Raw genomic sequence first — 279,728 nt, 5'->3', positions numbered from 1 at the left:
TACATCATCTCTGTCCTGAATTGTGTCTGCAGGACATTTAGTGCCGCAATGAGAGCTTTTGGACTTCGATTTACCTGAGACATTTGACTTAGCTGATGCAGAACTTCTAGGTCTTTCCTCTGGTGTCGGTGTTGCTTCATTTAAGATTTCTACTGGAGATTCTGATAAACACTGGTCAGATTTACCACATATTTCAGTCTTTGAAGAAGCAGATATTCTTGAGTTAATTGAAACAGCTCCTCCATCTATTTCCTCAACATCATCAGCCTCATGGTCTTCAACAATCCCAATAGAAACTGAGGTGCTTGTTGGTGTAAAAACTCTTTCAGAGGCAGAACTAACTGAACTGACTTTGGACTTTGCTGACTTTTTAGACAGAGGACTTGCAGGTATCTCTTCATAGTCAAAGTCATTTTCAGAAGATGCCACTGGACTTGATAGTTTGTTACTTGCACCACAAATACATTCATTTGAGTTCTCTGTTTGAGATACTTTTGTATCTCTGTTTAATTCTGTATCTTCCGTGTTTGTGTGTGTATGGTCCTCACCCTCAGAAATTTTAGACTTCTTGGATCTTGAAGATACATTTGATTTTACTGACAATTTGCTTGGTGAACGGTTTGCTTTTATGTTCACATCTGCTTTAGACATTTTAGTTTCTGCAGATGCATTAGAGGCCACACTTGTTGATCTTCTGTCAGGCTCTTCAGCTTCTGAGAGGAGGGATTTTGCAGAAGTGTTTGATTTAGTAGGCACAACACTTGATTTAACAGTGGCATCAGATGTTATGGATGGATTTGACTTCACAGACAAAGAGCTGGTTGTTCTGTCTACCACTTTACTTGCTTCTTCATCCTCCTCAGTTGTTCTTTCTGAATATTTAGATTTCTCAGATGCACAAGATTTTGCGGTCATTGCACTTGATGCTCGGACATCTCCAGTATCTGTGTTTCCAATTTCTTTAGAAGCAACTATTGAAATATTTGACCTTTCAGATCTTGCAGATATTTTAGATGTAACTGATGCTGTACTTGATGCTCTCTGCTCTACACTGCTGATTATCTCAGAACCTTCTGACTTCTTTGATCTTACAGAAATTGAGGACAAAGCGCTTTCTGTTCTTGCTTCCTTTTCTTCATTTGGACCAGATCTTCCAGAGGCGGCAGATTTCAATGACCTAGAACTTGGTGCCCTCTCTACTTTTTCTTTATCTGGCTCATCTATGATTATTTCAGAAACTTTTGATGTTCTGGATCTTACAGAGGAACATGATTTTGCAGATGCAGCACTTGGAGCCCTTTCTTGGATTTCACCGTCATTTGTAATTTCATTTTCATCATGTGTGGCATCAGATATTACTGAAATTGAACTTGGAGGTCTCTCTATATTCTGAACCTCTTCTTCAGCAATCCAGTATTCAGAAATACTGGATTTAGTAATGCTTGGTGCTTTTACTTCCCTTTCTTCATCATCAGGCTCTTCTGGTGGTATTTCTGAAACTTTTGATGCTTTGGATTTTGCAGAGATACTGGTTTTGGTAGAAATATCAGATCTTCCTGACATAGCGCTTAGTACTCTGTCTCCTTTTCCTTTGTCATCAGCTTTGACGTCTGTTGCAGAAGCATTTGACTTCTTTGACTTTGCGGAAATGCTGGATTTTGCAGACAAAGCACTTGAAGCTCTCTCTTCTTCCTGGTCTTTCACATCAACAAGCTCATCAGCTAAAACATCTGAAATGTTGGACTTTTTGGATCTTGTTGAAACACTTGATCTAGGTGACAATGCACTCTGAGCTCGTTCCTCTGTTTGGTGCTCTGCTGCTTGAGGCAAAGCAGTTAGCACTTTTAAATTATTGGATTTTTTTGATCTTTCAGAAGCATTGGATTTAGATGACATGACACTCAGTGCCCGTTCCTCTGCAACTTCAACTCCCTCACTTACAGTCACTCCTGACTGATTGGATTGTGCTGATAATGCACTCTGAGCCCGTTCTTCTGTTTGGTCCTGTGCTTCTAAAGGCTCTTCTGTGACCAATTCTGAGACAGCTGATTTCACAGATACATATGATTTAGAGGACAATGCACTTGCAGATCTCAAATCATCTCCAGCTACAATATCATCAGCCATATCAGATATTTTGGATTTCTTGGATTTTGTTGACAATGCACTTGGTGCTCTTTTCTCTTTGTCTTGTGACTTCTCTGTGCCTTTGCAGGTTTCTTCAGGTGCTGTGCTGCATTCATTTGATGTTTCAGAGGTATGTAATGCTGCTGCAGATGATTGATCATCATCTCCTTTCACCTCTGACATTTTGGACCCTTTAGATCTTACAGAAACATTTGATTTAGCTGATATTGCACTTGATGGTCTTTTCTCCATTTGCTCTACGTCTGACTGATTAGATTTTTTTGACAATATGGAAACTTCAGATTTAACAGACAAAGCACTGGAGGCTCTGTTTTCTATTTCCTCTTCCTCCATCTTAGACTTATTTGATTTTAAGGAAGCATTTGATTTGACTGACATAACACTAGGAGCTCGTTCCTTCATTTCTTCTCCTGATTTGGGTATTGTTTCAGACTTCCTTGATCTTGCAGATGTAGTAGACTTTACTGAAATAGCACTTGATGCTCTTTCCTGAACATCTTCTTTTTCCTGTGCTTCGTCTTGGTCTACATCAACATTTTTGGATGTTCTGGATCTTGTAGAGATATTTGATTTTGAAGACACAGAGCTTGGCGATCTCTCCCCTGGTAGCTCTGTTCGAGGAGCTGCTTCAGCTTCAGGTGTGTTTGATTTCACTGAATTTAAAGATTCATCTCCTTGGAAAGATGCTGCTTCTGACATGTCAGACTTTGATTTATGTGAGACATTTGATTTAACAGAAATGCTGCTGGGGGCTCTGTCTTGATCTTCAAGCTCGCTCAGCTCAATTGACATTTTAGATCTTGCAGAAATATTTGATTTTATCGAAATGGAGCTGGGAGCCCTCTCCACTGTTTGATCATCATTTGTCACTGCTTTGATTCCAGACTTGTTTGATGTTCCAGATTTAATACTTGAAGCTTTTTCTTCTGTTCTGTCCTCTAATGCCATCAGGCACAGACTGTGGCTCTTTAGACTGACTAAATGTAGTGGAAATATTAGCTTTAGAAGACACAGCACTTACGGCCCTCTCCTCAACATTGTCTTGTAGAGCCTCAACAAAGCCAACATCTGATACTTTCGACCTTACGGATATATTTGATTCAACAGACATAGCACTTGATGTTCTTACTTCAGAGATTTGTTCCTCAGACACATTGTCTGAGATGTCATTTTTTCCTGATTTGTCAGATTTCTGAGAGCTTACTGACATGGCACTGGGTGCTCTTCCATCCTTTTCAAGTACCTCTGAAACATTTGTTTTATTTGATTTTCCAGAGATATTGGATTTTATGGAGATAGCACTCGAGGATCGCTCCTCTATTATTTCACTGTTTGCTCCAGTAAAGTGCTCAGTGGCATTTTCATTCTCACAAGAAGCTGAAAACTCAGACAGTGACTTCACAGAAGTTTTTGATTTGGCTGACAGCGCACTTAGTGCCCTTTCTTCTTTTTCTTCATCTTGCACATCAGTTTTGTGTTGAATGTCTTCTAATTGATCATTTGATTCAGAATCCCCTGGAGATACTAAGTCCTTTGTGACCAAATCTTTGAATCCGTATGATGCTTTGGGTGAAGCAGATGCTTCAGACTTGCCTTCTTCATCATCTACTACTGGACTGACCAACTTTCTGGATCTTTTTGACCGTCCTACAGATGAAGCATTGCTTGGTGGTCTTGGTGACAAATGTGCAGGAGATGCAGGAGATTTACAGGGTGTAGTAGAACATGGGTTTGGTTCTTCATCTTTGCTCTCCTCGTCTTCCTGTTGGCCATGAGATGTTCTCGAGGTGCTCAGAGGAAGGTCAACATCTTCATCATCTTGATCCTCCTTCAGTGATGCTAAAATTTGAGAAGAAGAACTCACAACAGATACAGGCCTCTCATCTTCCTCCACTGGCTGAGTAATCTGAACACTTAATTGATCTTTAGGGAGGTTAGAGGATATGACATCAGGTCTGTTCTCGTCATTTTCAGATACATGAGAGTTTTCAGGTTTGTCTTCTACAGCACTTGTGCTCTTTGTTCTAGGGGACAGTGAGCGTACTTCACTTCGACTGTGGCAATGGTTGATGGTACATTGTTCAACTGTGGAGTCACCCTGCTGCCCGAAGGTCCGTTGAATGCAAGTTGCCTTTTCCACTACATGCTCTGTGTACTCCTCACTGGACATTGTGCGTATGCTGTCAGTAGATGCCTTTTTGCACACTATTCTCCGCGAGGATGCACTCGAGCTTGAAGATCTGATGCGTCTTACTGATCCTTGATCAGGAGGTAAAGGATTCTTCCAGATATCATATTCCTGACAGTGAGCGCAGCAATGCTTGCAATGTGGCTCTTCAAAGTGTCTCTGGTTATGTTTGGTGCTATATGTCTCATCTGCTTCGCCAGCAGAAAGAGAATCTGCTTCTGAGCAGCTCTCTGCACTGCCATGCGAGAGGGAACAAGCATCATCAGGTACAATATGGGATTCATTAAAAGTGCTCTTTGCCTTCTTCACTTCTGTGGACCAGTGCAATGTCTCGTTGTGTAATAGTCGAAATCGCACTTTCATCTCCATTGACAGGCTTCCGTCTTTGTTGACTAGAACTCGCTTTTCAATGTCATCATCCATTGTATTTTCTCCTGGATGAGGACAAGCACCTCTGTGCCCTGGTGGTAATGAGTTAAGTCCACTGGGAAACAACTTTTCAGATGAGATGGATAGTCTTGCTGATCTGTTGCTTGAATCACACTTTGGATAGATGACGCTTCTCTTAGTTTCAAGTCCAAAGTTGACTATAAGAAAGAAATTAAACAAAGTAAATAACTATTACAATACATATACAAAATCATCATATCATTTTATATATTTTTTCTTGTTTTCTATTTAAAAAATAAATAAAATAAACATCCTGTTTAGTTCGTTTTTACTGTAAAGTAAGATGAAAAAGACTTTGAAGTGTGACCTACCATTTTTCTTGGCCCCCTTTTCATTGCTGCAGACACTAGAGCGTTGCTTTGTGTTCAGCCTTGGAAGTTTGTCGTAAGAGTTCTTCCGGAAGCTGTCCAACAGGAGTGGGTGGAAAGGCTCACGTCCTACACAAACCAAAATGCTCGGACACTGCAGGAGACTGTGCACACTGTCAATCTGAAAAACATGCAAATCATTCGCTACATTACATAGACTGTGCTGCTGGTTGATTACTATATGACAGAATCGAATTGATTGAGATCAGCAATATCTGGCTGAAATTAAATCAGCAGGGATTATTACAACTGCCAAGTTCTGATGAGGAAATGTGTTATGATGGATTGAAGCCATACCAATTAAAGGTTAATGGCCATGGGAAGTCAACCCATCTGGTGTATACATTTTCCCACACTAATTTTTAATCATGAAAACAGTGATCTGAAAATGTGTGTGATCCATTATACAGGGTGTTTTAAGTACATGCGTCAGTGCTCATGGCTCAGCATAAACAAGAAGTGTACAAACAAATAGGTCACAGGTCAATTAAAAAGCTTAATTTTGTCCCTAATTAAAAAACTATTGTGACTATATCTATATTTCTTAAAAAAAAAAATCAACATCAACCAGCAAATCAAATACTATCAGAGTTCATCTGAGGTCAGTTTCTGTGCTAAAAAAAGTAATATATTTAAAATACGTATAGTTCAAATCTATTTAACATATTTACTGACATATCGCTTAGGACTTACTGATATAAAATTATAATATCTATTTATATGCTGATATAATAATAATTTGGAGTACTACTTGTGCACAAATGCACAAGCCATGTTAAGCATAAAATGTGTTTTAATGTCACTATTAATGAGGACTGTATGATTTTTTTTAAATAACATTGGTCTTTAAATGCAATATATTTAACGTGTACTTGCAGAAGTTCCACTTTAGCTCAATCAGATATGCTTCAGTATATCTTTAGTTGGAATACTTCCGCACAATTAAAGCACTTTAAGCACAAAATTAGTAGTTCCAATTTAGCAGACTTTAAGTATACCAGTTTAGTATACTAAAAGTACAATTGCAGGGCATTTTAAGTTAATAAATATGTACATGTATTTGTAGCATACTTAGTATGAAATAAATGCATTTCAAATACATTTGTCACTAGGTTAATGAAGAAATAACTGTCTTCTTTAAGGATTTTTGGGAAAGAAAAAAGCTAAGAAACATTAGTAGTATGTCCAAAAAACATTTTTAATTGTAGTAATCCAACAACATCTAATGCAGAATCAGGTTCCAAACTCATGAAAGCATAATATACTGTATATATAGGGAGTAAAAAAAAACACACATCAGCATCACATATCACTCTTTAACACAATACTAACCTTATGTTAAATCTGCATGCTCTGCAGTTTTATATTTTCAAAACTTTTCAGTTTTCCAGTGGGTTTGATTGAAGATAATTAACTGGAACTGTAGAGGATGCGAGTATCTCAAACTGTATGTTTTCATGGCATTGACCTGCTTCTCCTGGTTCAAAATAGCTCTGATTTGAGCAAGATTAATAGTTATTCTCTGGATGCTGGTGCATCACTGCTGTGCAACAATATCAGTAAAGGAATATCCTGATCATATCTAACAAGAACAGCAAGAAAGATGTATTCAAAGATATTTAAAAAGAGTGTATCAAAGATGAGAATGATACAATCAAAAGCATTAAATCTTAAATGGTACACACACACAAAATAGTATAAAACTAAATAAGTAATTCAGTTATAAAAATAATTTTACAAACAGATATGTACTGTATTTGTGGCATAAATAAATGTCACTCTTTTTTAAGAATATTACTGTCTATTTAAATATATATTAAGATATTTATTTTAAATATAATATATATAAGTTTATGTGTGTGTGTGTGTGTGTGTGTGTGTGTGTGTGTGTGTGTGTGTGTGTGTGTGTGTGTGTGTGTGTCTGTGTGTGTGTCTGTGTATGTGTATTTTGTTTATAGTATATCATCAGTCTGACAGATATTTGGACCTCACTATGCTAATCAATGACCAATAAAAAATTTTAAGAAATATTTTTTTCAGAATGCTATTTTTAAAAAAAGAATATGTAGTCTTTACAACAAGTAATGGCTGTTGGTTCATTAATAATGGAACATAACTGACAAATGACTTAGTATTAAGGGGGAAATCAGTCACCGTTTTGTGATTTGTTTATTCATTTATTTATTTTGACCGACACATTAAAAGAATTGCTTCACAATTGCTTTTTCCAAACTGTCCTTACTAGAGTTTTACTACATTACTACATTTTAAATAAAATTCACATTAAACTGTTTTGCGACCATTTTATTTGCAGTCTAGAGCCCTGAAATCTAACTGTATACTAAAATCTGTCTTTCCCAGCAACCGAAGCACAAAACGTTATATCTTCTAAGACACACGAGGGTCACGCTGGATTTTGTTCTTGTTCTCTTACATGTTCAACTTTCAGCCAGTGACAAATAAACCTTTACTCTAGTGCTGGTCGAGCTATTTCTGGCATTGTCTCTGTGCCATTCGTAATGTTATCCATGTATCAGTCAGGCCCCTGTGGAGGGGTGTGTGCCACTTTACAGCATGTTTTCTATGGGAAGTACAGGCCTGTGGCAGTGTTAATAGGATGTGCCTGCTCTAGACCCACAGAGGACTAGCAGCACTGACCAGAGTCAGCAATGACTAGTGAGTCCAGCTCTGATGGACAGGAAATGCCTGGATCGACTCCAGACATTCTGTGGACTCCAAGCCAAGAAGCGTTCCCCTTTTAAAGGGACAGCTAGCACTTTCTCTGCGTACCTTGTGGTGCCACCATTAGCACTGTGGCACACTGTTCCGTACCCGTTGCGTGCGAACACTTAGAGACGTGTCTTGATTTTGTGGAATAGCCTCTGGTTGCCCCTTGGGGATGTATAAACTCCTAGCCTCTCACCTTTTATCAGGGCTGCCACGGCTCTGTCCCAGGGGGGCTATTTCTTACACTGCCCGGGCCACCCTGTCCACCTCTTATCTACCCAAACCACCTGCAGACTGTAATTCTTTATTTTTTCCTCTTCCGTGGTCTGTGGCATTTGCCCTTAAGCGCTAGTGGGAGTGATAGTAACTAAAATGAACTTTACGCTGACTGATCTGCTCAACTAATCTTGTTCTCAGCATTATGAGCACTTCATAAATCAAACAGCTCAATTTGTGGCGACTGTCACTTTGTTCGCTTGACTGAAATAATTAATGTACAAAAATCTAATTAAAGAGTTCAAGTTTAGTGGTCCCACAGATTTGGGACTTTCCAGCTGTCCGATGTGGCGTCACTTACAAATACCTAGCTTCCTGTAAACATGTGTTTTTAACTAAAGTGAGAGCTGTGAAGGAACAACAGATTTGCTAGCCTAACTTCTCCAAAGCCTGTTGAATATTTGTATCAGAGCCTCCGGTTTCAGCCACTAGAGGCCTCTGTGTCCTTAGAACATTTGCTGCTTCTGCACAACAGCCGTTCTTACATAATTTGGAACAAATAAAATATATACAGTATGTAAACAGCTACAATCTGAGACATTTTATAACACTTTCTTAATGTTAGACACAACCAGATAGACACAAATACTGTACATGATTCTTTTTTTAAAGTTCTGACTCAGTTTGTGTTCTGTCTGAGATACAGACTACAGATACAACTTAGTAGATCCTCTCTTAAGAGTAAGTGTGTTAGTGTGAAACCCTTGTTCAAATAAAATGTCTTGCATGATGATCAAATGATCTGCAGAACGTGCCACACCACTGAATTGATCAGAACTAGACCGTGATTTCTAGGGTTGTGCGACACTTAGAACTAAATTGACAATTACATAAATTTGAATCGAGCTAAAAAATCAAATCTAAGCATATCATTCTAATATGCTGATGCTGCTCAAGAAACAATATTATCAAACACTATTATGTTGACAGATAAAAAGTTGAACTGCTTAATATATATATATAAATCAGGATTTTTTCATGAACAGAAATCTTTTTAACACTATGAATATTTAATGCACCCTTGCTGAATAATAGTGTTAATTTCTAAATAAAATCTTACTGACCCCAAACATTTGGACATTACAGTTTATTTCCAGAAGAGACTCACCTTGTGGCCTTCCAGTGTGTAGAGCTTCCTGATGAGACATTGCATGAGTTCAGAGACCTCGTCCATGAAGAGCGCCAGACTGCGCAGGCTCCTGCGGTGCAGCACAATGGTCCTCCGGACAGAGGGGTCAGTGTTTTTCACAAGTACAATCTTCCTGGAGTGCCTGTGATGATGGTGATGGTGCTGGTGGTGATCTTCATCCTGCCCAGGAGCTTCCTCAGGTCGAGTGGGCCTCCTGACTGTATACTGCTGAGAGTGTGGATGTGTCTGGAAATGATACCATGGGTTTGAGTAAGCTCCTGTGGCCTCTGAGGCCATCGCCATGGCCTGCTGGTGATCGGCACAGAGATAGCATCCATGATCCTCCAGCGGCTCCAGTCTAGTCGAGCCGGATGAGCCTCTGAAGGACGCTGAGGAGCAGTGTCCATGGGGGAAAGGGGGCTTGAGAGATGGGTCGTCTGTGATGGTGTCAAAGCATTGAAAGCTTTGCTTGTGAGAGGCCATTTTAACTTCATCAAACGGCCTGTGGTAGATGTCAGTTGACTATAGGTTTAATCAGATGATAAAGGGACCACAAGAGAACATAGTAGGGCTATACTCTCTGGCCTAGCAGATCACACTCATTCATCCTCTCCTTCCACTCTGTAAAAGACAAAAGCATAAAACATGCCCAGGTTAATATTATAACAATGCATTAAACAATTCTGTGTCAAGCCCATTAGGTTGTCAAGTCCAGTGAACATTAGAACAATGATGCAAATTGGACAGAAATGCATCTGAAATGGTTAAGGCCCATGAAACATATTTGTATGTATGAACTTCTGGAAATTCTGGAATTTCTGTTGATTTCATTCAGCTATATTACTCTTGTTTTTAGAATAAAAGTATATAATAAAATACCTAAAACAATATAGAAAATAAAAATATTTACAAAAATAAAAGTGCTTTATAAAATAGCAAAATTCAAACATTTTTACTACAAATCTGAGACTTGGACCCCATTTTATGCTTAGATTTTTATGCACACTTGCAAATTGTAACAAACATAAGTAATAGTAATTTTTACCTCTTTTAAGAGAATTCTTCTTGTGTAAAGTCAATCCTGATAAACTTGGGCATAAACTAATAAGCTTAAACAAGAGGATAAACTCACAAGCTTAAAAAAGACTGAATGCTTTTAACTCGATCCTGTTCTTTAAAATTCTCTGCTAAGTGATCCAAACACAATATTGGAACATTTGCACTGTCATCAAATGAAGAGTTTTTGGATTAATAAATTATATTAAAAATTTTTGTACCTGAACACTCTTTTATCCCACTTTTCCTACCAGAATCTCATTAAAGTCTTTTCTCAATCACTTCCATGCACAATCAAGCTTCTTTACATAAGACACGGTACCTTTAGAACTGAAATGGGAATAGAGTCTAAGTGCTTTATGCCCATTGCAACTATTTAAATTGAAAGTATCTGAAGTGCTGACGTCAAAACAAAGCTAAAACAGAAACAAAAAAACAAAACAAAAAATCCAGATTTAACACGTGACCTTAAACAGGTACATCTCCCACTGGCACATCATGACAGCACATTTGTGCCTGGCACACGCTGCAGCTGAGCTCAAGACACAGAAATGATGGACAGATATCAGAGACTAAGCAGGGATAAAAAGAGCAGACTTCGCCTAAATTAGACTAAAGAGCTTATCTACAAGTGCAGGGAGAAAGTGGAAGCAACATGTGACAGGATGAAGCTGCAGTGGAAGCCTATTGGTATTTTTGATTCAAGTACAAATGTGAAAATTAAATATTACCAAGTCATGTGATTTAAGAAAGCAAAGTTATGAAAGTCAGAAACAGAAAGACTTGATTTGTTCAAAGAAAGAGTAGAGCCCTAAATCAGTGAAATCTAACACAAAACCATTCATATATATTCTGATATATGTATTCCACATATACTGTACATTTTTTTAAACAAACTGAAAAAAAAGACCATGACCTCTTAAAAAAATAAAATATAATCAATTCCAGCTCTCTTTTTCTACTCAAGCTATCAGAATAAAAACAGGGAAATGACACAGCCTGAGAGGTTTATTGCATAACAGGTCCAAATCAGACTCTTTAAGTCTTGCAAAGCACATAATAATGCCTAATATACACTACCGTTAAAAAAATATTTGGGATCAGTACGATTTCTGTAAAGAAATCAATACTTTTATTCAGCAAGGATGCATTAAGTTGATCAAAAAGGACAGCATATGTTAAAAAGATTTCTATTTCAAATAAATGTTTTTCTTTTTAACTTTGTTCATCAAAGAAACCTGACAAAAAACATTACAGTTTTCACAAAAATATTAAGCCGCACAACTGTTTTCAACATTGATAATGAGAAGAGATTCTTCAGCAGGCAGTCAATATTTTAGAATCATGAAAGATCGTGACACTGAAAACTGGAATAATGGAAGATGAAAATTCAGCTTTGCCATTACATGGATAAATTACATTTGGGAATAAGAATAAATGCAGCCTCGGTGTGCATAAGAGTCTATTAAAATATATATACAAGAAAATCAACATTCAATGGTAGTTAAATCAATATAGGTAATCAGAAACTAGGACACAATGGGAAAAAGTACATACTGTATGTGCAAAAATTATATAGTGAACAAAATGCCCTATGATCATAATGTCATAACTGCAGGATAGCAAAGAATTACTTTCATTTGAAGTATCACTGACATGATTCAGATTACAAAACGTGGAACTAGGAAAGCTGAATCTGGGAATCTGCATCCTTCTTTCTGGAAAAGAAAAAAAGAAAAGATGTTCTAATAAATTACCCAGAGGCCTTTTCCAATATCTGCTTTTGATGAGAATATTTGAAGAAAACAGAATGTAAACAAATGATATAAATCATATGATATCAATTATGTTACCCAAAACAAGTAAATTCTTGTGATACAGAGGATCTGTAAGCTCAAAACAGCATATGAAAAAGATGTTAAACAAACCTGAGCTAAGGACATTTTAAACATCATGAATATCCACAGAACTTTGTAAATGCAGGCAGAAGTTTTCAACTCTGACTGGCACAATACTTTCAATGCATCCCAGATAACTGCAATGATGTTTCTCATTATACTCCAGTATTATTGCATGCACCTGTGTTGATATCCTTGTAATCACATAATTCAGATTTACTGAATACCAAGACCATCAAAAACACCAGCTGAAGCTTTTACCATAGAAATATTCTAAACCAATGAGGTTTAGCCAAGGTCAAGGTAATAACTCTGAAAGCACCCTTGATGGTCTCAACTAACTGCAATCTAAAAGAACCAGGACATTCTCCAATGTAAACTCATACTGTCCTTTACAAAGGACTGCAAAATACTCACCATGATAAGAACCATGATCTCAATGTTGAGAAAACCAAGAGCTCAGAAAAGCATCTTCTGAGTTTCCACACAATGAGAGTTGAGAAGGAGCAGAAGCTGCTATGAACTGCCAGCTGAAAAGCACTTGTCCCACTGGGGCCCTACCTGCTAATCGGTCCTTGGGAAGCTAAGGATAGAACGTAAAGCCTTCTTAATCACTCTGAGACTGCATCAGAATCTGCTGAGGCTTTGGACACATGACTAGAACTTGGCCATTGCATAAAAGAGCAGACAAACTTAGCACATTGTCAGTGAAAGACCCTTGAGGACACTTATAGTTGTTAGCATATGGTTACATTTTTGCAGGATCCATAGAACAAACAAATAAAGCTTAAGCGGCCTCAGTATGTCATGGATAAACATTCAGCTGAATGCTGGAGTCTTACACAATCAAACTGTTCAGAAGATCAAATGTGGTTAATGTACTTGATTGTTAATCAAACATATATATCAAAATTCTAACCAGTATAAGATGATAATTTGCTGCTAAATGCATGGCATGCTCTTTTGTATAGTAGACAAATAAAAAAACACTTAAAACTAGAATCAGTTTTTAATGCTACAAGTGGCTGCACTTAATAAGCATCATTATATTATAACGTACAGTATAAAAAATGGATATTCATTTTGGGATTAATAGTGTTATTAAATTATTGGTGTTTTTAAAGATTAACTTGTTTAATGTTAAATTATGACAAAGGTATTCTAAATAATAAATCTAAAGTAATATTCAATAGTGATATCGATAATAATAATTTAGATGTTTTTTAAGTATCTAATGCTCACCAAGGTTCCTTTGATCAAAAATACAGTTAAAAATAATAATATTGTGAAATACAATACTATTACAATTTAAAAGAACTGTTTTCTTTTTCTAATTCAATATATTTTAAAATGTAATTTATTTTTGTGATGGCAAAGCTGAATTTTCAGCATCATTACTCCAGTTTTCAGTGCCACGTGATCCTTCAGAAATCATTCTAATATGCTGATTTGATGCTTAAGAAACGTTTCTTTTTATCATTGTTGAAAAGTGCTGCTTAATAGTTTTGTGGGAACTGTGATACATTTTTTTTCAGGCTTCTTTGATGAATAGAAAGTTCAAAAGAATAGCATTTATTTGAAATAGATATTTTTGTAACATTATAAATGTCTTTACTGTCACTTTCAGCAATTTAACGCTTCCTTGCTGAATAAAACTAATAAATTCTTTCAAAAACAACAAATATCTTACTGACCCCAGACTTTTGAATGGTAGTGTAAAGACTGCATCTTGCTACTGGTTCTGATAATAAGCTAGCTAGCTACCATTGATGGACTGAAAAGTAATTATTTTGGTTACTAAAACCAAAATTTCTGTCTCTGTCAGTCAGTCAGTCAGACATCTATAGTGCCTTATCGCTAAGAACAGAGCTCAGGAGGGTATCTGGGATGATCCAGTTAACTTGATGGGTGGCCCAGATGGAAATGGATTAATGGCTCTTATTCAGCAGTAATTAGAACAATGCATATCACATTGCTGTCCTAAGGCCACGGTTCTGATCCGAACCAGCATTATTTTCATCAAGGCTCTGCCGGCAATGACAAATTCAATTGATCATCTACATAAAGCCAAGTATCTAATACATAAAATCACAAGTCTTTTGCACAGTGCCGAGTCAAGCCCACTGGCATGCGAAGAGCACTAATCTGCTCTGTTGATTGCTCAGTCAAGTAAATTTTTAGAAATTTTGTGACACGACTTTTCTCTTAGAGTAAAAATACTTTAATGTTTGCTTGTATATTCACATATATCCTGAACACAGACTGTTAAGACTTCTGGGAATCAGCGGTAGGAAACAGCTTGTTGCTGAATAATGGCCACAAACAAAAAGCTAACTACTCAAGGCTAGTCACCTGCTAATGCCATTCTTATCAGAAACTGCAGCTTTTAAAGATATCCCAACCCCGGTTACAACATATTTTCTGGAAATTGCAACGGTAGAGATGCTTATTCATCTGAGAGAGCGTCTTTCTACAAATGCACTTAGGGTGAACTCTTGCCATCTGTCTGTGTGTCATAAGAGGCTTGGCTGAGCGGATGGGTGAGTGGGGACATAAGATTGTTTTTCTCCTGAGTCATGTGCCGTAAGACCCCTGTAGAGTTCACACCCCTGCCTCCTCCCTCTGGGTCTTTCCTGAGTTAATGAACCTCCCTAAAGATGTGGAACCAGAATGCAAATCACAAATGCAAGATTTCCAAGAGAACATAACAGATCCATGATTTCTGGACATAAATGATGACAACTTTTCTACAAAATATAAAGGTTGTTAAAAGAACGATCTTCTGAGCATTAATATATAAAGGTAGGATGCTGTAACTGAATCTAGGGGTTATAATAAATTATCATTACTCTTAGCAGGACTCCTTTTGTCTGGGCCACACGTGAGCTCTGACATCTCGGCTTAGCTGCTGCTTCCTGCATGTCAGGCCTAATTACTGCAGAACCTGCTTTGATACAAGCTGTAGCTATGTTTGACTATTTAGTCTTTAAAGGGATACTCCACCCCAAAATGAACATTTTGTCATTAATCACTTACCCCCATGTCGTTCCAAACCCGTAAAAGCTCCATTCGTCTTCAGAACACAATTTAAGATATTTTGGATGAAAACCGAGAGGCCTGTGATGGTCCCATAGACTGCCAAGTAAATAGCAGTGTCAAGGTCCATAAAGTCGTGGTCAGAATATTCCACCTGCTATCAGACGTGCAATCTGGTTTATATGAAGTGACGGAATCACTTTTTGTAAGCGAAGAAAACAAAAATAATGACTTTATTCAACAATTCCTGTGTCAACAGTCTCCTCTGTGTCTATCCATATCACTGTGTGCTGCGTATGCTATTCTGTATCAGCCGTGCTACAAGGATGTGCTGTTTCTACGTGTATTTAACTTTGATTTGAAAGAAAACAGCACATCCTTGTGGCGTGGATGATACAGAAGAGCATACGCAGCATACGGTGATATAGAGAGACAGAGAGGAGACTGTTGACAAAGGAATTGCTGAATAAAGTCGTTATTTTTGTTTTCTTCGCTTACAAAAAGTGTTCCCATCGCTTCATATAACCCAGATTGCACGTCTGATGGCAGATGGAGTATTCTGACAACAACTTTCATACCTTTTATGGACCTTGACACTGTTATTTACTTGGCAGTTTATGGGACAGTCACAGGCCTCCCGGTTTTCATCCAAAATATCTTAAATTGTGTTCCAAAGATGAATGAAGCTTTTATGGGTTTGGAATGACATGGGGGTAAGTGATTTATGACAAAATTTTCATTTTGGGGTGGAGTATCCCTTTAAAGACTAAATAGTCAAACATAGCTACAGCTTGTATCAAAGCAGGTTCTGCAGCAGAGGCGTGTCTACGTGGTGGCCAGGGGTGGCACCGGCCCCCCCTGAAATTTGGCTGGCCACCCCAGGTGCCCCCCCCACCAGATGTCTTGCGATAGACTTGTTTTTAGTAAATCTCTAACTGCATCTGGCAGTGGCGGATCCTGGCATATGTGTAGCTGCCTAGGACCGCTTTCTTCTCCTCATTATACTTAATTTTAGGCTGTTTCTATAGCGTGATATTTGACATATCGAGAGCGCATAATGTTACGTGATCCATGTAATTCGCGAGCACGAATCTCCACTCGCAAGTGGATTTCCTTCACTCACACAAAACTGGATGTGTGCTTTTAAATATACATTGTTCTTTTATGAATTGGCTCTGCTTTTGCTCAGAGATTACGTGTATGCTCAAACGTTCTTGCATCACTGAAGCGTAGAAGCGCTTTCTTTCTAATTCAGATGAGGAGTAGGCCTAGGCTTATCTCATTAAATGGAAGCAAGCTGATTATAGTCAGCCTTCACTAGTTATTTATTTTATTTGCTCTACCCAACAAACATGAGACGTCTATACGACGTGCAGATCAAGTCTAAATTGCGTCGGTCGGTCTGGACCATATCTGGACGTCTACTCGACGTGCAATTCCGGTTCATATCTGGACGTCAAACTACGACGTCCTTGGACGTCGATATGAGGTTCAAAATTTGACCGTCGGGCTAAGGATTTTCTTGGACGTCTTTACAATGTGCAGAACAGGTTCAGGAAATCGACATAACTTTTTTTTAATATACATATAAACGCAACAAAGCAATCCTTTGATTTCTGATTTAAATATCACATGTACCCTATATAGTCTTCTGAAACATTTAGGTATTAAAATGATGTAATATATAAATGTTTAAAAACATTAAACATTTATATATATAATTACATAATGTGACCATATAAAATCTTACATGGATTTATTTATGGTATGGTTTGTGGTATTTTTCACTGGAGGCATTGACAGAAACAGCAGTTTACATCTGTATTAGATCTATAAATTAAATATAGTTAATTAAAGTTATAGTCTTAATGCCCATTTTCACATATTTTCTCCCGTCTATTGCTTTGGTCATCATTGTGTCAATCACTGCTACTTCGAGAGTGAATCCCACATAAATATGCAGATGTCATTCCCGAAACTTTGCAACGTGTGTGGCTGAAAAACAAAGTTCTACATTTTAAATGGATCATATACTAGAAAGCTTGCAAAGAGTGTTCATTACCACTAAAAAAGCTGCCACTCTTTGTTTAGTGAGTGTATACACGATGTATTTTAACATACATCGTGCCGCAAACCATAACCCTGCCACCCCCCCCCCCTCTTTTTTTATGCATTAAGACCCTCTTTTCAGCCAGTGCCCCAGACTGGCCACCCCATTTAAAATGCTCTAGACACGCCCCTGTTCTGCAGTAATTAGGCCTGACACGTATCCCTTTAAGGCTACATCTATATATCAAGTAAAATGTTATTCTTGAAAGACAAAATTAAACTCTTGAAACAAACACAGGTTATCATATGGCTTCAGTCAACGTAGAGCATACAAGTCAAACAGACTACGTTTATTATGCTTTACTTGTTTTTGCATATTTTTGAATCTCTAGCAAATTAATCTTTTCCGCCTATACAGAAAAAGCCATGAAAGTTGACATTAAATGAAAATGAATCTGTTTTTAAATGCATGTTATTGATCTTGTTTGAACAATTCATGTATATGTTTCATTTCTGTTTTTGTTTTTGACCTCGTAATTTTTAATCAAAATGTCATTAAATAGTTTTTCCGGAGAAACAACAGACTTCTCTCTGGTGACGTATGCACAACTTCTCCAATCATTTAATCCACTTAAACACTGCTGCAAGCCCACATCTCAAATCCGATCAACAACCAATGCATAGAACCAAGTCCCTGCCTTCTTCAACAATCCATTACAATCGGAAGTACATCACAATATGGAAGAAAAGATCTGATGCAATAATAGATGGGGTTTTACTGTAGGCTTGTTTATACAAAAAAAAACAAGAGAGAAAATGAGAGAGAAAAAAAGGTGTTATGGCAAAGAGCAATGTGAGCATCACAAAAGAGGGCTGTGTGAACATGAGACACTTTATCAAATGCTAATTTCACTATTTTTCCATAATCAACCTCTCTTGCATAATAAGCAGCTGAATTAATTCTGACACATATGCAAGGTTGCATTCACACCTACCTGCTTAGAAGCATCTTTACCAGTACATGTATTAATATGCCACATGACTCTTTGGACTCCTTTACACCAACAAGGGGTCAAAGTTTTACTGGTTAGCATAGTTAGCACCTGCCGGTTGATGTTGTACAGTAACTACATCGACAGCAACAAAAAGCATCTTTTTCCATTGTTGACCGTTCAGAATTAGCCGTTTATTTTTTGCAAGCAACTTGCAAACTTGTTTTATAATAGCTGAATGTTTTTGTTTAGTTAGAAATGCATGTCTCATTTGGTGCTGATAGCCTCATGGGCAGAGTGCCGACATATAGCGCTGTTGCGCTTCAAGCATCCCCAGTTCGAGTCCCAGTCTGAATTCTGAAAAAAGTCTGAATTGTGAGGGGGTAATAAAAACCACAATTACCTTTTTTTTTATCCTGTGGCATTCATACAGGTTCAATTCATACAGATACTTCACTAAAATAACAGAACTATGTTCTAAACTTCACGTTTGTCATTTAGAATAAAATTCAAGTACATTTGTTTATTTTTAAATACTTGTTTTGCAATAAACATGCAGTAACGTACTTACATATTGGTCACAAAATCAAAGGCCCTCAAAAACCAGTCACATTTGCGATATCGGCAAGGTTCAATTTCTTCAAATTTAAAGCATTTATTAATCTAAATTTAAAATGGATAGTTCACCCAAAAATGAAAACTCTGTCGTTAATAACCCTCATGTTATTCCAAACCTATAAGACCTTTGTTCATCTTTGAAACAAATTAAGATATTATTTATGAAATCCGAGAACTTTCTGACCCTCCATAGTTAGCAACGCAACTGACAAATTCAAAGCCCAGAAAGGACATCGAAAAATAGTCCATGTGACATCAGTGATTCAACCTTAATCTTATGAAGCTACAAGAATACTTTTTGTGTGCAAAGCAGAAACTTTATTCAACAATTTATTTTCTTCCATGTCAGTCTTCAACACGTTCACGACAGTTATCGTATCAAAGAACCTGGATCGTAGAACCTGGATGCGCTGCGCTTTGTATACAAGCAGAGGAAGGCACAAGCACATGTCGTGGTTCTCTCGTGAATAAGCATCGAAGTCTGACACAGAAATAAGAAATTGTTGAATAAAGTTGATATTTTTTGTTTTCTTTGCGCACAAAAAGTATTCTCGTAGCTTCATTAAATTATGCTTGAACCACTGATGTCACATGGACTGTTTTAACAATGTCCTTACTACCTTTCTGGGCCTTGAACTTTTTAGTTGCGTTGCTGTCTATACAGAGTCAGAATTTTAATATTTCAAATTATATTAACATAATTAGTTTCTGGCAAATAGCAATTAACAATGAGCAATATTATATTAATAAATTAAAATTTGCCTAAAAATATTGTTCAAGGTTGGATTGTGATACCTATATACCTCAGTATCTCAATGTCCTTGCTTATAGGCTACTGTATGATGATCCATGAGTACTATAGTGTGCATCCTGTTATGCACCTGTCGATATGTGTCATGACAAACTATCACTGGCATTATGACTCATTTCCATGATTTTCATTTGAAGTGAAGTCTTAAGGAAACACATCTGACTATCCACCAGGAAAAGATGCTTTGCGAACCCTTAAAAAACATCGCTCTAAAATGTTTGCGCACATGGGGGAAATGATATTACTTTGTGCAGTGGCCAAGGTCAGCCGCTACTGATCCTCCCCCTGCTGTCACATTGTAAACACATGGGATCAAGGCATCGGAAATTCTCTTTTGTCAGAAAAACATATTTGAGCATAAACGCAATGATTTTCGGTATTGCTGTTGTTACTCTGGCGGAGAGCATGAGTTCAGAGATGCTATGAGCTTTTGTTGTTTTCACAGGCAAAATGCTTGAGTAATGACGTCGATCACTTCTGCTTTCTTACTCATGTGATTTGTCTACAAAGCAGGTATAAAGTCCACCCCAGACGTAACAGGACGAAACAGATTAAAACATCTTTCATCGTAACCATTACTGTGGTTTCAGGAAATTAGTTGAGTAAACAGACACAATAGTTAGTGACTTCAAACAAGATGTTAGTGGTCTTTGGGGCCTATGATGGGTCACAAGCATAAAAACTCCTTAAGAAAAAAATGGTTCTTGAGCGGTCAAACCTAATAAATATTTACAAACACAGAGGTAATGCTGACATTTTCATTCTCAGAGAACCTTGATTGTCTAGCATCTCTGAAAGTAGTCCTCTTTTGGATTTTATGATTCATAAGATGATTAAATCAATGGCTTAATGCGTTTTCGCAGTTCATATAGGTCATAGATCACTGGAACAAAAAAATTCCAGAGTATCGGGCTGTCACCAAAAACTCTTTCCAGCAGCAGGACAGGAAATTACGTGACTTTTTACACAGACTAAATGAAAGATCCACATTGCAATTAGGAAGCACAATAGGAACATCCTCCTCCACATTGGGGTTAAGAGTTATGACACTCCCGGGAGCTCCTGTGCTTTACAAAAACAAGCCTGTAGAGTTTGCAACCTACTCACACTGACCCTGTTAGGATGTCCACAGTATGATGATCTGTATCAGCAAAGGATTCAGTAAATCTGACTCCAGGACACTAATTACACCTACAATACATGTCAGCTCTGTATGGGAGTTGTGGGTCAGAAGTAAGAAAGAACCTGACACAGATGTCCCATAAATCGCTGAAACCTTTCTTATAGCTTTGTGTTTTGTCAGAATGCTTTATGGGATGAAAATGCACTGACAAACCTGTGCCTTGACTTTTTAGTTATAAAAATATTATTTATTCTGAAAATTTAAAAAGCTGTGGAAAAGTACTTCAGAGGTTAAAGGATTAGATCACTTCCAGAATAAAAATGTCCTGATCATTTACTCACTCCCATGACATCCAAGATAAGATAAGACCCTTATTCTTGGCTGGGATCGTGTAGAGCCCTTTGAAGCTGCACTGAAACTGCAATTTGTACATTTAAACTTGTTGCCATCGTTGAAGTCCACTACATGGAGAAAAATCCTTGAATGTTTTCCTCAAAAAAAACTTAAGTTCTTTGCGACTGAAGAAATAAAGACATGAACATCTTGGATGACGTGGGGGTTGGTAAATTATCAGGAATTTTTTATCCTTGAAGTGAAATTATCCTTTAAGGTTTAGAGTTACAGGGGTATTTGTTTTGGGGTCAGTAAAATAATCAGCAAGGATACATTAAATTAATCAAATCTTAACATTAAAAACATTTATAATGTAACAAAAATTCTATTTCAAATATATGCTGTTTTTAAACTTTCTATTCATTAGAGAATCCTGAAAACCAAAAACATATTAAGCAGCAGAGCCGTTTTCAAAATGTATAATAAGAAACATTTCTTTCAGCAAATCAGCATATTAGAAGATTTTCTGAAGAATAATTTGACACAGGAGACTGGAATAATGATGCTGAAAATTCATCTTTGCCAACACTGTATTAAAATATAAATTGTAATAATATTTAACAGTATGACTGCTTTTACTGTATTTTGATAAATGCAGACTTTATGAGTATAGGGGGTTTCCATCAAAAACATAAAATATACCTATATATATTACCTATATTTTTCAGTTTCATGACTTGTGATTTTTTTATTTTTCAAGCTGTTTCATGCATTTAAAACATTACATTTTACATTACACAATTAATATGCATGGTGAAAGTATCCTGACGATGCTGAGCGGGAGGAGACAAGGCGTAAAATGTTGATATTGGAATCGCTTACCCCTGAAAAGGAAAGTGAGGAAGCTGTATTCCCTCTCCCGTGGTTGGCAGTGGAACTCCAGCCTCATTTTCTCAGTTAATGGGACCTTTCAGTATCTGCAGTAAACAGGTGCTGGACTCAACACGGCTGGCGTATTCACACGCAGGTACAGGTGGGTGGCCGTTGGCTGCTTGCAGAATCCCTCAAGTTTTCCAGGGGTTCCCATCTGTACCCACTCGCTGGCTCCACCACATGGCACAGGGCCCTGGGCCAGGTCTGGTCCATTCTTTAGCTGGCCTTGCACCACGCCTGCACCACATCTGCTTGCCGTGTCTGTTGTTCTACCACAATGAGCAGGAATGCAGGAGAACAGCTAGACCTATAATCCCCAGCCACCAGTAATGGATGCCAAATATGAATAGTAAGCAGGTTATTATTCTTCTCCATCCACATGCTGGTATGTGCAGTGACCATATTGACAGACACAGACTCCTGTTCCATTTGGAAGGTTTGGCCATGAAGCTGTGACATACCATAGTGATTAGGTAGACTAATATGAGAAATTAGTTCTGTAAATTAACAAGGTCACTGTCACTGTTCCCCCTTTAACTTTACAGCTGACATGTATGGGACATCATATATGTAGATTTGAATTAGTTAGGTTATTGTAGCCTGTTTCTGCAAAAGTTATTGTCATTACGTTATTATTTATTGCAACTTTTAAAATCTCACAATTTTGACTATATCTCAATTGCAGCTTTTTAATTTTGGCTTTATATCTCACAATTGCAACAGTATCTTACAATTACAACTTCACATCTCATAACTGTGACTTACTACTTCATAATTGTGACTTTATATCTCACAATTTTAACTTTATATCTCATAATTGCCACTGTAAATCATGATTGCAACTTTATTTCTTATAACTGTGACCTAATATTTTACAAAGTGAGTTTATTTCTCATAACTGAGACGTAATATTTCAAAACTGAATTTGTATCTCGTAACTGACTTAATATTTCACAATGTGAATTTATATCTCACAGTTGTGACCATATCGCAGTTGCAACTTTATTTCTTATACAGTAATAGCGACATAATATTTCACAATGTGAATTTATATCTCACAACTGTGACTTAATATTTAATGATGTGACTATATCTCATAACTGCAACTTTATTTCTTATCTCACAACTATGACCATTTTAACTTTATATCTCACAGCTGCAATCTCTTTATCTAATCTCTTTATTGTGACTTAATATTTCATACAATGTGATTTTATACATCACAGTTGCAACTTTAGTTCTCATATTTGTGTCTTAATATTTCACAATGTGAATTTATATCCCATATTTGTGACTTAAATTCCATTTATATATATTTAATTTAACTTAGTTTGACTGTACAGTGTGACTTCACAGTGAACAGTAGCAGGAAATAACTGTGATAATAGCAGCATGTGCTAGAATCTCAATAATTATCTGTCTGCATTACAGTCATAACTGTAACTGTAGGAATATAATTCTGGCATAAATAAATTATGCAGTTGCATTTTTTTACATTCTCAGCCAAAGAAAATACAAATAACCATAATGTTGACTTGAATAATGCAATATGTAATTTATTTTTGTCTAAACAACTTTGCATCTGCCTGCATTAATTTACAAAGTAAAAATCAAAGTATTTTATTGTTTAATCATGAAAAGCCTTGCAATTTTACAGTGTACAGTATGTGTTGTCTGACTCATGTTAGCATATGGGCTGACGTTATCAGGTGGCTTTTTTCCACACCCAATCAGGCTTATGATCAGAGCTCGAGCCAGTATGTCTCAGACAGGGGCGTCAATATGCATGACCTCCTCTCCCTCAGGACACTTAATACTTTACCCAGATGTGCACAGCAAGGTCGTACACACGCAGTGTGACACCATCAGATACCCGCTGTGAGGAAGATGGCACGTGCTGGAGCACTCTCTTGCATATTTGCCCTGCGATGTGACGTCACTGCTGGGGAAACAGGAAATAGTTGAGACTACCTGGCATCCACATTCCACAGAGCTGACCTGAGAACGGAGCCGATCCCGGGAGCAATCAAAGAGAAAAAACAAGAAGAGCCCATTAAAAAGGGGAAATCTGTTCACTTAAATTAGATACCTTTGAAGCATAAATGTCTTAAAGTGTTGTCGTGAGACGGATGCAAATTCAAACATGAATTTGAAGTTGTAATGCTGAAAGAAATTGTGAAAAGAACAGTTTGATAAACAATGTATACCATAAATTTGACATAAGTTATTAATATAGTCAAGTTGACTTTTTGCATATTTTTAATTGAATCGAGAATTCATGCATGACCTCATTTTACAAATAACGATTCACATAACATTCTGCACATTAATGTAATTCTCAGGCACTGTATTGAGCTAGCCAACACTCTGGCCTATTTAAGGAACATGGAAATAGAGGCCATTCTGTGGGTGACACTGAGTGCAGTGTATTCTTAGTATGTTGCATGGAGAATTATTCAAGTTTCACAAAGGAAAAGACTAGCAGATGAGCTGATTGTTTGCCCTGGTTTCCTGAAAGTCAGCAGTCTCCACAGTGACTACAATGGGCCGCGATGTTAATGAAAAGTCTTGGTGAAAACCCTAAAGCAGGCTCAGTCATGGTTGCAGTATAAACTTATATCTTATGTTTAATTAAGTTAATGTACCAAGTGAAATATAGTTTAAATATTGGACAATATTTTGAAATATACCCAGTAAAGATCAATTTACCAAACTGCTACACAACTGTTTTAACTTAAAGAATAAGCACACCCATATAAACGACCTTTATCTAAAGTCTCTTTTTATCTCATTTTAATTAGGTTAATGTGTCCAGTGAAATATAATTAAAATACCTGATAATATTGTGAAATATATCTTTACTTTATCCAATGATAAATGTTTTCAAACGCACTCATTTTAATTCTGCGTCTTATTTTTAATTAAGTTAATGTGCCTAGTGAAATATGATTAAAACAGTGGATAATATTTTGAAATATAATCCAGTAAGGATGTTTACCTGAGAGAATGATTAAAAGCTCTCACTCGAATCATCCTTTCTTTCATTTGGAATTCGAACGAAACGTCTCATTGGAAAGTCCGATTCACTCTCTTTCTCTCTTTGTAGTGGTGGAAAGTCGAGTCTAGACTACTTTTTGGGCGAATTATGATGAACAGATTAAAAAATGATTCTCCATTTCATGTCCCTGTATTATTATGCACTCGTTTATGTAAATAATGTTTTTTTTTCTTGCATTTGCCTGTTCAAGATTGATACTGTGACCAACTGAGATATTAGCCTATTTATTATTATTAATGGATTGTTAATATTTTTAATTAATATTTTGTAATATACACATGTAACTACTATAATTATAATTATAACATATAATTACTAATAAAGCCTACATTTTGTATAAATATGTCTTTTAGTCTGTTAACACGTCTATGAAGTAGGCTATACATACAATGTGTAACTGAATATTTGATTGGTTAAAATACACATTGAACACGTTGTCCTTTAGAGCAAGCACACAACAAGCCTAATTGTAGACAAGGCCAAATAAATGTATTGTTTAAGTCTGACTGAAATCAAAATTTTAAAATGTATGTCAACATACTGATGTTGAATTTTGTGTTTTACTATGACACAATGCCCTTCCCCAAGGCCAGTGGAATAGGTTGTATTGGGCCCACTTACTCTGAACCCAGAGGTGTCTGGGTCATAAGCCACGATTCAAGCCGCGGCCTGGGGCTGGTGGCCCCAATCACCCCCTCTCCCCCAAACCTTGAACATTCATTCACAGGCTGTTAATAACAACCACACTTGTAAAAAGAAATTGGAGTCACATGATGAATGTCCCTTGACTGAAATGTTTCTTAAAAACGAATACGACGCCTCAACTCACATCATAACCACAAGCTACTAGCACTTGTCTTTGGAGCCAGTGACAGAGACAGATTAAAAAAATCTGTGCTGAGCCCGGTGTGTGGCCAAACCAGAGGAGGGTCAAATCGAAGTCCTAAAAAAACCACGGTGTGAGATATTAATCAACGAGAGCCATGTTTCCTCCCTGCTAAAATGAACAGCAGGTTCCCTTTCCCTCGCCATGGGCTCTTATAATGCGGGGACCGGCCGGGGCCCAAACATCCTGACGGAGAGAGGCTTTACTCTTATCAGGCAGGAAACACTGCTTCTCCGCCACATCCTCTTTACAAGAAACACGACTCAACCGTTCCCAAAAAACGCAGGAAGACCAAGCCAGACTCCAGGATTTGTCAAACGCCCGCCACCGCCTCCCTCTTTCCCCCACTTCAGATTCCTTTTATCAAAAAGAGGAGGAATTTGAAAAGAGAGGGAGAGAGAGACAGAAAAATAAAAATCGATGAACGTGTAAAACAGTTGACGGGACGAGGTGTATTTATTTATTTCGCAGAGATTATGAAAGTCTGCATCAGCAAGATAGGACAGGCAGCAGAGGGGGACGAAGGTAGGGTAGGAGGGGAGTTCCAGCGCTCTGCTTAAGACACGCACCCAGAATAAGACGACGGGAAACAAAAGGCCCATGGAGATGGAGGCGGGGAGAAAAACAGCAGAGCCTGTTTTACACTAATCCTCTGATCCGCGGAGGAGTGAAACTGAGTGCATAATGGGTGTTGCTGATAGCAAAGTGGGAACATAGGGTGGATACCACCAGTTTCCAGAGCTATGGTTATGGCGACGGCCCGCCACGCACAGCAACAACAAATGTAGAGGTCAGCTTTTTGAAGGGACCTCAAATGGTAGCGTTCAGTACTTAAATAAATGTGTGGAAAAAAGCTCCACAAATACTGAAAAAAAAAATTTAAATAAGCATTTAAATAAACACTAAGAAATAACTATGAAAATATGAACATTTATAGTTTATATGCTCATTCATGATAAAAAAAATATTATGAAAATTTAAAAAAAGATTTTAAGTTTTTTTACTTTCATAAAGCAATCTATATATGAATATACATAAATAAAAATTAAACTAAAAAAGAGCTAAATAATAATAATGAAACTGAAAAAAAAACTATAACTTCCAATAAAGCAGTTTATCCGTACTACTAACAGTGAGCAAAAAAATCTTTCAGTCATCACAAAATCAAGAGTCTTTTCACCTGTATTTATTTTGTGTTTTTATTTAGCGGCGTCTAATTCAGATGGGACCTCAGAACATTCACTTTTAATATATCACAAAATGAACAGCATCTGCAACATTTTTTTTTTTTCTCAAGTCCAGACCTACAGACAGAATCACCGTGCTGTACTTATATGGGCATAAACAATGCAATTTATCATGAAATCTTATGAAAGTCCTCATCATTGAAATCGGCCAAACAGAACGGTGTTCAACAAACATCAATGCTGAGCTACGTTCTTCCGCTTGACATCTGTGTGGATATCAAAAATGAGAATACTAAATGTATAAACTCAAAATTTTATTTGAATTAAATTAATATGGAAAACCTTAACTGGCATACAATAGTATTCATTATTATTATTATTTTAACTGAGCATACATATACATTTTTGAAATGAATGTAAAGGGAAAAGAAAGGGCAGAATTTCCTTTAAAATTATGTCCTATAAAGGAAGAGACCAGCCTCACTTAAATAATTCTTGAGGTAAAACAATTGAGGTTTGAAAAAAAAATCAAATGAATATATCTGGACTAAAAAAAAGCAATACAATAAGCTTTAATGCAAAGCAATTCGATATATATAAATAAGCTTTATAGCATATGTACATGCTTTTGTGGCAAGATATGAGAGCATTTTCTATGTTTGTCCATTTTTTCTTTTACTTCCATTCTTCTTTTGGAAACAAAGATGGGAATGAACTTCAGTTTTTTTTTATCTATGCATCCCTGAGGTGTCCTTTGACTTCCTGTAGCTTCTCTTTTCCGCTCCCTCCACGGCCTTCCTTTCACCTGCCAGTCACTTTGCTGACCCTTGTCGAGCCCACAGTCTCTGTCTGTGTCAATTGTCTCTGTTTTGGTGTTTATGAAATGCTGTAGTTGTTGTAATAGGCTGCCGTGGCATCGGCCAATACAGAGATGAGACTGGTTTCCGTAGTGCTGCTGGAGCAAACGGAAGCCGGCGTTACCTGTATGTGTCCCGTGACTGTCATCCCGCCCTGTTCGGGGTGATAACTAGTGGAATTTAGGTACTGGTCGAACTCATCTCGGTCTACCTCACCCAGCAATTCAGCCTGGCTCAGCTGGTCCAGACCCTCCAGGTGCCCCTGCTCTGGAGGCGGCGAAAGCTGGCCCAGGTGCCCCTGGTGCCCATGATGGATCTGAACCTGCGGGAACGAAGGGCTGTAATAGGACAACGGAGGTGCTGTGATAAGGGTCGCCCCACTTCCCTGGTGGGACATCGGGATGTGGCCCAAATGTGAGCTCCCACAGTGCAAATGTACCTGCTGGGAGTAATCGGGATGGTAGGGAGGTGGACTGCTCATGTGCACCGGGGTGGGACGCCTGTCATCTGGGCAAGAGGTGGAGGATGAGCAGGAGCTGGTGGAGACTGAGCTGGAGGACGAGTAGTAGGTCTGGTGTTCGTGATCCACGGCGTCCAGAGGTGACATCTCAGGTGGCGTGGGCAAGCCGTACGGGTACGTATCGAAGCTGCTGTTGGAACTGGAGGGATCTCTGAAGACCCTGACGCCGGGTAGAGCTGCACTGGGAGAACCGAAGCCACCACTGCCACTCACACCGCTCTCGTCGTCTTTATCGAGGGGGTGACAGCAGCCTCGGGGATCCGGGAGGGAGTTTTGGTCGGGGCCGAGGGTGGTCAGGAGGAAGCCAGGGTCCACTCGTTTACAGATGCGCTTCAGCTGCTTCTTCCTACGAGGACGGTATTTATAATTGGGATAGTCCTGCATGTGCTGCACCCTCAGCCGCTCCGCTTCCTCCACATACGGTCTCTTCTGCGGCGGAGTTAAAGCTTTCCATGACTTTCCTGTTGGAGAGAAAAAACAGGAACTTGAGACTTAATACTGTATTTTTAAAGATCCATTTGGAGTTTTAAAAGATTGTCCAGTTAGTAACTGTTCCCTTTTCAATCATATTAGCACCAACACAAAATAATTAAATGGTTTATTAGTTTACAAACAGTTAGTTTATCTGCTTCTGTATTGTGCAGCAAACAAAGTGAGATTAAATAATGTCTGCGTAAGCATTTTTTTAAAAATATATTTTAACAGATATAATACAGATAATAATCAACAACTAGTACAATTGCTTATAGTGGCAGTTATAAAAATGAGTCTTTTTGAAGATACTTTAAAAGCTTTTTAAAGGTACATCATTTGTAACTTGGCATACATTTTATAATGTTTGAATTGTAATAATGGCAGTAATTATACTGAATTTATAATTTTAAGATTTTAAAACCACTTGAAAGAATTTTCAAAGATTAGAACAGCAGAGAAAAAATACATAATTTCCTATAAATGCCAAACAGGCCTGCAGATGTGTCACAACTAAAATAATGTATAGCAGTAAATAAAACTGATAAAAAATATACACACATACAAATTATTATTTCAGAACTTCTAATTAATTCATTATCCCATAAAGTTGTACACTTTTCTTTCAGTTATTTCTTATACAAACCCAAAGTCGAATTAATAAATTTGAAATAGTCTCTATTATTATTTATTTTTATATTATTTTTATTATTTATTTATTTATATATTATTTCAAATAGTTTAACTATTTTATATAAACTCAGATTTGTATAATATTTATGATTGAAAAAAAGTCTCCCACACGCGTGAAATGATAAATACTAATCTAAATACAAATAAATACAATTTAAAGATGTGTCTCGTCTCGCTGACAGTTTTGTTTTAGTTTATTTTCGGTTCAGGTTCGTCTCGGACACATTCACGATTTCTGTTTTCTTTACGCTTCTCAAGTTTAAAAAAATATTTTTTTTTATAGTCTATAATTTGTTTCTACAATTAGTTTAGAAGGGATTAAACATCCCACTTTCTATATTCAATGCAGAAAACAAAACAACTGTCTAACAAAAGTCTCACAAAACTTGCCAATTACATTAATAACAATCTCCTACTTTAATAATAATAATAATAAATATGAGCCGTTAATAATAATGATTTTTACACAAATAGTAGCCTGCTGATAATGTCTTACCCAGCATCTTGCTTAGCTCCGCGTTGTGGAGATCGGGGTTCTGCACTGCGAGTCTCTTGCGCTCATCTTTGGCCCACACCATAAAGGCGTTCATGGGTCTCCTGATGCGCGGCTCCGACACCTTGTCCGCGGGAGCTCTGTGGGAGGTGTGTCCGTCAGGTACGTCCGCATTTCCCGCAGAGCACTCAAAGCTCTCCGGCCAGGACGAATACGCGCTTATCAGAGCAGCCATGTGCGCTCTCAAAACTTCGGCTTCCCTTCTCCTCAAACTTTGTTGCTCGAGCGCGAATGTGACCAGGAGTTTTTCTTTTGTTTTTGAATTTAAAGCAAAGTAAAAGCGCAATCAGAGATGACTTTGACTGAGCAGCTGGTGGTTGAAGAGCACTGTGAGAGAGATGAGTGGATGGTGCTCGACTCCCCCTGAAGCTGTGATTCACTGTTTCCTCCGGCATTGGGAAGCGCTTTATATGTGAGGAGCAGCTTCCAGCACAGGCCCACGAGAGGATCTCAGCTCCTCCTTGACTGCAACCTGAGACCAACGACAGAAAAAAAACAGAGGTGACAAAAATATTTCAACAGCTTTACCACTAAATCACGTCATTAGCTGCTGATTGAGTTCATTTTCATGACTTTATTTTGACGGAGCGATGTTTCCAGTCAATCTAGTTGACTGCATTTCCTATATGACAATTATAGAATAAACAATTTAATCTGGGGCCGCTGATGATTCTTGGCCGCAAAAGGGTTAATGCAAGGAAACATTTATTAAAAGTTAAAACTTGAAAAAAAAAGTTACTACATTTCACAAGTGTTTGGTTTGATATAGAAACTAATACTGGTTCTTCAACTGTTCTTTTCCGCACCTCAGGTTTAGCAAAGCAAAGCAGTTCTTGAGTTGGTTATAGGATTCTCTGGAAATTGAAAAAGGTCTTGAAGTCACATTACAAGTTTATAAGATCAGAGTATTGGTTTCTGGATTCTTCACCATCAGTACATCTATATGTAGGTTTTCTAAAGAACTAGAGAATGAGAAATGGTTCTTCAGTTGTATCAAACTTAAAACAAAAACAATTTTTGTTCTATTTGGAATGTTTATGTTTATTCTAGTTCATAAGTGCATTCTGGGACATCTGAATGTTTGTTGTCTTGATCCACATTAAATCATTAAAACTTCTCATTATGAGGTCAACTTCTCAATTTTTGAATGTCAAAATGAAAACGAATCCCTTCAGCCGAAGTTGTCATGAAAATAAAGGAAGCTATAAAAAATATAAGAAAAAAATGTTATTTAACCACTAATTCACAAGATGTTATATTGTGTGTCATTGGTTAAAGGGTGTTATTATAGGCACAAAATGCATCAAAAATAGCAATCAGAAGCCAGGACCGGGATTATCCATTTATGAATTTTGATTTAAAATTTGGAAGCCTGTAATGAATGATGATGCCAGGCATGGAAAGAGTGTGAGTGGGGTTAGTTGGCATATGGGTATAAAATTAGAATAATTAACAATTAATTCATGTTGGGGTTGGTTGGCAAAGATGTGCAACAAATTTAGTCATGTTAAAAAATAAATAAAAAAGACATTCTGTCAAGAATGATTTTACCTGAACACTTGACACAGCTAGAGCAAATTAAAGCTTTTGTTCCACTAGTACTCTTAAAATAATGAAAAGCACGCTAACCAACACCGGTTTCCACTTTACTACTGGAAAAGCAATAAAATATTCTTTATAAAATGATGCAATCAACTGTACATAACATTTTAAAAATAGCAAAGATGTTGAAAAGTTGCTTTAAATAGAATGATATATTTAGAAATTTAAACCCATTTTGATTGGGCCGCCATGCGTCCAAGTTTCAGCAGAATTCATGACGCATTTTACATTCTCATTATTCATTTTCACTTGAGGAAACTGTTATTTAACTTCCATCAGACATGACACAGAACTTTTCCCATACAGGTTCTACATCACTTACTCATCAAAACCGGTCGTTCTGCACAATGATTCACATGTCAGACAGTTCAGATCCTCCCTTCTTCAGCTGCTCCACAACAACATGAGGGCTGCTGTGTGTAACTCCTATTGTCATGATCAGATGATGGAGTTCCTGTTGACAGCTGTATCGGTGGGTCATGAAAGCTGCAGCAAAGACCAGAAGAGTTCAGAATAAACCAATGATCTACTCAAGAGAATCTGAACCGAGAAACTGGTGTTTCAAAAAATAAAAAAAAGTATCATTTTATGACTGACCTTTGAATTTCTTCCTGTAAGATTCAAAGAGTTCAAAGGAATGGTTGGTTCCAGTGCAGTGAACAAGCAGAGGACGAACACCATTAAAATGAGGGGTTCATTCGCTGAAGGAACAGGAAGAGGAGCTTGATGCCCCAGATTGCAAAAACATTCCAATAGAAAATGAAACTTCCTGCTCTCCTCGTCCTACCTGCATATGTTTGGGTGTGACAAACTGGACGTGTAAACTGTTTACTCATTTGTGCCATTCACTAGATAAACATCTTTCTGGTTCTGCATTTTGAGGCATGATTTCCTGTTTTGTTTGATTAACGTTGGGCAACTGCAGACACACCTGCTGCTTTGTGTTGAGTTTATCTGTGTTGAAGCAAACACCTACTGAGAAGTTTTAGCTATAAGGAGAAATGCTTTATTTTTGTCACATGACCAAACATTTATAAAAGGCCCATGATGCACACCTGGCTAGTTGGGATGCACAAGTCATAAACAGTTTATTTTACATCAAAGCAAACATGGGTAAATATATATGTATGTATTTTTTCAAGTTTTTGAAAGAGTAATATTGTGATATATTATTACAATTTAAAATAACTGTTTTCTATTTGAATATATTTTAAATTTAAATTTATTCCTGTGATGGCAAATCTGAATTTCCAGCATCAGCAAAACCATTTTTTAATTATGTTCATAGACCATTAATTATTACTTTTTAGCAATGAATCATTAAATTAAGCATTCTCTTAAATGGGGTAAAGTGTGTGTCAGACACTTCGGGGGAGTCAAAATAATAAATTTTAACTCCCTTACTATAACAAATACTGTATACTGTAACAAAATTTTGAAAATTGTTTGCTACATTAAAATAAACTATTTCCTGATAAATTTATTAAGGAAATATATATATATATATATATATATATATATATATATATATATATATATATATATATATATATATATATATATCATAACAGAAATGAAGAAAACATTTGAAAATAACTGAGCTGTGCTGTATGTTAACAGTCTATTCTGATATATTTACCATTTCAAAATTTGGAGTTGGAGTGTTATTTTCACATTCAGTGTTTCCAGAACTTTTTTGTCCCATCCAAAATACAAGATACATTCGAAAACACTTTTAATTCATGCAAAACTCCTAAATTAGTTAATTAGTTAATAATAATATATGTTAGATGAATACATAAATAGGCAGGTCTGACCTCACAGTTGAAATATCAGGGGTATTTCTGACCGTTCTTATTATGTGGGGCAAGTTGTGTCACTGGACCACTTTGTTTTAATATAGGGTATTTCAGTATATTTTAAATCTCATTTCTCCATCCCTAGAGGACAACATAAGCAAAATGTGACACATCTCACATCTTCTCCCACTCCCCTATTTAAAGGCTTTGACAAAATAATCTGCCCTTTAATTTTTTCTTTTCTAAGAAACGATTGAAACAATCTCCATCTTCTCATCCTTCCCCTTTTGACAAGCACCTCAAAAGGGATTCTGGACATGGACCGTGGGAATAGGTAGGATGTAGCTTCATTATTTCATCATCACAAACGGGTTTCACGACGCTTTCAGATTTACCTCAGAAGCAGATGCCATTTATAGCGGCAGTCATTACACATAAACAAATTAAGCCGTTGCTGTGTGGCAGATTCTACAATTATTGTTCTGAGTAACATAAGCTGTCCGTTTCCTTTTCCCTCTTTTTGCTCCATACGCCCACTCGGACTCCAAACAAGACGATCTTTTTTGGGTTTCTGCTATCCTCTCAAAATGCCTTATCCTTGAAAATGTTGCTCTTTGATTGTCTCTTTATTAAACTCACGACAAAGTTGAACAAAGTGCACGAGAACGTCAGTTCCATTGGATTTGATTAATCTAGTAAAACAGGACATCCTTTGGTATTGCTGGTTTCAAGAGGATCAATATTGACCGTGTGACAAAGTCATTAGGATTTTAAACAAAAGCATCGTATTTGCTGCCAGTTACTCTGCACCAGCTCAAGACTTCAGTCATATATACTTAACATACATTGGCTAAGCTCGACCCAATGGTTGACATTATCATTATGAAAAGACCTCAAAGCTATACACATTCGTGTGACAAAGAAAAGCAGGGTCACGCAGAGCGGTGCAGCCTACTATTAATCATGCGCTTAAAAAAAAAAAAGCAAAACGTGTTTGTTTAGCGTCATCATTAAGGATACGTGCATAAAAGGTGAGATTAAATTTAAGTCCCAAGATCCATGTCCCAAAACCGTCAATTTGTATAAATCATACTGACAGTAAACACTGCTGACATGCTGGGCTGGTCGACTTATTTCTGAGATGACTAAATCTGGCCAAACGGCAGACGCGAATCAAGACTGAAATACCAAACACAAAGTAGTTTTTTATCCTATAAACTAATTATGAACTGCAATGCAAATTTTATCAGTTAAGTCACTTTTCAGTCATCATTTGTTGTATATTTTAAAGGGAACATAGGAGTGAACGGGCAGACACCTTTACACAATTTGTACAAGCAATATTCACAGAGCTGGTTTGTCAACATTGCATAAGGTACGTTTGTGAATTTTTGTAATGTTTTTTTTTTTACGTTTGTTAAATTTTTTTTTAGTGTAATGGAACCTGAGGTGACTGTCACAAGTTTCACAATACTGCCAGACACAATAAAAGAGTTATTTTAAACACAGTACACTTGTATTATGCACAGGACCATGACTGGAAAAGTTTTACACGGATGTGGCAAAATAATGAACTGAGAACTTTGTTTTGAATATTTAGTAATAGTAATTTACAATCATTTGAATTAATAAAGGTTTAAAAGAGTGCATGTGGGCACAGTTTTATAATCAATGTCATACTCAGTAATGTAAAAAAAAAAAAAAAAACTTTCTCTTTATCAGAACAGATATGGAGAAATGTAGCATGTTGCATCACTTGCTCACCAATGGATCCTCTGCAGTGAACGGGTGCCATCAGAATTAGTGTCCAAACAGCTGATAAAAACATCAAGATATTCCACAACATAACTCCAGCCCATCGATTACTATTTTGTGAAGTGAAAAGCTTTGTGTTTGTAAAAAATCTATCAAGATGTTTTAACTTCAAACCATTATTTCTGCCCAAAATAAATAATCCCGTCCATTATATTAACTTCTCCAGTGAGGATGTGGTCTCGTCTGAATCAGGAGAAAAATATGTATATATCAAACATGGTTTACAAGTAGAAACAGTCCAAAACTAATATGTCTGGAGATTTTGATGTGAGAGGACAACAGGGGGTGAACTTTTTCACTGGAGGAAGCTTTATTATGGATTATGAGCAACTGATGCTTAATTTCTCTTGTTATGATGAAGAAACAAACTCATCTTTATCTTGAATGGTTTGAGGGTGAATACATTTTCAGCAAATGTTCATGGTTGGTGAACTATTGCTTTGACAAATTGGAAGTTAGAACTGAATTAGCCGTATCAGAAATTACAGGAATTCTATTAGTCCTATATGAACTATAACAAAGCAAAATTATATTACTGATTTTGACTAATTATGCCAATATTTGTCTGGTTATGTAGAATAGATGATTTCTCACCTGATTAGTCCTATTTTCTCTAAATTATATTAAATGTTCTGAAAATGATCAACACAGAATTGAAACACATTTAGCTATGCATTCTTCCATCATGGACTATATAAAAACACTTTAAATATAATTTAAAAAATAATATCAGTTAAACAATTTCTATAGGTGGCATTTGAAACATTAACAAATCTGCTTATGAAAATACCTGTTTTATGATATATCATTACTCATGAAAAATTATATCATTTTCACTATTCAGGAATTTGAAATGCTGCACAACATTACTATCTCTATGTATCAGATATATTGCAGAAATTCTGCATACATACACACTAACAGACATATCTATGGCCCATTTTGCTCTTGTAGCATGCATCCAAGTATATTACTTCCTGGTAACCTGACAACAAAGAAAATCACATCAACCACACATACAGTTTAGATGATTTTAATATTTTTTTTTCATAGTTTAAATATGGAGATACAAACCAGTTATAACTTTAAATTCATAGGCTTTGTTGCCATTCATTTTGGTGATCTCACTATTAAAATCACGACGGTATCAAAGAGTCTAGAGTCAAGAGCAGTCAATTGTAAAAAAAAAAAAAATCATTTTCGTTTCAGCTTTTTCTTGTTCTTTTTGGACACCCCTTCTTCAGTCACTCCTTCCTCTTCATCCTCTTCTCTCTTTTTCTTCTTCTTTTTATCTGAAACTTTAGAGTCCATATTCTCAATTTCAATTGTTTTAGGTGTATCTGAATGAACCTCTAGAGATGTTTTTTTGTCCTTCTTCCTCTTTCCCGTGGTGGGAGCGTCTTCTTCAGTTACTGTAGGGGCGCTGCACACTTCAGTCCCATCCTCATCCCGCTCCTCTCGTTTCCTCTTGTTCTTTTTCTTCTTTTTCTGTGAGTGATTTGGCTCTTCACCACTCTCGCCTGTTACTGAGGTCATTGCATCTTCCTCTACGCCATCTCTTTCACTCTCCCTGTCTTTTTTCTTCTTTTTCTTCTTTTTGGACTGTTCCATATCGCTGCTGTTCGGGGAGTCCTCCTTGGAGGCAGATGTAGCCAGTGGAGAAGGTGCATTGCTGCTGACCTCAGATGAAGATGCGGCTGGGTCTCGTCCTCCCTGTGTCTTCTTGATCTGGGCCATCCGCTGGGCGAAGTACTCTTGCATGGTCAGTGTGCTGGTCACCGTGTTTGTTTGTGTCTCTGGGTTGGGATTAGTGTCTGTGTCTTTGTCCTCTTCTCTCTCTTCCTGAGAGTCAGGGCCACTGCTTCCCTAAATAAAAGATTTAGACAAATATAATACAAAGTTATGAAAGAAAAATTCTTAATAAATAAATTTATTGGTTAATTATTTTATGATGATGATGACGACGATGATGATGAACAGCTTAATTATAAATCTTATTACATTTTTTAAAACAGCAAAATTATTCTTGTTGTTGTGATTACAGTATATTTTCTAGTAATTTACTAAAATATAAAATATAAAAACTGTATACATTATAACAATAACCATACCAAACATACAATTAATAATAATAATAATAATAATAAAATTAATTATGCAGTGTACTATAAAATTCAAAATTAATGAATTTATTGGTATATTTGATGATGATGAAGATAAATTGTAATTATACTTATATCTATATTACTTTTTTATAAAAACAAATTAACAATATTACTAAAGTAATTATACACCATCTTTTATTTGTTTAAATAAAAATGACTAGTGTTAAATATATAATAACATCTGAAAACATAATATAATTATCCTAATTATTAATTTACAATAATACTAATAGTTCATTATTATCCATATTATTGCCATTACTATTAAAAAAGTGGAACAAACTGATAAACTAATCACATCCAGCAGTGAAACTGAGTCCTGTCTGTTAGGAATGAACAGGACAACCCCTCAATTAATTTCAACACCTTGATGCACACACCCCTATGTGTGCGTGTCATTAAATGCTTAAACTGGTGTCTATCAAATCCAGTCATGCTGAGACTTGTCCCAAGTATCTAGGGACATCACTGAACTTCAGCTGAACGATCTGCTAAGAGACATTTACAAAACACTTAGTTTAAATAAAAAAAAAAGTCTGAAGAGAAAACATTTATTCTTTTTTTAATCTGTCAAGATTCTGATTCTGTTAATGTCTTAATGTATTTTTACGCTGTGTTGTATAATATTCCCCACCATGTATATATAAAGAGGAAACAGATTCAAAAGGGGGAGTTATCTAGAAGTCACTGTGTAAATGACTGGATTAAACAACTGATTCCTGAAAAACTTGCCTGATGAGTTAGAGTCAGTGCTTGCGTTGGCCAAACTAAGACAGTGATTATAAGCTTTAAGAGAAAGAACAAACATTCTAGCATAGCATACAGCTTAATCATAACAGGCCAAACCGTAGCACGACACAGTGACTATGTTGAAAGACCACAGAGGAACACTTTAGATTAAACTGTCGTCCTCCAATACTTTATCACGGTGACTCTCTCTCCCATTCGTCTTCATTTTGCTAATGGCCTCCTCAATGCATAATGATTTGCAGTGAAGAATACCCGCTCTGAAGCCGGCGCTAAACCACGCCGGTGCTCTACATTATGCCAGAGATGCTGGTGAAAACGGCATTTTTCAAAAGATGTATGGAGGGACTGGACAAAAAAAAAAAAAAAGATTACAAAGGTTTTGTACAGCCAAGAAACAACAAAATACATATGACTACTTACAATGCTGAAGAACTAAAACATTATGATAAAATATTTTATGTCAAAACAATATTATTAGCAGTAGTATTAGCACTATTGTTATATTGTCATATATTATAATAATTGCAAAGTAGTGATGTAACAGTAGTGGATCATCAGTCTTTTTCTGTATTGTGATGTATCAGAGTAAAACAGAATATCGAAAGAGAAAATAAAAATAGCAGGGCAGGACTTGGATATATTTGTCAGTTGCTGATTGGATAGAGGCAGATGCAAGATTGTGGTCAATTGTTAGAAAAGGGCAGGTTTAAGTGAACTAAATGATTGGAGAAGTTCTGCATACATCACCAGAGAGAAGTAATAAAAAAAAATAAAAAAAAAAAAACATGCAAGGATGAACCCATTCTATGATTTTTCATTTCTTTATGCAGATTGATTTGTTATTTTTCCCCACATTTTTAAATGATTAGAGATAATAGAGGGAGAGAGGGAACAAGAACTAAATGATTGGCAACAAATGGTAGAAAGAACGCCAAAAGCAAAAAAAAAAAAAAAAGTTCACATTTTAATTAAAAATTTTTAATATTGTATTATTACTAGTGCTGTCAAGCGATTAATTGTGATTAATCTCATCCAAAATATGTTTTTGTTTACATAATATATGTGTATTGTGTATATTTAATATATAAATACCCACATATACATGTATACATGTAGATATTTATATTCATATATAATTTATATTTTATATAAATATTTTACATATAACATTCTTCTTAAATATATACATGCATGTGTGTGTATTTATATATACATAATAAACATACACAACACACACAAATATATAAACGTAAACAAACTTATTTTGGATGCGATTAATAACGATTAATTGTTTGAAAGCACTAATTATTACTTTATTTTATTAGAAATCTTAATACTATGTTGAACTTAAAAAAAGCAGATTTTACCTTGAGGGGTACAGTAGCTTGTCACTGGGGCAATACCCTCAGAGGGACATCCTTGTACCTCTTTTAACCCTAAAAGATTTGCAGTAGTGCCTTAAAAGGAAACCTGGGTATTAAGACTTGTATGGCTTAATATATGTAAATTATGTCTGGTTTTATACATATTTTGGACTATGGGTGGCACCATTATAGAGCATTCTGCATCTATGACGTCAAATGGTTGCAGTCAGTTAGCTATTAGTGCTACCTATTGCCATTTTATACACAATTCGGAAAATAAAATACTGATACAATGCCACATTGTACAGCTCTTGGTTGTAATTTTCAGTTGAAGGGCATCAACAGAAGCGACGCCAGTCTTCACTGCCTTCGTAGCCAAAGGTTGCAGGTTCGAGTCTCAGTAGTGGGAGGAATTGCAGGTGTTGGGAGTGAATGTACAGCGTTCACTTCCACCTTCCCCCAATTGCTCCCTGGGCCCCGCAGCAAAAATGGCTGCCCACTGCTCCGGGTGTGTGCTCACTACTCACTGCTGTGTGTGAACTTGGATGGGTTAAATGCAGAGCATCAATTTCGAGAATGGGTTACTACATCACCTTCATTTTCTGACTGTGGTCACCATGACTTCCAAGCAAAATTTGTTGGAGGGATAGTCCACCAAAAAATGAAAAATCTGTCATAATTTACTCACTCTCATGTTGTTTCATGTATGACCTGTATGACTTTCTTTCATGTGACACAAATGAGAGTATTCTGAAGAATGTTGGAAACTAAATGGTTTCAGGTCCTATTGATTTTGACAGTATGGACAAAAAACACTATGGAAAGTCAATGGCACCCGAAATTGTTGGGTCACCAACATTCTTCAAAACACCTTTTGCGTTCAGGAGAAAAATGAAGTGGACTGACATGAGCATGAGTAAATGACATGAACATAAGTAACAGATTTTTCATTTTTTGGGGGACTTTCTCTTTGAGAACCACTGTTGTTCTAGATCAATGGTTCCCAACCCTGGTCCAGTGGACATTTTTATCGAAACTCCTATTTCAGGACAAGCCGATGGGTCTATTGTTTAATGCAGAGATGGTGATAGACCAGGACCAGAGTTGGGAACTACTGTTCTAGATGGTCATGGTGACTACAAGTTGCTGCCACAGGTCCCTCAAAGGTTGTACGTTGCCCAGAGGGAGAGTGGAGAACTGCACATGTGGGCTCATTAAAACAGAAGTCTCACTTTTCCCTCCAAATAAAAGAAAATCTATATTTCTGGTTTGGAGGGGGACCGAAAGAGGTCTTCAGAGGAGATGCGGCTGACGGCGTGTAGCAGGGGCTTAGAGAAACGACTGGGGGGCATTTTGGAGCACACTGTGAAATTACTCTCCGGAGAGAAAGAACGAGTAGAAGAGGAAGAGAGATGGAGCGAGTAGGGAAATCCTCTTCATCGGAGAGGTGGTGATAGTGTGTGTGTGTGTGTGTGTGTGTGTGTGTGTGTGTGGTGCGACGTCTCACCGCCTGGGGACCTCCATTAGGCTTATCTCTCTAATGTGCAGAGAGAAGTGCTGCTGGTAGCATTCCCTCAACAGTGCTGAGCACGGATTGGGTTATACCACACACAGGCAAGCACATACATGCACGCGCACACAAACAAACAAGCCAGCAGGAAGGCTGACACGGAGATAACGCAAGTCCATGTTTCATGACTCTGCTTGGACGTCCTAATGAGGGTGTAAACACATCAAAAATTGCCCCCGAATGTTCTCAGACACTCTCTGGCTTCTTCTGCCACCACATTCCCCTCGTTCTTTCTCTGCTCCTGGCAGATGGGAGGCCCCAGGAAGAGGATGCGTTCCCTGAACTGTGTGCAGCGCTCAGATAAGGCCCTTGCAGCAGGAGCTATGGGCTCCTTCCTGCTCCGCTCTCCCCAGGCATGGGCGGCTGGAGGGGTGGGGGCGGCGCGGCAGCGGGGCAGGACTTGGAGGGGGGTGTCGGGACATTCAAAAGGCCACGATGAGGAAACTGAAGAACAAGACATCGCCGCTGACGCCAACACATCGCAGCAGACAGTCTGAAGCAGCCAGGGACAGTGGGAAAAAAAAAAAATAGTCGAAATGTGTTCACGAACCAAAAAAAACAAATTGTGACAACACTCTTGATTTTGCTGCTCAAAACTGCAACTAATTTGTCCCACTCTGTGCATGTCAGAGACTCCCTTATTTATAATACAAAAGTAATATTCCTTCCTGCATAGAGACACGGCGCTCTGACTACGCTAGTTTAGCACTGCAAATGCTGCGTCAGCAATGAGAACTTCTAGTGTCCAGGGATTAAAGACTGCAATATGGTACGATAACACTGTGCTATATATAAAGTTATGATAATTTCCAGTACCGATATTTCGCAATACTTTTACAATAATCCCAGCTGAGGATGTTAAACCGTCAAAAATAAATGTATAAATACATTAATACAGTGGGCATGCAGAACAAGCAAGGTACAGGTAAGTTCACAATTTGTAGTGTGCTACAATCTTAAATAAATATTGAAAAATAGATATTTTTTAATATTAAAAAAAAAAAAATTGTATTAAAGTGTGCTTTGCTGTCTCTTGCTTTGATTGTACCTTGCAAACCAGACTTTAAATTCTCTCTCATATTTCTCCAATCATGATCCCTGTTATTTAGCTCTCAGGCCATCATCAAGTGTAGAACATTTTCAGTGATTAAAGACTGCAATTTGGTGCAATAATACTGTGCTATATATAAAGTTATGATTATTTCAATTATGGCGATTTCATACTTACTACTACTAAACACTTTATACAGTGGACACAGTACAAACAGTTCTCATGATAAAAAAATATATAAAATATTAAATATATAAAAAAATTAAATAAAAATTAAATATTAAATATTTAAGAAAAAGACACTGTGTTAAGAGTTTGTATTGGTCTCTCTTGCTTTGATTGCATCTTGCAAACTAGACTTGACTTTATGAAAAAAATGTTAAGCTAACTCTTAAGGATTAAAAAAAAAAAACTAAAAAAAAAAAAAAACCTCTTAAAAACTTACATAATGGTTCCTGACTAAATAAAATAAGTGATTTAGATCTTGGTGGGACATCAACTATAGATAAGGGCATGGTAAAAGCTGGAGTTGAATGATCAATCCATCTTCATTCGGAGAAAAAAAAACACTGTGTTTTTCTCTTCTTATCCCCCAATTTTTGAGGACAGAAGCATTTGAAGATAATTTACTCCTTTGAGGGTTCCAAGTTAAACTATATTCTAAACAAAACAGATCCCGGCCCATTACACTCACAGGCCGATGGATAATATTGAGAAGATATTGGGAAGAGGGCTGATTGTGCGAGTGTGTTCTCATTGTCCTGCCACTATTATAAATTTGGTGGTGGCCTGGGCTTATGGATCGGGACCCAGATTACCCAGATGTCCCTCTCTTATGAGGAGAAAGGACCTGCCGCACCATCCTTCATACCGTTCACGTGGGTGGACAGCAAAACAGGTGGCACCCACGCAATACAGTGCTTTGCATGCTTTAATGAGCATTTTAACATGTACCATGATATAATACATTACGTGAATGTAATGTAACGAAGTAGAACAAAGCAAACAGTCCAATTACAAGCCATCCTTTGATTCATGTTTCTCAGGTACTTTAAATGTACATAAGCATAATGCTCTTAGCAATAAAAACACTATGTAAATCACATACTCAAAACTTCAGACTACTTCTTAGAACACATGCAATCAAACAAAAATAAAGGATGCATTCGAACTTTGCAAAAAATGGCTTCATAGCAGTGGATCTAAAGTTATACAGATATGGAAACAAACAAGCAAAGCTGCATATTCTTTTGTTGTTATTATTAATAATAATCTGCATCATAATAAATTTTTTGTATGCATTGTGTAGGTTAAAATTGTATTAAAAAATTAACATTTTCTTGAATTATTATTATTATTATTATTAACGATGATAATAATAATAATAATAATAATAATTATAATAATAATAATATGCACCAAAATATATTTTTAGGATGCCTTGTGTATGTAAAAATGGTAAAACAAAACAATAACAATGACCATAATATTTTTTATTTAAAATGTCTTGTAGTATTATTAATATTATTATTATTATAAAACCATTACTATTATTATTATTATTGTTATTATTTTTAACAATAATAGTAGTAGTAGTAGTAGTAATAAACCGACACACAAAAGACATTATTTTAGCTTGCATGGTTTGTTAAATTTGTATATTAAAAATAATTATACACTATACTACTATATTTATATAATTTATAATAAATAAATAAAAATTAAATTATTACTATTATTATTAACATTTTTATACCAATTTAACATACACCATAAAACCTAAAATAATTTCTTTAGTGTATATTTGTATTGTTACTTTTGTTGTTATTATTATATCAATAATTATTTACAATTAATTACATGATCAATATTAATTAAAACAATGAAACGGAGCGAAAAAATAATGAATAAAACAGGTCAAATGAAGGTGTAAGGGATGAAGAGGTATTTGAATAAAGACCTACACCTAATGCAAACAGTAAGCTGGCGTGATGCAGACCTCTCCACCAACCCCAGACTTCATTACTTATCATGAGTAACAAATGGCGACAATGCGCTGCATAGGGCATCATCACTAAACTCTGCTTGCTTTACATTGTAAAGTGCTTGCCTTTCCGTGCCCTCCAAGGAGCTGATGTGTCAGCCCCAAGACGGAGGACACACCATTTATTCTCTGCCCTGCGGTGATTTATTAGATTAAACTGGCGGTGATTAAATGCAAGGCGAGGCCCACGAAAACAGCAGCGGTGGTGGCTCTTATGAGCGTCAGGCGAATAGCTTCCTCTGTTCGTACTGTAATCATCATGCCAGGGCAGCCCTGCCTGGGCCAACAATGACTGCAGAAGTTGGCCATTTCAGTTAACCTTTTTAGTTAATGGCGTTTTTATTTTCACGTTAATTTGTACGTGTCAGTGGGTTGGCATGGGCGTAAAGCCAGCTGCCTAAGGGTATGTAGCAAGCAGTCATTTCGGTCCGTTTCTTCATTATTCTGTATCCCAGTCAACAGCGTAAGGGAGGCCGTGCTTTTGTTTGAGGCAATTAGATGTTATCTGAGAACATATTAGGGCTCTCCCGCTCGAAAACAAACATGTCTTTGAACACTGGTGCACAGGCGTCGGTTACTGCATTAGTTGAGAAGTTAAACACAATGGAGCGCATGGTTACAACGTGCCAGTGCGCACTGCTGTCTGCTCCTAAATGAGCACTAATCCTCTAGTCATAATACGCCATGGGCTGATCCAGTCATGAGAAAAAAAAAGTTTGTTTTTATACTTAAAGTTAGGGATGTAACGATTCACTCAATTCACGATTCGATTTGATTCCCAATTTTGATTTCACGATTCCATTCACAATTTTTTTTTTTACAAAATGAGATTTAAGACGAATTATAAATTAAATGTGTCCTTTATTATTGCTTGGACAAAAAATCTGCACGTTCCTTTGTGAAATTGAAATATAAGACTATAATAAAAAATTTTACCTGGAGAGGTTGCAAGCCAGATTTGAACTTGCACCACCCACAAAAGCACCAAAACACAATGCTAATCACGAAGCCATGGCTCCAACATTCACTACCATTTCTGAAATGCACTGATACTTTTATTCAGCAAGCAAGCATTAAATTAATCAAAAGACACAAAAGACTTTAGTTTCAAGTAAGTGCTGTTCATATGAACTTTGCTTACAAAGAATACTACTATCATTTTTTTCTGTACATTCTAATCAAATAACTGCAGTTTTGGTGTGTATAAGAGAGCAAAAATTAAAATAAAAAAATAAAACCTAACTCCAAAATTTTAAATGGTAGTATAAGTTTAAAAAGCTTAAAAATTTTAAGCTAAGCTAAGCTAAACTAAGCTAAGATAAGATAAGATGTCAAATGGGGAGTGTTATCTCTAAATTTGTATAACATGTTAAACGAGGATGAAGCTCCACGTCAGCCTGCTGGCATATTTGGAGCTCAACTTTTGCATCCTCAGCAGCATTTTATTATTCGACTCCGCCCACCAGCAGACTCCCAGGCGGCCAATGACATTGCTGCCTCTCGCCCCTTCACCGCTTCATCTGCCAAACAGTGCAGCCTCTTCTCCTCATTTGGTGAGGCGGCGGCATCAGGGGAATGGGTAAGTCAACTGGCTGCCGATCCTTCATGAGGACGGGCGTGGGCTGATTCAGAACAGCTACAGGTACCACCCTCCAGTCTGAGGGCTTTGTGTTGGAGCTGGCGTGGGAGTGGGAGAGGCCACAGAGGGTCACACCAACCCCTGAAAACAGCGCGAGGAGATGCCTGACTGGAACCATGGAGACAACCCCAGACATGAACTGTCTCAGCACATACTTTACGAAAAGAAAACCCAATTCTTACAATCTGTAATAATATACTGCATATATAAACTGTATATGTACATACATATTTACATTTACATAGGAAGAGTGTAGTTTAAATGTATACAGAATATTTCCTCTGCTGAAAAAAAAGCTCCTAACAAATTGTTCTAGCTTAAATAATAATAATAATAATAATAATAATAATAATAATATTATATACATCTAATTTTTTGCAAAATTTCATCTCGGGTATTCAGGTACAATAAAAAAAAAAAAAATTAAGAACTTAATTTTTTTTTTAAGAAATGAGTCTCTTATCCTCACCAAGCCTGCATTTATTTAATTAAAAATACAGTAAAAACAGTAAAAATGTACTGACATTTTATAATAATGGTTTTCTATTTAATAGAAAATATATTTTACATACTAATTTATTCCTGTGATTGCAAATCGCTGAATTTTCAGCATCATTACTACAGTTTTGTGTCAAAAAAAAGCTGCTTAATATTTTTGTGGAAACCATGATACATGTTTAGTTCAGGATTCTTTGATGAACAGAATGTATTTGAAATGGAAATCTAGAAAACATTTGTATGTTATATAAACCTCATAAATGTCCTTTTTGCCTACTTTTTTTTTTATCTTTATATTTATCTTAACCTTTACATTTATACATTTTTATCTTACTGACTCCATACTTGAATAGTTGTGTATATTGTAAAATTTGTTTTTAGGGCAAAGGATTTCCAGCAACAGGTAGCAATGGATCTCTTTAAGCCAAAATAAATGGCGAAGGCAATAATGAGCATAATAAAAATAATTAAATCTATACAGAATTATACAAAACTTATTTAGATTACAGTCAAAACAAATCAAATTTATCAATGCAATTTTCAAACTCTATTGTTTGCTGCTTCAAACTGAAAAATCTAGGACACAACAATTTTGAACCTAAAACTTCGATGTGCAGATTATGCTGAATAGACAATATTTAGTGAGCAATTTAAAGTGCAAAGACTAAATCAGACGATTGTCTGAAATGTATTCCACACACACAGATGGAGTTTCACGCGAAATATATAAGTGTAGGCCTTAGCGATCCACCATTGACGCAAAGAGCAGTGGTAAAAAATGACTAAGTTTCACTGATGTATGAAGCAGGAGGGAGTCCATTTATCAGCGGGCCCTCAGCGGTCGCCTGCTTGGGTCCCTCAAGTCACAGGCCGCGACGCTCCCCTTTTGACTGATTAATTAGCCAATCACAAGACATTTTTCACCAGCAGCAGGAGGGTTTATTTCAGCTAATGCTGGGGCCTCGCAAACCGAGCCACGTTCAAGCAAACTCGGCTCTTTCCTTTGGGCCTGCCGGAGTGGAGGGGGCTACGGAGGGGCCAAGGGAGATAAATCACACCCACTCCTCATGACTCTGTACACACAAGCCTACAGCCTAACTAAGGCCCCCGAGAAGAGAACGAGCCAACGAGACAGAAAGAGATGGGGAGGGAACAAAATAATAAGAAAGACATAAGGAATAAATACTGAAAGCTAAAAATAAAAATAAAATAAAAAAAATTGTGATCAGGTAAAGCTGACAGTTGTGAGAAAGGCACAAAAAAAAAAACATAGTAATTCCAAAAGTGCTAGTCGTGAACATCACTCTCCCTGCCTTTGAGATTTTCCCACATCTTTCAGAGCAGAAGGCAGTGATGGATAGCAGCACGGCCTCCAGACAGCAGTCAATGCTGTCTCTCCAACATGCTGGTTAGCAATGGTTATCAACCAGAGGGCCGGGGCCCACTAGGGGGCCTCAGCAAACTTCCTGCTGCAGGATGGGCTAAAACAATTTAAAATAAGACAAAAGTTTGAAAATAAGCTAAAACAGCTAAAAATGAAGATGTAAGCTGGTACTGTATTTCCTCAAATGTCATTTTTATTTAGGAACTAGGATTCAAACTGTCTTTAAAAACCTGGACATATAAGTCAAGGAATTTAATGAAATACAGAAAATTTCTATAATTAAAATATTCTAGATATGTCAAGCTGTAAAACATTTTATTAGGTAGTAATTGCTGTGAAATTGTTGTGCGCGAGTAAAAAAAAAAAAAAATCAATCAATAAATAAAACAACTACAAAGTCATTCAAATCCATTGGTAATAGAGTAAGCTTAGATAACGTATAGTTATTGTAACTTATGGAATTTAACTAATTTCAAAATTTAGTATTATTCCTACTAGTGTTGTCAAAAGACCCTGTACTTCGGTACCAAGTCGGTACTAAAAAAATGAAAATGTCACGGTACCAGGTTTCTTTAAGTACCGGTGGTACCAAGTACCCGGTCAACCCGGTTCTTGATGCATACAGCGCTATGATTTCCACAAAGCAGAAAACGCGACGGAATCTCAAAATCCAGTCATGAAAATGAAACTTACATTTTAATATGGACAGTCACAGAATTTGTCAAAGTTAGCATAAATTAATCAAATCAAATCTCCATATGGACCAGTATCTGTAAATTAAGCCGCAAAAGTTGGTTTAAATATGAATCCTGCATGTTCTGCACGTCTCTGTGTGAATGAATGAATGAATGAATGAATGAATGAATGAATGAATGGCAGAGACGTGTGGGTGGGAAACACTGCAACCCGTCAAAACAAACGTTCATTTTTACATAAAGGCATTGTGCTAGAAATATTACTATTATTTAGTAGAATGTATGTGATACTGCTACTACTGTTGAAAAAAATTTATGAAACTTTATTTTTTAAAGAAATAAATCACAATATTTCTTCCATGTTTTAATTTTAATAGCAAATCCCCTTTATTTAACAAAAAATAAAATGTTTAAATTTCATTAATTAAAAGACAAATTAAATTTGGGTGAAACTTGTTTACTGTTTTTCATAATTATACTACTTGTAGAAAAACACAATTGTAAATAAGTATAAAGAATGGCATTGGTTCTATTTGTAGTGATAAAAAGTTTTTTTTTTTTTTTTTTTATTAGCATATTTTTTTTGTTTTGCTTTGATACCGAAATTGGTACCGAGAACCGTGGATTTTCACTGGTATCGGTACCGAATACTGAAATTTTGGTACCGTGACAACACTAATTCCTACTTTGAGTTAAAAAAAAAAATGGAATGAGCAGCTTTATTACAACAGATGCACCAGAAATATCTTGTCTTTGAGAATAGAGGGCCTTAAAGGGGGGCTACAATGGTGTTTCATTTATTCAGAGTTGTCCACAGTGTTAAAGAGATGGATTCTCATGCTAAACATGGCCAAAGTTTTAAAAAATAATTTGGACGAATGACGGAGAATTTCTGTGATTAACATGAGATTAGGTGAAACTGTGTATGTTATGTACCCTTTAAATTAAATGGGTTGACAACCACCTTGTTCCACTATTGTCCATCACAATATTTCAAACTGGATTTTGATACAGAAAGACGGAGAAGCAATATAGTCACTTTCCATTTTTGCTGAACATCCTCAGAGATGTGACTTTTCCATCATCATGAATTATGAAACAAATTAAGTCGTGCCTAATTGATCTGTCATCCAGGTATGTGGTGAGCAGTGTGTTTCCTTTATTTTTTTACCTGCCTGTGTCAAGTGTCATCCTGTGTGGGATTTCGTTTGTTGTATTTTTGCTCTATGTTTTTGGTTGTATTTTGTTGATGTCCTGTTATGAGCACACTGAAGCAAATCGCTAACAACTTGCACCGAGTTGTATGGCAATAAAGTATTGAATCCTGAATCCTGAATCCTAATTCAAATCAGAACCACAGTGAACAAAAAATCAATTTGTAACTTAAAAATAAATAAATAATAAGACTACTATGCCAACAAAATATAAACACAGCTCCTTCTTAAATCAAGGTAATGAGATCAGCGGGGACTTGGAACGGCCTCCCATGTGCATGCATGTGTGTGTCAGAGTCAGAGAACACTGTGACAAGAGATAAGGGACTGGCAGGAAACTCTGAGGGAAAGGAGGAAAACCCCTGGTGCAAGAGGTGGGAGTGAGGGCAGCCAAGACACAGCAGCAGTGAGATCGGCACTTTGCATCAACACTAACTGAGCAATGTACTAAAAAGCCAAAAGTGACAAGTCTGGTCACAAAAACTATATGGAACAAGTTTATAATTGCCCTCCTTGCTCAGACTAAAGCATTTAAAGCATCAGCTCTACATGTTGCCCCATCGTGAACCCAGGATGCGCCTACAGCATGCACCGAGGTAAAAATCTTCCACTGGCCATATCGCTGCACAAGCACACAATGCACACATAAACAACGCCCCCTCATTGGCTTCCTATGCAGGCCTAACTGCCCCACGTTTACAAGACTCGCCACCAACCCTTCGCCACACGGCCTCCTGGGATACCATTGTGAGCCTGTTCAGATTGGTTTTCAATCCGGTCAATAAAGTCCCTCCAGAGCAAGACAATAACAAACTGCAACAAAACGATTAGCTGAAAAAAAAAAATTAAAATTATAGCACACTGCCGGCACTTCCAAATTCAGGCAAAGCATGAGCTGCTGCTATTGTGCTGCTTTCTCAGTGAAGAGGCAGTTTAGGGGGCTTCAGACCACATACATTAAATGTACTTGGAACTGCTACGTCACAAACCACTGCCAACCAAGAGGAAAATGTTAAGAAAATTAAACTGGGATTTATGTGACAAACTTCATGATGTGTAAACATGCACATACTGTGACTGTCGAAACATATATACAATGTTAATTAATATATGTAAAAAGAGCTAATATAGCCAAAATGTAAAATCAGTTAATTTAATAACTTATAATAATGTCTAAACAAAATAATATTTACATTTGAAAACAGAACAAAACATTTTTTTTATGTTTTTGAAATAAGTCTCTTTTGCTCAAGGCTGCATGTAAAAACAGTAATATTGTAAAACATTACAATTTAAAATAATTGTTAGAATATGTTTTAAAATCATTTATTCTGGTGTTGTAAAGCTGAATTTTCAGTATTAAATCTCCAGTTTTTAGTGTCACATAATCCTTCAGAAATCATTCTAAAATGGTGATTTGGTGCTCGAGAAACTTTTTTTTTTATCATTTATTAACATTATTGTCAATGCTGAAAACATTTAATTGTTCGTTTTTGTGGAAACGTTTTTTTCAGGATTCTTTTTAATGAATAGAAAGTTCAGAAGATTAAGAATTTATTTTCATAAACAATATAATACTGAGGGGAAAAAAATGCAGATGATTAGTTCAGCAAACCCTATTTCATCTATTCAGTTTATAAAACATCCTATAAGCACGCAGCAAAATTGCTCAGCTCATCGTTGTGCAATTCCATATACACTGGCACTTAGCAACTAGATCACTAAAAACCAAACAAACATTAATAATGTGGGCAATTTCCTGTTTTATGAGTTATACACTGAAGAATGAATTGATTTGAACTTCCTGTAAGGAATAGCTTTTTTTTTTTACCATCTATTTTTTTTTTTGTAAATTAAATACATTTTACATTAAATGCTGACTGATAATCACCTACTGATATTGTTAGATTATTTCCCATTGAAAATGGACACATAAACTGGTCTTCTTTCATTTATTTCACACACTCGATTTAAGAAAATACAAAAATAACCAGCCATTTTATGCTGTATGAGAAGAATCAACATATAACACAACACCGTCTTTGCACAGCAGCCAAAAAACGAGGCACGTGCCGAGTGTCATGACAACAGCAAAGCAGCTCTGATGCGGCATTTCATTTACGAGCCAAAGCTTAAAACCTAAGCTTACCTAAAACTATTCTTCTGCTGCCTCGCAAGCACTGGTATTTCCTTATGGAAATACAAATCTCACTAAGAACAAAACCCCAAAACTGCAATATAGTATTTACATTTCAACAAAAAAAATAAGCAAAAGATGGGTCTGCTCACAAAATAATAGGTGTAGAAATAAATTACAATGCCAAATTCAAGGTGACTTACAAAGAAAATACAGACACAACATGGGCTGGCAGAGCCATCAAACTGAATCCAAACTAGCCGTGTAAGCCAAAAACTCCACTAAATAATCCCTTCAAACCAACTTCTCCAAACCAAGTTTCCAGGGTTTGAAGGGATCATCAGTAATTCTGTTTTTTACTTCTATCACAGCCTCCTGTACTTGGGAGATGATGGGTAAATCCTGTTTGATCATGCCCACTAGCACATCATCAGAAATACACTGATTTGACCACAGAGGTGGCTGACAGGACTAGGGGTGAAAGAGGAGAGAGAGGGTGCAAATCCGTTAAGGGGATTTAAACGGGATCCCTGCCTACAGTGACTTGTGTGTGGAGTCAGACTGCATGCTATGACACGGCTCATTATCAGCCTGAAACTTGCTGTGAGCAGGTCACGTGAAAGCAGAGGTCAGCGGTGCTTACAGGTGGGCCTGACTGTAAGGTGACAAGCAATCTGCTGCAATAGCTTTGCTACATATCGATATTACACTCATGATTTATGTAGCTCTTCAAATGTCAGCTCAACATTGAGGAAAGGCTCATTTCAGATCTTAAAGTAACATTAGGGTTCAAGGGTTAGTTCACCCAAAAAAGAAAATTCGGTCATTAATTATTCACTCTCATGTCGTTCCAAAGTCGTAAGACCTTCGTTCATAAAACCTTTCAGTTTTAGGAATGAAGTGTCTATGCAGGGTCAGAAAGCTCTTGGATTTCATCAAAAATATCTTAATTTGTGTTCAGAAGATGAACGAAAGTCTTATAGGTTTGGACCGACTTGAGGGTGAGTAATTAACTACAGAATTTTCATTTTTGGTTGAACTAACCCTTCAAACAGCATTTGTGTCTTGGTTATGTTGGTTATCACAAATTTACAGTAACTCATCCATAGTTTTCAAACTTTTGTCAAGAGAAGTCACTTTCAAACTAAGGAGGTTCAACATGGTTGGTTAACGTGGAAAATCAGTGAAAATTGTGAAATCTGCAAGGGAAAATTTTTCGCCTTCATAATAAAAAAATCAGTGCACTGTGTGGACTAAAATTGCAGAATTTTGCCCACAAAAACAACAAAAGTCCAAAATTCTCATCCGAAATTTTCACACGTTAAAAAATATAAATGCGACCTCACGTTGTGTCAATCATGTTTACACACTGCCTCTGAAACTTTCGTCCATCATAAAAAAATTCAGACCAGGTTTGATTTTCTGCGTTTTCGCATCCGTAGCAAGCATTTTGATAGGAAAGAATGGCGAACACAAAAAAAAAAAAAAAAAAACGCAAATGAAAATTTTGGACTCGGTGTGGAAGGACCATAAATGTGACCGCATGTTAACCTAGTATTTCTATGTTTAAATAAAAAAAGGAAGGACAAATGGAAATATTTTTTGGTAATCAAAATTATTACATTAACTTGAACCTAGAATATTATTGTAGCAAATTTTGAAAAAAATGTGTGTGTTGTCAACTTGCACCGCTTACCTCATCTTGGTCTCTTGTATCATGTTTCGATCGCTTCCCAAAAATACAAGCTAGGTCTGTTTTGCTGCGACTGGACAGGTCCTTTCCTGTGAAAACAGGTTAAAAACAAGGAAACTTTTTATAGAGCTTTGACATTATTCCACACAACAGGACATTTGTGTAAACATTTTGAGTTCTGCTTCAATATGAGGGCAGCAGGGTTCTATTCAACCTGCAGATGCTTCTGCCAAAGCTGTCAAACAAACGTGCGCTACGAGATATATCTTTAAAAGATGTTACTGTCAGGTCCTTGTCAATTTAAAGAGAATTGTGTTTATTATGCATTTCACAAACGTCGGGAGAGATGAAAAGGAAACGTTTCCGGTTGCAACCTGTTGACAAATGGATATATTTTTCTAGTGGCGTTCACCGTTGTAAACTATTGATTGAAATGAACAAGGGTCACTGGACAGTTTTGAACTCCTGCCGCGAGGAAAGGTTTAGAGGTAAAAGAGGGCACGTTGCATGGTCGCAGGGGATGAAACGGCTGAGGAAAAACAAATGGTGCAGGGGCGGCCCCACCTCAAACCTCCCGTTTTCAAGCAGCTCAAAGGCTCCAGGAGTGCCTGGGCGCCCGTCTTAGCCGCGAGTCCTGTTCGTACAGCTGCATCCTCTTCCTTCAAGCAGCTCCTGATAACACTTGCTTATTTATTGCTCTAGGGTCTTTTTCAGCGTGGCTTTCAAAGGGGAGACCTTGTCTTCAAGTAACCAAGGTATCCTGTAAGCCGCCTAAACAAAAGGCCAGGCCGAACACTGAACACAGTGGACAACAAGTTGAGCCCAAAACGGACCTTTTTACTTTTGGAAAAGAGATCTATCAACTAACAAAAGGTTAGTTTTGGGTGTAACTACAAATGCCACTGGAAACCTTCAGAGGATTAACGCAACTAACATTGAACATTTTGAGTCATGTACTGATCCTTTTCCTTTTCCACATAACTGCAAGGAATGGGGACTGGAGGTTTAAAGCTTAAAAAAAAGCAAAAATGCCATCATAAAAAACTTGTCCGTAGGACTCCAGTGTTCTGACACACTGCTTTCCTAATTGATGTTGTTCAGTTGCTTTGACGCAATCTTTTTTGTTTAAAGCGCTATATAAATAAAGATGACTTGACTTGACTTCTATATTCTAGATATTCAAAAGTCAAATTCAAAAGATGACAGCTTTGTGCAAAATCACACTGAAATTTAAAGGGGTCATGAGAAGTCAAATTTGCCTTGATCTTTTGATGGAGTATTCTGACGATGACTTTCATACCTTTTATGGACCTTGACACTGTTATTTACTTGGCAGTCTATGGGACAGTCACAAGCCTCCCGGTTTTCATCCAAAATATCTTAAATTGTGTTCCGAAGGCGAACGGAGCTTTTACGGGTTTGAAACGACATGGGAGTAAGTGATTAATGACAAAATTTTCATTTTGGGGCGGAGTATCCTTTTAAGTCACTGGAAGTCTTTCCATATAGTAAGTTATTAATCACTGTGACTGAATCATTGAATCAGTGAGGTGAACTCAAGAACTAGATCAGTCTGATTCATGATGAGTCACTCAAACAGTAAGTTGAATGCAAGAACTAGATCGGTCCAATTCATAATCATTCAGGTCAGTTTTGTGAACTAAATCAACCGATTCTTCTTTTAAAAAAAAAAAAACAGTGGGAACGGGGAACATTTTCCGTGAATTTTTTCAGCATTTTGGAGCTTGACAGCACTAGTCCTCAATTAATAGTCGTTATACTGAAAATATAGCTTGGATATTCTTCAAAGCAAAACAATTTTGTGGTAAACTATTCCTTTCACCACAAACAAACTCTTTAAAGTGTCTGAAAACCCAAACCACAGATGAGTGGCAGTATAGTCTACTGGTGCACACAAGGACAAGGTTATGAAATCCTGCTGGAAGCCAGATCACCGTTGAGATGGCAACGAATGTGACAGAACTCTGGCCAAACCAGATTAGCAATCACAGAGCCTTTTTCAGATCGACTTGCTAATCTGACAAGCGAAATACTAATTGACTGCCTCATAAGACACCTGGATAAGTTCTAAGCTGTTCAGTTGCAATAAACAAGGAGAAAAGGACCTGGAACAAGAAGTGAAGGTGACAAGAAAAAGATGAGGGGGTGTTCTTTTAACTGGCTGAGCAGGAAATGCCTGAAAATATATATGACACCTGAATATTATATGGACTGGTTAGTTTCTGATAAGAAAATCATGTCAATAATTAATGAAGGGGGTCCAAAATTGTTCCGTTCATCTGTGTAACAGCTTGACCCGCAGGAGTGCTTTGCAGTTCAACTCACATCAAGAAATACTGGATCAGTTGGTTCAAAGCCAATTAAATCTGGGTTACTGGTTTACACTGCTCATGTCTGAGATGGGCGCAGGAGACGCTGGTGCCTTTCTCCTGTTCTGAAAGTCATCAATCTTTGAAACAAGCAACCTTGCGGCTACCTCCAGTCCGAAACATCTTAATGAGACTGAGAGAACTATATGAAGTCTTTATAGTCTATAACCACCTTTATACCTGACGAAAGATAATCAGCAACAAGAGGATATTCAACACTATACACGACATTTAGGGTGGTTAGTATTAGTTAGCTTCCAGTACAACACAAGTCAACAAACACAGTCAAAAAATAAAAAAAAACCCTTTGCAGATTAAATAAGTGTATAAATCATTTTGTGCTATAAATGATAATGGAATTGGATTGAGTAAGATGGGATGTACTAGGATGAAGGGGTAACAAATAATTATAAGGATATTGCACATTTTTATTGTATAAGAGGGGTTAACTGTTCATGGAGTAGATTGCGCCTGTGGGAAGAAACTGTTCTTGTGCCTGACTGTCCGCCGGCCAGATGGCAAGAGTTCAAAAGATGGGGTAACTTGGGTGTGACGGGATCCAGAGTGATTTTCTGAGCCTTTTCCTGGATGTATACAGTTCTTGAAGGGTGGGCAGGGGAGTTACCAATAATCCTTTCAGCAGTCCGAACCGTTCTCTGTAGTCTTCTGATGTCCCTGATTTTGTAGCTGAACCAAACCACACTGAATGCACAGGGACAGACTCAATTGATAGAACTGGGCAGCTCCCATTAAACTTCCTCAGCTGGCGAAAGGAAGTTACTTTGTTGGCCTTTTTAACAATGGAGTCAATGTCATGTCCCACTTCAGGTCCTGAGAGATGGTGGTTCCCAGGAATCTGAATGACAGTGCTGGGGGGAGTGCAGGGGGGTTTCTTCTTCATCTCCACTGTTTTGAGCGTGTTCAGCTCCAGGTTGTTAAACTGCACCAGACAGCCAGCAATCTTTGTAAGCAACTGGATGAGACCGATGAGTGTGGTGTCGTCTGCAACCTTCAGGAGCTTGCAAAGGGGTCTTTTGAGGTGCATCGTTGGTGTACAGCGAGAAGACTGAGAGAATCCCTGAGGGGCACCAGTGTTGGTGGAGCAGCTGTTGGAAGTCTCACTAGCTGTTGCCTATCTGTCAGAAAGCTGGTGATCCACCTGACAGAGAGCTGGGTCAGTTTGGTCTGGAGGGCTGTTGGGAAATGGTGTTGAAAGCCGAATGAAGTCCACAGCAACAGGATCCTCACATAAGTCCGGTTTTTGTCCAGATGTTGCAGGATGAAGTGCAATCCCATGTTGATTGCATCATCCACAGACCTGTTTGCTCTGGATCGGTAAGCAACTGCAGGGGGTTAGGGTCCAGTGATGTCCCTTAGTTTTTCAAACGACTTCATGACGACAGATGTTAGAGCCACAGGTCTGTAGTCGTTTAAGTCCTGTAATCTTGGGTTTCTTTGGAATGGGGATGATGGTGGAGCGTTTGAAGCAGGAAGGCACTTCAACACAACTCCAGAGATCTGTTGAAGATCTGTGAAAAGATGGGGGCCACTGGTCAGCACAGGTTTTTCAAACAGGCTGGTGTAACGCTATCTGGGCCTGGTGCTTTTTCTTCTTTGTTTCTTCCTGAAGACCTGGCGCACATCATCAGATTTCACAATGTGTGGAGAGGGGGATTGTCAGGGACGGTGTGGAGAGGGGGATTGTTGGAGGTTATTAGAGATGGTCAGAAAAATATGGAAATTATTTGGTAACACTATACATCGAACAGTAGTCAAAACTTACCACTGTGGTTTTTTTAGAATAAACAAAACTACTCACTTTATTGCTGGTTTTAGAATAAAGATCATCTTAATTATTAAATAAAAATATGGAAATTATTTGGTGTGAATATATAATTTTAAAATAACAAGTAATGCTAATATAATAAAAAATTATATAATAAATAAAGAAAATGACAGTAAAATTTGAATTTAAATTGAATTTCATAAAGCATAATCAAAGAGGACTTCAGTGGAATCGCATAGAAAAAAGTATGAATACCTTTGACTTACCCTCTAAATGGTTAAGGTTTTAGAATGTGAAGTCTTTTACTAATGAGCTTGAGTGATGCTTTTTCACCTCGGGAAGTCACAAAATGTGACTTATGGAGGCAAAGGGCAGCCATAACCAATCAGAGTTGAGCTGAGGTCATGGACATGAGGTTAGTGAAGTGGCCCAATTACACCAGGGGGTCGTGATGAGGTTGTGTGCGAGATATCCTGTCCGTCTCATGAGACCTGAGACACATCCACTGAGAGTAAGGTTCCTTCTTATATTTAAACAAAGGCTATAAAAAGAACACATAGACAACGACAACAACAACATTAACATTGTTTTGGATGCTGTGTTATCTGTGGGACTCATCAGGTGCTGATTGAGGCCATTTTGAGAAGTAAGTGCGCTGGCCCATGCTCCTCACAGGAAACAGGAAGTCAAGCTTAGGAGCGGTATGCTACGGTGTCCTCTCAGGTGATAAGAGATGACGAATTTTTCCCAACATTCCTGACATTTTCTATAAACATCCATCATGGAAAATGAGACAATGTCTAAAAATACCACCCTTAAAAATGTCAAAGCATCAAGAATGCAAAACCTGAGGGCAAATAAATTTCCCACTCATAAAGACCACCAACAAACATCAGGCCACTGTGCTTTCCATGCTGGGAAGGATGTGAGCCTTTCAGCAGAGGTCAACAGTACGTGACAAAACATGCAGGGAGATCGTTCAACTGCCAGATCAAACTCAGGTTAACGTGATAGTCAGAAAACTAGGAGCTTCATGAAGTGACGTTCTGTACTAGGGGCGGCCGGCCTTCTGGTTAAGCTGACCGCACAATTTGATCATGCTTATCTACTGCATCGGTGACCCGTGAGCTTTTACTACATAAGCCAAAGCGTACGAAGTTCAGCTACTGAACACAGGAAGTGATGGATGGTGGGGCTTAATTTATAAAGGAAATTGAATAATAATAATAAAAAAAAAAAACTGGCTTTGCTTCATGAATGTTTTTCAAATTAACACGTCATGTAGGTTATTTGAAAAAAATAAAAGAAATAACCTTTTACCACCAGAGGGAAATAGATAAATCTGACTATACAGAGAGCAACTCTCAACAGTTTTCAACTGTGAAAAGGTCAATCGCAGAATACAGGCACACAAATTATTATTATTATTAATTAACAGCAGTGGGCCTTGGCAAACTTCCAAGGTGCCTCAAGATGACAAATCAAGCATTAAGATAAGTCTTTCTTAAGATAACTTTTCACTTCTTTGAAAAACCAGGATTCCCACTGCCATGAAAATCCTAAATATATAAGAAAGTCTAAATTTAACAGTATTATCAGTTACAAATTGTGAGAAAAATAATAATACAAATCCAAAACCTTGTCCAGTACATAACAACATTTTTTTTTTTTTTTTTTTTTGGAAAAGTCATGTGGTCTATTGTATAAATATTGTTGTGAACAATGAGGAACCTTGGAGTCAAAAAGGTTGAGAACCACTGTTTCACAGCAAAGTTTGCTCAAAATAAAGTCAAATGCAGTATAATGGCTAATTTGCAAGACGTTGTGACATTGAGTGACTCACCCTTAGTGAATTTCATGTAATGGACCCTTTTCTTGGATGTCTTTGACTTCTCCTCCAAACTAAAACCTTGTTCCTGAGTGGGGTCTGAAAGTATACAAAAACAGAAGAAATTAAGATAACAAAAATTATAATCACAAAAAAAAAAAAGTGTTATCACATATAAGGCTACACACACCTAAAGCATAAGAGAAATGAAAACCAGATTTTTCTCAACATGACAATGATCACAGCACATGTTTCATGTCAATTTAACATCACAATAGCACCACCTAGTGAACACTAGGCAGAAATAAAATGTTTCAAAGCTGCAATGATAAACATCCCAAGGTTTGATTGGCCTGCTCTCACTTGTAATTAAATTGACCCCTTTTTTTGTGGTGATGCTTTGCACTTCATGTTTAAAATTCAGCTTACTGTCAGTGTTGTTCTGTCCATGGCAGTTGTTAAGCTCGGCAAGGAGCTGATTAAAATCATCCTGGTGGGCAATCCAGTTATCCTAATAACACATAACACCATCAAGAATGAAGGATTGTGACTGAAAAAACACAAAACAGAACAAAGAATCTCAAAGCCAAGCAAACAGGAACGGTTCCTCACCTCATTGTTTACTGTAGTGCCCAGACCCATGCTGTTGTTCTTGACTTTAACCTTGATGTGTTCTGTAGACCCCTGTTCACTCTTGCCAAGACCCTGCCACACAAACAAAACAGGAAAAACATGAATATACTGATACAGTTAGAACCGTAACCTTTTCATTACCTAGCAAGACAAGGTGTCTTTTTTTTATTACTGTTCACTGATTTTCCATCCAAAAAACACCACTAGGTCAGCAGGAAAAAGTGCTTAAATAAATCTGTATACATGTTTTAGTAAAGAATAATATATTAAAATATTTCAGCAATTAATAAACAAAGTTTTTATTTGCCAGACAACACTTTCACTGGCCCTATCGCAATAAAATGGTCCCTATTTATCATTTATTCACATTTGTTTGGTACTTTCAAGAAGGCTATCATAAATACTATGCAATTTAAACAAATCCTCAACTATGCCAGCCAGATATATACATGCATATTTATATGGGCAGAATTTAAAATATCAGTGTTCAATAATACATGACAGAATGTTCAATTTTAAAGGGATACTCCACCCCAAAAATGAAAATTTGTCATTAATCACTTACCCCCATGTCGTTCCAAACCCGTAAAAGCTCCGTTCATCTTCGGAACACAATTTAAGATATTTTGGATGAAAACCGGGAGGCTTGTGACTGTCCCATAGACTGACAAGTAAATAACAGTGTCAAGGTCCATAAAAGTTATGAAAGTCGTCTTCAGAATACTCCATCTGCCATCAGACGTGCAATCTGGGTTATATGAAGCGATGGGAACACTTTTTGGAAGTGAAGAAAACAAAAATAATGACTTTATTCAACAATTCCTTTGTCAACGGTCTCCTCTGTGTCTCTCCACATACCTTTTATGGACTTTGACACTGCTATTTACTTGGCAGTCTATGGGACAGTCACAGGCCTCCTGGTTTTCATCCAAAACATCTTAAACTGTGTTCCGAAGACGAACGGAGCTTTTACGGGTTTGGAACGACATGGGGGTAAGTGATTAATGACAAAATGTTCATTTTGGGGTGGAGTATCCCTTTAAAGTTATAACACCACATGCACGTGATCAGCGTAGTTGGCTGCTGTCAAATGGGCCAAAATTCTCCCCTGAATTAGAACAGCTTAAGTTCTGAGATGTTTTAATGCTAAATGTGTTAAGCCTGTTACCTTTCCTTTGGACCAGCCCATGCGTTCCAGCATTTTCTGTCCGAATTTGGACTCATCGTTGCTCCATGCGCTGTTTCTGGGGTCCACAGACCACTTTTGCTTACGACGAGCTTATGAAATATCAAAACAATAACGTTATGTTACAATCTCTAAATAGTAAACCACTGCAATTAAAAAAAAACATCCACTTTCATGTTACTTTTGTATCAGAAAACTTTACGAAAACGGTTGTGTGTCTATGAGATACAGTATAAAACAGAATATATGTATTTGACAACTCATATGATTCGCCCTCATATTAAAGAGCATTGATGGCTAGTCTGCTAGCATCATGCTAAACAACGTGGAAGAACGCAAGAATGACTTTAATATACCATCTTAATCCAAACAGAATACACCTTCCTAATACAATCTTACAAAAACAGGCAACTAATGTTTTAAACATAAAACTAGCCTAAAAAACATTTTAAATCGTAAACTCACGTTCGGCAAGCATGGACATCTTGAGGGGTCCTTGAACACATGGAGGAACACGCAGGTCGTCCAATATGTGCCTGATTAAAATTAATGTATTGTATAAATTAACGTATTCATGTCTGTCGCTTAAAACTTTACAGATTTATTATACAATATGCTATTATTTAAAACCCACAACAAACTATATCAAACACGAATTTAGATTATTTACGCCATCAATTAAAGTAATATTGTGTAACAGTAGATGGCGTAAGAGGGTTAACTATTTAGAACGATGTGTAATTTAATTAAATAACTAATTATTGGCCACTAATTATTGGATCTCATATTATCTTTTAGATCCTTGTTTTTTTTTAATTTAATATAACTTCATTATAACAGTAATGGCTATCAAGCTTTAAAACGAAATGGTTTTCATGGCATGTAAGGCCTTGCTTATTTGACATATTGTTTTTACAGTAATTAAAATGACATTAATACCAAAGATTAATATTAAGTCCCTAAATTAAACTCCCCATACCTGCCCTGTGTTAATGTGGTCCATATGTACAGTTTCCAAATAAAATGAGTTTATTTTTAATCAAGTGTTTTTACTGAGCAGGGTCTCTTAGTATTTTGCTGAAGCGATTACCAAAGCAACCCAGACACTGAGGACACTGTCCGAACAAATGGATCAGATTTCATCACTTACTAAATTACACAGCTGGTGCCAAAGATCAGATCTGAAAACAGAATCAGATTTGCGTGTAGTGTTAGCCAAGATACCCTTATGAAAAATAAAACTGCAGACTAATAAAAGGCTGCATAAGGCCTAGAGTACACTTGACTGACTGCCTTTTAACAATTCATCCAAAACTGAAAATTCTGCTATAATTTACTCACTCAATCTGTGTCAATATGAGTTTTTCTTCTGTTGAACACATGAAGATATTTTTGCAGACTGTTGGTAACCAAACATTTGGCGGTATCCATTGACTTCCATAGTAGCCTATTGGGAAAAAATACTATGGAAGTCAGTGGGGACCATATTCTTCTAAATTTATTCTGTGTACTTTGTGATAATAGCAATTAAAAGCATTAAAGTATTCTATAAATCATTATGTTATCACTTAATAATTTGTTGTTGTGCTTTAAAGACACTATTTTGCTGTGACTAACATACTAAAAATTGTAACTTTGGTGTGTTATTTCAATGCTTGTAAAGTTCACATACTGTCTGATAAAATGTAATAAATTGTAACTTCATCATTGTAATTACAAATATATTTAAATAATTTATATAACATTCGAAGGAGAAATTAAATATTTATATTTTGTTTGCCATAAATGCTTGTCACTTACACTGAGCGCTTTAACCATATTTCAATAGAGCAATGAAATTACATATTAATTTCATACTTAAAGGTAATTGAGTCCTAAGTGTGTTAAAACAGAACTCTTAAGTTCAAATAATTGCATTTTATATAAATTTTTATAAATTTACATTTAATTGTAAATAACATAAGTATCTGAAAACATTACATTCAGTTCACTCTGTATTATTTCCATAATAAGTAAATAAGTATACAATAATAAGTGTTTTATTTCAATATTAAGTATTCTTTTTAATAGTATGCTAAAGCTTACTTCTTTTTCACATGGATATAGTGTCAAATCTTCATTTGTACACTTTTCTTTTTGTTGCATGAAAATCATTCAATCAGTCAGAATGTTGTTTCATAGGCAAGAGTACAATTATTTGTGCTTTGCACAGCTGTATTTTCAATACAAAAATATAATCAGTTATAAATATCATCATGAGACTATAATTACTTCCAAATTTCTTGTCCTCTAATTATTGGGTGTATTTATTGTTTTAGAAACAAACTAACTACAGCAATAACCTGCGAATCCTTTTACTATGAACACAGTGAGGTGTGAGGAAAAGGTCTGGGGGTGAATATTGTAAAATAATTGTGTCAACTTAGATCTATCAGGAAATATATCACATCCTGTCAAAACTCTTTACATGTGAATTTAGAAATCCATTCTCACATGGCTGAAATTTTATGATCCCAACCATAACGCATAATTTCTCTGCAATGGGAAGCATGTCATTACGGAGGTGAAGGCTGATCTTTAGCTGGAGGTTAAAGAGTTCATCTGCTGTCTGTGGTGATATACAGTGAAAGAAGAAGAGTCTGAGTGAGTAACGCTGCAATGTCTTATTGAATTCCCATTTTACTGGTCATTGATCCTGCTGTACGTGGCACAGCCGCCGAGGTGAAAATGTTACAGATTGAATTGCCATTAGTAATCACTCAATTGGCAAGAAAGGGATGTTCTGGAGCATGTATATCAAAACCATTTTCATGGTTTGATGGTATTTCTCTGATAATCCCTGAGGTACATAATACAGTACACTTCGGTGTCCCATGGCTTTTTTAAAAAAGCATTAGAAACACAAATCCCATGTTTGTTCATTTTGTTTATTTGTTTTTGTTTTCTGTGTTACACAGAACTTTTTTCATGTAAAACAACTCCCTAGTAACAACTCTTGAAAACAATCTATCATGAAAAGTAGCTTATTTTAAAAACATGTCTTTAAAAAAATGTTTAATAAAATAATCAAGTAAATAAACTCATTTCACGTTTTAAAAATTGTACACAAATTGTAGCTATTGTAGGATTAAAAGAAACGAAAAAAAAAAATATATATATATATATATATATATATATATATATATATATATATATATATATATATATATATATATATATATATATATATATATATATTATATATATTATTATTATTATTATTATTATTATTATTATTAAAAAAAAATTTGAAATTACATTTATTTTTTATGTGAAATATTTCTTTAATCTACAGAAAATATATACCAATATTAGCCCCTTTAAAAAAAAAGTGACGTGAAGTGACGTGACATACAGCCAAATATGGTGTTCCATTCTCAGAATTCCTTTAACCTTTCCGCTTAATTTAGAGTAAATGTGCTACATTGTTACTTTAAAGGACCTTTGTGCAATAGAAAGTTTCCATGGATGTTAGGTTCTCCATGGAACCATAAATGCCAATATCTTTATTTTTAAGGGTGTATTCATGTGTTTGAGTTTTTCATTCAAAAAGACCATAGCAGTGTGTAAGTCCTTGATGATGATTGCTCTGTGTTTTAAACCATGAGACAGCTGCAACACAGCATTTTTTGGCACTTCCCTCTTCAAGGAACTGACTGTGCTTGTTTGTTTACTGACCTTCACTCAGACAGACAGACTGCCAGCTCTGATATTCAATATTCACACAGCATGTTGACTAACTCCTGCTTCTGGTATTGGTGGAGAGTTGTGTGCGTGGAGAGGTGTGTTCACGCAATGAATGCTTATACAACATGACACAAGAAGAAAGAAGGCACTCCATTTGAAATTTATTGCTCGGTTCTGGGAAACTCGACAGGGGTTTTGTGAATTGGGACAAGAGTATCACATGAGAAGAACGAGTGGGAGGAGGTTATGCTGTCATATGAGTGGGCATGCAAATGTGTTATGTAATGTTTGCATGACATTTATATAGATTGTGCTCTCCTCTTATAGGTGAAGATTTTGGGAAGTTGGAAGGTTTTACGGTACAAACCCATGCAAACAATTTTTTTTTTCAGGTTTTTAATAGTTAATCACTTGTTCTATCCCACATAATTGGTCATATTTCTCAATTACTTGAATAAAACCAGAAAATTGTACACAAATTTAAAACAACTTTGTAAGCTTTTAACACAAACGAAGTCAGTCTTAGCCATTTAATCTTGTTGTACATTATTGTAAGAAATGAATAAAAATGTATTAAAGAAAAATAACTTTTTGAAACCCTGTTAAATCTTCTAGCATATATATTTAGATGTATATCTTATATCTTTGGTGGTCAAGTAGAGGTCAATATTTGTTTAAATGCATGCCTCATACCGGTGAGGGATCCAGACGACAGGCCCTGCATTCTACAAACACGTTATGAAATGATGGAGCGTTATGAAAAATGATGGAAATACAACAGTGATTTTGCAACAGCCTTATTAAACAAAAGCTTCATGACAAGTATAACATATACAGTCAGAAGAAGGAAAATTACCACTTAACCACGTAATGCATTTAAATACTTTTACTAGGCGACGCGATTTTTTTTATTATAATTTTTTTAAGAAAATGAATCACTTCAACTGTAAACCTGTCCGTGGACATTTTTGTGTCACGCCACTAAACTACATTGAGATCACATTATCATACTTTACCTGAGGTGGAATTTCATTTGAAAGAACTGCTGACAGATAAAACTGTCCTCGACTGAAACTCGTCTGACTCTCACAGGTGGCAAAAAGTTTTCTTTGCTAAGAACCCCGCCACAAAACCTACGCATTGTAATCTCTTTTTTGGTTTTTGCAGTGTCCGTGCTAGAGACAAAATCAAAACTTAAAAAAATCTTATGAACATAAAACTTTAAGAAGGGCATCTAATTATTCAAGCGAACCTGGTAAGCTTCACAACCTACAGTTAGCCTGCGTTTGCCAAGTACTTACATAATCAATTTAGCAGATAACTACCGCCCATTTTATAACCCTATACTTTATGAAAGAATGATAAATATTTTGTTAGGCTACTGGATATACTGTACAAACAGGTATTATATAACCTGCTTTCGAAGTGTAGGCCTACATTTGAAATCTAAATAAAAAGGAAACTTGGTTGAATGCCACTGAAATGTTTATGTGACACGACTCCAACAAAAACATGCCAAGGCATTGCTGCGGATAAGAAAAACGACTAATTATTTAGTGAGATTATATTCTTAAATCAATGCATTATGCACTAATCGCCTTGATCAAAAGTGACAAGACGGTGCAGTGTGAACGTGCATTAATGCACAACTCTTGTGCAGTCATTATAGCTGCGAGAGAAACAGCCATCAAAACGATGAACATATTTCCCACAAAAGTTATAAATAAAAGTTTTAATGACTGGTGGCACTGCAGTTAGGTGGGTAATATTTAACAAGCGAAGATAAACACCAGGAAAATGAAAAATAAATAAATAAAATACCAGGACAGCTCCATCCTACTTAATTTAAAAATGTTACAATATTTTTTTTTTAAATCTCAGTCTATTGCACTCAAATAACTAATTTATTATATTTCAAATTAAAGACAATGCAATTTGTTACAGATAAAAAAGCTTTATTGATACAAGTTTTGTGATCAAAAGAACAAAAGATGTGGATGCAAAGCTTAACTAAAAATAATTTAAATTTGCTTCCCACTCTCCCCTTTCATACGGGATAATATATTCTCTGTGGGAAAACGTTTATGGGGAAATGCAATATATGACAGAAATTGCATTTAAAAAAGTGACCTTATTAAAGTATACAGCAAACATGTGAAGCAAGACCAAATCTTGCATTTCATTTGTGAGCAGTCTGAATAAATAGATAGTGCACAAGAGAGGAAAAGTAACCAAAAGGGATATGATAACGTCATTCATCATGACCCCCACTTTCCCTGAGGACCTACATCTGAGTTCCACCCTGTTTAAACCAGAATTTTTGTCTGTTTATTTTAGAATGGGTTGAAGCTGCTGTAACAATTCCTAGCTTTCATTCCTGTTAGTCTGAACTCTGCCATCAGCCTTTTCCCTCATATATTATGCTCTTCTTCAAAGGTACAGTAATAAAATTTCTCTCTCTCTCTCTCTCAACAACAACAACAAAAAAAAAATTCAGAAAGATAGTATCATTTTTTACATTTTAGGATCTGCCATGTTCATTTTTGGACATTCATGTTTGTTTGGTTTATTTTATCTGGAGACATAATGATCCTTTTTCACTAAATGCGAAGCACAAGAGGATAACATCAGGTTTAAACCCATTCCTTTAATTTAGCTTTCAAAATACCTGTGCAAAAATACCTGTCTGACGGTTTTCCACCTTGACTTGAAAAGAGACCTGACCTCTTTGTATAATTTGCAATTATACATATAGTCTGTGCTAGTCAAAAGGAATATACAGATGACACAAAAGAGAAAAGGAATATGACTATTTACAGATCACAGTTCTCTCTTCTGCGTCACTAAATCTTTATGAAATATACAGATTTTCAGTGTTCATGAGCAGACTCAGTTGGCCTGGGCGATGCGGGAGTCTGAGCCGATGAAGTTGAGCATCGTCTGGACCAACTCCGGCAGATCATAGTCGTGCTTCCAGCACCAGTCATTGCGTGCGTTGCTGTCATCAAAGTTCATGGGCCAACTGTCAGCTATACGGAAGGAAAAAACAAGTGTTTTTGTATGATTTACACCATTTATTTGTACCAAAATTTTTGAGGGAAGTGCAGATGTTTTGGATCATACCAATAGCCTGTCGTACAGAGTCAATCTCATATGTGACCTGGAGATCAGGCAGCTGTTTTTGGACCTCCTTTGCAAGTTCCTCTGGAGTGAAGCTCATGGCATTGATGTTGTAGGTGCGCATACTGAGCGATTCCGCCGGCGCCTCCATCACCTCCAGGGTGGCCCGCAAACAGTCATCTATGTACATCATGGGCAGCCGTGTGTCTGGTTTTAAGTTGCACTCAAACTTGCCGGTCTTGACGGCGTCATGGAAAATCTGCACAGCGTAGTCTGGAAAAAAGCCAATGAAGACAGACTTTTATGACTCAATGGTTTTTTTTTGGTCAGCAGTCTCCTCTACCACAAGCAACAGAATGACAGCAACAGCTGTCAAAGTACTTTTCAGGTTTGTACATGTGATTTCTGGCAGCTGGAGGTGTGGTTCATATGGCTGGTCGGCATTGGTGCAGGCTCAAAAGCGAACAACACCCCTTTCTGAGCAAGTGCCAGTTGCATAACTTCACTTACGTACGTGAGCAAGGTCATGTGCCAAAAAACACAGATGGAGCAAAGTGCACTGTACCTGTCGTGCCACCGCCGGGCTGTGAGTCTGCAGAGATGATGCCAGGGTACCGCAGACAGCGGAAGTCAAGGCCATATCGGTGGTGGTAGTACTGCAGAAGAGGATCATGGGTAAAGATTAAGATTCCATACGGCACAGAAAATAAGTGAAATTACTAAAATATGGGTGACTGGTGTCTTACCTCCCCCATAAGCTCTGCATGGACTTTAGAGACGCCATATATAGTGCGTGGTCTCTGCACACAAAGGTCAGGAGTGGGATTTCGAGGTGAAGTTGGTCCGAAGGCACCAATTGTACTGGGCACAAAGAGCCGAAGCCCGTGTTCTGCTGCAATGTCTAGGATGTTGTGTAGTCCTACAGAAAAAAAAAAGCTAATTTCATCAAAGGCTATTTTTATGAAAAGATCTAGACAAAATAATTGTTTTAGAACATTATAGTAAACACTATATACAATTTTCTATTTGATAGAAATATTATAAATTTTTCCTGTTAAAACACCCATGTAATTTATTTGAAAAAAAAAAGCACAGAAACAGATTATAAAAATATAAAAATGTTACATTTAATGTATTGTCTAAATGCAATGCATTACATTAGTTTTCTAAAGTCTTACCTGTGATGTTGACTGCTCGTGCCAGTGCCACATTAGCTTCCCCAACAGCACTTAGAAGAGCACTGTAATGCACTAACCAGGTGATCCTGTTATTTACTACAATCTCTCGCAAGTTCTTGTAGTCCAGAATGTCAGAGTAGATAAAGGGGCCTGTGTAAAAAAAAAAAAAAGTCAGAACTTGTGTGATCAGTCTAGTTCTGAACATATTTCTAAGTATTAACAATGCTGAAATGAAGATAAAAATCCTTTATCTTTTAAATGTTCACCTGTTTTAGACATGCAAACAAATGTTAAATCAATTATCCAGGCTAATTAAAACATTTTTCACAAAACAGTTCATTAGCAACTATAATAAACATAATTAGCACTTCTTTACTCATCTAAATTACTTTAACATTTGGAAATGATAAATGATCTCTAACAAATGACTCTCCAAACTACATCTGGCAAACATCTGGTTTGAATGGATATATAATTATAATATAACAGACCCAATTTCTTTCATGAAATTATAGTAAGAATTAGTTTGAGATGAACAGAAGACATACCACTGTGAAAGACATTGCTTGGTGGTTTCCTGATATCTGAGAGGATCACATTGTTTTTTCCAAATCGCTTCCTATGAGTCAGGAGATATAACTTTATTATGTAAAATACGTTTTTATGTAAAACATTACATTTGTAAATGCATCTACAATGCAAAAGATTAATGCTTTTATATACAGTGTATATACTACAATGTGCATACCTTAATAGTTTAGCAAGCCCAACCCCTAGTTGCCCGAGGCCACCTGACAGAGAGAGAAAAAGATCAAATGTCATGCAAAAACACAGTAGGGGAGTCAGGATCCACCCATCTTAAAAATGTGCTAAAACCACTGTGATTAACGTGACAAAAATACAAAAGTCCCAACTCTTAAATAAAAAATGCCAGTGTACCAAGAACCCGTTTTTCACACCTGTGATGAGAACTTTGGGGTGGTCGGTTTCAGAGAAGGACACAGAATGAAAGCTGGCATCAGATCCAGAGGTGACCTGACGCGGGGAGAAGCTGATGTTGCGTATCGCCACCGTCAGAGGCTGACACCCACACGCAGGGGCCAGCAGGGCCTGCTTTGCCACCTTACTAAGGGCTCTGAAGACTGGCATACTGTCACCTGCAAAAACAAGAGGTGTTGAGGTATCACACATTATCAGAACCTACAATTAAAAGAATAGTTCACCCGTCGTATATTTCCAAACCTGTGTGACTTTCTTTCTTCAGTGGAACAAAAGAAATGTCAGGCATAAAGACAGCCTCAGTCACAATTCACTTCCACTGTATAATTTTGTTTTTTTCTATACATTGAAAGTGAAAGCATTCTGTTTGTCATTCTGCCTAACATTTCCTTTTTTGTTCCTCAGAAGCAAGTCATACAGGTTGGAAGCTGCTGGACATCTAAATATAAAAGCTTGTGCTGTTTTCGGATTAACATTTCGAGTCAAACATCGAACATATGCTTCTTACATCAGTGCTATTTCAAACGTAGTCACATGAGGCTCGGTGCAGTGACGCTCGTAAATTACTCTGGCAGGTAAAGAAATTTAATGAACTAAACCTGATGTAAGGCTCCTCAGAGTTCATCCTTCTGTTAAATTCGTATAGTTAACCGGAAAAAAATGTTAATTTCCAGGCTGTCATCGCCGAACTTTCTTACCTTGCGAATGTAAAGGCACGAAAGGAACGAAGAATGTAATGTGAGCGTATTTATTCTGCCCTGCCTTCGCCGGCAGCCAATCAGCACGCGAGCCCCGTGGCGAGATGCCGAACACATCCTTCAATCCGACCTCCAAAGGCTTCACTGTGCCAAGTATGTGCGGACTGTTCTGTTCGTGTCCCGGTTTTTTTCTTTTTTCACAATACCCTAACACACAATCCAAGCCGGTTTTATCTTTTAACGGAAAGCTCAGTCAGACTTCTGGGAATTTAGATCAGTTTAGACTCGTTTTCAAAGGATTTTTTCACAGTGCAAAGCCTGGGACGCAATGCTGGGTTGTCTTGTTCCACGTTCACACTGTGTTCATGCGCTATTCCGGGTTAGTAATTAATTTTTGACAGACGTGTTTCGAAATTTCACACTGCATATTTGTAAAGCCCCGTATTAACATCCTAATTTAGGGTAATACGGTACACGGCCCGTTTTAATCCATCTGTGGCCAAAAGTGGCCACGTAGACCCGCTTTGGTCATTTGAAATATGAACATAATTAAAGCAAATACAATATGGACTCTTTATAACCCAGTTAACCCTTCTTCTGCCTGTCGTCTACATTTTTATCCGTTTTCTACATGCTTGTAGACGTCTTCGCGTCAAATCTCATGAATATTTAATGAGATAAGCATAGAGGGAGCTCATGATTGGTTGTCTGTTGCTAAACAACTCGCTGTATCATTCTTGCACCTTTATTGCTAGTTAACTCCGCCAGCGTCGATGGTGTCAAAGTGGCCGGAAGTCATTCATTTTCAATGTGAGCCGGCGTCGAGCAGCGGCGAGGAGCGGCGCGGCGCGACTTGGCCGTTGAGAGCGTCGAGGAGAGTTGAAATCAGGGCAACTTTATGGTAATGATCTATGACGCGGTTGGGCAGCAACCAATCAGAACGTAGGAGTCCACCGCTTGAGAGGATAGAGAACGCAGCTCCAACCACATTAGTTCTCAAAACAAAAGGTTGATTATTGCTGTGGCGGGTTTGCAGTAATCTATGATGTGTCCCTGTTTGCGTACAGGGACATAAAAAAAATAATTAAAAATGATACGTGGACCAAGGTGTCTGAAATTGTTCATGTTTCTGGTGAGTTGCTGATGTGCAGTAACGATATAAGAATAATAATCTAATGATATAATAAATAATACTAGGCTACAGTAGTCCCAGTTTATACTTGATTATATTTACTTAAGTAACATTTTTAATGCAGGACTTTTACTTGCATCAGAGTATTTTTACAGTGCTTTATACATTATTAGGTAAAGGATCTTATTTCTTCGTCCACAACAATATTAATGAGGTTAACTTATAACGTTACGCTCATATGGTCAGTCTGCACAAGATCAACAAGCTTGTTTGCTTTGCGGCCGCTTTAAATTCACGATAAGCATTCGATCTATGTCAGAGCGTCAGAGCGCTCACGAGCGGCCAGAGCGATTTTTGACGCTCTCGACGCCGGCGGTGTGAACGCACAGTTGGCGATGTTTTGATTTATGTCAGGTAGTTTTAGAGGTCATTAGGGGGAAGTGACAACCGCGTTTTAAACTGACAAGTTATCTGACCCAGGGCAGGGTTAAAACTATCGGTATGACTGAAGCGGTGTGCAAGACTTCTGCTGGCAGACTAACATTAGCGACTCCAGAAGAACGTGAGCAAACGTGCTCGCGACGACCGACTACACCCATGAACGAACACCTCAAAATAACGGTCGCGTTATCAGGATTTTGACACTTTGTTCCACACGAACTACCGTATTTTATGAAACACTAAAGGGAAGTCTTGTGACAAAACGAGGAAGAGGTATATAAGATAACCACGTCTTGAGCTTCATTATAGGCCTAAAATCACACAGATATTTAACGGAATGCTTTAGGACAAAGTAATTGGATTGAGAAGTAAAAGCGATAAGGTTGTGAAAGTGAAAATTAAACTATCATGCATTATCTTTCAGTCAAGGCCATGGGAAGCCAACCTTAAGCAAAATGCAATCGATTTCAGTAAATTAATTCACTCACCTATTGACTAGAATAAGATTCAGAGATTAGGCAGAAAACGTGTTTCTCTGGCCGACGTGAGCAGCTTTCTTTATCTGTTTTTTTGTCGCTGATGCTTCATTCAGTATCTTCCAGTATTGCATCAGCCCGCCGCGGAGGTCTTATATCCGCAGCACAAGAGGCTTTCAAGAGAAGCCGGCTGCGCTCTGATTGGCCAGCGCGCTGGAGGTGAGGCCCTGGCCACGCCCTCCTGACGTCTGTAGAACTGAAACATGACGACTGAGGGGTCTTTTCAGGGTTGCACGTTCAACCTCCCTCTCACAACGAATGCAGTCAGCGGGACGTTTTGGGTTGAAAGTGAGAGACAGAAAGCTCATAGTAAAGTGTTTGAGATAATATTTCTTGTTTCTATAAAATACCAAACCAATAAAAAAATTATATATATATATATATATATATATATATATATATATATATATATATATATATATATATATATATATATATATATATATATATATATATTTTTTTTTTTTTTTTTTACCAAACCAATAAAAAATACCAAAAAAAAAAAGGTTTAATAAGCCTACCTAATGAGGAAAATGTGCGTTTTGTCCCACTAAATTTAGCACCTGATTTTAAACATAAATCCTATTTAAAATATTTTAAACAGCACTGAATTACTTGTAGAATTATAATTATCATTTAAGAGTACTACTATTACTACTTAGTAGTAGTAGCTCTGGGATTGAGATTTTGTGATTTTTTTTAATTCATGTAGCCATATCAATTGAGAGAGAGGAAGAAGAAATTAAACTTAAAAGGTATTTTCTTTGAAAATTAACTAGTGAAGGCAAAAATGTAATTAAAATGTTAAAATGGTGAAAATTGAGACCAGTTACATGAAGGTTTACAGTTTCCCTTAATACAATTTAAATGTAAAATTCACAATTTAACCTAAAATCTTTATTTTGATGGGGGAAATGTTCATGGACACATCATGCATTGACTACTTACAACTTGTTGAAATAAATTTTCTCTTACATTTATTTGTGTCTGTATATATTACTGTAATGTATTCATTTCCATTTTTTATGTCTTGATAATGTTACAAATATTTTTCATATTTTATATTGGTTTAAAAGCACACATACATCTTTAAGAAACAGCTAAAAACTAAATCTCTTCCATCTTCATTTGACCCTCTAATTCTATAGCACTCTCTATTCTAATTCTATTTTATCTATTTGTTGACTTGACCCTCTAACACTTGCACTCTCTATTTGTTTTCTAACTGCTTGTTTTCTTAAACCAGGCCTCTAACACTAGCCTTCTCTATTCTTTATATATATATATATATATATATATATATATATATATATATATATATATATATAAAAACCTTGTGTACTGCATTAGGTTTGATTGCTCCTACTGTCATCTTTTGTAAGTCGCTTTGGATAAAAGCGTCTGCTAAATGACTAAATGTAAATGTAATATACATGATCAACTAACGTGAGATGTAGTGACGGCAAAATTAACTGAATATTTCTCAAAATTGTTGAGCCCTGATTTAGAAGCATTTCAGCAAATAAAAAATCTTGAGAGTAAACATGAAATACAAAACATTATTAAACATTGTTAATTATTTTAATCTGTGAAAACCCTAAAAAGCATGTTTTGCATCTTAAAAAGCAAGTCTGATTGATAGCTTGAAACAAAAACAAAAGAAGAACATTACCTTTCCAGCAACCTTTTTTATTGCTTCTGCTATTTTCTGCCAATGCATGGATGGCAAGTCAGAACTATTACAGGTTCTGGTCTGCCAGCCACACACCATCAATATGATTAAGCCTTCCTGTGATGCTTCAAGGCCATATCCTCTCAGCTCAATTGGTCTTTACCCTGAAAATCTCTTAAAACCTCAGTCCCATCACTCCAGGTGCACATTTATGAAGCTTTTCAATCTAATAGATCAATAGAACGGATACCTGATGTGTGCAGGTCACAGAGGAAGGACATAACAAAATAGTGAATGAATAACTCAAAGTGACACACTTTTAGGGCTTGTTTGAAGTGTTTGCCCGGAGGTTACTTCAGGTCTGCTACCGTCTCTGTGAGCCTAACAAGTGTTGTCTTTGTGTCTATTATACCAGACATGAAAATATCCAAATGATGTGTCATTAGTAACCCTTTGAAATAACCAATAATTATTTTTGAAAATATTTTGGAAAAGTGTATGAAAAATTTGTTTTTATGTTCGGTCACAATGGTGGGATGTGTACTGAAATAACATATTTCTGCAGTCATAAAAATGGTTAGATAGCTTAGCCCAGCTATTTTAAACTGTTTAATCAATTCTAGGGTTACTATTATGCATAAAAAAAAACTTTAAGCAACATTGATAGGAACACTCAAAATCCAATTAAAAAATTCAATCATCACCGTGTTTCAAAATTGTTACTTTTTTGTAAAATATAACATTAATGCTATGAGTATTACAACATCATTTTACATTTTTTGTAACATTTGAATTTTTAATTTAGTGCAATATTTTGTCATTGCAACATTTTATTGTCATTTTCACTAACAACTGCAATTTAATTTATATTGTATACCTAAGTTCACTGTTATCCCACTGGTCACTATTGTGACCATCAACATGTTTACTCATTCTATGACCACACTCAACAAAACTGAATATATGTGAATGCATATATTAATGCTACACACCCTAAAGATCATGTGTACCAGAAATATTTGTCATATATTTACGTTAAGACATTTTACTAGCTTTTAGTTTTGGAGCTTTGATGCAGCCATCATCTTCTCTAGGTGCTAACAGGAAATAAGCTGCTCTGGTCATGTGACAACTTGCACTAATCATGTGAAACTGCACATATTTAATTGAGAGTGAGACCCTTTATTTTTTTCCATATTTGCAGGAAGGGCACTAAAACATCAGTCAGTAAGGTTTTTAGAACTTTATGAATGAAAGCCTTTTTTATGGTCACCGTTGTGACTGGTGGGATTAAAGGGGTTAAAAGCAGAATACAGAGCGTGTCAGCGCACACATTATTTCCAGACATAGCAAAGAAATCAGTATCTGCACAGCACAAGAGGTCCTGTATAGGGTGCATTGGAAACTCGAGCGCACATATACAGTGAACTGTATACGTGTGGCTGTTTCAGGCCCATCCCCCAGGAAACACTGCATGTTCCTGATAATGAGCAGTGAAAGCAACCATATGGTTACGTGACGAGAGATATGGTGCTTTACACAGGCAGTGTTGTATTTGCAGCATAAGCTTGAACAATATGAAACAGTGTTGCTGTTAACTAATTATTTGACAGTTCAGCAATAGATAAAAAAAAAAATCTATTATTCTGACAATCCTTATATATATATATATATATATATATATATATATATATATATATCTATTATTCTGCAAATCCTCACACACACACACACACACACACACACACACACACACACACACACACACACACACACACACACACACACACACACACACACACACACACACACACACACACTCACTGGCCACTTTTATTAGGTTCACCTAATAATGAACCAATATCACGTTCATTATCGCAGATGAATCGCCTTCGATAATGAACGCGATATTGTGTAGCTTGTCAGTGAACTACGGTTCTGTATATTAAATGCCGCTCCATTTGAAAGCAGGTGATGGCGATTTAGCGGTAATCAGGGAACCAGATTTACTGACGAAATGCGTGTGACAATCACATGCGATTTATCGCCTATCCCTAGTTTAGATATCATTGTTTTCTTTTTTCAATGGTAATATTTGTCATTATTGCGATGCGCTGATAAGACAAGTCAAATTGATTACCGGTAATTCATATTTTATTATCATGTATTGTTTCGGAACTGAGATACTTACAGGTGGTCAATTTAAATATGAAAATAAATAAATAAACACAGATGTACATTAAACAAATTTAATGCCCACAGAACATAACATACGTCAGTTATACATTTGATCATTTTGTAAAGCAAGGCATGACACTGTACAGACAATTTTACAGTGAATCTTAATAATGCTTGTCAGTTGATGCTACTGAAGTGCCAGAATGAAATAAAAAAAATTGTGCATTAAAAAACCCCAAACAAAAACAACAACAACTGACTGTCTATCCCCAGTATCAAAACCTACCTTAAACTAAAACACATTCAAAAATGTAGCCGAGTCTATTTGATGGCAAGAACCCAGTGGAATTATTAAAATGACCTATATATGCTACAGGAGTCACTACACAATAGATTTAAATATTCAGATATTTATGAAACAAATGGACCCAAAAACCTTTAACAGCACATTAAGCATATATATCTTGATTTATTTGCATAAATGATATGTGAAATGACTTGCATGAGATTTTGCAACAAACACCTTCTGTGTACAGACTATGCTCATGTCACTCGTGGAGAACCGGAGGGAATGCAATGCTTTTGTGCAGAACGGAAACTAATAATCCCAGTGGGCTTTATTTTTAGATGTTTCTAAACAACTGCTGTGTGTGTTCTAATAAAGATTTTCTCATATATATTTAAAAAAAACAACAAAAAAAAAAAAACATTTTGTAACAAAGATTTTCAAGGGTTGTATTTTCACATTTACAATATCTCTAACAGAAATCTGGATTTTAAAACTATATACTAAATATCTTTATACAAATATGAATATTACCTGTACACAATCTTGCATTTGTAAAGCAAAAAGTGCCACTTTTGGCAATTTCTTAAAGGAAAAGTTCCCCTCAAAAATGCAAATCTGCTGAAAATGTACTCACTCTAAGGCCATCCAAAATGTAGACAATTTTAGTTCCTTCACACTTGCAAAACTTGCTCACCAATACATCCTCTGCAGTGTATGGGTGCCGTGAGAATGAGAGTTCAAAAGGCTGATAAAAAAAAAAAGAAATAATCCACAAGCATTATTATGGATTATGGACTGGTATTTTGGGATGAACTAGAGGCATGTGGATTGCTTGTGTTTGATTGTAATGTTTTTAATCGGCTATTTGGACTCCCATTCTGATGGCACCCATTCACTGCAGAGGATCCCACTAGTGTGCAAGTGCTGTAATGTTACATTTTTCCAAATCTTTCTACATCTTGGACAGCACTTTTGGGCATTTTTTCTCTCTGGAAGGAGTTAGGTATCACGTAAGACTATGTAAACCACCTGTGTTTGATTCAAATGGTATCTCCAGCATCCAATAGTCAGTCCAATATTTTCCCTTTTGTTTTATTTTATAATTATGTTTTCTATTGCACTTCATGGCACACGACTTTAAAGAAAAAAGAAAAAAAACATGGCACATCAGCAGTCCCTTTTCTTTGAGAACATGTAAACCAAAGCACCAATGTACAATCTCTAATGAAATGACATCCATATCATAACCTGCTTAATCAGTTTAAAGTGTTTTACATGAAACACATCATAATAAGGATAAGTGAGGCATAGTGTTAAAGGAAGAAAACTACAATGATATATTAATAGAGCAGCAGATCTAGTGGCCAGAGAGTAGAATCGATTGGAGACCAATGGAGACAGAAAGAAAGAGTACGATCAGAGGAGTGTAGACACATGTGCGTGAGGCTTATTTCGGTAAGACAGAGATGGCAAATCAGAAGGATACCATTCTGTTGACGTCCTATGGTGTCTGCAGGGGGCTTTCCTCCGTCTCGAGCTGGGCCAGCTGCCTGCGCAGGCTGTTCACTTTGTTCTGCAGCTCCTTGTTGTACTCTATAATATGGACCATCTCCTGACAGGCCTCGTCCAAACACTTTGTGGAGCGATTCCAGCGAAGGAATACCCCTACAGAGAAAAGAACAAGGTGCTAGATATGTGATGATATCATTCTGTGTTGCTGATAAATGATCTTTTCTGGTACACACAAAAAGAAAAAGATGTGAGATGAGATGCCACATTGATCACCCTGCTGTACCTTAAGGTTACACATAAGAAAAGCTTTGGTCCGTGTTGCTCATGTCAGATAAGTCTCATTAACTACTACTACACGGAGAGTTTACAAACTACATGCTACATCCTGCCTTACGAACAACTGGTGCAACCAAATAATGTATAGATTTAGTTACAAACTAGCTGGTAGTTACCAAGCCTCTAGTGTGGACTTATCGTTCTAATTCAAGTAAGAACTTATGAATGGCTGGTGCAACCCTACCCTGGTCAATACTCATTCAACTGTGAAATTAACAATTGATTAGCTATTCCTCAAAGGACCTTGACACTTAAAGGAATAGTTTTACTCACTCTCAGGCCATGTAATATGTAGATGTTTGTTTCTTCATTAGAACAGATTTGGAGAAATTTTGTGCATTGCATCACTGCATTACATTGAAATGTATTTATTGCATTACATCACTTTCTCACCAATGGATCCTCTGCAGTGAATGGGTGCCATCAGAATGAGAGTTAAAAAAAAAAAACACAATAATCTATAAGTAATCCACATGACTCCAGTCCATTAGTTAATATCTTGTAAAGTGAAAAGCTGCATGTTTGTAAGAAACAAATCCTTTTTTCTATCTGTAATATTGGTGTTTCCAGTGAAAGGCTTGTCTCATCTGAATCAGGAGAGAAATATGCACATTTCATTTACAAGTGAAAAATAGTCCAAAACAGGTCTAAACAAATATGTTGGTGGAATTTAATGTGAGAGGACAACAGGGGAAGGACTTTTTCACTGGAGGAAGTGCTATTATGAATTACAGACTCATATTTTATCCATAAGTGATGGTTTAAAGTTCAAACGCCTTTTACAAATGCACAGCTTTTCATGTCATAAATCATTAATTGATGGGTTTGAGTTGTGTGGATTACTTTTGGATTATTGTGGTGTTTCTATCAGCTGTTTGGACTCTTATTCTGACGGCACCCATTCACTTTAGAGCAAGTAATGTAATGCTAAATTTATCTAAATCTGTTCCGATAAAGAAAAAACTCATAAATCTTGGACAGCCTGAGATACCACGTTAATATAGCCAACCAGTACTGTATTAGCAATACATCTGCTTGCCAAAAATAAACTGGACACAGTTCTTTCACATATGGTTCTGTACTTAAGTGACTTGAAAGAAAGTGCAAATTAAAGAAAGGATGCATTCATATGTAACCCACAAATTGAAAACTCAAATAGTTTCGTTCAAACCACCTGGTTACTTTCATTCATTCACACAAACATACCAGCAGCATGTGCTACTTCCATTCATTTTTTTTTTTAAATATAGGTTGATGAACTGGAATCTAGTTAAAGGCTTATATCTATAGTATAAGACTGTTCAGTGTAGCTTTTGGCGAGTACAGTATTATTTACACGTTTGACTGGTAGTTTATATGAAAGGTCTAAACATATCTGTGAGTTGTTTGAGAACTGCTCATGTAACTGAAAGTGAACCCCCATGGCATTAAACTCCATATCTGCTTGGCTGCTTTTCCTGAAAGAGTCTCTTTCACTGCACCTCTAACTATAGAGGCATGACAGGCTCCAGAGATGAGGACTAAAAAAATGAATGGCACAGAGGTCATCGGGGTTAAATCATTGTCACACTTGTGAATTCCATGTGACGTTAATCTGTATCTGGTGAAAAGTTTAAAACAAACGGATGTTGAAGTGTCAGAGTTGCTTTTTTAATGCTAAATAATATCTTAAATATGACAAGTAAGTTAAATTTTCTTGATGTAAAATAAATTGATTACTATATTTAGAGTAATATTAACTTTATTTTATAAATTTCATCTTTGTCTAATCTGTCCAAAAAAAAAAAAAAAAAAAAAAACACAATCTCTGTCATATATACAAACTACAATGACTTTGCAGCAGACTATAGGTGTGTTCTTTAAAAATGTAAATAATTAATTGAAATAATTTTGTATTCTAAAATTAAAATACTTCTTATATGTAATTAATAATAGATTTTAGATAAAAAAAAAATGTAATTACTAAAAAACAATTTAAAGAATATATGTTCCAGAAGGCTTTCACTTTAATTACACCAGGAGAATTATAATTATTCAGATGGAAGTCTGTCTCAGAGTTTGTTAAACAATGTTGAAGTACGTGACTAATGCACAGGATACAGTATCTATAGGTGCATCTGTTGTATGGCATGGAAGAATGGTGACATATCACTCATTTCAAAACACATACTGATCTTACAACCCAAGGTTCACTGCAAAAATATAGTTAAAGCACCAAACAACACATGACTGCCCCCTATAGTTGGACTGGGTAAACATGCTTTTCAATATCATTTTCATGATGATGTCACATTCACAGCAGGTGCTGGAAGAGATCAAAAATGAGAGGAATGTGGGAGATTTAATGGCGCTCACCCTCCCACAGAAGCAGGCTTTGGGGAGCCACAGACGGCCAGATGACCAGGTTATTGGGCTCATATAGAGGGTTGAGAAATCGCTCCAGCTCCTGAGGTCTGTTCACCCACGACCACAGAGAAACAGTTTTCTGAGACAGCTGCAGCTTCACCCTGAAACATTACACAGAAAGTACAAAGTTTACATTTACACCTCCTCATGTTATGAAGTGCGAGACACATCCAGCCATTGCCATCCATTATCTTACAATAAGCAACTATTCTACACTTCAAGCTGGATCGTAACATTCATAAATATTCTAATCTTGCAATTCTTCTGAGTACATTCTTTAAAATAAAGTTTCCAAAGGTTTTTTTTTTTTGTTTGTTTGGGTTTTTTTTTTTTTTTTTTTTTTTTTTGCAGCGATGCCACAGAAGAACCATTTCATGTTTCCTAAAGAACCTTTCAGTGAACAGTTCTTAAAAGAACCATTTTTTCTTAGTGAAGAACAATTTTAAGAATCTTTTCCCACTATTAACCACCTTTTATACAAGGGAAAGTTTCTATGGATGTTAAAGGTTCTTCATGGAAACATCAATGCTCATAAGGAACCTTTATTTTTTGAGTTCATTTAAAGAACACATATGGTAAAATGTTAAACCAGAATGAAACCTCTTCTCTTGTCTAAAGATCAGATTTATGACATCACAAACTACATACCATTCATTGTCGGTAAATGACTGTACCAAAACTGGGCATTTTGAAATGTGATACACATTTAAGCAACAAGTTGAAAACCATTTCACAACACATTTACCAAAACATCCTGTTCAGAGTATGAAACAAACACAAAAGGGTCACGGCCAACAACAAGTAGACCTTTACTGATGCAGGAGTGTTGATTGAATGGGTCGTGACCTTCTGCTCCAGTACGTATCTTTCCGTACGGATAGAATTACAACAAGCCATGTGTTTATGTACAAGTGTAAACTATAGCCCAATCAAAAATTCCCTTGTGGTTTTCTTTCAAAATCCACCTTTGGTGACGTAACTGTTTCACAGACACACAAGTTACCTTCAGAGTGATAAAATAACTGTGGCCTTTGCAACAGGTCCTGTGTTGGCTACTTAGAGATTTATCTGATATGGTTCAAACAAACTGTTTTTACAATGTAATATAGGAAATGAGATAGATGTGAGAATCTGTAAATGGACGTCATGACAGGGATGTGATGAAGGGGAACACTAACCTCTCGGCCACGCAGTTTCCAAGGAAAGTGCCAAACTGTGAGGCATAGGCGTGCTCGAAGAACATGATCAGCAAGTTCTCGTTGAACTGGAAGGAGCAAGGGAACTGCCGCAGGATCTGCCACACACAGTCCAGGAAGAGCAGGAACACAGGCGCTTCACTTCGGGGCTTCCCATTCGAGTATGCAGACTGTGCACAGCGCTGCTGGAACGGGTGACCGGCCTGGAGGTAAAGGTTACAGGACCTTAGGTTATCCCAGACTTTACAGAGAAACATCATAAAACCAAGGCTGTGTCTCATTCCACTTCCTAGTTCCTTATGTTTTTAATCAGTGAATTATATAATAAAAAAAATAAAAAAAATCACCTGTGACACATTTTATAGTCATCACGATTATTCAGTATTTATCAACAACATGGCTTTATGTCATATATGGACACTATGAAATAAGCATTTCTCCTACATTTCTTTAAGAAAAACATATTATGTGCATACATACTGAAACTGCATTCAGACATAAAACAACTAAAAGAAAAAGAAAAATGTTGACCGGTTGATGTTGATTGGTTAGCTGTTCCAGTGCGTCGTGATTGGCGAACAGCTTAGACAGTGTACTGCCCCGCCCCTTGCCAAAGCAGCAAGTTCTGTCTGCTCTGGTATAGCTAAGGATGCCATCAATATTTCCATATCAATATTGCCATACCCCCCATCCCCTCGGGTAACGGTAATATATATTATGCTTATTAATCTTTAATTCTAACATTATAACATGAATTGCAGTGAAACTGCTACACAGTTAACATACATATTTACATACATAATTATTCAGGTTCATGTGCAATATCTGCGTTAAAATGCCCAGCGAGGTAAAAAAACATCTGCTGCAAGGAAATTAAAAAGGCACAGGGGGTGAACAAAACGGTGTTTCTTCGACATGGCGAAAAGGCTACAGCAGCACTTCTTTGTCGTCGTCGTCTTGTCTGATCCACTCAACCAAAGCGTTCTAACCATGACCTCGCCCCTCCCCACCCCCCCAACCATTCAAATTTCCATAGGCGGGAATTATTTTAATGATATTCTAATGGGCTGCTTTGTGACATCACAAAACCCCGTAAAACAATGCTGTAGTCCAAATGAGCCGGTCGCTATAGTTCTTAAAAAGGGATTTTTTTTTTTTTTACAAAATATCTCCCTTAATAAATCTTTTTTACGCCCAAACATACACACTACACACTGACTAAAATTCAAAAAGTAAAAAAGCACAATAGGACCCCTTTAATATATTTTAAAATAATTTATTATGTATTTATGCCTGTGATTTTCAGCATTATTACTCCAGACTTCAGTGTCACATGATCCTTCAGAAATCATACTAACATGCTGATTTGGTGCTTAAGAAACATTATTTTTATCAATGTTAGAAATGTGTGCTAAATGTTTGTGTAATATTTTTGTGGAATTCTTTGACAGTAGTGAATAGAAAGTTCAAAGAACAGCATTTGTTCGAAACCAAACACTTTTGCAACATTATCAATGTCTTTACTGTAACTTTTGATCAATTTAATGTATCCTTGCTAAATGAACCCAAATTTTCCACAGTAAAGTACATAAATAAATTCATAAAAATAAATCCCAAGCTGTTTTGAAACATCTAACAACTGCAGAATAAAGCAATATGACAAACAAATTTTTATTTAATTCCTGTATAATATATTGATGGGAAATACTTCAATACTTTATAATGCTTTGTCTTTATACAATAAGACGTTTGCTCTTCTCTGATGGCCAGTGATAATATTTCTGGTATGCAAATATTGTGAGCAGCCAATTTTTTACAGTACATTCAGAGAATTTCTAGGGAGGTTAATAAAATGATTTTGACAATGGTACAGGAAGCAGTAATCAAGACACATCCGAGTTTCTCGGTTTTCTCACCTGTAACCACTCTCGCTCAATCAGCACCTCAAAGCCACGGATGGTTCTACAAGCCGGATCGAGGATGATCTGGGCGAGAGACGTGACCTGCAGTGTTGAATCAGTGCCCTCTGTGCCATGAACCAGCACTGACGCCCCTTCCCTAGAATACAACACAAATTAAAGTGGCCCCTCCAAGTTTGAAACTGCACTCAGATTGAAATTATTTAGCACACACATAGTGCTAGAAACCTGATAATGAACTGCATGCTGAAAGCAGCTTTTAAAGCAGCAGTACCAGTGTGGTATGAACATAATGATAATTACAGCATGACAACAGCACTAATTATCACCACAACAAAGCTTTGTAACAAACGTGGCGAGAAACAGGGCGACTGTAATGAACTTAGAATAGAGCTAAAACAGTAATTAACACAGCTGCACAATATAGCGTGTACAGATCTGTCTGTAGAGTGATGGCTCTGTGTGCATGAGACAGAAACAGATAGACGTATCAACAGATGTACCTGTCAATGCACTGTGCAGCCAGGCAGGCCGTTGTGAGGATTTCCTTAACCTTACTCTGCCAGTTGGACGCTTCAAGTTTACTGAGCCAGCGGTCCATGCTGTGCGACTGATCGTTGCACGCCTCCACCAGCTTTATCAGACTGTCCTGCAGAACATTAGACCTGTGGGAGAACAGCTGTCAGATTATAGTCTCAGTTACAGGACTCATTTATGCAGCTGTGTTTGTTTGCTTGCATATGGTATTCTTCAGCTCCAAAAGAGCATTTTAGCTGCAACTGACATGTGTTTTCCAGGCTTGAACGAGTTTAAGCCACCTAATAAAAGTACAGTAGGTACTAGTCTCAGTCTCAGATGGTACAAATCGCTCACAGTCCATTCACTGACCACCTGATGTGTACTGATCACAAACATGAAAAGAAAGTGATCTGATTCACTGACTTTAGTGACTTTATAACATGGCCATAACATGGAAATGATTATCAATCAGAATATTAATTTTATCCATCCCTAAGTATGCAGTTAGTCTGGCTGTGTGAGAATAATTGGATACACACCTCTCAATGGCTTTATGGATCCTCCTCCACTGAGGGTAGTTGGCTTCCTGTTCAAATCCTCCTCCGCGAGCTTTAGCCTGCTGCGCTACAGCTATAGTCCGCGTGTCGATGATGTAACCTCGCTTCCCCGCGCAAAGTGTGGCATTGATTAGTTTCTCGTCCTCTTTGCAGCGGCGTCCATTGGTTCCTGTTAGTGGCTGTGCTGCTCGCATCATCACCTGTGGACAGTGTGATCAGAGTCTGTTTTAAACAGGTTAACATTTGGAAACAAAATTTCCAAAGTGCACTTCTTCTAACCATGCCGTTTTTCTTGTGGTAGTAACTGAGCACAGGGAAACGGCCTCCGTGACGGAAGGAAGCAGCTTTGCAGAGACTTTCATCATCGATGTCTTTGGGCACAGTCAGAAGGGACGGGTACGAGGGGCACACGCTGAAGTCTTTATTTACCTCACTCAGTCTCCATTCATCTGTCTGAGAGAGGACAACAGAACTCAGTGTCAGCTTTATTTAATTAGACACTTTATTTTCTAAATGAAAATAACAAAAATCACAAGCAAAAAGTGTTTTTTTTTAAAGGGGTCATATGATGCTGCTAAAAAGAACATTATTTTGTGTATTTGGTGTAATGAAATGTGTTTATGCGTTTTAAGGTTAAAAACCACATCATTTTCCACTTACTGTACATTATTGTTTCTCCTCTTTGCCCCTTCTGAAACGCGTCGATTTTCACAAGGTTCATCTCTCTGAAAAGCGAGGTGTGCTGTGATTGGCCAGCTATCCAGCACATTGTGATTGGCCGAATGCCTAAGTGTGTGATGGAAATGTTACACCTCTTAACATATTGTGATGCCTTGTCTGGCCGGAGCGATGAGACAAAAACATAAAACCCATTATAAACGTGATATAAACATGATTTCTAGTCGTGTTTTCTTTTGGAAGGCTAAAACAAAGCAGTTTCGCTTTCTCAATGAAACAATGTCACACACCGCGGTGATCCGCGGCCGGCTTGAGTGAGCAGAGGCGGGCAGCCTAGAGTGTGCCGCGGTTGGCTTGAGTGAGCCGCGGGCGGCTTGAGAACGGTGGGTAGGCGGATTCTACGAAGGAGCGTACCTTGGTCTTGCAGCGACCACATGTGACGACCCCGGGCTGGACGCCGCGTCGTCCACGGTGAAAGCCGATTCAGCGCTCCACAGTGCAATGTTGTCCTCTTCGTCCTCTTTTGGAAGGCCAAACAAAGTAGTTTCGCTTTCACAGTGAAACACACAGCCTCGATACGACATGGCGGCGGCGGCAACAACAATACTACAACGAGAATAAAAGGTATGCCTTCTTTCTTTGCGTGAACATCTGGGCAGCGTTATGCAAATCTTCCCACATACTGACGTAGAGATGTGGGTGTGTGTTAGAACGAGCCATTTCAGGGGGGCGTGGACGATTCTCAACTTTTATAAAGAATATCTCTTTGGATTTGAGACTTTAGTCTTTTCAACTTTACAGATCTTCTTTATTCACCAAGAGCTTGTAACACTCCAAAGAGAAAGGAAAATTTGAAATCGCATCATATGACCCCTTTAACTAAGTCTAAACCAAAAGAGGTTTGATATACTGTACACTACCACTCAAAAGCTGGGGTGAGTCTTTTTTTAAGAAATTAATAATTTTATTTAGCAAGGATGCATTATATTGATCAAACGTGACTGTAAAGAATAATAATAATTTAAGTAAATGCTGTTTAGAGCACTTAAGTTTCCACTATTCCACTATTATATTAAGCGGCACAACTGTTTTCAACATTGATAATAATAATAAACGCTCCATGAGCCCCAAATTAGCATATTAGAATGACTGCTGAAAGATCACATGACACTGAAGACTGTAATTACACTGAAATTTCAGCTTTGCCATCACAGGACTAAATGACATATTAAAATAAATAATAATATAGAACAGTTGTTTTAAATCGTAATTATATTTCAGAATATTATTATCGTGTTATTGTATTTTAATCAAATAAACCCAGCTTTGATGAGTATATACAACATTTACTGACCCCAAACTTTTGAACGGGAGTTTATGAAATACTAACTGTATTTTTATTAAATTGGATATCAGAACATGAAGTCCCGAACATGTGCTCTTTGGCTTCCCATAGAGAATCATCTGAAAAAATGAGCAATGATACACTGAGAAACTGTATTACAACTTTTTCTGATGACCTCAGTGTCAAGGATTCCAGGGATAAAACAATACCATAGACTCCAGATCTTTGAAAGCCTCCTCTGGTACGAACAACTGCCATCCATCCTCAATGACCTCAAACAGAGGACGGTAGAAGAACGGATACATCAGGGACACAGAGTCCAGCGTGGAGAGAGCCTGAAAAATGAATGATCATAAACTGAACACTAACTGCATAAACAGATTAGTAGAAGGGTTATTAGTCAATTATAATTCTGCTTTATGAGTGAGTACTAATGCAGTCTTACTTCAATTGAGCTGGCAATGTTGAGACACTCCTCCATGCCCGGTATGTCCAGCTGAATCACCCGCAGGTCCTTACACTTTACAATAATAGTTCCCAGTGATCCCACAAACCTGTGCACATTAGGTCAGTAAGACGTTTTTGACAGAAGTCTCTCATGCTCATCAAGGCTGCATTTATTTGATCAAAAATGTAGTAAAACCACTAATATTGTGAAACGGTATTACATTTTACAATAACTGTTTTCTATACAGTTTTAAAATGTAAATTATAACCGTGATGTCAAAGCTGAATTTTCAGCAGACATTATTACTCCAGTCTTTAGTGCTACATGACTCCTCAGAAATCATTCTAATATGAGAATTCTTATTATTATATGTGTTTTTTTTTTGTGAAAACAGTGATACATTTTTTCAGGATTCTTTGATGAATATAAACAATGTATTTGAATCATATCTTTTGTAACATTATACATTTCTTTACTGTCACGTTTGATCAATAAAAATATATATGTGACCCTGGAACACAAAACCAGTCATAAGTCGCTGGGGTATATTTGTAGCAATAGCCAACAATACATTGTATGGCTCAAAATTATCGATTTTTCTTTTATGCCAAAAAAATCATTAGGATATTAAATCAAGTTTTTTTTTTAATTTCCTACCGCAGATATATCAAAACTTATTTTTTTATAAGTAATATGCAATGCTAATTTGCACCCTCAGATTTTCAAATAGTTGTATATCAGCCAAATATTGTCCTATGCTAACAAACCATACATCAACTAAAAGCTTTATGCATCACAAAAGCTTATTTATTCAGCTTTCAGATGATGTATAAATCTCAACTTCAAAACAATTGACCCTTATGATTGGTTTTTGCGGTCCAGGGTCACATATATTTTTATTTGACTGACACAGTTGTGAAAATGACATAAATTGTATTTAAAAATAATATGCCATTTTCACTAGTTGTCTCAGACTTCCCTCTCTGTGTATCAGCAGTACCTTTTCTCAATAGAGTCGATGTTAGCATGAAGCAGCCAGAGCTCCTCGGTGTTGTCCTGGCGAGAAGACAAGATGAGGTGATGTCCTGTCAGACACAGAGTTCCCTCCACAGTGGGCATGAAGGGGCGGTGGAGGACCACCCCATCCACACGGGGGGTTTTGATCAGCTCAGCAAACTCCATGATGTTTTGAGAGGCACAAGAAACCTGCGAGAGTCATTAGGAGAGGAAACACTGATGTATATGAATACTGTATTGAAAACTAGGTCTTAGTTTCATTATTGGGTTTCTTATTATTCTGTTATTTGCATTCATCTGACAACTAAACCTATATACTAGTATGATAATAATAAAAGCAATGGTTATACACGGTTGATAAGAGGTTTGTTATCATTAATATGTTGCAGCGGTGGGTTGCTCATCTGCTGCAGGTTGCAAAACAAGAGGCAAGGTAAGAAAAATACCACATTCGTCTAATTTACTCGAAAGAGCGTAACTAAACCAGACACTTGCATTCATAAACAGTTATTCTAGCATATTCAAGGTATCTGTTTAATTTCTCTCGGCTCGTTGTGTCATCAGACTGAAATATGACAACAAACGGGATTTTGCAGCTTTGTGTCGCATCAGCACGAAGACGCTCGGACTACCGCAGGTGTTACAATGTTACTTGTCAAGAACAAAATATGCATTTTAAACATGTATTTAGAAGAGATGACAGCGGTAACAACTGCATTTCTCTCACCTGACACCTCTACTTCCTCGTTTCCACTCCTTTGTTGGATTTGACCGCGAGCTAATTTGAATCAATATCGCCACCTACTGGTTTGGGTGAATGTGAGGGAGAGTGAGGAGTCCTACAAGTAGAAGAGTGTTGAATATTATCACTCATCCTCTTCTCAGCAAAAAAAAAAATAAAAAATAAAAAATTGAATATTATTATTAGTAATTAGGGTAATTAATTATTACTTACTGTATGTAAGTGATATAAAATATAGGTTACACTTTATTTTAAGGTGTCCTTGTGTTATCTTTTTCACTTCGGCGCTCTCCGTCTCAGCAGCCGTATGTGTGTGCGTAACAGTTTACCAGTTGCTCAAATCCGTGCAAATGACGAGTTATACAAAGTGTCCTGAGTGTGCTGCTTTATTGATCTCTCCGGCATGCATCCACATGACCCACAATGTTGCAGTGAACACACATACTCAGTGTTTCTCTAATGAATAAAACAGGAAAAAACAAGGAAAAACAACATATCCGCTCTATTCCAGGCTGTACACACCACCATGCGTGTTCCGGACTACATTACCCAAGATTCCCTCCCACTCATACTACAATTTACGTCCTTGCGACATTAAAGGAACATCTCCCTATTTCCCCTTCATCCCACAACACTACCCCCACTCTGGATGGTAATTAACTATAATACCAATCCAGCACCCCTTGCATAACAACATAAAATGTATCAACATTTCACAGTGCAAATAACAGGAAGAAATACATCCAACATACTGCCTCCTGTTTCTCGTTTTTTTTTTTTTTTTTTTTTTTTTTTTTTTTTTTTTTTTTTTTGAGGCAACTCCCCTTGATGGAGCATACAGTCCATGTTACCGAACTCCACTCAATAAGACTCTAGCCTTTGTAATCCAGCCCCACGTGACAGGGGTAAACAGTCCATAAGGCAGAGGGTAGCACGGTGCTTGGATGGGGAAAAAGGATGACATAAAAGTTCTTTACACACAGTCCCTTTTTGGAAGCAGTCCAATTAGTGGATGGAATCTCTCTCTTCTACATTGCCTTTTTTTAAGGAGGGAATAGCAGCTGAGCATTTACACACAATAGCAACACTAATAATACCTTGTAATTGATAAAAACTCACCCATAGGCACAACAAATAACATCCACATGGGTCAACATAGAAAGTAAAAAAAAAACATTAATACAACATTAACTCTCTTTTAACAGTAGAACAGTTGGTGTGTTTGTAAAAGTCTCTTTTCCTCGAGCATCAGTCTGTCCAGTCACCAAACCACTTTGGTGGTCTCTTAACTCGTTGTGGCCTACCCCCGAGTTGGCCGTTAACAGTCAATGGTTGACTTGGTTGCACCGTGCTACCTTCTCCGCACTGCACATTTCTATCCTCCTGTTTAGTCATTGGCACATCAAGTACAGGCACCTGTTCCATGCCGCTGTCATTTACAGGTTCCTCTGCAAAGAGGTGAGTGAGGCCAAGGTCAAGGTCACTAAAGTTAACTCCAAGACTGGGAGTAGGAACCTCCTGGGGTTGCCAGGCTTCCAAACTTTTAAACACCCAGCTATTTTCCAGGGGTTGTCGGGAATGATACGGCTTGAGCTTATCGTGATGAACGACCTTCACTTTTGTCTTTGGACCTTTCTGAATTCGATACACCATATCATCCAAGTGTCCTAGAATGAAGTAAGGACCCTCATACGCAGGTAGGAACTTCCTGATCTTATTTTGCACCCTTTTAGTCCCTTTTATGAGGTACCACACAGCATCACCGACCTTATAATGTGTCCTCGCCACATTCTTGTCATATTGCTTTTTGGCACGTTCAACAGAACGACCCAGTTGCTCTCTGGCAATTTGATGTGCCAACCCCAACCTTTCTCTCATTTCAGCAACATATTGTGGGGGAGTGGGAGCTGAGGTTTCACTAAAAGGCAGCCCTACAACTAGATCAGCAGGCTCCGTCAACTCCCGGCCGAAAAGCATCATGTTTGGGGTGAAACCAGTGGAGCTATGCTTGGTAGCTCGGTAAGCCATCACAGCCATGGGAACCATGAGATCCCAGTCCCAGTGACACCGCTCTGAAGTGGTAGCCAGTATTTTCTGGAGGGTGGCGTTAAACCGCTCCACTTGTCCATCCGACTGGGGTCGGAAAGGTGTCGTTCGAGTCTTCTCAATTCCTAATAATTCACACATCGCTTGGAAAAACACAAGATTGGAAGTTAGAGCCTTGGTCACTATGCAGTGTTGATGGTGCTCCGTAGCGACAGACCCATTCAGTAACTATAACCTCTGCAACAGTGACCGCCTGGTCATTTGGCAGGGGGTAGGCTTCCACCCACTTAGTGAAATAGTCCTGCACCACAAGAATATAACGGTTGAATCGTTATGTTTCATTCATGGGGCCCATTAAATCAACAGCAATCCTTTCCATGGGAGCCCCCACCCGAACAGTGCCCATTGGCGCTTGCGGGGTCTTTGTGGGTCGAGCCTTTGCAGCACAGCTGGCACACGTGCGACACCAGAGTGTAACATCCTCCCGCATCTGGTACCAGTAATACCGTGACTGTAATCGGGACAGCGTCCGCTCCACCCCAAAGTGTCCACCCACTGGTCCATCGTGCATCTGATGCATAACATCCTTCCGAAAGACTTTTGGCAAGATAACTTGAGGATAAAACTCAGGGCCCTCCATCAGGTAGAAACGCCTTACCAGGGTGCCGTCTTTTAGATACAATCTATTCCACTGGCTCCAGTAAGCTTTAGTCGCCGGTCCATAAGGCAAGACATCACCCCAGGGAGGCCGTTCCCCACCTTCCTCGATCCACCTTTTGATTGGGGCAATATCGCTGTCAGTTGCCTGAGTGGAGCGAAGTTCCTCAGCAGTCCACCCTAGAAATGAAGCAGTACTTGCCGTCATGACAGGCTGCACTACCCCCACTGAACAGAACTCAGGATTAGCATTTCCAGTTCCATCATTTCCAGGTCCGATGTCAAAATCACACTGAACTGCCTGATGACAAACCTGAGGGCTACTGGAAGAAGGTTCGTTAAGGCTGCAGGCACAATTTGAACGACATGGCCTCCTGGATAGCACATCTGCATTTTCATGTTGGCGCCCAGGCCGATGCACAACCTTGAAATCATACTCTCCAAGCTTTTCCAACCACCGAGCCAACTGTCCTTCTGGTTCTTTCATGTTTATCAGCCACTGCAGACTACTATGATCTGTCCGCACGACAAAAGGTCTGCCCAAAAGATATTGACGGAAATGTGCTGAGAACTCCACTACAGCCAACAACTCTCTCCGTGTGGTGCAGTAATTTCGCTCCGTTAGTGTCAATCCTCGACTGCCATAGGCTAGTACGCGTTCCTTGCCATGTTGGAGTTGGGATAACACAGCTCCGATTCCAAAATTGCTGGCATCCGTATCGAGAATGAGGTCGCCATGATCCATAGGATACCCCAGAACCGGAGTGGTGGTGAGTAGCTCTTTCAGTTTTTCAAATGCTTGATTACTTTCAGGGGTCCATTGAAATCTGGCATTCTTTCGCAACAGATCATGAAGGGGCTTGGCCACGGTGGCAAAATCTCTGACAAAGCGCCGGTAGTAAGATGCTAAACCAACGAATTGTCGGATTTCATTAACACTTGTAGGCTGCGGCCATTCTCGAATCTTTTCCACCTTCTGAGGATCAGTGCCGATGCCCTCCTCTGAAACTACATGACCCAGATAAATCACCTGGCGGCGGAAGAGGCAGCACTTGGCAGGTTTCAACTTGAGGTTGGCCTGGCGCAACCTTTCAAATACCTGCGCTAGTCTTTGGATCATTTCCTTGGCATCCTTCCCCAGAACAATTATGTCGTCCAAATAGACTAAGCAAATTTCCCATTGTAATCCAGCCAGGACACGATCCATTAAGCGCTGGAATGTCGCTGGGGCGTTGCACAGCCCAAATGGCATCACATTCCATTCAAATAACCCCTTCCTGCTGCAGAACGCAGCAGCCTGCCGTGCCCTTGGAGTTAACTCCACCTGCCAATAGCCTGAAGCTAGATCCAGGGTGCTTAAACCATTTCGCCATAGACAGAGTGTCCAGAGTATCCTGGATTCGCGGAAGGGGATAAGCATCTTTGATAGTGCGTTCATTCAGGATTCTATAGTCCACACACAGTCTGTATGTCTGATCTTTCTTCCGAACCATAACAATTGGCGAAGCCCAGCTGCTATGGCTAGGGGCAGCTAAACCAGTGTCAAGGTTTTGCTGGATCTGTTCGTCTGCACTGTGCTGTTTCTCAAAGGCCATTCTTCAGGGCTGGTTTTTTTGGATGTGGACATGGTCGTGTTTGGATGTCATGTTGCACCAGGTTTGTGCGACCCAGGTCCATCGGTCCAGCTGAGAAAACATCACCATAAGTGCTTAGGAGTTCTGCTAGCTCTTCTTGATCCGACTTCCCCAGATGCACTATACTCTCAGCATATAAAGACTGTAAATGACTTGGAACAGTTGTAGTGGTTGGGCTCGCAGTTGGCAGCTCGGAATTGGCAACCTTTACGACATTTGCAGGTTGTAGAAACCCGGCAATGGCCCCCTTCCTTACTTGCACGGCAATGGTGCCTGGGTTATACAGTCTTATTGGAATCTGTTTATTGGGTTGAGCGTCAACTACAATCCGTGCCACCAACACTCTGTGTTTCTCCATAAACCCTTTTGTTGGACTCAGTAACACATTGCCCTGCACATGCTCTCGGAAATGTGCATTTCCTGGCACGATATATTCACGTCCTGCTTCCAGAACAGCGGTGGGTGCTATTCTAACAATGTGGACCCTGGATTTGTTTTTGGGATTAAAGTAAGGTATCTGCTCACCGAACAGTACAATTTTCTGACTGCCAAAGTCGAGACGTGCTCGGGCTTGTTCCAGGAACGGATGTCCAAGAATGGTTTCTGTGTCCTCGGTTACATCGGCCACAATGAAGTTAACGCTGACTGTGTGTGTTCCAACCTGTATCGGCACGTGGACTTCCCCAAGAACATTCACATTTATAGGACCTATTCCTTGCAGAGCCTGTACTGTCGATAGTTCAAGTGGGGGTCGAACTCCTTCATGAATAGTCTCATAGCAGTGACGGGGTAGCACATTCCTTCTCGCTCCACTGTCCAAGAGAGCACATAGCTCCATGCTGTATAACAATGTGTGTATACACATCTCAGGACCAGCGCCCTTTACCTGGAGAATGGTGGAGGTAGGTTGGATGTCAGCACAATGGTGTAGTACTGGAGCTACACGAGGCAGATCGAGCCTGGGTGAAGGGCAGTTCCGTCTCATGTGTCCAATGCCTTGGCAGTTGTGGCATACGATCTCTTCCCAATTAATTTTCCCTCGTTTATTGAATCTTAATTGGCGCGGTTTAGATTCCATTCTGAATGTTTTCTGTCTCTGATCAGAGTGTGGCGACACCGAACCCTCTCCTTCACTTTCACTCGGTTCGGGGCATTCACAGACTGCTGCTGCTCTGGCTCTCCGTTCCATTGGCCTTGTGGCCGACTGCATGAGTTGTGTTACACTAGTGGCAGTTCGTCGTGTGGTCTCATATCTATGAGCAATATCGTAAGCACGACACAGTGTACGTGGGCGCTCTTCCAGCAGTCTTTGCACAATGTCAGCGTCCCCCATGGCGTTAGTGAACACTTCAACGCTGATGGAGTCCTGCTCTCTTTCAGAGCGATCTGCATAGACAATGGAGACTTTTTCATAGATATCATCTCTTAACACATGTAGCGGCTCACCTGCCTTGCGGACCCTCTGCCTCAGCTCTATTCCAATGGCAGCTGCGTGCTCAGATGACGGGCCGTACGCGGCATCCATTTCCTCCACAATGCGAGCATAATCCCATCTACCCGACCTGGGGTTTTTATGTATCACTGCACCTGCTGCTCCGACCAAACAAAACCTCATCTGCACAGTCATTGTCCTTTCAGACCAGTGATTAGCTCTGGCACAATCCTCAAACCGATTTAAGAACTCTCTCCATGACATTGATCCATCAAACTGACCTGGTCGGAGAGTAGGAATTCTTTCTCTTGGGGTACTGCATTCCTCTCCACTGTCAGATGATAGATCATAACATGCCTGACGTGGTTTTTCTTCCCTGCAGGCGATGTCTTATAAACTCAGGAAAACAACTCTCATCAGCATTCATATAAGCAGTTTTATTTTCAGCCTCTGGAACGCTATGCTGGACTGTACCACTCTCATGTGGAAAGCGATTAATTGGTGACATTGGTTTAGCAGTTAGGTCTTTGTACACAGTTTGTGGGTAGTAGTTCAGATTTGCTGGCGTGCTCTGTATGTAACATGGTGTGTCAATTCTACTGTCACATGTAAACTCACTTTCCACAACACTTTTGAAAGGGTTGGTTTCACTCATAATCTGTGGTGGTATTCCCGGCTCAAAGCAACGCGCAGGTCCGTTAACTGTAGCTGATTGAGGGCAAGGAACAAAACTTTGCTTGAACGGATTATTTTTACTTCCACTATTGGACACTTTAACTTCCAATTCATTTAACCAATCCGCGAATGAGATGTGCGTCCGTTTTTCCTCATTCTCCGTCATTACAGACATAGCATGGTTCAATTGACTGCTCTTATTTGTCTGAGAGTATTTTTTCTCGTCATCCCAACTCTTTCACCAGAATCCGTCATGTTGCTCTCCCTCTCTGATAACATCTGTTTCAGTTTACAATTCAGATTGTCCATATAACTCACCAAATGCGACGAACAAGATCCCGGACGATGCCCCCAATGTTATGTTTTTCACTTCGGCGCTCTCCGTCTCAGCAGCCGTATGTGTGTGTGCGTAACAGTTTACCAGTTGCTCAAATCCGTGCAAATGACGAGTTATACAAAGTGTCCTGAGTGTGCTGCTTTATTGATCTCTCCGGCATGCATCCACATGACCCACAATGTTGCAGTGAACACACATACTCAGTGTTTCTCTAATGAATAAAACAGGAAAAACAAGGAAAAACAACATATCCGCTCTATTCCAGGCTGTACACACCACCATGCGTGTTCCGGACTACATTACCCAAGATTCCCTCCCACTCATACTACAATTTACGTCCTTGCGACATTAAAGGAACATCTCCCTATTTCCCCTTCATCCCACAACACTTGTTACAGTGAGTAATATTAATTAACTACACTTACTATATACGGTTAGGGTTAGGGTTAGGGTTTGGCTTCGGGTTACTTGCATGTAATTATGCATATTTTATTGTTATTATAGTAGTAACGTGTAACAAGGACACCTTGTTACACGTTACCAAATATAATATAATTACATAAACATGATTTTGTGTTCTCTACAGGTTTATAAAGTATATGAGCATAAAACTTCCGTGAGGAACAAGGCTATATTGGCCAACTAGACCAACATAAACTAACCATAAACCAACTTGCCATTGCTGTGGAAGCAGGATTGAGGGGATAAAAACACCAAATACAAGACAAAAGATAAACAATGTTATACACAAGAGATGTAGAACATGTTTGTAATGGCATGTAGTGTCAAAAATGGATTTACTGGATTGAATGAAACTTATAATTTTATTTGTTGCTTGCAAATATATTAGTTTCACAACCGTAAAAAAAAAAAAAAAAAAAAAAAAAAAAAAAAACCTGTAGCTTGTTAGACCAATAGTATGATTTATATCTGTAGTATGTTTGGTAAATAAACCAAATTTAAAACGCTTGATAAGGAAACATTTATGTAATTTACACAATCAGGACTGTTTATTTTCACAAGACGAACTGTGGACTGTGCACTTGAGGAACTGAACAAACAGTTCTGGAACGTATTCCAGGAAATAGACAAGTGTTGATTGTTATTGTTATTATTTAAGGATGTATTAAGAGCTCTGCTGACATCACAATTTTTGGCAATTAGTATAAAAAATCATTAATTTCATGGCAAAGCAATTTAACGGATCTGAGTCTTGCATCCTGAAATAATCTAATGCAGTGAAGTATATATATATATATATATATATATATATATAGGCTTAATATTTTAAAGCTGTACTACTATTTCACAATAGTTTTATGGGGAAATAAATAAATAAATTATTATTTATTTTTCCCTCATGGCCCTATTTATATTGTTTTTATTTCTGTGATAATCTTGGTTCCATTATTGTACTGCATTATAACATTTCAAGAACCTTATATTGTGATATTATATAGAATTATAAGATATTATACTGTATATAGAGTTATATATTGAAAATAATGCAAAGATTAAATTGTATGTGAAAGATTTTTGCAATTGCTGGGTTTGTCCATATTTCACCCAGCACTGGATTGTATTTAACCCAGCATTTTTTTTTAGAATAGTGGATTTAACATAAAAAATGAAAGTCTAACCTTAAAATGCATGCTTTTATGTACCGTTCTCACTTTAAATACTTTAATTGGAATATTGGTAACGCTTAAGTGTCCAGTTCTCACTTTTAACTAGTTGGTAATAGCATGAATATTACTGGGATATTGGCTGTTTATTATTACTTAAAAAAACACACATATTAATGTCTTATTCTGCAAGACCTTATTCTAAATCCTTAATTCTACCCAATACTTAAACTTAACAACTACTTTACAAAGCATTAATAAGCTGTAATTGGAGTATATTAAGGCAAAAGTCATAGTAATAGTTAGTTAATAGTGAGAATTGGACTCTAATCTAAAGTGTGACCACAATCATTTATTTAGTTAGTTATCTATTATTTATGTGAAATAATTAAATGATATGTTTCATGTCTATCCCTGTATCATTAACTTGTCGAGGTTGAGATTTAGAAAGTAATTAGTAATGGAGAGAGTAATTTGTACAGTAATCTAATTACACTGTTGAAGATGTAATTAGTAATTAGTAATTAATTACTTTTTTAGAGTGACTTACCCAACACTGGTGTTGATTTATATGAAGATAATTCTTCAGTGAAGTGTGTATGTGTACACCTGTATGAATTCACAGCACGGCTCCTGCTGTAGTCTTAGCAGAATCCTGCTGGGAGCAGAGTGGCCTCCTGTTGAGGAGGAAGATAAGTGTCTGGTGTCTCTTAAGCGCCGTGAGCGATTACAGTCACTGCATTATTTAACTTGAGTTACATGTGTGCCATGAACCCCACACTCCCCCCAAAAATATGCGGCTCCATTTGCTCTCATTAAAAATGTATGCCGTTTGTGGTAAAAAACACACTCCCCTGACTGAGAGCTGATATTTTTGCATATGTAACTTAAGCGGTGTGTATGAAGCCAAGCACTCATAAGCATACATTTTCATCTCATGTTATAGTATCAGAACAGATCTGGAGAAATTTAGCATTTCATTCCTCACCCATGGATCCTCTGCAGTGAATGGGTGCTATCAGAATGAGAGTCCAAACAGCTGATAAAAACACATAATCCACAAGTAATCCACACCACTCTACTCCAGTCCATCAATTAATGTCTTTACAATTAATGCTTTCTCCAGCCGAAAAAGTCATCTTGTCTCAATCAGGAGAGAAATGTGCACAGTCAAAGCCCTGTTTACAGTTCCAACACGGTTCTAAACAAATATGTCTGTGGATTTTGATGTTTAGAGGACAACAGAAGATGGACAAGGAAACAGTATTATGGATTATGAAATTATTTGTTTCTTACAAACAAGCAGCTTTTCATTTCCTAAGACATTAACTGATGAACTGGAGTCATGAGGATTACTTGTGGATTAATTTGATGTTTTCCTCTGCTGTTTGGACTCTCATTCTGACGGCACCCATTCACTGCAGAGGATTCACTGGTGAGCAAGTGATGTAATGCTAAATATCTCCAAATCTGTTCCTTTGAAAGAACAAACTTATGCCCTGAGGATCAATAAAAATTCAGCAAATTTGAATTTTTCTTTAACATGAAATAAAATAAAAATTCTCTCATAATCCTGATGATATGGGTTGTTTTTCTTTCTGTGATATCTTGATTCCAATATTAGTATACTGCATTGCAAGCAGAGAATATCAGTCCTTTTCATGGATGCACAAAGGTTTTAAAATGATCTGTGAAGACCTGTTTTTTTCAAATGGAATTATATGGAATAATTGTCTGTTTGTTATCATTGTGCCTGACACCAATTACACACGCATGACACTGAATCTAAGACTGTTTCTCTTAGCTTCAGGCCACTTTGATAGTAGGTTTTTTTTTTCTACATTATTAGCTGAGAAGCGTATTCCAGCTTATGCTGCTCATCAAACATTTCTGTGAAGTTTCCTCGGCTCTGAGCCCCAGAAGAGAGTCTGTGTTAATTTGAAGAACTTCATACCAGACCTGCAGCACTGTGCAAATTTAAAGTCACTGCATTTAAGAATGATTTCCAAACATTTCCTTAGGTACGGGAACCATTAATGAATGCCAGATGAGGCAGCAGTGCACACATTCTCTGAAAATCTTACATTTACATTTATGCATTTAGCAGACGCTTTTATCCAAAGCGACTTACAGTGCATTCAGGCTGACATTTTTTACCTAGCATGTGTTCCCTGGTAATCAAACCCACAACGCAATGCTCTACCACTAAGCCACAGGAACACTTTCCAGTACTTTCATGTAATTCACATCAAATGACTATTGCAATTGAAACCAAATGGGAAGGGTTGGCAGAGAAATGTCATTCTCTCATACATCTTTTAATTAATTAACAAGGATTGCTGTAATAAAAATTATGATTATTGTAATGCTGCCATGCATGTGCCTTATGTTACAATCTAAGCCTATTGGCAACCAGTGGGTCTGTAAGTGTGAGATCATCTAATTAATGTAACAGTGGCACTGTCTTAATCTTCGTAATGCTTCCCTGGCACTTCCACAGGTGTTGAGGATTTACGATGGCTTGTGGGAGGGTGAGACAGAGTCCTATAGAGGTGGCACTGAACGCCAGGACTGCATTGTGCACTGTTTTTCTGGCAGACAAAGCACACTTCGCTTTGTAATCAGAGCTCAAGTGCTATGTGGTAAGTTTTTTCTTAGGATAACAGCAATGCTTTTGGCAAAGATTGAAGATTTCTTTCTCCATCGCTTGCTCTTTTTTTTAGTTTGATTGATACCTGGAGGAAACCTGAGTCAAGGCACTGAGAAATAGATCAGAGTGCAGATCGGATGCTGATGAGGGTTTTTAAAGAATAAAGGCGGAATTTATGAGTCTAATAAATGGTATCCCATGTGAATGTGGGCTGTTGGGGAATACAGTTTGAGCCAGGGGGGAGATCAATGCAGAGAAAAAAGTCGCAGTTGAAAGAGAATTTATTCTAAATAATGAAATTCCATCCTCAAATAAATAAATAAATAAATAAATAAATAAAAAGAAATCCAAAATCCAAAACTTTTTTTTTAAATAGCAGACTTGACCTAATTTAAATTAAATTATTTAAATAATTTAAAGCATTAAAATGCAGGTATTTGCAAAATCGATTTCATTTTGACATTAAAATTTACAAATAATATTCAGTAAATTGCATATTATTGCAAATTGCAATATTGAAAAATGTATGTGTCATTAATCAGAAATATTTGAATGCTGAATGCCAAGATAGATTCAAGGATTTTAAACAGTAGCTACAACAAACAAACTCAATCAATCAATCCATCCCTTCACAACACACTCGCAAAGGAATAAGGAAGAGGTAGCTGGGTGCAAATAGTCCCAACTGCGCGCGTTCCCATAAGGACACTTGTCTTGTCGCACCAATATTTTCCGCGCCTCATTTTACAGATGTACTCTACCTTTATTGCTACTTCCATCCAGGGAGAGACTGTTAAGTTTACAATGTACTGAGCTTTCCTAGTTTTCACAGAAGAGAGTTGTTTGTCACAAGCAGGACAGCACAGATGCGCACCTGACCGCAAACACGTCGCGCTTGACGCTTACATTTCTTTGCTCTCTCATTTCGTGAGTGGATCTTGTTGAAATCTCATTTAAATGTGTTTATTTATTTATTTTTGTTGTTTTTGTTTGTTTATTGATGGGTGGGTGGGGGGGGGGGAGATGAGAAGCATCCTGCGAGAGTAGACTATGTACGTGAGAGTGTTGTTCCACCAGCAGATTTCCACGTGAGCAGCATCTTCTGATGTCCGAGAGGGTTAAGAGCGCGAGCGGCGTGCTCACTCCTACAGCATTACATCACTCAGCGGTCCCGAGGTGCGAACCGAGCACTAGGTGGCATCCTAGATGAGTACGGATCCGCGTCTCTCTTCAGTCGAGACATCCAGTCAGCGGCGGCGGGTGTCTCAGGGAACAGTCCCGCGCTCGCTCCCAAACACAATGCGCAGGTGACAAGAAGCGGCTTCCAGGAGTTCGTCTCTGAACCGTGCCGGCTCGAGGACCAGATCAGCGCTGACTTCGCCGTCCGCGGCGCCGCAGGAAGATGCTCGGCCTCACCCCACAAGTCCATGGCTAAATCATTAGGGGTACTCTGGAGAAACAGGTGTCGGGGAAGTGACGTCACGAGCCTCGGAAACCGGAGGTGTGCGCTTCGGAGAGCAAGATGGCAGCGAAATCCGACGGTCGGGGGGTCGTCACCGGTTTCGCCCAGCTGCACAACCTGGACGAGACGGTGGGGAGCTGCGAGGACGACTCGCGGCAGGGCAGCTCCTTCCACATCTGCCACTGCTGCAACACCTCGTCGTGCTACTGGGGCTGCCGGAGCGCCTGTCTGCGTTACCTTCTGGGCAAGGGGAGAGACGTCAGGCGGCCACTTCACGCCAGGCGGCCACCTTACGAGAAGCGCCTGTGGTTGGACTGCCTGTGGATCGTCCTCGCGCTCCTCGTCTTCTTCTGGGACGTGGGCACTGACTTGTGGCTCGCGCTCGACTACTACGTCAAGCAAGACTACCTCTGGTTCGGACTCACACTGTTCTTCGTGCTGGTGCCGTCGGTGCTGGTCCAGATCCTGAGCTTCAGGTGGTTCGTGCAGGATTACACGGGGGGCGGCTTAGGCTCCGTGGAGGGTCTCAGCTGCAGCCTGGGCCCAGGGGTGCACGGCAGGGCCAGATGCTGTCGCGTGTCTGTGTGGGTCTGGCAGACGCTCATACACATCCTTCAGATGGGACAAGTGTGGAGGTAAGCGTCCCGTAGCCCGGTGTAACCAGAGTCTCGTTCTAAGTGTGCGCGTTTCTCTCAATGAACATGGTGAGATCCGTGGCAGCAGTGTGCGCCGAAAGTACAGTGCGTTACTGAGGTGAGTCTCACAGTGCATCTGAGGATTCATTCTGCTCAACTCTCTGAGACCACTGGCGAGACGGGCATCGGGTTTCTCAGGCTCCCCGTGCGTCCCTCAGGAACGACATCCCGCCTTCCTGCGCTCGGTATCATTGACACAATTTGCGTTCTTTGATCCTTCGCTTTTTATCATCACAGGTGCAGTGCGTTTTAATGCAGTCAGTACAGTGTGTGCTCTCTCAAGTGAGGAATAGTTCTGACGCGTGCGTAACATAGTACTTAATGTCTGATCCACTAGAAATGATGCGACAGTTTTTTTTCTTTCTGCAGCAGACAGACGCAGTGGCCGCATTCACGTTTCAGTTTAGCCGGACGATTTAGCTTGATTTCGATTCCATTTATTATTCATGTCTGCTCGTGTTCGTGTTTTCTCCTCTTTACACGGTGTGATTATTGCTTAAAGATGAGGCTCTCTGTCATCAGTGGCTCACAATTGTCATGATGTCATCGCTTTAAAGGTGCTACAGCATCTCACGCGAGCGCGCGCACTCTCTCTACGTGTGTGCAAAATAAATTCCTTCTCATCTTTCATATAGTCACGATACGGCCGTCTGGATGTATCTACCAAAATAAATGTAGTTAGGCTAAGTCTTTCTTACAAGCCAAATGAAACGCTAATGTTGTATATTACGATACGTTAAATAATACTCTGCATTGACTATAGGTTTTAAGTTGATTTATAGTTTATAAATATGTATTGTAATATTTATTATACAGTAGGCTAAGAAGGTTCAGGGATCTCTGGGATCTAGAACTGAACTCGTAGAATTCTGACGCTGATTTTCTGCCGTTGCTATGCAACCAGATGCGAGTTAAAAGCTTTTCTTCTCGTGCGTCCGTTTAGAATATTAAGAAAATTGAATATTCAGGCGAACAACACCCGAGTGACTAATATTTGAATATTCAGGCGAACAACAACCCTGAACTATCCCATAATGCCACAGTAACAAGTGTCAGATTCATAAAGTTTAAAAATGAAAAAAAAAAAAAAATGCAGAGAACTGTGCAGCTATTTCTTTTTTTGGGTTGCTACGGGCACCAAGACATCTATTCATTGCGATTAACATTTACTTTTTGGTTTATCATAGGTCAAAGTATTACACAATTCAAATGTCAAGAATTAAGATCTTCATTAAATTCAGTACAAATATTTGTATAGGCTACAGCTAAAGTGAAAAATGCAGTGTTTAGCTATCTGGTCTTTTGTTGGAATTTTTTTTTTTAATATATATTTTTTGGCTCTTTAAAGATGTGACTCAGGCACTCCTGGTAACACAAAACAGTTAATGCTTCATTGTGCAATGAATGCAAGACCTAAATATAATGGAAAGGCAGTTTTGAGGTAGAATGCTCAGCGGTGAATCATCTTAAAAAAGAGCAGCCTAGCTTTAAAGTGCTGGTGGAAATGGGTTAGAAGTCAACATCAAAGAAGCTCCTTTTTATGACTGTGTGAATAAGGTACTCGTATTTAGATTTATACTTAGACATACACTGAACTACTACTGTACCTGTGTGCATATTCATATTTTAATGCACATATTATTGCATCCACCAATTCTTATTGATTTCTACCCAGAAACTTCTGAGGCCACACTGACTTCACCTTTCAAACTGAACTGATGATTTTCACACCAAGTCACACCAAACCTAATTTCTATTTGTAAACAAAAAAAACTGTTTTTGCATCAGCTCCTGACTGTTGGGCAGATCCTTTTGCCAACGACTTTAGAAATTGTACATTTTAAGAAAGTGCATGAGGCATTTCTCAATTGGATGTTTATTTATTCATGCTTGGCACGAGAGCCCGATGATGTCTTTGTTGGCTTTGGTAAATAGTCTGATGCGGCAGCTCCACTGCCAAGACCTCGAGCCTTTCTCAATCGTCTTGACTTGAGAGTCAGTCAGTGCAAGCGTCTTGAAAGATAAATGGGAAATGATGGTCAATTAAGCAGCCTAGGGCACTGCTGTGTGCTTTGTTTAGCTCTTGGCATAAAAATGGCCGTTTAGTTAGGGCAACTTTGTGAAAACGAGTACAGCTCAGAATTCTTACTCCCAGCATGATGCCATGTATCACTCTGTTTAATTTGTAGAATTAAAAATCACTGTAAATATTTTTTGAAGGTTTCCGAAATAAATATATCACAAATTACAATCTCCATAAAAGCACAACTGTTTTCAACGCTGATAATAATAAAAAATGTTTCCTAAGTGGCAAATCAGCATATTAGAATGATTTCTGAAGGATCATGTGACACTGAAGACTGGAGAAATGATGCTGAAATTCAGCTTTGCCATCCCAGGAATACATTATGTTTAAAAAGTATATTCAAATTAAAAAAAGAGTTCTTTAAAATGTAATAATATTTCACAACATTACTGTTTTTTTTTATCAAATAAATGCAGCCTTGGTGAGCATTAGAGACTGATTTTAAAAATCTTACTGACCCCAAACTTTTAACCGGTAGTGTATATAGTTTTTTTATTTGATTTTGCAGCATGTCTGTAGTCTTTAATGATAGATTAAATTAATATAATAAATGAAGAATTGTTTTGAGCATGAGATAAAAATAACATATTTATGGTTTGGTGTTGATTGAAGATCTACTTGAGCTTTACAAAAATGCCTGGGAAATACTTTAATCTACTCCTTCCCTTCTGTTTTAAGGCACTTCCTCTGTCTCATTTCTTTATGCTGCTGTCTGTGGAAAATCATTGCTTTGCTGCTCTGTCCTCCCCATCCACTAGTTAAAGTCATAATATGCACTTTCCTTTTCTCTCCCTCGCTGCCTGTTTTCCCTTTTACATAAATCTCCACTTGACCTCCATTTCTGTCAAGGAAACTGGAGCATCTGTCGGCCTTCCCATTATTGGATACTTTTCCCCCCTATGTGTGACGTTTAGAGCAGCCCTCCCTCCACACTCCATCACCTCTAGGACGCTCACCGTCCCCATTCTCTCCTGTTTGCCCTCTCAGTGTCACACCTCTCACAGGGGCTCAGGTAGGATATGTAGTCAGCTACTATACAGTATATAGTGGATGTTTGAGACTGAGTGCTTGGAATGGCAGTTTAAATTGGGTTTTAAGTGCACCGACAACTTGTCTTGAGGAAATATCACACAGTAAATGACAAGAAAGCTATTCATTAAAAACCAAAGGATCAAAGGTATGACACTCATTTTTGTGTCTGCTTTTTAAATGAATAAAAAAAAAACATTTAAAATGCAATCCATGAATAGTCTGACTTGAATATACCTCTTGTATAATTTTATTTTCTGAATTAAAATTCATTTTAATACTTTTTAAGGTCCATAAACTCAAAAATTGCAGGGTGTTACCACTTTCCTCTGATATCATAATCAAAAAAAAAAAAAAAAAAAGCCTGATAAAAAAATGTAATTACTTAAAAGTCATGTGGTCCCTAATGAAACAGACATACAGTTTAGCATATACTTAAAAAGAGGATATATTATGGAAATTATACACATACAATAATATATTTAAGTGCAAACTAAATTTAATATTTTTGGATGCTTAATTGAATGCTTTTCACAATTAAAAGAAAAGTTATAGTTTAGATGTATATTAAATGCAATTAGTTGAACTTAAGAGTGCTTTTTGCTTTCTTTATGTAATTTTGTAACGCAGAATCTACTGGTGTTTATGGTAAATTAAAATGTTCATTAATGTAATTTCTTCTGAAAAAATGTATGTCATATATGTAAGAAAAATATATACACATTTTTATGTATTTTATATATATTATTTTATATATTTTTTCATATAAATATCATTATATTTAAAGATATTTATAAAAGAATATTTCATGATAATTGTAGAAAATACTTTTTACCTCGAAAAGTATATTAAACGTTGTTCAAATGTCAAACGGTTAAACCATGACATTTTTAGTCATTAAATTATAACTATTTTTGAAAATGCCCTAAAAGTTTTTTTTTTTAAAACCATATGAAAACAACACAAATCCAAAGAGTAGATTTCTAATACTTCAATTAAACTGGATTCCAAAGTGTTTTTCATCTTCTTTATCGTGGACAAGCATTCTGTCATTGACCCACAAACACTCAAACAGATACAAATAACCTGGTTTCTAGTGCTGGGTAGTAAAAAGAGGTGCCTAGTTTTTTTAAGCACCTCTTAAGATGCCACTTTGACTCCTCAAGAGCTTTGTACGAGTAAACAGCCTTACAGTTTAGCGAGTACTGAAGACCCAGCAGCGAGTATGGGCTAATCAATGCGTTACACTGCTGACATGTCTTCAGATGTGCTTACAGTAAACACTACTCGGCTGTTATTCACAGCGACCTTGCAAGCATTGTAGAACGCTCTCAGTGAGAGTCTGGGCCTCCTCAAAGACCAGCCACACTCCATGAATTCATTTACACACATAAACACAGGCTCGCCAGAATATGCAGGCGTATCATAGAGATCTGCTGTGGAGTTTGCATGCATATGTGTATAATATAGGTAAGCCAGTGAGTGTGATAAATTGTCACAGCTTGTGTGTTAAGGACAGTGGGGTGGAGAGACTGACATGATGCAGTCATGCTGGAATCAGTCCAGCTGACAAAAGCCAAATGCACAATGTAATGTTATGACTAATTGGTGAGTGTTTTCGCTTGTTAGCGTGTTGGTGTGAAGACCACTGGGTAATTTATGTGTGTTTCTGTCATCTTGGCAGTAAATTGTAATGACTAATTTGTGAGTGTGTTAACAGATTGGACCACAGAGCGCTATGAATAATCTGAATGTGTTTGATCACACCAGCTGGGTTTACGATTATGATTATGACCTACAGTATGTATTTATTTGTGTGTGTTTTTAGATGTATACTACTGCTTCTCAACCAGTGCTTTTTTGTCTTCTTGTGTTTAGCTTGTAGGGCTGTGCTCGATATATCGATACATGTTGATTCTTCACAGATCATGTGCTTGAAAATTATGTCTTCATCTTGCTACTCGCATATCGCCTAAAGTTTGTTAAACTTTTTGAAAAAAAAAAAAAAATTGCTGCTTAAACTTCTTTTTTTAAATAAAATAATATACTATATTTTTTTAATCAATGCAAAATCAATGATTTTATATATATATATATATATATAGAGAGAGAGAGAGAGAGAGAGAGAGAGAGAGAGAGAGATTAGTTTATAGATTTTACACAAACACACACACACGCACACATTTAACATTTAAACATTTAACATTTTTAATAAATAAATATATATTTGAGATTTTTATATAAATGAATTCTATTCTTTCAGATAGTTTGCTACTGAAAGCTTAAATGTTTTTTTTTCTCTCTGTAGCTGGCAGTCAGTGGTAGCATGTATCTCTTATCTTATCACTCAATGTGTATGTGATGACAGACGGATGAGTCCCCTGAGGCCTGAGAAAGAGAGAGACAACCATCAGCTTGTGCGCCCACCAGTCAGCCATTAACCATTAGCCATCACACGCTGACCCACAGCTACCCCTCCACACACACACACACACACACACACACACTCACACGTACAGGTTTGTAGAAAGTTTTGTTCAATGTACCACATTTTTGGGAATCCACAATCCAGAAATAAAACCTTGAGGTTCCAATAGCAAAAAGATCATCAGAAATTCTGTTTCTTCAACACAGCTTTCATCCGCTTACATAACTATTTGTACTATGCTTATAAGAGTCAGTGGGACAGAGGATGGTTTAGGACTGTCCTCACAGTCACCATCTCTGTCCTCAGCTTATAAACATTAATCTGCTCATTCGCTGTGAGATTGTTAAAATTAGAACATGCAAAGCAAGATTGAACTGTGAGCGGCTTACAACAGTATTAAATCGTATAGACGGCTGAGAGTGAGCAGTTTTACACGTTCTACAAGCATCTGGCATTAAATCAGAAAAGAAAAATATTGAATATTTTCATAGCAATCCTGTTATTCATAGAATCCTATCTATGACTGCTGGTATTTTTTCATTATGCAAAAAACAAAGAAAGACCTCACTCTCTTTGTGACCTGACTGAGACGAGTGTATGTAAAATGCACTTGATGTAGTGTGTTAAATGCTGATTTATTTAGCCATGATGAAAGTGTGCTATTTATACAGCCAGGAAGAAAGAATCTCTGATTATAATTCAGATGAGAAGGAGTCTGCTGCAGGCTGTCAGGATAAATCGAGCAGCTGTATTGCTGTTGTGTTATTGCAGGATTTGTAACAGTTTTCTGTCTACATCTGAGCTTGATACCTGCTGTGGAGATTTCTTGATCCAGATCAGTCACCTTTGACCACAGGGCTGTGTCGATATGGACTGGATGTGGTTGCATGTATCATGCAAAAAAAATCTTCTTAGAATCCACATGCTGATGTGCTTTTTCATGTTTATCAAATCAATGTAGAATGAGTGTTTATTACCGTAATGACTTATAAAAAAACTGAAATAGACATGAGTTTAACAACAATCAGATGTGATATACAACCCTAATAACTGTAAATAATGTTATTTTTCCATTTCCAAAAACGGTATACTACCGTAAAATTTCATGTAATGTCCAGTACAATTTTTCACCGTATATAGTAGGGGCACTTACTGTTTACCAATTAACAGCTTTTTACTGTAGCATTTTTACAGTCTTTTACCGTTAAATTCACAGTCATTTTTACCGTATATTTAAGCAATAACACATAAGCAAAAATGCTACTGATCTGTAGGCACAAGACAGCTTGATTGTGAAGTGATATTGCTTTTATGTAAGAGTTCAAACAACAAGCAGTTATTATTGAGTAACTCATATTTTAAGCTCAATACTGATGTTTTTTTTTACCAGTGAAAATAGTGGAAGCCTCAAGAGAAGTAATCATTGTAGTAGTGGTGTTTCATTCCTAAATGAGCCATTGTTTTAAACAAATCATTTAAGTGAACAATTCAATGACTTATTTACTTGTCACCTTCTAGCGGCATAAAAAAGTAATTTGCAGAAAGAGTCACCAATAAAGTCCCAACCAGTAATGCACAGACAATAGTGATAACTGTATTTCTTTTCTCGCTATATGTACTTTTTGTTCAACAACAAAATGAAAATTGATAGCAATATACTGTAATTGTTATTATATTTACTTAAATTTATGCGAATGTGGGAGACTGGAAACCCACTAGTATGTGAACTTTGCTGTGTTCAAGTTCAAGTTCAACTTTAATTTGTGTCACGTGGAAACAATATTGTAGCGGAACCATACGTCATGAAAGCTTCTCTTCGAAATCTGGAGTAGATTTTTCTAAAAAAGATGCTGCAGAGTGTGACGTCATATTACGCCATTGCAGTGTCTATTTCACTTAGTCAAAGTCTACTGTAAGAGACTGTTGAAAATACTGACTACAAAAAAAGGTGCCATCTTCCTTTGGATCTTCCAGTGAATGTTTCATGTATCAACAACTGATGGACAGAATTTATATGAATAAAAAAAGATCTGTTGATGCTTCCGTTACATTGCAACTTTAAGAGCTTTGACTTCTGAGTGGCCTCATCTCACTGAAAGCTACTGAATCAAGAGACTTATGTTTGAAACGCTCTCCTTCCCCCTGCAATGGGGTGGACTAACCCTTTTTTGATAGCGCATTAAATCTGGACAGTTCCCCCTTAGAAGCAATGCCCCCCTGCTAAAACTGACCTAGTTTTAATGGAAAGCATTGCAGTGACCATTCAAGCTGATAGTGCTTAAATGCAATGCCCTCCAACCATACTCACTGCTCTCCTCTCATGTGTATTAACTCATGCCAGAAGCGTCCACTTCCTCTCTTTCTTTTCTTGCCCAGATCTCACTGGATCACACTGTTTTTTTTTTTCTAGTGCATCTCTTTTGAGCTGTGTTTTCCTTCCACTCTGTGCATATGTTGGGGGAGACTTTTTTGTTGTTGAATGTAATCTCACACATTCCCAGATGTTGACACAATGCAGCAGCCAAGGCTGTCAGAGGAAGTCCTCATGCACCAGTGTGTCAAGATTTCATTCCATACTAAATCCTTATATGAATAGTAATAATTTATAAGGATAGTTCACCCAAAAAATGACAGGTCTGTCATCATTTACTCATTAAGCCTTATGATGCTATTTGTAGGGGGAACAGAGTTAAACATTAAGCAGTTATTAATTTATTGGCTGATGACAGTCACTATTCACATGCAGCTTTAAATATTTTCTTTTTGTTCCAGTGAAGAAAGAAAATGATTCATTATTATTATTAACAGGTTTTAGTAGCAAACTATTTGATTAACAGGTTAATAATTATTATTCTTAACAGGTTCAGTGTTGTTATTGTTAATTAAAACTTAAACCTTTAAAAATCACTTCATTCATTTAAAGAATTAGAAAAGTTTAAGTAAATGTGAAATAAAAATAAATTGAAGCTAAATAGAAATAATTTAAAAATAAACACTAATAAAGATGAAAAAGCTCAAAACTGAAATGAAACTGAAATAATACTGTACATGTTTCAGAAGGCGTGTGAGTGAGTAACATAATTATCATTTTTGGGTGAACTTTATGTAATAATCTTCATAAAATCTCAGTTATACTCCACTTCTCACACAATACCCACTGAAAATCACCCATGAGTGTGAAGATACCTTCACTTAACCTTAATACTTGCTGCTATGACACCTCCTCCACCTCCTCTTTCTTTCTCCTTTTTTGTTTTCCTGTCAAACGAGCATGCAGACGCTTACACTTACAAACTCTCATCCCGTGTTTTATTCCTCACTGCCTTCACTCTCCCCCTCCCTGTGCTTGTTTCTAGCGGGTGCTGTGAGGCGATGACAGTTGTATTAGCAGTCGATTGCGAGGTCACTCTCGCTCAGCTCCACTGAGACACAGCAGTACAGCAGAGGAGCAAAGCAGAAACAAGAGCGAAAGAGATATCCAACAACAGACAGCTGAGTATTCTCATTGCTAGTATTGTTTTTCATTACTTCTTGTTGACCAGTTTTAGCACACAGATAATTTCATTTGATAATTGGGTCAGTGACGACAATATATATTTTTTTTCCTACTGATGAATTTATTCAAAAATTCTATGACGAGCAGGTTTTTAAATTTCTGAATTAAAATAAATTTTGATTAATTAATGGGGGTGCAAGAGGAAAAAAATGTCAGGATCCTGATATCTTAAAAACTCATCATTAAAGGCATGAAATTTGTAAAGTTCTTGAAACAAACTTTCCTACTGGGAAAAATGATAAAACAGGAAATGATGTCATTGAGAGGACCCCGCAGCGGTCCCTCTTGACTGTGTGTGTTCATCAATAAGTCTCATATATATATGTATATATATAATTTTTTATCTTAATGGAATTTACCTGTGAAAACTGTTGTGTACCAAACACAGTTGTGCTTGTTTTTTTTAAAAACAATGTGCTTTTTATAAAATGAAGTACATTATGTGTGTATAATACAGTATATACTACAATTATATATTATTATTATTATTCAGGCTGTACTGTGATTTATTTAGCTGTAAAATATAATAATAAAATAAAACATAAAAAAATGATTCAGCATATTATCAGTGTTATTTAATATATATATATATATTTATATTTAGTTAAAGTTTTAGTAATTTTGTTGTATGTTTTTGTAATTTTTATTACTTATGTAAGGAAAATATGCTGTAACCTTCCTTTTTTTTTTATCTGACCTGGGATTTTGTAGGCCAGTAAATAAATTCATGGCGAAATACTATATAATAATTGTCCATCCAGTGTCGAGATTTACAATTCAAATACGAAAGGGATCCAGCTTCTGGCTCTAATTCAACTTGTATTTTTAATGAACTGAAAGTGCAGATGGAGATACACAGTATTAGACAATTCCCTTGCTGCAAGCTATTTCATAAAACAATGGGAACAAAATCATCTGTGACGAAGTCCCCACCGTAATTGACAGTTATGGTAGATGAACATCTGGGAGGTCTCGTGGCATTTCTTTTGGGAATCCTGTAACTGCACACAAATGCAACAACTTTGGTTGAGGAAACAGCATGAAAATGAGATTTTTCGATCCGAGAAGACTGACCTGTCTGCGCTGCCCCATGTAAGGAAAGCTGTGTTAGGGATTCCCCTCATCACTAACACAGGCCTCTGCTCAACGTGACTCACATCAAGGTGCCAATCACGGCATCAGAGACAGCGAGGCACCCAGAGCTGGCTGTTCATCTCCCGACAGAGGAGGACACAGTCTGTTAATCCTACACTATGAATAGACTGATGAGAAGCCTCCTTTGGGAATGCTGGAACCTTTGGGGAAAAAAATTGAGCCTGAGTTTATGGGCTGTTGAATGTTTGCAATACATATTGAACAGATGGTGCAGTTGGGTTGACAGTGGGGCACCTCGTCCTAGTTGAGAATTTTAATTCCCACAAGATCGGTAAAAACTGCTGTTCCAATTCACAATGCCTCTCTTACGGGTGCATTCACATCCTTATAACCTCTATACATATAGCTAACGTGATGTTTTCCTCCTTGACAGGTAGGACATCATTGTGCACACATGTGTTATACCAGAGGCATCATGCCTCAAGTAACTTACTTAAACTCTCAGGAGACACGTGCCCCCTCAGTCTGAATGGGCATGAGGTGTGTACTGTACGTGCTCCACCTCTGCACTGAGAAGAGAGAAAAAAGGCATGAAATCACCATCTCCCACCGGGAATATTCTGGAACTGTGCTCATCACGGTTACTATACTTTGACACAAGGGCCCTGTGAGGCTGTGGCAGGCTGTTTGTATGGCCCCAGGCTGTGCGGGGAGCTGCTATATCTCTGAAAACATCACACTCTGCACTCTAATAGAGACATACAGCGGGATTGAGAAGGAGAGGGAGGGAAAAATGGGGAGAGGAGAGAAGCGGGGAGTTGACTGTAATGGAACTGAATTAAATTGAGGGCAATACAAAATGAAACTGAGTTACAGTAAACTGAATCAAGGCATAAACATGCACAAGCAACGAAGAGAAAACGAAGAAACTGTTTATTTTCCTCTCTTATTCATCTTTTGTTGGATGTTCTCTCCACTGCTCCTCTGTCATCAAATGTTTGTTCAAAAATGACTCACTAGAGTGGATTACAAAGCAACATCAGGATGTATAGTAAAACATGGCAAATCTGTGGTAAAGAATGAAATCAGCACGGCATCTGCCAAAAACAATTTTCTAAGTTCAATTCAAAAACATCACAACGATCCACAAGTAATCCACATAACTCCACACGATCCATCCAGTCTATCAATTAACATCAATGTGAATAGAAAAGCAAGGTGTTTATCTTTAAACTGTCTCTTCTGGCCAAAATACCAGTCCATACTGTAATTCTTAATAACATTTCCTCTAATGATCCCCTGTTGTCCTTTCACATCAAAATCCACCAACATATTTGTTTAAAACCATTTTCGTTTGTAAGCAGTGCTTGATCTGTTCATATTTCTCTCCTGATTCAGACCAGACAACTTTTTTTCACTGAAGAAAGCAATAATATGGATAGAAGACTCTGGTTTGAAGTTGAAAATATCTTAATGATGGATCTTTTTCTTACAAACACACAGCTTTTTGCTTCACAAGACATTAATTGATGTACTTTAGTTGTGTGGATTACTTGTGGATTATTGTGATGTTTTTATCAGCTGTTTTTATGACGGCACCCATTCACTACAGAGGATTCATTGTTGAGTAAGTGACGTAATGCTACATTTCTCCAAATCCGCGCTGATGAAGAAACAAACGCATCTTGGATGGCCTGAGGTCTGATTCATTTTTGTGTGAACTATTTCTTCAAAGGTAATCTTTAGCAAATCTCAGAATGAATATCCTCCAATATCATTCTGTTCCATTTTCTAATCTAGCCCTGCTTCTGTACTTACTACTTGAGCAAGCATGCTTGTGTCCATCTGTTTGACAACTAACAATGTAACACTGAGCCTTGTCAGTTTATGCAAGCATCTGTGATGAGGATCTCTCTCTCTCCCTTTGTCTCTCTTGTCTTTGTTTCTCTCCCTTTGTTGCTGCTTTAAACCCCCTCACACAAATGCTCATCATATGGGAATGGGTGTCGACACATGTGCATGCAAATTTACTGATATACACACCAAATACAGACCTTGGACTAAAAAGACTATGGCTACGTCTACATTAAAGGCATAGTTCAACAAAACATTTAAATTCTGTTATTAATTACTTACCCTCACGTCATTCCAAACCTGCAAACCTGTAAGACCTTTGTTCATCTTTGGACCACAAATTTTCGATTAATCATCCAGCCTTACTTCTGGGTTAGTCTCTGCCGTCATTCACGAGAGAATTTACAGAACAAAATTATTAATGGCTGCACATTGTTTACATGCATTGTGGTACTCTCGTGAATGGCAGCGGAGACTGACCCGGAAGAAACTGTTGAATAAAGCCATTATTTTTGTTTTCTTTGCATACAAAAAGTATTCTTGTAGCTTCATAAAATTAAGGTTGAACCATTCATGTCACATGAACTATTTTAACAATGCCCTTACTACCTCTCTGGGCCTTGAACGTGGTAGGTGTGTTGCTGCCTATGGAGGGTCAGAAAGCTCTTGGATTTCATCAAAAATATCGTAATTTGTATTCCAAAGATGAACAAAGGTTTTACGAGTTTGGAACAACATGAGAAAATACAAAATTTTAATATTTGGGTGAACTATCCATTTAATCTGAATACAGGATTTCATGATTGTGATTGTGTCTTCAGTTTTAAACAGTGAAAGGAAAGCAGCTATAATCGGTTTACAAATAGACCATGTTTTTGATCATTTACAATTAGCATACTTATTAAAGCAGCTGTTCTGAACTGTACAGCATTCAAGCATCTGTTTCCATCCACGTTCTGTGTTTCATTCACCCACCCCACCCACAATACATCCATCACCCCGCCAGCTGCCTGCGGTGGAGGTAACACCAAAACTTTGATCAGGGAAAAAATTCATTTTCTGTTTCTCACATGCACGGCATGCTCTAGAGCTCTGAGTTTTCCCCCCTCTCTCCTGCTCCAGAAAGGTCTCCATCCAGGTGTCCAGCAGAGATACTCCTCAGAAAGTGTTTGAGGGTGATTGTCAAGGATGAGTGCTTAAGCCTGTGTGGAGGAGGAGTACGTGGACTGTATTTTCTGCCCACTGTTGGCGTCAGCGACTTTTTCCTGCTCAGAGCTGAGGCACTTGTTTTCCTGGACTTGTCTTCTTCAATTTGTTCTCAATGTGTCACTCTGAAGTTTTTAGTTTTTTTCTGGAGTAGAATGCTTCAGGGACTCGCCTGTTTGCTGGAATGTGCAGTGCTTGAAGCAAGTAAGGAACGATAGCAGTCTAACGTTTCCATTGAGGATCTCTTTATTTGAGAAAAGTGAGGAAAACCTCCCAGTCAAGGCTGTGACTCACTCAGCGTCTCTGGAGTGATAACACATCCGGATTTAATTAAAAAAAAAGCTTGGATAATTATATTTTCTGATCAGTCCAGGCTCAGTGAGCGTGTGTGAGTGTATGAGGGGCAGTTTGCCTGCATAGACGCCTGATGTGATTGACATTTGAGGTTTTAGTAGTTCGTTAATAATGTTCTTTCCCACACATATCTGCCCTAGTTTCTCTCTTTGTTCATCCCTTCCTCCATTCTCTTCTACACTCCACTGTTGTCTCTATAAAAAATGAGGGCTGTCAATCGATTGAAGATTGTAATCAAATTAATTGTGATATCTCAGTTAATTATTCAAATTAACAACACATAGGAATATTTGCTGAGAAAAGACCTCACACAAAGATAAAAACATTCCATTATTCCGGCAGATCAGTAAACCATTTAATAGACAAAAAGTTGCTTTGTTTTATTTCCCTTTCATTGAACATAAGATTTTCACTTGCCTACAGCATACAGTATATAAATCCATTCATTGTGTTTGAGGTTGACTGAGAGGCTGTTCACATGCATGGACATTTTTTCAGTCTAATGTTTTTCTGCTTCTCACGCCATGAGCACTGTGTTTTTATGAATACTGCATGACAAGTGTAATACTGGCGAGTCAGTCTACTTCTGTTGCACTCTGTCTAGCTGTTTTTCAACATTAGAACACATCACATGTTCTGTTTATAGGCCAGGCGCATTGCCTGCAATCAAAAATCATGAAGGTGACACTTCAAGCTAGAAGTTATCCAGTGGTGGGAAAATTCCTTATAAACAGGGAGCATATTTAATTAGATATTATATTTTAATCATGTTGCTTTTTTAAAGAATAAGTCACAGAAAATGAATGCAGATTTGAAAGAATCAAAAATGATTCCCAAGAGACTGCAATAGTTAACAGACTATATTTAAAACATCTGAATATAATTAATAAAATACACAAAAAATACATATAGTCATATTTTATTTGGAGCCAGGAAGGAGAATTTATTTATCCTTTTTTCTGTTACTTGGGAAAAGTGGATTTCTTTTTGCTGTTGCATAACTCTTACAGTAATAATGCAGAAACTTCTTTCAAAATGACTTTAAATTAATTTTCTCCATAAATTAGGCTTGCTTGTACACTTCAAAGCATTTATTTATTACTTCTTCTATTTATATACAGTAAATATAACTATCTATTTTAAGTTCAAAGCTACAGTTTGGGTTTGCTTGTAGATTTATTTTAATTTGTAAATGTGATTCACCTCATGTAAATTAGATATTCTAATGAGCAAGTTTGAAATAATTCACACAGTCAGTAATCACTTTTATAATTTATGGCTATGATTAAAGGAAATACTCAATGCTCAAATACTTTTTCACTAGAGCCACAGCCGTTACGCAGCAGAAACGCTGTCAGTTTCATGGCAAAAAGGGAACCTGCTACACTGCTGTTTTGCTGCCATGTGTGCAATGTGGGCTTATTGTGCATTTAGTGCATTGCATAACAGAAGGAATGAAATCAATAATGTGTTTTTAGCATGGAACATGTGCATATATATATATCGATATATATATAAATAGGCACCCACTTGAGTCGGTCTGACCCCAGCATGACCCAACTTGTTGCCAAGCCAGTCACACAATGGCGTAAACACCAGGCTGGTAAACAGACAAACTGTGTTAAATAGGCCCAGACAGATATGTATTTGTTTGTGTAGTGAGGTGAAATTGGCTGTCAATGCACGTTCGGATAGGCACACGCACACACCGACGCAAAGCTGCCAATGTGACTCACTGTGAATCATAGGCCACCATGTAGGTGGACAAGCCAGCAGGAAATTATAATATAATCCACCTCAAATAGTGGGAGGCGGCCTACTACCTGCAGTATATATATGATGTGATGACCTGTTACAGAGCTTTTCCTGCTGCCACTGGGATCCTTTCCCCGGGGAGCAAGCAAAAATCCTCTGCGTGTCTTTGTATGAACACCTGACCCGTAACGTCTGTGTTCCAGTATTAGTAAGTGTTTCTGGTATAATACATCTGTCTGTGTGACTCACTAAGATGGCCAGTCTGTGTGAGTGGAATCATAATGTTTTGACAGGGAGCGTGTTTGGCGCACGCTCACTTCTTTTATGCTGGAACAGAACATGGTTGACTAATGGAATTGGACGTGGGTGATTGATGATCCAGAAGGCTTTGTCACCGCTGTTTACTTGACCTTTTCCTCCTTCTCTCTTTACTTCATTTTCTGTTTCTCTCTTTCCTCCTATCTGTATTGATGTTCATTAAGCTGTGTTTTATAGCCCTTCAGCCTATAACCCCTATTTCTTATTTTATGTCTTTTCCTCTCTCTCATTATTTGTTTCTTTCTATGTGTCTCACTTGCTTTGTCTTTGTAACTCCAGGCTTTTTTTTTTTTTTTACACCTGTATTAAAGACCCCATTAAAAATTGTTTTGCCTTTCAAGTGTTTTAGCTTTAAGCTGATCTGTATGCTTATGTACCTAACTATATTTACCAACATACTAATTAAAAATGTTCAAAGATTTACAGACCAAAATTATTAATGGCTTATCCTGCACTACACAAATTACCAGTACCTGCACCACTGACTAGCAGCTAGCAGGTAACAAATCACGTTAATGACTGTGCTAAAGGCACCCGCATGTCCTGTTTCAGCACTGGTTTTGTCTTATGGGTGATGAAATATCTTGTTTTTTTTTGGGGTGATGCAATCAAAAGTGGTCAAAACCTGATGATAGTTGGGAAACATGAGATAAAAGCATATTTGCTAAAGCAACCATGCCATTTAGCTGGCTTCTACAAGTCTTTAAGATCTTCTTCGTACACGAGCGCTCCACATCGCAAGTGCAGTGCTGTACCAGGTGAGCTTCAGAACAAGTTTACCTCATCAGAAAAGCCATGGATATGGAGCTGGTTATATGATGCAAATGCCAAAATGTGTCAGTTTACAAAACATGCACTATGGTAAAAGTCTTTTGAGGTCATAACATATATTGCACAAGGAACCATGCAAAAATAAGTCCTAGGAACAACAAAGGATCCTGCTAGTGCTCATAGATATAGAGTAAAAGGGAATCCACTTTGTTCATGTCTATTTCTGTAGGTATCCATCTCTGTCTCTGTGAGTGTCTATAAATATCTATTATAAGTATCTCTGTCTGTATGAGTGTTGATCACTAAAGGATCTTTTTATGAATGAAATGAAAACTCCACAAGTCCTTGAATCTCAGTCATTCAGAGGTGTGTGTTTGTGTGTGTGTATGTGTGAGAGAGAGAGAGAGTACTTGTATGTCTGAATGTGTCACATTAGCAGTGAGATATTGTCAGATTATTTGTGATCCACGGGATACAATGCAAATGGTTCCAAATGACTCAAAACACTAGGTTGCCCCGCCCACTGTGAAATGTTCAGTTATGTAAAACTTTATGAGTTTAGCTAGAGAATGATTTTAGCTAGATGTTAACCCTTACATGTAGACACAAGCATAAGCACAATACAAGTGGCTTTTACCATTACCATACCATTACTATTGTGAACATTTGTTAGCACAAACACATTTGTACCAGTATGGAGTGCCGCAGGAATGATGTATTTTTGCAGGCCAACTCAGAAATTAACATCACCTTGGCCATAGCAATAGGATTTTTACATTGATTTTTGGATAATTAATAAATAAAAAAAAGACCTCTGTGACCAACAAAAGTTTATAATTCTTATGCAATTCTAAGCTAAAATTTGTCTCTTTAAATCTATAGAATACCCTGTTAAAAAAAAAAGCATATGCTGGATAGGTATGTTTTGAAGCATGGCAGCTGGATTGAGCTGGTCTAAGCTGGTCCTTAGTAGGTCATGAGCTGGTTTAAGCTGGTCCTGAGCAGGAGCTATAGGACCAACCAAGGACCAGCTTAAACCAGCTCAAACCAGCTTCCACGCTTCAAAACATACCTAACCAGCATATGCTGTTTTTTCAACAGGGCAGTTTGCAAGAGCATGATTATAAACACACTCGGGCTGTAAAAAGGGGACTAGTGAGTAGATGAGTTTTCCTGTTCGGTGTGATGAGGTTTAATGTTTAAAACATGAAAACATCTTGAGCTTGTGTTACAGACTTTAAGGCATTTGACCAAAATTCATGAATTCATGAAACCCATTGAATTCAAGACGGTGGAACCCAAAGTACAAAAATGGTGTAGGGCTCGCTTATTTTCACACACTCTTTTAAAAATACTACATGACGTGGGATCCTAGTCTTTGATGTTCGGGTGATATATAAATTGGGAAGCAACCTTTAAGCGCAGCTCTGAAAATGGCGTGACACAAGGTCTCTGTATCCAGCTGCACTGCAAGATGATGACTTGTCTGTCACCGTCTGTCATCATGGTCAGACTGACTCATAAGACATACGCTCTGTGTCAGGAGACGCCCTGCGGTCAGCGTGCCTCTCCTCAGCCACCTCTGAGCTCACGGTGTGACAGTACAAGTCCAGCAAAGTTAGAGCATCTGCCCCAGGCCCAACGACAGGGGATGGATGATTTGAGACACGGTGATGGCAGGAAACCCCTCTCAAAGGCATAAGAAATCAAACATCCACATGAAGAACTGCAGCGTCTTCATTTGTGAGCAATATTTTCGAGAGGCGTAACTGATTTGTGCTTTCCCAGGCTTACTTCCCATGGGAAGCAATTCAAAATGGCACGTTTGTTCCCCTTATTATCTCTCAGCTAAGCATGTCGGAAATGGGACACGAGGCATTTCCATCCTGATTTGTGTGTTTTTGACAGAATAAACCTTTGAACGTTTGCATGAAAGCGCCGTGTGGATGTTCTTGACGCAATCGTCTATCATCATCATAAAGTCAGCGCTAAGCTGTGAGGCGTCGAGGGAGAGGGGAACACGAACAACGTGCCCTCAAACGTTACAATATACACTATCAAACACTCTTTATGTGCTCGCTCCTAAGAGACCTGCGTAGAGCAAAGCAGCTGCCATTCTTTTGCATGATGGTTTTTTTGCTGCTTAAATACAGTCTACAATTATCCCTAGAGCGTACAAATCTCCCTGCGTTCCTCCCACCATCCTGTTCCCCTTCTGATTTACCTCCACTCCCAAACTCCCCTACATGTGAAGGCGGAGTGGATGTGTCCGGTAGGGTTTGTCTGGGGGAGGGGGTGCTTGTGAAATGGTATAGTCTGATAGATGGAGTGGGCATGAGAACGTGTGTGTGAGTGGAATAGTAAAGGAGCCCTGGAGACGGAGAGGATGGAGGCACAGAGCCAGAAAATTGCATTGCATATTTGGTGATTACTTTACCTCATGGGTCTCTTTCTTCCCATCGCTCTCTTTAGTCTTCCTTGTCATCCTGGTCATTCCTCTATGACGCATATCATCCTTGTTTCTCACATTGCCTGTATCACAAGATATTTCTGTATAGCCCATATCACCTTTTTCTATTTCCTTCACTGAACATTGAGATACTCATGTTGTTCCAAACCTGTATGAGTTTCCATCTTCTGTTAAACACAAAAGAAGATATTTTGAAGAATACAGTTTTGCGTCTTTTTGACTTTCATTGTTTTTTGTTTTTGTTTTGTCCATACAATGGAGCACATAGATAATAATGAAACAATAAGTAAATAATGTTTTTTATTTACTTGTTATCTTAACAAGCTTTAGAAGAATTTAATTCTTATAATATCAGGACGGTTCCTGACATTTTTGACTTTTCATTGTTTGCACCTGTTATTTTTAATATTTTGTCTTGTGGACGAAATATAAATGTCTATTATGTGAAATAGCTTACTCAGGGTAGAACTAAATAAAAAACAACATGCAATTTTTATTATCCCTCTTTTTTTTCTACTAACTTTTTGTAGATTCTGCAAAGACTATGAAAACTTACAACCACAACTATATATATATATATATATTTATATATTTATTTAGGAAACACCTTGCTCAGTATTCTTTTCACAAACACATGATTTCTTTCAACCGTCCTCAAAGCTCTGCACAAGATAAGTATAGGCAAATTTCAGTATCCTCAGCGATTCTGTGAGGGAAAATGTCCTTTTTGAGACGATTTCGTTCAGCCTTTGTGCAAAGCAACACATTGAAACCATACTGTTTAGAATGCCAAATTGCCTTCTTATAAATGCAGACACTAGCAAATGCATGTAAGTTAGCGTGCTCAGCTAGTGTGTGCTGCCACTGACTAAACTAGCAAGCAGAAATCTAAGACCTTCGGGAGATAGTATTGATAATTGATTTCAATTGTCGTGCTGTTGTGACGGTTCTCTGAAACTGTAAGCCACCTGCCGTAATTACAGCCTCACATAGGATAAACCTGCACGACGTGCTTTTCAGTGACTGAAAGGGGAAGACAGGCAGCCGCAGTGTTCTCCTGAAAAGCAAGTAGGTCAAGCGCTTTCTTTTAATCCTGGCTTAGTCTGTGCCCATGTCTTGTTGATGGGAGTTCTCAAAGCTCCAGAGGCAGCAGAGAAAATCCCGCTCTCTTCCATACTGCCAAAAATTGTCCATATTCACTTTGTTTGCAATCAAAGGACACTCAGCTGTCATTACATCACTCAACTCCTGCATTCTCTTTGGACTCGGGTCTCTTTGAAACTCAGGCATTGTTTTTGTTTTATTTGCACAAGCCTGGTGTTTGTTTAGTTATGAAACTCCACGGAAAGCATCGGAGATTAAATCGATGAAAGTCTCAGCATGAAATAATTTACTGCTTATATAAAGCCTAATGATCATCCAATAAGCCAGCCAACAAAAATTAACTAAAAACCGCTTTGATTAGCTCACTGTTATTGCTTTTTGCAGCGACGGAGATGCATCGCCGTGGGCACAAATATACATTTATATAAGAGTGTAGAATCAGAACATCCCAGGCAAAGTCACAGTGGCTTCTGATTGGCTGGTGCGCTGACTCAAATGGCCAAACTTTCTACACAATTAGCTGCTCTTATGGGTCCCCAGGGCAGAAACAAGAAATGCTCTCTGACCGAGATGATGGACTTGTAAGGTGTAAGGCACTTTTGTGACCAAGGATTTCAGCTGTGGAAGTGGGACACAGTAGCACAGTAAACAAGGACAACAGGTATGAGATGTCAAACAGCAGCGGTGGATAAACGTTTGGAGTTTACTGCTGCATGCAGTGAACATTAACTTGCCCATTATCTTTCGGGAATATAATCAAATGATTTAAAACTTTGTGCTCTCATACTGTCAGAACACATCTTTTGGAGGGAATCAGATCTTATTGCTGGAAGGATCGTCTTTGTGTGCATTCACATCTATGCTTGATTCTGCTTGTTGGTTTACAATACCATTATTTTCTCATTTGTCTTGTTTTCCAGTTAATATATCAAAACAAATAAATAGACATATAAATTTCCTTGAGAAGCAAAAGATATTAAGCCTTGTTGTCAGAGATAAAATAATTAATACTTCCATTCAGCAATGAAGCAATACTTTTTTTAAAGTGACAGTGAATATATTTGTTACAGAAGATTTCAATCTCAAATTTTTGAACTTTCTATACATCAAAGAATGCTGACATTTTTTTTTCACAGAACAGTCTCCTCAACACAACTTTTTTCTGCATTGTTAATAATAATAAATGTTTTTTGATGTTGTTTTAATGTTGTTTTCAACAACACTGAATCATCTTATTGATTTTCACCAAAACCTTTGAACGATATCGTGTATATTTAATTTTTTTTGCATTAAGATTAATATTGGTTGCCACAGGAACATTGTGTGATGTCATGGCAATAGAAATATAAAGTCGTATTGTGAGATATTAACCCACAATTATGAGAAATAGTTGCAATTGTGAGATATATTGTGAGATATTAACTCATAATAATGAAAAATAGTCACAATTGTGATATATTGTGAGTTATTAAGTCATAATCATGAGGGAGTTACAATTCTGAGATATAAAGCCATATTGGGAGATGTTAGCTATGAGAAATAGTTGCAATTGTGAGATAAAAAGACACATTGGAAGATATTAACTCATAACTATGAGAAATAGTTGCAATTGTGAGATATAGCTGCACAATTTAAAACTAAATTATTTTTGTGTATAATTTAGTGCATATTATTAACATTTTGTTGTACATTTAAGCACACTCATTGACTTCTGCCTGCTTCAGATCTAATCAGACTCCCAGACACTGTAAGTAAATCTGACAAATTGATTTTACCACAGACAGAAGATGATGATTTCATCAGCCCCTCGTTTTGACAGACTGAGGTTCAAAGCTCTTTTTGCATTGACCACATCCTCTTTTTTTCCCTCCCTCTCCTCAACATGAACTCATATGATTCAGACTCTAGCTGTGATATGAGCGGCGGTTGCTAATAGTGACAAAAGACCATGGAGAGAATCAGAGCGTGAGGGACTATGACTATGAGCCGTGAGGCAGTGGGAGACATGCATGCACATATACACACTAAAACAAATGGACGAATGCTCTTTTTCTGACTCTCTCTGAAGGTAATGTTTATTCATGAATGACACTTAAATTTTAATTTAGTGCCAGATGATTAGCATTGACTGCCAAATCAGCATATTAGAATGTTTTCTGAATTCTGAAAATTCAGCTATGCCACCACTGGAATTAATTACATTTCAAAATATAGTAAAAGAAAAAACAGTTATTTGACATTGTAATAATATTTCACTATATTTCTATTTTTGCTGTATTATTGATCAAATAAATGGAGCATTGGTGAGAATAAAAGACTTCTCTCAAAAACAAAAAAATCTTACTAACCTGAAATTTTAGATGTGTGTGTGTGTGTGTGTATATATATATATATATATATATATATATATATATATATATATATATATATATATATATATATAGATTATATGAAGTTGTATAGTTGTGGGTGTCTTTTTGACTATTAAAGGTGCAATTAACCTTTTTGTTTATCTTTATGTAATGTTTTGTTTACCTTATTATTATTATTTTATTATGTTCCTTGAGGTTTAGTTAATCAAAAAAATAAAATGGTCATTTCCACACACTACTTTATGTGATTGTTTTATTAAGTTTTTTGATTTAGATGCAGTGTGTTATTGTATCGTTTCATTTTTGTTTTGATGTTTCTTTGTGAGCTTTCCATAACACTGTGCCTCATTTACAAAACAAAATACTCCGATCAATCCTCAGACTTTGACTCGACGAGACACTCGCATTCAGTGAGTTTACTGAGATAAAGTAAGGCGTATTCAGTAAAATTCTGCAAAAACGTGAAGCTTTTATAAGGCCACTTTTATGACTAGATCCTTGACACCTGTAATTACACATTTTTAATTTAAGTTGCAATTTAGCACATTAAAATATGTTTACTTTAAATGTACCTTTGAATAACACACTACAGATAAAATTATAATCCTGTACATTACATGTGTTTAGTATGTTAGTCAACACATACACCATATACAAAACACAAAATAAGTGTACTTTAAAGAAAAAATTGTTAAAGAAAAAATTAAATTATACTTTTTAATCATTATATATATATATATATATATATATATATATATATATATTACATTATGCAAAGTTTACTCAAATGTGTTTAAAAAAATCATGAAAGTGTACTTCTTTAAATGGAAAAATTACAATTCTGTCGGGACCACTATTGTCAAAGATGACTGACAATTAGCATACAGTTTGGATTGGCGGTATAGTTCAGTTCTGGGCAAGAACTCTCCAGCGCATCCATGCAGTCTAGCAAGTATAAGAGCAGGAAGAGTAACAATAACCCCCCAGTGTAACAGAACAGAACCAACATAAATGTTTGCAGATATCATTAGCTTCAATAATTTAATGTAAGACATATCATGTGTATATTTGATTGTGTAATGCTGGAAACATATCTGTAAGTACTAGCAATTTAAGGCTTTCTCAGGGTTAGTGATGCATTGTATCGTCCATCATTAAAGACTTGTGTACTGCTCTGATACATGGAAAGCTTTCTGTACCCCACTGGGAAGCATTTACGCCCTCACTGTTGCCATCACAGTGATGTAATGGGAGACACTTTCTGGCTTTCTCCAGAGATGGACGGTCGGCTCTAAATCTGTCCCTGTCACACTTTCATAAAAGCTCAAATTTAATTTGCAGCCATTTGTGTGTTTCTCCCTCACAGTGAATAGGACTGTGGCTATAAATACCTGAAATGCACAGGGACAGAGACACTGCGCATAATCAAAGAGAACCTCAGCAGAGACAAATAATCAGGAGAGGGAGAGGGAAAGAGCCAACGGAGAGCAGTAAATAATGGTTAGTAAATGGTGTTTAGGAAAAGTGGTATCATAAATCAATAGGGAACAGATAGTAAAGGAAAGAAAGGGATGCTGGGAAACTGGAGGAGCGTTCAGCAGGTGGTGTGGAGGACCTGAAGAAAGTGTCCCCCTCACCTCAGCTCAATGACTCATTTAGTGACTCATCCGTGTCCTGTCACACACACACCCACACCAGCCCACACATCTCTTCAACCAATTAGCTGTATGTACTTCAAAAATATGCAAAACACCCAACATGGAGGCCATTTTAGCATACAATAATATTCAAAAGTGCAGACAGCGCTTTTGTTAATACATGAAAGGCATGAAATGTGTCATTTCCAAGAGGCCTATAATACCTTTACTAGTGAGTGTCTTGAGACGTGAAAGGGAAAAATGTTAGCCTATTTTATGCTTTTATTAAGAGCCCTCCAAAAATTGGTCACTGGAAAAACATCTACTACAATGAAATATTTGCTACTATTATAAAAATTTCAGGTACTTGTATTTATTTTATTATTTTAGGGCTTTGGGTTTTAGTCTTTTTGACCCCAAGATAATAATCAAAGGCCCTCCTATCAAAGTACCTCAGCTTATGTTGTAATAAAAATAAACTAAAAATATTATGTCAGTTTAATGTGGTACATTTCTATTTTAGTGTTTTAAGCATTTTTATTAGGATGAGTAATGTTTAAATAATTTTAAGACTTCTCCCTAGATGTGTGGTTAAGCATTACTGTTTTAAAGATGAATGTTTATTGAAACTATTGAAACATATTTTCTTTTTGTTATATGAAGGACACTTTAAAATATGGTTATGTGTGGGAAGCTTTTTGCCATGTCGTTTATATATAGGTTTAATAGTTTTTATACTCTTGCCCCAGACTCAGACATGTGTGATAAAAATCTATGTAAATAACACTTAAATATAAGATAAATCAATATGAATATCACTTATGTAAATATCAGAGAAATAAATGTAAATATCACTTATTTTCATATCTGAATATTTTATTGTGCATCATTTCCAGCTAAGCTGTAATTTTGTCAAATTATAGAGTGCGTATGTATATATGTAATGATAATGCAAGTCAGTGATTTACAATGTTGTTTAAACCCCAGTGTTCTTCAAAATATCTTCTTTTTATGTCTGAATAAGAGGTTTAAAACAACATGAAGGTTAGTAAATTACACATTTTTCATTTTTGGGTGACTGTGTATAAGCAAACCATTTGGAATATGGTGGTGGAAATGACACTGGTGGAAACGTTCATGGCAAAATGTCCACTTTTGGATATTGTTAGTACACTATCTCTACAGTGCCTCTACACTTCAAACTGGGACATTTGAACGAGATGGGCAGAGTATAGACAGTTTAGCTGAAGGGAACTCATCAAAATTGCTGGTGGGAGCAACCTTACATCTCTTGAAAATGCTTTCTTTCTATCAAAACAATGTTTGTTCTTCAGACACTAGTTAATTAAGCGTGACCTGATGCACCACATGCCCCACTGAACCATTAGTCGTTAGCACTGGCGCGTGCGCATCAGGAAATGGTCTGTATCTGCGGTGACCCGCAGAGCACTCGGATGTGACCTGGAACAGTTCAGGCCAAGTGCAGGCTAGCTAACGAGGCGTGAGCGAATGCAATGATCTCAGGCCCAATAATTCAAGGGGAGCCAGGTTTCAGACAGAAGGTCTAAAATATCTCACCATGAGGGTCTTCAAGTGTAGCACATGCTGCGATTGTGGAAACTGTATGGAAAAGACTGTAATCGAGTGAAAGTTAAGGTTTAGGTGCTCAAATATACCACTTGACAAGTGCAGCTTTCTTTCCTGAGTTTAAGAATTTCTTATTGAAACAGAAAGTTGGGGTGGATGTGAATGATGTTCTACTTGCTATTGCTAGTCAAAAGTAGATGATTCAAATGAAGGGATGTTCTCATTCCAGAGAGCATTTTATTGCACAAGAGTGCAAGAAATATTTAGACATATATATATTTGGTTCATTCCCCCAGAAGAGAAGGATTTTAATTTTTAAAGGTGCTGTATGTAATTTTTGGACTGTACTACTAAAGCATTAAAATAATATAATATGTTTGCATATATTTAGAAACATGCAAGTTGACATATTTGTTTCTCTGAAAAACAATGCTACAGTCAGTTATTCAACTTTGAAATGTGCGTTCTGCGTCAGAATGTCTTTTTTTGTTTTGGTCTGTGTGATTCCACCCACTGTCAATTTACCCAATAGTATTCAACACCCCTGGTTGCCAGTTGGCGGAAAAAACAGTATAATGCAGCCATGAACTAAATGTATGAACACAAGCATTGCATTGTCAAGAGTGGTCGTGATCAGCTCCAGTGGCGGTTTCGTATGCCAGGTGACCTGTAAATGCAAAAAAACAGTTTCCTTGCAGTTTTGCAAAATATTATATTTTTTTCAATTGCCTGAAAAACCAATTTCAATTCGCAATTTCAATTTGTGCAATTTGAAGGGTAATGGAAATGCAGCTATAATTACATACAGCACCTTTAAATGTGTGTATTTGAATGTGTGTCAAATTTGGTAATTATTTGCCAAAATTGACCAAAACTTTAAAGAGGTATGACTTGTCATAAGACTGTTGGTACTCACTCTGTAATAAAATTTTGTTTATTTATATCCTTAAAAAATAGTGCAGTTTTAATTTTGTGTTATCTCTGAACTTGTGTACTGTTTCCACCTTATTTTAAGTGAATTGGTGCCGCTATTAGTAACTTGAATGTGTGAGGCTTACAGTGTCAGATAGTTTAGATGTACAAAAAACAGTGTTATGCTGCTTGATATCATAAACTGTTACTTGTTATCATATTATTTTAATTTATTATCATAATCATAAACAGTAGATTGTATTTACTGCACTTTGTTATTCTTATACTGTAGTTATTTATCTACAGTGGCTAATGAATTGGAAGTCTTGCACATTCATATAAAATAGCTTACTTCCGCGTTGCAAAATATTAGCATATAAATGAGCTCAAAGCTAACACACATGAACTAAAAGCCCCAAAACTTTCATGCTGTCATTAGAAGCGCTTAATTGCAGAGAAGGATGCTTACATGGCTGCCAGTGAACTCTTCATTTGCTCCTCCAATTCAAGTCAGGAATCAGGATACAGAGCGGAGGCCAACAGCACACAAGTGGGGTTTCATGGGTTCACACTGCTGCAACATTTGAGGGGCATGTGAGTGTGGGGGGCAAGGAGCATACTGGTGGGTTTGTTTGTTAGCACCCCTGACATTTGCCAGGCTAACAGAAAATGTCAGTGAATGCCAGATGTTAGCTCTGGTTATGATGCAGCTCTTGAAAAGCTTGAGCTATTGATCCATAGCCTTCCTCCCCTCACCCAATTCACGTCTCCTCTCACCCTGCCCCTTCACTTGCCATTTTTCTCTCTCCTCCTCCTCCTCTCCCTCTCTTCTCCTGCCCTGTGCGGAGCAACTGACACCTGTCAAAGATCAGAAGTCATAGGTCTGAATAATGGATCTTATGCACATACTGGCTAAAACAGTCAACATTTGCTCTCATTCATGGGTTCTGCTGGTATCGCTCAAGCTGTGTTCAGGCATGAGAAGAGCAGCCCTGTCTTACATGAGTGGGCTACATATACAATAATGCAAGATAAATTATGTATGTTAAGGGCAAATGCTTTGAGCCCCACCTGAATCAGACAAGCCTCTGATGGAAAATCGGAGTTGACCTTCCCAGCTTTGACACACCATCTCACATTTTTTCACCCCCAGAGGGACGTTTTATTTCTCAGAGGTTGCTCTTTTATAAGATTAGGAGGCTTAATGGAGTTATGTTTCTTTTGTGTGTCAATTTTGTCTTTAGACATTTCTCTTTAATTTGTGTTTTTATTGAAATCTGACGTGATTGTAAACTTTATGTGTCAATGATGTGACACTGGTGTTTTGTGTTAATTTAAAGGAATAAATCGCCCAAAATTAAACCTCAGGCCATCCAAGATGTAGAAACATTTATTTCTTCATCGGAACAGATTCAAATCAATTTAATATTACATCACTCGCACACCAGTGGATCCTCTGCAGTGAATGGGTGCCGTCAGAATGAGAGTCCAAACAGCTGATAAAAACATCACAATAATCTACAAGTAATCCAAATGACTCCAGTAAATCAATTAATGTTCGTTAATCACCTGTTGTCCTTTCACATCAAAATCCACCAAAATTTTTGTTCAGGACCGTTTTGGGCTGTTTTCACTTGTAAATGCTTGACCTGTGCATATTTCTTTCCTGATTCGGACGAGGCAAAATTTTCACTGGAGAAAGCAATATTATGGATAGACTCGTATTTAAAAAAAAATTAATTGGTGGAGTGGGGTCGATTTCTTGTGGATTATTATTATTTCTTGTGGATATTTTTATCAGCTGTTTCATTCTGACGGCACCCATTCACTGCAGAGGATCCATTAGTGAACAAGTGATGTAATGCCAAATTTCTCTAAATCTGTTCCTAAGAAGAAACAAACTCAACATCTTGAGTTTTCATTTTTCAGGTGAACTGTTCCTTTAAGTACATTAGAAATGCTGTTCATACCTACAGTGGCTTGAATTCGCCTCTTTACACCACATATTTATGAATTAATAATCATGATATTTGTTAAGAACTTTTAAATAATAATGTTGTTCATTAATATGTGAGAAAAATTTTAAATGTATGTATAATATATATATATATTGTTGCATTAACTAACATCAACTAAGATAAGCAATACGTTACATTATAAATAATCTTTGTTAATGTTAGTTAATAAAAATACAACTGTTTATTGTTAGTTCATGTTAGCTCAGCTTCATTAAATAATATTAAGCTTTTGGTTTTATTATATTAGTAAATGTTAAAATGAACTCTAAAATTTATAAATGCTTCACAAGTATTTTTTTTATTGTTTGCTATTAACAGTGTTAACTAATGTTATCAAATGTAACCTTACTGTAAAGTGTTACTTTTATTCACACTCCTTCATATATTATGGTTTCTAAAGGTCTTTTTATCAGTAGATCAGAGAATCAGGAGAAAAGTCTTCATTTGCTCATGATGTTATCTAAGTGTAGAAACAATTGAGATCTCATTTGTGATTTTTCTTTCCTGCGGACACGCTCCTTCCCTGGAACATTTTGCGTCACCTTCAGTCAGCTGACTGAATGATTGAGTGTGAAATGGAGCTGAAACGCAAGCTGCAGGGTTTGAGATCCTCTTCTTGTTTAGGGAAAAACTTGGCAAGTTACACCGTTCATCCTGTTGGCATTGTGACAAGTGAAACTCTGGTGAAACGTCCTGTTCACTTTGCATTTTTCAGATGCATGTGCAGTTTTGCCACTTGTCCCCAGAAATCTGATTCATGCAGTGAAGTGGTAAATGGGCTCTGTGCATGATGCATTCAGACATACAATGACAGCAGAGTGAAGCTCTTCAATAAATTGACAGCCTTTCACAAATACACATCATCTGTCATCAGAGAAGTGCAAGCAGTCTCTCTCATGTGTAGACAATTTTTGCAAGTATTTAAGATTCATTTCATTAAGTTATGTACTTTATTTTTTTATTTTATTTTGCTGTTTTACTGTGTCTTGTAAGACCTTGTTATTATTGAATGCTCATCTTTAGACACCCATAACTGGTTGCTCTTGGTCAGTTTTGTTTAGTTTTTGTATGTTTAGTCATTAGATATTGTTGGTTAGTCTTGTTTAGTCACTGAATGTTATTGACAAGCCTTCATTGGACATTGTTGGTTAGTTTTGTTTAGTCCTAAATTGTTGATCAGTCTTGTGTAGTCATTGGTCAATGGCTAGTCTTGTTTACTGATTGGTGGTTGTTGGTCAGTCTTTTTCAGTGGTGATTTGATGTTGGTTAGTCTTCTATAGGCATTGGTTGTTACTGGTCAGTTTTGTGTAATCATAGATCAGTCTAGTGTAGTGTAGTCGTTGGTCTTTCTTACTTATTAGTCAATCTTGTTTAATCACAGATTATTATATTTAGTCTTATAAAGTCATTGGTTATTGTCAGTCAATCGGGTTTTTATTTACTACCTTCACATTCTCAATAACACTGTATGTGGGTCTTTAGTTTCATCATAACGTCAGTTTGTTATACAAACACTGACAGTGTGGACATAGCATTTTAGGGATTTAGAGGCATAAAATCCTCAGATAATGTTAAATAAAACAGAGAGAATAAACTTGCAACGTTTTGTGCAGAGATGTGTAGCAGCACAGTCTGTTTTGAAGAATTAACTTTCACAAAGAAACATAATGTGCTATGCCGGTGTGCACAAGAATGTCTTTTTGTTGCTGTTGTTAGTGATGTTTGCCACCAAACGTTATTCCTACTTTTACATAATTACCGGCTCCTGTTGAAGCCATTAAGCTTTGCAACGAATGCAAAGATGATTATAGTTGTAATTAGCTTCATGAGAGCAGCGAGCAGCAGAGAGAGATTACGCTCCATTCAAAACACATTCCGGTGAACGATTCTAAAGGCATGCTTGCTTCAAAAAAGCATGCGATTCCCAAGAGTCATTGAGACAAGCTGGCATTTTCTGAAGAACCTGCAAATGTGCAAGAAATAGTAACAGTATACAGTCCTCAAGACAACTAGACCATTAGAGAAAAACTGATGGACAGTCTCAACAGGATGTTAAAGTCAAAATAAAAAAAAAACTTTTTTAGTTTCTTAATATGTATTCCTGTTTTTCTTTAGAATAATTTCATTTTTTATTAGATGTATACAATATAACTTTAAGAAAAAATGAAAATGAACTAATAGCTTTAGGCTACTATGTAATGTTTACCATTAGCTAAATAGGGACTGTGGCTAGTTTATAATGTTCAAAAATATCCAAATATCTAAAGCTAGTTCATAATGTTTATGATTAGCCAAATAGCAACTGTGGCTAGTTTACAATGCTCACCAATAGCCCAATAGCTAAGGCTAGTTTATAATGTTAAGCCAAATAGCTAAAGTTCCTAATGTTTACCGTCCCTTACAAAAATTAGCCATTGTTTTATTGTAGTAAAAGTGAAGTAGCCATAATTTTTCATAATTTTTTTGGTGTATTAATTACCATCTATATAACCTTAGTTTTACTACAAATACCATGGTTAGTGTCGCAAAACCATGGTTAATTTGTGGTTACAGTTTAACTAGTAACCATGGTTTTTTTGGTTTTATTTGTAGGAAAACCGTGGTTAATTTTTGTAAGGATGAGCCGGCTATTGTAGCTAGTTTATAATGTTCACAAATAGTAAAATAGATATTCAGGCTAGTTTATAATATTTCTAATTAGCCAGATAGCTATAGTTTCTAATGTTTACCATCCCTTATGAAATTTAACCGTTTTATTGGAGTAAAAATTTTTGGCGTATAGATTATTATCTTTATAACCACAGTTTCAATACAAATACCATGATTAAACTATGGTTAGTTTAGCAAAGCCTTGGTTAATTTGTGGCTGCCATAGAAACCATGTTTTTTTTTTTTTTTTTTTTTTTTTGTAGTAAAACCATGGATGATTTTCGAAAGAGATGAGTCAGCTCTTGTAGCTAGTTTAAAATGTTCACCAGTACTCAAATAGATATACAGGCTAGTTTATATTGCTCGTAGGGTAAATAGCTGTTGTTGCTAGTTCATGTTGACTTTCAATACATGAAATACCTGAAACTTGTCATGGTCCCTACTTTTGTAAGGGGGTGAACATGAAAATGAGTTTCACACCAATTTAGGTTTTAAGGAGCAGACAGCGTCTGTGAAACTATTGTGTGTGACTGTAGAGCAGCTGTAGCCATGTTCTGTACTTAATGTGTACATTAAACGCGAGAGCAGATGTAGCAGTGTTCAGTAGTTGGTGTGTAAACAGAGCGGGTGAGCTGCTCTCAGTGTATAAGTAGCTTCAAGCAGATGGCACAGTTATGGCAGCCAGAGAAGTGAAGTCACAGCAACTTCAAGCAGCAGCTGCCCCTTTCATGCTGATATAGGAGCTGCTGCTGAGTTTTTACATTCGAAAATCCATACCTGAAACAATAGAAATTAGATTTTGTAGATTTCAGTGTAATGTACGCCGCTTTCACAGCTCCAGAGCGAGGTAGAAAGGAGGGAGACGGGGTGCACTTCTACAGACGGTGTGGATGAGTAAACCATGAAGAACATATTGGGTGAACAGAATGGAAAAAGCAGACATGAAAGAAACATAGAGCTGAGATGGCAGGAGATTATGCTCATCAACATTGTTATGGACTGGAGCCAAGGAGGTGGGACGGCATCTGTGACTAACTTTGAAGTTTGTGGATAAATGTGTGTGTTTCCCATCAGTCCTTTCTGTGTACTGTGTGTTACACTGCTTTCTCTGAAACAAAGATTTGAAGTGCACAAAAATGCATGTCATTTGGACCCATGATTGATTTCTTAATGCTTATATTTTCAAACGAGATTGATGAGATGATATTTTTTAAAGAAGCCGTTGCAACCTCAGAATGAAAAAAATCAAAGGTTGGCTTTATTTTTTTTTTCCTTTTAAATTGCTACACCTCACAATGTTAACTTTTTTTTTTTTTTTTTTTTTTACAATTTTGAATTTACTTCTTGTAAATGCAGCTTTATTTCCAACTCGATCTTATGGGAAAATGTAACTATTTTATTAGTTGGTAATTTTGTATGAATTTGTTTGAATATGTACTTTTTTTTTTTTTTTGTGAGAAAATGCATGAAAGGTCACCCATAAATCTAACCCTCACTGGAGCGAAAGCAGATCATATTAAATGCAAATTATATTGTACGAATTCATAACAAGTCCCCACCAAATGTAAAATAGTTATGAATTAGTTATGAATGGACATAAAAGTGTGTTATTTCTTATAACTGCAGCTTTATATTCCTCAATTGCAGCTTTATTTTATAACTTTGACTTTGTATATTTGTTATATTTGTTCTTTATTTAAGTGCTTGCTGGTTATTTTGGAGTCCACACAACAATTTAGAATACAAAATATATAAATATATAATTCAAAAACAAGGATAAAACTACTATAATCAGATCAACAAACAATGTATGACATTATTATTTCGTTAATATGAATAATTAACTACATATACAGGTCCATATAGCACATAAATGTATTTATGTATTTATTTGGTATGTGTAGACTATCACAAAGACAAGTGTGTTTTCTCAGGACAGCTATTTAATGATATCTGTAAGGCAGTAGGGACATTTTATGTGTAGTATTGAGAAAAAATGCTTGAAGCACCTTTAAGTAACTGAATGTCTGCTGATTTTACAGATAGTGTTTTACAGCCTGTTTTACATAACAGTAACGTGAACCCTCTAGTGGTGTAGTCATATCATTACACTTTTTTTACGAGGCAGTTTCATTTTCTCAGATACTGGGCCCATGAGTCCCATTTACCTCCTGTTGGCCTCAAAGTCTCAGTCCTGTTATTATGGCTGAATGTAATTTTCTCCTATCAGCTCATAAGCTCTTAAAGTATCTCAGCTTCTCTTATGAAAGCATCATAACTGAGCTTTAGGTATAAATGAGAGAGAAATGTGTGCCTTCCAATAAATATAGTGTGACTCCATGGTGTTGAGCTCTAGAAGATCATCCAAGTTCAAGATCACAGATAATCAATCGCTGACAGTCGCGCCCTGTCTCCATCCCTGCCTAGACAGGCGCCCGTCGGCCACTGTCCCCGATGGTATATAGTGGTGTCTTTAACACAGGATAAGAAGAGATAGGACAAGATTAGCAGTCTGTATGTTTGCTGGAAAAACCATCCACTTCCAGTTATCACGCACTACTGATTGCACAACAAAACCACATAGAATATATCCTAATGAACATGTTATTTAATGTTTGGGAGCAAAAAGAATATTTATGTAGAATAGTTTTTTTTTTTGCTCCACCAGTGGAAATAGTTTCAAATGAAGACACGGCAGAATCAACTGTCGTGTCTCTGAGCAACACACAGTAGTGGTATTTTGTTCCAGAATGAAGCCGTGTTGTTAAATGAATCGGTTGAGTGACTGATTCAAGTGACTCACTAACAAAGACAATGACTGTGCATGAAAGCTTAGGCGGCTGACTTGTTACCTCATTGGCCTATCAGGCAATGACTTTGCAGGCAGACATTGCGCATGACTGATTTCAGACAGACTTCTGAGCATAACGGTTTAATGATCTACAACAAAATAGAGAGAGCTTTGGTAATAAATGTGAATAAGTGTATATGTAATTACTACAATACTAATTTTCCCCTTAAATTACAAAAAAAAGTAAAAAGTTGGCCAAAAACATACATTTACACTAGTGCTGTCAAACGATTAATTGCATCCAAAATAAAAGTTTTTGTTTACATAATATATGTGTGTGTACTGTTTATATTTATTATGTATATATAAATATACACACACATGCCTGTATAATATATATTTAAGAAAAATGTGTCACGTTTATATATTAAATATATTTATATATGATATAATTTATATGAATATGAATATATACATGTAAATACATGTAAATATATTTTTTTAAATATATGCTGTATGTGTGTGTCTTTATATATACATAATAAGCATTCACAGTACACACACATATATTATGAGGATGCGATTAATCACGGTTAATCATTTGACAGACAAACAGACCACCAAACACACTTTTACTATGCATTTTACTTTTTTCTCTCAGTTTTCATGGTATAGAGACACTTAGTAGAAAGGATGTGACATGATAATTGGATTCAGATGCTTGTTGCCTTCCTACCTCTGTATGCTGCCTGCAGAGGTGGCATTTTTCAGCTTTCTTGAGCCCTTCTTTTTTTCAGAATCAGTGTTGTTGAATGAATCGGTGAAGTGAATGATACAGATGACGAATAATTTAGTTACAGTTGCCTGTTTAGTTTTTTTAAATATCAGCTTTGCTCAGTGAATCGATTGAGTTAATAATTCAAATGACTCACTAATAATGACAAGCATGTGTTGCCATGTACTTGTAATGATGTAACATGTAGAATGAATCATTGAAAAATGCCCACCTATAATACACATACTCTGGTATGCCACAAACACAGACAAGTGACGTTATAGAAAAACAGAGCAAGACATTCTAGCAGTGTGTGTCAGATTGTGTTTGATAGGAGTTGTGGTTAGCCTTCGCTATCTCAGTCACAAAACTGTGTGCAAAAAATGCAGCAGTGCATTTTTGCACTATACTATTAGTGTAGTAGATTGTTACAAGAAAAGCTACACTACTAAGAGAACAGCTTAGCTGCTGTCACACTTTTAGAAAATGTAAAAGTAGCACCATTGCTACTTTTAGTTCCTCCCCACCACAACACTGGTATGAAGAATACAAATATCCCATAAGGTCATAATCTCACAGAGGATGTATATCCATAATGGATATGTGATATCAATCTGGTTAACTGATCCCTCCCCTTGTTTTCTATTTCTCTGTTTCCCTTTTCTGTTTACTGTTATTTTCAATATCTGAAATGTAATCTGTATAATTCCTTCTCTGTATATTCCAGCTTTATACTATATCTCCTTTCCTTCTCGTCTGCGTCTGCACCTCTGCAGGTACATCAGAACAATGTATCTTGGAATCCAGAGCCGCAGACAAAAGGAGAACCAGCGACGCTTCTACTGGGCCATGATGTACGAGTATGCCGATGTCAACATGCTCCGTCTATTGGAGACATTTCTGGAAAGTGCTCCACAGCTGGTTCTCCAGCTCTGCATCATGATCCAGAAGAACCGGGCAGAAACGCTGCAGTGTAAGGAGTGCCTCTAGGCTCTGTACTGACACCACTGACATTTCGAACATTACTGCTTATGTGTGTCGATGAATGTTTTTGAATGAGTAATTTTCACTGGGATGACTCTGAAATCTTGGCAAGAAGAAAGTGACATAATTTATACCTTTCTGATGATATATTTACTCATGAGTTCATATTTTGTGATTGTGGTGTAACATAATGAAATTATAGGTTAATAATTTCAGTAGTGAGAGTTGTTTCAAATTGACTGTTTCCTGATTAGGAATGCTACTGGAAATGTACCTTTAATTTTTTATGAGTGCAACTCAGGGCTCTGTAACAACATGATGCATGGCGAAAATTTGCAGTTAGGTTAGGTTTTCAAGTGACAATAGTATATGCCCAACTGGATCTCACAGCTTAGTGTTGTTTTAATTTATCAACACGTCCAACAGCCATCTTAATCTTTCAGAAAACCGGACACATCATGGAAAATCTATACTGTGCATCTGGAAAAAAGGCTGAGTTGTGGATGAATCTGAGAATAAGGCCCTCCCTAGCTGAGACTTTAAATGATCAAGTGTGTTTGTGGGGAGCATGTTTTTGCTGCTGTGCAGCAGATAATCTGAGCCGTAAGACCATTTCTTACGTTTGAGGTGACAGCACTGCCGGCAGTGCAGATGCCTTTATGAACATGAAGTCTGAGCTCAGCAGAATGAATGGTAAACGTCTTAGAAAAAAGATAAATAGAAGAAGAAAGAAGTGTGTTTTGGAAAATGGCTCCAACAAATGGTAGGCAGGTGTTGTAGAAATGATAAGACAATGATTGTTGCTGTTTGTATGTGTTAGCATGCTTTTCATTAGCATTACTGGATGCAGACAGTTGATGTTATTCATAACAGTACATATACAGTGGGGCAAATAAGTATTTGATACACTGCCGATTTTTCAAGTTTTCCCACTTACAAAGAATGGAGAGATCTGTAATTTTCATCGTAGGTACACCTCAACTGTGAGAGACAGAATCTAAAAAAATCCAGAAAATCACATTGTATGATTTTTAAAAATTAATTTCCATTTTATTGTATGAAATAAGTGTTTGATCACCTACCAGCCAGCAAGAATTCTGGCTCTCACCTGTCAGTTTGTCTTTAAGAAGCCCTCCTATCCTTCACTCATTACCTGTATTAATTGCACCTGTTTGAACTCGTTCCCTGTATAAAAGACATCTGTCCACACACTCAATCAATCAGACTCCAACCTCTCCACTATGAGCAAGACCAAAAAGCTGTCTAAGGTCACCAGGGACAAAATTGTAGACCTGCACAAGGCTGCACAAGGCTACAGGACAACAGGCAAACAGCTTGGTAAGAAGGCAACAACTGTTGACACAATTATTAGAAAATGGAAGAAATTCAAGATGACTGTCAATCTCCCTCAGACTGGGGCTCCATGCAAGATCTCACCTCGTGGAGTATCAATGATCCTGAGAAAGGTGAGGGATCAGCCTAGAACTACACAGGAGGACCTGGTCAATGACCTAAAGAGAGCTGGGACCACAGTCTCAATGGTTACCATTAGTTACACACTACACTGTCATGGATTAAAATCCTGCAGCGCATGCAAGGTCCCCCTGCTCAAGCCAGCACATGTCCAGGCCCATCCGAAGTTTACCAAAGACCATCTGGATGATCCAGAGGAGGCATGGGAGAAGGTCAAGTGGTCAGATGAGACCAAAATAGAACTTTTTGGTATAAACTCCACTCACCGTGTTTGGAGGAAGAAGAAGGATGAGTACAATCCCAAGAATGGGGGTGGAAACATCATGCTTTGGAGGTGCTTTTCTGCAAAGGGGACAGGACAACTGCACCTCATTGATGGGAGGATGGATGGGGCCATGTATCGAGAGATTTTGGGTATCAACCTCCTTCCCTCAGTAAGAGTATTAAAGATGGGTCGTGGCTGGGTCTTCCAGCATGACAATGACCCCAAACACACAGCCAGGGCAACTAAGGAGTTGCTCCACAAGAAGCATTTCAAGGTCCTGGAGAGGCCTAGCCAGTCTCCAGACCTGAACCCAATATAAAATCTATGGAGGGAGCTGAAACTCCCTGTTGCCCAGTGACAGCCCCAAAACATGTAAGATCTGGAGAAGACCTGTATGGGGGAGTGGGCCAAAATCCCTGCTGCAGTGTGTGCAAACCTGGTCAAGAACTACAGGAAACGTCTGACCTCTGTAATTGTAAACAAAGGTTTCTGTCCCAAATATTAAGTTTAATATTAAGTGGGAAAACTTGAAAAATCAGCAGTGTATCAAATACTTATTTGCCCAACTGTATAATGCATTGTGATTTTGTTCTTTTTTGACACACAGAACATTTACAAAGATTGCAGTGAGTTAGAATAACAGACAGATTAGAACCTGGAATTTGAAACACGCTTTAATGTGTTTATTGTGGACCTGATACTTGTCCATTTATAATGTAAAAAGACTTATAGGAATAGTTCACCCAAAAATTTTAATTACCCTATGATTTACTCACATTACAATTACATTACAGGTATTTTTTAAAGATATTCATATTAATTCTAACTATAAACAAGCAACGACACTTTGCATATTGAATAAGAATAATTGTATGTCTCTCTGTCCAGGTGTGTCGGCGGTCGCATCTCTTCTCTCTCTTTCCTGGGTTCTGGCCTCATACCACAAGCTTCTGCGTGATTCCCGTGACGACCAAAAGAGCATGAGCTACCGGGGAGCACTGGTGCATCTTCTGTGGCGTTTCTTCACCATTTCTTCTCGGGCGCTATCTTTCGCCCTCTTTGCCTCAGTTTTCCACATCTACTTTGGCATTTTTGTGGTGCTGCACTGGTGTGCCATGGCCTTCTGGGTAATCCACGGAGGCACCGACTTCTGTATGTCCAAGTGGGAAGAGGTGCTATTCAACATGGTGGTAGGTGTGGTCTATGTCTTCTGCTGGTTTAACGTCAAGGAGGGAAGGACCCGATTCCGCATGGTGGTTTATTATTTGCTGGTGCTGGTGGAAAATACCATCCTTACTGCTCTGTGGTACACCTACAGAGACCCGGTCACTACCGACTCCTACGCTGCATCTGCCCTCTGCGGCGTTTTCCTGTGCTTTGCCTCCGGAGTGGCCTGCATGGTCCTCTATTACGGCGTCCTGCATCCCATGGGGCCCCGGCTGAGGGTGCTGGCCAGTTCCTGCTGTGCTGAGCTACTCTGGGGCCTCCCCTTACCACCCGAGGCTGAGCCCATGGCTCCCACTCCGGGGCCTCGGGGCTCCCAAGCCACCCCGACCAGGGGGATGGCTTCAGGGGACTACAGCGAGCCGGAGGAGGCCGCCACAGACACTTGTCTGCCGGTGTTCCAGGTGAGATCCACAGAGCCCACCGATGCGGCGGGTCGGCCCATCCCCCCCGAGGGACCCCTCATCAAGATCGACATGCCCAGGAAGCGCTATCCAGCCTGGGATGCTCACTTTGTGGACCGACGTTTGCGGCGGACCATAAACATCCTCCAGTACATCAGCCCCAATGCGGTGGGCATCAGGTACAGGGATGGACCCCTCCTCTACGAGCTGCTCCAGTACGAGTCCTCCCTGTAAAGGTGTGCGATGCCGCTCTTTCTCTTCTATCATGCCCTCTCTGGTTCTCCACTTCCCTTGGTGCTTTTTTCTTCAGAGTTTTTATTTAGCTGTGCTCTGAAGCTATAAGAGTGCATCTAAAAGAGTCTAAACAGAGAATATTCAACATATATTTTGACTAACACAGTGTAGAGTTGGAGAACAAATAGTCCAAAATACAACATTCCCTAGTTTGGGTTACTATGGCATGAATGTTCGACTAATGTGTATGTTTGATGGTGTTTGTGGCCCTGTCGCCTCTGACATGTGTATGATGGGAATGATGGAGGAACATAGTCTTTAGCATCCTCATTCTGATTTTGCTTTTACCATTTTGTGCCTACGTTTTTCCCAGACAGTTGTGGTGACAACTGATCTTAAAGATGGCAAATGAGTCAATATTAGCTAGACCCTAAAAAGCACATTTGATTGTCAAAAAAAGCACACGATGCCCCACTTCTTTTCTCCTTTGATAAAGGGGAAGAGGCTTGAAATTGTTGGGAAAGTGCACCAAAAAGGTACAATCACTTTTCAAATAAAATGCAATGATGTCATGTAAAAATTGGTGTTACATTTTGGTGACGGCCTACCATATTACACTGCCACCACTATTTTGATCATCAAGGGCCTTAATATTTATCTTAACATGTCTTTTCCTACTGAATCTAACTAGTGATGTGATAATCTTCAGCTCTGTAATCTGAGGGAGTTGAATATTTGAATTCTTTACATATGGCCCACTATTTTTTTAACCCATCTGTAGTATGTGAGAGCGCATTTCAATATTAATAATAAGAAATGTTTCTTGAGCACCAAATTCATCATATTATAAATGATTTTTGAAGGATAATTTGATGCTGAAAACTTGAGTAATGACTGGTATACTAACGTCTAATATATACCCAAAACTTTTAAACGGTAGTGCATATGATTATTATTATTTTTTTATATATGGCCAACTGATATATTTTAACCCATTTACATTACATGTGAGTGCAACTGATGAAAGCTAGAAAGAATAAAAAGGACATATTTCCTTAAATAAGTCCTTCCATAAATAAACACACACACGCACATACATAAAAATAAACTACTATTTTGTCATATAATTTACAAAATGTGCTTTATGTGAATTAACATATTATTTTATTGGTTTTATTTAAGGAAAAATATTAAGTAATATGACTAAACAAAATTTAATGAAATGGGTTACATCAAAGTTATTTTTGAGGGTTAAATCATGGGTTAGAAAACTGATCTTTAAAGAAATAATTGCTTGTTACCATTTTTACATTGTAATGATGAACAGAAGTATTTGCATTGTGTGGTGCTCAACTCTAACCTTTAGTACTCCTCCATCATTCCCTGTACAAAACCGCATTTTTCTCTCCACTTAAACCTTTTCTTCAGAAAAAGGCTAATGGTTTCTTAAAAGGTGAAGAACCTTGACACATTTACATGTGTAAATGGTATACCATTCGCATTCAAAATGTACTATACTCATTTTTGATAAAAGAAAAAGGTTCTTTATTTGAATTGTGCAATATTTTTTTGAAAATGTACTTTGAAATGATTGGAGAAAAAGGTGTTGCTTTTGCCTGAAATTAGCTAAGCTTATACACCACCATCGAATGCATGCCAAGGTTGCACATAATGAGATATTATTAGGTTGCCAGGTGCCAACCAATGAATGAGGGTTTCTAATGTGCAAGATTATTGAATTAAACATCCCATTTTATGTTTTTTTTTTTTTTTTTGTATCCTATATACGGTGCACAAACCTGAGGGTTACCTCTGCAAAAAGCCACTTGTTTACCTCCAATCCTGAGGTAATTTTCCCCTGATTTCATCAGTTCAACTGAGAATGAATTGCTCTGTGAGGGCTGAGGTCATTTTTGTTGTTTCGACGCTTTGTTTAGCATCCAGGCGAGATAAATGCAGAAATTAACATGGGATGCCAAGTTTCACCGCATGGGCTGCTACAAACCCCATTTGTGCCTGCTGAAATTTTCAAAGCAGACTTCAGATCGGTTGTAGTTGACGATGTGGAGGGTTTGTTTTGCCAGGGATGGAAAAGAACATGAGGATAGACAATAGCTATCAGTGAGTGTGTGTATTCATGTGTGTGTATGCGTGTGATTTTCGTTTGTAGGTCTTACCTCTTCAGCTCCATCCTTGGTTGCTGCTCTGACCCCTCCACCCCTCTCATGCGAGTGTTATCTAGGATATTTGGATGCAAAGACTATGTTTCAAGACAACAACTTGGATTTATAACCTGGCCAAAGGGAACGGGGGACGGGCAGGTGATTTCATGCAATTCTTATTCCAAAACATCAATATTCCGTAACCCTTGCAATATCAGGTTTTCAGTTTAAGCAAAAGAACGAAACAGCTCCGTTTCCTGTTCCCTGTTCCCTGTTCCCTTCCAGTGCCTAAAAAGTCACCGATATTCCACTCCTGTAGGTGCTTGGCACATTGATGCACTGTTGTTTGCTGGGATATCACCAATCCTGTTTCACTATGACGTGTACGACGACTACTCGTTTTTACGGTTGCGTGACTCGGCTGCCTGGCATCCCATGATACGTTCATAGTCCAATTACAGAATCGGTAACTGTTAACGCATTTGAGGAAAGACAGTTCAGGTGATATTTTCAACTACACTGTGATATTTTCTTCTATTATTCCACTAGCATGATGTGTAATGATCAACATTGCCACGTTTGATCAGATATAGGGCGGGATTTGCAACAAATTCAACCCTGTACAGCATGCATATAATTCCGAATTGGTCCGTTTTAGATTACTGCCTTACAAGTCAAACAAGTTACACATCAGATTAGTTGATATTAAAGTCATGCCGCCATTTGTAGACGTGGAGGGTGGGATGGGTAAGTGGGACCAGTCTCTAAATAATATCTGATTCTTTGTGGTGCCTTGTCTTTTTGGGTGCTTCTGTGTAGCCATGGCAGCCAGTGCAGCAAACAACAATGCCAGTGTCTCTATCTCCATTCATATTTCATATACAGCTCAGTACTGTAACAAGCCAGTCAATTGTGTCCCGTACCCACACAGAAAGTGCTCTCCGGGTAAATCTTTGCAAAACGAAATGATCTGCTTATTAAATTAACTTAAAGGCAATACTTAACATCTACTTGAATGTTGGGTTCCACACTTTTCCTGAAGACGAAATACACAGACCGGTTCCATTCGACTATTCTCGAGGGTTTTGTTTATGATCGGATGCGAAAAAGGAATGAGATTTGGTTTGTTTGAGTACTAAATGACAGTTACAATGAAGTTAGCAATTTATTTAATGATTGTTAATGTACTTCTGTCTATGCCTTCCTCTGTCTTGCAAAACGAATGAGCTGTAGTGCCAACAAGTTAATCTTTTCTCTCTGTCGTTTGTCTTGTGAACAAAAATGTCTAGCCAAATGGATTTATGCCTGCAAAAAAAAAAAAAAAAGAAGACAAAAAAAAAATGTGTGTAGACCAATAAGAATAGAAAAAGTGGGGTACGTAAAAATGGTGCTGACTGGATTGAATATTTTAACTAAAACCTGAGATGGCATTGGACACATTTTTAAAGGCCTCTAGTGCTGAACCATCTTCAGACTGCTTCTACATCCTTTGGATTCTTAGCATGCCCACAAAATGCATCCTATGGTGACCCCTCCAACACATGTGCATGTTTACTTCAATGCAACGTCCCACCCATCGCTCCAGGGTTCTCTACACGCTCATCAAATCCAGTTCTGTACAGTGGTTCCACAATGATCAGTATTGATATAGAGCCAAAAGTTCTGATGACGAAACAACCACAAAACGGTGCATTTTTGTTTCTCGATCTGGTGCTTATCAACATATTCTAAAGGTGCTACCACGAATGTGGACCGCAGGACCCCTGTTGTGGCTCACTAAGCAAGGCCACCGTCCGAAAGACCTGCCTCTTTAAGCTCACGGACACTTTCCTCTCTGGAAGAACAAGCACCTCAACACAGTTTACAGCCAAACATCTCTCTCTGAAATATGGTGCCATTTATTATGTTTCAAGCTGTACAAAGAAGCATTGGTGCAGCAAATATGTTTCTTTTTTACTTCAGCCCCGAATTTCAGTTTATTTATATGTATATTTGTTTTTCAAAAATATGTTTAGGTATTTAGAATCTGCACTAGGATTTCTCGTAAGAGAAGAAAAGATGAAAATGCATCATTTTGACATTCATCTATACAGGCCTAAAAGTACTACTGGTAAAAAGGGATCGCTAAACATATAGAAGGTGATTGCTGTGTTGTATATTCCTGTCATCTCTATGTCCTAAACCTATGTGTATTTCTTCTGTTATTGTAGATCTGGCTGTATATTTTGTTGGAAAATGATCTTATTAATGATTATGGTTGTCAGATGAATTGCTGCTGATTTTAGAGTTGTTATCCATGCTGTTGGAAACGGGTTAATTACCTGTAAAACAGATTGTGTTAGATCGTCTTTGTATTTCTCACACGGGGTGTTAAAGAAAGAAGGCACAAAGTTAAGCAAATTATTTGCTACTATCTGTAAAACATTTCTTTTTCATAACTGACTGTATTATTACTTATGTTGAGAAAAAAAAAACAAGATTTATTTGATGTTGTCAAATACAAATGAAAGTAAATTGTTTTGTTTGATTGCCATTATTTGAGAACAAAACTGATGTCTGGAAAATTCATTAGAATTATTTTTGGGAAAAAATATTACTAATACTGACAACATATGGTGCTACGGTTGATTTTGTAAACTTTGGTTTTTAGGTGAAAAAGGGAATATCATACTGACAAAAAAAGAATACATTGAGCCTTACTGTAGATCTATATATGAGACTGTTCATCACCGAAGACTGGAGAAATAAGTATAGTATTTGAAAGTGAGTACATATATATACAAAACTGTATGCTTTATGTTTATGCAGAACTTGCCCAATGACAGATCAAAGTGGTTATATACTAATGTATATGTTCAGATGTGTATGTGAATGTATACTGATATGATAGAGATAGATTTCCCAGAGTAACAAATTGTTGTTTAATAAAGATATTACATTATTCTAATTCATTTTTACCATCAAATTGCTTCAATCGAATTACCGTGAAAGAAAATTTGCTGAGTTACGAAACACTCAGAATTTATAACTTATTCATATATCCATGCATGTAGCTAACCACGTTCAGGACTAGGGGGGTTTCGATTAACAATAGTACCTATGTTTCTTTGGCGGTGGTTACAACAGATGAAGTATAAATTGTCTAAAATAGACAAGTGAGTAAATCCATAAATAAGGACAAATGTTGTTGAAGGAACAGATTTGAATGAGAAGTATGCATTATATGTTCAAATTAAGCATTTTTAGATGTTTATGACATTTTAATTAAGGTAAAGTGCTGTAATTATATTATTTAAAGGGATAGTTCACCCAAAAATGAAAATTCTGTCAGTAATTACTCACCCTCGTGTTGATCCAACCATGTAAGTCTTTCGTTCATCTTCGGATCACAAATTAATATTTTTGTGATTAAATATGAGCGCTGGAATACTCCTCTTTTTGATTTAAGGGGGCCCAAACTTGTCCGTCCAGAAAGTCAGTGAAGAAAATGTTTAAATAGTCCATGCCACTACAGTGGCTCAACCGTACGTTTCTCAAGCGACGATAATACTTTTCGTGCGAAAAAAACAAACAAAAGAACGACTTTATTCAACTATTCATTTTTCTCTCTTGTAGGCCTCTGACGTTAGTTCACGAGAGCTCCATGACGCATGCGCGAGAACTAAACTGACGACGGTCTTCTTCTACTACTACTTGTTACTGGCTGCTCACTCCTTAGGAGTATTACCGCCACCTAGGGTACAAGATGAAGTGCTGGCATAGCCGGAAGCGCTAAACTTTGTTTACAAGCAGGTGAACGCGCGGGAGTACGCGGTAGTTAAAACCATTATTTGTAAATATGTCGGCAGATTTTGACGTAGATGAAGACTTGAATTTTTTTAACCAGCCTTACTTATTCGAACCTGAATACACAGATATTGAATTGCAAGAGATGGAAGAGGCTGCCGCTGCAACACAACCACAGTCTCAAGCTTCCGAAAGACAGAGAACATTGGAGAGCTGGTGGTGTAAATGTAATCAGTGCCAGGCGATGCCAACTGAACAGGAGAGCATGTGCTGCATCGATTGGGACACTGTCATGCCACAGCTTGAAAGTTTGGATAACGCAGACAATGGGACAAGTGTATTTCGGCTGTATAACCGAGGATCCCGGTTTTCCGCCCCTGCTAAGTCGAAGTGTTTTAGAAGTCTTTTTTAATTTGCCTAAAGTGAACTGGAAGAGACGTTCGAGGCCAGAAGGACCGGCTGGCACTTTATCTATGGAGTAAGTAGGTTTGTTTTGACTGTAGAATAATTACACGTGCAGCCTAGCTTTTTACAATGTGTTTTCTTTATCATCTATCCTTATGTGTGTAAACACTTTCTAATTCTTTTTTTTTCTGTTTACAGTCAGTACAGACTGGTGGCATACCGCGTGGTTCTCGAATGGATATTGAAAGGTAAAAAACTTGGAAGACACAACAGTAAAGTTCTTCCATCTTGTGTAGTGCGAGCTGTACGGGAAAGATATCCCTCATCCTCGGGAGTATATGTTGGTTTCAAGGATGCCGAAGAAGCTTTTATGCTAATGTAAAGAAATTAAAAGCAAGTCAATACACTAATTTATTTTTATTTTTTTATTTTTTTGAATATTTACATTTAACATTTGTGTATTGTTGATATACTTGTTAAATAAAAATGTTAATAAAAATATATTGTCTTTTGTTTGTAATTTAGGTTTAAGGTTTACCAAACAGTTTTAGTTTAGATGTTAAAGAGAATTTTAGTCAGAGAGCTTTCTTTATCACTGCAATAGATATGCACAATTTGTTATCAACAGTTTCAAAAACTATATACAAATTTTTCTAACCAAAAAAAAAAAAATTATGTATATGTAAATATGCATCATGAGATAGCATTTCACCAAAAGAAAAATCTAACAAAATAAGAAAAGGCCAAAAAATGTTTTACAGTATTCTGTTGACAGTCTTTTACTTGGAAAACCTTGACACATGTTTTGCAATAGCAGCCTCCTTGTCCGGTTTTGGTTTTGTTGCAATATTGCACGGTATATCAGGCAAAGAAACTTGAGAGGAAGGGTCCTTGAAAAGTACAGTAGGGTCACTGCGCCGTTCCTGTACCCTTTGTAGAAGTTCATCCCTGAAGTTTTGTGTTGTTGGTTCATAAATTTTTCTTGCCAACCAATCTTTATTTTGCTTGGGGAAAACAATGTTGTATCGCGGAACACCTGTAAAAGTGAAATATATACAGTTGTAATGCATTATTTTTTGCCATAACTAAATTACCTTGTCTATTTTGCTCTCTGTCAGTGTGTATGTATAATTCAATTGTGCATTTTGCATTGTCAGCACCCCCACTTTTGGAAAGTTGATTACTTGCCTGAGCTGGTTGTGGCCTGTTGATGGTTTACATTTTCATTGTGATCCATGACAGCAAGTTGAGAACGTTAGAGAAGTTACTTGTGGAAGAAGACCTGTAAGGAGTGGACCTGCTGACTGGGGGTCCTGACTGAGTTGTGATGGATCCTTTGATTCCTAAAACATTTCAAGTCAATGTTGTAACTCGGCTTTAATTCACTGTATCATGTATTATGTTTTTTTTTTTATTTAATATATAGCCATATACAAATAAAGACAAAACTAAATGAGTGTATCATGACTTTAACAATTACCACATACTGCTTCCACTTACCTTGTTGGTCTGTATAAACAAGTTGGGCACAGCTGTTGATTTCAGTAATCTTTTTTGTTGAACTGATTTGAAGTCGTCTGGAGAGAAATGTTCACTGCACAACTTCATGTGCTTGACGAAATTAATCGGTAAATTAACATCCCGTTGAACAGCCAGCAGCCATAGATTCAGTCGCTCACGATCATTTGATGGGAAACGGTGAAAGGTAAGCCGTTCATTTTGTGGCAATGTTAAGGCACCTTTACGTTTACTCGTTAGTTTTTTCACGATTCGGACATCCAGGAAATGCACACTTTCTAACCATTGTAAACAATTACTTAGAGCGAGACCAAAAGCACGATCAATGTCGAATTCAATAGCTTACATACCGCGCGTGCGTTCACCTGCTTGTAAACAAAGTTTAGCGCTTCCGGCTATGCCAGCACTTCATCTTGTACACTAGGTGGCGGTAATACTCCTAAGGAGTGAGCAGCCAGTAACAAGTAGTAGTAGAAGAAGACCGTCGTCAGTTTAGTTCTCGCGCATGCGTCATGGAGCTCTCGTGAACGAACGTCAGAGGCCTACAAGAGAGAAAATGAATAGTTGAATAAAGTCGTTCTTTTTTTTTGTTTTTTTTCGCACGAAAAGTATTATCGTCGCTTGAGAAACGTACGGTTGAGCCACTGTAGCGGCATGGACTATTTAAAAATTTTCTTCACTGACTTTCTGGACGGACAAGTTTGGGCCCCCTTAAAGCCAATGGAGGAGTATTCCAGCGCTCATATTTAATCACAAAAATATTAATTTGTGATCCGAAGATGAACGAAAGACTTACATGGTTGGATCAACACGAGGGTGAGTAATTACTGACAGAATTTTCATTTTTGGGTGAACTATCCCTTTAAGTCTTCTTGTAATCTTTTTAGGAGTTTGCTGAGGCCCTCTAGTGGGCCCCATGTCCCCCTTTAAAGAGCCCCTGTACTTGAACTTATTACTGTTACTTACTATTAAGTTAGAGTAAAAATGCACAATCTAAAACATACTAACCCGACCTAAATCTTTAATTTTCAGGGTTTATGAATAAGACCATATGCATTTAGTTTGTTGTTTAATATGCGCTTATGATGTTTGTCTCGCAAAGCACTGTGGGTAGACGTCCTACGCCCAAAATGGCGGCAGGATTGAAAAGTTTGTTGTTGTTTTTGGTTTATTTTATGACATTTTATCAGTCTCCGTCCCCTTCTGAATAATCCCTATTTTTTTCTATCACGATTAAGAAGGTTAGTCGTTTGTTTGTGTCGGTGTTTTGTTGAGTTCAGATCGTAAAGCGCCTCCCTGGAAGTGTACGAGGCAGATGGCACCGCGTCAAATAAAATTAAAATGAAGAGCACTTGTACATAGAGATGGAGGATGACGTGAAGAAAGTCAAAAAGGTAAGTCAACATTGTAATATTTTGAAAGTTTACGTGCGTGAGCCACAAACTAGTTAGTAGTTGAAAAGTGTTGGCCTAACCACAGATAAACAGCTGTATTAGCTCTCTTCAGCCTCATAAAAACACACACATTTTATTATTGTCATCACAAGTGATATTTAGAGGAGTCTCTGTGCGTTTTGTTGTTACTTTAGTAACGTCAGGGGGATTGCTGGTGGTTTACGTTAGTCGCTTTACTGAGACGCGTCACCCAAAATAACCTGAGAATCTCAGCACGTGACTTTACTCTGATTGTTACATTTCTGTCTCTTGACATTTTCTTTATGCTTTATGGCATTTAGTATGGCATTTAGCCCCCTGTGGTCCCGCAGAAAAATATTTGCGATCTGTAACGTTACCTGCATTTTCTAATCTGTACTGTTTGTTTAGAATTTTTTTGTAATCTATACAATCATTAGCTGCTCAAAGACTCTTAAACTACATCCATAGTATCGCAGCATGGTCCTCCAATTAAGAAATATGTCTACACTGATGTTCTTCTGATAGATGTGATCCTAAAATATTGGGATTTTACATTGTGGTAAATAATATATAAATATCATATAAACAAAAAAAGAGCCATGACTGCAAAATAACAACATATAGCTTAGCTTAATACATTTTAAGTTTGAAGTTGTGAACCTAAAATTAGAATGTAAAATACATCCAGGCTTTTCTTAAAAGCTTTCCAGATACATCTACCAACTTTTTATATATATGTATGTATATATATGTATGTGTGTGTGGAATAACTTGTATATTATATATAATGAAATTAATTTTGTTTATAATTTTTTAAAACTATTTGTTTGTATATTTAAAATATAAAAATGTAAATTATTATTATTATTGTGTTTGTGATTTTGTGAGTACAGTTTCAAAAGTAAGGGTACAGTTTACACATTTTTGAGCATTAATTGCTAAAATAAAATGATCAGACCTTAAAAGTCTCCTCTTTGACCCTGTACTGAGTCTAGGTACTCCTCTATCCGATGATGAGGTTAATAAGCCTGCAGGACCAGCATTATCTGATGTGAGGAATGGCAGGATGATAACACACTGGGTTCTTATGACGTGACGTTTCCTGTCAGATCAGCATTTTTGTAGGGGAGGTGTTTCTATGCCGAGCTCAGACTTTCGAGGGTTGGGTTCTCTAAAGATTCAGACAGGAAGTGACGCCCCCTGTGTCTGCGTCTTAATCACCACTGTGCTGCCGATGCTTTCTTTCCCTCAGTCAAAGCAAATCAGTTTTCATAGTTTTGTAGGATGATGTATAATCTTTAAAAGGTTGGGTTTTCAGTCGTTATTAATGCAGTAATGTGTTAATCAATGTTTTGGCTGTCTGATTAAGCAGAGAGAATCAGGTTCCCCAAGTGACCACAGGGCGGAGGCATTGAGTCATTTACTGTCAAAATCAGTGTGTGTTTTATATTAGAAATATTGTTTATTGTGATTGCTTGTTTATATAAACAGCAGCTTTTGTAAAACCCGAAATAAATAAACATTGAACTTAAAGCAATAAAATCTTTTTATATAATCTACCATTCAAAGGTTTGGTGTTGGTGAGAAAAAAAAGTCTCTTATGCTCAAAAAATATAGTAAAACAGTGTATATATATAATTAATACTTTTTGAGTTACAGTCATATGAACTTTGGAGAAAAAACTTGAAAAATGCCTTTTCCCCATTTTTGAATGATCACCTTTGGCACATAATGCAACAAATTTTGCTAAAGTCAACAGATTTTACTAATAAACCAGCCAATCTCTGTGTAAAAATAACATGATGATGCTGCCATCTTTCTAAAGTCATTTTTACCACCCTGAATTTCGGCTTTGAATCTCAGGTGAAAATTGTCATTTTGACCCTCCTCTGCAAAATAGTGTACTACTCAGTAAATATACATTGACAACATTTAATAATTTGTCTTTCATCACTGTACATGTTTTTCTTTCTTCAGAAAAAACTATTGACAGATTAAAAATTTGAGTTTCTGAAATATGGTTTATTTTAAACGCCATGACTCAAATGTCTTTACTTTGATCAATTTAATATATAGTTGCAGAATAAAGTAATAATTTATTTTAAATAATCTTACTGGCACCCAACCTGTTAAATCCAGGTGAGGATCACCTGTACACCTTGTTTTCTGAAATTTCAGAAGGACACAGACTCATGAAATGTTGATGTTCCTTTAGTGTCTCCTTCCTTCACTGTTCAATAATTTAGTATGTAAAAGAACTATGCTTGTCTGAGACAATATATCATAGATTCATTGCTCACACATGAAAATATCTAATGTTATGAATTAGCTTTGATATAATAGGCTCCATGGGATGATTTTGAATACTTTATATCAGGGCTCCTCCACCTTGTTCAAGACAAAGACTCCTTGGAGGATATAAAATGGGGCAAGACCCCCGTTAAATATTGTATAAAAGGAGATGTGCATTTTGGGCCAGGCCTATAATAAAATGCTATAGTACAATATTAACGAATAATTGATACTGTTAAAATAAAATTATATGTATTTATTATCAAGAGCCATATAGTTGTGCATTATAATTTTACTAAATTCATTATAATGTGGGATTGGATCTTGAATAGACTTATAGACTGTTTGTGTTGTTGTACTCTTAGTGGTATAATTATTTTTGTTAGGCCTAGTTCCTCTTTATGAATAACTTACTGCTTAGCTCAGTATTTTGCACCTACTAGTGTGACTCATCTGAAGTCATATTTACTCAAAGCAGTTATTTAAACAGAATGACATTATTGGAGATCATCTTATAGGAAAGCAGTTTTTACAACCTTTTTAATACTTTATTATGGTGTTTCATCACAGGAAATGGCGGTTTCTGTTCTTCCTGATTGCATGAACTATGGCTTAACTCAGAACGTGAGTGTTTGTGTGTGAGGACGCATGTGTGTCATGGGGTGTGGTTTCTCTTGCTGCTTTGAGGGAGTTAGTCCTCATTTGTCACAAGCCACATGTAACCTGTTTTGAGAGCAGTGCGCAACAGTTAGTCGACGGTTGCATAGGACAGCTGTTGTGTGCCGCCAGTTTTCATTGTGCTGTCGAAGTGACTGATCATGGAGACAGAGGTAGGGTGCTCGAAAGAACTCTTGCTTCCTTTCTTAAACATAGTTTAAACATTCAGTCCACCTCCAGGTTTCAGCCTTAAATACTTCCTAGAGCTTAGAGACTTTTCTTTTGGATAGCAAGCTGACATTAGTGGTTAGGTTTACCACAGAGTAAGTAGCAGCCTTTTTCCATGAATGTCGATCTCATTATGCTTCGCAAAGGTATAGGGTTTCATAAAAGCCCTCAAGCCAATGTACTGCTGAGACTAGTTGATTGTGTTGTTGTTTTTAAGCCAGTAGTGCATTTAAAGGTTACGGACAGAGTGTTAACGCATCTATTTCGCTGATTTATGTTGAATGTTTTATAAGAAACTGCATTCTTGTTAAATATGATTCAGAATAACCTGCACTTGCACGGAGGCTGATGTATTTACAGGCTTGGGAATGTTGTAATAACAGTTGCCCCATCAGTCCAGAACACAGAATTCAAAGATGTCGTCAGTGTGAAGTGTATCAGAAAGACATCAGCTAGAATCATTTTGGCGCAGCTAGCCACTGACCAAACTCATAAAATTATGGTCACACTGAAAAAGCTCTTGTCCTCTGGATGTGACGTGATTTTCTCTTTCTCTCTTTCTTTCTTCAGCCAGGTATTGTGTCTCCGTTCAAGCGGGTGTTTCTGAAAGGAGAGAAGGTGAGAGATAAGAAGACTCTGGAGAAGACCACTGAGCGTAGGGCCCTCCACACCTTCTCCCTCTCTCTCCCGGACCACCGTATCGACCCAGACATTCTGCTCAATGACTACATTGAGAAGGAAGTTAAGGTATTACTCGCCTTCAAATTTGTGCTATTGTATTATGTGCACATTTTACCATTTTGTATTGGGGGGAAAACCCTTCCCAAATCTTTTGCTGTTGCCATCAAAGGCAGTGTGTCCAGTTTAACGTAAAAGCGTGTAAAAGACTCAACCCTCAATTACCATAATATTTTTCTTTTGGATTCAAGCTCTGCATTTGACAGTGTTTGCCACAAGCTCTTCACAGGATCCCATCTTGCAGCAAGTTATTTTTACAAAACCTTTACCTAATCAACCTAAGGCGTCCCTCAGGGTTCGATACTTGGTCCGCTTCTATTTGCAGTTTATGCCTCTGTTTCGACAGATAATGAGGCACCATGGTTTCCGCTGTTCTGCTGATGATACCAACATTTATATGAGCTCCTGTGATTTCTCCCCTCCCTCCCTTAGTTTCCTAGCTAGCTAGTTAGGGACTTCAGTGGGTGGCAGGTTATTTAGCACTGCTGCTCCTAAATTCTAGAGCTTCTTAGACAAAAATAAATAAATAAAATAAAAGAACTGTGTAGTGCAGTCTCTTGCTGTATCCCTTTATCCTTGTTATTTTCTTTTGCCTTCTTTCACTATTTTGATTATGGTTATTATTACTGTTGTAGTATCTGGGACAGCTGACCTCAGTTCCTGGATATCTGAATCCCTCCAGCCGCACAGAAGTTTTGCAGCTTATTGACAATGCCAGGGTAAGAGTAACAGTCAATGACATTGCCTGTTCTGGAAGATAAATTCCCACATAGCTTCTCTAATGTATTTTGCAGAAGTCTCATCAGTTGGCAGGGCAGCTGACATCAGAGCAGGATGCTGTTGTCAGTTTGTCGGCATACAATGTGAAGCTCGTGTGGCGCGACGGAGAAGACATCATTCTCCGCGTACCCATTCATGACATCGCAGCTGTGTCCTACATCAGAGACGACTCACTCCACCTCGTGGTGCTAAAAACAGGTACGCAGTAATGTGGATGAGCTTTACACAAAAAGAGAAATAGAACATGGAAATGGACATTCTAAGGATAATGTTTGAAAATAATTTTGAGTTTTCTTACCATGGGGTATGATTTCAGCTCAGGAACCCGGAGGTTCTCCATGTCATAGTACAGAGATGTCAAAATCTCCCACTCTGAGCTCTCTTTCGGAGAGTGGCGCTGTGCTTGTGGAGGTCTGCTGCCTGCTTGTGCTGGCTGTCGACAATAAGGTTGGCTTTGGTCATTTAAAAGGACCTTATTTTGTCTGTTAAATTCTGAAACAAGTAACATGACAAGACATGACAAGTTTATTGCAAAAACTACTGCTATTGTGCAATGTACTGTTACTTTTGATGTTTATAAAAGCAGCAGTGGTTTGATTATCGTGAGCTCTGGTTATGCAGGCTGCAGCAGAGGAGCTGTGTCTTCTACTTAGTCAAGTCTTCCAGATCGTCTACACAGAGTCCACCATTGACTTCCTGGACAGGGCCATCTTTGATGGAGCCACAACACCCATCAGGCATCTCTCCATCTGCAGCGGTGAGTTGGCAAGAGCTTCATCATTTTGGGATTTCCCAGTAAATTTGTACTTGCCCAAAACAACAGACCACAGTCAGTTTCACATCACTATTTAGTCTGGGGGTGGTTTATTGGAACCATATTTATGCTTCCTGAAGCTTAGTCTGTTAATATCACACTGACCTTGTTGCAAAATGAAATATTTCTAAATACTTTCCTTATTTTTCCAATAAGAGGACTCTTCGAGCAAAGATGTCAAAGAAGTGTTTGAGGCCGAGGCGAGCACATTGTGAGTATCGCTTCAACTGTCCTCTGCAGTAATGTGCCATTTTATCTCTTGAATTGAGCAATCATTGTGTTTTTGTCCAATCTCAGTACTTTCAAAAGTTCTCTAGAGGCAGGACACTCCTCTAGCCCCTCCCCGTCCTCCACCCCGGCCTCACCACAAACCATAACAGCCAGTGAGAGTGAACTAAGCACAACAGCTGCTGAACTGCTACAAGACTACATGACCACAGTGAGTGTTTGTGTGTGTAGAGTGCAGTGTATAAAAATACATTTGATTGTCTGTAATTAGTCTTTGCATAATAAATGATCCCATCATGCATTTCAGATTTCAGTTTTTATACTGTTTTCCTGTCATCCTCTGCTATTAGTTGAGGAAAAAGCTGTCATCTCAGGAGTTACAGCAGTTTGCCACACTGTTACGTGAGTACAGAAACGGAGCCTCCATCCATGAGTTCTGCATCAACCTGCGTCAGCTTTACGGAGACAGCAGGAAGTTCCTCCTCCTGGGTTAGTAACATGTTGGGGTGTTAAATTTGTTTAAACATAGCTGTTTTTTCATGGACTACTCGTTGCTCACTGACTTTATACACAAAACTTTAACATTAGTGTATGCAGAGTTGTTATTGTTAACTAAAACTATTAATTGCTTTCATTAATTGAAATAAAAATGTTAATAAAAAATTAAATAAAATGGAACCAAAATAAAAATAAATTAAATCTAAATATCAAAAATGACAATGAATATAACAAAATTGTTTCTATTAAAATAACAGAAAATTGAATAGCTAATTTAGTATAGTAAATTAATAAACACTGTAATCAAAATTAATAAATACTATAATAGTATTTAAATTATTAACACTGGTTAAAATTACTTTTACCATTTTTACTGATTACTGAGCTCTTGGTGTTTATTCCATATATATTCTATTTTCCTCTGGAGTCCACTTAGTAGAATATGTTTTAAATAAATGAGAAAATTATTTTCCACCCTCTCAATGACCCTTAGAATTATATATATATAAGTCTTAAAGATACAGTAAAAAAAAAAAAAAAAAAAAAAAATTTGGCATACATATATATACGCTCACACATATATTATATTATATATTATAATTTTTTATACTGTATCTTTAAGACTTGTGATATGTGAATGTTCAGTTTACATAGGAGTTGAGTAACTACCAGAAGTTTGAGAGTTTGCTGCCATGTCCAGTTTTGTTGCTGCTAGCTCCATCCTTCAATAACAGCCACTTTGTTAAACCTTTGAGACATTTTGACAGGTTCAAACAATTTGTGCTGCAGAATGTTTAAATAGTACATCAGATTTCACATTTGTTCTTATTGACCTATGTTGTTAAATTCCCTTCAGGACTGCGGCCTTTCATTCCTGAGAAGGACAGCCAGCACTTTGAAAACTTTTTGGAAACCATTGGCGTGAAGGATGGCCGGGGCATCATAACAGACAGCTTTGGACGTTACAAACGCACGACAAGCTCTGCGTCAGACTCCACCACTAATGGAAACGGTGCTGCGGGCGGATCGGATGAAGGAACGGCCACCTCTGAGGGCGACGAATGGGACCGCATGATTTCAGACATAAGCAATGACATTGAAGCGTTAGGAAGCAGTATGGACCAGGACGGCGTGTCGTCTTGATGTCACGGCACTGGGTCAGTGACTCGCAGTGTGCTGTAGCCAATCACCACGTGAGATAATCACACAGGGCATTGGCCCATATTGCTGTCCATCCAATCTGACAATGCTGGAGTTTGGATACCACTTCCAGGCCATCATCCTTATTTTTATATGTTGTGCCATATTAACACAACCAGATTTTTTTAGATTTGACAATTGTGATTTTCAAGACCTGTGACAGAAGGATCGTGTATTGCTGTGGACAGCAGTTGTGTTCTTCTGGGATGTTTATTGGCAGTATCTGCTACCACTAATGAGAAACCTTGTTGCTGGTAGATATTGCTTTTTCACACTGATCCGTATGAAAGCTTATTTCCACCAAGAATAAAAAGGTATTTGCTACCTTTTATTTTACAATTCTGACTTTTTCCTCACAGTTCTGAGAAAAAACATCTTTATTGAAAGAATTTATAACTGACAATTTTGAGAAAAAAAGTCAAAGTTGTGAGATAAACGATCGCAGTTACTTTTTAATTCGATAAATAAAGGTAATTGTGACTTTTTATTCCACAGTTCAGACTTTTACAGCAAATGCAAGTTAACCTCTTGCTTCTGACTTTGTCAGAATTGTGAAAAATTTAATTGAGTTTATATCTCACAGTTTTGAGTTTATATTTTGACTTCAGAATTGCAGGAAAGTCTAATCTGAGAAAGAAGTCAATTGTGAGATGTTAACTTAAACTACTTCATAACTTTGGTTTATAACTCAATTGCGAGAAAGGTCAGAATTATAAGATAAAAAGTTACCCGTTTTACAATTCTGACTTTTTTTTTCCTCTTAGTTTTGTTTATATCTCACAATTCAGACTTTATTTTAGAATTGCACGTCTCGCAGTTGAGTTTATATCTTAAAATTCTGACTTCAGAACTTTGTGAAAAAATGAGCAAAGTACTGAATGATTACTCATTCTGACAAAAAGAGTTTTAAAATCTCAACTGTGAGAAAAAAGTCTGAATTATGAGAAAATCGCAATTACCTTTTTATCAAAATTTAAAATAAAGGTAATTGCAACTTTTTTTCTCAGTATCACGTTTATATCTCGCAGTTTATATCTTGCAATTCTGACTTAACTGACTTAACTGAGGGAAAAGTCAGAATTATGAGATATAAACTCAGAATTGTGAGGAAAACGCATTATTATGAGTTTATAATGCTCAGTTGCGAGAAAAAAAGCTTGTGAAATGATAATTTGCAGGTAACCTCTTCAAGTTTTTAAAAATTCTGTTGTAGAAATAAGCTTCTGTAGATTGAGACCAGTGTGTGAGACCAATTGTGTCTCATTTAATGCGACTTCTGATCAGTGTGAAGGTGCACTTTGGAGCATTGCCAAGTGGGCTTCCTAAAGTGTGATCTGCATTGCCTTATGTGTGTTGTAACCTGATGGAAGTGAGCTGCAGTATATTTCTCCTGCGCTGAAGTGCTAATCAAAACTTGACATTTTACACCCTCATATATTAACTGGTCATTGTTCTTGTTACACTTGTTTTTCCTCTAACATGTATTTTTCACTTCTTTTATATTTGTTTCAGCCAGGATTGATTATAATTACCCAGTTATTATCATGTGGGTTTCTTCAGGTAGGAAGGAAATGTAGCACTATATATTTCTGGTTTTGACTGAAAACCTGGAAAATCTGGATATTAGACAAAGTCAGTTTTCTGGCTGATTGAGAATGCAGTCTTCAGTACACTGCATTACACTCATGTCCCGTCATTCAGTGTATCTCCTCAGAGTTTTTCAGTAGTCTAACATTGTGCCTTGCAGAATCACTGATTGTATCATCCAACATGGATGCAAGTAATATTCTGTTATCTGTACAGAATGTGACTGAAGTATGAGTTTATTAAAAAGTGCAGCACTTACATGCTCATTTATTGCTTTCTGTATCATTTCAGCACTTTATAGTGAAACTACAGGAGGGCTTATTTCACAAGAATGGACTTACCTGCGTGCTTTGCATCACATTTTATGGTCTTTGTGGGTCTTCTTTTGATTAGTTAGCCTTCTTTTAATACTGTTTTACCCTGGATTAAGCAACATTTCACTTTATTATTCTAAAAGGAGGTATCACTCATTTTAAACCTGCATTATGAAACGTTGCTCCAGAACAGCTCCATGAACTGGTATACTGAAAAAAATGATTCATTAAATGTAATTTTTTTTTTTAAGGTAAGTTGTTGCAATCAATTTATTTTAGCTACATTTAAATATACAAATTTAGTTGACTAACTTTCAACTTTTTATTATTATTAAATGTAGCTAACATAAAATGTTTGCAACCACTTACCTTAAAATATGCAGTATAATTTTTTTTCAGTGTATAGATGTAATTGATTCTAATTTGATTCCAAAAGCTTCCTAAAGTGTTAATTAATACAGAGTTAATGAATTCAGTTTTTAATTGAAAACTGGAAATACCTCACACTTGTTTAAAAGACCTACACTCACAACTAATGACCGATAAAAACCTTGACAAAAATAGGCATTTAAGAAGAATCCCCAACATAGACATAAGCCTGCTTAATTTATCCAAGCATGTAGCTATCACGCAACGATAAGTAGGATTAAACGTATCCCACAGTGCAACAGTGCACTCCCTCTCCCTCATTAGTGGATGTTACCTCTGAAACAAGAGGCCTTTGCCCTAGATTGACTTCTTTTTGAGTTTACCTAAAGGGTTAATTTTGGATAAGATAAACTTGTGCTATAAATCTGCCCGTTTAATTATTTTGTGCTGGAGAGTCCTTGCCATCAAAGCAAGAGCTAAATTCCTCAAAGACATCGACTGGCATTATCACATGGCTCCAAACAAGCTTTGGCATCCGTACATATAAAAAAACAGTGCCAAAAGTTTATTCGAGCAGAAGACAATAAGTCGTTCATTAATAATACGCCTCTTGAAGACCAACATGGCGCAGAACTTTGCTCACAAAGCACATACCTGTAATTCCAGGGCGCATGCATGCGGAAAACCCTCATTCCTCACCGGAGCCAAGAAGCACATCCTGACAAACTGAGCTGCTTTAGGGACACACAAAGGGTGTCAAAGGTCAGTACCCTGATCCTGAGCTAACAAGAAACTGGGAGCTTATGTGATGTTAGATGTCATTTGACAAGACAGCTGCACTGGAGACAATGATACAGAGAGACCCGGTCTCTCATTAGAGCTAAAGTTGACTGGGGAATGGTGACAGACAAGAGCTCCAAAACGGTGTCTTGATGGTTTATAAAGGCGGTAAAGAGTGCATCAGTGGCCACCCACTTTTTCAGCAGCATTGGTTCCGGAAATGTTTGTCCAATTAATTTTTCCCATAGGGATTTTTAAAAAAGTCTTTGTTTAAAAAGTTAAAAGCCGAGAACCAAGACAAACAGCTACGAGGTCAATCACAACTTTAAAAAGTATTGAAAATCAGACAAAAAAGCATCAAGTCTTTGTGTTGGGGAAAAATCTACCATCCAACAAAGCACTGCAAATAGCATAATTAAATTAAAAACAGCAATATTAAAATAATGACTTAGTATAGTATATATTGTGATGGTTCATCAAAATATGCATAACATACATTCAAATATTTTAGTAGGGACACTGATTCTATTACATCATTTGCAGTGCTTCATGAGGGTCTTCATGCTGGTGGAGATTTTTCTGCAGATTCATGGGTGATGTAGTATTTCACCACGAATTTTGTTGTTGAACACAAAATAAATTGCAATAATGTTGACTGATGAATTCAACAAAAGCATATGCTATTGATTAACAACCTTGTGGCTCACAAAAGGTCTCACACACCATTATCAAGAGTACCACGATGCGTGCGTATGCATTCTTCAGCTCGTAAACAAGACTCAGCGCATGATAATGATAATGACGGAGGATGGTGACGCGGAAGAGAAGAATTGAACGGTTGAACCACTGATGCCACATGGACTATTTTAACTACATGTCTGGGAACATTTCAATTTTCATTGCTGTCTATGGAGGGACAGAAAGCTCTTGGATTTCATCAAAAATATCTTTATTTGTGTTCTGAAGATGGCGAAGGTCTTATGGGGTTGGAACGACATGAGGGTGAGTAATTAATGACAGAATTTTCCTTTTTGTGTTAACTAACCCTTATATGTTATAATTCAAAATCAGTTCCCCTATACACTCTCAGAAAAAAAGGTACAAAGCTGTTACTGGGGTGCTAAGGTACAAAAGCTAAAAGGTACATTTTTGTACTTGCTTATCTCTTAATGTTGCATATTAGTACATTCAAGTACTTCAAAAGTACATATTGGTATTTTTGAAAGGGTATGTCCCCAGTTTTGTTTTGTGTGTGGAGAAAATGAATGGCATTTTTACTTCTGAGGCATGATTGTTGCACTCATTGGCTTTACACAAAAGATTCAGTTCTGTAAGAAAAATATAATTTGATTAAGCAATATCACACAAGTAGATATTTGTGCCAACAACACGACTGTGAGTGTGATACTGCGTTTTTAAGTTTAATAAACAAGAAGTTAATATTGAGTAACTTTAATTTTAGACACAATATCACTGAAAGTCCAATACAGAACAGTGAAAAGTCTCCACACTATCAGCTGGTTGACCAATCAAATTCAAGGACCGGATTGCTATAAGAAAGTACTGCTAACATGGTAATTGTGAGACAATATGTCAAGTCCCAGAATGCTTTGGGAGTTTATCATTGATCAAGGATGGTTTGGCTGTACACAAAAGCCAGTCATTGAAGGGATGTGAAACACAACCTTCCTAAAAAAGGACTTTGAAACACACCCTTTCAGCTTTTGTTCAGAGTTGGTTTCACTCCATCTTTTGAAGAAACGTGAATGAGAAAGCCAAGACATTTTCTCTGAAGTAGGCCTATTGTTCTGACTGAGTTATCAGCACAATATTCACACTCATTAAAAAAGCACTGCAAATGTTTAAGATCAACAAGAAAACCAAGTGAACCGAAATACTCCAGGGTTCAAACAAACAGGAAGTATCTAAACATCCACAAATAAGGTAACTGAGTTTAGTAACGACACTTATTATCGTAGCCATTGCACATATGTTGGAGTTTTTGTTTACGAAAACATGTCATTTGAATGATGGATATCTGCAGAGACGCTCCTCCCAAATTGGGAAAAATGGAACCACTTTAGAGTAATTGGCTCCATAGAGACACAAAGCAGTAAATCATGAGCCTTCTTGCTTCCTTTCATAGTAACATACTAACTCAGCAACAATATACTGTAAAACATTTATTGCAGGATTATATGGATGAATTATCAGAGGTTTCTGTAAGCATGTTTCCACAGATGATCTGTCGACTGGGATGTTATTGTACAGCATATAGCAAATACCATCTTTACTGTACATGCCAAGCATAATATTTTTTAATGAATCTAACCACAACCGAGTTATGAATGTTTATAAGATATTCTTCCATATAAAATACAAATGTGTATAGAAAAAAATCTTCATACATGCAGACTCGTGTATAACTACTTGAGACATTTTGTGTCATACATAAGCAAAACTGAATTAAGGCTGTGGCTCTGTTCCAGAACCTAGTGAGCTGCTTCACTACGGCCTACATAATTATAATCATGAACCTCACAAAAGATCTATTTGAAGCGCTCATACATAGGTAGCAAGTTTGTGTGCCACACAATTCAATTTGATTCACTTTATTTCAACAGAGTGCAACATTCTGGTTCTGGAAGTGAAATACCAATCATTTTCTCTGTTGGGGAATTGATTTTTAACCATTTATAAGCATTAAAGAAAAGCCTACTGTGAGCTTCAAGGTTGTTAATCAATGGTACACGCTTTTGTTGAAACCATCAGCCTGCATTACTCTGTTTCTTATTTAGTTTTTGTCATGTTTAATGGTGGAATTCCTGGTGAAAATGATCACAATCACAACCACAATGATTCATGGGATTGTAATTATTTTCCTTAATAAAGTCAATAAATACACAGTCTTGAACTTAGTTTTTTTTGTCTGATTTTCAGAAATGTTTTTGCTTCAGATCAAAGTTTATGTTGTGATTCATTTCATAGCTGGTTGGTATGGTTTACGGCTTATAACTCTTTAATGAAAATGTTTTCAAATCCATAGGGTAAAAATGAGTGGGAAAAAAAATTCTGGAATGAAGGCAGCTGAAAAAAATGGCTGTGCACTGTTGAAGTTAACGTTGCTAAGCTAATGCACTAATAAAGCATTAAAATAATACATAATTAGCATTAAGATTAATCGTGATTAATCGCATCCAAAATAAAAGTTTTTGTGTACATAATATATGTGTGTGTACTGTGTATATTTTTATATGTATATATAAATACACACATGTGTATATATATATTTTTATATATATATATATATACACACATATATATATATATATATATATATATATATATATAAAAGAAAAATATTTATATATATTTAATATATTTATATAAAATATGAATTATATGAATGTAAATATATACATGTATATACATGTAAATATTTTCTAAATATATACTGTATGTATGTGTCCTTATATACACATAATAAATATACACAGTACACACACATATCTTACATAAACAAAAAGTTTTATTTTGGATGCGATTAATCATGATTAATAGCTGCCCAGCACTAATTTAAATTCACAGAGCACAAAATGATTATAAAATAATTCATTTAAATTACATTCATCAATACTTTTCAATATTAAATGATATGTACGTTTATTAATAATCAACATTTCTAATGCCTTGTCCGCAGTCTTCACTGAGCTTATTGCAATGCATTATGGGATTGCTTTCACCATGAATGCTGCCTTAGAATTTGGCAAGGTGTCTTGGAGGCACTATAATTAAGATACCTATATTGGAACAGTCGTTACACATTTGATAGTTTACAAGGTTTTGAAACAGAGCATGTGTGTGGTAAGCAACATCATTTGATATCTCATGACCACAACAAGGACTGTATCTAAGGCATGGAGCCATGGCTAGTGGATCAGACATTTTTTTTAGAAGTCATTGTCTATTGTTCATTTGATTAACTGAAAAGGTTTCACTGGCACAAGAACATAGAGCAAGATTCACAGGATGTTCTGTGACAACAGTTCTCTTGGGTTCCAAAACAGCTGTCTAAGATCATTCACTTTTTGAGTGACTAATTCTTTTCTTTCGCAGCTGGGTCACATGTTAAATGGCTAGCAAAGGGAAAAGCGTCTGGAGTTGATGTTCATCTTGGTGACACCAATGAGGCGCAGTGGTGAAGAGAGTCCAAACCCTGGAGTGACGGGTCCATCACACAGAAGATCCGACAGCTCGTCACGCTCCTCCAGGCCAAAGGTGGCGTCGTTGAGCATCCGGCGATGCAGGTGACACGTCTGCTCCACTTTGAGTTTGTTGATGTCACCGCGTAGTCGCATAAGTTGGCGGGCCAACTGCTGGTCCTGGATGCGCATCTCCATCTACGAAAGAATAACAAGTAGGTGAAACTCATTAAAGGGTTAGTTCACCTAAAAATGTAAATTCTGTCATTAATTACTCACCCTCATGTTGTTTCAAACCTGTAACACAAATGAAGATATTTCTGATGAAATCTGACCCTGACCCTGCATAGACAGCAACACAGCTACCACTTTCAAGGCCAAGAAAGGTAGTAAGGACATTGTTAAAATAGTCCATGACATCTTTATGAAGCTAGGAGAATACTTTTTGTGCACAAAAAACAACAACAACTACTTTATTCAACAATTCTTCTCTTCCGTGTCAGTCTTCAACATGCGTTCACGCTGTCTATGCTGTCTAAGGAGGGTCAGAAAGCTCTCGGATTTCATCAAAAATATCTTAATTTATGTTATGAAGATGAATGAAGGTCTTACGTGTTTGGAATGACATGAGGGTGAGTAATTAATGACAGAATTTTAATTTTTGGGTGAACTAATCCTTTAAGGCTTAATTATATCACTTTGTGCCTCCTCAAATTTCCTAGTGAAGATTATGAAGCATTTACTTAGACATAATGAGACAATATTTACTTATTTTACACAGATTAGATGTTTAGATTCAGGGTTCTCAACTGGCCATCAAGGTACACTTTCCTGCAGAGAAATACTCCCTTTAAAAGTTTGAGACAAAATTATAGAAAAAGCTAAACTGATCTGGTGTCATTTTAAAATGAAATTCTCCTCATATCTCTTAGTATTTGAATTTAAAATGCATTTTTAAACTACTGTAATAATTTTCAAAGTTTTGAGAACATTTGAGTACTGTTTACAATAAAACACCATTTTAGTTATTCAACCTCATAGTTTCACATTTAATTCAATGTTACCTGCCATTTCTTTGCAATTAACTGTAATAATTACTAGCAATGTCTGAGTAAAATTGTTTCTACACTGTGATGACTTTTCAGCATCATTACTCCAGTCTTCATGATTCTTCTGAAATCATTCTAATATGCTGATTTGCCGCTCATAAAACATTTCTTATTACTATCAATGCTGAAAACAGTTTTGCTGCTTAATATTTTTTAATATAAATCTTTTGTTACTTTATAAATCTTTATTGTCATGTTTGATTGATTTAATGCATTTTTGTTGAATAAACAGAAATCTTACTGACCCTAAACTTGGAAAAGGTAGTGTAAGTCTCTCTATCTTTCAGGCTCATGGCAAAATGTACCACACATGGGTATGTAGATCCATCTTTGTTAGCAAACATGCTTATGTCAGTTTCACATAACAAGGGGGTCCAAATTAGGGGAGGTGATATGGATCTTCAAGTCCCCTTGTACCGCAACTTGCCCTGTTTTTTTCTTGTTTTTTTGTTATTGTGTCCAATTTTCTTTGTGTAAATGTTTATGGACACACACGGGGCATAGGCGGTGGAAGAAAGGCTTCTGATGTGGCTAAAGGAGCCTCATTGCGTGCCTTGGCTGTAATGGCCTGTGTATAAAAGTATGCCTTGAACCACATGGCTGAGTGGAAGAGAAGTGATTACACTTAGAGGAACAGAGAGTGATCACCTTTCATGCTCATCTGCTCACCATCTTTTCCACTCAATTTAACATGAATGGCAATCTCTCAGGCAGTGATGTAGCAATGAAGGCCTGCGCATTCACTCCATTGTTTCATTCAAATTAGCTAACTAATGGGGATGCTGTTCGTTTTCTTTCCTTACAGAAAGATGATTGCAAAATAGCAGCAAGTATTTTGAAAAATCACATTTTTGAGAACATAATGACAAATATGAGTGTCAGTAAAGACAATTTCATTAAAAATGCTCCAGAAATCTATTTAATAATAATAATAATAATAATAATAATAATAATAATAATAATAATACATGTATTTTCCATACACCTTAATTGAGTGTCCATAATCATTTAAAATCTATTTTTAATGTATTTTCTATTTATACAAAAATCTTAAATCATTAATTATACCTTTTTTGGGAGTTGCACCACATGACATTTTACCTAAAACTGATCTTGTCATAAAAGGTCAAGTTTTCTGATATTTTAAGAGATACTGACATGCATTATTCAGAAATAATTCCATATAACTTCAGTCAACAAATTAAGATTTTGAAACGTTTTGACTTACCAGTTCTTTTCTAAGCCAAACCAGAGCTTCATCAATATTATCAAATCCTCCAAGGCTTCTAGAAATCAGGGCATTTCCTGCAGTCACTTGGGAATTCTGAGGTGTGACGTCAGGCTTCAGTCCAGCACCTTTCTCCAGCTCTGATGAGCCCTCTGACACGGCTAAGCCTTTGGAGCTTTGAGCTTCCACTTGTTCCTTCCACTCAAGATAGGACGGCCTTCTGGTCTCAAGCCTGAGCTTCTCAGTCAATGCTTTCAGGTTTCTCAAATGATCATCTGGGGCAACCTCAAGGCCATCACAGTTCTCTATATTAATCTGAGGTATTGAGCTGGCATCCATGGCCTTTTGAGGAAGTGGTTAAAGTTGCCAAAAATAAACAGTGAAAATCAATTTAAGTGGTCAGATGATCTCATTGCCTTGTTGGATCAATAAAGATACAGTAGACCTTTGGATTTGCTTGCAGTAACCAGGATGGTGTGTCTGTGGGGCTATAAAATAAATCAACAATGCAGATATTGAGCTTCCATTTTACCAGCAGTAAAAGTGTAGCTTTCCCTCCTAACACATCTTGCTTCTTGATCCTTTCCTTCAGTTGAAACTAAGTTGAAACTAACTTGGTTACCTTTTCATCATTTAAAAGTTTAGGCCTAATATTAAAGATTTATGCATTTTAAAGGGGTCATATGATGCGATTTCAATTTATCCTTTCTCTGTGGAGTGTTACAAGCTCTTGGTGCATGAAGAAGATCTGTAAAGTTGCAAAGAATAAAGTCTCAAATCCAAAGAGATATTCTTTATCAAAGTTAAGACTCTGCCACACCCTCCTATAAACTCGTTCAAACACGCCCCCACATTTCTATGTCACTGTGTGGAAATATTTGCATAATGCCGCCCAAATGTTCACGCAAAGAAAGAAGGCGTGGTTTCAGTAACTGCAGTTAGTGTTGAAGCAGCCATGTCAGGGAGATGCTGTGTGTTTCTAGGCGAAAGCAAAAGCACTTTATTTGGCCTTCCGAAAGTTGATGCATTTAGCAATCTTTAAGATTACTTACAACAGAACAGCAACACATTTTATGGACGACCGTTTCATGAACCTAGGAGAGGAGGTAATTCTGACTATGCTACGACAATCTGGCGAGAGAGACAGGGTCACACAGTGAAGTCAGCTCCTAACCGTCCGTTGCTTGTGTACTGCAAACACATAAGAGCTTCATCACTGTGTCTGTCACGTGACTCTGTTCCCCTTTCGAGCTTGAACTGATGGTAAAACTAAGGACATTATTAACTGTCTTTACATTTATTTTGAAAGATGAAGCTGGCGATTATGGAAAGGGGCATTACATTTCCGACGAGCGTTTGCGTTGTTCGGCCAATCACAATGCACTGGGTCAGTTGGCCAATCAGAGCAGACTGCGCTTGTCAGAAGGAGGGACTTTGTAGAAAACGCGTTTGAGAAAGGCAGGACATAGAGGACTTACAATAATGTACAGTATTTGAAAAATAATGTTTTTTGAACATTAAAGCATGCCAACATATTCTGTTACTCCAAATACACAAAATAATGATCTTTAAAAAAAGCATCATATGACCCCTTTAATAGCATATAAAATTTCAGTTGACAGTATTAACTTAAACAAGTTCACTTAATTTGATGCATACAGTATTCAGTCACATGTATTTCATCATAGTACCAATAAACTATAAAAGATACATAATAACCAGGTTTTTATATTTTATAATCAAATCTACCTATTTATTTACATATTTATTTATTTAAATAAATGTATAAATAAAATGTATTTATTATTTTTTAATAACTATTAATAATTAATCTTTTAACTGTTTAATCAAACATTTCACCTAAATAAACTTATTGCTCATACACTTTTTAAGTGTTTCAGATTAATTAATTGATTAATATTTACGCTGATTCAAATAATATATTTTGAATATATGAATATTTAAATAAAATTAAATACAGAATTATTTTTTCAAAGTTAATAAAAGGTTAGCCTATTGGAGTGTTTTACAAGAAAATATATATATATTTTTTTTTTTCAAAATTTGTTTGTGAAATTTACTAGCAATTTCTGAGTGAAATATTTCTTCTACACAATTTTTTTTTCCAGTGCAGATGCCAATACCTATTAATAAACTATACAATCACTACATTATTTTAGTGTAAGTGAAAAAGTATAGAAAAGTAAGAAGAAAGAGAAATGATGTATTTGACAGATTATTTGGTTTTTATTTGTAAAACCAGAAGCTATTTCTCTGAAGTAAATCATGGTTAAAATGGGAAGTTTACTGATCACATGGACGCTTTCCATCCATGCCTCATATCTCACTGTGGATCTTAGAAAGCTGGCGGTTGCCATAGCAACTAAGCCCAGCCAATGAGTCAGCAGCACTGAAGACTGTCTGCTCTAAAGAACTAAATGTCACTCCTCACTAGAGCAGCCATTCCTGTGACAATCACCAAAGAACATAATGCTGCTCAACTACAGCCTCTCATTACTCTAATAAAGACAAGCAAAACTACTGCTGAGAACACAATCACATAAAGTTCTGCTACACAGTAATGCATCAGCATTGTGCTTATAATCTAATTAGTCTCAGGACCACCCACATTTTTAATGCTTTCCCGCAAAGCTGTCTGTCCGATGTACTTGTGATACAGTGTTTGGCGCATTGCCTTTACATCTTTCATCATGGCAGCTGCTCCAGGAATGCGTTTTTCCCATAAGAGGAGTGTGCTGGTTGTTAATTGGCCTCACATTAACCTCCACACGGCTGCAGGACTAATCACACTCCTGAAGTCTCGGCTCATTTAGCGCTTTGCTCCACCTCCTGCACTGTGTGTGGCAGCACTAACGTGACTCATCTCACAGGGGGATCCATTCATCCCAGAACAAATGTGCTTCTCAAAATACTTACTGACTACATACCAAGACTTTAACATACAAGGCAAACTAATGATAATTCATGGTGAAATAAGGCTTGAAACTGTATATTATATGTAATATGTATATGTAATATATGAATGCCTGAAGCCTGCAGATTTGCACTTTATTTTACAGTCCTGTTCTGCATGTGCATACTATTTACTTATTATAGTAATTACAATAACTGGTTAATAACTGGGTACTGACACTGAACCTACCCATAAACCTAACCTTAACTCATGGTGTTACCATATATTACCCAGTACTTTCTCAGGCAAGCACTTACATATATAAGTATATGTAAGGACACATACTGTAAAATAAAGTGCAACCTGCAATATAATAATATAATATAATAACCTGGAAAATTTTGAACTGTTTCATTCCCTTTTCATGAATAATATTGGTTTTGAGTGCTGTAGCCTATCTTTCCACACTCTTTAAAGTATTATGTTTAGAATGCAGATCTCAAGGGAAAATTGTTCCTCTTTCCAGACCTATTAGATGTTCTTCAGGCCAAACAGACAGTTTGGAACACTAGGCATGACTGTATTTATACATGTCTAATTAGATGCGGTGAACCTTACTGCCGTGTATCTGGAGTGCAAATCTTGGTTTCTCAGCATAAAACGATTCTCCGATTTGGAGTGAAAATGAACTAGCCAGAGACTCACTTCACATTATGGTCATACACATTGCCTTGATGTCTAATAACTTTCCGTTGAAGCTATTACAGCATGTAACAACATTACTTTGGTTATTAACAAATAGTTTATTTATTACACATGTCACATAGTTCACATAGCAATGATTAACTGAGCCCTGGTAAATACAGACCAAATGAAAACATGTCCGGGAGTTGAATAACTCACGTCTAGATAATTCATGAACATTAAATTTGTTTACTTTCCTTTTTAAAAGACAATAATAACTTAATGAAAGTTGTTATTTTAAAATAGGCTACACCAGCTCATTCAATAAAACAACTTGAAGCAGATAAATCCTGCATAGAAAATAATTTATAGTCATTTAGGCTGTTGAAAGTCATCTAAAAAATAAAACTTACTGCACTCAGTGCAGGCAAAGAAGCCTATTAGCCAGCTCAATGGTGACTCTTGAAGACTATTTGAATATTTGATCTAGTTTATATGTGGTTTAGGGAGTCTGGACGCTCTCTTTATGCAGATAGTATTAAGGAAAAGAAGATTCTTACCTTCACAGGAGTTTGTCAGGCACTTGTACTCCTCGCGTCCTGCTCAATAACACTGCTCTTACTCCACACTTGTTTCTTGAATGAGATGAGAGGCTTGAATGGAGGAGGGGCGTAAGTTGCGTCAGGTTGTGGTTGTCGTGGAGACGGTAAAGAATCTGCACAAAGCCGCGAGGACAGCAGCATCTCCCGGATTTCACAGCAACGGGAGGCCAGTTTACACTTCTCTAAAACTCTTACACTCTTGCATCATATTAAAATATTATATGAGAAATATTCATTATCACTTCAAACATTTTAAAAGCCCCATCTTACATCTAATTCTGCATACATGTAATCCTAAATATTTATTTGTAGGACTTCACAGAGACTTTCAGAGAATGCGTGTTTTAGTGTGTCTTTCAGTTCTTTAAAAAGCAGAAGGACCAGAAAATTAAAAGACCACATTTTGTCGTGATATACCTATTTCCAAAGACTTAGCTTGTTATTTAAGACCGAAATGCATAAATGGTTAATATTTAAAGTGCCCATTGATGACCGTGTAGCCTATTAGGTTATGTTTGTGTGACCTCTGGTGGAGAATGTTGATAATAAAACTTGTATTTGTCATATTCTTTTTATATAAGTAAGCAGTTATTAAAATGCTAGTAATTAGATTAGTAAAAAAATAGATTAGCCAAAATGTATGTTTTCACATGACTAAATGGATCAGAAACCGTTCATGTGATGAGGCAAAGGCTGCGCGTGCGTTTTCGGACGGACCATAGAAGTACAGAACATAAATACTTAATTATATAAATATAAATTACATGCACAGCATATTTTAAGCGGCGACTGTAAGGGACGCAAAAGAAAATCCGCCTGAAAATATGAATCAAAACCATTCTACATCCACTGATTAAAATACTGTAGGCTACACAACAAAAAAATAATTATTTAGAATAACAGTAGATGGATATTTTGACATTTAAAACTATCACTTGGACTTCAGCCCTAACAAATATTATTACACACTAACAAATTATTCAATAAAAATAAAATTGATAGTGTTATTAGCGTTTAGCGATTTTCCCCCAAAGCCTTTTCCTTCTCATAATGAGATTCGAGAAATAGGCGGGACTTCCTGTGTTCGCCCCTGTGTTTACTTTTTTTTTTTTTTTCAGAGCCAAATATCGTCCATAGAGGTAAGCTGTACGTTTATTTGCATGCACACGGGTTAGATTCGTTTGATTGCAAATGCACCCGTTTTCCCTGCGATTGTGCTTGATATCGGAGACGTTTTCATCATGTATTGCAATGACATCAAGCGCTCACTTGAGCGCTGTCCGTTCGTTTACACCAGCTGCTGTTAAATGGTGAAGCGCGCTGGTTAGTTGAGGATAATGTTATAGAATACTATTTTAGTCCCAACAGGGTAGACGTATTCAAAAAGCAGGACACCAGTGAAGAGAGCACCACCGTTATGGGTTGCAGAAATGCGCTGCATCGTTTATGATGTCATCATCTTCCATTTTTACTGACGCACTGTGCAATTGAATTATTTTGGATACATTTGACACCCGTTTCAACCGGTTAGAGCGTTTATAGTACGAAATCTATCCAGTTAGTGTGTTACATTATGTACATGAAAAATGCACCTGTTAACTGAGCAGGCGCGCTGAAAGTAGACCGAATATGACATACATAACCGTACATACATGCAGTGACATTCATATATTACTGAACATTGCGCGACCGATTGCGTTTTGCCAAACAGATATAAGGGGATATTTTAAAAACAATGTATCAGTTGTTCGTTCTTATTTAATAGAGAGGTGAGTCATTGTTGTGTAATGTTTTTTCTTCTTCTTCCCATATTTATCTTTTCATTTTATTTTACTCTGAGAAAAATCGTTCGCAGAGCTGCATTCCCCAGTTGAAATCATTAACGGTGGTTTACAAAAAACTATATTATAATAAAATATTATAAAATGACAATAAAATGACAATAAAATATAATAATATAAAGTGAAAATATTTTTTTTTCATTTTTATCTTTTAATTTATTTTAATTTATTTATGTTTGTTTAGACCCCCCCCCCCACATTCCATGTTAATCTTTTACAGAGATGCATTCCCCTGTGTGCAATTTTTAACTGTGTGTGTGTGTGTGTGTGTGTGTGTGTGTGTGTGTGTGTGTGTGTGTGTGTGTGTGTGTGTGTGTTTTATTACTAATTAATATGTTAAAGATAATTAGATATTCGTCAGAATTATTAACACATTAACTTAATCAGATTAATCCAACATTCTGGTTTCTAGTAATCTGAATATATATATATATATATATATATATATATATATATATATATAATATATATATATATATATATATACAGGTCCTTCTCAAAAAAATAGCATATTGTGAAAAAGTTCATTATTTTCCATAATGTAATGATAAAAATTATATTTTAGATTCATTGCACACCAACTGAAATATTTCAGGTCTTTTATTGTTTTAATACTGATGATTTTGGCATACAGCTCATGAAAACCCAAAATTCAAAAAAAAATCTCAAAAAATTAGCATATCATGAAAAGGTTCTCTAAATGAGCTATTAACCTAATCATCTGAATCAACTAATTAACTCTAAACACCTGCAAAAGATTTGTGAGGCTTTTAAAAACTCCCAGCCTGGTTCATTACTCAAAACCGCAATCATGGGTAAGACTGCCGACCTGACTGCTGTCCAGAAGGCCATCATTGACACCCTCAAGCGAGAGGGTAAGACACAGAAAGAAATTTTCTGAACGAATAGGCTGTTCCCAGAGTGCTGTATCAAGGCACCTCAGTGGGAAGTCTGTGGAAAGGAAAAAGTGTGGCAAAAAACGCTGCACAATGAGAAGAGGTGACCGGACCCTGAGGAAGATTGTGGAGAAGGACCGATTCCAGACCTTGGGGGACCTGCGGAAGCAGTGGACTGAGTCTGGAGTAGAAACATCCAGAGCCACCGTGCACAGGTGTGTGCTTTTGAACCAGAAACAGCGGCAGAAGCACCTGACCTGGGCTACAGAGAAGTAGCACTGGACTGTTGCTCAGTGGTCCAAAGTACTTTTTTCGGATGAAAGCAAATTTTGCATGTCATTCGGAAATCAAGGTGCCAGAGTCTGGAGGAAGACTGGGGAGAAGGAAATGCCAAAATGCCTGAAGTTCCAAAGTACTTTTTTCGGATGAAAGCAAATTTTGCATGTCCATGTCAGCTGCTGGTGTTGGTCCACTGTGTTTTATCAAGGGCAGGGTCAATGCAGCTAGCTATCAGGAGATTTTGGAGCACTTCATGCTTCCATCTGCTGAAAAGCTTTATGGAGATGAAGATTTAGTTTTTCAGCACGACCTGGCACCTGCTCACAGTGCCAAAACCACTGGTAAATGGTTTACTGACCATGGTATTACTGTGCTCAATTGGCCTGCCAACTCTCCTGACCTGAACCCCATAGAGTTTCTGTGGGATATTGTGAAGAGAAAGTTGAGAGACGCAAGACCCAACACTCTGGATGAGCTTAATGCCGCTATCGAAGCATCCGGGGCCTCCATAACACCTCAGCAGTGCCACAGGCTGATTGCCTCCATGCCACGCCGCATTGAAGCAGTCATTTCTGCAAAAGGATTCCCGACCAAGTATTGAGTGCATAACTGAACATAATTATTTGAAGGTTGACTTTTTTTGTATTAAAAACACTTTTCTTTTATTGGTCGGATGAAAATATGCTAATTTTTTGAGATAGGAATTTTTTGGGTTTTCATGAGCTGTATGCCAAAATCATCAGTATTAAAACAATAAAAGACCTGAAATATTTCAGTTGGTGTGCAATGAATCTAAAATATATGAAAGTTTAATTTTTATCATTACATTATGGAAAATAATGAACTTTTTCACAATATGCTAATTTTTTGAGAAGGACCTATATATATAAACACCTTATTCAGAATATTCACTGTAATGAACCTTGACTTATATCTGTACATGTCCAAACAAAAATATATCTGGATGATATTAGGTACAGACAGTTCTGAAAAGTCAAGCTGTTTAAGAAAAACTTGTTTTGAATGATTTTACATACATGTTACAAACTTTACGTAACAAGATTACACTTTTATGGGATTGTGTTTATATTAAATTAGAAATTAATGTGCATATCTTGCAATTTGCTTATTGCATGTACACAGGAATTCCAATAACTGATAAAGTTGTAACAACACTGTTGACATTAATCACAAAAATATGTGCATGTAAATGTGGTCAGTGGTCAAAACTTCCTTTCATTCCTCATTCATGCCTACAGTGAATTTGTTTTTTATAGGTCTCCCATTCGCAGAACATATTGCATCATGCCAGACCTCTTAGTGATTAAGAGCTGCTTCCTGAGTTGTTTATTAGTACTGCTTCAGACATCAAGCTCACAGCAGGACGAGCAAAGCCAGCTGCTACTGGTGTCCTTTGATGGCTTCCGCTGGGACTATGTGAATCGAGTACCCACACCCAATTTCCGTGCCCTGATGGATGAGGGTGTGCAGGTGGAACAAGTGGAGAACACCTACATCACCAAGACCTACCCAAACCACTACACCTTAGTGACAGGATTACACGCCGAATCCCACGGCATTGTTGCTAACGAAATGTATGACCCCATTCACAACCGCTCCTTTTCCATGGAGGGACCTGAAGTGTACGATGCATGGTGGTGGGAGGAGGCTGTGCCGTTGTGGGTCACCAATCAGAAGGCTGGGAGGAAGAGCGGAGCTGCCATGTGGCCTGGATCAGATGTAGGGATTGGTGGAACGTATCCAACACATTATTTGAGTTATAATGCATCAATGCCATTCGAGACCCGAGTCGAGAAACTCATTGACTGGTTCTCAGGACCAGAGGCCATCAGTTTTGGTGTCTTGTATTGGGAGGAGCCAGATGAGAGTGGGCATAACTTGGGGCCGGAGAGCCCACTAATGGATGTAGTCATAGCAGACATCGATGAAAAGTTGGGATTCCTCAGGGGAGAGCTCAAAACCGCTGGCCTTTATGACAAAGTCAATCTCATTGTTACGAGTGATCATGGAATGACACAGTTATCACATGATAAGATTATTGAGCTGGACACCTACGTCAGCCGCGATCTTTACACATGGATAGACAAGAGCCCTGTAGTTGGCATTTTGCCAAAAGAAGGTAAGAATGAATATAAAGCATTTGTTATTGCATATTACACTAATCATTTAATTAGGTGTTTCTTTCACTACCTTCTTTTACTTTGTTTAATAAAAGATCACATTAATATAGGGGAGGGCAAAATGACCAAAATCACGATACGAATAATTTTGTTTCATGGTAAAGATATAGAGTGTTTTACAATATAGTTGTTTTTGCTTTAAATAAGGTCTTTATGATATCAAAATTTTTAAAACCATAGAAATTTCTTAATGCCTGTCACCAGCGTCAATATCACAAAAACTAATATTGCCTAATAAAAATTCAAGCTCACTGAAGACAAGTAAACAATCAGCAATTAAATAAGAATAAGAAACTGATTAGCAAAGGGGCAAAACAAACGACAGCAGAACAAATAAATAAGAAATGCTTCATACATTGTATAAAGTAATCAAATGTATAAAAACACTACATATTATTCACTCTGTAAATTTCTTCTTATTAAAGAAAAACAAAAGTGATTTAATCAGGAGCAGTGAAAGATTTTCGCTCTTTTGTTGTTTGATTAACATGAAAAACAGATAGCAGGAATATTCGACTGCTATCACTTTAAGAGCTGCCTGGGTCCAATACGTTTTTTTATGCTGTGTGTACAAGGATACTTGCAAAGAAGGGCATTTGACATACAAGTGTGTGTATTTAACCATTCAACGCCAATAAAGCAGCAAAAATAACTGTTCAATACTCCCATGCTCTGAGCACTGTCTTCACGTGCACGCGCCTCTCTGAAAGTGCTCAGAAACACTGTCTCTCAGATAGTTTGCACATATAGCAAAATGCATTCTCTTTTGCTGCTGACTATGTTTCAACAGCTTAAAATCACTTGCTTAAAATGCTTAAAAACACATGCGAACAATATGTTTTCATGACCACAAAGCACAGCAACGTCAAGATAGTCCAATATATTTACCGGTTTAATAATTTCTACCGGATAATCGTGTATACCGGTATATATTTATATATATTGTTTGGTATAGATTTTATAATTTTACTAATTTCCAAATGTGTGTAAATCCATCATAAAATATGAATTATTAAAACTATGATATTGTATTGTAGAAAGTAATTTACATTATGGTTATCATCACAGAATACAACAAAATATGCCTTTTTAAATGGCAAAATATGCCTATAGTTCAAGAAACGGTTGTTTCTTGAACTGTAGGCATATTTTGCCATTTAAATGTCATCTCATCAGTGTTATATGTTTGGTGACACATGCTTTATTGTTTGTGAGTGTTATTCTCTTCTTAATCTATAGGCAAACTTGAAGAGGTCTACAGTTTGTTGAAGAACGCCAATCCTAACATGGATGTGTATAAAAAGGAGGAGATCCCAGATCATTTCCACTACAGACACAATGTCAGGATCATGCCTCTGATCTTAGAGGTCAAAGAGGGCTGGACGGTCATGCAGAACAGAAACGGATCTTTTATGTGTATGTATTAATATTTACACATAATTTAAGCAGAACATAGTATGATAACCTATTAAAGGAATAGTTCACCCGTAAATGAACATTTGCTGAAAATGTACTCACCCTCAGGCCATCCAAGAGTTTATTTCTTTATCAGAACAGATTTTGAGAAATTTGCTCACTAATGGATCCTCTGCAGTGAATGGGTGCCGTCAAAATGAGTCACCACAAGTAATCCACAACACAACTCCAGTCCGTCAGATAATGTTTTGTGAAGTGAAAAATTTATTACAAAAATTAAGCTTTTTACTTCACAATTTATGGGCTTGTGGATTATTGTTTTGTTTTAAGACTCTCATTCTGACGGCACCCATTCACTGCAGAGGATCGATTGGTAAGCAAGTGATGTAATGCTAAATTTCTCCAAATCTGTTCCAATGAAGAAACAAACTAATCTACATCTCGGATTGCCTGAATGTGAGTAATTTTTCAGCAAAGTAAAATTTTTGGCTGAACTGTTCCTTTAATGTAATTGACGTGCTTACTAATCAGTATCAGAAATATCTTTGCAGTTATGTTATCTAATGATTACATGCTTGATTTGCAGTGGGAAACCATGGTTATAACAACAGCCTTCCCAGCATGCACCCTGTGTTTGTCGCCCGTGGACCGGCTTTCCGCTGCGACTACACCAAGGCCTCCATGCGCTCTGTTGATCTCTATCCTCTCATGTGCAGCATTCTTGGTCTCAAGCCCCTACCTAACAATGGCTCTTTGTCAAGTGTGCTGGATCTCTTAGTGGAGACATCAACCCCAAAGCCAGTGGTTCCACCCGTGCCCAGAGAGCATTCCAGTGCGTGGGCCGTGGGATCCGTCCTGGGCGTTGCCCTGGTGATCGGGTTCCTCTTCATCTTTGTGCAACAGGTGACACAGCGGCAGCATCTGCCAATGCGTCTGTCCAATAGTGAGATAACACAGCCTCTACTGTAGGGTCAAACACAAGAGTTGTCTGCACTTTTCTCATTTGAGGTTCTCAAAGTATGTAGCACTGATTATTTCTCCAGTGCCACATCTCAGTTCATTCTAAAATAATTCTGATAACACTTTTTAAGCAGCCAGCATGGTCGCTTGAATTCAAAAGCGATCAATATCCACGGTAACGTGCCAAAGCCGAATATTCCAAAAGCAATATGGGGAAAGATGCTACAGTGGAAAAAGGTTGTGCAATCATCAAAATCATAGCTGACTAAGCCAATAGTGCCCTCTTCTGGTGAAGCTGTCAGTGATACCTTTATTCTACATAGTCATCAAAAGAAAAAAAAAGTTAGCATCACCATGCTTTTCCTTTCAATTTGAATCTGATATTTATTTAATAAAAGAGATTTGCCCTATTCTCTTGGATTTGCATTAAATGAATATTCCGGGTTCAAACTGATACCATTTGTGGCATAATGTTAATTATCACAAAAATTCATTTCCACATGGCATGCAGGAAAAAAGTAGGCTAAATCGTGCGCATGATTTACTATTTCATTCCCTCGATTTATAAATTGTACCCAAGATTTACTAATTCGTTCCCTCGATTTGCTAAATCGTGTACACGATTTATAAATCGAGAGCACGAATTAGTAAATTGTGTGCATGATTTATTTATTTATTTCTTGCATGTCATGTGTGGGGCTCCATACATTTCCTTGTCCCACTTATTATTTAAAAATAAATAAATAAATAAAATCAAATAAGATCTGGGATACCTTAAAATAGTCTGTGTAATAACTGTGCCAATTCATAAACATTAAAATACTCAATGTTTCAATAGTATAGACACAGGTGGCAAATATAATGAATATTAACATGATTTTGGTGAGAAAGATTACTTTCAGTTTTTTTTTTTGGTACATTTATTTAGAGTTTTACATTTTTTCCCATGCCAATGCAATGCTGTTTACAGCCAAATTAATATGCCAACTCTTATAGTATAAAAAAAAAAAAAAAAACTTTTTAGTGATTTTATAATATAGTAAGCGTCACATTTCTGCTTTTAAATCCTCAAAAAAAAGCCCTATTTATTTATTTATTTATTTTTTCTGGATTCTGATGAATAGAAAATTTAAAGGAACAGCATTTATTTGAAACAGAAATCTTTTGTAACATAAATGTCTTTAATGTCACTTTTAAGCTCAAATAATTTTCACATTATTTATAAAATGGTAAGCTTGGCCTCATTTACTTCCATTGTAAATGCCTCATTGTAACCTCCAGTTTTCTTTTTTAAATAAGCAATTCAAGTTATTTTTTTTTATGTTAACACTCTGCCACAAATGCTGTTGATTGAGTTTAACTTGTATTGAACCCAGAATATTCCTTTAACTGAATGTTATGGACATTTAAGATACTGAACAAAAAATTTAAGGGACGTAAATAGCAGTTTCTTTTTTAATTTGTTGTTCAAGAGATTCAAGATTTTTATTTGTCACATACATGGTTATATGAAGAGCATATGACCAGCAGTTAAATGTAAATTGTTATTCTCATGCCCATTGTAGTTTTGTTTGTTAATTGGTTAGATGCAGTTGTTTAAGTTGGCAGATTAATGTTAATAAGTGTTAATTAAAAGAAGCTGGTAGTTTTCAGACTACCTCCGTGTTGCACTAAGATCAGTGTAAGCTAATCAAGATAGAGAGATGAAGTATTAGACTAGTGGGGTGTTTTACCTTATCTGCATTTTGCACAATGTAATACCATCCGAAATCTATATTAAAAAAAAAATGTGTATGCACCAAAATCCTCAAAGATTGTCATAAAGTAGTAAAAGTCCTGCATTAATGTATTTTGTACTTTTTGAAAATAGCATTTAACAGAAAGCCCTGTGTAGGGCAAAACACTGTGATCTGTCTTTTACTGGTGCAAAGACTAAATGGAAAATAATATTTATGATCTTTGATATAAATGTTGCTGAAGTAGTTGTAGTTAGCTGCTTGCAGAATGTTAGGATTGTTTCTGTTATTAAGAAGGAAATTTTGACTTTATATATATGGACGTGTGCAGAGACTGTTGTGTTTTGTGTGAAGTATTTCTATGATTTACTGGATTTGTCTTACATGTTTTGGATTTTATGGCCTAATGTCTGATTTTGATCTGTCAAAAGCCACATAACTAAAACATTACTTTAAATGTGCTACATTAAAAGATAAATAAATGCCTGGTTTGGAAACATCCAAGTGCTTGATATCTACCTACTGGAATTAGTAGTCACAACCTATTTTCCCTACAGTGACTATCATTACAGAAAAGTTCAGGGTCGGTAAGATTTTTTTTCATTCTAATACACTGATTTGGTGCTCAAGGAACATTTGTGGAAGAATACTATTGTGGAAGTACTGACCCCAGACTTCTGAACAGCCGTTAATATTAAATATTAAAAGTGTCTAAACCAACTAGACAGACACATGGTGGAATTCATCTTTAATAGTTGCAAAAATACAAGGGGAACTCGTGTGCATTTATGCTCTATAATCTAAAGAAACTCATGCATAGAAACAACAGCAACAATTCATCAATAGAGCTGGTGAGAAAAGACTAAAATAAGAGGCTTTGAGCAGAACGCTAACCTAGGCCTAGAGCTTAAGGGAAAGCCAAAGGAGGTGAAAGGCATGCGTCTGACAAAAAGAAGCTGAGCAATATATGAAGAGGCAACTGAAGCTTTTTGGTTTCATCTTTAAATGGCATCAATATCAATGTCCTCCTCCTCATGGTCTGACTTCGCAGGTTTTGTGGTCTCCATTTTCAACTCGCGGGCAGAGGAGGAATACACCACCTAGAGAAAAGGAAGACGAGAGTAAATTCTGTGCGAACAATGTTTATCGAGTAACTAACATATACTATATTTACAATGATCTTATTATAAATCGAAAATCCTGGTTATGAAAACTGATGTAATAACATGGCTTTTTTTTTTTTTTACCTCAACGTTGTCATCTTCCTCTTCCTCGCTGCCCTCACTCTCCTCCTCTGCCTCCTTGAGCCATTTAACAAAGGGCTCTGCCTTGGCATGAATCTCTTTAGCCAACTCTTTGGAGACATACTTCTTAGACACCTATCAGAAACATCAACAGGCTTAAACTCCAGAACACTAGACTAGTCAAGTGTGCTTGCTGCTATCAGACCCTGGGCTCTCCAGCAGCATGCAGGCCACAGACGTTAACATATTACAACCCCCTCCGACACTTAGGCTAAAATGACACGGGTTGCCTAGCAACAGGTAACTGACCGCATCATCGTTTCATCTATGTTATTTCAGAGAGCTGCCAGAGATCAGAATTGGGTTCATGCATCTAAACTACTTTTATCTGAGCCACGTTCAACTCTGACCTACATCGTGTCATCTGAGATTCTAGAAGGTCAAGTCTAGAGGCTGTGTGTTGGCAGGTTACCTTTTCAGCCCATGCGAGTATGACATCTTCCTCCAGCAGATCCGCATCATACAGGTCTTTGAGTATAATGGGGACTCTGGGTAAGAGCTGAGTCTGATACAGCTTCACCAGGCACTCAAAGCCACCCAGAAGATATTTCTGGGCTTTCTTATTGTTGTGGCAGAACTGTGGACAGAAATGTAAACTTCTTACACTTAATATAGTGCAATAACAAGCCGGTATGACAGTGTTATTTGTAAAAGCAGCATTCGTGCATTTTAACAAAAGGAATAAGGTTTGTAGGCATGGGAAGCCTTTGCTGTTGTAGTGCATGTTTCCCAATCTGGGGTTTCTTAAAATTACAGTTGAATCACTGATGTCACATGGACTATTTTAATGATGTCCGTACGATCTTTCTGGCCCTTGAAATTGTCAGTTGTGTTGCTGTCTTTGTAAGGTCAGAAAGCTCTTGGATTTCATCAAAAATATTTGTGTTCCAAAGATGAGCGAAGTTCTTATGAGTTTGGATCGACCTGAGGGTGAGTAATTAATGACAGAATTAAAATTTTTTTGGTGATTTAACCCTTTAAATTGCGAATGCTGAATGACTAAAAAAAGTTTGGGAACCTTGAAAAAAAATTAAGCTCTTAAAACATTGAGAATCACGAGAATGTGTTTAAATGTTAAAAATGTTAACAGTTATGCAGACGTACTCTGAGGAAGTGGCGCTTGTACTTCTTGATCTGTTCACGGATGTTCTCATCGAAGAGCAGCTCGCTCAGGATCAGAGGACCCATGGCCTTCACATCCAGCCTTTCAGCTTCAGCCAAGATCTCTTTATCTGCTGAGACAATCGCTCCACTGTCTTTCTTTTCCTGAAGGGTAGAAACAAAGAATGGAGCTGAATGAGGAAAGTGTCTATATATAGAGCAATTTTCAGTACAATTTTAAGACAAACACCTTCACAAAGTTGTAAAATATGTTGACCCTCTCCTCCAGGGATTTCTCCAAGTCATCAGTGAGCGTGAGACCCTTGGCGTGCTCGCTGATCTCCTCCATCCTGCGACGCTGGGCCTCTTCTGTGGTCTCCTCAGCCCAGTCATCATCATCCCCATCCTGCCATAAGATCACATTCACATTCATCAGCAGTGTTTCTCATCTCTTGATCTCAATGATCTCAAAGCAGCACTTACCACAGCATCAGGGGCATCTATGTCATTATGGTTTCCAGCTTCTCCACCACTTGAGCCATTCTCTTTGTCCTTCTTTCGGTTCTTCTTTTCCTTTTCTTTTTTCACAGATCCACTGTCATTCTCTGCGCCAACATGACAGGAGAGAAAAAGTTAACAAAAGAGCAATAGAGTTTAGTTCATGAACATTAAATCAGCATGGCATAGGACAGAAAATCAGAGTTTTTGACTACCATTACTACAGATAGATACTGCTTACAAGCACATACTAAATCCAAAATAGATTAGGGTTACCCAAATACCCAAGCCTTCCTTCAGTTTTATTTGAAAGTAAAGGTTTGTGGAACATTAAAGGACAATAAGCACAATATGAAAGTGAAGATAATCATGTGTTTACCACTGGGGATTCAAAACATCAATTCACTGTCTCCATAAAGTCTGTATTTACCTGGTGGATTCTTGAGAATGAAGGTGCAGAGTTTGTGTCTAGTGTCCAACATGCCTTGGTAACCACAAGCCTTGCAGGAGTTTCCAATGGTCTGCTTCTTGGGATTAATGTGCTACATTGAGGAGAATATTTGATTTTATTAAACTATATTGATAAACAGGCTGTGCAACAATGAATCCAGCTACAAATCTGTGAGGCAAATTGCTCACAATTGCTTCCACTTGAAACTTGCAGAAATTATTTTATGAAAAAAAAAAAAAAAAAAAGTGTATGCTTTGCCCTGTGTACAGGTAGAGCTATGCGTTCTCTTATTTATAACCTTACAGAGAGGATATAAAGTTGACTGCAGCATGAAACCGAAACCAGGCCAGCTGAAACCATGCAAAAAAATAATCTCAGGAGGTCCTCAGTACTGCACTGCAGAGGAAAATCAGCAGGAGCAAAAGAACATTGCTCTCAAGTATAAAAAACAAAAACAAGTTCAAGTTAAACACCTAAGATTTTTTTTTTCATCTTAATAAAACAAGAAATTTCTGTCCCTCCATTGAAAGTCCATGCTCTACCATACTTGCGTGACACATAATAGATACTATGTGCTCTTTGAATGAATGTCTTATGGGTTTGGAATAGAGGTGGAATGGTTCAACCTACTCTCAATTCGGTTTGTATCACGGTTTTAGTGATAAAAGTACACACTGATCCAGTACATTCAGCCAGCTATGTCCACGGCTTTTTAGAAAATGGCCAATCGTTTCACTAGGTAAGACCCTAAGACTAGGTAAGACCCCTTACTCCTCATCTGGTACTGTGTATAGAGCCCTTTGAAGCTGCACTGAAACTGTAATTTTGACCTTCAACCGTTTGGTAGCCATTGAAGTCCACTCTAAGGAGAATAATCCTGGAATGTTTTCATCAAAAACTTAATTTCTTTTCGACTAAAGAAAGATGTAAACATCTTGGATGACATACGGGTGAGTAAATTATCAGGAAATTTTAATTTCCAAAGTGAACTAATCCTTTAAATGGGTTTAGTTTAAACACCGATATCAACATGTGCTGTTCAGGTTTCCTAGTGTGTGCCAAACCGTGTGTGGAGAACTGTAGGGTTCGATTTTTTTACAGAGAACCATTCCACCCCTAGTTTGGAATGAGTAAATAATGACAGAACTTTAATTTTCGGCTGAACAATCCCATTAACCCCTCCTTGCCATTGGCTGATTGGTTTTGGCAACTGAAAACAAGAGACTGAAAGCAACAATGAGAAACTGAAGGTGGCTTGTATACAGTTAATGACACAGCTAATTTCCTCTGTACACCTGCAAAACGATCTTAACACATGGAAGCTACATGCGTGACCCCATAGAGACCTGCATACTCAGCAACGTGCATTCAAACATAAAGGGCACTCGGTTCAACAGGGCACCCAGTTCAACATCCAGCAGAATGCCAGAATGCACCTGTTCATCAATAGTCTCACTTCATGACCCTTCTATGCAAGTCTAAACGTATATGGCAAAAAGGAAATTTACCAAATCAGTTTCAGGATTGTCACACTCAGGACACAGCACAAACTTGCGAATGAATCCATCGAGCATGTCTTGCAGTTTGTTTGCCTCATGAGATCCATTGACGATGTAGCGGTCATTCTTGGTATCAAACTGGGTTTGGGCTCCCAACTCACAACCAAAGAATTTGGTGGGATCTAAACAGAGATTACAATATAATGTCAAATTAATTTTTTTTTTAAAAATGCCATAACTAAGGAAATTAAAGTTTAATAGCTTTTTAAAACAATGCTCACATTTCGGAGGCCTATTTAGAGCCTTAGCAACATCAACCATGTTGACTATGACGGTCTTAATTCCATTCCCCTTGCCTTCCACCTGTGAAAAACAAACATGGTTCAGTTTGCACCTGTAATTACTACATGTATAGAAAGATAATGGTCAAATTTCATCACAATGACCTTTGCAAAGGTAATAAAGAGAAGGAAGATAATTATATATTCATTTTAATAATAATAATAATAATAACATAGAGAATGTATATCATTCATTTGCATTTATTATTATGAAACATCAAGCATGCAATAAATATCAACCCCGGCCATATACGTTTAAAACCCACCTTAGCAATGAGACGGGGCATTTTATAGCGGTAGAACTGGTCTGACACGCTGCGATTGACATTGACAGACATTTTGGCTTCCCGTACGGTTTATCAGCAAGACGAGAAGATCTTGAATTGGCAATTATTAATATCTTCTGTTTGAAGAGGAGGGGATGACATAAACGACTGCAAGAGTACTTTGTCTCTGACATGAAAAGGGTACGGCCACTGAGGCTCCAGGCTTCCAGCACCTTGACTAAGTTCCCCCCAAACTGGTTCCGGCAGCTGCACTATAGCACTGCAGAAAGGACATGAGAATGAGGATTAAGAGCCGAAAACAACAAGTTTCACACAGTTTAGCATCATTACCACTGTGGTATCAACCACAGCAGACATCTAAATTGAGGTGTGCCCATTCTCCACAAGCCTGGCTAGTTATCTACTAAGACCACCTGTCGTGGTGATACTGGGGTCTGCACACAGCTCAATACTGAAATGAATTGCTGTTAAGGATAGAAAACAATAGCATCGTCAGACCCAGACATTCTGGTGCAGCATTTACTCGCATGCCGACGGGATGAATCCCCAAACAGGCCTGTGTTGAGCAAGCCCATGCTGCAGAGTGCGTCACACCAAAGGAGGACGCCATTTTAGTCGGTGCAGTAAGCAACACATTATTGATGCGAACTCCTAGGTCTGGTTAAACAAACCAACTATCGCGAGAGTACTACGCGCAGTCACGAGAGAGAAAAATATACTAGAAATAACCAAAAAAAAATCAACGTACCTTTCCCATCCGTAGCTCCTGTCGTCCAGGTACTCACCGTTTTCGCAAAACAAAGACATAAACACACCGCTGGTCGCCCTGAGAAGAGGTGAACTACTGGTTTGAGTTGGTCGGTTTAGTTTAGCTAGTTAGGGGTCGGCACGGCGGTGCCTGACTGGGTTACACCTTGCGGAGCAGAGTGATAAACCCTGGGGACAAAACTCACGACGCCCTCGGTACAGGGGACCTGAAATAAAACAGCATTCATGAGCAAAACTTCACCATCAGCGACATAATGATGCTGTTGATGTGAACCAACGCGACTGACGTGTAAGAGCTAACATATGGCAGCATTAACAGTAACCTAACACGCAGTATCTCCTCAAGCCAGAGTGCGCATATATTTATGAAATGTGACTAAAACAGAATAATTCCTTTTCCTGAAGAATTCCCTAATAAATAGGCCGATATGTTTTCGCTGAGTTTTTACTCACCTCTCGCACGCTTCTGCTCGTATGCTAAACCACAATGAATGAGCCCATAAGACCTCGTGACTTCCAATCTTAACTCGGCTACAAGCTAGCCCCGCCCCCAAACCCTAAACGGATGTTTTGATTGGCTTGTGCCTCACTGGGTTCTATTTTATTGGTCAAATTTTGCTATCAATCATGTTGGACACGCCGATTTACTTGATGATTGTGAAATATCTCTTTTGTGATAAATCACTTATTACTTTTGATCATTTTTATACTTAAATTCAGATATTTAAAAACGCCACACAGGCTTCGTGTTTTTTTAGTGTGTATGAAAGCGTTGGAGAATCTCCAAGCAAAACAATTGGCTTCTGTCAGACTAATACCTAACGTTAAATTTTTTTATTAATATAGTTTTGTTGTTGTTTAATGCGATGTCAGTCTGTTTTTTTTTTACAAGTCAACTGCTTATTTTGTTCTTTTGGAATAATAGTGCAAATATGGGACAATTTCGCTGATTGGGTCCTGTTAGGGTATGCATTACATTATTATGTCCCCATCATATTTGTCTTGATATATTGGATAAAAATAAAATCACAATGTTATAAAGATGGAAGTCATTTTACTTTCTCTTTTATCTCGATATTACAATTATGTGAACATAAGGGTTGTAGAAAATAGCAGTGCTTTGCCATTTTTTATTTTTTGCCAACTTTTCTTTTCTCTAATCAAAATATTTCAGATAACATTTCTTTCCATTAATTATGTTTTTGTGATTTTTTTCTTCAGAATTTCAGAATGTATGAAACAGATATAACTATATAGATGCCATGAAAATTGTCCACCTTATGATGTTTGTTTTTAAAAAATTTGCTTCTCTTTTTACATATTCTGCTTTTGGAAGCATCACAGATTCCACATACAGCCTGGGACAGTGGATGACACACAGAGTGAATTCTCTGGATGTGTTTACAAACCACTGGAACAAAAGATTCCTGGCTGAGCACATCATGATGTAGGCCAGTGGAGAGGAATGCAGAGGACAGAATGGTTCACTGGATTACCTGTGGCATTTTCAGGGTTCAGAGGGTTTACTGATGTGAGCTACAGTGACAAAATCCTTTATCTTTACTGTACAAAGGGAAATATCCTATAACATTAGAGGAAACGAACAAGTTTTCAACATTCATTCCATAAGTAAATAAAGGGTTATAATATTGTTATAATAATAATGAAGTGAAAACATAAATGTGATTCCTCTGTTTGGTGAATTAATAATGAATGTACCTCTTGTTGACAGTAATTAATGCATTATAGATCCTTTTACCCAGCATATACATATAAGCATTTATACACTCATACCAGTACAAGCATTCACTATGAATTAAACCACTGGCATTAGCACCATGCCTTATTTGGAACTTGAAATACAGGAACAGGACAGTCCACCCAAAAATGAAAATCCTGTCATCATGTACTCACCCTTATGTCGAAAGTTGAAGAATGTTGAAAACTAAACAGTTTAGGCTCCTATAGACTTTCAAGACTACAAAGTATCCATACAATGATGTCAAAAGGAAGAACAAACTGTTTAATTATCAATATTCTTCCAAATATGTTCTTTTGTCTTTCACAGAAGAAAGTCATTTGGAATGAATGACAGAATTTTCAGCACTTAATAGACTATCCCTTTAATCTCATGTCAGTGTCAAAAGTTAAATATGTGTGGCTGTATAATGAATGTTAAAATAAAGTCAGTTATATAACAAACTACATGGTAAACATAAGGCAGATGGACTTTATGGTATCATATAAATTTGACCATTAATGTTTCACCACATTGATTTTTTTCTTTTCTTTAATAGCATTAAAAATTTAAATGTGAAAATAAGAGATACCTCTTATTCCTTTACTCAGTTCTGTTTATGATTTATTTGCACATTCTCCAGTGAATATTTGCTCCACCTCTGCCAAAACAGGTGGAGAACATCTGTGGATATTCTTCAGCTCTTATTACAGATTTCCCAATTGGATTGAAGTCAGGGCTCTGGTGGAGGCTTTCCAGAATAACAACCATTTTCTTGCTATTCATAGTTTTTCCCTCGTGTGCTTATCCCTGCTGATGAAATGAATGTTGCCCCTGTTTACAGATCTCTGGCTGGCTGAAATAGGGGATTTGCATGCATTTTGTTCTCATGTTGCTCTCCTGCTAAAAAGCAACCCCAGTTCCATGCATGACTGTCACCATGTTGTCACCTTTTGCCGTGTTTTGTTCACATTGCCCTTGTTTCTCATTCCTTAATATAATATGTCAGCCTGATATAAGTAGTGCTTGGGATGTGCCATGTTTTCCTCTGGATTTCTGACACTAATCTCAGCTGCTGTTTTTAGTTGTGAAACACCAGAATGGATACTTATGAAGTTATTTTATGAGAATCAATGGAGATGAATACTTTCTGTACAGTGTGTACCTGTCAAGGTCAAAGGTGCATTCAGTAGTTTAATGCTAATTTAAAATATTTTTCACAATAATGTTTGTGTAAAAAAATACTTAATGGTGTGCACCCACATTAGATGAAGACTGTCTGAGAGAATCCTCACCCTCATTGCCTGCGCCTTTTTAGGTTTGCTAATAGCGTAGTGTCATTTGGTGCACCTAATACGGTGGATGACAGCTGCAGTTAAAAACCAAGAAAAAGAAGAAGTGTAGTTTGGGACTGGGGGGATGGATCCAGGAGGACTGATGTGTGATCTGGGATTAGCATGAAGTGAGGTCGATGTAGATGAGGTGGAGGAGGAGCTTGATGATTGGAGTAATGCTAGAGAGGGAAATACAAATACTGAGGAATGGATGAAGGTGAATCGAAAGAAAAGGAAGAGGAAAGAGCGAGATTCTGATGAAGATAAAAGTGAGAGAGGAAAAGAAATAAAACTTATACTTCGATTCCAATCCCCTTGCACAATGAATCAATTAAAGGTCAGTGAAGCCGTTCATAAGTTAATAGGTGAGGTAACGTTACACCTTGTCAAAACTTTAAGAGATGGGAATTTATTGATTTTTTGCAGAGATAGAGACCAGCAACAAAGGTTTATGGGATGTAAAACACTGCTTGGGAAGGGACAAAGTATGTCAGTAATGTTGGTTTTTGATGAAGATAAAACACCTGAAGGGGTCAGAATTGAATATGTTAGCTACATGGTAAGACCATACATTCCTCCACCAACGAGGTGTTTTAAATGCCAGCGGTATGGACATGTTGCAGCAGCATGTAGGGCTAAAAGTCATTGTGCAAAGTGTGGAGGGGAACACAATTACGGGAAATGCAAGGAAGGAACAACAATTAAATGCTGTAACTGCGGAGGAGAACACAGTGCTGCATATAAAGGATGTGAAGCACATAAAAGAGCAGTGCAAGTTCAATGCGTGGGAATGAAAGAAAAGATTCCAATTAGGAAAGTAGATACAAATTTAGATTTTGGAAAGTTAGTTAAGCAATTAGTTAAGTACATAGAACAGAAAAACTGAAGAATTATCTGTTAAACCAAACATCATATGTATACAGGAAACATGGTTAAAACCTTCACTTGATTTTACAATTCATGGGTATACAGCAGTACGTAAAGACAGAGGTTCTGCAATAGGGGGGCTGGAGTAATTACTTTCATTCAACAAGGTAGTAATTACTATAATTATTGACAAAGATTTTGAAGTAGTAATAATTGAAATATGGGTCAGTAAAACGATATCTAGAGTAATGCTCAATAGTTTATATGAGGTGGGAAATTGCAAAATTATAATATGTGGGGATTTTAATACTAATAACACATTTTGGGGAAGTACAAAGACAGATGGGAATGGGATGATAATTGAGAAGTTTATGGATGAAAATCAATTAGTATGTCTAAATGATGGAAGAGGAACCAGGTATGATGTAGTTCATGGAAAGGAGTCAGCTGATCTTACAATAATTTCTTAACAATTAGCAGGAGCAAGTCAGTGGGAAGTTGTTAAAGATAATACAATTTGAAGTGATCATAATAATATTTGGATTAAGATAAGACATCAAAATTTACAGGTAGAAGATAACTGGCTGCCTAGATGGAGAATGAGAGAGGCTAATTGGGATCTGTATAGTTTTAAAGCAAGTAGTAAATTAATTGAGGTCATGCCACATCTGAGTGATGACATTGAAGAACTAAATAATACGATTACAAGTATATGTGAATCAGCAGATGAAGCTATAGGTAAAACATCTATAGGGCAAGGAAAAAGAGGACTTTTCTCACAGTATCAGAGCAGCTTTCGTAAAGTATGAACAACTATGGATCTTATTATTTGCTTGGAGAATGAAACACGGAAAGCGCAAGTAAATAATGAGTTTGTTTTGGCAACATTTTTTCACATAGAAAAGGCATTCGATATGTTATAGAAGGAGGGTCTTTTAATTAAACTGAATAAGATGGGAATAGGTGGTAAGATTTTCAATTGGATTAGAGACTTTTTAAAACAAAGAACTATTGAGGTTAGAATAGGAGTGCAATTATCAAACACTTACTAAATAGAAAACAGTACACCTCAGGGAAGTGTATGTAGCCCTATATTGTTTAATATAATGATTGATGATGTGTTTTCTGGAGTTGAGCTGAGCAGAGAATGAGTAAAGCCTGCTGATGATGGGGCATTATGGGTGAGGGGTCGTAACATTAGTATACTGGAGTCAAGAATGCAGAAAGCAATAGATCATGTTGGAAAATGGTCATATGAGTGGGGCTTTCGTTTATCTGTGGAAAAGACGAATTATATATGTTTCACTAAAAAGCAGGTAAACCCTATACTAGATATCAAACTGTATGGACAGTCAATCAAGCAAGAAAGGATCATAAGGTATTTAGGGGTATGGTTCGACACTAAGCTTACTTTTAAAGTCCATATTCAAAAAATAATAGATAAGTGCAAGAGAGGTATAAATATACTAAAATGTTTATCAGGATGGGGTGCATCAGGTACATCTATGAAACGAATATATATAGCCTTAATTCGCTCCATTCTTGATTATGGGTGCACAGTGTATAATCCTGCAGCAAAAACTGTATTGACAGGTTTAGACAGGGTGCAGGCTAAGGCCCTGCGGTTGTGTTGTGGAGCTCTCAGAATGTCACCTATATAACTCAACAAAAAAGTTACACACAGTTTATGTGGGTTCCAGCGCATGTGGGTATTGAGGGAAATGAAAAGGTGGATTAATTGGCAAAAGAAGCCCTAAAGACAAAAAATATAGATATAAAAATACCACTTAGTAAATCAGAAATTAAAGTTATCATTAAAGACAATATTAATAAAATGTGGCAGGATACATGGGATCAGGAGGAGAAAGGAACACATTTATACAGAATTCAGAAAGAAGTGATTGTTAAAAAGTACAGTAATCTGAGGTGGCAGGAGGAAACTATTTTAACAAAGCTGAGAATAGGGCACACAAGGTTAAATAGTTGCTTAAGATTAATAGGAAAACACCAGACAGGTTTATGTACACATTGTAGTGAAGTGGAAAGTGTAAAACATGCACTCCTGATATGTAGGAAATATTCTGAAAAAGGAAAGAACTACAGAGGGCATCGAATAATGGATTGAGCTTAAAAAACTTGAGTCTGCCTGGCACACAATATATAATTAAGGCTGTCATGACTTTTCTAAAAGAAACTTAGCTTGTAAACAGGATTGAATATTGGAAGGAATTTTGTTTTAGTGGGTGTTTTTTGTTGTTGTTGTTGTTTGTTTGTTTGTCCTACACAGAGTAGAATTTAAAATTTTATATCCCAATGAGTTCACACTTCAGTCCTGTAGATGGCGGTAATGTACATCATTTGCAAACCGCCAAATAAAAACCAGGAAGAAGGGTACACACACTGATAAAAATGGGAGTGTGGTGGAAAAATTTATAGAGGATCAAGATCTAGTTTGTTTGAATGATGGAAGAGTAACTAGAGTAGATGTAGCAAGAGGGTTGGTATCTCCAGTTGATCTCACTTTGGTATCTAAACAAATAGCAAGAGTCAGTAAGTGGGATGTTGTACACGATGCCACAGTAGGTAGTGACCATTACCCAATAATCTGTGAAATAGGAGTGGGACCAATTCATTTGGAGGAAATAGGTTTCCCTAGATGAAATTAAGAAATGCTAACTGGGCACTTTATAATATGACATGTAGTATGAGGTTAGAAGGAATGAGTCAAAACAGGTATGATAGTATAGATGATTTTAATGCAAACGTAGTAGAAATCATGCACTCCACTACTAAAGAAGTTATTGGTAAAGGAAGTGGATTAAAAAAACATAAGGTAGTCCCCTGGTGATCAGATGAATGCAATAAAGCAATTAAGGCAAGAAATAGAGCTTTTAGGAGAGTTAAAGGATCCTTTTCTTTTAATGACCTAATAGAATACGAAAAGACAAAAGCAGAAGTCAGACGAGCGATTAGAAAAGCTAAGCGAAATTACTGGAAGCGATTTTGCAATAACATAGGAAGAGAAACACATTAGTCAAGTGTGGGGTATGATAAGAAGGATTGGCGGATTAGGAGGGAGTATACGTTGCCAGCTATTAAATATAATAACAAAATTATGATAACAAATAAAGATAAGGTGGAGGCTCTGGCAAAAACATTTGTAAACGTTCATAGCTCTACAAATCTGACACCTGATGCAAGGAAAGGTAGAGATGAAGTAATGAGAGAACACTAACATACTAATGGAAAAGGATGATTTTAATGGAACAATAAATGTTCCCTTTTCTTTATTTGAGCTGAAAAGAGCATTGGTAGGAGCCAGAGCAACGTCCCTTGGTAAGGATGAAATATGTTATAAAATGGTTGAAAACTTAAATCATCAAGCACAGTTGGTGATCCTGCAGCTATATAATAAGGTGTGGGAGTTAAGTGTATTGCCGTCAGCATGGAAACACTCTGTTGTTATCCCAATTGGGAAATCAGGGAAAGATAAAGGCGAAACAACTAGCTATAGACCTATCGCACTAACATCTAATTTATGTAAAATAATGGAAAGTATGGTCACTGTCAGGTTAACTTACATATTAGAGAGTAGGAATTTGCTAATACCACAACAGAGTGGTTTCCGTAGAGGGAGGTCAACTATGGATCCGGTGATATGTTTGGAGGATGAAATTAGGAAGGCTCAGGCTAAAAAGGAACTAGTAGCTGCTGTCTTCTTTGATTTGGAGAAGGCCTATGATATGTTATGGAAAGAGGGTCTTCTTATTAAATTAGAATCCATGGGAATTGGTGGAAGAATGTTCAACTGGATTATGAATTTTCTGAAGGACAGGACTAAGTACAGTATATGGAGTACAGTATCTTACTCCAATGTTTACTCTATAGAAAATGGGGTACCACAAGAAAGTGTATGTAGTCCTATTTTATTTAATACCATGATTAATGAGTTTTTTTCAGAGGTTGATGCTAGCCTTGGGAGGTCTTTATATGCAGATGATGGGGCAATATTTGTAAGGGGTCGTAATGCAGCATTTGTTGGAAAGAAGCTACATGCAGCAGTCAGCACTGTTGAGAAGTGGGGAAACAGGTGGGGTTGTCGGTTTTCTGTGGACAAGACACAGGTTATTTGTTTCTCTAAGAAGCATATTAATCCTGCAATACAAGTTACTCTTTATGGGCAATCAGTTAAGCAGGTTGAAAATATAAGGTTTTTAGGTGTGTGGATGGACCATAAGCTGACATTTGGAGATCATATACAAAAAATGTTACCAAATGCAAGAAGGCAGTCAATGTTATGAGATGCCTGGCAGGAAATGGTTGGGGTGCTAGTATGAACTCTCTTAAACATATTTATGTTGCCTTAATTAGATTATGGATTATGCATGCATTGCACTTAGTTTAGCTGCAAATCTCACTTGCAAAAGCTTGACCTGGTCCAAACACAAGCCCTCCGCCTTTGTAGTGGTGCATTCAAGACTTCTTCGCTCCCAGCTCTCCAGGTGGAGGTTGGGGAGAAGCCTATATCTCTGAGACATCTTCAGCTTGCCAGGGTATATTGGGTAAAGTTGCAGGGGCATAAGCAGGGTCATCCAACCAAACCTGTGTTGAACTCATGTTGGGAACATGGAAGGAAGCAATTTCTTCCAATTCCTTAACAGTTTTGGATGGGTGGGAAACAGCCAAGCCGAGAAACTGGGACTAGTTAAATTAATTTACAGCTGTACAGTGTGGCGTTACCTGTTATTCCTCCTTGGATATTCCATGCATTCAACACAATGCATGGAATATGGTGGGATGAACGATCTGGTAAAACAATATTTAGGTCTCAAGTATAATAATAGTATTCAAATATTTACAGACAGCTCAAAAGATCCAAATACAGGAAAGACTGGAGCAGCAGTATTTATACCACATTTTCAGAAATCAATATTAAAAAGAACATAAGATCATTTAGCAGTTTACACTGTGGAACTTTTGGCTATTTTACTAGCACTCACGTGGATAGAGGAGGTTGGGCCTCACCAATATATCATCTGTTCGGACTCAATGGCATTGTTAATAAGTATTGCAAATTGCAAATCTATCTGTAGGCCTGACTTGATTTATGAAATCTTTCATAGTCTGTATAGGTTACAAAATCTTAATATTACAGTGTGTTTTATGTGGGTCCCATCTCATGTTGAAATAGAGGGTAATGAAGCAGTTGATCATATGGCTAAAGAGACTCTTAAATCAGACCTGCAATGGACAGTTCCATTGAGTAAAACAGAAATGGAAAGTGTCATTAAAACAGAAGTCAATAAGTTATGGCAAGGACAATGGGAAAAGGAGACCAAAGGTTGTTTTTTATATAAAGTACAGAAGCAAGTGACAACAAGGAGGCAGGGTGGTTGGAAGCGAAGGGGAGAAACGGTGATCACAAGACTAAGAATTGGACATACAGGTCTCAATCATAATCTCAGTCGCTTAGGGAAACACGCAACAGGACTATGCATAAATTGTGACAAAAGAGAGACTGTAGAACATGTATTGCTAGAGTGTGAAGCATACAGCACAGAGAGAACCATACTGTTAGAAAAAGTCAAAGAATTAGGATATACACATTTGTCAATAGAGGGTTTACTTTCTTTTTATACATCAAAACCATCAGCATGGCCAGTTCTCATGAGATACTTAAAAGAAACAGGTTTATTTGACAGAATTTAAGAACAACCAAGAATACAATTTTATATATATATATATATATATATATATATATATATATATATATATATATATATATATATATATATATATATACACTTTAAACACAACACACACACACACACACACACACACACACACATATATATATATATATATAAAAGCGTCTTGGTGGTCAAGATTTTGAAGCTCCAAAAAGTGCTTGTGTCGGTAATGAAAAGTATTGGTATGGCAACCGCCAATAAATTTAAAAAAGAAGAAGTGTAGTTTGGTAATAAAGAAAAAAATCAGTAGGCCTACCTGTACGGTCCAAGAAGCTAAAAGAATTGAAGCCAGTTGACAGAAAGACTGACAAAGAAAAAAAAAAACAAGTAAACATTGGTACGGCAAACACAAAGTGGGAAGATGGAGAAAATCCTAGTGATTCCCAGTTTGCTTCTTTTATGTCAGACAGGTAAGGGAGTTATGTAGACTGCTATCTAAAACGCTTCGGGAGAAACAATTAGGCAAGAGACTGACTGCAGTGATTATTTTGGTTATGTACTTTGTTTGGAGATCTGTTGTTTAAATTATTACTTGCTGCTAGGAAGGAATCTTTCGTTGTCTACCTATTTCTACTTTTTTTAAAAAAGAGAAAACTTTGTCTTTCTCTTTATTTATCCCTTCCCTTCTATCTTGTTGTTAGCTATTGGAACAAATGCCTGAAACTTGGTATTACGAGCACTTCCTGTGTTTGTTTACCTCTTTAAGGATCGCTTTATGTATTCCCCAATTGTAAGTCGCTTTGGACAAAAGCGTCTGCAAAATGACTAAATGTAAATGTAAAACACACTAGTGTCAGTGGCATTTACATAAAACGCAAAAGACAATCATGCTGGACGCACCGTTAATGCCAAGATGGGAATTAACAGCATGTCAAATGGACTGCAGGTGGCAGTAAAACATCTGTTAAATTGAAATGATCTGGCCACAACAGTGAACCGTTCACCCCTCGCTGTAACGGAAACCCCCCAAAAGACCAGAATAAGGTCAGAGCCCACTCTGAATGAAGGCTGTTTTACTTCCAGCTGGCATCGAAATTAAGGGAAAAGTGAAATTGAAACTGAATGTACCCTTTCATTCTGGGTGTTTTCACAAAAGTTTCCAGGGAATCATTTATGTAGATTAGTAAAGCACCATATGTCAAGGGAAAAAAAAGCTAACTATACTAAAAAGTGAAAGGATTTTTATTCATTTTCTTCAGGAATTTCCATGAAGCATACAAATTAGATTACTGGCCACGTTGTTTTAACATGATTTATTTCTTGTATAAATTGTTGTCATGCAACAGAAAAAAATACACTGCAGTCAAAATTCTGGGTTTCTGGAGTTTAAGTTTCTTATGATCTTAAAAACAAACATTTTTAAATTAGCTATACAGACAAATATAAGTTGTGCCTGCAACACGGAAGTAAATACGATGATGTACTTCCTTATAATGTGTTAAATTTACGTTTTGCTAGCCGGTGGGTAAGGAGTGTTGTGGTGGGAGCGCACAGAACACTATTAAACACTGTGATGGTAAATATTTACCACAACCGCAGTGTATAACACAGTGGGAGGATGAAATTAGGCCTGCCATAACTTACAAGGACATTTTTTATTATTTTGTTTTATAACTTGGAATTGACAGGTCTTCGATGCGGAATTATAAAAGCACTGAGGCATATCAGTAACCTTACCTGCACAGCGGAACCCTAACCCAAACAGAAACTGAATTTGTGTTTTTAAAAGCAGACGTGAATCCCAGTACTATTAATTATTAATTGCATCCAAAATAAAAGTTATAACTAAAATATATGCATGTACCTAGCATTGCTAAACTGTATAATTTTCAGTGGGGGAAAAAATCAAAGTACAGGTGCTGGTCATATAATTAGAATATCATCAAAACGTTGATTTATTTTACTAATTCCATTCAAAAAGTGAAACTTGTATATTATATTCATTCATTACACACAGACTGATATATTTCAAATGTTTATTTCTTTTAATTTTGATGATTATAACTGACAACTAAGGAAAATCCCAAATTCATTATCTCAGAAAAATTTAATTTTGTGAAAAGGTTCAATATTGAAGACACCTGGTGCCACACTAAAATCAGCTAATTAACTCACAAGACCTGCAAAGGCCTTTAAATGCTCTCTCAGTCTAGTTCTGTAGGCTACACAATCATGGGGAAGACTGCTGACTTGACAGTTGTCCACAAGATGACCATTGACACCTTGCACAAGGAGGGCAAGACACAAAAGTTCATTGCAAAAGAGGCTGGCTGTTCACTGTTCAGAACCACTAAGTACAGACGTATGCAAGACATGGGTTTCAGCTGTCGCATTCCTTGTGTCAAGCCACTCTTGAACAACAGACAGCGTCAGAAGCGTCTCAAGACAAAAAGACTGGACTGCTGCTGAGTAGTCCAAAGTTATGTGCTCTGATGAAAGTAAACTCTACATTTCCTTTGGAAATCAGGGTCCCAGAGTCTGGAGAAAGAGAGGAGAGGCACACAATCCATGTTGCTTGAGGTCCAGTGTAAAGTTTCCACAGTCAGTGATGGTTTGGGGTGCCATGTCATCTGCTGGTGTTGGTCCACTGTGTTTTCTGAGGTCCAAGGTCAACGCAGCCGTATACCAGGAAGTTTTAGAGCACTTCATGCTTCCTGCTGCTGACCAACTTTATGGAGATGCAGATTTCATTTTCCAACAGGACTTGCCACCTGCACACAGTGCCAAATCTACCAGTATCTGGTTTAAGGACCATGGTATCCCTGTTCTTAATTGGCCAGCAAACTCGCCTGACCTTAACCCCATAGATAATCTATGGGGTATTGTGAAGAGGAAGATGCGATATGTCAGACCCAAGAATGCAGAAGAGCTGAAGGCAACTATCAGAGCAACCTGTGCTCTCATAACACCTGAGCAGTGCCACAGACTGATCGACTCCATGCCACGCCGCATTGCTGCAGTAATTCAGGCAAAAGGAGCCCCAACTTAGTGTTGAGTGCTGTACATGGTCATACTTTTCATGTTTATACTTTTCAGTTGGCCAAGATTTCTAAAAATCCTTTCTTTTTATTGGTCTTAATTAATATTCTAATTTTCTGAGATACTGAATTTTGGATTTTCCTTAGTTGTCAGTTATAATAATCAAAATTAAAAGAAATAAACATTTGAAATATATCAGTCTGTGTGTAATGAATGAATATAATATACAAGTTTCACTTTTTGAATGTAATTAATGAAATAAATCAACTTTTTGATGATATTCTAATTATACGACCAGCACCTGTAAACTGAGTGCAGGCATCACTGTACTGAAGGGGCAGCTGCAATGGCTCCGTGGTCACCTTGCTCATCATCTGCAAAACACAATTCTGAAATCAGTCAGATGCTCAGGAAAAACTGATAAATTCTCCACCCCCTATTTACAAAAAGTATTACAAAAAAGTAGCAAAAGTATTTTGTACATGGTGTCATGGTGTTCCAGTAGCAGTATTTTTATTCAACACAATCACAGTACCTGGCTTTAAGGGATAGTTTAAATTTACATTTAGTCTTTTTGCAGACGATTTTATCCAAAGCGACTTACGATTGGAGAATATATATAACGATTCTTCTTAAAGAGGCAAACTGACACAGAAAGTGTGTGTAAAAGCAAGTTTTATGCATTGTTCAAAAAAGTACAAGCTAGAAAGGGAAGGAATAATTATTTTTATTTCTTTTTTTATGATGAAGTCAAGTAGCGTTGAAAGAGAGAAGTTTTCAGCTGTAGCTTGAAAATTGTCAGGGATTCAGCGTTCCGGATAGGGTTGGGAAGATCATTCCACCAGCCAGGAATTGTCAATGAGAATGTTCTGGTAAGTGATTTTGAGCCTCTCATTGATGGTACCGCAAGGCGTCACTCACTAGCGGATCTCAGACTTCTGGAGGGGATGTAGAGTCGTAATATTGAGTGGAAGTAGGTGGGTGCTGAGCCTGTGGGTGTTCTATATGCAAGCATCAATGTCTTGAACTTGATGCGAGCCTCAACCGGTAGCCAGTGCAAGGAGATAAAGAGAGGTGTAACACGGGCTCTTTTGAGCTTGTTGAAGACCAGTCGTGCCGCTGCATTCTGAATCATTTGATTATATTAGATTAGATAGCAGTAGTCCAGCCTAGAAATGACAATGGCCTGGACAAGAAGTTGTGAAGCATGCTCCGTTAGAAAGGGCCTGATCTTTCTGATGTTGTGCAATGTAAACCTGCAAGATCAAGCAGTCTTTGCAATGTGGTCTTTGAAGGACCGCTAGACATCAAAGATTACACCAATATTTCTGACTGAAGTTGATGGGGTAATAAGTTATAAGTAATAATTCAAGCTGGATGGTGATATCATGCAGTAGAGTTGGAATGGCAGGGAAGACAAGAAGCTCAGTCTTTGCCAGGTTGAGCTGTAGGTGATATTCTTTCATCCCTGCCGAGATGTCCGCCAGGCAGCCTGAGATCTATAAGCTGCCGTTGGATCATCTGGTTGAAATGAGAGATAAAGCTGTGTGTAATCAGCATAGCAATGGTAGGAGAAGCCATGTGCCTGTATGATGGGACCCAGTGATGTAGTGTATATGGTAGGGATGTACATCTCCATAACTGAGGCCGATGCGATACGCATCTCAAAGCATGGACAACGATGGGATACGTTAAAGATACATATAGGCAGCTACCGATGCGATGCGATATGATTCACTGCTATTACGATGCGGTGCGATACGATTTCGATTCAACACGATGTGATTTAGTGTAATACGATGCAGTGGAGAAAAATAATATGCTGTGCAATTCAATATGTAGATATTTAACTTTTATTTATTTTGTTCCGACAGAAATCTTATATTAAAGTATCTTACGTGCCATCTGACTTTTTACACATGGCTCTTTCGCAAACAAAAGATTAGTTTTTTTACAAAACCAAAAGATTAAATAAAAACAGACATTCTTTTCCTGTCTTGTCTTTAGTTACATTTAACAGCTCACACATTTAACAGGTGAAACAATTTAAGAATGCTGCTCAGGGATAAACAATAAAGAAATGTTCTGTAACTTGCCAGCAGGCTAATGTGATTTCAGCAGGCTAACTCAGTGAGCAGAAAGCAGGTGCTGTTTTTTTAAGTCTGCAATCCGCCATAAAGCAACAAGATGATGATGCAGGCTGCTGTGAAGCGTGTTCACAAGAGTTCTAACAGTTCAGACATTGCGTGAATCAGAGGTAAAAAACCCCAAAAAACTATATAAATACTGTTCAGTTTCTTGCACAGACCAATCGTTTTGTGTCTTTACACATCAATGTATCGTCACAAGCTGCAGGGTTTAATTTGGATTTTTCTGTGCATGTTTTTTTTTCTCATAGATTCTGTTACCATTGCCAAGCATTGTACAACTGAGAGACTGCAATGCCTGAAGTTAAAAATCATAATTTGTGTTCTACTGAAGAAACAAAGTCACCTACATCTTAAATACCCTGGGTGTAAGCAGATAAACATCATTTTCATTTTTGGGTGAACTATCGTTTTTAAAAGGATGCAAAGGTTAAATGCTGTAACTGTTTAGGAGAGCATAGCGCAGCATTTGGAGGATGTGAAGTGCAGAGAGAAGCCAGAGAAGTCCGGAAGGTTATGTTTTTAAATAAAGTATCATATGCAGAAGCATTAAAGAAACAGGATCAAATGACAGAAACTCCAGTGGAATGGGTCAAAGAAACATAACACCAGTTAATCAGACACAAATCCAGATTTCAGATCATACATGTGAGCACAGATGTAAAGTTGATGACGATACTTTAGTAGTGAACAAAGTAAACTTTGTTGGTTTAATTTGTCACATCATCAATGTTGCATAACAGTTAAAAAAAATTGATTGAATTAAGTCTTTTGTAGAGGCAGCAGGACATGAGAGACGTCAAGGCAGATCAGATACATGCATTGAAACTGAAATATTATGTTGATTAATTTCTATAATCATGCAAAAAATTTATGTTAACAAATTAAATGAAATAGCAGGGAATGTATGCAGGAAAGAAATGTGTGGAGATTTCAGTGCACATAATCATGGGGTAACTATGGGGTAGCAATCACACAGACAAAAATGGGATATAGTTGAAGAAATTATGGAAGAAAGAAAATTGGTCTGCATTAAAGGGGTCAAATGATGCGTTTTCAATTTTTCCTTTCTCTTTGGAGTGTTACAAGCTCTTGGTGCATAAAGAAGATCTGTAAAGTTGCAAAGACTAGAGTCAAATCCAAAGAGATATTCTTTATAAAAGTTAAGAGTCAACTACACCCTCCTAAAATGGCTTGTTCTAACACGCCTCTGCATGTCTACATCACTGTGTGGGAAGATTTGCATAACGCCACCCAAATGATCACGTAAAGAAAGAAGGCATAACTTTTATTCTCGCTGTAGTTTTGTTGCTGCCGCCGCTGCCGTTGTGGAGATGCTGTGTGTTTCATTGTGAAAGCAAAACTACTTTGGCCTTCCAAAAGAGTACGATATCTGCTTCATCGTGCCTAGAGCTGATCCATGCTGGTCGCTGAGGATATACATCAACTTTGCGCTGTGGATTGCCGGATCTGCTTTCACCGTGGACAAAGCGGAGACCAGCCCGGGGTCGTCACATGTGGTTGCCCATCGGCCACGCCGTTCTCAAGCCCACTGGCCGCTGTCAGTTCCTCAATTCCAACTTTGCAAGGACAGTCTGGCGCTTCTGACTTACAGCCTGTAAATACGTTTTTTATATTTAAAGAATTTGCCAATGATGATTCAAACGCGAGTTTTGAGCAGTGTAGAATAGCGCTTGTTGTTTGTCGTTTCTCTGAGCACAAATGCAGACATGGTTTTATGTTTACATGGCACGATACGCAACGCAATGCGTAAAAATACAGTATAAGTCATTATAATCAGTAATTATGTCCCCACTGGATGCAACAAATGCCTAGTTTGTAATGGGTTTTATTGGTTTTGTCTGGTCATGCCAGGAGACGGCATACCAGTATGTTTAGGGGCGTAACATTTCCGTCACACGCTTGAGGTATTCAGCCAATCACAACGCACTGGATAGCTGGTCAATCAGCGTACCTCGCTTTTCAGACCGATGAGCTTTGTAAAAATCGATGCGTTTCAGAAAGGCAGAGCATAGAGGAGCAACAATAATGAATTTTGTTGTTTTTAAAATAATTTGTTTTCGGAATATTAAAAACATAATGTTCTTTTTAGCAACGTCATATGATCCCTTTAGTAATAGACAGGGTACAAGAATAGATGTGAATAGGGCTATTACATCATGTTTAGATTTTGCGTTTTGCGTACATTTGAAGAAGATGGAATGCACAAAGCAAATTACAGAACACATTTTAAAGGCAGCAATTTAAAACAACGAAGGGAAAGAAGAAAGTGGTTCCTTGGTGGAATTAAGAATGTAGGAGAGCTGTTAAAGAGCAAAATAAGGCATTTAGAATGTTGAAGAAGAATCTCTCACAAGAGAATGTTATGGAATATCAAAGGAAAAGGGCAGTGGCATGTAGGACAATTAAATATACCAAAAAGAGAGACTGGAGAGAATTCTGTTCTTCCATACAGTAGGTAGATGAGTAGAGTTAAGGGATGTATGGTCTATGTTTAAAAGAATTAGTGAGAAAAGGAAAGCTGTTGTTAAAATTCCAGCTTTGATTGATGGGGAAAAGGTGGTAGTGTCTGACAAAGAAAAGGCAGCGGTGTTGCAGTGCACAGTGGTGGTCACCTTAAGGATATACAAAAACAGCAGATAGACCTTGCACTCAGAGAGAATAAAGATGTGAAGCTGAAGAAAGAGGATGGTATATCAACATTAGATTCAGATTTTACGATGTCTGAATTTAACATGGCTTTGCTAGGCACTGGATATACAGCTCCAGGACAAGATCAATTATGTTATGCCATGTTCAGACAATTGCCAATAGAATCATTTAAGTTAGTACTAAGACTCTTCAATAAAATATGGAGGGATGGAATTAAACTGAGTCATTGGAAAAGAGCAGTTATTCTACCATTTAACAAACCTGGTAAAGATCCAACTAATCCTGGTAATTATAGACCCATACACCTTATTCAGCCAGCCGCCATTTTGATTCGAAAGCGAAGCTGTGAGGGATAGCGGTCCAGCAGCGTTCACTATTGCGTATTGTTGTGTACCGGGATGTCGGTCGTTTAGCCATCATAATAAAGAGAATACATCATTTCACAAATTTCCACAGGACTAAGAACTTCAGAAACTAACTTTCAGGTAACAATATTGCATTTGTTTAAAAAAAAAAAAAAAATGACTGTGTCATATTAGCCTAATTTCTAATGTGAGCATGTTTATCTTCCTTTAAACGCTTACAGAGAGCTAAAATATGATGTTTTATGACAACAACAAAGTTAACAAAGTTAAATGTCTCCATAAATTTACTGTTTAAATAATGATTTTAAATGAACATGTAAATACATAAGGTTACTGTATAAGTTTTGTGTCATATAAGCATTATATGTAACTTTTATAGTTCAATCAATGACAAGACAGAAGTTGGACAAAATAATGTGAACACCAGCGATATTTCTTTATTAAGTTGTTTTGTTGTTTGTTCACAATCTTTATTAGTGTTTGATGGCCCCTATCATTCACTGTTTGTTTTTGCTCTCTATTCTTTTTCGCTGATGAAGTCATAATAATATTTACAGTCATAATCATAAAATCTGTTGTTTTTTTAAATGCACAACAATTGAGCTTAAGGTTACAGATGTTTTTGTTAAACTGGCTCTGATGATTTGCTATTTTTGGATATCTAACCTGTTACCCATTTCACACACAGCCAGTACTAAACACTGCTGAAAACCACTTATGCTGTACTGATAGACAAACAAGAGAATATAAACAATCCCCTATAATAATGGGTGTTTACGTTATTTTGTCCAACCAACTGTATGTAATATTGTTACGTGACTGTTCTCTTCTTTCTCTGCAGTTCTTACAAAGGATGGACCAAGCAACGAAGAATGGTTAGTAAAAATCTATCATACAAAATGAATGTGTATATAAATGCATTAAGTGAGAAATAAACATGAATATAGAATAGGTGTGTAAATTCAACTTCTCACTTGCCCGCTCTCATTCTCTCTCTCTCTTTCTCTCTGTAAGAGACACATTGCATAATTCATTATTCATTAATTCAATATAATTCATTAAATTGAGTATCACAATTATTTGTGTTATGTTGCGTGTTCTGGTTATATTATGTTGTATATATATTACTGTATATGTTGTAAAACAAGTGGATTTATGTATGAAGACTGTAAGAAGTGTTAAACGTTTGATGTTGAAAATAAATGAAGAAACAAAAGGACTTCATGGACTCCCGTGTCGTGAGTAAGCCAGTTTAACAAGACAGATCCGTGTCAAAACTTGTGGATTAATTATAACAAAATGTACATGTCCCATACACTCTCTCTATCTAGTCATGTCACAGAGATGCCAAACACCGATCATGACTACTGTGTGGAGCCCATGACTACTGAGGAGCAGCTTGTGGCTGCACGGGAGGAAATTTCTCATCTGTCTGCAGAAAATGAAGTACATAAATCATCAGTTTGGCATTCAGAATTTTATGGGTAATCCAAAAATCATCCAGTTTTACACTGGGTTCCCTGATTATGACACTTTAAGAGCCGTTTTCTTGGCTCTACAGCCCACAGCAAAGAGCATGGCCTCATGGACTCAAGTGCAAAGAATTAGTGCAACTAACCCACACACATTGAGGGTTGGATTCCAGGCACAACATCTCTCAGTTTAATCAGTTTTTCTTGTTTCTTTGCCGGATTAGACTGGGCCTTATTGAACAAGACCTTGCTCTGCGGTTCAGTGTTTCACAAAGTACAGTCAGTTGAATTTGTGTAACCTAGGAAAATTATTTGTACTTCATGCTGGGGAGTCTGCCTATATGGCCAAGTAGAGCTGCAGTTAATGAACTTATGCCAGGGTATTTTAAATCTCTCTACCCCAAAACCAGTAGTGAGGCAGTGTGTAAAGTAGCCCCAGTAAATGGTTACAGTGCCCCAATCCTGCTTTACAAGTGCACTGGGTGTCTCCGATATATGGGTTTTCTGAAGACAGCTCCACCTGCAACAAAGCAACAAAACATTGTTATTATCAAAGCCTTTTTTAACTAACCCTAACCCACATTTCAAAACAAGATGTACAAACCATCAGGTGTTTTTAAAATGAAAATCCACTTGCAGACACTTTTTTTCTTTTTTTTTTTAATTACTAACCCCAAAAATTCCCTTTTGTCTTAAAGTATTTTCAAACTATAATGGTTAACTAAGTTACACACTTGCGTTATAACAAGTGTTGGGTAAGTTACTTTTTAAAAAAGTAATTTATTACTATCTACTCATTACATCTACAACAGTGTATTAATATTATTGTACTAAGTACTCTGGGTAACAGTTAAGCTGTTTTGTAAAAGTCGGTCAAAAACATTATACATCAGAAAAACTATTTAAGACCATATTCATGTCACCTGTAACAAGTTGCATTGTAGAATGACGCGGATTACTAGAAACACCTGGTATTTAGTATGAACGAACAAACAAACAAAGGACCAAACGAACTAAGGACCAAACCTTGAACTTAACATGAACTGTCCTGAACATGGAGGGTGTAGAAATTTGCTTACAACAACACAAATTACCTTCATGTTGTAAGGCGTCTCGTTCTTTCGCATCAAGCGAAAAGACCGAGCCCTAACACTACAGCCTGCTTCGTTTCTCTTCACTATAAACCTCAGGTATCATGGACATCAAACACTACAGTTCAACACTTTGAATTGGCTAAGAGGCTAAAGTTAGCACATACAATCAGTCTGTAACGTTAGATCGTTTGGCAACATTAGCTCTATCGCGATCTTCTGTGCAGCATGCTAAGCTAAAGCTAACCTCACAAGAAAGTCGAAAAAGTATCTTTTTACCTTCAACGTCATGGATATAACCTTTTGTTCCAGTTGCTGTAACCCTTCGGGAGGATAGACATGGGAATTTTTTAACCTTCGTCCTCCCATGACTCCACAACATTTAGAGTAAGAGGAGGACGATAAGATAAGTTTGTAGTCCACACAGCCTTGTCCTGTTGTTGTTATTTCCTGTTTACCCTCACAACCTCGAATCAAAATGGCAGCGGGCTGAATAAGGCGTATAGCGCTGACATCTCACTTATGCAAATGGCTGGAGAGGATAATAGTTCACATGATATCGCATGTAATAGAGCAGAGAGGATTACTGACTAACATACAAAGTGGATTTCGAAAAGGACGCTCCACAACAGATGCTTTAGTAGGAGTAAGTAATGAGGTGGAAAAGGCATTGAAAATGAAAGAGCTGATGACAATAATATATTTTGACATTGAGAAGGCTTATGATAGTATGTAGAGGGAAGGTATGATTATTAAGTTTGTTGAGGGAAGGACTGCTTATTAAACTAAGTAGAATGGGTTTTGGATTTTAACAAATAGGAAAATTAGAGTGAAAGTTGGATCAGAGGTATCAATGGAGTTTAATGTAAATAATGGTATTCCCCAGGGGAGTGCAATCAGTCCTATATTGTTTAACATTATAATAAATTATATTTTTTTCAAATTTAGATGAACACATCAAATCAGTGTTATATGCAGATGATGGGGCCATATGGATGAGAGGAAGGAATGTGGCATATTGTGTTAAAGAACATAAGGGAAGCAGTTGAAAAGTAGAGAGGTGGTCATATGAGTGGGGGATTAAGATATCAACAAGCAAATCCTGTTACATGATGTTCACAAACAAACACAAGTATCAAGAAGGAAATCTAACATTATATCAGCAGCCAATGGAGAAGGTAAATTAATTTAAAGGGTTAGTTCAGCCAAAAATGAAAATTATGTCATTAATGACTCACCCTCATGTCGTTCTAAACCCGTAAGACCTCCGTTCATCTTCGGAACACAGTTTAAGATATTTTAGATTTAGTCCGAGAGCTTTCTGTCCCTCCATTGAAAATGTATGTACGGTATACTGTCCACGTCCAGAAAGGTAATAAAAACATCATCAAAGTAGTCCATGTGACATCAGAGGGTCCGTTAGAATTTATTGAAGCATCGAAAATACATTTTGCTCCAAAAATAACAAAAATTACCACTTTATTCATTGTTTTCTTCTCTTCCGGGTCTGTTGTGAGCGCGTTCACAACACTGCAGTGATGGCGCTGACGTATGACACTGCTGACGTGTTTTCTTTGTTATTGGGCACACCAGAAAACACGTCAGCAGCGTAGTACGTCAACAGTCACAGCAGTCGCGTTCACAACAGACCCGGAAGAGAAGACAATGATGAATAAAGTCGTAATTTTTGTTATTTTTGGAGCAAAATGTATTTTCGATGCTTCAATAAATTCTAACGGGCCCTCTGATGTCACATGGACTACTTTGATGATGTTTTTTATTACCTTTCTGGACGTGGACAGTATACCGTACATACATTTTCAATGGAGGGACAGAAAGCTCTCGGACTAAATCTAAAATATCTTAAACTGTGTTCCAAAGATGAACGGAGGTCTCACGGGTTTGGAACGACATGAGGGTGAGTCATTAATGACATAATTTTGATTTTTGGCTGAACTAACCCTTTAAGTACCTGGGTTTGTGGTTTGATAGTAAGTATACATGGAAAACTGTGGTCGGATATGACTGGGGTGCAGATAAACACTCACTAATTGACATATAGAGCATGTATGAGGTCATCAATAGATTTTGGTTGTATAGTTTATAGTGCAGCAGCAAAAATATCATTGGAAAAAAATTAATAGATTACAGTATAGAGCATTACGTGTATGCATTGGAGTTAAGTCAACACCCATTAATGCAGTACTCATAGAAACAAGAGACACTCCTCTGAAGTTAAGAGAAAAACTAGTGCTGGCATAATGGATTCGACTGAGAGGACGTGGAAAAGGAAATCCTACTGTACAAAGGTCACAATACAGGATTGTTGTGAGTATTCCAAGTTTTCAGGGTCATGGGTTTGGATGGAATGGGGAAAACAGACCGAGGAAATATGGAATGGAACCACCCCAGTTAGTAATATTTCACCATGGTGCTTTCCTGAGATAAATATAGATTTTAGTATCCTTAAAAAAGAAAGAAGAATGGAGAGCGGAGGAAGTGGGAATTAAAGGTTTTCCTTTCTCTTTGGAGTGTTACAAGCTGTCCGTGAATAGATAAGATCTGTAAGGTTGCCAAGACTAAAGTCTCAAACCCAAAGAGATATTTTTAATAAAAGTTTAGACTTGTCCACGCCCTCCTAAAGCTCCTTGTTTAAACACGCCCCCACATGTATACGTCACGATGTGGGAAGATTTCCATAATGCCGCCCAAATGTTCATGCAAAAAAAGGCGGCGTAAATTTTATTCTTGCTGTTGTGGAGACGCTGTTTCGTTGTGAAAGCGAAAATATTTTGTTTGGCATTCCAAAAGAGGACACAACTAGAAACCAGTGGTTAAGTTGTATTAACAACACTGTTCCAGAACAGTTCAACCCAAATTTTCAGATATTTGCTGTGCATTTTATGGAGGTCTGTTTCCTGATCATGGGAGAGAAGACTACAATGCCAGCTGTTCTGACTCACAGTCTGTAAGTACGTTTACATATGTAAAGGATTTGCCACTGACAATTCAAACACGAGTTTTAAGCAGTGTAGAGCAGCGCTTGTTGTTTGTCGTTTCTCAGATCATAAATGCAGACATGGTTTTATGTTTACGTGGCGCAATGCAATGCAACACATAAAAAGGCAGTATATGTCATTATAATCCGTAATTATGTACCCATTGGATGCAACAAATGGCTCGTTTATAATGGGTTTTATTGTTTCTGTGTTGTCACACCGGTGTTCTGACCGGGAAATGCATCACAGTATGGCAAGGGGCGTAACATTTCTGTCACACGCTTGAGGCATTCGGCCAATCACAACGTGCTGGTAGCTTTAAGTTTAAGACTTTTAACCAAAGCCGACAAGCTTTTTCTCCCTTCGGAAGGGTGTGCAAATCATAGGGTGCACATTCAGCTCTGGTGCATGGATTATGGTCAAATCATGTCTTGCAGGTATTTTTTACGCTTGAACCAGCTATTATGACACCACCTAACTACACAAAGTCTTTCTGTGTAAAAAAGTAAACAAGTAAAATAGTCTGTAAAATCTACACAGTGAATGCAAAACTATGGCATCACAATACAACTATTATTAGCAGAAGTGCTTTACTGGAAATCTGACACATTATAGTTTAAGAACAGCGGCGCCTGCGCTTACGTGAAAAATAAGGTGGATAATCAGACATAAAGGAAGAGCAGCAAACAAGTATATAGCATATATCAGAAATCCTTCAATATTATAAAGGCAGTCATTTTAAATATAAAATATAAGATAAGTTTAAGGTACAATATAAAATAATATTGAATAATAATACTGTTTAAAATAGTTTTAAGAATATATGATTTTTTTGATCACTGCATTTCCCATTTGCATTTGCAATTGTATTGCAATTCCCATTCTTCCATTTGTGTTATTTCACATTTTTAATGAATTCATTATTATTCTATGTGGTAATAGTAAGTAATGAGTATGTGTGTCCAGGCTTTTGACTGTACTGTACAAAAATCAACTAATGGCACTGGTGGACTCCACACTTCCCCATTATGATTAAACAAAGATTCCTTTGTGATCAGTCAGTGTTGAGGGAGGCTCTGTTGAGTCCCGGTAAACAACTGGAGTAGAAGAACGTCATCATAGCTGATGAGGAACAGTGAGGATGAGACAACACGGACTCATTACATTCAACAACTTATTGAGCACAGCCACCAAGATGATGTATTGCCATAATGATCTATTGTTTTTATCAGACAATAGCTCTCAGTTTGAGACCCTGCTGTGTGTATGAAAGAGTAATTATTAGCTTCACATTATGTATTTTGTACATTATGTAGGGATGGGTACCGAGAACCGGTATTTTTTTGGACCGGTACGCAGGGGCGGTTCTAGATTGGGACTGGGGGGCCAGTGCCCCCCTGTCAACAAGCTTCCCCCCCCCCAAATTTTGAATCCTATTACACCAAACAATTTTGAAAAAATTTAACATTTGGCATAGATTCAACAAGGTGTTGGAAACATTTGTCAGAGATTTTTTTGCCATATTGACATGATAGCATCACGCAGTTGCTGCAGATTTGTCGGCTGCACATCCATGATGCGAATCTCCCATTCCACCACATCCCAAAGCTGCTCTATTAAATTGAGATCTGGTGACTGTGGAGGCCATATGAGTAAAGTGAACTCATTGTCATGTTCAAGAAACCAGTCTGAGATGATTTGAGCTTTGTGACATGGTGCATTATCCTGCTGGAAGTAGCCATCAGAAGATGGGTACACTGCTGACCTACTCAGGTAGGTTGTGGCGTTTAAATGATGCTCAATTGGTACTAAGGGGCCCAAAGTGTACCAAGAAAATATCCCCATCAACATTACACCACCAGCAGCCTGTACCGTTAAGACAAGGCAGGATGGATCCATGCTTTCATGTTCTTTACGCCAAATTCTGACCCTACCATCTGAATGTCGCAGCAGGAATCGAGACTCATCAGACCAGGGAATGTTTTTCCAGTCTTCTATTGTCCAATTTTGATGAGCCTGTGTGAATGGTAGCCTCTGTTTCCTGTTCTTAGCTGACAGGAGCGGCACCTGGTCTGTTCTTCTGCTGCTGTAGCCCATCTGCTTCAGGGTTCGACGTGTTGTGTGTTCAGAGATGGTATTCTGCATACCTTGGTTGTAACGAGTGATTATTTGAGTTACTGTTGCCTTTCTATCATCTCTAACCAGTCTGCCCATTCTCCTCTGACCTCTGACATCAATGAGGCATTTTTGTCCACACAACTGCTGCTCACTGGATATTTTCTCTTTTTCGGAGCATTCTCTGTAAACCGTAGAAATGGTTGTGTGTGAAAATCCCAGTAGATCAGCAGTTTCTGAAATACTTAGACCAGCCCATCTAGTACCAACAACCATTCCACGTTCAAATTCACTTAAATCCTCTTTCTTCCTCATTCTGATGCTCGGTTTGATCTTCAGTAAGTCGTCTTCATCACATCTAGATGCCTAAATGCACTGAGTTGCTGCCATGTGATTGGCTGATTAGCGATTTGTGTTATCAAGCAATTGAACAGGTGTACATAATAAAGTGTCCAGTGAGTGTAGATCAACTAACATAATCTATAAAGGTGTACACAATTTACAATCAATATATTTCATGATCTATTTTGGGAATATTTTGAATAAAAAAATAAATAAATACCCTGCTAAAAAAAACAATAGACACATTACAAAATTTGTAATGGTTTTACTGGTTATCATAGGACTTGTATTGGTTTTACTGGAAACTGTAATGGACCCTGTTGGTCTCTACTGGTAATTGGTCATCTTCTATTGGTGTCTTGTAATCCTAATGGAATATGTCACAAAACACACTACAGAAAACCATGGTTTTAATGGTTAAAAGTTGATGGTTTGTAATGTTTCTAATGGCATTTGTAGTGGAAACCATTAACATTTTCTTTGATAGTTTTATTGTTTTGTTTTGTTTTTCAGTAGGGACATAAGCCTATATCAGTCATATAGTGGCTCCATAAACACCCCCCCCCCCCCCCCAATTCACTCGTGCCCCCTCAAAAATAATAAGTGCATGATGCACCTGGCACAACAATACAAATTGTTATAGCTTAATTCTATAGATTGCAGTGATACATGACATGGTGAAAAATGACTGAATGAATAATACTGAAAGTACTGTAGGTTTAGATGAATTTTATAATGTGCCCTCTAAAATCACAAGTGGCCCCTGGCCCCTGTCTTGCCCCCCCACCCCCCATTGGGTCAGTAACAGTCTACTGATAAGCTTCAGGACAAATTATACTGTTATCGATACTTGCATTGTTTTATCTCCGTATACTTAAATGTTAATGGCGAATTAGAAGCTGCTGCTTGTCATTTTCCTTCACTGAATGATGTGACTTAGGTTTGATTGACGTGCGTGTGTGTTTGCGTGCTATCAGTCATCGCGGAAAGAGTGAAATGTTCAAAAGTGTGGCCTCACGTTACAAAACTAAGCGACACCAGTGTCAGATGCAGTAGCCTATGTGCATTAGTGTAAAAGTGAACAAAGGAGGCAACACTGGTAATATAATGAAACATTTACTAACAAAATACAACAACATCAACAACATCTACCTCAAGCAGTGTGCTGTATTATGTCTCACGGCACCAGCTCCAACTAAAACTCGCGAGACAAATTCACATCAAATGTTAATTCAGTGATAGAGTAACACTCACAAGACACTGCACTTATTCACAATCACAAAAATACATTATTTGCATATGCTTTAAAGCCTTGCCAGATAAACATTTCATTTGCGTGCTGTTCTGATGTGCTTATTCAGAGCGCGTACACCTGATGGGTGCATACACTAAAAGGCCGGTCAAACAGCACCTGATTACTTAGTTATCTTAATTATCATCTGATTGTGCTAATACTGTCAAAACCACACAAGGTTTACAAATAAAAACAGTTAGTTATGTCTTAAGTGAACGTAAACAGTTTAAAGAGAAATTCGTGCATCTTTTAAAGGGACAGTTCTAAACATGCTGCCAACTGTCATTAAAGGTATAGTTCACCCAAAAATTTAAATTCTGTCATTATTTACTAACTGTCATGTTGTATCAAACCTGTAATAATTTCGTTCTTGTGCTGAACAGAAAATAAGATTTTGAAGAATGTGGGTAACTGCTGGTCCCCATTGATTTTTTTGGTAGTGGGAAAATATGTATGTTAGTTGGTGGGGGCAGGTGTCTGTTTGGTTTCCCACATTCTTCAAAATAACTTTTATGTTCAACAGAAGAAAGAAACTCATTCAGGTTTAAAACAATTTGAGAGTGAGTAAATGATACAATTTTCATTTTTGGGTGAACTATTCATTTAATGTTAATAAAATAAAACACAAATAGAAAAATAACTCACTGCTCTTGACGGAAGAACTTTAATACAGTTGCTAAAATTCAGCAGTATTAAAATAAATTTTCACATCATATCTTTTTGCACCAAATAGTATCGGTAACAGTATTGATAAGTACCGGTCGATAAGCGGTATCAATATCGAAAAAATGTATACCCGTCCCTAATTATGTATAATGTATGATTCACTCACATTTCACTGCTGGTTATATATTCTCTATATAATCGTGTATGTGACAAATAAAAATCTTGAATTATGTATAACAAAGTTATATTTAAAAAAGCCCTGCTTTAAAATAGCAATGAATGGGGTTTAAGATGTTAATGTCCAAAGTGCCTCCATCCATCATAAAAAGTGCTTCTCCATCTGGTCCGAGACTAGAATATAGCATTAGCAGTATGAATGATTTTTTATTTATTTAGAATTTTATTGATTAAAATTTGATAATCAGTCTTACAGTGTGTGTGTCGTTTCATCAATGTTCTTTGTTGTCATTCATCTTTGTTGTCATTCTTCACTAATGAGCAGCATGTTCTTGCTCTCCTAAACCTGAAGACCAACTTTTCAAGCTCAGATGTGTGTAGGATCGAAGGGTGTTTGTGTAAAAACAGAGGCACACTTGACACAGAGTCCCCTACTTCCTTCTTCTCAACAGTACTCATCTGACATCAGTTGCAAATGAAAACTCATTGATATTATTCTTTTACAGTTTTCACATATGACTTTACACATACAGTAGGGTCCAAGAACAATCCATCATGACCATTTGTAATTTTCCTATTTTTGACTGATTACCTCTATGTATTGGCATTGCATAACCACCAGTTTATTTTTTTTAGTTTTATTTTACTTGGCTTAAGTGCAGCGGCTATGTATCATGGCCGTAAACAAATTTTGGTTATATGGATGTTTAGATAAACCTCAGTATCTCAGCTCAGGACGGTCCTTTCTCCTTGGAAATGTGCTCACTAGAGTATATTACAATGTACATGGACATACAGAAACATATTTAAATGGTTTTTATTTTTATTTTATATACTGTATTGAATATACTTTATATACATTTTATTATACTTAAAATGTAGCATATAAATGTTAACAGCATTTAACGGAATACATATTTTTCTAAATAAAAGCATTAGTCTTACAATGTTTTTTTTTTCTTTTTTTTTCTTTTTTTTGAAGGATATAATACTTTTATTCATCAAGAAGTCATTAAATTAATCAAAAGTGACATTTGCATTCACGGTGTTCTAAATAATTACTGTTCTTCATAAAGGGACAGTTCACCCAAAAATTTAAATTACCCCATGATTTACTCACCCTCAAACCATCCTAGGTGTATATGATTTTCTTCTTTCAGACAAATACAATTGGAGTTATATTTAAAAATGCCCTGGCTCTTCCAAGCTTTATAATTGCAGTGAATGGGGTTTAAGATTTTGAAGTCCAATAAAACTGCATAATTCCATGATAAAAATGCTCCACATGGCTCGGGAGGGTAGGTCTTCTGAAGTGAATCGATGCATTTTTGTAAGAAAAATATCCATATTTAAAACTTTATAAAACAATCGCTAACTTCCACTAACTGTCATATGTGCGTACACGAGACTGGTGTTCCAGCGGATGATTTAGGTCGTATGCGAATGCGGTGACGAACATGGAAGTGATGAACGAAGAAGCGCAGTGTACAAAGCAAAACAAAACAATGGTCACAAATTAGAAGTACAAAACCAGGGTTTGCATAGAAAAATGCTGGGAAATGTCAAAATAAGGCAGAAGGAGACTAGTTTTCCTTTGCTGTAGGCCTACGCAAAACTTGGTTCTTACGAGACTAACTGGAATGTCAAAAATGGTAATTGTATACCATTATAATTTGTAGTAGTTATATGTGGAGAAAAAAACCCAAGACAATTGAGATAATTCAGATAAAAATGATCACTCTGGTCAGTCAGGTCAAAGAGTGGTTTAGATTGTGGCCTGTATCTGCCTCTTGGGTTAAACTACGGCATCTAACAGACTCACCTAATGTCAGGATAGTCTCTTGCCAGAGTTGCTATCTCTACCTGTAAACTCCCAAGATCCTGAAGTCTCAGAATCGCTGATAATTTGGGCAGTATTTGCCCGAGCCATTCTTCTCTGGATCACTAGAGAAAAGAATGGTACTTGATTTTGAAAGCTTGATTTTATTTTAGTCGTTGGAGATTTTATCTGTATAATTGCAGTGGTTCTTTGCAACTCTTAAGTTCTGCATTCCCACAATTCATTATGCTATTATAAAGACAATAATGTAAAAAGAATACATTGAGAAAGTCCATATTTAGTCTGTGACTCAATATCTTATTGTGTTTACAACAATAATTCCAGACTACTGTATGTTATTGGCAGCATGTCAAGCACACAAATGTTTTTGATTATCTAAACCATTGTAACCAATAAACCTTCAAACAAGCCTATAAAATAACCTTTTAATTGTTATTTAATTAAGTAGGGTTCAGATTCACCTATAGGGAGATTTTGGAACTGTGATTAAACACATACACAAACATGGTTCCTTTCTGTTTTTGTTTTTCTACATTAGATACTTTAAAGGTATACAGAGAACAGAAATAGACGAGAGAAACTGGAGGTTTCTGAGTATCCAAAAGATAATAACAAGCATGTGATACGAGTCAAGAATTCCTGTGGTTTCCCAGAATGTTCCAGGAAGAAAGCTGGGAGAAAATATGATTTGCATTTGGACTCTATTCAAATGCGATTGAAAATCTGCATGTGGAATATTTTGCATGTTTTGTTCACATGGGAGTGTAGTATGTCCATATGCGTGGGTCTGGATGTGATCTCACCACTTTGGCAAACACAGAGCAGATTTTACTGCTGACGTGGCAGATGAACTCAGCAGCTGCTTCTTGCTGCTCTTTGTCTTTCAGTCTCAGTTTTCTCTTCATCATTCGCCTCACATACTCAACCATTACTTCTACATGCAGTTCAGCCAGTATTTCCTATAAACACACAGATACACACTCTTCATATATCTATAATTGTATCTTAAAACAATAAAAAAACTCCATGTTATAGAGACCAAAGTAAGACTACACATCTGTTAATATCACATCACATAAAAATTCACTGCAAACCGGTTCTGACTGCTCTGCAGACGGGCTTTAGCTCTTTGAAATTGTCTATATTATTCTCAAGCGCCTTCACCAGCTCCTCCACAACCCTTACATATCAGCAAACCAAACTTGAGGCCACAGTTTATGGTACAGAGGTTGTGCAGATAAACAAGTCTGGTTATTTAAAAAATTTTAATTTATGAAATTATTAGTAAAAGAAGCATCAAACATTAAAGTAAATCAAATTATGTTTTATCCAAGTACAATAGGACAGATGTGTTGGCCCTGGAACAACATTCCTATAATACAATCAAAAGCCAAGCACTTTTATTAACCCTAACTCAATTATTGACACATATTGAACACATAAGCAGGGGGGAAAATAAGAGGGGAGATTGTTGTTTTAGCATTTTGAATAATTTCCCTTAATGTAAATGAACTGAATGAATGAATGAATGAATTGCATAAAATGATTTGTCAGAAAGACCAAACACAGTGACCCATTTTTGCTAGCAGGATAAACTTCCAGTGGGGTATATGGGAGACCATTTGCTTGGAAAGCAAAAGAAAAAACCTGTATTGTTTTTTCAATACAGTATTTCCACAACTTTTCTGATGGATTATGGCAGTGAGAAGACAAAAACATATCAAACCTACAGTGACTTGTGTTGCAGTCTTACGTTTTTGTAAAGTTAATTCCAAAAAAAGGATTATTATATCACTCACAGATGTAAGCAGCAGAGGGAGCCCTCGCCCGAGTTCTGACTGGTACCACACCCTCTGCTGCTTCTGTGATCATTTCCTGTTTGGCAGCCATTTAAGCATGGTCAGGCCAAACAGGCCTTTGAGAAATATTGCCTGTATCAGTGCCTTACTGAGCGTTTCCATTGTCTTGTTTTGATTGCTATGTGTATGATTTATCGCCTGTTGTTTTGGATTTTGCCTTTTGGATTTCCCTCATACTTGTCTGCTGGTTGGACTGATTACTGTAATTTTGACTTCTTGGCCTGTGACCACGACTCTGATGTCTGCCCCAAATTTTGGGTTGTTGATCTGTTTGCTCATTTCTGCAAATAGATTCTAACACAGCCTCTGCCTCACCCTCATTACAACAGACCATATGCAATGCAATTGCAATGCCTCCAATAAGCTATTTCAAGCATGCAAGACCAGCTATCTACTTAAATAGGAAGGTACTGAAATCTCAAAAACTGTTTGCCCAACTCACATTTAATAACTTTTCAAATCTGCCCAAAAAAAAAAAAAAAAATACTGATATGTCCTTTAAATTTTTTGGCCTTTTTTTTTTTGGTCATTGGTCTGAACAGACAAATCACATATGAAAATTGAACTGGATTTGTGGCATATGTACATTTGTGTTGTTAAAAACAGACCATAAATGGATAGTTCACCCCAAAATTTAAATTCTGTAATCAATTACACACCCTCATGTCATTCCAAACCCATAAGACCTTCATTCATCTTCGGAACACAAATTAAGATATTTTTGATGTAATCTGAGAGCTCTGCCTACCCTCCATAGATAGCAATGATATTACCACGATCAATGCACAGAAACGTAGCAAGGACATCGGTAGAATAGTCCATGTGACATCAGGGGGTCAACCGTAATTTTTTTAAAAGCTATGAGAATACTTTTTGTGCGCAAAGAAAACAATAATAACGTAATTTATTCAGCAATTCTTCTCCTCGAGATACCATCTTCAGCTATTTTGGAGACTACCCCAGAATATAATCAGTGTGTTGAGCGATGTTTACGTTCAGCATGCGCACACTGTCTACTGAATGTAAACAAGGCTGATTACCTTGATTACGTTCTCGGGTACTCTCTAAAATGGCAGAAGACGGTAACTCAAGGAGAAGAATTGCTGAATAAATTATGTTATTATTGTTTTCTTCGTAAAATTACGGTTGAACCATTTTTATTGGCTGGTCAATAAATGTAGCAGCACACTGTGTGATGATCATAATCAGTCTTTGGCAGGGATGGATTATGACACAGCGGTGCCCTGGGCACGGACCGATTAAAGGCCCCACTTGGTTTAAATTTTGTTCCTTTTTTATTCAAAATTTTCCCAAAAACTATATCATAAAATATCACAATTCTTAAATATAAATAAATACATTTTGCACCTTTATAGATCATGTTAGTTTATCTAGAATGGGCTATGGGAAAAGTAGCCTAATATCAGTGTAATCTTTTAACTAGCCTATGCACAAAACCCCTCTTTTAACTTGTACTAGATGGGTGTCATGTCATAGAATATTTTTAATACGACTGACTTTGTATTTAAGTAAATTTAATAAAAACATATTAAGTTACTAATTATAACACTTTAATTGTACATAGAGTAAAGAATAGTTGCATTATCAAATAATATTAACTTTAGTCTAGATTTAGTCTAGTTCAAGCGCTCTCAAAAACTCCCATTATAATCACTGAAGCTGTTTATACTGTGAAATGAATATCTTACAGTACACACATCTGCACTTTGTTTATAATGAGAGAATTCTCCAGAGAGCAACATTCAGTCAGTGAGTGGACGCACTGAACAAAACACAGGCTCTTCAGCGATGGCTCATCTGAATGCCTCTGATTGTCCATTGCATTCATAAGCTCAATAGAGTCCTGTGTGATTGGTTACAGCACTGTAAAAATGCGTCTGGCTCTGCGCCAGCTAAAGCATGAATGCAGATTTGAATGTGGCAGCTGATGCTGTGCCTCACTGAACGTGCTAATCGTATCAAATATATTATTCAGCCATTTTTGGTCTTTTGGAAGCTTCATTTAAAATCCACTTTGCTTAAAATCCTGAGGGGGCACAGTTGAAATCGCGTTCCTGGAAGAGCGGTATTTCGGCTGGGCCCCCCTCTGGTCTAGTGCCCTGGACACATGCCCGGTACGCCCGTGCGTTAATCTGTCCCTGATCTTTGGTTGCAAGACTGACAACAGCTTTGAACTTCTTTCACTGTACGACACAGGACCACCTATTATGAGCCACAAACATTTTTAGTAGGATTACATCACTGCTGTACATAATATTTTTAATAAACTGTATACCGAATTTGGTCCATTTAATATCACTTTCTTAATGCATTAAATTTTAGCAATGAGATTCTATGTATTCTTAATTTCTGGAAGAGCCTGTGTCCCAGCGGTCTTAGTGTGGGGATTCCAGGTTCAAATCCTGTATTGAGGGGCAGTTTTGGCCTAATGGTTGGTTAGAGTCAAACTTGTAACCCAAAGGTCGTGGGTTCGAGTCTTGGTACCAAGTACCAGCAGGGATTGTATGTGGGGGGAATAAATGACCAGCACTCTCTTCCGCCCTCAATACAATGAGGTGAGACCTTTGAGCAAGGCACCGAACCCCCAACTGCTCCCTGGGCACCACAGCAAAAATTGCTGCCCACTGCTCTAGGTGTGTGTTCATTGCTGTGTGTGTACACTTGGATGGGTAAATGCAGGGTACAAATTCAGAATATGGGACATCATACTTGGCTACCCACCACTTTCACTTTAATTTGGTCTTTATCATCTTAGTCCATTATGCCACATTAAGCATTTTGGTTATGAGAGGAAAAGTTAAAAGTTTGTGCATTTCATTCATATTCAATCTCTTTGCCTTATTGTACATTTTATTTTGTAAGTGTTATTGTAATCTTCACCACCTGGTTACTGTTGTAAAATGTTGAGATATTTAATTAAAAAAAGATGGCAAGTGACATCACTTGTGCAATGTTCAGTCTAAAAGTGCATGTCTGCAGCCAGACCCTTAGGGGGCATCGAAAGGTGGGACTATAGGATACACAACTGACCGACAGCATACCATCATAAACAAATCCTTCCAAACATAAAATATTAATCTAATTACCAGACACAAAGTATTAGTTAAACTCTCCATCTCACTATACTCGCTTCATTACATTTTACTGGAACTTGAGTTTATACTGCAGTCTAATGCAAACAACATTTTACCATTAACACTGAACAACACAATAGCAAACTTTAATTAGCCAAAATGTCAGGAGAATAATTTATTTAGAGAACTGAATGAGATCAAAATGTTTTGCCTTTCTCATGTTAAAATGTAAAATGATGTTAAATGAACCAGTTTTATGGAATTTGTTAAAGTAATACAATTCAATTTCTAGTTGCAATAATGGATATTTGTTTTTGACAAATGTAAACATTTTATTCAGCTACTATAGGTAAATGAAAGACACTTACATTGACATAAAAGTCTTTATTTTCAGAACTGTGAACATGCATTCAAATAAAGCTAAAACACTTTATATTAGAATAAATATATATACACCTTTTCACATTTGATTTCACAGATTTTCTCAACTGGTTTTACACAAATTCAATGTTTTGCCCTATTCCAAAAAGTAATTGATTAAATACAGCTGTCAAAATACATTGACCTCGACCTTAATTTTGGAGAACAGTATAACATCAAACTGAAACAATCATATGACTATGTTTTTGTAATAATAAATATTACGTAAAATAATACTGATTATACTGAACATCCCCTGCTGGGATAGACTCCAACCCTGACCATGCAGAGGATATGGAAAATGGATGGATAATACTGATTTTATATCACAGTACTGCATGCTTCATAGTTGTTTAACACTGGCAATTGATAGTAACGGAATTCAGAGGACTTTCCATATGACGAGTACTTTCATGAGTTTCCTTAATAATAAACACGATATTACATAACAATACTGATGATCTATTACAGTGTGAATCACAGTTGTTACACATTAGCTATAGATATAATGGCATTTAGATGATTTTCCGTTTGACGAGTACTTTAGAAAAGAAGGAAGTAGGGGACTCTGTGTCCAGCGTGTCTCTGATTTCACTCAGACACCCTTTGATCTTGCGCAGATCTGAGCTTGAAAGGTTGGTCTTCAGGTTTAGGAGAGCAAGAACATGTTGCTCACTAGTGAAGAATGACAACAAAGAACATTGATGAAACAAGGCACACACACACACTCTAAGGTAAAATAACTGCATAAAATGGAGCTGTTATCTAACAGACTCACCTAATGTCAGGATAGTCTCTTGCCAGAGTAACTATCTCAATTTGCAAACTCCCAGGATCCTGCAGTTTCAGAATCTCTGATAATTTGTGCAGTATTTGACTGAGCCATTCCTGTCTGGATCCCTAGGGAAGAGAATGGTACTCAGTTTTTATGTTACATAATTATAATATATTGTGGAATAGTTCACCCAAAAATGAAAATGTAATGAAAATTTGCTCACCAATGAATCCTCTGCAGTGAATGTAATTTTAAATAATTTCTTCTGATCAAAATATGAGTCCATAATTCATCATAACGCTTCCACCAATGAAAAGGTCCATCCTTTGTCATCCTCTCAAAGTCCAATGACATATTTGTTTAGAACTGTTTAGGACTGTTTTCACTTGGTGCTTGATCCGTGCTTATTTCTCTCCTGATTCAGTTGAGAAAGCAATATTTTGGATAGAGGACTCTTATTTGAGCCTGGTTTGAAGTTAAACACGCCTTAATGATGAATTTGTTTATTACAAACATGCAGCCTTTTGCTTTACAAGACATTAACTGATGCTACTGGAGTCATGTGGATTACTTAGGAACTATTGTGATTTTTTTATTTCAGCTGGTTGGACTCTCATTCTGACGGCACCCATCCACTGCAGAGGATACATTAATGAATATGATATGTAATGCTGAATTTCTCAAAAAATCTATATGAATGTATGTTTATATGCATGTGTGGGTCTGGATGTGATCTCACCACTTTGGCAAACACAGAGCAGATTTTACTGCTGTCGTGGCAGATGAATTCAGCAGCTGCTTCTTGTTGCTCTTTGTCTTTCAGTTTCAGTTTTCTCTTCATCATTCGCCTCACATACTCAACCATTACTTCTACATGCAGCTCAGCCAGTAGCTCCTATAAACACACAGATACACACTCTTCATATATTTATAATTGTAAAATAATAAAAAAGCCACATTAGTAACCAATGTAAGATTATACATCTGTTTACAAGAGTGGCTCTCAACAATATTCGAAGGCCCAGCAAGTTATTTTTCCAGTTGAGACACATTTTCCAGCTTATTTGAATCTTTTTTTACTTTTTTTTTTTAAATATGTCATCTTGAGACTCCCCTGTAAGCCCTTGCACCCTTGGTTGAGAAACACTGATTTACAATGTGTGACAGTTCTGTCAAAAACTATATTTGCTGCAAAATTGGTTCTGACCTCTCTGCAGACGGGCTTTAGCTCTTTGAAATTCTCTATGTAATTCTCAAGCTCCTTCACCAGTTCCTCCACAACTTCAGAATGTCCAGCAAACCAAACTTTAGTCCACAGTTTTTGGTACAGCGGCTGTGTAAATAAACATTATAGTTATTTCCAAAATGTAAGATTTCATTTAAGAAGTTAACATGGAAGTAAAGCACATGCTGTGATTTCTCTAAGTGAGGACTTCTGTGTTGGCCCTGGAACAACATTCCTATAATAAAATCAAAAGCCAAGCCATTTCTTAACCCTTTCCACAACCTACCACTAAAAATCTGAGATCTGAAATTTTAAGTTAAAGGTTTAAAAAAAAGTGTATAATTTCATTGACCACCACTCCACCACTGGTTGATCCAAAACATGTCAGACCTTTCAAGCTAACATTTCAGCATAACCATTGATTGATATGCTGTCCAACAATAAATCCAAGTTTGTTAAATTGCTGTAGTATCTATCAAATGCTGACTTCTACATTTTGTAAACTAAACACTTCCTCATTGGTCATCTAACATAAAAAATGAGATGGAAAATGTTGATTGGGGCAGTATCTCCTGGTAAATAATTATTGTAACTGCACATGATTTTTTGTTCTTTACCTTTAGCTCAGTGTGAATTCGACTGAGGAAGTATTTGTGACAAATGTTTTTGAGATCTGCTAATGTGGACAGGCAAGCTGTTCTGGTGTCCTCTGAGAAAGGATGCTCTGGTTTTTGTACATAATCCCTGAAGATATAGAGAAAGAACGGTTGGTACAATTTTATTATAATAATGACAGTAGACATGTTAATATGTTAATGGTTGAGAGCTGTAATTTTTAAAATATAAAATTATATTTGAATGATAATTCAAATATGAGCAACAAAACATTATATTGTATAATTTATAATCATTTTTAAATAATTACATTATATTGTTACAGCATATTTAAACAATTTAAAAATGTACACTTCTTAGAACTCCTGCAACAAGTTAGAAAACAGATTTCTCAGTCAATCATTCAAACTCACCTAAACTGGTAAATATTATCCAGATTAGCACTGAGAGTTTTAGGAATGTTTTCTGGGTTTCTTTTAATAAGTTTCTCCAGACTTGTCTTATAGCTGCCATTGAAAAAAAAGGAGAAAGCATGTCAATATGATTTTTCATATATGAGAATTTGACAATGATAGTGACTAGTTAGCTACCTCAGAAAAAAGCTGTCCAGCTGGTTTAGAAGACTCCAGGCTTTATCTTCACTGCTCAAAAGTGTGTTGACATCTTTTACAGCCCCATCAACAAGCTATAAAAAATTTTGACTCAGTTTAAGGATCCTAAAATGTATAATTAAAGTAAGATAGTGTCAGTAGAGCTCGTAACCTACTGGTAAAACATCTAAAGCAAAGTTACTGAAGTAGTATCCATCCATCAGCTCTGGTTCGATGTCATCACTCCATTTTTTCACTTCTTTTTCAAAAGCATTGGATAACCACTTTCTGATCTCATTCTGATGAGAGAAAATAAGCAACAGGAAACATGCAGGATTAACTGATATGAGAGAGAGGAACATTAACTAACACTGTATCTACACCAGATATGAGCAGCAAAAGCAAAAAATCAACAGTTTATTTGCAGAATAAAATCAAATTCAGCAAATGGGAGCCTCGTTTTAATCCTAACATGCTATAACATCAGTCATGTTCTGAATCACCTCTTTGTAAGAGAAGTACTGTTTCTCTAATCTCTCAAGATCCTCTTCAGGTAACAGAGGTCCAAGTGATGAACTGTTGATGTGCTCCTCTAGTTCTTTATACTTCAGTACATCTCTAAGAAAAATCAGTAAAGAACATTAACATTTCTGAAACTGAAAATCTATGTAAAACAGCAGGCTTTTGAAAGAGGAATGTTGTTTACTAGCCCTTACTTTGGGTAGTACTCCACAATCCAACTCAAGATATAGAGGCATTCCTCTGAACTGATATTGGATCTGGAAAACTCTTGGAGTCTGGTGGAAAAGGCTTGATGGTAGAGCCGAGCATACAATCGGCAGATGTCAAAATCTGGTGGGTAACACTCTCTCAGATTTCGGACCACTCTGAGCAGGTCTTTCTGCACTTGTTTGCCCAGTCGGAACACCTCTCTCTTCAAGGAGGTAGACAGGTTGTCTGCTAGATTGTTCTGTTCATCTGCATTCTTCATTCGTTGCTCCACGATAATCTGGAGTAATGTGTCATGGAACTGTCTGCACCTTGTGGGCCTCCATATTGGTCGCTGATCCGCGGCCACTTCTGCCCAGCGTCTGTCTTGTGCCTCCTCTTTAACTATTGAAATCAAAGCACTCTTGAGTGTCTCCTGGTTGTCCTCAATGAAAGAGTCCTGGATGACCAATCTCAGGCGCAAAATAAAGATCTCATAGTCCATTTGCAGCTTGTCTTCCTCATCTTTTCCCCTGGTCACTTCTTTTGAACTGAAGAGACATTCCTCCGCTTCCAACAGCTGCTGCTGTGCTTCAGCCAAACGGTTCTGCTCAAGGTTCCCATTGAAATCTAACTCCACTGCATTATCTGAGAGGACAATTACATTATATTGACTTCTGAAAATGAACCCTTAGCTTCTGCTAATTCTCATGTGTATGGTATAGAAGGAGTTTTAACTTTTGATGCCAACGATCCTCTAATATAGTGATCATATTGCGAGAGACCCATACTAAAATATATATAGCAGCTGCATTATACATTTGTATTACTGTGTACATTTTCATATAAACTTTGAATATCAAGCCTGAAATAAAGACTAAATGTATGAAATGCATTTATATTGTCATTGTTCTAATGGTAAAACAAATTATTAAAATAATATCTGGAAAATATTTACTTTTTGTATTATGTTTACAGTGCATTTTTTTCTAATTATACTATACCTGTTGGAGTTTCAGGGGATTTTGAATTCCTCTGCCATTTCTTGATTTTTGCTGATATTTTTCCGATGTTTTTTTGTTTCTGACATTCCACTTGAGGATCACCAGGAGAATATGCTATGCCTTCAATGGCATCAAGGTCCACCTCTAAAGTATAAATCAGAAATTAGAAGATGATAAGAAACTTGTTTTCTTTCATTGACAAGCATTAAAATTTACAACCCATTGTGCTATTTTACCTAACAGTGTTTCGGAGGTGAGAGCAGCTTCAGATTTTGAATTCTTTCTGTGTTTCATAAGGTTTTTAATTTTCAAAGTATTTGGCTTTTTCATTTTGTTCTTCTCTTTCTGACATTGTTCTTTGGGCTCTTCATCAGCTGTGCCTTCAATGCCAGTGATTTGACAAACGTCTTCTGAAAGCAGAGAGCAATTAGAAACATATCAATTTAAATATTAATCTTATAAAATAAACAAATCCTCATATCTGAATACTGGGGTGGGGTGTGGGGGTAGGAGTAAGTGTATGTTTTAACAATGTGTAAACAATTAGCTGTGACTGACATCACATGAGAATGGAGAGAGTATGTTTTTTAAGCCATTTGGTTTATGAGGACCAGAGTTGAGTGTAATGCATTATTAAGTAATATTTTACTCTAATTTAATTACTTTTCCCTTATAAAAATAAAGTAAGGGATTTTCCATATCCTGACCTTAACCTCAGTAAAAGTTTTTTTGGATGTGCTGCCTGGAGTTTATTTGTTGGGCTGCCTTTAGCTTCGACAACATTGTGCAACATCACATTATTTCCACATTTATTTCCACATTTTTTTTCCATCAAGAGTTGCACTGATTTTTTGACAAGATCTTGTACTAATAAAAATCGACTCCAGCACATTCATTAGGGTTGAGATCAAGATTTTATTGCAACCAATACATGTGTTAAAATGATTCCTCATGCTCGTGAATCCTTCTTTCACAATTTGAGCCCAGTGAATCTTGGTTTTGTCTTCCTGGAACTTGGGTATGTCAATATCTGCAATAACGAATCCTAAACTCTTTTGTATTTATTTAAATACATTCATTTTACCTTTTTTACCCTAAAACTGATGAGGACACAGGAAATGTCTCAGTAAATCATGTTTCTTCATAAACAACGTAGGCTATTCAAGCACGTACGCACACACACACACACACACACACACACACACACATTAGTTGATTTTGCTCGACAGAATGGCCGTGCTGTTCCCTGCTCTTTAACCCAATCTTACATAGGCTACGTCGTTTTTTTATCCCCTTTTTCTACCCGAGGCTATGGCGCCAGCTAAACAGGGAGGAGAGTAATGTTTCTGTTATATTTAAGAATAGGTCATGGTTGTTTCTTTCAACGGCACAAACCAGCACAAATCGAGCCAGTAGTGTAGCCAGAAAAGAGACTCTGGGTGTGCATATGAAAATCTGGGTGTGCCACTTTTATTGTCAGATTACTGTGCAAAATTATTAACCATAACCATGCCCCACATAACCATAAAACTATATAAAATAATATAGCTGCAAGCAGCAATACGGGGCCAAGCTCTGCAAGGCGCAGCAAGCAGACCAAGTATGGCGCACATCAAGTACAGCAGCGCAGCAAGCATTTAAGCAACAAGAGCAGTGCAAAGCCTGAAGAACAAAACATCAGAAATCGTGGACAGTACTTTTATGCGGCTCGCCCCTAAGATCATTTGAGCGAAAAAAAACGGAACACAGTACTTTTCAAAATGGCTACTACTGTAATGGGCGGAGTCTTAATGTATGATATTGTTTGTGATCAGCATGATGAGAGCAATCAGGTGTACTATGTCTCATTGTCTCATAGAGCTGCCATAGACTCCCATTTGCGGAAGAATAATATACATTACACTCAGGATCGCCAATAACATAGTCATAACATAGTGCCTGTTAGCTGCACTGTAAAACCTGATGAGTTAGCTCAACTCAAACCGTTTGAGGAAACCGATTGCCTTAAATCCTTTAAGTTTATTAACTCAAAAAATGTAAGCATAAAAAAAAATTGATTTGTGTCCAAGTAACTCAGTAACTTATTGTTAAGATAACTTGGGTAAATAAAGTTAATAGTACTAAGTCCATTCAATTAATATAACTCAAATCTATGAAGTACACTGTAAACCCGAATAAGTAAGCAGAACTAGCAGATTTTTATTTTGTATTTAAACATTTCAAGTTACAATTAAAATGTATGAGTACATTAATTCATACAATTAACTTAAAACTTTAAATTGATCTCAATGTGAACACTTTTATTAGTATAAACTCAGTAAGCTTTTAAAAGCTAATCTGCTTACATACTAATTTGCTAACATATTAACAATAGTGTTATACAGAAGCTGTATGAGCGTAACAACAGTGTTGGGGGTAATGCATTACAAGTAATGTGAGTTACGTAATCAGATTACTTTTTTCAAGTAACTAGTAAAGTAATGCATTACTTTTTAATTTACAAGAAAATATCTGAGTTACTTTTTCAAAAAAGTAACGCCAGTTACTTTGTATTCCCATTTTTTGACTGACAAGCCTCCTGTTCCCATATTGGGAGAAATCGGAAGTATGGAGGCGTTGTGTGCGCTGTGTGAACGATGTTACTGTAGTTCTAGACTAAATGTGAATGTGCATTAATTCATCCCTCTCACACAAAAACAAAAAACAAAACAGATTTAGTATTCATCAAAATTAATCAAAACAGTGAAATGCAAACTCAGAATATGACGCAAACCTGCAATAACTAAATATATTAAATAACACAAATGTATCTATTCCCACAGTGTCTTTGCTGCTGACCTTTAATGATCCAGTTCAACCATACTAATAATCAAAAATGACTTTAGATAAACTAACAATTGTGCTTCATTGTTTTGTTTTTTTTATTGCTGAAGAGTGTTGAACCTTCTTCTCCTGTGTTCTACTGTACAGACGTGAATTTACTTTTCCTTCAGCCTGAGGTTTATTCATTACACTTTTTGGTGTGAAAGGGCTTTTACATTTCCTATAAATAGAACTTCTTATATTAAAAACAATCAAGCCTTGCTCATATTTAAAAAGTAACGTGAAAGTAACGCAAAAGTAGTGTAACACATTACTTTCCATAAAAAGTAACTAAGTAACGTATTTAGTTACTTTTTTAGGGAGTAACGCAATATTGTAAGGCATTACTTTTAAAAGTAACTTTCCCCAACACTGCGTAACAATATAAAGGGATCATTTGCTCTCAAATCATGCTGCATTTACCACTTGTCACCATAAAGCCAACATTAACAGAAATTCTTCTAAATTAGCATAACATAAATTAGCAAAATATTAATCACTGCTAAATCTCATACTTAACATTAATCTTACACACACACACAAAAAAAACTTATATTACACTTAATTTTAGCATTTACTCTCCCTTTTGAGTGCCATCGGCAAAGCATGCTGGGAAATAGACATCAAAGCCGTTTCAGTTAAACTTAAGTTCCCTTTCATAGGTCACTTCGATGCTGCGGTGACGTCACCGTATGGGAACACCTTTCGGTGTGACGAATGTCTGAAGCCCTATACCATCCCGCCAATTTTATTGGCCAAATAGCGCTTGGCACCGCCTTATTCATGCGTACGCATGGTATACCTGAGTGCTGCGCGCTATTTCGCTCAGATTTCATTTCCTTCAGGAAAGCGAATCATCTGTGCCCTAAGGAAACCATCTCGCGTTCTCAGCGTTTTTTTTCTTCGAGCAGTGTTCAACTCCTCTTCGCGGACGCGATGAGTCAACGTAAGGTAAGAGCCGTATAACGGGTTTATCACGGGGAGGCACTCATGAGAGGTTCGTTTAGCAGCCTCCATACATGTTCTCTCTGTGATAGCCTGCGGCTACAGTTTTGCGCTCGGAAGTGTATTTTCTCTAGGTCGCCCCGCGTCTAACCCCCGCCGTTACGCTTCTGCGGTCGCCGAGGCGCCGCACGAGGCGGTGGTTTGGGGTGATGTGTGCGGCTTGGATTATGAGGACAGTGATGCGCTGGAGTTTTTCCACTTCGCTCGCTCTCCCCACTCGAGTGTGTTAAATCAGCAGATTTGCTTTACTAACTATGTTTGTCCACCGCGGCTTCGGACTCAGAGTACGCTTTGGCCAGCACATGCGGTTCTCTCCCTCCGAGCGGACAGGAGAAACGCGCCTCCCCCCCCCCGTGAGCCGCTACCCTTCTTCACGGATCTCCACCAAGAGGTTTCGAGGTCCTGGAAGCAGCCTTAATCAGCGCGCGTCATGAACGCCGCGGGTTTCGCCATCATTGCTGACATGGCGGACCACGGTTATACAGCAATGCCGCTGGTGGACGAACTCTCTGGCCGAACATATCGCGCCGAACTCGACCGCGGCCTACAGTCTCGCCCCCTCTCGAAGGCGTGTCGAGTCGCAATAATCTCGGCAAATTTACTTCACTTGATGGCGGTTCTAACGAGAAAGATATCACAACCGAGGCTGTAAAAAGCTGCGGGGGGCAACAGATTTGGCGCTAAGTGCTACCAAACATACTGCCCGAGCAGTGAACCGTTCTATGATGGGGATGTTAACGGTCGAGCGCCACCTTGGCTAATCTCGCCGACATTACAGAAAACCTGAGTTGGACGGCAAAAGCCTCTTGTCCTCAATCCCCTTACAGCAGTTCCTGATACTTCTGCTGTTCATCAGGGACTGTTCCCTCCACTAGAGAGCGCTGTTGGACTGCTAATGCACATCCAACCCTCTCACTGCAGTCCCCACGCTCTAACATTGACTGTCTCGCAGCAAAGGCACCTCGAGCATCATTGGATTGAGCTATCACTTGAGCGCCCCCTCAGACACTCTGCACAATCCAGCCTTCAGAGTTTGAGGGACGGCACAAGAAGCTGACAAAGACAGCCTGTTTATGACGGCTCACACAGCTGCCGCGTTCTCGCTAGCAGCGGGGCCCAATGTTTATCTTGTTGGATTAAATCCTGCCGTGGATACGCTTCAGGATTATACACAACAAAACACAGCGACTTTGACGCATGCGCTTCCCTTCCTGTTCGTCAGGGACTGTGCCCTCCACCGGAGAGCGCTGTTGGACTGCTAATGCACATCCAACCCTCTCACTGCAGTCCCCATGCTCTAACATTGACTGTCTCGCAGCAAAGGCACCTCGAGCATCATTGGATTGAGCTATCACTTGAGCGCCCCCTCAGACACTCTGCACAATCCAGCCTTCAGAGTTTGAGGGATGGCACAAGAGGCTGACAAAGACAGCCCGTTTATGACGGCTCACACAGCTGCCACGTTCTCGCTAGCAGCGGGGCCCAATGTTTATCTTGTTGGATTAAATCCTGCCGTGGATACGCTTCAGGATTATACACAACGAAACGCAGCGACTTTGACGCATGCGTCAGCTAAATTCCTTCAACTGGAGTTCAGCTGGGGATTCGTGCTTCCCGCAAGACTGGCACGACGGACGTGTCTTTGACCAGTTGGGGAACTGTTTGTCAAGGACGCCCAGCTCACGGAGCATGGACGGCAACACAACACGGCTGGCATATAAACAGGTTGGAATTGCTGGCAGTTTTCTAGCTCTTCAGTATTTCTTAAATCTGCTGATCGGCCGTCATGTACTACTCAGGTCAGACAACATGGAGGTTGTGTCGTATCTGAATCAACAAGGAGGATTACGCTCTCACCCCCTGTGCAGGCTGGCGAGGATAATAATTCTTCTTTGGTCTCAGAACAGATTTCTGTCGATCCGAGTGGTTCATGTCCCCGGGCACTTGAACTTCGGAACGAATTTGTTCTCCGGACAGAGCCTGGAGCAAGGGGAATGGAGGTTGCACCCCCAAATGGACAGTGTGGAGCCACACACCCGTGGTTTTGCGGATCTCAAGGGGAATGGACGGGCTCTCCGTGGAGATTCCCCTCAGACAGGACTTACTATCGCAAGCACGAGGGATGACTTGGCACCCAAGGCCAGATCTATGGAAGCTGTGGGCGTGGCCTCTGAGCGGAGTGAGTTAATATGTCCCGGTTTTTCAGTTGGAACCACCGAGACTATAATGAATTCTAGGGCAGTTTCTACGAGACGCTTTATGCTTTCGAATGGAAACTGTTTACTGCCTGATGTGGAATTCATAATTTAGATCCAGTTTACTGCCCCGTGGCTTCAGTACTGGAGTTTCTTCAAGACCGTTTTTCTGATGAAGTAACACCAGCCACTCTTTAAGTTTATGTGGCGGCAATTTAAGCTAACCACGTATATATAGATGGTACTTCAGTGGTCCATCATCCGCTGGTCTCTCGCTTATACAGGGTTTGCGACAGCTAAGGCCTTTCCCGCCCTGCACGAGTTCCTTAATGGAATTTATTCATTGTGTTGCAAGGTCTATCAGAACATCCGTTTGAGCCCTTGAAAAATAAATAAATAAATAAATCCTACTTTAAAGACAGTTCTTCTTGTGGCTTTATCCTCCCTCATGAGAGTTGGGGATTTGCAGGCTCTTCTGTTTGGCCCTCGTGCATGGACTTTTCACCAGGGTTTGTGGAAGTACTGCTGCAACCGAGACCTAATTATGTCCCTAAGGTCGCCTCGAACCCCTTCCACTTTAACAAGTGGTCTTGGAAGCTTTACTCCCTGCTGAGGCAGGGCTAGGAGATCTGAGTCTTTTCCCTGTCAGAGTGCTGAAGACTTATGTTGATCGAACAGCTCCATGGCGTGAGTCCTACCAGCTGTTGTCTGTTAGGACACAAAATAGAGGCTGTGCTGTCACAAAGCAGCGCATGTCCCATTGGTTGGTGGAGACTATATCTTTAGCCTATGAGGCGTGCGGACTCGCTTCGCCCTTAGAAATTGGAGCTCATTCCACGAGAGCAGTGGTTTCATCGAAATCATTTCTCAGTGGATCTTCTATATATGATGTCTGTGCTGCGGCAGGATGGTCCTCTCCGAGCACTTTTGTCAAGTTTTTAAAGTCTGGATGTGAGGATGGCTCCTGGCTCCCGGGTTCTATCCGCTTGAGCAGATGCTTTCCTTGGATCCCAACTATCAGGTACGTCAGGCGTTATGGTATAGGGTTCCCATACAGTGACGTCAACGCAGCATCGAAGTGACCTATGAAAGGGAACATCTCGGTTACGTATGTAACCACGGTTCCCTGAATAGGGAACGAGATGCTGCGGTCCCGGCCGTTCCGTACCTTGATAGCATTTCTTCAGTTCATTAAATCTGAGCGAAATAGCGCGCGGCACTCAGGTATACCATGCGTACGCATGCGTAAGGCGGTGCCAAGCGCTATTTGGCCAATAAAATTGGCGGGATGGTATAGGGCTTCAGACATTCGTCACACCGAAAGGTGTTCCCATACGGTGACGTCACCGCAGCATCTCGTTCCCTATTCAGGGAACCGTGGTTACATACGTAACCGAGATGTTTTTCTAAATTAAAATAAATTATTTCATAAAACTCAAAACAATGAAACAGTTTAGTTTACTTAAAATATATCAGTTATGTGAACTTGAAAGAAAAACAAAGTGCTAAATACTCATAAAGTTAATTTCACTGAACGTTTAATTTAAGTTTTTCCTACTCAAACCAATTAATTATTTTGAGCGTTAGGGTTTACAGTGATGCTTAAAGGGCGAGACGGCGTGGCTGTTTTGAGCATTATGACACCATATATTGGATTTTTATTTCTGTGCCCCTGAGAGTATGATTTAGAATGTTCAGTGGCGTCACAGAACTGCCAGATTCAAACTGCTTTCGCGCGTTGGCTTATTGGGGAGCCAGAGACGGACGCGCTCAGCGCTTGTCATATATCAACAATTATCATGTAACTAATATGCAGTGTTTTCAACCACATAATGTTTATTTTAGGTTTCATACATTTAAATATACATAATCACTAGTAAAACAATACATTGGTAGTTTGTAAAATACACACTGATGTCTATGGAAGCAGTAAAATTACTATCTATATATTCAAATGTAATTTGCCTATGTGTTTTATTCATATATCAGACACACATAGCAGAACAATAAAGTTTACTCTATTCTCACCAGTTCAACAGTCACTTACTTTCATGTATTTCGGGAGAAACTGGGGAATTGAAGTGCTGTACCAGAGACAGTTTGGCTGTACGTTAAATCCGGCTGACAGGACTCTGAACTGCAGCGTTCATCTCGTTAGATCAAGATAATTTATAAAGGTTTTAAACGAAGAATCGGAATTTCAAATAGTTGACATGGTAAGCGTGTCAATGTTTGTGAATATTTTTTAATAAAAAATGAAAAACGAAATAAAACGAATAGCGATACATCTGTTAGTTATTGTGGCCGCGGTGTGTCACGTGACAATCATGACGCGTCGTCATGGAAACAAGGGGTCAGTTAAAATATTTGTAACTTATGCGTGAAAGGGTTGATTTTAAAATATATATTTTCTAAGTAAACAACAATAGCCCAAGTTTAGTAAACATTTTTTATTGAGACTATAAAAAATAATTCTGCATCTATTTTTAGGTGTGCCAGCTGCCACTGTGGTCAAGGCACCGGCACACCCGTGGCTACGCCACTGTTTGGAAGGATTTAGATTGCATGGGGTGGAGAGTGACGTCACTGGCCCGTTTTGTATTTGTTATTTTTGAGGACGGGGAATAGATACAATGCAAATTTTAACGGCACAAATCGAGCACAAACGAATGACACCAGTTTGGAAGGATTTAGACGAACTGGGGTGGAGAGTGACGTCACAGACTCCGAAAATATTTTGGTTATATCTACGGAAGGAAAATAGATACAGTGTTTGATTTAACGGCACAAACTGGCACAAATCGAGCACGAACGAACTGCGCTGGTTTGGAGCGATTTGGGTAACATGGGGTGGAGAGTGACGTCACACGGTCAAAAAAATAATGTTTAATATCTCAAACACCAAACCAGCACAAATGTTCATTTTTGCGGCACAAATCAGCACAAACGTTCATTTTTGCGGCACAAATCAGCACAAACGTAGAAAAAACGAATGGCATAGTTTTGGTGATTTTGGTGACTTTTTATGGGGTGCCAACTTCACGGAGGTAATGAAAGCTCCTACCTTCTCCTTTGTCTCCGTGTTTATCTATTGCAGCTGGTACCGCTTCGGTGGGATTGTTTATCAGGTAACGGCTCATGACAGCCGGAGTGTCAGATTTGCCACCCTAATTCACTGTCAGATATCATTACTGGTTTACCTTAAATAGCCTGCAGTCGCATTGGACTGTACAAAAACCTTTTAACTGCAGCGCAGTTACAGGACCATTCGTGTTTTTGTTGCTGTAACCGGTCTGAATATTAAACCGTTATTCTCTTTCTGGTTGCTATGGTAATGACGATGACATGGCGCTTTGGAGAGAAAGCTGCAAGCTGCTATTTTAATATGTGAAAGAATTCATTTCAGAACACTAAAAATAAATTCTCTACATGGAATTTAAGCCTTCGTAGTTTATGTTGTGTCGCGTGCCACATTTCAGTTTTTAATGGCAGAGTTCATATCCGGGCAAAATCAATGGCATGTTAACTCTCTGTTGTCCATATTTGCAGGGTAAAGTTAGACATTGTGCTGACGCCTATGTATATAGCAATAGCCTACGTGAATTTTTTAATACAGGGCTGCGCATATACATTAATCTACGTTTAACTAACTTTAAAAGGATAGACAACAACATCTCAAATACACAACATATGTTTTAATTCATGTCTACTTAAATTTAAAATCAAAAGCTTTTCATCTCAGACTCTAAACAGCCAGGCTATAAGAGTGTGGTCAACATTTGCAGAACAAGACAATGTATGTCATGCCATAGATTGTCTTACCTTTTCTCGCTTTGCTAAACGACATCATCCAGAATTTAAGGCAGCCCAAGTGTGTCCAAGTACCCCCATTCAGTTGTGTGAGAGACTGTAGTCCCTCACAACTTCTTTTATAGTGATGATGATGTAGTCCAGACACGCTGCTGCATCATGTGATCTAGTGGAAAGAATCTACATCCTTTGTTTTGAGTCCTAATGTTTCTGTTTGCGAACATCGCAGCTTTCATTTTTCTATCTTGATTGCTAGAGCTAACCTATAATGATTGCTGATAATTCTTCTGACATGACTCGTGTCTGATTCGTGGAGAACAGAGGTCCAGTATGAGTCTAACGATGCCATTAACACATTCTTGTTTAGGCATCGAGCATAAGTATTGATACCAAATGTCCCTTTTTGAATCAGCACTGGGTTGGATAAATTGAAATGGATTTTGGATTTTGGTCAGCCTTTGGAGCCTGTGGGTTGTTCCATTGTAAGTAGCATTACAATTTAGGCCACAAATGTAGGCTATTGTGAGTTTGTGTTGCAATCTAATGTAGACATCATTTTGTTGACATCATCAACAATGGAAAACATAATAGCACGCTATTATGAGAAGGAGAATTGAATGAGATCACTTTTTTGTTGCATATGTAATTTTAGCCGTGTGACTGAATCTATATAGTAAGTTTACTTGCATTTTAGTTTTGGTTATATGGATACAATGCAATCTCTAGTTGCAATAAGTTTCTCTTTGATAAATTGCAACTCATTATATTTAGTTACTGTATAAGGAAAGGACCTTGTCAGCAAAGGCTAGATTCTCAGCCCTTGTTTTCTTTGGTTTAAAATAACATTTACAAGCCAAATAGATCTAACTCCTACCATGGGATTTCTTTATAAATATTTACCCATTTTTATTTATGGCTTACAGAGACAGATTGTTATTTTGAAGCAAGGCCTACTGCATAGTGAAGCATAAGTGCTATACATCGATCAAATGAAGTGTGTCCTGGTTTCCCCCATTTCTGTGTCATTGCTATGCCTGCAGCATCACAGTTTCTCGGAAACCTCGTGGTTTCTCCAAAAATCTTCTCACTGCTTCCCACAGATGTTCTCCAAGTGGATGTACATTCAAATGTGGGTCACAATTTACATTCTGTAGTAGCTATAATGGGGGATTATGATTATGAAATTAATGTATACATCCAAGAGGGTAGAATATAAAGAGCTAATGCAGCTAAAAACTGTTTTTGTACTTTTAAAAAAATGAACATTCAGGCTATATATTTGGCATTGCATTATTTGTCCATCCGAATTGTCATATATCCTGAATATGTCAGGTACAGTTATTTCTTGGCAGCTCTGGACTGTATTTAGAAAAGTAAATAAATGTGATGGCAAGTTTTTAATGAATGCGCTCTACTAAATAGTTCATCATTTGGACAGTGACATCTAGTGGAATTAACGTGTTATTATTTATTTAGGTTTTATTTTTAACATGAACAGATGCACACATAGGCCTATCAGTTTTTAAAGGAATGAAGTTGAGGGTCCCATACTGTTTACATAGCAATTAAGTTACAGTATTTCTTTTTACAATAGTTTCTGACTCCTCTACTTCACAACATGACAACTACAAGAGAGAAAAATGATGAAAGAATGATTTCTGACCCATTTTTTACAGTCAAACAGTAAATATAAAGCATGCTTGTTGTAGTGGGAAACTATGCAGTATTACCATCAGTTAGAGTTTGTGTGTGTTTGCGTGTGTGTGCATGGTACAGTAAGTGTAATTATAACAACATTGTGAACTGATTATTTTGTAGACATCTGTTGAAAAATGAAACAGTTGGGTGAGTGTGAGGGAATTAAAATAAACTGGTAAGTCAGAGTTGTGTTAATATATTTAATGTTTTGTTTAGAATTTTTTTTTAAATAAATATGAGAAGTGCCCTTTTTTCCACTTGAGGCCCTGCCCCTCAAAATGTCTGTGCTAGTCCCTGCAGCGGTTAGGTAGAAAAAAATAACCCTGAGTTAAAATAATCCAATGAAATGACCCAACAAGCTGAACCCAGCATTTGGGTTACAAAACAAAAAACAAAAAAAAAAAAAAAAAACAGCACCAGGGTAAAAATATAAAAAAAATAACCCAATAGAATGGCCCAACAGGCTGAACCCAGCATTTGGGCTAAAAAAGATAACCCAACACCTGGGTAAAAATATTAAAAATAACCCAGTGAAATGACCCAACAAGCTGAACCCAGCATTTGGTTTAAAAAATAAAAATAAAAAATAAAATGGCACCTGGGTAAAAATATTACAAATAACCCAGTACAATTACCCAACAGGCTGAGCCCAGCATTTGGTTTAAAAAAAAAATAACCCAGCACCTTGGTAAAAATATTAAAAATAACCCAATAAAATTACCCAACAGACTAAACCCAGCATTTGGGTCAAAAAATAATAACCCAGCATTTTTTAAAGTGTGTGTTCAGTGGTGTGCAGTGTATTATAATTCAGTTTATTCAAACTTTAAAATTTCTTGTTCCACATTTCTCCACTCTAAAAAATGCTGGGTTAAATATGGACAAACCCAGGGATTGGGTTGTTTTGACCCAGTGGTTGGGCTACTGCCCAGGAGGTTGGGTTAAACATTTAACCCAACTGTTGGTTGAAAACAACCCAATTGCTGGGTTTGTCCATAACCCAGCATTTGCATAAAGGCTGTTTTTTTTTTTAAATACTTTTACTTAGGAAGAACGGATCAAATAGATCAAAGATGACTGCAAAGATATTTATAATTTTTTAAAAGATTTCTTTTGAATTTTTGAATGTTGTTCTTTCTATTCCTTAAAGAATCCTGAAAAAAGAACAGCTAAAAGCTATCTTCGGTCACCGTGTTTCCTATAAGCCACGTGGTTTCTCTCTTGCTCACTCAGTGTCTTCTTACAGATGCTTACAAATAGATCAGCTGATCCCCCAGCTTCAGACCAAACAATCAAATGAAGTGTGTCCTGGTTTCCCCCATTTCTGTGTCATTGCTATGCCTGCAGCATCAGTTTCTCTGAAACCTTTTGGTTTCTCCAGAAATCTTATCACTGCTGCCCACAGATGTTCTCCAAGTGGATGTACATTCAAATGTGGGTAACAATTTACATTCTGTAGTAGCTATAATGGGGGATTATGATTATGAAATTAATGTATACATCCAAGAGGGTAGAATATAAAGAGCTAATGCAGCTAAAAACTATTTTTGTACTTTAAAAAAATAAACATTCAGACTATACATTTGGCATTGCATTATTTGTCCATCCGAATTGTCATATATCCTGAATATGTCAGGTACAGTTATTTCTTGGCAGCTCTGGACTGTATTTAGAAAAGTAAATAAATGTGATGGCCAGTTTTTAATGAATGCCCTCTACTAAATATTGCATCAGTTGGACAGTGACATCTAGTGGAATTAACGTGTTATTATTTATTTACGTTTTATTTTTAACATGAACAGATGCACACATAGGCCTATCAGTTTTTAAAGGAATGAAGTTGAGGGTCCCATGCTGTTTACATAGCAATTAAGGCACAGTATTTCTTTTTACAATAGTTTCTGACTCCTCTACTTCACAACATGACAACTATAAGAGAGAATAACGATGAAAGAATGATTTCTGACCCATTTTTTTACAGTCAAACTGTAAATATCAAGCATGCTTGTGTAGTGGGAAACTATGCAATGTTACTCTTCATGCATGATGTCATGGGACATCTTTTGGTCTGTCTCTTTAGAGGAAATGCAGAATACAAGTTTAACTGGAACTTGAGTAGCACACATTGATCGGCACATCACGGACAGGCAGAAAGCCGCAGAAGTGAAGCCCTCCCACCCTTTCCAGTTGTGTTTGTCTTGGTGTGGAGGTGAGTGGTGATGAACAAAAGACTTAGCTACCTGTGCATTGAATTTACAGCTAATTATACAAAAGACAAATATAGTTAATTCGTCTTGCTAACATCCATGACTCATGAGCTACCATGTAATAAGTTAGCTAAAATTTAGCTAAGGCAGTATATCATGGTCATACAGGCTAACTGAAAAAAGACAGCTAAATACAGTAAAATTAATAACGTTATCAGAATCGCTATGGAACTGTACATGAAGTTTTGTGCCTTAAAGGGATACTCTATCCCAAAATGAACATTTTATCATTAATCACTTACCCCCATGTCGTTCCAAACCCGTGAAAGCTCCTTTCATCTTCGGAACACAATTTAAGATATTTTGGATGAAAACTGGGAGGCCTGTGACTGTCCCATAGACTGACAAGTAAATAACAGTGTCAAGGTCCATAAAAGGATGAAAGTTCTCGTCAGAATACTCCATCTGCCGCTTATCTCCATAAGCGACAGGAACACTGTTTGTACGCAAAGAAAACAAAAATAACGACTTTATTCAACAATTTCTTTGTCAACAGTCTCCTCTGTGTCTCTTCATATCACCATATGCTGCGTATGCTCTTCTGTATCATTCCCTCCACAAGGATGCACTGTTTCTACGTGTATTTAGCTTTGATTTGAAAGAAAACAGCGCATCCCTGTGGCGCAGATGATACAGAAGAGCATACATACTATTCATATTACCCAGATTGCACATCTGATGGCAGATGGAGTATTCTGATGACAACTTTCATCCTTTTATGGACCTTGACACTGTTACTTACTTGGCAGTCTATAGCAGTGCTTCCCAAACCTGTCCTGGGGACCCCCTGCCCTGCACTTTTTGTATGTTTCCCTTATCTAACACACCTGATTCCACTCATCAGCTTGTTAGTAGAGACTGCAAGAACTAAATTGGGTGTGTATGATTAGGGCAAAATGTGCTGGGCAGGGGGTCCTCCAGGACAAGTTTGGGAAGCACTGGTCTATAGGACAGTCACAGGCCTCCCAGTTTTCATCCAAAATATCTTAAATTGTGTTCTGAAGATAAACAGAGCTTTTACAGGTTTGGAACGACATGGGGGTAAGTGATTAATGACAAAATTTTCATTTTAACCTAATAGAAAAAAATGTAAATAAATATGAGAAGTGCCCTTTTTTCCACTAAAAAACTGTGCAAGTCCCTGCAGCGGTTAGGTAGAAAAAAAAGAAGCGTTAAAATAACCTTTAATGAAATGACCCAACAGGCTGAACCCAGCATTTGGGTTAAAAAATAATAACCCAGCATTATTTAGAGTGTGTGTTCAGTGGTGTGCAGTGTATTATAATCAGTTCATTCAAACTTTAAAATGTATTGTTCCACATTTCTCCACTCTAAAAAATGCTGGGTTAAATATGGACAAACCCAAGGATTGGGTTGTTTTGACCCAGTGGTTGGGTTACACATTTAACCCAACTGTTGGTAGCAAACAACCCAATTGCTGGGTTTGTCCATAACCCAGCATTTGCATAAAGGCTGTTTTTTTTTAAATACTTTTACTTAGGAAGAATGGATCAAATAGATCAAAGATGACTGAAAAAAAAATATTTATAATTTTATAAAATATTTCTTTTGAATTTTTGAATGTTACTCTTTCCATTCCTTAAAGAATCCTGAAAAAAGAACATCACTGTAATAATATAAAACTCCATAATTACGAGAAGGAGGCGGGAACCGGCGAACACTCAAATAAAACTAATAACCAAAATAAACATAAAACAGCGCGACAGCCCCTCACGGGCGAATGCCGCGCACAAACAAAAAACCAAACCACAAAATAAAACCCAGGCCTGGTCCTCTCTCGTCCTTCACTGTCGTCGCTCCTCTTTTGTATCCTCCCGATCTCCTCCGTGGGACTCGAGACCGGTGAGTGGAGCAGGTGTCGCTCATTTCCCAATCACTCCACCGGCCTCGCTCCGTTCCCACGGCTCTCGGCCCCGCCCCACTCGTCACAATCACAGTTTCCACAAAAATATTAAAAGCGACTGTTTTCAACACTGATGATAATTCATATTATCAATGATAATTTCTTGAGCACCAAATCAATCAGCATCTAAAAATGATTTCCGAGGAATTTCATGTAATTCTGATTGGAGTAATGGCTGCTGAAAATTCTGCTTTGCCATTACAGAAATACATTACAGTACAAAACAATTATTTTAAACTGTAATAATTTTTTACAATAATTTTTATAATATTAACATATGTATTTTTTGTCAAAAAATATAAAGATCTTACCCAACCCAAACTTTTGAATAGTAGTGTACAAACTTATATAATAAAGAAAATAAGAAATATACAGTTGTTGCTGAATTAATCAAACACCACATTATCAATTAAACAGTGACATCTAGTGGATAAAAAATTTATTTTTTTGTCATACCACATGAGGTCACTAGTTCACTTCAAAATAACATGACATGACCTTGTAATTACGATCAAAACAAGTTTGCATAAACAGTGTTGAAGTGCTTTAGTAAAACAAGTCATGTCAAAGTGTTTGTAATTTTGTATTTGTCACTTGCATAGTTACAGTGATAAACTATTCCATAGTGTATAATATAGTGTAATGACAGGTGCCACTTGTGCTTTTAGGGGGCACAAATTTCAAATTCATCTTAAACTACTTTCATTATTATTCTTTCAGTCATTTTTCACCATGTTATGTATCACTGCAATCCCTAGAAGTAATCTATGACAATATCAACTAAAATGAATGTTTCATCATGTTTCATTTATTTGGCAAATAATATTGTATTGTAGTGTCAGGGGCATCATGCACTCATTATTTTTGATGGGACATGAGTGAAGGGGGGCTTTCAAGCTTGTCATGTGACACACAACAGCAACAATACCACTGTATTACAGATATAGGCTTATGTTTTGTCATTTGTTTTGTAACTATATCATGAAATATCTCAGTTCTCAAATATGTGCAAGTAAATGCATTTTGCACCTTTATAGATTATGTTAGCTGATTTATAACGGCAATGGGCAAAGTAGCCTAATAGTGTAATCTATTAATGATGCATAAAAATCTGTCTTTTTACTTAAGTACCAGATATGGGTGTCGTACCATAACATTTTTAATATGATTTTGTATTTAATGTGAATTTAATAAAACCATTTCAAGTTACTAATTAGCCTTAACACTTTCATTGTACAGAAAGAGAGCAAAGAAGGTTTACATTATCAAAGAACATTTACACTTCAGTCTTGGAGTCGTGGAGTCTGTCGTGAGCAAACATGACATGTGCATGTCACCTTCATGTGGATCACCCTGCTCACAGTCATCCAAAGACCTTGTTCACAACCAGTGACGAATCATTTTGGCCGCTTGAAGGCTGCAGCACACATTTGTTCCCATCATCTGCTCATTCATGTTAACCAGCAAACACGACAACAACAGTAGCAGCTTACAGAATAAAACAGTGATATTTAAGGGCATCTGCCACAATACAGTGGGTGCTTGATGAATAAACTGAATGTACAGTGACTTCACATTGTTTGGAGGATGATGATCTAGTCATATTCAACACATTAATTGTTTTGCAAATCCTTGTCACAAAGTAGTATAATTTAGCTCACTTTTAAAAACAGTACTTATCACAGAAATAATATACTTTAAAAAAAATATTGTTGAAAGGTGCATTATACATGCTGCAGTATGTAAAGTACGTGAAGTAAATATGTATTTAAGCCTTTTATTTTAAAAATATTTTATTATCTGCAAGTACAGCTTTTGAAAAAAATAGAATATTTGAAGCACACTACAAGTGCAGATTCAATAAAACTAAGCACAGGGCAGTTCAAACTTTACATCAGTGAACTGCAGTTAATCAGCACATAATAGACAATGAGCTGTAATACCCACATGATGAAAGTCCCTCACATGAGAGGTCATGATGTTGACGATGCATCATGCTCATTGATAATGGCTGGGTACAATGCCTCTCTTTCTCTCAGAGTGGAGGATGGTGGTGTCACTGTCAGCTCAGACACAGAGGAAGTTAGAGAGAGAGATGTTTAGTTGTTGGATCTGGTCACTTACTTTACATAAGGCTCATCCCAGTCTTTCTTTATGCTGCAGTGGAAAATTAGGGCAGTTTTCTTGCAGTATTAGCAGTTTGAACTATTACATATGGAAACCCAAAAATGAGTAAGAAAAAAAAATAAGATAGAAATTCAGAATTCTGAAGTAAAACGTTTAGATTATTAGATACTGTAACTGTACCAAGTCATAATTATGAGAGTAAAAGTCAAAAGTATGTCAAAAAGTCATACTAACATACTAATTAGATGCTAACTCATGAAGATTAAATAAAATTCAAAATTATGGCATACTTTGTCATAATTATGATGTAAAAAGTCAAAATTGGCATGAAAGTTCAAAATTATGACATAATTCATAATTTATCCATAATGACGGTTAATCATAATTAGGATTAATGTTTAATTATGAATATGAGATCAAATAAAATCTAAATTATGAAATACTAAGTCATACTGTATGAGGTAAAAAAAAATCTAAATTATGACATTTCTATTATGACAACTCTCTAAAGATTTTAGCATGGTAATGGATATGACCATGTTAATGTATTTGGACTTGGCGGAATAGATCTGCTACAATGCTGAATTGCTGCTGCTGCTGCTGTTGTAGATTATTGCTGCTGCTGCGAAGCAAGTACAGGAACTTGCTACTGCTAATACATACAGTATACACAGTGCTGTGAGTATTAAGACATGCTGCTGCACAAGTAGCATATATAATAACCCATAGCAGATCTATACAGGTGGAGCAGGGGAAGGTGGAGGGTTTAGAGGAACTGAAGGTGTGCTGCGAAATGCTCTAGTGAATGCTAATCAGCCATTAAAATAGTAAAGAAGCAAGCTCATTAGCTGTGTATGCAACATGAACCAGTCAGCTTGTGCCGAGTAGTTTAACGCTGTGAAGATCGTCAGTTTGCATTAACGACACTTCAGCCTGCGCCATCTAGAGTTTCGTGACAGAACATGTCATTTTATCTCCATTTTGACTTTTATGTCACAATTCTGGCTTTTTATGTCATAATTAGGATGCACCATAGCATGATTTTTTCTTCTGTGACAATAATGTGCTTCCATAATTATAGGCTATTCAGGCTATTACTGTTTTCTTGCCAAACTAGATACTAAGGTGATTGAAGTAACTAACAATAAAATGCAGGCACTTAGCAAGACAGGTAAGAGTGAAAACATAATTACTATAGGCTGGTGGATTGAAATTTCAAGAAAAGTCCATAACAATTATATTGATCATCTAATGTTGTCATTAAATGCAAGTCTATTATGTGACATAACTGATCCAAATTGATCCAAAGTCCAGAAAGCTTAATCGCTAAGAAAAGGCTATTATTCTACATATATCTCTTGGTGACCACCATGCTGCCATCACACAGTTGATATTGAATTCACATCAGAACTCCAAATCGAAGACTGTTTTCTTTTTAAAAATATTTTAAAATGTAATTTATTCCTACAATGGAAAAGCTGCATTTTTAGCATTAGCATCATAGTCCAGTCTGAGCCCGGTCTCATGAAAATGCGTATCAATAGCACAATTTGTTTTTGTATTTTATGTGCTATTTATATGCAGAAACAGACTTTGGCATGCATACGATATACACGTGTTTGATGTGCATATAATACGCAGTTTTTGCAGGCATATGATATGCACTTTGTTAGTGTGCATATAATATGCATTTTAGCATACATATAATACGCACCTACTCCACACTGCTAAACCTACCAATTACATATCATACGCATGCCATAGTCAATTTTTGCATATAAATAGTACGCCAAATAGAAACAGAAAATCATGCCATTGAAATGCACATTCATGAGATTGGGTTACCAGTCTTTAGTGTCACATGATCCTTCAAAATCATACTAACATGCTGACTTGCTGTTCAATATACATTTATTATTTTTATCAAGCATGTTTTTGTGGAAACTGGGATCCGTTTGTCCTAAGATTCTTTGATGAATAGAAAGTATTAAAGAACAGCATTTAGCCCATATGAAACAGAAATCTTTTGTAGCCTAATATTATAAATGTCTTTTCTATCACTTTTGAATCAATTTAATGCATCCTTGCTGAAAAGCATAGTACTAATTTCTTTAAAAGGGTCATCGGATGCCCATTTTCCACAAGTTGATATGATTCTTTAGGGTCTATAACATAATTTGGTTAAAATTTCTAAATAGTAGTGTGAAACAACACCCTTTTTACCCTGTCAAAATCAGCTCTGTTTACAGCAAGCCATTTTAGTCCATGTTCCTTTAAATGCTAATGAGCTCTGCTCACCCCGCCCCTCTCTTCTGTGGGGTGATGAGCCGTTCTCATGATACTGTTTACTTTAACCGCGGAAATTGCTAACAAGCACGTAATTAGGAAAGGCGATTTGCAAAGATTCATAAAAGAACCTTATACTCACTTCTTCTGTAGGTGAAGCTGGATCATGAATGATTTGCGCAAACATAAACACATTTAGGCAGATCGGAGGATGCATTCCCTTCAAAAACAAAGGTAATCCACTGCGTCTTCAGCGGCTCAGATGTCGGGAGTAAATGACGACTGCTATGTTCATTATTACATCCAACAACAAAGCACCTCAAACGCTTAGGAGTCATTCTTGTCTACACCTGCTCTGGTGTCAAAACAATGGCGGACTGATGACAGCTCACTCAGGGCGGGTCAATGTTGAAACGCCACTGTCAATCAACAATCGTGGGAGGGGCCTGGGTCTGTGTGACGTCACAAAGCCAAGAATCTAACAATGGCTTGATATGAGAAAGGGGAAATGATTTAACGAGATAAAAAAATTAAAAAAAGCACTGGGTGGATCTTTATCAGTAGGGTGGTTGTGTACACACACTGCCAACACACATTTCAGTCCAAACAACTTGTAAAAGTGCATGTCGCATCCAATGACCCCTTTAAAGAAATCGTACTGACCCCAAACTTTTGAACAATAGTGTATGTGTTTTTTTTTTTTTTTGGAGGGCTCTTAAAAGCACTGAACTGGGAATGCTAACGGTTATCTAATGGCTAGTTTTCCCCCAAGTATTATAGAGCGCCTTGTTTGAATAAGTACTGGACGTCTGCAATGGCTGGGTCTCTTGGGATTTTAGTTGCACTCAGGGCGCTCTGTGCCTCGTTAGCTGTTATTGAACCGTGGATTCTGTCTCTCCACAGACTCCACGACTCTTCCAAGAGAACCCGGGAGTCTGTATTTGGAAATCCTGCGACTCAATAAGAATAATAATCACCTTGCTAACCAGAGGGCAACTCCTAATCAGGCTCCCCTAGGCTCATCTTCAAGCCTGTAATGTAAATGTGCTCATTATCCCTCCTCTGTCACCATCAGTCACTCCTTTTGTCCAAATGGCACAATAATATTAGGCAAGTTTTTTTTTAACTAGTTTAGTTGGTATGTTTGTATAGCATGTGCTACTTGCAGTCACATGATTGTAAACTGGTTGAAGTATGATTTTTCTTCACAAAAAATAATCAGTTGGAAAAGCTGAAAAGAAAGAGAAAGCGAGATAATTAAGCCTGCAATTAAACCGGGCTTCGCTATGTAGTCATTGTGATGAAAGTAAAAGGAATGTCCAATACAGGTTATTTGGAAGAAGAAATTAAGGTCAGCATGACTTCTTAGTAATTTCATCAAAAGGAAATTAAAGTTAACAGAAAGCGACCGCTATGAAAATGAGCTACTCTCAATCTTGATTATATGAATGAACATCAAGATCTATTATAATTTAGAGAAAATTATTCAGAGACTCTTGGCCACTGACATGTTGTATTTGCAAATGACATGAAACGCTTTTGATAAAAGAAGAAAGCGTCATTTTTCTGACAGAAAAAACTTCCTAATGTGCCTCATATTACTTTTGAGGCAATAAGAAGTAACTTTTGAGAGGAGCGAAAGAGGCAAAAAAAATTAGAATTCAACTTTACCATATAATTAGTTTCCTAAAATGTTTCAAGCCAAAGAGATGTTTAGCAGTGTGTATGTTTTTAAAATGCATTGTTTGTATTTTGTTGTCAGAATATTTTAGATAAAGAAACGAATAATACTAAACCCCCTCTTCTCCTCATCCCTGTTTTAGCATTTGAACAAATGATAACATGTTAACTACATAATTCAATGTTATATATTCTATGTTAGTTTCTATAAATCATATACAAAGCAACCTGAGGTTTTTACTGAAATCAGTGGCCACTTTCAAGATAGGTAAATGATTCACAGCTAAACTAATTTTACATGTGAACAAAAGTTCAGTACACAATAAAATGAATCTGCAACCCCACATAAATGCCCCGATCATTAATGCACTGTAGTGGCCAGGGCTGGGAAGGTTACTTTTAAAATGTATTTCACTACAGATTACAAAATACAAGCTTTAAAAAGTAATCAGTAACGTATTTCGTTAGATTACTCAGGTTTAGTAACTTAATCTAAATACTTTAGAATACTTTGAAATACTTAAGCTTTGTAACACAAAGGAACATTTTAACTTGATGTCTTGTTTTTATGCTTTCCGACATCTACCAGCCATAAGATTTGTTTTCTTTGCATTTTATTTTTAAAAACATCAATTTTCCACAAAATTTCTATGAACAACAAAAAAAGTTATGTCGTTTAAATCTTCCAATCAATATAAAGTGAAAAAGAGTCGCAAAAGAATTGCTGAGTCAAAATTGACAGGGTTCGTTTCCCACGGTCATAAGCAATGTAGTTATTAACAATCCTTTTGGGAAACACACCTCAGGGGTCGCAAAATTTCAAAATCCCTGGTAGCCCTTCGGGCAGGCATTCTTCAGGTTTTGGTAGCCCAAAATGAATTTAACTAGCCGTAATAAAAACAGAAAATCAGTTGCCGTATTGGTTGAAATCCCCAAACTGCTTACTTAAATATTAAATTAATAAATGACATCAAAACAGCTTCAGCAACCAACTCTCGTCTTTTTGCCCATTTTCGATTATCCGGGAGAGTCGCGCGGTGACGTGATGCCAAGATGGCGACGACCTGCTCTGCACACTTTGAGCTTCAAAACCACTCTTCAGGAGTCTATGGGTGACGTCACGGACACTACGTCCATGTTTTTATAAGGTCTATGATTTCGTTACTCCCCAGCCATGGTAGTGGCTTATGAGTTTTAGAATTCTTTCATGTTGACACTGCCCTCTTGTGGTTGGGAGCATTTCTGTAGTGCGGTAGCTTATTTGTTATTTTAAAGGGGTCATGAACAGCCTTTTTATTATTTAACACATATAATGTGTAAAAACAAAAATTAAGAAGTAATAGGCTATTTTCTGTCCTGTTTTTAACCCCCTTATCAGAACACTCTGTTTGAATAGGCGTGGTGGATTGTAGACTTGGAAGCAAACGGCCTCTGATTGGCTAACAGTTGTGTATGTTTGACAGTCTAAATCCTTCATAGGCCACGCTATTACAACATAGAGTCATAAATTCCACAACCTGACGGATTGGTTTCAATGTAAGCTGCTTTTAGGCTAATGAGAAAGTTCTGAGTTCTGGAACTTACAGGATGTTTTATATGGCACAATGACCTCTTATATGTCAAAAGTTCTCACCCCTTTAAACTTTTATTTTCATATGTAAATGTTGTAGCCTTGTGCCACTGCATTGGACAGCTTTGTAATATACATGTTTTGAAGAAAATATTTGTTTTAAAGTACAGTTTAACTCATTCTTACCAGCCACACGTTCATACACTCTAATATAAAGATTCCAAAAGGGTCTTTTTGCAGTAATTAAAAAAAAAACATTTTGGTCCCTTCAGTGAACAGTCCAAACAGTCCATTTTTTTCTTAATCTGAAGGACATTTTAATGATCTAAAGAACCTTTTAACACTATAAAGAACCTTTTGCTTAATGAAAAGCTTCCATTGATGTTAAAGAATCTTCATGGAACCATAGATGCCAATAAAAAACCTTTATTTTTAAGAATGTATTTCTATCAAATCATGATGCTTTCAGATTCCATATTATGTCTCTGGTATAAAAACAAAACTTTGTGAGGTGGAGGAATAAAGAAACAGCATATAGTTGTCTGCAGTGCACATGTGATATGAATTTAATCAGCCGTGGTCAAGACATATGAATGCCTAATATTATATCTGTGAGGTCTCGCACATAGGTGTAGCGCTGCTGAATTCACTCTTTGCTGTGAACGATAGCAGGGCAAGGTGGTAGAGTGTGTGTGTGTGTGTGTGTGTGAGAGAGAACAGAATAAGGGTCTGGCTGACAAGGTTAAATTTAGCGGCTGATTAGACTGTATGAATTTTAATCTGCCTCTGACAAAGGCTCAACAGCACCCCTCCGCTCACCCAATCTCATTCTTCCTGATCCTGTCTTTCTCCTCCTCTCGTCCCCTCTCTCTACCACTCCATCTATCTCTCTCGCTCCCCTCCACTAACCAGGCTGCTCTTTCTCCTGGTCTCTCTCAATCTGTCTGTACATATGTGCCTGGGGTTATAATGATAAGAGGGGATAGAGCTGATTTGAATGTGCCTCAGGATCTCTCTCTTCCTTGATGAGATTGTAATGGATCAGGATGATTGTGAATGCATATTCATCGAGTTTAGATGGTGGCTCAGAAGCGTGACCCAGAGGTTGCGATGAGTTTATTTTCCTCCAGGTGGACTTCTCTGGAAACTCATGTTGAATCACTGCACACCTCCACAAGATTTAAGTTGTCACCTAAAAGATTTAAAGTGTCACAAATGGTTTCACTGGCAGCGAGAAGGACATCCGTGGGTTTTGGGTGTCCTCCTCTGCAGCATGTTACATCATGGAGGATAAATATTAATGAATTAAATCAGAGAATACCGTGGAAATCAAAGGTGAAGTGTTTAATTTGTTTGTTACGAGCGGCAGTGATGTAATGCTGACTGAAATTGTGGGCATGTGGGATCCACCTGAATGAAATGTACAGAATGTTATTATAATTTAATATAATAAAAATAATATATTATTATTTGGTAATGTGAATAATTCAGTATTTGTATTATTATTTCTTATAACTTTATACACTTGTATAATAAAATAAATATCAGCAATATAAAATTAAATTTCTAGTAAAAATGTTACATTAAATTACATTAAAATGTGATCACACATCATATTTTCTTTTTTTGTAGCTTATGTATTTTTATTTTCAGTAAATATTTTCAATTATGTAAAATATGCATGAATTAGGTATTGAAGAATAATTTTATATATTAATATTGGATATATGTTCATAATTTAATTTCATTGTATGCTCACATTTTCATAAATATAATGAACCACACAGTTATAATATATTATTATTCAGTGTTTTATATATATATATATATATATATATATATATATATATATATATATATATATATATATATATATATATATATATATATATATATATATATATATATATATATTATATATATATATATATATATATATATATGTATATGTATGTATGTATATATATATATATATTAAAAATTTTATATTAATCCGATTTTTATAACCCTGAATATAATATAATATAATTCTTGGATATATTCTATTCTATTCTATTCTATTCTGTTCTTCAGTAATATGAGTAATATATAGCTATTTCTTATAACTATGCTACAAAGTTCAAGTAAACTCATATAATTTGTAATAAAACAAACGTCAGTAATATAAAGTTGGATTTTATTTTAAAATGTTACATTAATTTACATTTCTTTAATTTGCAGACAATACTTTTAAGCGAGTAAAAATATTGATGACTTATGACTTTAAGAATATTTTATATTAATATTGGTTATTATCTATAATTTAATCATGTTTATGCACACATTTTCATGAATGTACCACACGGTTATATTATTATTATTCAGATTTATAAAAATATGTTTATAGCATATTGATGAACAGGTCTTTATAATCTTGAATAATATCATATTATATAAAATAAGTTGTAATAATGTAATATAATATTATATTATGTTCAATGGATGAAAAATTTATATTTTGATATTGTTTTCCACTGAGATGTTGTTTATTTACAGAGAATTGGTCTATACATCACTTTTTCTTCTTCTTCTTCTTTTTATCCCCACCTCATAGTCCAAATCCTTAGGACAAATAGATGAACATATGCCATATACATGTAAAAGACCTCCACAAAACTACTGATTAGTAGCACCAAGCGGAATTGCAAAAATAATGATTATTTCCATGCAGCTTTCTCAAGCAGTAGATGTGTGATTTTTGGATAAATGTGCCTTTCTGCTCCCTCCGGCTGACTGGCCGCTGAATATGACCATCAGAGATGATGCCTGCAGACAGCCTCTAATTGAGGCCAGTCTATCTATTCACTCCATTTCACGGATCAGACACCCAGGATGAAATTGTGTGAGGAGACAGACATCCTGAGAGAAGGGACTGAATATTTAACCATGTCCAACCATTCATCCACACGAGGGTCCTCTCACTGATATAAAGAATGCATTTGAAAATACTGAAAACTGTCTTGTACGATTCATATGATATACCCATGATTTGAGAATCCAAAGAGCATCTCAAGCTTCAACAGAAGCAGGAACATCTGAAAAATAGTATAATTTAGCAAAAAAGAGCTACTTACAGACCAAACCGACAAGCATTTGAACAAAATTATACTTTAATGTTATTACTATTTCAACTTGTATGCAATTTGTTTATTTTAAATTGCACAACTGTAGTGATGAAATTGCAATTTAATCCATTAAATATATATATATATATATATATATATATATATATATATATATATATATATATATATATACATACATATAAACTTTAATTGTACTTATACTTTTACTTTACTTTTGATAAGTATAATTATCAAATAATCGAATACATTAGTATGTTAACACTTCAAATTATGTGTACTAATTTAAAGCATGACAACAGATTATTAAACGATTTAAAATGTACTTTAGTAAAATATTTCCTTTGACAGTCATGAAAGTGTACTCTCTTTAACTACACTTAAGTGGCATTTTATTTAATTATTATTATTATTATCATCTGCAAGTATAGTTTTTAAAATATACTTTTAAGATTTTAGTTTAATTGAGTGCATTTCTTTACAAGGGAGAATCACATGATTAATGCCACAAATGTATTATTATTATTATTTATTTATTTATTTATTTATTTGCTTAAATGAAATAAGTAAATAAATAATATTAATAAAAAAAATCCTTTAAGGTATACATTTTTAACCAGTGTCTTTTCATGTGTCTTTCATCTAGCAAACAGCAAATATTGTATTTTTTAAATAGCATTTATTTATCAAGCTAACAGGAATTGTACTTGTATGCTTATTGCTTCACAGAAAGTTGATATCTTCCCAACATGGCAACCAAGCGAACAGACTTGGCTTAAGTGGACTTTCCATATGCTGCACAGTGGAAACAGTGGCACTTCATAAATATACACACACAAACATGTCAGTGCAAGTGACTAAGCATGTTCTGACTTTTATTTGAATCCACTCTGAACCGCCTCTTTATTTTCATCTCCTGAAAATGGCAGGCAGTTTTATCGTGAGAGGCAGGAACCGCAGGCTATGACCACGATTGGCATGAGGATTGGCTGAGCAGAGAATAAATGAAAGACAGAGCGAGACGAGACAGACAGGAAGTGAGAGCAAAGTGATTGTGACTAAAGGAGTGCTGCTGTTCAGTGGTAATTGGATTTGTAATACTCAGAGGAGAAATTTCTCAGCACTGGACATCCATGTTTATTCATGGAAAGAGGTTTCATATCCTGCCGAGACGCAGCTGACCACTCAGGTGTGAAGGATTGAGAAGTGATGAGAGTTAGTGTGTGTTTGTGTGTGTGTGTCCTCTTGTTTCTGAAATCTCCTTTGAGCATTCATCCAGATTTGACTTCAGCCATGCATATCGTCAGTTTGATGTAACGATAATTGATCCCATTAAGTTCTGGTGAATGTAACCATCCAAATAACAATGCAGTGATTTAATCCACATGTTGCTCTGAAAGAAAAGATATTATCATGCTTATTTATTTATTTATTTATTTATTTTTGGATATGGACCATAGTAGTATAATGAATTTATTCAGCCACATGCACCATATAATAGACATTGATGTAGATTATCTTTGTTTAGTGTTTAAGAACCAAAATGCAGAAGCAGAACCTGTTTGAATGATTATTTAATTTTTGCTTTTTTGATACAATATATTAACTTATTATTAGATTATACTACTACTACTACTACTACTACTACTAATAAAAATAAAATATAATATTCAATATATTTTATTGTAGTAGTCCCAACAACAATATTAATATTAATAATAATTATCATCATATTTACTATGTGTCATTGTAGTAGTCCAAGGATTATTTGCTTATAATATCAAATAGCAGAAATAAAAACAATAATTAAAAATAGGTTCTGCGTATTTTTTGCATATATTCTAAACATTAAGATAATCTGAATTTTTTTAGAATCATCATCATCAATATTTTATTTTACTGTAGTAGTCCAATAACAGCAACAAGGTCATCATGAATATTATGTTTTATTTTTGTACAGTGATTATTAACTTATTGTATCAACAAGTAGAAAGAACTCAATAATTAAAAATTTGGATTCTGTCAAATTGACGAAAAAATAAATAATGTTTATTATGATTTTTATCATTATTATGCAACAATTTTGTAACTCGTAATGTTTGCAGATTTATTTTCCACTTTGTTTTGGACTCTGCTTAATTGTTAACTTACACATTTGTCACTTGAAAATAAATAATAATAATAATAATCATCATCATCAATATTATATTTTATTTATAATATCCCCATAACAGCAACAAGGTCATCATGAATATTTTGTTTTATTTTTGTCCAAAATTACAATTTTGATTCTGCCAAACTGGCTTTTGTAATAAAATAAGAAAAATAAATACTACTACTACTACTGCTAATGAAATTGTTATTATTATTATTAATATAATATATAATCAATATAATAATAATAATAATAATAATAATAATAATAATGATAATGATAATAATAATTATTATTATTATTATTATTATTATTATTATTATTAATAATATGATATTTTATTGTAGTAGTCCAACAATACACTATTATTATTATCTTGTAACTCATAGTGTTTGCATTTTTTCCCCCCTCTTTGTTTTAGGCTCTGCCGATTGTAAACCTACACACTTGTCACTTGACAATAAACGACTATTATTTAAAAAGTTTCTATCTAAACAATAATTTACCTGTGCTAATTTTGAGTTTTTGCCATTTCTTTGCATTTTCTTGTTCACACACTTGATGTCCTCTGAGCAGCTGCATTGGTCAATAGATGTTGCTTTGACTTGAAAGAAACCAGTCGAATCACTGCGGCAAAGAAACACTTAGATGCTCATGTATTAAGCATATATCACACTGTGTGTACTTTCATCTTATTTATATGTAGCCTATAATTTAACAAATGGGACGATGCCATAATGTACTTCAAGCATAAAATCCAGTTACATCATTTCAATTGTGCGCTCGTTTGTAAGGAAGCCAGCCAGTGCTCAGCTCAGCTCAGCTCAGCTGGAAGAAACAACTGGGTTTGACATTTCCACCGTAAATATCAGCTGTTATTTTAGTGTGGCATCTGGGTGGCTGGCAGGTAGCAGGGTGAACTTTGACTCAGTGTGAGAGCTCTGATCCCAGCTGGGCTGCTCACCACGGAGGAGAGGAACTGCCTGAGAACCTCCACCTCGAACCAGACTCACAAATCCCTGATGTCAAGATGCTTCTCACGGCTCTATTCACTTTGTGTGTGTGGGTGTGAATATGGAACGCATTTCAGATTCATTGGCACCTGAATTGCTCTGAAATTTTCTCTCATTTTCTTATTGTTCATCCACCGTCTGACCTCAGCAGACAAATCAAGGAGCGCGGCACAATAGCCGCTCACTGCATTTACAATAGAAGACCAAACCACATGCACAAGGAGCAAAAATTATGAAGTAATTTCACATGCTGACATTTCACCTCCGGCTATTTATTTCTGCAGCTCAGGAGACTGAACAAAGAACCTCATCAGTTCTCTTTTGATGTTTTTGAACTTTCTCTCATCCAATCTCACCTCTCTCTCTCTCTCTCTGCAAATCCTGGTTCCACAGCGTGGCTTGTAAGCTTTCCCCTTTAAATTACTCTTCAGAATTGCCCCTCTGTGCCATCAGTGGGTCTCTGCTTGAAAATTGAGTATTTTATTACGCTATCCAAATCACTAATATAAGTTCATTCTCCAGATCACAAACACTGGCTTCAGATGTTACAAGATGCTCCATGGCAGATCAGTGGTGTGAGCATCTGCATTTGTCGACTGCTGGAAAAAGCCCGGTTCACTTCCACACATGATTGTACTTCTGGAGAAGAATGAACCTTAAATCAACCCTTAAATAACCTGAATTTTAATGTTAGTGAAATTTGGTTTATGCTGGGTGGTTGGTGCTTAGGGGTTTTCAAACAATGCATTCATATTGTACACTGATATATTTTATATGTTAATATATTATGTTATACATTAATAATTAATACATTAAGAATTTTACAATAAGGGTCCATTTGTACAGTAGGCCAGTTAACTACATTAACAAAAAAAAAATAAAAAAAAAAAAAAAAACACTTCTAAAGATTTTGTCTTCAAGAATTTAATCTTATTTAGAGTTAATTTAAACATTTATTAATCATTATTAAATAATGATTTAACTAATTTAATAATACATTTATATTAAAATCAAAAATTTTAAATGCCATTTATTTAATGGTCCTGAGTTAACATGATCTAACAATGAACAGTTGTATTGTTATTAACTAAAATTAACAAAGATTAATAAATACTTTAACAAATGTATTGCTCATAATGTTAGATAAACACAAAATAATATATTTTGAAGAATGTGTGTAACCAAACAGTTGCTGGTAGCCACTAACTTACTCTATCCCTAGTGAAAAATAAATAAACTAAATTGGATTTGAAATAGATTTATTTAATGCTAAGTATAATACAAATATTTTTAAATATTTATCTACTTAATAAAAATACCCTGCAATTGTACTTTTACTAAACTGGTATACTTAAAGTCTGCTAATTGGAACAACTAATTTTGTGCTTAATGCACTTTAATTGTGCGGAAGTAGTGCTGAGGCCTCCAACTAAAGATATACTGAAGTATATTTGATTGTGCTAAAGAGGAACTATTGTAAGTATACACTCAGCTACACTTTAAATATACTGCATTTAAAGACTGATATTATTCAAAGAACTACATTAAAACACATTTTAGGCTTAATATAAAGAAATGTGCATTGTGCACAAGTACTCCAAATAAAGTTTCATTATAATTTTTATATCAGTAAGTCTTGAGCGATACGTCAGTAAACAAGTTAATAGATTTGAAATATACTTAGTATGAAATAAATGTATTTTTTTTAATTATTATTATTATTTTTTTTAACTAGGGATGTATTGAGTCAATGGCTTTATTTTTTAAAATATATTTTTTATTGTATATAAGAATATAAATATTTTTATAGGTTTTTGACATTAAATTATGAGTAAATTATGACACCTCATTTATTTTTGGGTGAGCTATACATTTAATGCATTAAGGGAATAACTAACCCAAAACTGAAAATGTAACCAAGATATAGATGTTTATTTCTTCATTGGGACAGATTTGCCCCTTAATGATGAATTTGCTTCTTGCAAACATGTACCTTTTCACTTCACAAGATGTTAATTGATGGATTGGAGTTTTATGATGTTTTATCAGCTGTTTGGAATCTCATTCTGACGGCACCCATTCACTGCAGAGCATCCATTGGTGAGCAAGTGATGTAATGCTAATCTTCTGGGTCTACTACTTTAACTAACATTAATTAATGGGACCTTATTGTAAAGTGTAGCTTATGGACCAGTATAGCCATACCATGCTCAGCTTTTGGAGAACAATGCACACAGATTTAAATGAACGTGACCCAAGACCCAAACAAGTTTAAAGAACCTGAATTTCCATGCTGGTCCAAGCTGAATTATTGCTGGTTTGATGTCACAGCTGGTGCACCACAAACAACCAGCATGGTCTTTCTGATGAAGCTGGTTGGCCAAGAGAGGCTTGGTTTAGCATACAAAACCCAACATATGATGGTCTTAACAAGGTAGAAAGATGAGAATGAGTGACCTGAAGTGGCCAGGAATATGTATGTATGCATGCACGCTCATATGAAAGCTATTTCTGCATAACTTGATGCATTCGCCTGTCCACGCGCGCCGCAGGCTCAGTCTGCGTCAGGAGTAAACAAATTTCAGTGTGCACCACAAAAAGGCTTCCCACACAGAATCAATCAAAAAAGCCATCAAAGAAACATGCTATTTTTCGTCTCACCTCTGATTAATAACAGCACTAATATAGCACAATGTATTATGATAAAGTCAAACGATGTGAGTGGGTCAGTGCACAGCAGCGCGCTGCCGCTGGAGAAAGACATGATTCTGATGCCTGCTTGACAAGGTGGTTGCTATAGTAACACCACAGCTCAAAGTCCCAAAGGACAAGCACATCAGAAGAGCTCTCCAACAGATGAGAGACAGAGAACGAGAGAGGAAGAGAGGGAGGGATGAAATGATAAATAAAAGAAGGTTGGAAATGGAGGTGGGTGGTGTGGGAGTGAGTAATGGGGCAGGTGTGCATCGCTCACTTTATAATAGGTAGATGCCGTGCGTCCCGCTGCCGCCGATACATGCTTCACGTCCCACTGTCGGCGTCGATTGACATATTATGAAGTGGAGCCATGGACCGCAGCAGCGTGGGCTTGAAACTCCTTTTTAACACAGAGTCAAAGGAGCCCTATCAATCTGAAAGCCTGAGACTGTGAAATACTAGGCTAATTTAAGAACTAATGGAGGCTAGAGGTAGCTACACATATTTTAAACACTGCAAGAACTCTCTGAGAAGTGCGCCAGAAAGCTTTAGTCTTTAAAATAACACGACGTGTTTGGTCCACCTACGGTTCCAATCTTCATTATTCACAGAGAGGCCTGGGAAAAAAGCCTTTAAGATTGTTCAAGTGTGTTGGCTGCACTGTAGTTGTGTATTTCTGCGTGTGTGGGTGCATGAGCATGCGTAGGAACACTTATAAATCAGAGCCGACTCATACCGGCAGCTTCCGTGACGGGGAACTGTAATATCTCTGCACTCGAGCGAGCTTTGGTATCTCAGAGATCCTTTGAGAGTGACATGTTTATTTTCGGAAACCTGCGTCTCCAAACAAGGTCACTCTGCCAGCAGCATTCAGTGGCAGAAAATGAGTGAAAATCATCTCTGGCCTGTCAGGTCGCTGCTCTCACCGGAGATGGCTGAACTTTACAGTGGGTTCATTTCCCAGGAGACACCTGACGATGTGCTTTTAGCGCTCCATCCAGGGAGAGTCTCCACTGGAGAGCACAAATGCAACGAGACAGCTCTCTCAACCTGAACATACAGTACAGGGTCCACGGCTTCATTTAGAAAGGAGGTAAAAGGGCAGGATTGTGCATTCTGTGAAAGGTTTGAACGAGCCAATCTTTGAATAGAGTCAAATTAGATCATTTTAAAGGTATTGTTCACCCTTCATGTAGTTCCAAACTTGTATGACTTTCTTTCTTCTGTGGAACATAAAAAAAATCATATTTTGAAAAAGGCTGTGTAGTTTCCATCCATTTTTTTTTTCAGCAGCCTTGGTTCCAGAAGGATTTTTTTTTTTTTTTTATAAATTTTTCCAAAAGGGGTTTTCAAAAAGAGTTTTAAGCCATGAAACAACCAACCATTTACAAGGTGAATCAAAATATTACAAACTTCAATTCAAAGCAAAAAAGTGTTTGATCAAACAGAAAGACAAAATGTGCAATACTTAATGGGACAGTTCACCCAAAAAGTGAAAATTCTGTCATTTTACTCTGGTATTTTAGGGGATTTTAAAAGGACCACCACTCAGAAATGTCCCAACATGCCAACAAGCCGTTTCAAAACTGTATGCATTTCTTTCTTCTATTGAACACATAAGAAGATATTTAGAAGAATGTATGGGAAAAAAATATTATGGAATTCAGTGGTGAGTATAATGACAGAATTTTCATTATTTGGGTAACTTAAGGCCTGTTTACACCAAGGACGATAACTAGAAACATAACGATAAAGATATAGTTCTAAAAATCTTTCTCAATATTAAAGAATAGCAGAGTCCATACCAAAGATATAACGATAAACACTCTAAAAAGTGCTGGGTTAAATATGATCCAGCACTGGGTTATATTTAACCCAGCATTTTTTAGAGTGAAGGCACAGAGAAACGATATCGTTGGATTCACTTTCAGAACGATATTTTTTTCCAACAAAACCCACCCAATTGTTACTCAAAACTAGCACAATCACGTTTCGAGGGGGGTTCCCCAGTAAAAATTGCATTCCGGGGGATAAAATACACGTTTTTCGGCAGGGTTCCCGATGCCCATTCCTCACCCAAGCCCGCAGTGAGTGAAGCTGTGTGACGCATTTTATGGAGGACTGTTTCCTGAACCTGCAGACTAGCCTACAATGGGTCTGTGACTGTGATCAAAGGCTGTTCTATAAAGTGGGGCAGTTCCAACTTTGAAAGGACAGTCTCGCGCTTCTGACTCTCAGCCTGTAAGTACATGTTTTATATTTAAAGAATTTGCCACTGATGATTCAAACGCAAGTTTTAAGCAGTGTAGAGTAGCGCTTGTTGTTTGTCGTTTCTCCGATCACAAATGCTGACATGGTTTTATGTTTACGCAGCGCAATACGCAACGCAACGCAACGCATAAAAACACAGTATAAGTCATTATAATCAGTAATTATGTCCCCACTGGATGAAACAAATGCCTCGTTTGTAATGGGTTTTATTGGTTTTATTTGGTTGTGCCAGGAGACGGCATCACAGTATGTTAAGGGGCGTAACATTTCCATCACATGCTTAAGGTATTCAGCCAGTCACAATGCACTGAATAGCTGGCCAATCAGAACACACCTAACTTTTCAGAACGATGAGCTTTGTAAAAATCAAAAAGAAAGGTGGGGCAAGGAGAAACAATAATGTACTTTTTTTTTTAACCTTAAACTGCATAAACACAATGCATTACACCAAATACACAACATAATGTTCTTTTTAGCAACGTCATATGACCCCTTTAAAGAGATCCGACAGTTGACAGTTAATCTGAAAAGTTTTAGGAGGGTTGAGATTAAAGACAAAGGGGCTGCTGAAGCCCCCTAAAACTGCTCTAGCAATGCCTGTGGCTGGAAAACATGAACTGCTCAGAGCTGCTGATGCTGCTGGGCTAGAATAACTACTGCTCATGTCAACACCGTATTCAACTAGAGGCGCCTTTGGCTAGTACTTGACATCTACCCACAAGAAATCAGTGATGTGTCGAGCCTGGATCCTACATACATTCATTTGATGAATCAACAGAGCAAGGATGTAGAAATAACTGCCTTTAATGCTAAGTGATACTGTGCTGCATTCGTTCCCATACCCAGACAGATTATTAATATTTTAAGACCAATACTCAAACATCAAATGAGCAGTAGATTTTTAACAGAATACAGTGATATTCAACAGACTTTGAAGCACCAAAGATTTTCGCCTTGGGAAGGTGACAGATACATGTGATGGGTAAAATAACGACCGTCTGAACATATATACAAACAGTAATTTCATGAAAATGATGACGTATATATAGTGTAACTACAAATAAATGTCTAAGGCAAAGAAAGCTACATTTACAGCAGCTCTGACAAACACTAGTAAATAAGCAGCAGCGATGTGAATAACAGAGAATTAATGCAAGTGGTAAAGAATATGTGCAAATCTGGAAAGCGTATTAAAAAGAAACCCCTATTAGTAGTGTGTGAGCATGAAAAAAAAAAACTGAGATCTACTGTACATAGCGTAGAGTTTGAAATCTACACTGGCGAAGAGCCATTATGCACTGAAGTTCATTTACATTTTATCTGAAATCCATTTTCACTTAATGTGTTTTGATAGAAGGAATGAAAGACTTTGGTCCAAAGCAAGTAAATACATAAATTAATGCCAATTTATAATTTAGCAGGCATAGGTGACTTCTAATGGGTATCATGGTGTTATTGGAGATCATTTACAACTCAATCACAGCAGCTGACTACCACTAGAGTTTGGCACGTGAGCTAGTTCAGTTAAGACAGTCTCTCAGGCCTCGGCTCCACCTAGGGGAGTGGAAGTCAGCAGGTGGGCGGCTCTAGTGTGGATGATAGGCAGACCTAACTGGTGGAGTCTCCCGTTCACTCCTGTCCATAATGAAGACATTCACAGTGATTGGCTGGATTGGTGCCAACCATCGCCCATTAGTTTTCCATCCCTGTTGCGGCCTCTTGGCTGTCTTCTTTGGGCTTGTCAACTGAAATACAAACCAATCTAATCAAACATCCCATAAATTAGATTTCCCTAAATGCATTGCATCTGATGCTACAAGACTGAAATCGACTAAGGTGTAAAAGAACCACTCTATAAGCAATCAAAAATCAATTCAAAAAGGGTTTAAACTACATGTGAAATGAAATAATAAAATAATAAAATAATAATAAAATAATAAAACATTTTTTTATGGACACTACCATTCAAAAGTTTCATGTCAATAAGATTTTTTTAAAGCACGGATACATTACATTGATCAAAATACAGTAAAAAATTAAAAAATACAGTGACAGTAAAGACAGTAAAAATTCTGTTCCAAATAAATGCTGTTCTAGAGTTTATCAAAGAATCTTGAAAAATGTATTACGGTTTCCACAAAAATAATAAGCAGCACAACTGTCTTCAGCATTGATAAGAAGTGTTTCTTGAGCATCAAATCAGCATATTAGATTGATTTCTGAAGGATCATGTGACGCTCAAGACTGGATTTCTGAATGATAATTTGTGGATGTTGAGTTTTGAAATCTATTTAATATTTTAATTTTTTATATAAAATAGTTATTTTATATTGTAATAATATTTCAATTTTTACTGTATTTTTGATCAAAGAAATGCAGCCTTGATGAGCATAAGATACTTATTTTAAAAAGATAGTTTTGTTTTTAGGTATTTAGGTGGATTCAGTGATGTTTAATAATATGTTTGACTTGAATAACACCAGTTAATTTAGATGTTAACATTTTTAGGTTACCATTTTTTCAGTTTTGTGCATAAATTTAAACGTTTTAAGTATTGCATATAGTATGACAGTTTTATGTGTGATTTAAAATTATATAAATCTAAATCTAATTTAAATCTAAAAAATCAGCATTGCAAAAATAAAGACATTATTTTCAAGACCGTAAGCCAGTGTTTTGAGAATAAAAACATTAAATCACAAAGTAGTAGCTATAGTAAAAATTAAAGATGATCTTTTGAGAAAAACAAATTAATTATGAGATTAAAGAGAAAAACAGTAAACTTCTTATAATGGTTAACATGAACTTACTTGCAGCCTGGGCCTGTTTGTCTCTGGGGTCGTCTGTGGGGCTCAGATCATCAGGAGGCCAGCGCAGTTCCCCGCTCTCCACCTCCCCGCTCTCAGTGGGTTCAACCACGATGGATGGCAAGCGTTTGGAAAGCTTTGGGAACCGTTCATGGGAGTCTGGGAAGATCTGTAACACAGGGGTCACGAGAGGCCACAGTACATGACAGTTCAGTGAGCTGAAATGTATCTTAAAGTCTGAAAGTTCTGAAAGTCTGACAGCTTTCAAGAAACAGCATGATTTGACCTTTACTTCCTCCATTAAAGATCTAAGGACCTCATTAAACCATCAAATTGGAAGCAGTAGTTTTCATTTTAGCATTTTACCTCACAGAACGTTGTTTGATTTGTGCTTAACACAAAAAAGTAAAGAAAAATTAAATATTTCATGATACATTCATGATATGTATTATCTATGCTTAGAATTATTTACTGGAAAACAATTAAAAAGACATTTTTAAGGCATGCTGTTGTCAGGTCAGTCTGTTTTAACCTTGGAAGCATTCAGCACTAAAGCCTACTTGAAAATTTTTGTGCATTTCCATTATAAGCAACCAGAGAGAAGAATTATTATTATTATTATTTTTGTGGGCAATCACTTCTGAGTAAATATATGTTTACAAAAGCTCCCCTCCAGCAGTTCCATCAAAACTCCTTGATGGGTTTTTATTAATGATGTGTTTGGCATTCACCTCACGTCTTGTGTGAGTCCTATTGCCTTGTTTAGAGTTCATGAGAGCAGGATGTGACTCACGTTGTGTACGATTATTTCTCCACAATTGCACTGAAGTGTGAACAAGAGTGTCTTGAGTGTGTCCGTGTGTTTGCAACATGTGGGCTATCAAGCCAGACATGAATTTTCTAAAAGCATCTGTACCACCAACAGTAGAAAAGAGTGTGCATTGCAGGTTGGTTTACAAAGCACAGAAAGAGCTTACATGATAGAGTGAATGACAGATTCAGACAAGTTCGTTCAGCTAGCATATAATGGCACTGCTCATCCTGTGGTAAAGAAAGGGTAATGATGATCGTTCCCTGAAAAGATCATGACCTTTCGAGTCTCTCTTGAGTGTCTGAGAGGAATCTGAATTCATCCGGCAGGCTGTATGGACGAGCAGACATCTGATTGGCTTTTCGTAGCGATGCGAGAAAAATGAAACGGACTCCAATCAGGCTGAAATGACGGAGGAAAAGCTCCAAATAGATCCACGGAGACCCATCGCAGTCATCCATCGGGTAACCAGAAAAACATTCAGCATGCATGTGTGACTGTCACTTAAAATTTATCCTAATCCTACCCTGCTCTCTGGAAAAGTCGTGGCATTGAGTGCATAAATATTTTTGTAAAATGCCTTTTAATGGACAGTCCACATGAAGGACTCCCAAATGGGACATGAAACTGACACTGGTAGGTCACATGACAATGAGAATTTGACAAATGTAGTGCATATTCAGTGTTAGGGGTAACATTATGTAATATAATAAAATAACGCAATATTGTTATACATTACTTTTAAAAGTAACTTTACCCAACACTGTCTGTATTACATTCATACTACACACATTCATACTATATAGAATATACATTTTAGTGATTGCAAAGTAATTACTTATTTAAAAAATACTCAGATAGTATGTGATTTCAGATGTAGCCTGTTCTTCTAATTCAGTCTGCTGCTGTATTGCTGCTCTTTTTAGATTTCTCATGTTACTTAAAATTTCTCACTGGCGCCATCTTGCAAAATTACACTTCAGTATAAAAGTTTTTGGCAAGCATAAACCTTCTGGTAGAAGACTAGCATCCCCTAGAAAATGAAAACATTGCCAAGCAATGTCAAGAACAGTGAATTAGAAATGTATAGAGCTGGATAAGCGAGAAGTTAAAATAGAGGTAGGCATGTTACTTTTTAGCTTTACATATGTTAGCTAACAAGTCCACCTAAAAAGTAACATGGTTAGGAGATTAAATTGCTACAGTTATTTTAAAATTTATATTGTAGATTGTTTGTTCTGCTGTTGTTTCTATAATATTTGAAATAAACTATTCAATTACATAACATACATGTAAAATAATAAAAAATCATTTAAAATAACTCCATATTTCATGTCCATGCATTCCTTTTGTCTTTCTATTTTTTTAATTTTTTTTTGGCAAATAGCAATTTCATGTATTCAGATGATCACTATCTGTATTAAATCCCTTTTGTTTGTTGTCAAAATGACCAGCGACTGTATATATTATCTTTGTGTTTCATTAGCCTTGTTCCTCTTGAATAAATCACTAATATGAATTTCAAGGGAGCATCCATCCAGTAGACCGAGAGAAGCACAACCCACCTGAAAAGAGATGTTCTGCTCCTCAGATGCACCGCTCACACTGTAGTCTCCCACCGCAGAGTCACAGCTGTTCATCACCTCCGTCATGCTGCCCAGTGACACAATTAAACCTACAACAAGTCAGGAGGAAATGCATTTACCCTCTGATAGTCACAGCGTCGCTCGGTCCAATCATTTGCCTATGAATGTGGGAGAGACTAATTCAGATGAGCCACCTGCAATAACCACAGCTGGGTTATTTTCTCATCTATGAAAAGATCCTGCCAAAACCATCCAGCCAATCCATGTGCACCTACCATGATTTTATGCAGAGCAAGTCTATACATAGTTTGTTATTCAAATCAGCTCTTCCACCATTTTCGGAGGAAATTACTTTCACACTCATCAGCTAAAATCAAGAGCGGGGATACATTCAGTGGGTCGCAATAATATCAAGGCAGTTCTCCAATTCATTCTAAATGCAAAATTCATCTAGGAGATGAAAATTGAATGGTGCTGAGCATCCAGTTGTGTGAAGTATATGAAATTATTAAAATTTGTTCCCATATTAAAAACTCAGATAAACAGCATTCCTTAAGTTTAAAGAACCTATAAATATGTAATTCTTAAGGTAAACAAACAAATGTCACTTTTCACATCTTACTCTGTAACAACATAATATCTTATACATAATATCAATCTTTAATATAACTTTTGTTTGGTGTAACCTAAAGTAGTCAAGTTGGTTCAGACATATAATAATATCTCTGACTTCAGTAAAATCAGTTAATGAAGATGTAAGCACATAAAGTACATTATGAAGTTATCTGACAAAACACTTTTACAGTATAACAAATTATACGAGTTCATACCTTAAATCTGGCTGGTAGAGCAGCATTCCAGACAGTGTTGTTTACTATTTATATACTACTATATATTTTATTAATTTTATGGATTAGCTTTTATATATATTTTGTTGTGTCCTTATGCCATTTTTATTAGTTTTTGTTTATTTAATATGTAATTTCTAAAAATGTATAAAATATTTATTATTTTAGCTTTTTTTTTTCAGTTTTAGTAAGTTTATGGAGATACAATGATGCCTAAAAGATTGGCATGCATAGGGTACGATTAGTGAAAGTGTACATAAGATAGCAAGCAAAAAATTATTTTGCATTCGGCATTTGGTGTAAATCACGTTTCAACTGTAAGAAAAAAAGATTTGCAGTATGAAGGTGAAATAATGATTGCAAAATAATAATTAATAATCAGTGTTTCTAAAGAAATCATTTGAGTGAATGATAAATGGCTTACTCATAAATACAGTGACTTGTCGCCATCTACTGGCATATTGATGTAACCTGCAGAAAGAGTCAATGAAAAATCCCCACTACAGTCTGTCCATAAAGTGTCATTGTTAAAAAAACTACATAAAACTAAAATTTAGATTAAATAAAGCTTAAATAAATAAATAATTAGTTTAAAGTGACTTATATGAAAGGTAAAATAATGCCTAAAAGATTTGCATATGCAGGGTAAGAGTTGTGGAAGTGTACAAAAGACTGTAAGCGTAAATTAACTTTGTATGCGCAAGAGAAGCTTTGTAAAGGTGTAAATCGCATTTTAAATGTAAGAAAAAAATATTTGCAGCATTTTACTGTTACTCGTAAGTGTAATTCATTTATTGTGAAACTGCAGCTTCATGCTAACGCAAAATAAATATGATCTGCATTCTTCTGACTTCCATTTTTCCGCGCTTACACTTTAGGCACGTTGTTTTCACTAAAATACGGTCAAAGTACTCCAAGCCTGTTAATAGTGATTTGCAAGCGAAAACAATAGTTTAAAGAACTGCAAAACAGATTGACTGCAAAGAAACAATCTGTACTGTATGTGTAAAAAACAAACTGTTGCAAATGTCTAAATGACTTTTTGTGCATGTGGGGCAAAAGGTTCCCAAAATAAACCAATATGCTCTGATCTGTCTTTCTTTTCTCTGCACTTACAATTTTGGCACGATTCTCTCACTCACTGACTTTTGTAAGTGTGTCCTTACAAAGGGTCCACCACCTTCTTGTAGCCAATCACATGAGGCTCTCGCAGACTCTCCATTTACTCTTATCTGATTGGTTCAATAAACACACCTCACGCCAAAACATTAATCTTCATTTAGTTCAGAACCGTTTTCGCTGCCAGAATGGTACTTATAACGTACACATACTTAAAAAATAAATAACAACTTAATTAAAACTATACTTTATAAGTTGTGTACCATTAGGGTAGACTCCCATGTGTTCATACTGAATTGGTGTTAACATTATTGGATTGGTTTGGCTTTACATTGAAATTTCATATATCATATAATCTGCATACACCATTGAGCTGATGTTAAACATTACAGTCAAAATGATGTTATGTGACAATTCTCAGCACTATAGTATCAGAGTGCTATACTTTGTAAAAAATTTTTACTGTACCAATAAAGCTACATAAATCTGAATTTGTCAGTTTTTCGGACCATGTCTCTGTTTACGGTATTTAACACTCAACTGTATAATTTCAGTATTGATCCTGATTATTTTCACGTGACTGATCAAGATATTATATGAAGCAAGTATACGAGCAACAAAATGCTTTCTTTGTGTCCAGATTTGACTAATGCAAAAATGTACACTTCAAATCAACATATAAAAAAAATCAACTTTGATAAAAATATGTCTTTAATGATGTCCAAATATATATCCAATTTCAAGTAACTAATTATGTGGGAATCCAATGTTCCCAGCCACTAGAGAACACACAGCCATGTTTATATGTTTATATATAGAGCTAAACAGCCATCTAGTACGGTGTCTGTGAAAGCTCAACGCGCTGCAACTTCAAAAAACACATGCAAATAGAATAATCTTCATCAGTTTGACAGCACATGTGCTGTAAATACTCGCAACACAATCAAATACAAAAACACACTGCAAATGCTCACAACACAACCAAATAAAGAAACGTGCTGCAACAACAGAAACGTGCTGCAACTACCCCCCAACACAAACAAAAAAAGAAATACTAAAAATATTTAGTAAAATTCCCTTGTATTACAACATGTTAAAGTTAATATATATATTACTGGTGGTTCAATTATTATTGAACCAAATTTTAGTAAAAAAAAAATGGTCGTCCCTGATCAGTAGACTGGTGAAATTATACATTTATTAAACTAGTGCAGATACAAGGCCACATTTAAGTATCATCATAATTACAATATTACAATAAACTAATATATCATATATAGCCTGTTGAGGAAGAAAAGGATATTACACAGCTCGAAATTCAGTATGAACACACAGCTTAATGGTAAACAACTTATAAAGTATCAAGTAAAGTATAGTTTTAATTAAGTTGTTATTTATTTATTTTTAATGTATCTGTACGTTAAAAGTACCATTCTGGCAGTGAGAACGGTCCTGAACTAAATGAAGATTAATGTTTCAGCGTGAGATGTGTTTATCGAACCAATCAGATAAGAGTAAATGGAGAGTCTGCGAGAGCCTCATGTGATTGGCTACAAGAAGGTGGTAGACCCGCCTACCAATACAGAAGAATGCAGATCATATTTATTTTGCGTTAGCATGAAGCTGCAGTTTCACAATAAATTAATTACACTTACGAGTAACAGTAAAATACTGCAAATCATTTTTTCTTACGTTTAAAATGCGATTTACACCTTTACAAAGCTTCTCTTGCGCATACAAAGTTAATTTACGCTTACAGTCTTTTGTACACTTCCACAACTCTTACCCTGCATATGCAAATCTTTTAGGCATTATTTTACCTTTCATATAAGTCACTTTAAACTATTTATTTATTTATTTAAGCTTTATTTAATAGTTTTAGTTTAATGTAGTTTTTTTTAACAATGACACTTTATGGACAGACTGTAGTGGGGATTTTCCATTGACTCTTTCTGCAGGTTACATCAATATGCCAGTAGATGGCGACAAGTCACTGTATTTATGAGTAAGCCATTTATCATTCACTCAAATGATTTCTTTAGAAACACTGATTAATAAAACGTGGATTGTTTTGACAACACTGTTGACTGTACACTAAACTTTTCAAAAACGCAACTGAAAAATGCTTTTAGTACATTGTTGTCACGTAAATGTACCCTTAAATGTAAGATACTGAATATTAACTTTATTGAGCAGTATTACGCCAACACTCTCACTTGTGTGATACTGCTTAAATAATACACAGGACAGACTGGATACATTTACATGAAGCTCACATGAGTACGGCTGGCTTGCATAATCTATCTGCCGCATGATCTGTCTAATGCTACGTGGAGCAGCTGGTGGTCCTGAAGGCTGATTCCTCAGCCCTCCGCATTCCACATATGCACACCGTCCTCTGTGAATGACGAATGCTGGGTGACTAACACGGCCCTTTACCGTGAAAACATGTACATGGTATTTGTTTGATAAAGAATCGGATTTTGGAATTTAGTTGCAGCATTATTATTAAATACTACAAAAAAGATACAATGCTGCTCGTTCACTAAACTGCACATTCACACAACAAAACTGCTTTTTTTAATCTGATGACATGCATATTATCACCTGATCATTTGCATGGATAAAACCAGTATCCAGGCTTAGCTGATCTGAGATAAGGCTGTGAAGAGACCACAATGATGCTTCTTATGTTTTGATGTAATGAGAAACAGCAAAGCTCTAAAGCCAGACAGGTGTCAGATGAAATAAGAGTGTCCTTCACTACAGATCAGCCACTTTAAAGATATTTTTGAAACCAAAGTTCTCAGTAGAGAGGATATTATACTGTCATTATCATTGTAGTTTACCCTTTATTCCATTTGGGAACTGGGTGGCTCAACTGAATCAAAGGACAAGGGAGTGCAGAAAAACTGGGGAGTGAGCAGATTAAAGAAAGTAGAAATAAGCAGTACTATAAAAGAAAATGATTAAAGGATGGTGAAAATGAAACAATGAAGAAATAAACCATTTGGACCAAAGAACGACACCTATACGCATGATAAAATAAACCCACAAGCTACAATCTTACACACTGCCATCAAAGATCACAGCAGTTCCAAGACAGACCATGAAAAATCATCCCAAAAGTAATAAATAAATGAACTTTTTTACTAAAAGTGCCATTCAGATTAATTAGCAGCACACAGACGCTGGATGGCAGACAGATAAAGAAACCAAGCTGTTTATGTTCTCTGCCTTTAATGTTGGTTGAAAATGGACTGATTATTCATGCTCCCTATTATGTTGATGGTGACCAGCACAAACGCAGCTCACTCCCCAGACCCTTGTTAGCATACAGGCTTTTTCATTGGTGAAAGTGAGTGGCAAAGACAAAAGGGGCTTGAGTGAGGGATCAAAGGGCTGTGCGTGTGCTTGGTGCCATTTATAGTGAGACAAAGCGCTGTGGAAGACTGGGTTTGTAGGAGGCCTCACAAAGACTTCATATGCTCATCAAAATATTTTCAGATGGGCAACCCTGAAAAACAGTGCAGGAGTTATTGTTGGCCATTGCACTTTTGAGTATCTGTTGTTTTAAAGTAAACTCCTGGTGGAGAGCATGGTGGTTAGTTACAAACGCTATTTTCTACTTTTCTACCATTTAAAGGTGTCTCGCTGTGCATGGCTCTGTTTCAGTGAAAAATAGAGATGGTATCTAAATAATTTAATATGACTGGGTGCAACGACAGACCTCACCCCCTTCCTGGTGACATGGAAAATCTTACTCAAATCTAGGCAAATGACCGATACTGAACTGACTGGTGGCTATGTACAGACAGCATGGAGCAATAGCAAAACTCTCATTACTAAATGTTTCCATCACAAACCACGTGCAAAACACACTTCAAAACATGCTATCTTTATAATAATTGACTGTTGAGAACAGTTGAATATTTGCTTGATTGCAAAACAAGTCATTTTATGGAACAAAAACACACCATCATCACATGCAAAATTGGAAAAATAGATCAATGAATAAAGCGCTGAAAAGACATTGCTAGAAAACTGCCAATAGAAATGCTCAAACGTTAAAATTACATTAGAAATCTGCTTATCTGCCCATAAGAATTGCATAATGTAGCTATAAAATGAATTTTACAAGGAGTCAAGTTTACTTTTTCACCTACAAATGTAACTTTTGACTAAATGTACTGACTCTCAGTCACCATTCACTTACATTGCACTTTTTTCCATACAATGAAAGCAAACGGTGAGACTTGTATTCTTTTTGTGTTTTAAGAGCTATGTAATCTGGGTTACATAAATAGCCTACTGCTAATTTACTAGCGTAACTAGTTTCCTGAAAGAGTGTTGTTATGCACAAATTAGGCTATAACAAGGCCAGAGTGTATTTTAATATTATTAAAAAATATTAATAACACCGTTAAAATGTATTTTATTATTTTTTATTTGTATTACTTTTTCTATTAATCCAGTTCCTCCGCCAGAATATAGTCCCTCGCGTACCAGAAGGTTGTTATGCAACAAAATAACGATCCACTATCGGTGCTGCGCAGTGATATCCTGCACAGGTATTGACCAATCACAGACCGGAACTATTCGTTGCTGTTATATCACTTTTTCCAACAAATAATTAGTTAAGATTAGCCGACCAAAAAAGTGTCAGGTAAAAAGATTATGTTACTGATTTCAGGGATACTCCTGTAACTTGTAGCTTAATCAGTGCCAGTTTACATTTCAGAAATAATTTACGTAGCACAGCAGAAAGAATGAGTTTAGGAAGGCACGAGGGTGAGTAAATGACAGAACTATTCCTTTAATATCAATATCTGAATGCATAGTAATGGTAACCGAAATAGGAATAGTAGGCTATCCTACACTTGACAGTTATTTTAATTACAGCACTTCATTTGTCACAGCATAGCGTTGACATGAGTTACGGGCATCAAAAAGCTGAGTAAATTAATCCTGAACTTCCGTTTCGTTCTCTAAAATCTTGCCTTAGTGCCAGAAACTTGCAGGCTAATTTACATGCGATAAACCTATTCGAACTTACTTAATCAGTCGCACAATGCAATGCATCTTTCTCAAAAGCATTAAAATATCTGACACATCGTGCACTAATTGCTGATGAATCCTTTCAGTGTGCCTCAGGCAGTTTGGGTTCAAACTCAAGTACGCATTTTGTACGGCTGGAGTGTAAAGTGCCCATACCTGTAGCCTTCCGAAGTGCTGTGTCTCCGCGTCAAGCCCGTGACTGCTGCTCTCTCCAGCGGATGTTCTGCTAGACTCAAGTCAGATTCTCCCAGACTGAAGCGCCGCTACTGTTACCTCAGACAGCGACTGTAATTTCACGCGCACTCACCCGAGTCACAAGAGCACGCATGTGTGCGAGAGATCGAGACACACCTCTGGCTCTTTACGATGGTTTTTAGATGCAGATAGTTTAGTGTAGCTTACTATTGTACATTTGCCACAATTCAGATAGTAGATACAAAGATACCCCAGTTAAAATATGAATAGATGCAGGGATCATATGAGAAATTATGTCCAACAGTCTATTTGAAAGTAAATGGTCACCTTCTCACATCTCTCAAATTCAAGAAAGATTTATTATCAACCATGCATTTTTAATTAAAAATAATGGAAATCGTTAATATAGTATGTTGATCATGTTACCAGGGGTGTAAACTACTTAGTACAATATTAAAATATAGCCTATACTGTAAATGTGCTAACATCAAATTAACTGTTTCTATTAACAAAATTATTAACAATCAAGTAAAAGATTATTGTTATAGTATATACTTTAGTTTTTCAATATTATAAATTGAAAATTTGTCAATTTCTTAATTTAATTCTAAAGGTATTTCTCCTTACAATTTTATATTAGTCACAACACTGACCCAAAAGCAATGCTTCACTGAAAGTGGACAAAAAGGACTTATAGTTTATAAACAATTTTATTCAGAAATCTAACATCTATAAAATCAACTGTTGATGTTTAACAGTTTCATGGGGGTTATATAATCACAACTTTATGATTAAATAGGTTGCTTTACAAATTTTGCGCATCAAATTTGCCTTAATGAACAGAAATCTCTTCCATCTCTTGAGTACAGTTAAAATTATGTTAATAAAATCTGGAATTTTGCAAAAATAAATAAATAAATACATTCTGCCAGGACACTATCGGGTAATTTTATGGACATTTCTAGCAACACTTAACCACAATGCAATTAAGTGAAAAGTTCAAAACACACGACAAACACCTGTAAAACATAAATACAGAAAATTCTTATTAATATAGTACATTGTGCCCTATTTTTGTGAATTTTTTTTACAGTGTTATATTAGTTTGACTAGTTACTGTCTGCATAATTGTGCCCATATTATGATTTATCATGTGAAACTGGATTTACATGGAGAATGACATATTGTGAATAAGTACTTAAAAAAGGATAAGAATCGAGTTAACTGACCTTAATCACAGCTGCCAAGCCATTAAATAACCCAAATCCAATACATGCCTATACAATACATATCTTTTCATGATATTTTGTCTTGTCCTATCTTCTCAGTCATTAATCTACATGACTGTTCATGATTCTACTGTTGAACATAAATAGTCAAATTCTATGTATAATTATCAACATAATGGTTATTAGTTATAATTTCAAGCTAACCAGACTGTAATAGAATTGTATACAAAAAAAAAAAAAAAAAAAAATTAAACTCTTATCACCAAGATGTAACTGTCATTTGTGTGAGAATTGACTGTGAGAGATGCATTGTCTGGGGTATTTAAAGTAGTTTGCAGGTGATTGTGTTTGTGATGTTAAAAGTCATGACCTGTGGAGTTCACACACTCTCTTAACTATTAGGCTGGTATCTTACACTGACATTTCTGTGTCAAATTACACAGTGTGATGGAACGCACAGCGTGATGGAAAACAGGGCGAGAAGTCGAATGTCAGAGGTTACAGGATCTCACCCTCCTATTGGCTCAACCCTGATTCTGATGATGATGTCACAGGCACAGCAAGTAATGAGTGAAAGGAGACGCTGTTGTTCATATAGAGATCATCTCACAACCGGATCCAGCAAAACCCAGACCTCAGTGTCTTGGCAGGCAGATTTTTCCAGTGGCTCTGTAACTTGACAAGGAAAGGTATCCATTTTGACACATATACCTCTGTGCATGTTAATTTTTAAACACAGAGTCAGTATCAGTTCAGTGCAATGATCATATATTACTGCGGCAATGATAAGAAAATATTAGTTTTTTTTAAGTGATGTTCACCAAAAACGTTGTGTTTTAAAAATATATCAACACATTTTCAACTGAAAACAAAATGTTGTATTTTCTCAGAACTAATGTCACTTTTCACTTAGATTTTTTCAATAAGTTTTAAGTGACTGGTGTTAATATGACTTTTAGTCAGTGTCTGAAGCCAGTTGACCCTATAGGAATAGTTCACCCAAAAATTGAAATTTTGTGAAATTTTACTCACCTCCATTCCATCCAAGTTGTAGATGAGTGCTTCATCCAAACAGATTTTGGAGAAATTTAGCAATGCACCACTTGCTCACCAATGGATCCTCTGCAGTGAATGGGTGCCGTCAGAATAAAAGTCTAAACAGCTGATAAAAACATCACAATAATCCACAAGTTATACACACATTAGTCAATTTAACAACGTATGGAGTCAAAAACTGTAAGTTTGTAAGAAACCAATCCATCATTAAGGCATTTTGACTTTAAACTGTCACCTCTAAGAAAGCAATATTATGGATAGAGGACTTGTGTGAAAAAGTGACATGACGTGACATACAGCCAAGTATACTCAGAATTTGTGCTCTTCATTTAACCCATCCAAAGTGCACACACACACCGTGAACACACACCCGGAACAGTGGGCAGCCATTTATGCTGCGGTGCCCGGGGTTCGGTGCCTTGCTCAAGGGCACCTCAGTCGTGGTATTGCCGGCCCGAGACTTGAACCCACAGCCTTAGGGTTAGGAGTCAAACTCTCTAACCACTAGGCCACGACTTCCCCATTGTATTGTAGTTTAAACTTAAAACACCTTGAAGGATTTGATTTTTACAATCATACAGCTTTTCACTTCATAACATGTTAATTGATGGTCTGGAGTCGTGTGGATTATTATGCGCAACTGTTTGGACTCTCATTCTGACGGCACCCATTCACTGCAGAGGATCCATTGGTGAGCAAGCGGTGTCATGCAAAAATTCTCCAAATCTGTTCTGATGAAGAAACAAACTCATCTTGGCCTGAGTGTGAGTATATTTTCAGCAAATCTTCATTTTTGGGTGAACTATTTCTTTAAATCTGATTAACAACGAACAAATGTTGACCTAATATTTGACAAGATTTGCTTCAAAATTGTATGTGTGCTGTGTCTCTCAGATTTAAGTATTCAGATACTTGGGCCACTATGTGCTGACATTTATTTCTCATTAAAAGGACCAGAGCAGTTTCTTTAGTCTCACATCAAACGCTAAATGAACTGCAATTTCCACAGAGAGTTCAAGAGGTTCAGGCTCAGCATCGAGAAACCGACTTGCAGACTCTACCGACTAGCAGAGTAATTGAAATGTAGAGCTCCTCCTCTCCTCTTCTTACCTCTTCACTCTTCACTTTATACGACTGCTGTGTCTCTTTGAATGAAGAGCTCTGAACTCTGCGTGTGTGGAGGAGTGTAATAGACTGACCTTTCAGTAATTTTGCCATCTCGTATAAATTCACTTCAGGCCTGTTTTCTGACATTCTCTATTCATTCAACCAATTAGCACTTCATGCATCTGCCTACT

At 37.1% G+C, this 279,728-nt stretch overlaps 11 protein-coding genes, 1 long non-coding RNA gene and 1 pseudogene across 25 annotated transcripts in view; 4 read left to right on the top strand and 9 right to left on the bottom strand.

Annotated features, from left to right (window-relative positions):
* LOC109057637 overlaps positions 1 to 12,775 on the bottom strand; it is a 15,472-nt pseudogene extending 2,697 nt beyond the window's left edge.
* Positions 12,776 to 27,250: 14,475 nt separating this feature from the next.
* Positions 27,251 to 33,026, bottom strand: LOC109051816 (transcription factor Sox-7-like). The gene is made up of 3 exons (XM_042746724.1): positions 32,285 to 33,026; positions 30,304 to 30,832; positions 27,251 to 29,104 (listed from the first exon to the last, which is right to left on the bottom strand). The coding sequence occupies exons 2-3, from the start codon at positions 30,533 to 30,535 to the stop codon at positions 28,143 to 28,145; spliced, it is 1,194 nt and encodes a 397-aa protein (XP_042602658.1). The 5' UTR covers positions 30,536 to 30,832; positions 32,285 to 33,026; the 3' UTR covers positions 27,251 to 28,142.
* Positions 33,027 to 36,595: 3,569 nt separating this feature from the next.
* Positions 36,596 to 62,241, bottom strand: pinx1 (PIN2 (TERF1) interacting telomerase inhibitor 1). 2 transcript variants are annotated; one of them, XM_042746342.1, is made up of 7 exons: positions 62,069 to 62,241; positions 61,586 to 61,695; positions 60,397 to 60,489; positions 60,214 to 60,295; positions 59,800 to 59,883; positions 53,784 to 53,869; positions 36,596 to 37,442 (listed from the first exon to the last, which is right to left on the bottom strand). In XM_042746342.1, the coding sequence occupies exons 1-7, from the start codon at positions 62,085 to 62,087 to the stop codon at positions 36,771 to 36,773; spliced, it is 1,146 nt and encodes a 381-aa protein (XP_042602276.1). In that variant the 5' UTR covers positions 62,088 to 62,241; the 3' UTR covers positions 36,596 to 36,770. The 2 variants fall into 2 exon arrangements, with proteins under 2 accessions (XP_042602276.1, XP_042602278.1); XM_042746344.1 differs by lacking the exon at positions 62,069 to 62,241 and adding an exon at positions 61,960 to 61,978.
* A 5,026-nt stretch (positions 62,242 to 67,267) lies between these two features.
* Positions 67,268 to 73,563, bottom strand: LOC109107111 (L-threonine 3-dehydrogenase, mitochondrial-like). Of its 3 annotated transcripts, none has more exons than XM_042746332.1 (9): positions 73,386 to 73,563; positions 70,587 to 70,784; positions 70,376 to 70,418; positions 70,176 to 70,246; positions 69,628 to 69,777; positions 69,196 to 69,368; positions 69,015 to 69,105; positions 68,453 to 68,722; positions 67,268 to 68,358 (listed from the first exon to the last, which is right to left on the bottom strand). In XM_042746332.1, the coding sequence occupies exons 2-9, from the start codon at positions 70,774 to 70,776 to the stop codon at positions 68,219 to 68,221; spliced, it is 1,128 nt and encodes a 375-aa protein (XP_042602266.1). In that variant the 5' UTR covers positions 70,777 to 70,784; positions 73,386 to 73,563; the 3' UTR covers positions 67,268 to 68,218. The 3 variants fall into 3 exon arrangements, with proteins under 3 accessions (XP_042602266.1, XP_042602267.1, XP_042602268.1); XM_042746333.1 differs by lacking the exon at positions 73,386 to 73,563 and adding an exon at positions 71,325 to 71,458; XM_042746334.1 differs by lacking the exon at positions 73,386 to 73,563 and adding an exon at positions 71,226 to 71,248.
* Positions 73,564 to 77,340: 3,777 nt separating this feature from the next.
* On the bottom strand, positions 77,341 to 90,385 carry LOC109107106 (myotubularin-related protein 9). Its single transcript, XM_019120387.2, has 11 exons — positions 90,233 to 90,385; positions 89,489 to 89,694; positions 88,486 to 88,594; positions 88,250 to 88,375; positions 86,297 to 86,470; positions 86,000 to 86,217; positions 85,445 to 85,606; positions 84,939 to 85,080; positions 83,005 to 83,225; positions 81,776 to 81,927; positions 77,341 to 79,237 (listed from the first exon to the last, which is right to left on the bottom strand). Exons 2-11 carry the CDS (start codon positions 89,668 to 89,670, stop codon positions 79,074 to 79,076), a joined length of 1,650 nt encoding a protein of 549 aa, XP_018975932.2. The 5' UTR covers positions 89,671 to 89,694; positions 90,233 to 90,385; the 3' UTR covers positions 77,341 to 79,073.
* A 12,124-nt stretch (positions 90,386 to 102,509) lies between these two features.
* Positions 102,510 to 147,914, top strand: LOC109057639 (XK-related protein 6). Its single transcript, XM_042746260.1, has 3 exons — positions 102,510 to 103,400; positions 139,004 to 139,200; positions 141,838 to 147,914. The coding sequence occupies exons 1-3, from the start codon at positions 102,826 to 102,828 to the stop codon at positions 142,809 to 142,811; spliced, it is 1,746 nt and encodes a 581-aa protein (XP_042602194.1). The 5' UTR covers positions 102,510 to 102,825; the 3' UTR covers positions 142,812 to 147,914.
* Positions 147,915 to 151,771: 3,857 nt separating this feature from the next.
* LOC109057688 (cerebral cavernous malformations protein 2 homolog) lies at positions 151,772 to 161,379 on the top strand. 4 transcript variants are annotated; one of them, XM_042746364.1, is made up of 12 exons: positions 151,772 to 152,076; positions 154,960 to 155,013; positions 155,845 to 156,021; positions 156,648 to 156,731; positions 156,807 to 156,990; positions 157,109 to 157,239; positions 157,414 to 157,549; positions 157,763 to 157,817; positions 157,904 to 158,045; positions 158,185 to 158,323; positions 159,189 to 159,518; positions 159,589 to 161,379. In XM_042746364.1, the coding sequence occupies exons 1-11, from the start codon at positions 152,047 to 152,049 to the stop codon at positions 159,473 to 159,475; spliced, it is 1,419 nt and encodes a 472-aa protein (XP_042602298.1). In that variant the 5' UTR covers positions 151,772 to 152,046; the 3' UTR covers positions 159,476 to 159,518; positions 159,589 to 161,379. The 4 variants fall into 4 exon arrangements, with proteins under 4 accessions (XP_042602298.1, XP_042602297.1, XP_018930463.2 ...); XM_042746363.1 differs by having other exon boundaries at positions 159,189 to 161,379; XM_019074918.2 differs by lacking the exon at positions 154,960 to 155,013 and having other exon boundaries at positions 151,773 to 152,076; positions 159,189 to 161,379.
* A 4,849-nt stretch (positions 161,380 to 166,228) lies between these two features.
* LOC109057690 (protein FAM167A-like) lies at positions 166,229 to 173,503 on the bottom strand. Of its 2 annotated transcripts, none has more exons than XM_019074920.2 (3): positions 173,280 to 173,503; positions 169,122 to 169,463; positions 166,229 to 166,982 (listed from the first exon to the last, which is right to left on the bottom strand). In XM_019074920.2, the coding sequence occupies exons 2-3, from the start codon at positions 169,458 to 169,460 to the stop codon at positions 166,719 to 166,721; spliced, it is 603 nt and encodes a 200-aa protein (XP_018930465.2). In that variant the 5' UTR covers positions 169,461 to 169,463; positions 173,280 to 173,503; the 3' UTR covers positions 166,229 to 166,718. The 2 variants fall into 2 exon arrangements, with proteins under 2 accessions (XP_018930465.2, XP_042602694.1); XM_042746760.1 differs by having other exon boundaries at positions 169,122 to 169,609; positions 173,280 to 173,500.
* On the top strand, positions 166,897 to 182,021 carry LOC122141022 (ectonucleotide pyrophosphatase/phosphodiesterase family member 5-like). Of its 2 annotated transcripts, none has more exons than XM_042746759.1 (4): positions 166,897 to 166,999; positions 177,615 to 178,477; positions 179,778 to 179,954; positions 180,541 to 182,021. In XM_042746759.1, exons 2-4 carry the CDS (start codon positions 177,643 to 177,645, stop codon positions 180,921 to 180,923), a joined length of 1,395 nt encoding a protein of 464 aa, XP_042602693.1. In that variant the 5' UTR covers positions 166,897 to 166,999; positions 177,615 to 177,642; the 3' UTR covers positions 180,924 to 182,021. The 2 variants fall into 2 exon arrangements, with proteins under 2 accessions (XP_042602693.1, XP_042602692.1); XM_042746758.1 differs by lacking the exon at positions 166,897 to 166,999 and adding an exon at positions 174,357 to 174,460.
* Positions 182,022 to 183,381: 1,360 nt separating this feature from the next.
* LOC109057693 (eukaryotic translation initiation factor 5-like) lies at positions 183,382 to 189,489 on the bottom strand. 2 transcript variants are annotated; one of them, XM_019074925.2, is made up of 12 exons: positions 189,353 to 189,489; positions 188,880 to 189,105; positions 188,111 to 188,390; positions 187,785 to 187,866; positions 187,513 to 187,685; positions 185,984 to 186,095; positions 185,539 to 185,660; positions 185,306 to 185,461; positions 185,059 to 185,220; positions 184,367 to 184,531; positions 183,898 to 184,029; positions 183,382 to 183,750 (listed from the first exon to the last, which is right to left on the bottom strand). In XM_019074925.2, exons 3-12 carry the CDS (start codon positions 188,180 to 188,182, stop codon positions 183,652 to 183,654), a joined length of 1,275 nt encoding a protein of 424 aa, XP_018930470.1. In that variant the 5' UTR covers positions 188,183 to 188,390; positions 188,880 to 189,105; positions 189,353 to 189,489; the 3' UTR covers positions 183,382 to 183,651. The 2 variants fall into 2 exon arrangements, with proteins under 2 accessions (XP_018930470.1, XP_018930471.1); XM_019074926.2 differs by lacking the exons at positions 188,880 to 189,105; positions 189,353 to 189,489 and adding an exon at positions 188,630 to 188,814.
* A 34,582-nt stretch (positions 189,490 to 224,071) lies between these two features.
* On the bottom strand, positions 224,072 to 239,093 carry LOC109056947 (tumor necrosis factor alpha-induced protein 2-like). 5 transcript variants are annotated; one of them, XM_042746325.1, is made up of 13 exons: positions 238,924 to 239,093; positions 229,276 to 229,446; positions 229,040 to 229,183; positions 228,044 to 228,683; positions 227,831 to 227,945; positions 227,504 to 227,626; positions 227,328 to 227,422; positions 227,151 to 227,243; positions 226,740 to 226,866; positions 226,105 to 226,230; positions 225,637 to 225,792; positions 224,901 to 225,022; positions 224,072 to 224,797 (listed from the first exon to the last, which is right to left on the bottom strand). In XM_042746325.1, exons 1-13 carry the CDS (start codon positions 238,949 to 238,951, stop codon positions 224,638 to 224,640), a joined length of 2,100 nt encoding a protein of 699 aa, XP_042602259.1. In that variant the 5' UTR covers positions 238,952 to 239,093; the 3' UTR covers positions 224,072 to 224,637. The 5 variants fall into 5 exon arrangements, with proteins under 5 accessions (XP_042602259.1, XP_042602258.1, XP_042602256.1 ...); XM_042746324.1 differs by having other exon boundaries at positions 229,276 to 229,449; positions 238,924 to 239,085; XM_042746322.1 differs by lacking the exon at positions 238,924 to 239,093 and adding an exon at positions 238,166 to 238,301 and having other exon boundaries at positions 229,276 to 229,449.
* Positions 239,094 to 264,528: 25,435 nt separating this feature from the next.
* On the bottom strand, positions 264,529 to 276,281 carry LOC109056946 (protein LBH-like). The gene is made up of 4 exons (XM_042746933.1): positions 276,107 to 276,281; positions 268,905 to 269,014; positions 266,532 to 266,697; positions 264,529 to 265,466 (listed from the first exon to the last, which is right to left on the bottom strand). Exons 2-4 carry the CDS (start codon positions 268,989 to 268,991, stop codon positions 265,414 to 265,416), a joined length of 306 nt encoding a protein of 101 aa, XP_042602867.1. The 5' UTR covers positions 268,992 to 269,014; positions 276,107 to 276,281; the 3' UTR covers positions 264,529 to 265,413.
* LOC122141058 overlaps positions 275,313 to 279,728 on the top strand; it is a 7,649-nt gene continuing 3,233 nt past the window's right edge. The window contains exons 1-2 of the long non-coding RNA XR_006157516.1: positions 275,313 to 275,683; positions 277,818 to 278,063. This is a non-coding gene — a long non-coding RNA (uncharacterized LOC122141058). The remainder of the gene's footprint in view (positions 275,684 to 277,817; positions 278,064 to 279,728) is intronic.

The sequence above is a fragment of the Cyprinus carpio genome, chromosome B20 (assembly GCF_018340385.1).
Source record: "Cyprinus carpio isolate SPL01 chromosome B20, ASM1834038v1, whole genome shotgun sequence".
NCBI classification, from domain to species: domain Eukaryota; kingdom Metazoa; phylum Chordata; class Actinopteri; order Cypriniformes; family Cyprinidae; genus Cyprinus; species Cyprinus carpio.
The sequence above is the reverse complement of the archived record's forward strand: the minus strand, read 5'-3'. Positions and strand labels throughout refer to the sequence as shown.

Bases quoted from the DNA above. Each gene is read 5' to 3' on its own strand.
- LOC109057639 (XM_042746260.1), top strand. From the start codon at position 102,826: ATGGCAGCGAAATCCGACGGTCGGGGGGTCGTCACCGGTTTCGCCCAG. The intron at 103,401-139,003 runs GTAAGCGTCCCG...GCACCTCTGCAG, and splicing joins CAGATGGGACAAGTGTGGAG to GTACATCAGAACAATGTATC. The intron at 139,201-141,837 runs GTAAGGAGTGCC...CTCTCTGTCCAG, and splicing joins CCGGGCAGAAACGCTGCAGT to GTGTGTCGGCGGTCGCATCT.
- LOC109051816 (XM_042746724.1), bottom strand. From the start codon at position 30,535: ATGGCTGCTCTGATAAGCGCGTATTCGTCCTGGCCGGAGAGCTTTGAG. The intron at 29,105-30,303 runs GTAAGACATTAT...TCTCTCCAACAG, and splicing joins GGAGCTAAGCAAGATGCTGG to GAAAGTCATGGAAAGCTTTA.
- LOC109107111 (XM_042746332.1), bottom strand. From the start codon at position 70,776: ATGCCAGTCTTCAGAGCCCTTAGTAAGGTGGCAAAGCAGGCCCTGCTG. The intron at 69,369-69,627 runs GTAAGACTTTAG...TTTTTTCTGTAG, and splicing joins ACGAGCAGTCAACATCACAG to GACTACACAACATCCTAGAC. The intron at 68,359-68,452 runs GTATGATCCAAA...CCTTCCGTATAG, and splicing joins CTCTGTACGACAGGCTATTG to CTGACAGTTGGCCCATGAAC.
- LOC122141022 (XM_042746759.1), top strand. From the start codon at position 177,643: ATGCCAGACCTCTTAGTGATTAAGAGCTGCTTCCTGAGTTGTTTATTA. The intron at 178,478-179,777 runs GTAAGAATGAAT...CTTAATCTATAG, and splicing joins TGGCATTTTGCCAAAAGAAG to GCAAACTTGAAGAGGTCTAC. The intron at 179,955-180,540 runs GTATGTATTAAT...CTTGATTTGCAG, and splicing joins CAGAAACGGATCTTTTATGT to TGGGAAACCATGGTTATAAC.
- pinx1 (XM_042746342.1), bottom strand. The intron at 60,296-60,396 runs GTGAGGAACCGT...ATGTGTTATTAG, and splicing joins GCACTACAGTAAACAATGAG to GATAACTGGATTGCCCACCA. The intron at 59,884-60,213 runs GTAAGCTGAATT...GTATACTTTCAG, and splicing joins TGGACAGAACAACACTGACA to ACCCCACTCAGGAACAAGGT.
- LOC109056946 (XM_042746933.1), bottom strand. From the start codon at position 268,991: ATGACGGAGGTGATGAACAGCTGTGACTCTGCGGTGGGAGACTACAGT. The intron at 266,698-268,904 runs GTGGGTTGTGCT...CCTGTGTTACAG, and splicing joins AGCAGAACATCTCTTTTCAG to ATCTTCCCAGACTCCCATGA. The intron at 265,467-266,531 runs GTAAGTTCATGT...TTTGTATTTCAG, and splicing joins CAAACAGGCCCAGGCTGCAA to TTGACAAGCCCAAAGAAGAC.
- LOC109057688 (XM_042746364.1), top strand. From the start codon at position 152,047: ATGGAGGATGACGTGAAGAAAGTCAAAAAG. The intron at 155,014-155,844 runs GTGAGTGTTTGT...TTCTTTCTTCAG, and splicing joins ACTATGGCTTAACTCAGAAC to CCAGGTATTGTGTCTCCGTT. The intron at 156,732-156,806 runs GTAAGAGTAACA...TGTATTTTGCAG, and splicing joins AGCTTATTGACAATGCCAGG to AAGTCTCATCAGTTGGCAGG.
- LOC109057690 (XM_019074920.2), bottom strand. From the start codon at position 169,460: ATGGATGCCAGCTCAATACCTCAGATTAATATAGAGAACTGTGATGGC. The intron at 166,983-169,121 runs GTAAGTCAAAAC...ATTCTTTCGTAG, and splicing joins TTTGGCTTAGAAAAGAACTG to ATGGAGATGCGCATCCAGGA.
- LOC109056947 (XM_042746322.1), bottom strand. From the start codon at position 238,241: ATGAGCCGTTACCTGATAAACAATCCCACCGAAGCGGTACCAGCTGCA. The intron at 229,450-238,165 runs GTAGGAGCTTTC...CTCTGCTTTCAG, and splicing joins ACACGGAGACAAAGGAGAAG to AAGACGTTTGTCAAATCACT. The intron at 229,184-229,275 runs GTAAAATAGCAC...TTTATACTTTAG, and splicing joins CACCTCCGAAACACTGTTAG to AGGTGGACCTTGATGCCATT.
- LOC109057693 (XM_019074925.2), bottom strand. From the start codon at position 188,182: ATGTCTGTCAATGTCAATCGCAGCGTGTCAGACCAGTTCTACCGCTAT. The intron at 185,462-185,538 runs GTAAGTGCTGCT...ATCTTATGGCAG, and splicing joins TAGATGCCCCTGATGCTGTG to GATGGGGATGATGATGACTG. The intron at 183,751-183,897 runs GTAAAAAAAAAA...CCTTTTCTCTAG, and splicing joins AGGAAGATGACAACGTTGAG to GTGGTGTATTCCTCCTCTGC.
- LOC109107106 (XM_019120387.2), bottom strand. From the start codon at position 89,670: ATGGAGTTTGCTGAGCTGATCAAAACCCCCCGTGTGGATGGGGTGGTC. The intron at 88,376-88,485 runs GTAAGACTGCAT...TTCATTTTTCAG, and splicing joins ACATTGCCAGCTCAATTGAA to GCTCTCTCCACGCTGGACTC. The intron at 83,226-84,938 runs GTGAGAAAACCG...CTTTACCTCCAG, and splicing joins TTGAGCGAGAGTGGTTACAG to GCCGGTCACCCGTTCCAGCA.